Below are 288358 nucleotides of genomic sequence, written 5' to 3'. Positions count from 1 at the left end.
GCCAGAAGGGTACTAATCAGGACCAGCATAAAGAAGAGACACATGGGGTGAAGTCTGGGAGGGCTCCAAATGAGGAGCTGCATATACCAAAGGAGCACACTACTCTCCCACGTATATCAGTCTCTTATAGGAACCATGAAGCTCTCAGAACTTCCTGTCAAGAGTTCTTATTTGCTTCATTTTATTGCCATGATTGAGGTCTAATTGCACAGACATGATTGGGGCCTCACTGAATACACATATTGATTGAATCCTGTTCCCTTCCTTTCCTGAGGTTAGCTGAGCACATGATCTTTTGTGGATTCTTAAGCCACCACCTATTTGTACAAATTCTCAAGTTTTGCCTGAAAGTTTTAAATAATAATAACATAAGACCTCCATTACTCAGGAAATTCCAAGGGCTCTCTCTCTGTAACAAAGGACAAAAACTAAATTGAGTTATTTGTCTAACAGTTCTTTAATAATATGTTGTTTAATTTCCACACTTTATTTTATTTTTTTGTAAAAGTTGCAGTTTTTCTTCTATTATTGATTCCTAGTTTGATTTCACTATGGTCAAAGAAGGTATTTGATATATTTTCAATTGCTTTATTTTTATTCAGGCTTGTTTTGTGACCTAACCTACGGTTCTATCATGGAGAATGATCTGCATGCACTGGAAAAGAATGAATATCCTGTTGTTGAATAAAGTATTCTATGAGTTTGTTAGGTCTGGTTGACTTATAGGGCCATTCAGCATCTCTGCTTCTTTGTGTATCTTCTGTCTAGGTGTTCTAGCTATTATCCAAAGTGTTATGTTGAAACATGAAACTATTATTGTATAACTGTTTATTTTTCTCTTCAGATCTGCCAGTGCTTGCTTCTATTTTGGGGCTCTATTGTAAGTTACATATACATTTATAGTAATTGGTATCTCTTCTTAATAAATTGATTCTTTTCTTATTATATACTTCCCTTCATGTCCCTGTCTTGCATATAATTGTGTCCCCCCAAAATATCTGTTAACTTGGCTAGGTCATGATTCTCAGTATTGTAAGATTGTCTACCATTTTGTCATCTGATGTGATTTCCCTCTGTGTTGTAAATCCTATCCTAGATTTAATGAGATGGTTTGGAGACAGTTATGCTCATGAGATCTACAAGATTAGATAGTGTCTTAAACCAAACTCTATCGATATAAAAGAGAGAAGCAAGCATGCTTCCTTATTCATGTCTAGCTTTCACATGCAAATGAGGCAATTGAAAATACCATGGGGGACACATACCACCAAGAAAGCAGTGCCGGGGAGCAGAGCATGTCCTTTGGATTTAGGATTAGTACACCAAGAAGCTCCTAGACCAAGGGAAGATTGATAACAAGAACCTTCCTCCAGAGCTGACAGATAGAGAAAGCCTTCCTCCAGAGCTGACTTCCTGAATTTGGAGTTCTAGCCTACTAGACTGTGAGAGAATAAATTTCTCTTTGTTGAAGCTATCCACTTGTAGTATTTCTGTTATAGAAGCACTAGATGACTAAGATAGTCTCTTATAACATTTTTTCATGTAAAGTTTGTTTTTTCTGATATTAATTTACCCTCAACATTTCTTTTTTGATTTCTATTTCCATCCTTTCACTTTCAACCTTTTTTTTTAATTAAAGTGGATCTCTTTTAGAATACACATAATCATGTTTTTTTTAAAAAAAATTTATCCTTTCAGCCTCTCTGTGCCCTTTGATTAGAGATTTCAGTGCATTCATATTTAAAGTAATAACCAATGAAGATGAATTCACGTATGCCTTTTTTGCTATTTATTTTCTGTGTGTCCTTACGTTTTTATATTCAAGACGATTCAGAAGAGCACATGGAATGAGGGATAATATTGGCTGAAAGCAGAGGTTTACCAGTATTTTATTGACTATTCAAAGGCATTTAACAATGTGGATCATAACAAATTATGGATAAAATTGCTAAGAATGGGAATTCCAGAACAGTTAATTTTGGTCATAAGGGAACCTATACATAGATCAAGAGGCAGTCCATCAAACAGAACAACAGGATACTGAGTGGTTTAAAGTCAGGAAAGGTGTGTGTCAGGATTGTATCCTTTCACCATACTTATTCAATCTGTATCCTGAGCAAATCCGACTATATGAAAAAGAATGTGACATCAGGATTAGTGGAAGATTCATTAACAACCTGCGATATGCAGACGACTGAATATTGCTTGCTGAAAACAGAGATAACTTGAAGCACTTACTGATGAAGATCTAAGACTACAACCTTCAGTATAGATTACACCTTAACATAACAAAAAAAAAAATCTTCGCAACTGGACCAGTAAGCAACATCATGTTAAATGGAAAAAAATATTGAAGTTGTCAGATCTACAATCAATGTCTACGGAAGAAGGAGTTAAGAAGTCAAATGAGGTATTGAATTGGACAAATTTGCTGCAAAAGACATCTTTGAAGTGTTACAAGCAAAGAATTCACTTTAAAGTCTAAGATGTGCCATGCTCCAAGCCATGGTATTTTCAATTGCCTCATATGCATATGAAAGCTGGACAATGAATAAGGGAGTCTGAAGAATTGATGCCTTTGAATTATGGTGTTGGTGAAGAATATTGAAAATACTGTGGAGTGCCACAAGAACAAATGGATTTGTCTTGAAAGTACAGCCAGAATGTCCTCAGAAGCAAGGATGGCAAGATTTAGTCTCACATACTTTGGAAGAAGGACATCATGCTTGTTAAAGTAGAGATTCAGTGAAAAAGAGGATATATACAGTGGCTGCAACAAGGGGCTCAAACACAGCAAGGATTGTGTGGATGGTGCAAGACCCAGTAATGTTTTGTTCTGTTCTACATAGAGTCTATATGATTCTGAATTGGCTCAACAGCAATTATCTACAACATACAGTTTTATGTCTCATATTTTCTTGAATACTCTACTTCATGTGTTTAGTTGATTTCTTTGTTTCTTTTTTTGTGGTAAATCATTTAGATTCCCTCTTTTTCCCTTTTGTGTGTGTATTTTTTATAGAAATTTTCTTAGTGGTTACCATGAGGATTACTTTTGCTGTCTTACATTTATATCAACCTAGTTTAAATTGATAACAACTTAACCTCATAACATACAAAACCACTAGTCCTATACCACTTCTCTCTCCCTCTTTTTGCTTTTGATGCCACATATTACATTTTTATACATTGTGCAGTGTTGTATATTTATAATTATTTTTATACTTTTTTCTTTTATATAGACATAAAGGTAGAACATAGCAAATACAGTTACAAAAAAAAGTACAGAAAAAACTGGTCTTTATATTTATCTTTAAAGTTACCTTTATTGAAGTTTTTTCTTTATAAACTTCAAGTTACTATCTCATCTTATTTTTTTAACAATAATAACTAACTTTTTTTTTATTAGCATGTAGGTTTGTCATGAAAGCATAGTATAGATCCCTGATGCTGGTGAGTTGGAATGGACCAATTTGACCTTCAAAGTACAAAAGCTACATAAATACTAAGCATCAATTTCTTTCCCCTAAGTCTATATTAAAAACTCTGTCCTGTAAGGTCACTATGAGTCGGAATCGACTTGATGGCACTGGGTGTGGTTTTTTGTTTTTGGTTTAAGTCTATATTAAAATCTTTCACCTGTAAGTAGGTAAAAATGGTATCTAAGTGATCAACAAAGAAATGAAAGCTAGAAGAGAGGTTTAACAGTCATTTGATATAGCTTTCTTTTCATGAGGATTCTTTGATTTATTATTTCCGTACAATTCCTGAGGTCCGAAATGTAGATGTAGTGTATCTGAGTTCTCTGTTCAGTGTCTCACACAGATGAAATCAAGGTGTCAGTTGGGCTGTCCTTTCATATCTAGTTTGAGGTTCTCTCCCAGCTCATTCATGTTTTCAAAGAAGTCTTACTTAACCGTCTGTGTTCTTGCATCAGCAATGCTTGGCTCCTACAAGCCAACCTCAGGTCTTACCCTACTGTTACTATAATAATATGACAGCCTACTTTTTCAGGTCAGCGTAAGAATTCCAATTTGCTACAAGGGAGTCTCATAAAATATAATCTAATGAAGGGAGTTCTTATTTCATCATATCCACAAGTACCTCCCACATTCAAAGGGAGCAGATTATACCAAAAATAGATGCAAGGAGATGGGAATCTTAGACGTCTACCTTCTGCACCTCAAAGGAAAAGTTCACCAAAAGCAATACAATCTATACTTTATATTCAGAGATTCTTTTTCAATTTTATATGAAAGCTAGCACCAGATATTTATCACACAATTAGTCTATCAGCTATTTGGATATTTGCATATTATTTATTTAAAAATAACAATAATGACTCAAATATTTGTTGAAGTAAACAATACATTTTTATGGATATTACACAAATTTCTCAAAACAAAAATAGAATAGTAAAGTAGGGCAATATGTGACATTTCTTTTCAATGTCTAACAATAAAAGAGTGCTGGATTCTCACATCTTGTTCTGCATTCAATCTATTGCAACATTACATATTATGCAGCCTTCAGACAACTCCAGGGTACACAATCACGACAACAATGGTGGGAAAAAAATAAATAAATAACCCAAGTAATAAAACAATTTTGATAAGTATCTCTGTAGTGTCGCAGGCAATTTAAAGGCCCTTGAACAACACTGTGAAAATTGCTGCTCAGGAATAATCACCAAAAAAAAAAAAAAAAAAAAAATTGTATAACAAATTAATTTTAAATGAAAGTGTAATCATAAAATACAAATGCTCCTATGGGTCATGAAAATATTCCAAAGGAAAATAAAAATATTTGGAGTGGAATGATTAAAAAAAAAAAAAGCCCAGTAAAATCCGAGATTCAGCTAAAGCACGTATTAAAACTTGTAAAAAATCAATAATCCTACTCAATAAACCAAGGAAAGGAAGAAAAGATAAGAATATAAAAAGGTAAGAATATAATAAAAAATATAAATATAATACAACATTACATAATATATTATATATAATATAATATAATAGAAAAAGGTAAGAATATAATTTAAAAAAATGGAAATTGGTAAAACAGAACACAGATTTACAGGAGAGATGACCAATGAAGGCTTCTTTCTTCCTCCCTCCCTTCCTCTCCTCCTTTCTTCCTTCCTTCTTTCCTTTCTTCCTTCCCTCCTTCCTTCCTTCCTTCCTTCCTTCCTTCCTTCCTTCCTTCCTTCCTTCCTTCCTCCCTCCCTCCCTCCCTCCCTCCCTCCCTCCTTCCTTCCTTCCTTCCTTCCCTCCTTCCTTCGTTCTTTCCTTTCTTTCTTCCCTCCTTCCTTCTTTCCTTTCTTCCTTCCCTCCTTCCTTCCTTCCTTCCTTCCCTCCTTCCTTCCTTCCTTCCTTCCTTCCTTCCTTCCCTCCTTCCTTCCTTCTTTCCTTTCTTCCTTCCCTCCTTCCTTCCTTCTTTCCTTTCTTCCTTCCTTCCTTCTTCCCTTTCTTCCTTCCTTCCTTCTTCCCTTTCTTCCTTCCTTCCTTCTTCCCTTTCTTCCTTCCCTCCTTCCTTCTTTTCTTTCTTCCTTCCCTTCTTCCTCCCTTCCTTCCTCCCTTCCTTTCTTCTTCCCTTTCTTCCTTTCCCCCTTATTTTTTTTTTCTTTTTTGCAAAAGACTAATATTTTTGATAAATCTCTGGAAAAACATGTTCAGGAAGAACATAAAATTAATAAATAGGTTAAAAATATAGATGAAGTAGGCAAGTGTTTAGAAACATCCAACTTACCAAAACTAATCCAAGAATAAATAGGAAATTTGAATAGTTCTATGTCCCTTATAAATAACCCATAATATCCATAATTAATCATTCATGAAGCAAACTCCAAGGTTAGAAGTCTTCCCACATTTAAGAAAAAAAAATTATCAATATTTAAAAATACTTCCAGGGTATAGAAAAAGAGGAAACACAGCCCAATTCCTTTGATCAGGTCAGCATGATCTTAATGTCAAACCTTAATGAAGATATTCTAAGAAATGAAAGTTATAGGTTAATTGCACTCATAAACCAAATACTAACAAATGAATTCCAGCAATGTTTATAAACAGTTGTTTTAATTCCTGATATTCAAATTTTGCTCAGTATCTTAATAACACCAGGAAACCAAACCTGTTGCCTTAGAGTGGGTTCTGACTCATAGAGACTCCATAGGACAGAGTCTGCCCCATAGAGTTTCCAAGGAGTGGCTGATGGATTCGAGCTGCCAGCCTTTTGGTTAGCAGTAAAAATCATTTAACACAATTCAATTTTCTATATTGACATAAATCTTAACAAACTAGAAGCCTGAAAATGCTATTAACAAAAAATACAAAACAAATATACTCCATAGGAAACATCTGAAACCTATCCAACCATAGGTAAGAATGATAACAAGTATGACTGCTGTAATAATTTCTGTTCAATATTGTACTGGGGGTCCTAACAAAAGTAATAAGTCAAGATCAAAATTATATGCTGACTGGATAGAAAAAAATTAAAATCTATTATTTTCAAATGGCATGGTAGTGGAGATAAACTGTTAATTGAATTATATAAAATTTCCATTTTGACAAATCAAAGGTTCAAACATCTTTCATATGGTTCAACCTGGAAATTCATAAGTGAGTATACCCCTTTATCCTACCAGATTCACTTTCTATCCTTAAATCTCCGTTTTTACAAGAGAGGGTGATCATTACAGACTAAATCAGTGGTCTGGTTGTGTTTATTCAGTGCATAGTTCCACAAGGAGATCAGAAAAATTGAGAAAATTTAGATTGGTTTCCTTTTCTTTAGCTCTCATCCCACAGGTTTATCTCAAGCTGGCTATGTCTAAATTCTTAGAGTTTAAGGCTCAGACCAAAGTTATTGCTCCTCTCATATGTCAACACTATCCAATTTCCTCATTTAAGATATGGCAAATTAACGTATGGTGTCCACCCCTTTTCCTTGTCAATTTGGATGGTAACGTCTTAGTAGATACTCTCAGATTACTGCACTCTTCTTCTAGGGTACTCTCTCCACCCCATACCTTTGTAAATAGTTTCATTGTTATCAAATCTTCCTGAAATTTTTCTAATTCTAATACGTTCTACAATTCCTATTAGAATTCTAAGTGATACCATAATCTGAACCAGAAGTGGCTCCAGGAAAAAGATCTTACAATAGCATTCTAAAATTAGATTAATCATATCATGGTGGATTGGATTAGGAATAATAGATAACCTATTTATTGGGGAAAAATTTAATCACATAAAACATAGCCAGAGATAGTATCCTAGTTTCTCACCAGTGATAGCAGAAAGTCATAGAGGTAGAAGGCCAGACCTAGAGGTTGGAAGCCAGGTGTTCGGAGGTCAAGTGGTTATAGTTTTCATATTCTATGACAATTAATAGCATATATAAAGATTGTGAAACCATGAGGTATTCCTTAGAGCAAACATGGAGAAAAAAAAAAAAAAAGCGAGAGAGAAATTACAAACCATGAATACAGAACTAAGAACACACAGTGATTATTCAATGTCAGCTTCAGAGATGACATCATCACTTGTTAGAAGAGAGATATTACTGATGATTGCATCCTATATTCAAGACCTCAAACTTAAAAAACTAAAACACATCATGTCTGACTTTAAAAAAATTAAAGGCATTAAAAAGCAAGAAAAAAAAAAGCTGAAAACCTCAAAGGAAAATGCAAACATTGGAACCAACCCCCCCCCAAAAAAAAATACCATCAAGTCAATTCTGACTTATATTGACCCTATAGGACAGAGTAGAGCTGCCTCAGAGTTTCTAAGGCTGTAATCTTTGCAGAGGCAAACTGCAACATCTTTCTCCTGAGGAGCATCTTTAGATTAGTAACCTAGTGCTTAACAACTGAGCCACCAAGGCTCTTTGGAACCAGACTCAGACATGGCATAAATGTTGAAATTATCAGTTATTTAAAATAACTATAATTAATATGTTAATGGTCCCCAAAGGGGAAAAAAAAATAGACAACATGCAAAAACATGAGTATTGTACATACAGACATTTAAACTCCAAAGAGTTTTCAAGAGGGAATGTTAGAAATGTTAGAAACCAAAAATACTGCAACATAAATGAACAATGTCTTTGATGTGATAGTACATGTTGTTGGGTGCCATCTACTCTATTTTTACTCATCTCAACCCCATGTGACAAAGTAGAACTGCCCCCTTAGGATTTTTTTGGCTGTAATCTTTACTGAAGCAGATTGCTATGTCTTGCTCCCTCAGAGCCACTGGGTAGGTTGGAATCTTTTGGTTAGCAGACACTTTTGACTGTTGCACCTCCAGGGATGAGGAAAGAATCAGTGAGTTTGAAGAGAGGTCAACGATAACTTCCCAAACTGAAATGCCAAGAGAAAAAAAGAAAAATAGACCAGAGCATCAGGAACTTTTAAAAAATGTCTATAGCTATAGAATACACATACTTTAATACTAGAAGAAGAGAGAAAAGGGCAGAAGAAATATGTAGTGTAATAAATGCCAAGGGTTTTGCAAAATTAATGACAGACACAAAACCACAAATCCTTGAAGATCAGAAAACATTAAGCAAGATAAATAGCAAAAGTCTACACCTAGGCATATTGTACTCAAACACATAAAACAAAGGGCAAAAAGAATATCTTGGAAGAAGCTAGAGTGCAGGGTGGGGGTGAGGGGCACAAAAACCTCACCTTTAGAGGAACAAGGGTAAGAATTACCATGGAATTCTGACAAAACCATAAAACAAAAATAAAGTAGATATGTTCAAAGTGTTGAAAGAAAAAAGAAATACTAACCTAAAGTTTGATATCAGGCAAAGTTATCCTTCAAAATAGAGGAAATTTATTTCACTCAGCATAATGTTTTCCAACTACATGCATTTTGTAGTATGTATTGAGACTTCATTTCTCCTAATGGCCGAATAGCATTCCATTGCATGTATGTACCACATTTTGTTTATCCATTTATTCGTTGATAGGCATTTAGGTTGTTTCCACGTTTAGCTCTTGTGAATAATGAAGATTGGTATGAAAGTCTTGAAGTCCCTGCTTTCAAATATTTTTGGGTATACAACTAAAAGCAGAATTGTTGAGTCATATGGTAGGTCTCTACCACTCATCTCTCAGCTTGTTGTAGTGTGGTGACTTGAGTGCTGGTGTGATGCTGGAAGTTATGCCACTGGCATTTCAAATAATAGCAGGGTCACTCATGGTGGACAGGTTTCAGTGGCACTTCCAGACTAAGACAGACTAGGAAGAAGGACCAGGCATTCTACTTCTGAAAAAATTGGCCAGTGAAAATCTTATGAATAGCAGTGGAACATGGTCTGATATAGTGCAGGAAGATGAGCTCCTCAGGTAGGAAGGCAGTCAAAATACAACTAGGGAAGAGCTTCCTCCTCAAAGTAGAGTTCACTTTAGGACATGTATGGAATCTGGTTTTTGGGACCTTCATTTACTGATGTGGCATGACTCAAAATGAGAAGAAACAGGCACAAACATCCATTAATAAATGGAACTTGGAATGTGTGAAGTATGAATCTAGGAAAATTGGAAACCATCAAAAATGAAATGGAACCCATAAACATTGATATCCGAGGCATTAGTGAGCTGAAATACACTGTTATTGAGCATTTTGAATCAGACAATTACATGGAATACTATGCCAGAATGACAAATTGGGGGGGAATGGCACTGCATTAATGATCAAAAGGAACATTTCAAGGTCTATTCCGAAGTGCAACACTGTCAGTGACAGGATAATATCCATACACACAAGGAAGTTAATAAGACTTTTATTCAAATTTAATCACTAACCACTAATGCCAAAAATAAGGAAATTAAAGATTTTTACCAACTTATACAGTCTGAAATTGATCAAATATGCAATCAAGATGCATTGGTAATTACTGGTGATTGGAATGCAAAAGTTGGAAACAATGAAGCATGAGTAGTTGGAAAATGACCTTGGTGATAGTAATTATCCCAGTGAGTATGTAACAGAATTTTGCAAGATTGACTTCTTTGCTGCAAATACCTTTTTTCAACAACACGAATGGCAATTATACATGTGGATCTCACAAGATAAGATACACAGGAATCAAATAGTCTACCTCTGTAAAAAGAGGTAATGGAAAAGGTCAATATCATCAGTCAGAACAAGGCTAGGGGCTGACTTCAGAACAGATGGTCAATTGATCACATGCAAGTTCAAGTTGAAACTGAAGAAAATTAGAAGAAGCTCATGACAACATGTTCCACCCGAATTTAGAGACCATCTCAAGAATAGATTTGACACATTAAACAATAATGACCAAAGACCAGACGACTTGTGGAATTACATCAAGGACATCATACATGAAGAAAGCAAGAGGTCATTAAAAAGAAGGAAATAAAGAAAAGACTAAAATGAATGTCAGAAGAGACTTTGAAATTTGCTCTTGAATGGAGAGTAACTAAAGAAAAGAAAGAAATGATGAAGTAAAACAGCTGAAAGAAGATTTTGAATGTTGGCTTGAGAAGACAAAGTAAAGTATAAAGAAATGTGTAAAAAACTAGAGACAGAAAACCAAAAGGAAAGAGAACACTTGGAATTTTTCAACCTGAAAGAACTGATGAAAAATTTCAAGACTTGAGTTGCAGTATTGGAGGACTGTACCAGGAAAATATTAAATACCGCAGGACACATCAAAAGAGTCACTGTACCAAAAATGACTGGTCACTGTTCAAACATTTCAGGGGGTAGCATAAGATCAGGAACCAATACTACTGAAGCAAGTGGTCCAAGCCTTCCTGAAGGCATTGGCAAAACAAAAGTTCCCGGAATTGGCGGAATACCAATTGAGATTGTTTCAACAAACTAATGCAGAGCCGGAAGCACTCACTTACCTACACCAAGAAATTTGAAAGACAGCTACCTGGCCAAACCACTGGAAGAGATCCATATTTGAGCCCACTCCAAAGAAAGGTGATCCAACAGAATGAAGACATTATCAAACAATATCATTAATATCAACACGCAAGTAAAATTTTGCTGAAGATCATTCAAAAGCTGTTGTAGCAGTATATCCTCAGGGAACTGGCAAAAATTCAAGCAGGGTTTAGAAGAGGACATGGAATGAAGGATGCAAAATTTGGAAAAAAAGAGCAGTAATTGGGAATGATGACCTTGGTGACAGAAACAATGTCAGAATTTCGCAAGATCAATTTCTTCATTGCAAATACCTTTTCTCAACAACATAAACGGTGACTAAACAAGTGAATAGTCACAGATTGCTGGTGTCAGATGGATCTTGGCTGAAAGGAGAGAATGCCAGAAAGATGTTTCCTTGTGTTTTATTGACTATGCAAAGGTATTTGGCTCTGTGGATCATAACACATTATGGATAACATTACAAAGAATGGGAATTCCAGAACACTTAATTGTGCACATGTGGAACCTGTGAATAGATCAAGAGTCAGTCTCTCTCAAACAGAACAATGGGATACTACATAATTTAAAATCAGGAAAGGTGTGCATCAGGGTCAGAGTTGTATCCTTTCACCATACTTATTCAATCTGTATGCTGAGCAAATAATCCAGGAAACAACTATATGAAGACTCATTTACAGCATGCGGTATGCGAATGACACAACCGTGCTTGCTGAAAGTGAAAAGGACTTGAACCATTTAATGATGATAATCAAAGGCTACAACCTTCAGTATGGATTACACCTCAGCATAAAGAAAACAAAAATTCTCACAACTGTCATAAACAACATTATGATAAATGGAGAAAAGAAAGAAGTTGTAAAGGATTTCATTTTACTTGGATCTACAATCAATGCCTATGGAAACAGCGGTTAAGAAATCATACTATACATTGCATTAGGCAAATCTGCTGCAAAAGACCTCTGTAAAATGTTAAAAAGCAATGGTATCACTTTAAGAACTATGGTGCGCCTGCCTAAGTGATAATGGTTTTTTAACCGACTCTTATGCATGTGAAAGCTGGACAATGAATAAAGAAGGCCAAAGATGAATTGATGCCTTTGAATTATGGTGTTGGTGAATAATATTGAATATACCATGGTCTGCCAGAAAAGCAAACAATTTTGTCTTGGAAGAAGTACAGAAGTACAGCCAGATATCTCCTTAGAACAAGGATGGTGAGACTACATCTCACATAATTTGGACATGTTACCAGGAGGGATTAGTCCCTGGAGAAGGATATCATGTTTGGTAAAGTACAGGGTGAGTCAAAAAGAGGAAGACACTCCACGAGATGGATTGACACAAGATGGATGGTGCAGAACCGGGGAGTATTTCATTCTGTTGTACATAGGGTCACTGAGTAGGGACAAGCTTGATGGCACCTAACAACAATGCAGGCAAAAAAAAAAATGAGTGATGCAGAAATCATCAAAAGGAGATAGAAAGAATACACAGAGTCACTGTACCAAAAATAACTGGCCAATGTTCAATTATTTTAGCACATAGCATATGATCTATAAGTGGAAGTACTGAAGGAAAAAGTACAAGCCATACTAAAGGCATTGGCAAAAAACAAAGCTCCAGGAACTGAGGAAATATCAGTTCAGGTGCATCATCAAATGTAAACCTGAAAATGCTTTCTCCTCCATGTCAAGAAACTTTTAAAAGAGCTACCTGGCCAACCCACTGGAAGAGATCCGTATGTGTGCCCATTCCAAAGAAAGGTGACCCAACAGTGTGAAGAAATTATCAACCATCATCATTAATATCACACTCAAGCAGAATTTTGGTGAAGATAGCTCAAAAATGACTGCATCTGTACATTCACAGGGAACTGCCAGAACTACAGGCTGGATTCAGAAGAGGACGTAAAATGAGGGATATCACTGCTGACAGTAGACAGATCTTGGCCAAAAGCAGAGAATAATGCTAAGATGTTTTCTTGTGTTTTATCAACTACACAAAGGCCTTTGAATGTGTGGATCATAACAACTTATGGATAACATTGTGAATGATGGGAATTCCAGAACACATAATAGTGCTCATGCAAAACCTGTACATGGATCAAGAGGCAGTTATTAGAATAAAACAAGGGGATAGTGCATGCTTTAAAATTGAAAAAGGTGTGTAGCACCATTGCATTTTTTTTTTTTTTGCTTTATTTATTCAATCCAAATGCTGAACAAATAACTATATGAAGAATGGGGCATCAGGATTGGAAGAATTATTAACAACCTGTGATATGCAGCTAACAAAACCATGCTTGCTGGAAGTAAAGATGACTTGAACACTTACTTATGCAGATAAAATACTACAGTCTTTAATACAGATTACACCTGAATATAAAGAAAACAAAAATCCTTGCAACTGGACCAGTAAACATCATCATGATAAATGGAAAGAAATGAAGTTGTCAAGGATTTCATTCTATTTGGATCAACAATCAATGCCCATGGAAGCGGCAGTGAAGAACTCAAACGATGTATTGCATTAGGCAAATCTTCTGCAAAAGACTTCTTCAAAGTGTTGAAAAGCAAAGATGTCACTTCATCGACAAATGTGTGCCTGACTCAAGCCCTGGTAATACAACAACCTCAGGCATGCAAAATCTAGACAATGAAAAGGGAAGACTGAAAAATTAATGAATTCTAATTGTGATGTTGGCAAAGAATATTGAATATACCATGGACTGTTCACAAAAAAGAGCAAATCCATCTTGGAGGAGTATAGCCAGAATGCTCCTTAGAAGTGAGGATGGTCTTATGGCAAAGCAATTCAGGATGTAGTTTTATTTCTAAATGGTTCTGGGATCTTCCAGTCTCCAATATCTCAGCCTACTTCATGTGGCAGTCTGTTTCCATAAAGATTTACAGCTTTGGAAACCCTATGGGGCAGTTCTACTCTGTCCTATAGGGTTTTTATGTGTCAATCGACTTGACAACTGTGTGTTTTGGTTTTTTATCACCTCCTCTGGACTTGGTGGAAACCCTGGTGACATGGTGGTTAAGAGCAATGGCTGCTAACCAGAAAGTTAGCACTTTGAATCCACCATGTGCTCCTTGGAAACCGTATGGGGCAGTTCTACTCTGTCCTATAGGGTCAACATGAGATGAGATTGACTAGATAGTAATGGGTTTTTTGGTTCTGGACTTCGTAATGACAGCATCACAAGACAGGCTCCAGAGAGAGCTATTGTTTGTTTAGCTATTTTCCTCTCCTGTGAACTGTGAGATCAAAATATATACACAATTTAGATTTTCGATTCATTTTGCTTTCAATTTTTCTATGGGGAAATAGAAGATAATCACAAATAAAAATTTTGTAAATTGATAAAAAACATTACTATTTTTCAATGCTTTACATTGATAATTCCTGACTTATCTCTGACTTGGTTAGTGAGAACACCTTTGGTATCCTGTTATTTCTTTATTTTTCAAACAATATTGTTTCCTGAATATGTTTTTTTTTTTTTTTTCCATTCTTACCACTTACCCAAAAGTGAAGGAGATATTAACACCCTCTTTCAAACAATGTATATTTCCAGACTGACAGGCTGGCAGGGAGTAACAGGGTAAATCGATAAGCCTCTATTATTTCAAGTGAGAAATCAATGTTTCTAATAACCTCCATACTGCATGGTAATCATTTTATAAATGTGCCCTTTATTACTCAATCAGTCAGAAAATATTTACTGAACATTTAGTATTTTATAATCACTTGTCTGTGCAGTGAATATAGAGCCCGCACCATGATAGACTGGCTCTTGGCTCTTATAGAGCATAAAAATATATCCATTATGTGTGTTTGTAATATGAACTCTTTCACCAAAAGAAATCAAATTCGGCTTCATCAAGCACAGATATTATTCCACAAAAAAACTTAAAATAAGAAAGTGATTTTCTGGATATTCAGTACAACTATCACAACGCTTGTTAAGATCAGCCGACTAGTGTGCAATTTAAGGATTTGGAGAGAAAAACTGAAGGCTTTCCATCAGTAGTATTTTCTACTCCAAGTGAGTGAAAGGAAAGTGGAAAACAGTGAGGAGGCATTTTCATTCATCTAAGTCCAAACACCCTTTCAGTACCTTGCTCAACAAGGGATATGTTACTAAATCCAAATAAGCATGTTCAGCAATTAATTGCAAAATTCTTTCACATGAATAAAAAACCAACTACGAGAAAAGTATTGAAATGTCTATTTTTTTTTTCTCTTAACATTCATTACACTTTAAATAAGTAAATGCAATTAAAATAAGTGAACTCTAATTTTGCAGGTTTACCATAAAAGATTTGGCTATGTTTGAATAATCTGATACTTTTTTTGGTGATTTTTTTCAAATTATTATTATTATTTTGTACACAAGTCAATAAGATTATTATCTCACACGTTAACAATAAGCAATACTTTACAACACTCATTATAAAATGTGCAGTATGTTCATATGAATATGGTATTTATACTGTCCACCCACCTAATTTAAGCTGTGTTAGCAGCAGTCAAGAAATCAAAAGACGCATTGCATTGGGTAAATCTGCTGCAAAGGGCCTCTTTAAAGTGTTGAAGAGCAAAGATGTCACCCTGAAGACTAAGGTGCGCCTGACCCAAGCCATGGTCTTTTCAATCGCTTCATATGCATGTGAAAGCTGGACAATGAATAAGGAAGACCAAAGAAGAATTGATGCCTTTGAATTGTGGTGTTGGCGAAGAATATTGAATATACCATGGACTGCCAAAAGAACGAACAAATCTGTCTTGGAAGAAGTACAACCAGAATGCTCCTTAGAGGGAAGGATGGCAAGTCTGTGTCTTACATACTTTGGGCATGTTGTCAGGAGGGATCAGTCCCTGGAAAAGGACATCATGCTTGGCAGAGTACAGGGTCAGGGGAAAAGAAGACCCTCAACGAAGTGGATTGACACAGTGGCTGCAACAATGAGCTCAAGCATAACAACGATTGTAAGAATGGCGCAAGACCAGGCAGTGTTTCATTCTGTTCTGCATAGGGTCGCTATGAGTCGGAACCGACTCAACTGCACCTAACAACAACAACCCATCTAATTTAGTGTAAGATACATAGGGATTTTTATGAAAATGGTTCACTTAACCATGGAAAGTGACTCACATTCCCAAACACAGTCCATAGCTACCTGTATGGAAACTAGGATATGCATTCTACTTTTGAGAAAGAAGAGGAAATGTGTTTGTAGGACAGCCAGGACATCTTTACCACAATTAATGTTAGAGAAAATAGAGTTTCAATTTATACAAATTAAGCTAACTTCTGGCAAGGTATGTAACTTTTCATAACCAAAAAAACCAAACCAAACCCGTTGCTGTCAAGTCTGGCTCATAGTAACCCTACAGAACAAAGTAGAATTGCCCCTAAGGTTTCCAAGGAGCACCTGGTGGATTCAAACTGCTGACCTTTTGGTGAGCAGCCATAGCACTTAACCACTATGCCACCAGGGTTTCCCTTTCTCACAACAGGTAATGTTAAATAACTAGTTGCTTTCGCTTTGCCTATTTTGTTCAGAATACTACAGTCTTCCAATAAATGTATGTAGATATAAGTAAATATTTATTTTTTTTAATTTTAGTAAAGCAGTATTTAGAAAGAGTTAAGCAGTAATGCTTCGAACTTGTGAAAGGTGATTGAAGGAGGAAATCAACCTATTAGAATTGTGTATAAATCTCAACAAATGCTGAGTAGGATCCCAAATGCTTTTGCTGTAACTATATGGAATCAGCATAAGTGATCTATGAGGTTTTAGTGGTACACAGCTCTTTAAAAATTAAAAGGTTTTTTTTTTTTTTATTGTTGAAGACTTCAAGAAACAGATATAGCCCATATCACTACTTTGTTTTCACTACGTATTTATCATACAGTCTTAGGCATCACATTTAAGCATATACTTAAAAATTATTATATTACCAGAAAAATTAGGTACTAGCATTTGAAGATGATTATATTTATGACTGTTGCTGCTATTATTACATAGATTATATCTAATAATTTTTTGAACTGTGCAAGTTTTCACTATAATTCTGTGAATAAGAAGTGATATTTGCTGAATCAAAAGTTATATTATTCCAAAATTCACAAATATATGGATCCTAATTAAAGAGCACAATGGTTCCCCACCATGCATACAATGTACACATACATCTATAGATATAGAACTAGAATAAGGTGAACAATATATTTCAGATTTTTTTCAAATTATTTATTGAACATCTATCAAATGTACCTACTGTATGCTAGGCACTATTTCTGGTGTTGTCAGTTGATATTGTCATAGCCTCGACAGGAAACAAATACACTATAACAGTGATTTTAGGAGAGTTAAATAGTTGGGTTTTGTTTGTTTGCTTTTTAGTGTTCAAGGTATAGGAAAACCAGAAGGGATAATTCGGTACCCTTGAACTAGTAAGTGTTGGTAACTCTAGGTCTAAAGGAGCAAACAGAGTAAGTGCTTATAAAACACTGGAAACAAAACTGCCTTACAGGAGCTGTGATCTTTGGTTGATGGATGAAGCTGGCTGATGTTTCCCTCACAGGGAAGAATCTGAGGTAATAATACATACCTGACCTCTATTTCCTGTTTTGTTTTCATCTTATTGTTCACCATGGCTGAATCCCAAAGTCAAAGGACCCATTGATATGTTCCATTCAAATCAGGCTACCAGGGCACAGGACACGGTAGTGAAGGCTGAGGAATAGATGTAGAGAGGTTGACCAATAATGATAACCAGCCCAGAGAGGAAAATGAAAAAAAAAAAGTATATATATATATATATGTATATATATATATGTGTGTGTGTATACATATATACACATAGAGAGATAGAGAGAAAGAAAAAGAAAATCTCTTTTATAAAGCTAAAGCTGGTGGGAGTAAGAGCTATGTTTTTCACTGTTCACAGTTAATTCTACCAAAGTTTTTGCACAGTGCCCAGCAAATTGGAGAAACTCAATGCATATTTTTGAATGACTGTATGCATGAATAGAAGAGTGTGGCATCAATTCTTAAATTATTTAAAAGCCCTCATGTGGAATATGGAGAACTCTGGTTCTGCTTTGCTCCAGAGAATTAAAATTATGACTAAAGCATTATACATAGAAGGAGGCTAAACAAGAGGAAAACATTTTTAAAAACTAGAAATTGTCTGTTAAATAATGAAATGCCTCATTAGTGCTGAGCTTTCTGCCAGTGGACTCATTCAAATAGAGAAATGATCTTTGAGGAAGAATACAGTGGAATGAATACAGGGACTGAAAATGCACTTGGACCATCTGAACGCAAAAATCTCTACCTCGTCTAAGATTCTTCCATTATGAGACCCACAGGAGACATTTACTTTACTCTTAGTATCAGGAGAGCTCTACTTCTCTTGAGGAACTGTTTGTTGTTAGTCCCTTTGGGACATTCTACATCTCTATATGGATCTTTGCTTCGACAGTTAGGAATTGTAGAATTAAAATTGTAGTCCATTTTAGCAAATATGTAGGATACTTTATGACTATTGTATTTGCATATTAACACCACCTCTAGCTTTATCTTATTTTTCTTTTATGTACCATATTAAAAAAAAACTTAATGGCTGTTTTCTAAGCTCATGTACTTGCCTTTTTGGGAAGAAGACAGAGTATAAACAAAGTCTATTGTTTTTAAATTTTTAATAAATTTGGAGCAAAAAAAATAAGAAAACTTATTTAAATTTTCTTCAAAAACACATATAACCAGTATGTTTTTGCAGTGTAGGGTTTACACCACCTTTCACCTTTTGGCAGGTAGTTCTCTCAGTGTTCAGAGGAGAGACTAATATGTGTGCATCCCATACAAGCAAACCCTTAAAAGATAAGAGTTTTAGTTAATTTCTCTCTTTAGGTTTGAAGTTATTAAAGTATCTCTGACATTTGATATGGTCTGAACAGAAATTTGAGTACAGGAAAAAGACCAAAGAATTCCTAGGGTAATAAACCCTGGAGGAGAGAGAGTCTGCAGTGAAGTACCAGACTCAATGCAGGGGTCTACAGCATTGTGGTGTGTCAGGTTGTAGTCACATCATGCACATACATCGGAAAACCTATGCAGAATCATGAACTCAAGAATTAGGAGCATCCATTGGACTTGAACTAACTGACTAACTAAGCAGCAAAATTTCTAGATCAAATATAAAATGGCGTGTATTGAGCATATCTAAATATTAAATAGCATTCCCCTGTTTTCCATTCACCCCACTCCAATACACAGAGACCAAAATCAGGGAATCTTCATAATGAGTCAGGGTCAAGAAGAGCCACTGCCTCATTTCAAAGACAGTAACAGCCTAATTTCTGATTTTCTCAATATGATGTCTGTAACAAGGACTGACCCAGTGAATAATAATTTGAAGGTTATAACAATCCAGAGGGATGATTTGTGTGTTTGTGTGTTATTAATGGTTGTTACATTAATACGTTAATACATGCTACCCACCCACTGCTAGGAACATTTATATTGATCAAGTTGAAATTTACTTACTTGTTCTGTTTCAAGTAATGAAAACAGTTTGTATTAGCACTGAAGTTATTCCATCTTCACAAAAATCAAGTGAAATTGAAACAACTAAATACCTTTATCCCACAGGAAAAGAAAATAAAAGCTTAATGGGTTTACTTAACTAAGGGATGTTATTTGGATGTTAATTCAAGTCAGAGCTGAGATTTAAACCTGGGGTTCTCTTACAACAAAGTTCTCTCACTAAAAAATGTTTTGAACTTCCAGATTTGATTTATTTTCCACCATTATGGTGATGTTATTACAGACATTTAATGCTGTATTACAGAACAATATAAAATAGGAGAATTCTGCTCCCTCTTTTATGGACATAATATGAATTGTTTGAAACAAAGAAACATAAAAATTAAATATATATATACATATATATGTGCCTATATATAATTTCCTTGAAAATCTAAAAAAAAAAAAAAAAAATTTTTTTTTTTTTTTTTATATATAATTTCCTTGAAAATCTATAGCTAAAACAAAGAGGTAAATTTATTTATTTGACATTGGTCATAAAACTAACCAATCATTTTTATGAATTACAGCTGGAATAAAAGTGACTGCTAAATGTTTGGAAACAAATGAAGTTAATATTTATGATCACATTTGGTTGGCCATATTCTTAATACAAAACATTTGTGGAAAAATTCTTGGGATTTCCATTTTGAAAAATGAAAGTAGTTTTTCACCTTTCATATTTTTTTACTAATTCACAGTTGGAGTATATATGAAAAAATTAAGGCTACAAATTTTCAATTAAAACACGCACCAGCACATACCCTTACATTAAGAAACAAAAATTTGCATGTACTCAACCTTCACAATATTAGAATGAATATTCAAAAAGGTAGAGTGTGACCAAAAAATTTAAAAGTAATGCATTGTAAACTTGAAAACTTTAAAATCATAGCCTATTTTATGTAACTGGAATTTCAAAACATTTAAATGGTTTGGTCAAAATTATTGTATAACCCTGTTGCCGTCGAGTCGATTCTGACTCATAGTGACCCTATAAGACAGAGCAGAACCTCCTCAGAGTTTCCAAGGAGGACCTGGTGGATCTGAACCACCAACTTTTTGGCTAGTTGACATGGAACTTAACCACTAAGACACCAGGGTTTCCAAATTATTGTATAATTGGTACCAAATATCTGCAATTCATTTGAAGCCCTCGGGATTGAAAGAACAAACTGGGTTCAGCGATCTTACTTTCCATTGATGGAAGAGAAGTTTTTACAAAAATTGTTTAATTGCATGGCTTAAAGAAAAAATGGGTTTCTACATTATCTTCAGATAACTTGAAAAATTTTAAATATATAAACTCCCTTCTTGAAAAATTGTTTACATAAAATTTACCTCTAAGTACACTTTAAGAACACAAATCAATATCAGTCCTGTATTTTTATCTTGGTTAAATATTGGAGAAAGGATCATGCTCTATCAATCAAGGTATTTTTTTTTTAAGTCACTTTTACACCCTGTGATTCTAATTCTCAGTTTCTCAAATGCTGGAATAGAGTTCAGCAGTGCATTTAATTGGAATTCAGATATCTTAACATTCTGTCTCCCATCAGGGTAGTTTGAATTCCTGACAAATGTTCTGTTGTATTAAAGTAGTCATCTATACAAGAAGTGCTATGCCAAGCACAGTTTAAATGAAAGACATTGAAAGTAAAGAATTGCAAAGGGGCTTATTGGAGATTTCCATGTGTTTCAAATGTTTAATAGCACTAGTCCTACAATGTGTACTACGCATCATTGAAAGAAGAGTTTATCAAGTTTACGTTAGGCACTGCTTAAATTTCTCATTGAAACAAAAGCCAAGTGTCTTTGTTCATTGCAGCCAAAAAGAGTAGAGCTTTTTAAATAATGTCTGTATTAAAAATTAATTTATTAAATTGCTTGAGAACAAAATCTTTATTCTTTAATTTCTTAAAATTGCTAAATATGTGTTAAGATCTTGTAGTGAAAACAGAAATATATTCATTCTAGTCATACGACACACACACGCATACACACACTGGTACTTCTATATTCAGGCTGAAGTATAAATCCACACAGTTTGAACTGTTTGTTAGCTGACATAAAATTCACGGGAAGGATTCTTGCATTCCTCCAGTATGAGATAGCAAGGGTAAGGTAGCAAGGACTAGGTGCTATCCAGGCTAATTCCAAAAATGTAGCCAGAAAAACAAGAACAATCTAAAGTTACAGTTTTGTCTAACATTGGCACTAGCCAGCAACCTCCAAAATGTGGCTACAATCACATGCATTATATTACAAAAAAGGAAAAAATTCAGACAGAATTTCTAATTTCCTACATCGCTACGCAGGTTTCAACTGGTATATCTGTCTGTGAACAGTAATATTTTCACTTAGTGAATTGGAATGGGATAAGTTTCTAACTGCAAGCCACCCTCTACCACATTTCATACGTGTTCTATTCTTAAGACAAGGCCAGAATACATGAATAGGAACAGAAGAGGATAGCAGCATCCTAGGGTCATATGACAGTATGTCTAGGTGAAGAAGAATGTTGACCCAAGCTAACATAGATATGCACAGGTCCTCTCTGCAGTTGCTACATTCAAGGTCTAACTAGGCGTAAAAGACTCTTGGAAAGTTAGACATTCACCATTTGTCCCTGGATCTCTAAAAATAAGTAAAACAGAACAAAATGAATATGTCCTGAAGGAACACTCAAAAATTTATTTTTATAAAATTGTAAGGTTGTTTTTAAGTGTTATCTGGAGGAAAAGTAAGCATGGTTTTAAACAAGTTATACATATAAAATTTGTATTTCCCATTGCCAACAATCTTAAAAAGAAAAAAAAAAAATAACAATCTCAGTACCCCCCAAATATCACCTCTTCCTCTGATGATTTTCCCACGTGCATCTACACATTGGACACTAGGCAAAGCACACTTCAATGACTGATACCAAATACATAGGAATATTTTTTCATTAGTCTCTTTCTTGTAATATTCTTTATTTTTCAAGTTTTCTAATTACCAGAAACACACAAAAGAAGTGGCCCAGATCCTCTATAAAATGGCTAATCTAAAAATAAAATATTGTTATTAATTTTTATTCATCCAAACTTAAGAATATTGATTTTTTTTCTTATTACAATTAAACATTTTTCCTTTTTTTTATGCTGCCATTTAAATCACTTAACAATAACATATATTACTCCAAAGAACAATGAAAACTTGATTTTGTCAACAAAATTAATCATCACATTTTGACATTCCCCATGGTTAAGATTTGGAATTTCGGCAAATAATTTTAAATTCATCAGTATGGCAGACAATAATATAGGATAAATATTCTCTCAAAGTCAGTGTACTGTCTAAACTTAGAAGTAATTTTCAATTGATTGAAATTTGTGTCTCAAAACTGACAATAATGCCAAGCAGATTATAATTAAGATTAAAATTAACCCATTGCTGTCAAGGCAATTCCAAATCACAGTGACTCTGTAGGACAGAGTAGAACTGCCTCACAGGGTTTTCTAGGCTGTAATCTTTACAGAAACAGATCCAGGAACAGATCCCCAGGTTTTTTCTTCCATGGAGCAGCTGGTGAGTTTGAACTGCCGACCTCTCCATTAGCAGTTGAGTGCTTAACCACTGCGTTACCAGGGCTCCTTTAGTTATAATTAGCGTATAGAAAATTCAACAAAGAAGAGAAGGATTATTTAATATTAATTTTGTTTGTTTTGATGTTTGATTTCTGTCACGCTCCAAAACAGTTGAATTGACTTACTATCTAGTCAACAACAATATGGTGATAGCTAACTCAGCAGTTTACATAAAAGTCTACTTGTCGAAAATATATAATGATATTTTTCCCAAACTATGAAATGGGCACTCACTTTACATTTACATGCTGAAAAGTTTCTGAATGGCATTTGTTTTCTCCTTCAGAATATGCTAATTTTACATGTAATTTAGTCACACTGCTTAAATTTTGCAGAGCTAATTGCACCATGAACATAATCCTTTTTATTGTCTATAAAATGCAATTTGCTTTCAGCTTTGTACTGAAACTACAGTTCGTTGTCTTAAATTCTTCCCTTATTTGTTTTTTATACATATAAAAGCCTCTGTAGCAATTTAACATTTACACAATAAAAAGACTTTATACTTCTGAGGAAGTATAAACTCATCACTGTAAATGACATTCCATCTGTCACTTCAACAAACTTCAAATTTTTCTCTTATTCAATACTTTAATGCTAGATAATTTAATTTAGGATGATTTCTTTAGGTGACTCTAAAATTCTTATTAACTACAGAATCTGCTCTAAGAGTAACAAATAAAAAAAAATTGAAATCTTTTTTTTTCTTTCTGCAGTTTTTTGTTAACTAGAAAACTCTTTCACCATCTTGAGAATTACATTTTTAATCATTAACTGGAAAAGAAAATCAACAGACAGATGATTCAATTTATTCCAAAGAACATTATATACAAAGCAGGAGCCAGAATTCAAATACTGACTCTGACTTAATAACTCTATATCTTTGGGCAATTCCACATCCTACATTTGTGTTTTTCATTTTTAAAGTTTGGGATAATTTTATTTTATATTTATTCAACCACTGTTTATTGATCTCCAGCTATGTGCAATTAAATTTTCTAGATCCTGGAGATACAACATTAAATAAAACGAAATCCTTGTTCTCAAGCATTTTCAATCATTTTATGGGTTAGAAGTGGAGAGAGACATAATAAATGCAATAAAAAAGTAAGTATATGTCATAGGTTAGAATCTATCATTTAGATGATACTTCTTTTAAGAATAAGAAAGAGAATGAGATAGGGAGAATGGGATGGAGGTAAAACCCACTGCCATCGAGTCAATTTTGACTCATAGCGACCCTATAGGACAGGGTAGAACTGCCCCATAGGGTTTCCAAGGAGTGGCTGGTGGATTCGAACTGCCAGCCTTTTGGCTAGCAGCCGAGTTCTTAAACACTGTGCTACCAGGGCCCCGGGACGTGGGTAGGGTGGTACAGATTTTCCTTTTGCTAAGATGAATTGTAAGGAAAATGTTCTCAAAAATTCTAAAGCATTATAGAAATAATGATATTTATGTTTGCTGTTGTTAGGTGCCGTCAGGTGGGTTCCAGCTCATAGCTATCCTATGTGCAACAGAAGGAAACACTGCTTGGTCCTGCACCATCCTCACAATTGTTGTTATGCTTGAGCCGATTGTTGAGCCAGGGTCAATCCATCTTTTTGAGGGTCTTCCTCTTTTTTTTTTTTTTTTTGTATTATAGGTACATACATTCTAGAGTTTAAAGAAAGGTATTAATAAAGATATAGGCACTTTTTCTTAGCTTATCTGGTTTAATCGCAGTTGGGAGTCCAAGTATATGAAAAGTAGTTCTTTTCTATTTTTTTAAATGGAGACTTGCAAAATATTTTTTCTTCAGCTAAGGACATTTAGTTGACCACGTTCAGGCAAATTTTCAGAACTTGAAGTAAAATATAGAGGAGTGGATAATTGAAAAGGGCAAAAAGTTAAGAGAATGAAGAAACTCTTAAGAATCCACATACATATGCGTGATTAATGGAGAGCAAAAAATGCTATATGTAAAAAGAAACCAAGAGACAGATTAATACTACGTGCTACACAGAGAAAAAGGGCAGAATAAAAGAGGGTTGGGAAGCTAAGCAGGTCATTTTGTTTCTGAGTGCGTGTGTCTCTAATGTTCATGTATTCATAGAAACTGACTTTTTGATCTACTGATTTTATCACTGGGAGTGAAGTAGTATTTTCTTTACAAGGAAAATGGTTTCTCGTTTCATTCTTTTTTAATATTTTTATAGACATCTAATGTTTCTATATGGAACTAAAGCTCATTTAACTTTTGAAAATTGTCTTCTAGTTGAGATATGTTTTTGAATTTACTATCTATAAAATAAACTTGGTTCACACATAAATCATACTGAAACCCTGCTCCACTTTGGCTCCCCACCTTGTTAGTGGTCCCTGCAAGCAGAAGACTCTAACTCCGATTTGCTTCAAGCCCTCCACCCTTGCAGACCGCGGTCTCTAACTGCGGTTTGTTTTTGTTGCCAGATATTTGCACATGTGTAAAGACCGGGATTTTGGTGCACGCACAGACCTAGAGAATCATGTTCTTACCTGACCTGGGACCTGAGCTTCACCAGGAGGGAAGATATTCTCTACCTTACAGCACCATCCAAGCCTCTTTGCAAAGCAAGAAGTCACACAATGTGGACTTCCTAGAAAGAAATGACTCAGCGCTGGATCTCCAAATTTGGGCATGGGAAGACTCAAGGTATAGGGTTACAGGCATCAATCCCTGCCTTCTGAGGACTCAAAGCATAAAATTTCCCCTGTCCACTCAATCAGGGAGGGTGTGGTCTTTTGGCCACGATGCCTCACGTTGCTCATGTTTGCGCAGACGTTAAATTGCCACTTTCTATTTACCTTGCAATTGAGGTCCATCTTATTTTAATTGACTAATAAGACAGGACAAGAACCCAAGGAACTGGGTTACAATGCCTGATTTTATGAATTTGTTTCATAGGGGATTAGAATAGCTAAATTCTACAATAATTTAAAAATTGTATTTGTAGTTCTTTCTCATTTTTATTCTTTTTATGGTACTCAGATACTATTATTATGTACTTTGCCCTCATTAACTCCTATTGAATCACCTACATTAGTCCTGTATTGTGTAACTTTTTTAAACTATCTAGCAGTTCAAATCCTCCAGGCGCTCCTTGGAAACTCTATGGGGCAGTTCTACCCTGTCTTATAGTGTCGCCATGAGTTGGAATCGACTCGAGGGCACTGGGTGGGTTTACATAGAACATGGACCCATATTTAAATGAAATAGAACTTAAAATAGAGTTAAAAAAGGAAAGAAAGGAAAATAGTGTCATTTTATTTTCACTTAAAAATTTTATGTGAACTCTCATCACATGATCTAAGTTGGAATGAAAAGGAACTTCTTTTTGTTAAACAAAGAAAATGTTTATAGAAGTACCCAGAGTACTTTCTGTTTTGTTTCCTAAGTCAGAACAGGATTATTTCGTCGCTCCTAACTGGAAAGAAAATGAAGAAATAGAGTGTCTGAAAAAAGGTTATTGTTTGCCATGACAGTTTGAAAATATAGTGATTAAATCTTTCAGACTGAAAATTGTGTTTTTTTTTTTTTAGCAAAGAAAATATAAATAATGGTTTTTTTTTTTTTTTTTTTAGTATAAAACAAACAGCAGATGTATTGAAATCATCACTATAACTGGAAATGTTACTATCAAATACTCTTTGTATTTTTATTATGTTCTGTTACATTGAGAAAAGAAAGAAAGAATGAAGAGAGAGTGAGAGAGTCAGCCAGGGTGTTATATAGTCTGGCGCATATAAATTTATAACTGTTAACGTTCTGTGTATTGTAATACAATTGAGTCTTGGGTGAAGAGTATTTTCTCATTATTTCTTTCCCCCCTTCCTTTTTAGTGCCATAACCCTTTGTTTTGCTAGTCAGAATTTTGCTCAACTGAAAATATACATATCCAAGACCCTTTCCGAAATATATTTGCCTATAAGTATCCATCATTGAGTGTAAGGCTGAGTGCTTTTTGTTCATTCTATAATTTTTTTCTAAAAGTTAAGGGACTTACTCTTCATTTGTAGCCTTCCTTCAGCTTTCTGCAATGTCTATGTATTAGATGGAGGTCCAGCATCCATCTTGGATTATGAGTTTATTAGGAATGAGAGATTATAAAGATAGAACAAAATGGGATCATAACACTGTAAAGTCACCATAGCATCACTGTGCTGTTTACCTCTCAATTACTTTGATATGAGAAATAAAGTTTGTGTGCTTTTGGACGGCACTTTAATATTTGATTTTATGTCTAAATACAATTCAACTGATGTAAGTATATAAAAGCTCTTTATGTGCTATAATTTTCCCCCTTATAACTTTTGGATTGGTGAAGTTTCTATTATTTTCTCCATTATTAGTCAGAACATTTTAAATCTACTTTTCCATTTTCTTACTAGTTGTCATCCTTTTTTACAGAGACATATTTATTTTATATTGTGATTTATTTTTTATCGTGTGAAAGACATCATGATTTTTTTTTCCAGAAATATTGCAGGTAAAATATCTAGATAAATTCTTGCAAAATCAAACATTTAAATGCTGGAAAATGTTTTAAAACCTACTTTCAATGAGTGACTTGGCTGGGGTTAATTAAACAATATACTTGAATACAAAAATATATGAGAAAGATAGAAGTTAGAGAGATAGCTCTATTCTGGGTTTGGTGTTTTTTCTTTGGGATATCCTATGATATCTAGGGCCAAGAGTTGAATATAAACGGTGCTCATTGAGGTACAGAAGAACAGGCACACACACACAAAGTGTAATTTCAGATTGGAATCTTTCAGTAGGTGCAGGTACCTCTAGTGATTTGCCCCCAGTGACTACAAAGGAATAAACACTTTCCTCAGTGGGAGACAGTAATGATATTTATAATTTGCAACTTAGACTCTGAGTTCATAAATTGAACGAGCAAAGAAGAGAAGCAAGAAAGGATGGAAGGTTCTCATAAAATTTTCCTAATCACAAAGCCATATTCTTTCAGATATGGAGGCTAAATTCAGACTAATTTTCTAAATCATTGCACCTTTCCTCTAAATAAAGCAATACAAATATTTTTAATTAGTTCTGAGGTGGTAGTGAGGAAAAACACATGGCAGAGGCAAATCCGAACATCCTGCGAGGGAGTTTTATTTTAACAGAGGACTCATGAACTCCCATAAATAAGGCTGCAAGGAACATCAAATTCCGCTCAAAAAAAAAAAAAAAAAAGTATAAAATCCATGAAGAGACAAGTTACCATTATTCAAAGAAAGAAAAAAAAAATCACAAAATCGGATGCGTGAAAAATGAATATATAGCATATATCAGATATCTCCATAAAAAAGGAAAGGTTGAAGAAAAAGGAGAGTAGTAAAGGTATTACTAAGGAACAAAGGTTATCAAAATTGTTTAAGCAGAAAGGAGAAAGAAAAAGACAGCACTATAGAGATGAAATATTTAGTAACTGCATGTAGAAACTCAATGGATGAGGTTCATAGTAGAATATGAGAAAGAATTACTAACTAAAAGATCTGAAGAAGTCATGCAAAATGCAGCATGAATAACAGGGTTCTAAATATGGAAAATAACAAAGGAAAACTTTACGTTTGTTTAAATTGAGCTCCAAAAGAAGATAATAAACAGGGGGGAAGAGAAGTCAATTTTCCCAAGAACCTTATATATTTGACCATTCTCTAGGCTTTATCATACTATGAACATTTAGCTTCTTGCCCAGTTCAGTAGCTTCGTGGCTTCAGAAAACTCACTTGAGAGGAAGTTGTATGCATTCAAGTCTCCAGCTTCGCAGTAATCTATGTGGGATTACTAAGGCTATTCCAATCGACTCTAACCTTCTAGTTAACTTCTTCACTAAGTTTTAATTTCCGTGACTATATTTCCCTTATATTTTATAAGCCTTGGAATATTTCAAAAAATTTCTGTTTTTTTTTGTCTGCATGTGATTTTTCACACTACTAAATATTATTCCTTTATAGGTTCTATTTTTTTATATTTCTATCGTTTCTGTTATATATATTTTCTGTATATGTATACAGTAGAACCTGCAAAAGCCAGAAACTGTGTGAGGCAGAAATCTGTCAAATAAGGAAAATTCAAATATTTTGTTGCTAAAACAAGCAATAGAAAAGTATTAAGACTTCACCCTGTCAAAGGTGGAAAACTTGCAAGACTGGAAAAACAATGCAGTCCTGTGGAGTTCTACTATCACAGGTTTCACTGCATATATGTATGTGTGTGTCTTTCACACTGCTCTATTAATTTAGATGCTTAATGAAGATGACCATTCTTCCTTAACATTGTTTTATGTGCTCTGCAACTTTTAATTTTTGGTTCGGCTTCATCAGAAGTCATCACTCACTATCACTTGTCATCCCATGTACTCTTGGGTACAAAAATGCTCCTCTCAGAAGTTTTACATATGTTTTTTATCATAAGTATAAAAATATATAGTAACTGAGCCATAGTCCCTTGCCATGGAGTTGATTCTAACTCATTGTAAACCTACAAGACAGAGTAGAAGTACCCCATACGGTGTCCAAGGAGTGGCTGATGGATTCAAACTGCTGACCTTTTGATTAGCAGCCAATCTCTTTAACCACTATGCCACCAGGGCTCCGATTATCTTTATGTTGTTTTTCCTTTGCCAAGGATGAAACATAAGGTCAGAAATCAAACTTGCCACAAGTTTGAGGTTTCAATTTCATGTTGCTAATTTTCTTCACCGATTTTGGCCCTTGAAAGGCACCAGAATGCAAACACATCAATTTTTTGATCTTCTTTATTCCTTGTCCAGCTTTCACATTCATATGAGGCAACAGAACATACCACTACTTGGGCCAGGCTCACTTTAGTCCTCAGAGTGACATCTTTGCTTTTAAAGGACCCATGGTATATAGAGCTGCCAATTACTTTTCGTACCTCAGGTGTTCACTGAGAAGGTTCTGTTCCACTGACGGTATGTGCTGCTGGCAGGCAGGGCCTTATATAACAATCTGAACTGAAAAAAAAAAAAAGCAGGTGATTGCCATAAATTACTGTTTTTACAGGATAGTGTGTGAGATATTGTAGAATTATTGTATTTTTGGTAGGAAAAGCATGAATTTTGAAAATTTTTATTTAGTGCACATACGTACCTCTGGATTTTGGGGGTAGAATTTTTGATGACAAGGGTTATACATATGTACCTCTGGACTCCCAGGATATGATTTGTAGAATGAAGCACAAACCAAAAACCTATAACCTACCAAAAATTCACACACACTCAATGATTCAGCACGCTATTACTGAAAATACATAGTATCTACAGAAAAGGAAAACATAATTGGGTTACGAAGCATTAAAACTTTAAGAAGCTCTTTTGCAGTAGATTTCCCTAATGCAACACATTGTTTGATTTCTTGACTGGCTTCTTCCACGGGTGTTGATTGTGGATTCAGGTAAAATGAAATCCTTGGCAACTTCAATATTTTCTTCATTTATCATGATATATCTTATCGGTCCAGTTGTGTGGATTTTAGTTTTATTCATGTTGAGATATAATCCATACTGAAGGTTGTAGTCATTGATCTTCTTCAGGAAGTCCTTCAAGTCCACTTCACTATCAACAAGCAAGGTTGTGTCAACTGCATATCTCAGATTGTTATTGTTTTCCTCCAATCCTGATGCTGCGTTCTTCTTCATATATGTAGTCCAACTTCTAGGATTATTTGCTCAGCATATGGAGTAAGTATGGTGAAAAGATACAACCCTGATGCACATCCGCTCTGATTTTAAAGCACTCAGTATCCCCTAGTTCTGTTCATGCTCCCTAATATTTCTGTGTCAGTTTCTTGTTTTCCCTCACTGTGGTACTATTGCTATATTGTACTGCATTTAACACTCAGAAAACTAAAGAGAAAATTATTATTCTTTCCCATTCTTTACCAATAAGAAAAGAATGTTATTGTTTCTCCAAGTGTTTTGCAATAAGCCAGTGGCAGAGAAAACACTTGAACCAGCTTTCTTTAATTCCTCTTATATTTGCTTTTGTATCCACTTGTTCGAGGGCAGAAGGCATACGTCACTCATATTTTTTGGATATAGTTCCTACCAAGAGGAGTTAGAGTTCATTAAATACTTGAGGAATTTATATTGACTGTGATCTTTACTAATCCACTTCCTCCCTCAATACCTAAAGATGAATTGCATTTTTCAGGATAACACATTTTCATTCTTCTAGGAAGCCACGAATAATGACCTCAACTTTACTACATGGGTGGTAGAACATTAACTACCAACAGGTTAATATATAGAGAAGAAATCTAAGGAAGATTAGCAGCTCAGAGAGCTGTCTCTCTCCATGTTCTATCCTAACATTCCCTGACAGGATTTTTTTTTTTTTTCCTCCAGATACTAGCACCACACTGGAACCAATAAGAACCTGGTGCTCTGACATCCATTGTCTCTTGTTTACAATAATGCTGTTTAAATGCTTCATAAGCCATAACATTTAATACAAATATGCTCATTTGATCATTATTAATAATACTGTTACAAATACATTGCCAAAAATACAAAAAGTCAGTTTTTGGGAAAGAAAAAATGAAACAGAACAGGCTTAGAACTGCAACCTTGAACACTGATTAAAGTCGTGCATTCAAATCAGCAGTTGCTGATGACTTAATGTGCAAATAAACATTCAATCAGACAGTTTAGACAGTTTTATTGTGCGTTATGTAGCAAGGAGCCAAAAAAAAAAAAAAAAATCAAACAGAGCAGCACTTTATTATCTGCAATTCTTATTAAAATGGATAACTTGTTTGTAGTATGCGTCATGACATTGACCAATATAATTATGCTGTTTAGTATCAACAACCCAAATGTGACCTTACTTGCGTTAAATTGTTAAAGCCTTCAGTAATCTATTATCAAAATTAATTTCAAAGATCCTTGTTGAACAATTTGGAAAATGCATGATCTAATGTCAATGTGGAGCCCTTGTGGTGCAGTGGTTAAGAGCCCACAGCTGCTAGCCAAAAGGTCGCCTGTTTGTATTCACCAGCCACTCCTTGGAAACCCTATGGGGCAGTTCTTCTCTGTCCTACAGGGTCACTGTGAGTTGGAATAGACTCGACAGCAATGAGTTTGTTTGTTTGTTTGTTTTTGGAAATGTCAGCATTCAGACAAACACCAATATTTATTTGTGCATAAAACATAAAAGTAAAAGAAAAAGGCAAAGGAGAGCAACCAGTGAATTTTCAAGAACAGTAGAGGTTAATGTACTATGAAATTCTCTTGTTTATGAGTTTAATTGCATGAGTTATAACATATGGCACTCTTTTATTAATAAGTAAAGTAGAAGTCTAAGATTTGAATAAATAAATAAAAATTTACTATCATAGAATAAATCAGAAATAATTGATTGAGATGTATAGAAAAGTATCACTCATATATTATAGGTCCCCTCTTACCATTGCTTAAAAGTTGTTCTTAGTTGCTGTCAAGTTGATTCCAATTCATTGTGACCCCGTGTGCACAGAGTAGAACTGTATTCCATAGGGCTTTCAAGGCTGTAACTTTTTGGAAGCAGATCCCAAGGACTGTCTTCCAAGATGCCTCTGGGTGGTTTGAACCACCAAGCTTTAGGCTAGTGATCAAGTACTTAACCGTTTCCACCACCCAGGAGCTCTCAGGTTCAGATACCAGTTTCTTATACTGGGTCCTCTCTAATGTCTATTTTCTAGTCCTATTTTATTTCTTGAACCAATAAGCAACATCATGATAAATGGAGAAAATACTGAAGTTGTCAAGGATTTAATTTTACTTGGATCCACAATCAGTGCCCATGGAAGCAGCAGTCAAGAAATCAAACAATGTACTGCGTTGGGCAAATCTGCTGCAAAAGACCTCTCTAAAGTGTTAAAAAAAACAAAGCTGTCACTTTGAGGACTAAGAAGCACCTGACCCAAGCCATGGTGTTTCAATTGCCTTATATGCATGTGAAAGCTGGATGATGAATAAGGAAGACAGAAGAAGAATTGATGCCTTTGAATTATGGCATTGGCAATGAATATTGAATATACCATGGAATGCAGAAGAATGAACAAATCTGTCTTGGGAGAAGTATAGCCAAAATGCTCTTTAGAAGCAAGGATGGTAAGACTTCGTCTTACATTAGCAGAAGAGACCAGTCCCTGCAGAAGGACATCATGCTTGGTAGAAGGTCAACGAAAAGAAGACGACTCTCAACCAAATGGATTGTCACAGTGGCTGTAACAAGGGGCTCAAACAGCAACGAAGGTGAGAGAGGGCAGCGTTTCATTTTGTGTGCATAGGTTCACTGTGAGCTGGAACCGACATGACAGCACCTAACAACAAGAACAATTTATTACTAATTCATTTTTTTTTTTTTTAATTTGCCTGGTACAGCTCTGGTTTCCATATATGTCCCAAGTGTAATTATTAATAGCACCTTTTTTCACACTTTAGTATTTCCTAATTTGGATGATATGACTACTTATTAAAGAAAATATTGAAGTAGGGACTAGGTTTTGTTCTAGCAGTAATATTAGTATTCATGGGGGTTTGTTCAAATTTTAACTTGCCATAGTCTCACTGTTAGGAATAAAATGAAAATAATATGCTTCTTTAATTGTTAGTAAATAATTATTTTTTTTTCACTTTCATAGTAATGAATCTCTCTTTGAAACAATTACAGATTTTTCTATTACAATCCCGTCACGTCTCATACTCCATGTTTTTGTAAATTAATAAAAAATTTAAAAACTCATAGCTCACCTAAAATGTAAATTCTTCTGCACCTTTTTCAGAATTTATTCTCATGGAATGGAAAATATTGTTTAATAAGGTAGCTAATGAAGACATTTCCTTTTTATGTCTGTTTTAATTTTTACTTTGCCTAATTACCAAAAAAAAAAAAAAAAGCAAAACCAAAACTGTTGCTGTTGAGACAATCCCAATTCATAGCAACTCTGTAGGATAGAGTAGAACTGCTCTATACGGTTTCCAAAGAGGGGCTGGCAGATTCGAACTGCAATTTTGGTCAGCAGCCAAGCTCTCAGCCACCAGGGCTACGCCTAATTACTGCCAATAATAAATATGGAGACTGTAGGGAACATACAAAATTTTAAAATCTAATTTCAATTGTATTGTCATATTAAGTAAAATAATTATATAATAAGAAAAAGACATTCTAGTTGACCCAACAGTTTAAAAAAATTGGATGATAATCACTGTAAATGGCATAGGGCTAAAGTCAAAGAGTTCAAATTTATACTGAATCACTTGCCTTCTGAAATGCATCCCTGGCACATTTGCCATTCCAGCATCCATTCTTTCTTTATCTGAAAAAAGGCATCCAAACTTGCTCTGGGAAATGAGACTTCTCTTATGAGATACAGTCTTGCTCAGGCAGTAATTAATTGTCTCCTTACTCTATTTGACTCAAGCTACAGCAATCATCTGATGTCTCATTGAAATATGAATACTGAGCACTGATACAGAAGCAGAAAAGATACGGCTATGCATGCTTTATAGAAATTCTCCATTAGTGCTTGTGACTTAGCCCCTACGATGACCTGGTTCTTGCCATTTCGATACAATCTGTTTAAAATTACACCTCCATTCTAAGGGTATATTCAATATCTTTTTAATAGGTTAATCACTTGCTTGTATCAGGAGAGTTAATTTCTGTTGCTTGTCATTGACAAATCCAAATTACTACAACATAAGGCAATGATGTGCATCATCTGGCAATACAGGCAGATAGGTAATTCCACACATTGCCTTTATTTTCTAAATGGTTAATTAGACAACTGAGTAAGTAATCCATGCAGGCTGTTTAATGTGGTAGTTAAGAGAATGGGCTCCAGCTCAACTGTCTAATTTTGAATCCTGGATCAAACGCTTAGCTGCTATGTTATTGTTATTAGGTACCACGGAGTCGGCTGCGACTCATAGCAACCCTATGTACAGCAGAATGAAAAGCTGCCCGGCCAAGTACCATTCTCACAATTGTTGCTATGTTTCAGTCCATTGTTGCAGTCGCTGTGTCATTCCATCTCATTGAGGGTCTTCCGCTTTTTCCCTGACCCTCTACTTTAACAAGCATGATGTCCTTCTCCAGGGACTGGTCCCTCCTGATAACATGCCCAAAATAAGTGAGATGAAGTCTCATCATCCTTGCTTCTAAGGAGCATTATGGCTGTACTTCTTCCAAGACAGATGTGTTCGTTCTTCTGGCAGACCACAGTATATTCAATATTCTTTGCCAACACCATAATTCAAAGATACCAATTCTTTTTTTCTGTCTTCCTTATCCCTTATCCAGCTTTCACATGCATATGAGGTGACTGAAAATACTATGGTATTTTAAAAATTAAGGTCAGGCACACCTTAGTCCTCAAAGTGCTTCTTTGCTTTTTAACACTTTCAAAAGGTCATTTTGCAGGAGATTTGCCCAACATAATAATACGTCATTTGATTTCTATATGAACTCCATTTCACTGTTAGTGTGTTGGTTTCTTCAAAAGATGACGAGAATAATAACATTTATTCCTAGGGCTGATTTAAGGAGCCTTGGTGGCACAATGGTTAAGCATTTGGCTGCTAACCAAAGGTCAGTGGTTTGAACCCACCAGTACCTCCACAATAGGAAAGGCCTGGCAATTTGCTTTCCTAAAGATTTCAGCCTGAGAACCCATATGGGGCAGTTCTACTCTGTCATATAGGGTCGCTATGAGTCAATGGCACACAACAACAACAACAACTGGGCTGTTGTAAGGCATATGTGTGCTAATAGGGAGGAAGTTCTTTAAGTATGGTCCAACCAATTATAAGTGATCAATAACTATTACCGATATGCATAATAAAAATATATAATCCATTGTTGAAGTGGTTTCTGTGTCCTGTTTTTACAATATCAAACTGATAAATATACCCTTATAAATAAATCTTAAGCCTTAAAATAAGAAAAGGCAACGATCCAGCCCTGCAATCCTTCATTTCTAACCTGCAGCATTATTGTTCAGTACCAGAAATCGCACATTGTCAAATGTAAACAAAGAATGTGATAATACCTAGATGTTATGAATAAGAATCATTATTTCCCCATAGAGTTCTTTAGGAAGAGCTTGGCAATTATGTAAATAGTAGGGTGCATTTCTTTTGAAACACACGTATATACATTTTTTTTCTTCTTTTGATTTCAACAGTACATCAGAGACCAAAATACATATTGCAATTACTCCTTGAAAGTGCTGTAATTCTGTTTCATCTCAAACCAAGATGCATAATACATTTGCATGTTTCCCAATCATAAATTTCACAGGAAATCAAAATCTTTCACTTGTTAATAAAAAATGCCAAGGAAATAACATTACAGGTTTTAGATGTTGAGTAGTACATTCATAACCTGCTAAAGTAGAATTATTTGGTGTTCATGTGTTTGCATGGTGAGTAGATGAATTATAACTGAAAGAAACATGTGTAACAACTTGCAACAAGGACAATATAGGTGTCAAATTTTAACCCATAATTTCTGCAACGTTGGTGGGACAAAACAAAAGGCCCTTAATACCATTTATGCTCTTTGTGTATCAATCAAACTTTATTTTATTAAAAAAAAAGCTTGACAAATTAACATTGTTGTTTAGATAGTTGGAATTAAATCACATTTAGACGCTTATCTGTAACGTTTAATTTAGCTATAGTACTTTGTTTTCCAAAAAGGTTGAAAGACAGTTCAGTTTCTCCCTATGGTGAACGAATTACCTTGTACCCAAATAAATTTCCTGCTGAAAATACCTAGATATGCTGAACCTAATATTGGAAAAAAAAAAAAATCTGGTTAAAAGGATTGGAGAGCCATCAAGCCAACTCAGGTTGAAAGTACCAAGAGTTAAACATTATATTCAGAGCCACTTTTCACCGTGAAGCACATCACAAGTGGTGTGTTAAAAACCTGAGCAATTGATCACAACTGTTGGCAGGTTTCCTCTGCTTGAGAGGCAAAAATTGAGGTTCTGGTCATAGCAAGACAGAGTCAATAGGCTATACCCTAGGCTTTCAACTGAGCTCTGAGGGCTAAAGACTAGAAACAATGGCAAACTGAAAATGGACCAAGTCTTATAAACAGTGACCCCCCAGACTCAAATAAATTCAATCTCTGATAGAATTATTGCTTTTTGCCCCCAGCCTATGAAGTATGTGGTATTCTGAGCAGCTCAGGAAAGCTTTCAGAACTCTCAAGAGGCTTGGTGCCAAAAATTGGGGTTCAGGGAAATTGAGCTTTCAGCCATGATGGAAGAGTTAGCAGTGAACTGACAATTCTACCCGAAACTACTATAAAAGCTGAATAAAATATTTAAAACAATTTTTAATTAGCTGCAAGCACTAAACATTTTTAAAGGAATGTATTAATTGCAGATTAAAACATCCTTCTTAAAACTGATATATGGGAATTCAATTCAAAGAATGCAAAATACTATTTTTTAAGGGAAAGAGTCATAAAAATTATGGAAAACTAATTTGGAGTATGTTAATTGCAAGTAATTGAGTGCAAGTTAATATTTGTACTTGCATAATTTTCAAGTCAGCAATATAAGAAGAAAATAATGAAGTAGGGGAATTGTGTTTGCTTTCTATGAATTTGTAGCTATAAAAAAGTCAAATTTTTCCATTATTCTATTTAATTACAGCCCCTTTGGCAATTAAATTTTACAAATTAATTAAAAAAAAAACCTGGTTAATAAAAAAAAAAAGTGCTATCGAGTCATTCCCGACTCATTATGCATTATCAAAAAACAAAAGCCAATTAATTTGCCACACATAGATCATACTACTCTGTTTTGTTGTGTTTAAATAAGTTATACTACTAGATATTTTTATACCTACAGTTAAATTGTAGTTTCTTGAAGTGAAGATGTCCTTTAATATTTTTTTCTTTCTTTTCCCGTAGGGGTTTGTACAGCCTCCATATGTTAGAAGGCTAAAAGATGTGATATAAGAGAATTTCTAAGACATTAATGAGTAAACTCTAATCTTATAACTACATATACTATTTAAAAATAATTTCATATATAACGATAAAACAAAAATAGCATTATTCTCATGTAGATTAAATGGCATCATTAATGTGGTTCATTTTTTCCCAATATGCTAAGAAAATGTAATACTACAAGTTTATTAAAGCTATTATTACCCTTTGTTTAAGTGTCCTATTTCAAGATTTAATAACGCTAAATATTATATTATTTTGCTGTGTAAAATATAAGGCGCAGTGGTGAAGCCCTTGACTCCTAACCAAAATCAGTTCAAACTCTCCAGCCACTCTGAGGGAGAAAGATATGGCAGTTTACTTCCAGAAAGATTACAGTCTTGGAAACCCTATGGGGCAGTTTTACTTTGCTCAGTAGGATTCCTATGAGTCAAAATTGACTCCACAATAATGTTTTTTGTTTATATATATATACATACCATACATGTTTTTTCCGCCATGTGTCTGTTAGTTTGTCATACTATAGTGGCTTTCATGTTGCTGCGATACTGAAAGATATGCCAACAGTATTTTAACTACCAGCAGGGTCACCCTTGGTGGACAGGTTTCAGTGGAGCTTCCAGACTAACACAGACTAGGAAGAAGGACCTGGCAATCTACTTCTGAAAAAACTGGCTAGTGAAAATCTTATGAATAACAGCAAAAAATTGTCTGATACATGCCAGAAGATGACCCTCTTGGGTAGGAAGGCACTCAAAAGACAACTGGGGAAGAGCTACCTCCTCAAAGTAAAGTTGACTTTAAAGATGGGGATAGCTTCAAGCTTTCAAGACATTCATTTGCTGATGTGACATGACTCAAAATAAGAGGAAACAGTTAGAAATATCCATTGATAATTGGAAGGTAGAATGCATGAAGTATGAGTCTAGGAAAATTGGAAGTAGTAAAAAATGAAATGGAACACATAAATATCAATATCCTATGCATTACTGAGCTGGAATGGACTGGTATTGGCCATTTTGGATCAAAAAATCATATGCTCTACTATACTACTATACAGGGAATGACAAATTGAAGAGGAATGGTACTGCATTCATTGTGAAAAAGAATATTTCAAGATATATCCTGAAGTAAAATTCTGTCAGGGACAAGACAATATCCATATGTCTACAAGGAAGTCCAGTTAATATGACTATTTTTGAAATTTATGCACCAAACACCAAGGCCAAAGTTGAAGAAATTAAAGATTTTTACCAACTTTGCAGTCTGAAATTGATTGAATATGCAATCAAGATGCATTGATAATTATTGGTGATTGGAATGCAAAAGTTGGAAACAAAGAAGGGTTGGTAGTTGGAAAATACAGCCTTGGTGATAGAAACAATGGTGGGGATGGCTTGACAGAACTTTGTAAGACTATCTCTTCACTGCAAATACATTTTCAACAATAAAAATGGTGACTATACACATGGATCTGGCCAAATGGAATATATAGGAATCAAGTCAACTACACCTGTGAAAATTACCATGGAAAAACTCAATATCATTAGTCAGAACAAGGCCTGGGCCCATGGTGGAACAGACCATCTATTGCTCATATGCAAATTCAAGTTGAAGTTGAAGAAAATTAGAATGAGGCCACAAGGGCCAAAGTACAACCATGAGTATAACTCAGCTGAATTTAGAAACCATCTCAAGAATAGATTTGACTCATTGAACACTATTGATAGAAGTTCGGACGAGTTGTGCAATAACATGTAAGACATCATGCATGAAGGAAACATGAGGTTATTAAAAAGACAAGAAGGAAAGAAAAGATCAAAACAGATGTGAGAAGAGACTCTGAAGTTGCTCTTGAATGTAGAATAGCTAAAGCTAATGGAAGCAATTATGAAGTAAAATAGCTGAACAGATGATTTCAAAGAGTGGCTTGAGAAGATGAAGTAATGTATTACAATGAAATGTGCAAAGATCTAGAGATAGAAAACCAAAGGAGAAGAACATGCTGAGCATTTCCCAAGCTGAAGGAAACGAAGAAAAATTTCTAGCCTCGAGTTGAAATAGTGAAGGATTTTGTGGGCAAAATGCTGAAAGACACAGGAAGCATCAAAAGAAGATGGAAGGAATATAAGAATCATTGTACAAAAAGAATTGGTCTACATTCAGCCATTTCAGGAGATAACATATGATCAAGAACCAATGGTACTGAAGGAAAAAATCCAAGCTGCACTGAAGGCATTGGCAAAAAACAAGGCTCCTGGAATTGACGGAATACCAATAGAGATGTTTCAACAAATGAATGCAGCACTGGAAGCACTCACTTGTCTACCCCAAGAAATTTGGAAGACAGCTACATGGCCAACTGACTGGAAGATATCCATATGAGTACCCATTCCAAAGAAAGAAGATCCAACAGAATGCAGAAATTATGGAATAATATCACAATATCACACACAAGTAAAACTTGGCTAAAAAAAAAAAAAAGAAAGGAGATCCAACAGAATGCAGAAATTATGGAATAATATCACAATATCACACACCAGTAAAACTTAGCTAAGGATCACTCAAAAGCTATTGAAATAGTACATTGACAGAGACCTGCCAGAAGTTGAAGCCAGATTCAGAAGACGAAGTGACAGAATGAAAATGATTGCTGATGTCTGATCAGTCTTAGGCTAAAAGCAGAGAATACCAGAAAGATGTTTACCTGTGTTTTATTTATTATGTAAGGTATTCCACTGTGTTGTTCATAACAAATTATGGATAACATTGTGAAGAATAGGAATTCTAGAACACTTAATTGTGCTCATGAGAAACCTGTACTTAGACAAAGAGTCAGCCTTTAGAACAGAACAAGGGGATATTGCATCTTTTACCATCAGGAAAGATATACATCAGGTTTGTAGCATTTCACCATAGTTATTCAATCTATATGCTGAACAAATAATCTGAGAAACTGGATTATATGAAGAAGAATGTGGCATCAGGATTGGAGGAAGACTCATTACCAACCTGTAATATGCAGATGATGCAATCTTACTTGCTGAAAGTGAAGAGGACTTGAAGCACTAATTGATGAAGAGCAAAGACCACAGCCTTCAGTATGGATTACATCTCAACATAAAGAAAACAAAAATCCTCATAACTGGACCAATTAACAACATCATGATAAACAGAAAAGACTGAAGTTGTCAAGGATTTCATCTTGCTTGGGTTTGCAATCAAACCCCATGAAGGCAGCGGTCAGGAAATCTGAGAACACATTGCTTTGGGCAAATCTGCTGCAAAAGATCTCTTTAAAGTGTTAAAAAGCAAAGATGTCACTTTAAAGACTAGGGTACACATGACCTAAGCCATAGTGTTTTCAATCACTACATATATATGTGAAAGCTGGACAATGAATAAGGAAGACTGAAGAAGATTTGATGCCTTTGAATTATGGTGTTGGCAAAGACTATTGAACATACCATGGACTACCAGAAGTACAAACAAATCTGTCTTGGAAGAAGTTCAGCCAGAAGGCTCCTTAGACCCAAGGCTGATGAGACTTAATCTCACATATTTTGGGCATGTTGTTAGGAGGGACCAGTCCCTAGACAAGGACATCATACTTGTTAAATAGAGGGTCATCGAAAAAGAGGAAGACCCTAACAAGATGGTTTGACACAGTGGCTGCAGCAATGGGCTCAAATGTAGCAAAAGTTGTGAGGATGGCGAAGGACTGGGCAGTGTTTCTGCTGTACTTAACTTCACTGTGAATTGGAATTGACTCGACAGCACCTAACAACAACAATAACATACATGTTTAATATATATGTATATATTAATTAAGGGACTCTGGTGGCAAAATGGTTAAGTGCTTGGCTGCTAGTGGAATAGTTGTCAGTAAGAACTCACCTAGCAACTTTGTGGGAGAAAAGATCTGGGGATCTGTTCCTATAAAGATTAAAACCTTTTGCCTTCAAGTCAATTCCGACTTATAGCAACCCTATAGGACAGAGTAGAACTACCCCATAGGGTTTCCAAAGAAGGGCTAGTGGATTCAAACTGCCAACCTTTTGGTCAGCGGCTGAACCTCTTAACCACTGCACCACCAGGGCGCCCTTGTAAAGGTTACAGCCCAGGAAATCCTAAGGGGCAGTTTTACACTGTCACCTTAGGTAGATATGAGGCAAGATCAACTCCATGGTACCTAACAACAATAACAACAGTATATTAATTATATAAATGTTTTTAAGTAATGTGGTCAAATTCCTAACTGATATAAATACTGTCCCTAACTGATGTACATACTAAAATTAACATATATATGTAAACCATGAAATGATTTGTTATATATGCCCGTATTTCAAATTCTGTTATTGAGAAATAATTTAGAAAGAGCATTTTTCCATCTACATTCTCCTTTCATCATCATTCTCTTTTCATCCTTTTGAAAATAAGAGTAAACAAAAATAATAGCCACCCAATGGCTTTGTTCTATCAATCTCACAACACAAAAATATTAAATAATTTTTACATTAAGTAAAATAAATTTACTTGGTGTCATAGTGCTTAAAGCACTCAGCTGCTAGCAGAAAGATCGACGGCTCTGTCGAGGAGAATGTGGCAGTCTGCTTCAGTAAAGATTTACAGCCTTGAATACTTCTGTGGGGCAGTTCTCTTCTGTCAATCGACTCAAGGGCAGTGGATTTTTTGTTTGTTTGGTTAGAGTGATTAAAATATAAATTCAAACATCATGGAACAACAACTGACTTGTATTAAGAAAATGAAGGAAAAAGAAAGTTAATAAGTACCCCCTCAGACTTATCACATAGCTACTCTGTCTTTTTTTTACCTTGGTCATCTACTCTGATCTTCCTCAAGCTACCGGTTGCAAACCTGGGAACGTGATCATTTCTAACCTGTGATCTGTTCTCAGTGCATTGTCTGTTTTACCTCAGAATGTTGATAAAGCGTGTTCAATTCTGGAAAAGCCTACCTTTTATATTGTAAGCAACTCTTTTTTTGTTTTGTTTTCTGTCCTAAAAATAACTATTTCCCTCCCTAAATATTCTCTTACATTCTTATTGACATTTCTGTGCATCTGAATTAAAAGTCTGATGTGAGTCAAGTTGCCTCATTCCAATCGTTTGATTTATTGCTATCTGTGGGAATTTGTGGGAATAGTCATAATTGAAATTCTATTTGTTCAAGTTATTTTTCTACCTATTTTTGTTGCTTTGAACCTTACCCTGGATAATGCTTTTATATGCCTCTGAATCATTTTCTTACTGTGCCAAATTACATATGTGTGTATATATATATATACTTCTAACATGATTAAATTAGTAAGTTATATTTATAAAAATATGGAATTCAAAGAACAATTACTTTTGAAACTGCTTTAAAGAATTTTAGTCTACAGCATATCTTTTTCTTTTTTTTTAGATATGGGCATTTATGCAATTGTCTCTTTCTTATAGTGCCCCTGTTTTTTTTTTTCCCGCCCAGGAAATCGGTAAAATTTCTATATTCTGCTACAACTTGTAAAATGTTTTCATTCAATAATTAAGAGTAATGATTACAGGCATTCTTTTCTAAACAATTATGTAGTCAATAACTTTAAAAATGAAAATACTGTCAAGCAAAAGGAGACTCTGGTGTATAAGGGATTGAAATTATTTTAATTAGTATATAATTAATGATTTACACCTTAAAATTGTGAATGAATCCTAAACCTTCAAACTGAACCCTTCACAATGAAACCCTTGGGTTGAAGTGTCCTTCAGTGAGGATTCAAACCAAAATAAATGTCATCTGGTGTCCTGAGTTGCTGCCAGGACCAGGTACAACCAGTAAGTATCCATATCTCCCTGTTGTCAAGTACATTCCAACTCATAGCGACCCTATAGGACAGAGTAGAACTGCTCTACAGGGTTTTCAGAGTGGTTAGTGGATTTGAACTGCTGATCTTTTGCTCAGCAGCTGTAGCCCTTAACCACTGCACCACCAGGCTCCCCAATGAGTATAGTGGAGTTAATGTCCATGAAGTAAACAGTCAAACACAGGAAATAGGGAACTTCCTGGAAGTACTCCTTTTGCTTTATGTCTTCTTTGGGCAAGTTCAGACTACATTTACTTGTTTCAATCATTTTATAGAACTCCTACTGTTATGCACTGAACTGTGTCCCCCAAAAACATGCCTTGTAAATCCTAACCTGTGGGGCCCTGGTGGCAAAGTGCTTAGGAGCTTGGCTGCTGATCAAAAGGTCTGCAGTTCAAATCCACTAGCTGTTCCTTGGAAATCCTATGGAGCAGTAAATCCCTCTCCTATAGCATTGCTATGAGTCGGAATCCACTCCACAGCAATAACGAAAACCCAAACTCACTGCCGTAGAGTCGATTACCGACTCATAGTGAGAGGTTTGGTTTTTAACAGGTTCTATGCCTCTGATTGTAATCTCATATGGGATCCCATTTGTTTTTGTTATGTTAATGAGGTGGGATTAGTGTAAGGTGTGTCTCGAGTCAATCTCTTTTGATAGCTAAAGAGATTAAACAAGCAAGACACATGAAGATCTCCAAGGAACTAGAAAGCAAGATGGGGGAAGAGAGATGCCAAGCCACATGAAGATAGCCCAGGAGCCGAAGCTCAAAGAGACAGACTTTCCTCCAGAGGCAACAGAGAGAGAAAGACTTCCCTTAAACCCAGCACCCTGAATTCAGACTTCTAGCCTCCTAAACTGTGAGAAAATAAATTTCTGTTTGTTAAAGCCACCCATTTGTGACATTTTTGTTACAGCAGCACTATATAACTAAGACAGCAACCAAACACACTTGCTGTCCTTCTTTGGCTTGCTTTGAAATATAAGCCAGTAACAAAATGCATCTCATAGCATTGTTTAACATCTTTCTTTGACATATATCCTTTATTTATTATTTATTTATTTATTTTGGTTAACCTTACTGCCAAAGGCTTATACTACTGGGAATAAATATTTAATGCTTTAATAACTTTTGTTCCAAGTTCAAATTTCATTTAAGACTAGAACCTGGAGAACGATGGTTTTCCACCTGGGTTAATGATCTAAATCTGCAATTGCATCAACATCAAACACAGACAATTGTTACAAAGCAAGTTGCATGATCACAGTTCTACAGGATCCTGAATCTTACCGGATGTGGATGATAAACGTGAGGAGTCTGACAGGCTGTGGAGACCAATTTTGCCACTGGCTAGCTTTGAATATAAGTCACTTGACCTGTAAAATGTTGTGTAACATTGAATGATTTTAGAAAGTACATATTTATAATTACCTTTTATGAAATAGAAATGTTACAATCATCCTTAAAAAAAGAATTAATCTATTAGAATGTGATAATGTTATCTAACTTAATCACGTGTTTTGACCTTGAAGTAATAAAAACTCATTTTAGCATGCCTAAAAGTTATGAAAAATGTATACTGTTTTAGATCAACTTTATTAAAGTGGATTCACATTACCAAGTTTTCAGGCAACTCAGAATTCCTAAGCATTGGTAGGTATAAGAAACATAAGTAAATCTTCCAAAAAAAAAAAAATTTAAAAAGACTATTGTAAAAAATTTAAATAGAGATTACTAAAATAATAAAAAAATATTTGCAGAGGCCTATGTATTTTTTTTTTTTTTATATTATAGTATTATACTGGCTTATGCTTACTAAAAAAAGTTCAAATTTGCATAGAACTCAACAAGTAAGCAGTAGCAAATATTTAATTTAAGCATATTGTTTATATAAATTCATATCTATATTTCAGCATTCTTCCAAAAAGGTTATAAAATAGCTTGTAGAAATAAATACAATTCAATCATAAAAAACAATCAAACTAAATATTGATGAGGAATGTGAAGCAAAGAAATAAATGACATTTGAAAACACACGACAGGTATATAAATAAATTTAGATGAAAATACTCATGGTAAAATCATATATATTGTACATAAATCCCAACAAAACACAAAAAGTAGTCTTTTCCTGGTATTGATTCTCAGAATTTCATAAAGACGATGCTGGGAAAATTTCAGTAAATACTGAGACAAATTAGAGAAACCTGTTTAAAAAATTATCATTGTAGGCCACTGGCAAAGCCACTATGAATTTCATAAGAATATTTCCATGAATACCCAAAGTAAAATAATTTTGGTTCAACCATAGCATTTTTAATTATCAACAAATTGTCAATGACCATTATTCATTATTTAAGAGGCCACACGTGTTTTACAGGTCATGAATGGCTAATCAACTACTTCTTATGAGGGAAGACAAATCCGTAAAGAATAACTCAAAAGGGTTCTCTGTCCATGAGCTGACAGTTAACAGGTTCTCTAGTCAATGAACACCAGGCTCCACTCCTTCCACACCTGTTCTCAACACATATTTTTCCCCCTTAGGTTCCAATAGTCTCAATAAAATGTTCTTTGCTCACAGAACATGTCAAATAAAGAGAATATTTCAGCAGCAGTACTAATATCATATTATGAAAGTCCCTATTTCAAATATCTGGGGTTCTTTTCATGTTCTCATTAACAGGGGACTACAGATTATCACAATCAAATAGCAACCCCCTATAAATGTTTTCAGTTGAACTGTGACCAAAATGATGATCAGCGTGTAATTAAAAGAAAAATATATATATGTACTTATTATAATCCCAGGGTCCTTTTTCTCACTAGGGAAAATAGAATAAGAGCGTCAGCCAAACTTTCCAAGAGAATGCACATAGCAGAGTATGTCATAGAGCAAGTAGGGAGTGTATGATGAAGCAGGGAAAGATGACAAATGGGCTATCAGTATAATGTTAAGGCATAAATTTGCATGTTGGGGTGCAAAATATTGACACTCTGTGCATGTGTGTGTTTAGTTGATGACACACATAGAAAACTGAGCATAGGATGAAATCTTTAGAGAGATTTCTAGTTAGTTATCATACACTAGTTAGCCAAAGAAAATCATTTTTTCAAAGTACCCGGAGCCTAATAACTGTCATTTCATGTTTGTTTTCAACACTGTACAGAGACTGAGTTCTAATTTTTATGCAGGTTAGTATTAGGGGATATAATACAGGATTTGGCACATGGGTAGACACTTATTGTTGCCATTGAGCATTCTGCTCTTCTTTATTACTCATGGTTATATGATATATAAATATTTTTTGGGGGGGGTGTGTTCAATTTAAAAAAAAGAAAACTAAAGTTCCTGCATTCCAGGAGATAAGGGTGACCATGTCTCACAATTTTGTCTGAGAAATGAGTACAAGTCCCTAGAATGATTCGATGATTCTGGGTGTTGGCTTTCCTGACACCCTATTCACCTCTTTGTTCTTTGCCTATTTATTACTCTTATCTATAAAATGGATAGAAGCTAAAGATATATCAGATGGCTCTAAATGCTGAGGCAATTGAGGTTGAAGACCCACACTGAGGACGGAAAAGACACACAGATAGAAAGAAACAAAAAGGGGAGGGAGAAAGGGAGAAAGGGACACAGAGGAAAGGAGGAAGAAAGGAGGAAAGAGAAAGGGAGTGAGGGAAGGAAGAAAGAAGGGAGAAGGAGAGAGAAAAGGGGTAAGGAAGCAAGAAAAAAAAAAAAGAGGGTAAGATAATAATTCAGGTTCCATTGCCTGTGGTAGACTTGTTATGTGATGAAAATAAATCCTCTTTGGCTAAGCCACGGCAATACCATTTGATATATACAACTCCTAAATGATAAAGAACATTGTTACTGTACCAAGTAATTATCATGCCAAGGATAAATCATTAATATGGTCACCAAAGCTATCTATTATTTGAAAGATCTCCAAAGAAATATGAGGGTTTCAGACAGGTGCCATGGTGGGTCTCCTTACACTGCCAAACATCACAAAAGGATTCTGAATATATTGTTGAGCTTAGAATTATAATTTGGGGGCAAATGTGTTATTAAGGAATGGGTGTTACATATAAAAAGAATTGATTTGTAAACAAATCTTAGATACTAAATAGAGTGTCCCTCGCATTTTTTTTTCAATTCAGTGGACAAACACTTTTGTAGGAATTTAAAGTTCTTTCTTGAAACAGAAAGGAGGTTAGTGACAAATATCTAAAATAAGTTAAAAACTTCTACAAAAATAACTGAATATATAATGTGAGTAGATGGGTCATTGCTCTGGGACCTACAATTAAGCAGACTTTGAAAACATTATTACAGGTTTATTACTGAGGAAAACTTGAGAAATTTACAAAAAAAAAAATAGATCTACAGACTTGAAAACAAATTGTGAACAATGGATAGTACAAGTATTGATATTTTATATCTCTATGTCTATATCTATGTCTATATGATCTGCAGTAAGGATTTCCTATACTCCTTGGAAAGCCTGTGGGGAAATTCTACTCTGTCTTATAGGGTCACTTACAGAATCGACTAAATGGCAATGGGATTGATTTTTGGGTTTTGGTTATCCTATTTCGGTAAGATAGTTTTGTAGCAACGAGGAGGGTGCCATCTCCCCCTCCCCCAAAGAGGACTGCATTAATTTCTTTTACCAGTCTTCTCTGAGATAATCCATCCCAGCCACCAATAAGTGCCGTTGGTCTCTTTAATTTTTCTGGCAAATAAGTAAAATTGGTATTTTATTTGACTTATTACCAGTGTACCACGTAAAAGGATATTATCATGTTATACACACACACACACATAGAAGTTAAGTAAAGAACATATTATTTTTAATCTACTTTATTTTTCTCTTTCATACATATCTTAAATTTTTTTTTCCAATATTGGTAGGGAGAAAAGAGTTTGAATTCTGTGACAGAATAAGTAAACTAAATGTCTTTCTAACTCTTTCTCAGAATTTCTATCAATCTCAGAATTTTACCCAGTGGACTTACTAAATTAATTCCAGAATTCCTAGATTATCAGGCACAAAATGTTTCAAAGTAAGCTATTTAGTATTTTGGATAGTCTGCTTACTGTTGTTGTTAGGTGCTGACCAGTCGGTTTGCTTACTAAAATTACTAGACCATGCAAATTGTTTATGCAGTATTTTCAAATATTTTTGTTCATTATACCACAATATAAGGAGAAAATGATGAAAACATACAGATATATTAGAAAAATAAAAGCTACCAAGGAGTACAGGAAGTTTTTAAAAATTTCAGAAGTTAAAATGGAACCGAATTATTTATTAATATATGGATTTTACTCTTAAGAAAATGGAAGTGTTAATAATGTAGATAACTCTTTAGTTTTCATTATTATTTTATTTTGGGGGGAGTTATATATATATACCTTTTTTGTCTTTTCAGCACATTTTTTTCTCTTCATCAAATAATTCTTTCAGGTAGTTAAAAAATAAATGGTTATACTTGATATCACCTTGTGTATTCCTCACCTATTATGCGTTCATAGAGATAAGAAATCATTGCTAAAGCCTATTAATTACTTTGTATTCACTGAATTATATCCAGTATGCTGTTACTGGGACTATTTCTTTCAATAAATTTAAGTACAGAGGATTTTAACAGGGCGAGGTGACAAGAAGTCACTTTCCTCTGACAGGTTACTTAATTCTGGCTGGTGGGAGATTGCCCTTTTATGGTGACATTTTTTAGTGTTAAAAAGAATAAGTAGAAGTTTCTATACATTCTTTAACATTCATATGGTGTGCTGTATGTAAGATAACAAATAGCACAGGGATTATAAATAAAATAAGGTAGAATCTTAGAATTACAATTTTGTCTGGCTCATCACACAGCTTCAGGTTCAGGTCCACAAAAGGTTAGTCATTCTGCTTTTAATTAAAAGCTTCCAGTTTTACCTGTTAGGTGAATCCTTTCAGTTCTCCTAATTAATGAATGCAGAGATCCAAGCTCACCAAATGTGACCATTTCTCAGTTGTTAGGAAAATATCAAGAAGACTTCCATGCATTTACTATAAAAAAGTTTCTATTTTGTAAAAGAAGAGGATTACCTGAGGCAAGAATTCTACATTTCTGTAAGAAAGAGATAAAAATCATACACACATATGTACGTGCACATATCCATTCACACATAATTTTTATAATCTATTGTCAGAAAATGAAAATGGAAATCCTCTTTTGACAATAAATATCACAGTTAAACTTTATATTACAACCTATATCCTACCTAGCTAGAATCCAAGTTCTGTGCATGATTGAATTCACAGTCTGCATATTTCTTAATATTTTTAATCAAGTGTGTAGAAAAAATCATATATATATTGGCAGTAAATTTACATTTTATATCCTACGGCCTTATATAAGTGGCCAAGACTGAGTGAAATACCTAAAATAAATTCAAATGCACACACCATCAAAAACAGTACGAATGACAGAATTAATTTGTGTGCTAATTAACATTTGAGAAATTTAATTCAGACTGTTTTCATGTCTTAAAGTATTACATTAATCTGACAGTTTCTTTTGAAATAAACAGATATGAGCTCTATCATGTTTTTAGCTAATTCTAAGTGAGAATTTGAAATTACTAAGATGTGAGTTATAATGTTAAGTAATTTGTTAGTTAAAATTTTAAAAATTTCACCAATAAATCATTTCATGAGTCTTTAATTGTAATATTTAACCCAGTCTGTAAATTACTTGAACTTGCATCTCAATTCTTAGCAATTTGTTTTGTTATAGACTAAATATGATGCAGATTTATTTCATTTCTAATTTTTATTAAACGAGGTAATCTACTTACACTTTTCACAAAAAATAAATAGCTTTGCAAATATTAATCACAGTGAAAGCAGCCCAATTAAATATTTAGGGGGAAATGTGTCATTTACAACCATTGAAAACCCATTAATTATATACTTTATTCCACTTCAAATGACTAATAAAGGTAGATGAAGTAAGAACACCGAAGTCTTAAAATAACCTCACCTTCATAGATAGCATTTGGTTCTACTAAACTTATAGACTCATCTTTAACAGTAAAAGCTTAGTTGATTAAAACTTAATGCCTAAAATAGTAGTGGTTTACCCTCTTCTCTTCCTCCATAAATAAAACAAAAGGAACTTATGTTCTGTGAGAATTATTAATAACAGAAGTTGTGCTTTAGGCAATTGTTTTTTATGAACGAATCACTGTAAACAACTTCTGCAATAATTCACGGATCAACTCCAAATTTCATCTGTAAACTATTAGTTTGAATTCTTACCTCCCTTTCACCCCACTTCAGGTTTGTGCCACTAATCACATTGCGTCTGTTTATGGCAGCCACTACAAGAAGTCTAAGACTTTCCGCTCACCTCTTTACTCCCAGACTCTGACCCTATAAATCTCAGAAGATCCCCTTTTTGATCCAACTTTTTTCCCTCTTTAGACAGTGAAACATTTCCATAGTGTCCTCTTCAGCACAGAGTCTTCAGTGAAGTAACCTTTTGCCAGAACCTCTTCTTTCATTTGCTCCCAATATAACATGCATGACCTTCCTTTGATAACATTGCTTCCCAAGCAGCACTCCCAAAAGAAGCCTAGTTTTTTCCCCATGCTACTCATTCACTTCCTTGTCTTCTGGCTAATACTTGCCCATTCCCTTAATAGTTTTCTCTGGGGAGACTTTTTGGCAAACGATGGCTTTTTTTAAATATTTGGATTCTCATAGTTTTAAACACAATCTATAAATGGTGCCTTTTCCTAAATACCATGCTTATATATTCAAATGCCCACTAGACACATCCTCTTCCATAGCTAATAAACCCCTCAAACATAATATGTCAAAAACTGAACTTCTCACCTTCCCACATAAACCCGCTCCTTCTACAATCTATTCCAATTCTTAAATAGTAACTGTACTCTTCCTTTTACACGGGCTCAAAATGTTGGAGTCTTTTTTGACTTTTCTCTTTTCTCCCAAACTGCTCATTCAACATGTAAAGAAACCCCCTTGGCTCAACTTTAGTAATGTATTTAGAACCTGAACAATTCTCTTCACCTTCACCACTACCACTAAGGCTCTGTTCTCCATTGTTTGTCACCTGATATTTAATAATGACCTTCTTATTAATCTTTCTAATGATACTGTTGATCCCTTTTCTTAAGATACATGATGTTAAAATTTGCCAGACCATATTTGCTCTGCTTCCCAACTTATTCAGTATAAATGCCTACAAGGACATACATATCTTGGCCCTAGTTACTTCTCTGGATTCACTTTTTAACAGTCCCTTGAGGATGAATAAGGAAGATCAAAGAAGGATTGATGCCTTTGAACTGTGGTGTTGGCAAAGGTTATTGAATACACCGTGGACTGCCAAAAGAATGAACAGGTCTGTCTTGGAAGAGGTACACCCAGGATGCTCCTGGATGGTGCGCAGCTACCAATTATGGAACATATTTATCAAAGATTCTATAGACAAATACTGATCAAAAGGGGGAAAATGTAGAAGAGAAATTGAAATACATATGGACTCCAGGCATTCTGGAGCCATGGAGGATGGATGCTTTTTCATTTTTATTAAAAAAAATTAAAAGAAATAATGAGCCAAACAAGGGTGTCTTCCTAATACCTCTATACCTGGAATGCAAATAATAATCCTTTTGAATAAGGTTAATTGACCACAGTAAAAAAATATGGATTCTAAAAGCAAAAAACAGTATTAATCTACATGTCATATGTATTTTCTTACGACACTTTTATTCCATCTTATGTATTTATTTTCTGTATTTAAAACTGTTTTGTTATATATGAAAACATGCAAAATAACCAAGAGTATTCTAAACATGTACATTTGTAGCATTTGAGAATGAAGATGGTGCAAAAAAAAGCAGCATGTATTCATGCATCAAATTGTTGTTGATAGGTGCCACTGAGTCAACTCCAACTCAGCAAAACTATGCACAACAGAACAAAACACCCCCTGGTCCTGCACCATCCTCACAACCTTTGCCATTTTGGCCCATCGTAGCGCCACTGTGTCAATCTATCTCATTGAGGGTCTTCCTATTTTTCACTGACCCTCTAATTTACCGAGCATGATGTCCTTCTCCATGGACAGATCCCTCCTGATAACATGTCCACAGTATGTGAGACATAGGCTCAACATCTGTGCTTCTAAGAAACTTTCTGGTTGTACTTCTTCCGAGACAGATTTGTTCATTATTCTTTTCCGACACCACAATTCAAAGGTGTCAATTCTTCTTTGCTCTTCCTTATACATCTCTCAACCTTCGCACAATTATGAGGATTTTTGAAAACATCATGGCTTGGATCAGGCCCAACTTAGTCTTCAAGTTGACTTCTTTGCTTTTCAACACTTTAAAGAGGTCTTTTGCAGCAAATTTGATGAATGTACAGTGTTGTTTGATTTCTTGACTGTTGTTTCCATGGGTGTTGATTATGAATCCAACTAAAATGAAATCCTTGACAAGTCCAATCTTTTCCTGTTGTGAAAATTTTTGTTTTCTTTATGTTGATATAATCCATACTGAAGGATATAATCTTTGATCTTCATCAGTAAACACTTCCAGTCCTTTTCACTTTCATCCAGCAAGGCTGTTATATGCATATCTCAGATTAAGGCATATTCCCCATTTCATTTCATTTGTTTACTCCAACCGTCCTTTGAAATCTTCTGTTCAACTTTTTTGCTTCATCATTTCTTCCTTTTGCTTTAGCTACTCATTCAAGAGCAAGTTTCAGAGTCTATTCTGACATCCATTTTCTTCTTTTCCTTCTTTCCTGTCTTTCTAATGATGTTTCTCACTTTCTTCTTATATGATGTCTCTGATGTCATTTCACAACTCGTCTGGTCTTCAGTCATTAGTTTTCAATGCTTCAAATCTATTCTTGAGATGGACTATAAATTCAGGCGGGATATACTCAAAGTAGTATTTTGGCTCTCTTGGACTTATTCTAATTTTCTTCAGCTTCAGCTTCAATTTGTATATGAGCAATTGATGATCGGTCTCACAGCGGGCTTCTGGCCTTGTTCTGATTGATGATACTGAGCTTGTCTATTGTCTCTTTTCACAGATGTGTTGTTGTTGTTAGGTGCCATCAAGTCAGTTCCAACTCATAGCAACCCTATGCATAACAGAACGAAAAACACTTCCTGGGTCCTGTGCCATCCTCACAATTGTTGATAGGTTTGAGCCCACTGTTCCTGCCACTGTGTCAATCCATCTAATTGAGGGTCTTCCTCTTTTTTGCTAACCCTCTACTTTAGCAAGCATGGTGTCTTTCTCCAAGGACTAATCCCTCCTGATAACATGTCCAAAGGATGTGAGATGAAGTCTTACCATCCTTGCTTCTAGGGAGCATTTCATTCTGCTTGTACTTCTTCCAAGACAGATTTGTTCCTTCTTTTGGCATCCCATGTTATATTCAATATTCTTAGTAAACACCACAATTCAAAAGCATCAGTTTTTCTTCAGTCTTCCTTATTCATTGTTCAGCTTCTGCATGCATATGATGCCACTCAAAATACCATGGCTTGAGTCAGGCGCACCTTAGTCTTCAAGGTGACATTTTTGCTTTTTAACACTTTAAAGGGGTCTTTTGAAGCAGATTTGCCCAGTGCAACGTATCTTTTGATTTCTTGACTGCTGCTTCCATTGGTGTTGATTGTGGATCCAAGTAAAATGGAATCCTTGACAACTTCAATCTCTTCTCCCTTTATCATGATGTTTCTTATTGGTCCAGTTGTGAGGATTTTTGTTTTCTTTATGTTGAGGTGTAATCCATACTGAATGCTGTGGTCTTTGATCTTCATCAGTAAGTGCTTCAAGTCCTCTTCACTTTCAGCAAGCCAGGTTGTGTCATCAATAACCCAAATTGTTAATGAATTGTTAGTACAATCCTGATGCCCTGTTTTTCTGTATATAGTCCAGCTTCTTGGATTATTTGCTCAACATACAGATTGAGTAAGTATAGTGAAAGGGTACAACCCCGACACACTTTTCCTGACTTTAAACCATGCAGTATCCCCTTGTTATGTTCAAATGACTGCCTCTTGATCCATGTACAGATTCCTTATGTGCAGAATTAAGTGCTCAGGAATTCACATCCTTTACAATATTATCCATAATTTATGATCCACACAGTCAAATGCCTTTACATAGTCAGTAAAACTCAGGTAAACATCTCTCTGGTATTCTCTGCTTTCAACCAGGATCCATCTGACATCAGCAATGATGTTGCTGGTTCCAGGTCCTCTTCTGAATCTGGCCTGAATTTCTGGCAGTCCCCTGTCTATACACTGCTACAGACATTTTTGAATGATCTTCAGAAAAAATTTTACTTGCGTGTGATATTGTTTGATAGTTTCTGCATTTGTTTGGATCACCTGGAGCCTTGTTTTTTGCCAATGCCTTCAGTACAGCTTGGATTTCTTCCTTTAATACCATCAGTACCTGATCATGTGTTAACTCCTGAAATGGTTAAATGTCGACCAATTCTTTTTGGTATAATGTCTTTGTGTATTCCTTCCATTTTCTTTTGATGCTTCCTGTGTGGCTTAATATTTTCCCCATAGAATCTTTCAGTATTGCAACCGGATGTTTGAATATTTTCTTTGGTTCTTTCAGCTTAAGAAATGCTGAGTGTGTTTTTCCCTTTCAGTTTTCTAACTCCAAGTCTTTGCACATGTCATCATAATACTTTAGTTTGTCTTCTCCAGCCTTTGAAATCTGTTCAGCTCTTTTACTTCATCATTTTCTTCCTTTTGCTTTAGCTACTTGACGTGCAAGAGCAAGTTTCAGAGCCTCTTCTGACATACTTTTAGGTCTTTTCTTTCTCCCTCCTGACTTTTTAATGACCTCTTGCTTTCTTCATATATGATGTCCTTGATGTCATTCCCAACTCATCTGGGAATACTAATCGGCCATGAGTATTCAATGTCAAAACTATTCTTGAGAAGGTCTCTAAATCCAGGTGGAATATACTCAAGGTTTTTCTTTGGCTCTCGTGGACTTGTTCTAATTTTCTTCAGTTTCATCTTGAATTGTATATGGCTAATTGATCATCTAATCTACAGTTGGCCCCTCTCCTTGATCTGACTGATGATATTGAGCTATTCCATCATCTCTTTCCAGAGATGTAGCTGATTTGATTCCTGTGCATTCCATCTGATAAGGTCCATATGTATAGACACCATTTATGTTGGTGAAAAATGTTATTTGTGATGAAGAAGTTGCTAGTCTTGCAAAACTCACTCATGCAATCTCCAGCATCATTTCTATCACCAAGACCATATTTTCCAAACATGGACCCTTTTTCTTTTTTTGCAATTTTCACATTCAAATCACCAGTAATTATCAGTGCATCCTAATTGCATGTTCTGACAATTTCAGACTGCAGAAGCTGGTAAAAATCTTCAATTTTTTCATCTTTGGCCTTAGAGGTTGGTGCATAAATTTGAATATTAGTCATATTAGCTGGCCTTCCTATTAGGCATATGGATATTATCCTATCACTGACAACATTGTACTTCAGGATAGATTTTGAAATGTTCTTTTTGGTAATGAATGCAATGCCATTCCTCTTCAAGTTGTCATTCCTGGCATATGATTGACCAATTCAAAGTGGCCAATACCAGTCCATTTCAGTTCACTAACACCTAGGATATCAATCTTTACGTGTTCCATTTCATTGTTGATGATTTCCAATTTTCCTAGAATCATACTTCATACGTTTTGAGTCGTGCTATATCAGCAAATGAAGGTCCTGAAAACTTGACTCCATCCATGTCATTATGGTCAGCTCTACTTTGAGTAGGCAGCTCTTGCCCAGTCATATTTTGGGTACCTTTCAACCTCAGGGGCTCATCTTCTAGCACTATGTCAGACAATGTTCCACTGCTATCCATAAGATTTTTACTGGCCAGTTCTTTTCAGAAGTAGACTGCCAGGTCCTTCTTCTTACTCTTACTTCGTCTGGATGCTCAGCTGAAACCTTTCTGCCATGGGTGTCACAGCTGGTATTTGACCATTGGTGGCATACCTTCCAGCATCACAGTAACACAGAAGACCCCACAGTGGGAGTTCACAGATGTAATTGTTTTGATTCTTGTGTTTTCCGTCTGGTGAGGTCCGTGTGTATAGTAGCCATTTATAATGTTGAAAAAATGTATTTGCAATGAAGGCGTTGGTCTTGCAAAATTCTATCATACGATTGCCCATGTTGTTTCTATCATCAAGGCCATATTTTCTAAATACCAGTATTTCTTCTTCATTCCAAATTTTGTATTCCAATCACCAGTAATTATCAATGTGCCTTGTTTGTATGTATGGTCATTTTCAGATTATAGTAGTTGATAAAACTCTTCAATTTCCTCATCTTTGGTATTAATAGCTGGTGTGTCAATTTGAATAATAGTCTTATTAACTGGTCTTCCTATCAGGCATATGAATACTGTCCTATCACTGACAGCATTGTACTTCAGCATAAATCTTGAAATTTTCTTTTTAACAATGCATGAAATTCCATTTTTCTTCCAGCATCATAGCAACACCCAAGCCACTGCAGACTCTGACAGACAGAGAGATGTGTGGGGATACAACATATACACATATGCATATACATATACCTCTTGCCATCCAGTCAATTCTGACTCATAGCCCTATAGGACAGAGTACAATTGCCCCATAGAGTTTCTAAGGAGCACCTGGTGGATTTGAACTGCTGACCTTTTGGTTAGCAGCTGCAGCACTTAACCACTATGCCACCAGGGTTTCCATATATATACGTTGTTGTATTGTTGTTAGGTGCAGTCAAGTCAGTTCCGACTCACGCAGACCCTGTGCACAACAGAATGAAACACTGCCCTGTCACGCATCATCCCCACAATCATTGTTATCCTTGAGCCCGTTGTTGCAGCCACCGTGTCAATTCACCTCTTTGAGGGTCTTCCTCTTTTCTGCTGACCCTGTACTTTACCAAGAATGATATCCTTCTCCAGGGTCGTATATATCCAATATCCAACAGTAGATGTTAAAATGGTAATGTGATCAGCTTGTTTGTGCCCTGATATTACAAAAATACTTTTAGTTCCGTCTCAATTTCCACAGGCAATGGGATAAATACCTGTCTCTGGCTTCATGCAAATTTTTAAATGTTAATATTCACAGTTACAGAGCTCTGGGACATTCAGTTACGGTTTTTTTTGTTTTGTTTTGTTTTTTTAAAGCCAAAGCTGAACTAGTTTCATACAATAAGATTGTTTCTGCATCACTCTGTATCATTACTGTGAAGAAAAGGAAAATACTGATTTCTATAGTCAATAGTCGATTTTTTTTTTTTTTTCATTCTCAAACAGAGCAGATATTTTATAAAGGCTTAAAATATTCACATCCATAGTTAGGTATACATAAAAAACAAATCTGCTAATCAAACAAAGCTTAAACACCATCACTCCACTTTAGAAAGATGTATATTAACAAATTATTAAATATTAAAAAATGACCTATGTGTTTATTTCAGTAAATATTAGAGTTAGAAGAGTGAGATACATGTAGACTTACAATACACAGCTTTGAAATAAAAGGTATGGCACCATGTAATCTAAATTTAATTCAGTTCAGAAAAAATAATTAGTTTTAGGTATATATTTGATACAGTCAACATTTGCTCCCTATATGGTAAATAGAAATATTTTCTTTCCAGCTCCTGGATTGCATTTTAGCTATTCTTAGTGAAGAATATATTTACTTTTAAAGTCTTTTAAACTCAGACATATGAAGTGAGTAAATTCTTTGAAATAACTATGTTTTTAATCTAAGAAAGATGTAAGGAATATCTAGTAGCATACAAAGGCTGTGATTTATTGAGTGGTGAATCTCTCAGTATCATCATTTACTGGCTGACTGTTGTAATAGAGTCACCTTTGGTCCTCTATCAACATACATTGGAATTAATATTTAGATAAATTAAAATGTCAAGTTCTAAGCATATAAAGAGAACAATTGGTTTTGAGGGAAATGGCCTTTGACTGGAGGTCGAAAAATGGGGACAGAGTGGCATTATAACTCTAAAGGGGACCCACAGCAGAAGAGACTAAGTAGAAAAAAAAAAAAAATTTTTTTTTTTTTTTTTTAGTGTAGAGTAAGTAGAAAATAATGAAGTCAGAGAAAGAGACTCAAAGAATAGACAATAACATTTATAGGAGAATTTTACTTAAACTGGAATTTGAATTTGGTTTTCAAATGTACATAAGCTGAATATTGTCACTTATTTTTTATCACACATAATTATTTAGATGATTTATAAACTAGGATATTGGTGCTAGTGTAGAGCTTCTACAAGAAGCAAGCATTCTCATTTCCCGGATATAGAAATCAGAGCTAAAAAATAAATTACTGGAGGTCATTTAATTAATTATAAACCACCATAGGCCAGTTTCTATTTACTAAAAAATTGCGTAGGCTAGATTGTAAGGTAAAACTTTTCTGTGAATTGTATCTTTCTATGAATTTGTGTGAGGTTGCCTGGTATAATGGAAAGAAATCAGGATCAAATTGGAGAAATGGCATTTACTCTGTGTATGATCTTAGTTACTTTGTTTAAACGCTCTGTATGCTATGCCTTCATTTGTAAAGATAAGGTCTATTACATACGTTAGCTGATGTTTAGTTGGTTACTACTCACCACGCACAACAGAATGAAACCATGCACAGTCCAGTGTCATCTGCAGGATTGTTGGCGTGTTTGAGTCCATTGTTGTGGTCACTGAGGATTTTGAGTGCCTTTCAACTTAGGAGCTCAAATTCAACACTTTATTAGAAAATATTCTGCTGTGATCCATAAAGTTTTCATAGGCTAGCTTTCAGATGTAAATTGTCAGACCTTTCTTTCTAATCTCTCTTAGTTTGGAAACCATTGATGCATGCCAACCATGGGGGGTCCTGCTGGTATTTGAAATGCTGGTGGCATAGTGTCCAACATCATAGCAACACACAGTCCACTACAGTAAGGCAAACTGACAGTTGGTAGATACTATGTACGTAAATGTTATAACCATCATATGTCATCTAGCACTTAATGATTAACAAAAACTAAGTTTCCATACTGTCTCAATCCCTTTCCTGTTCTCTGACCTCAATACAGGGCTCTCTGAAAGTCCTGATCAATGTATAACCAAGCCATTCATGGATTTCGAGCGCAAAAAGAACTTCATCCTTCATGCCCTAAATTATTGCAGGTCATCAATTATCAGGGTTAATATTTAAAATAATACCCAATTTTTGCAAATTTTATGATCATGCTTAACTTGCTATGATTCTTTTAAAATCTTGGCTAAGGATATATTTTTTTTTCTTCTGTTGAAAATATCCATTTTGAAAATGCTACTTCATGTAAGTAAACTAATTAAGATCATTAAATTTGAACTTCAGTAGAGTCAATTACCATCCATGGACCATGTCATTTACTTTCTATTTAATCCTGGTGGGTTTATATTACCTACCCCAAGTTATAAAATGGACTATGAAATTAAAAAAAAAAAAAGAAATGAAATGAAACCCTATTAGTAACCTCATAGGGTGTAGAGAGGAGTGAATAGGATATCTAAAATCTCTGACACAATTCCTAACACAGTATAAATGCTTCAAAACTAAATATAAACCATCTGATGAATTCAGGATAATTTGTTGTTTTTTAGAGTAGCATATTAGTTAACAACAGCTCTGTATATCTAAATTCCACCCACTGAAACATTTCCCCCTCTCCTGTATCCCTTGTGATCGTTAACTGTTTAGGAAAGATGATTTGCTTAATGGTAATTCAAGCTGGTTACATTAAAAATACAGAAACCATTCCACTGATGATGGAATTGTATGCTACTTAATAATAAACTAATTGGGCTGGCTTCCTTTCAGGGAATAGATCTTGGATTTTAATATACATATTTGAATATTACACTTTACCTAATTAATAATAATGAGGTAGTTTTTAATAAAATATTTTGAAAAGTTTATTGTTAAATTTCTTTTTATTTACTATTACTTGGTAAAGAACCAATTCTGTGTCCAAAATTATTTTATATTTCATTTATCTATCTCTATATCCAGTTATTGAAGATGTGAATTTATTTAAATAAAATAATTGAATGTTATTTAATAAACAAAAAGCCTATCCACTGGAAACTTTTGGATAAAATATTTAACAAGAAAGTCCAAGGTTTTGGATTCCATATAGTTTACAGTTAATTAAAAAAAGACTTAAAACAGCATTAAAATGTCTTTGATTAATATAATGTTAGGCACTTGCATGTAATGGGTATATTTACAGCTGTTCTATCCCATCTAAACTTTAGGGAAGACCTCTCCCATAAGGGATACTTATATTGAAATCTGAAATGAGTAAGAGCCAAATGAAGCAGAGTGTGAGAATAGACCCAAGAACAAGAAACAGCATACCAGATATTTGGGATCTAAGGAAGAACATGTTATATTCAATAAACTGCTATAAAATCTGCTGTAGGCAGAATGTGAAAGAAATCATAGAAGAAAAACGTAGAGCATGAAAGGACCATGAGAGTCAGGTTAGAGGCCATTTAAGGAAAGACCTTGGGCATTCTCCTAAATTCAAAGGGAAAAATTGGAACAATTCAAAGAAGGGCTGTGGCATGCTATGCATCTCTATCTGGATAACAGGAAGTTTGTTTTGAGGTAAGAATTACCAGTAACAATTGAAACAGTTTAGAGGTTGTTGCAGTAATACAGTGAAGTAAAGATGGAAATATTACAGTGAAGTAAATTAATTTCAATTGTACTATAAAGGATTAACATATCTGAAACATAATTATGAGGTAGAAGGTGTGACAATTGGTCAATTAATGTGAAAGAGAAAGAGAAAAAGAAAGAGAAGGAAAGAGAGAGATCAGGAATCATTCTTACGGTTGTGAGTGGGTTTAAGGTACATGCCTGGATGACAGTGCCTTGCACTGAGTAAGCTGTACTAGAGAAGGCATACACAGATATTCTCAGAATTATAGTTAATTTCTTCTGTATACATTGGATTTGATGTCTTTGAAGTAGACGAAGAATCAGAAGTCATCAGAATGTGGATAGTAATTGAAGGAAAAGAAGTGTTGAGAGTTGGAAATGCAGAAGACTAAAATTTAGCCTTAAGTATTATTAGCAATTAAGATGTTTCTAGAGAAAGTGTAGAGTCCCTGGGTAACACAAATTTTTAAGTGCTGGGCTACTAACCAAAAGGTTCATGGTTCAAATCCACTCACATATGCCTCAGAAGAGTGGTCTGGAGATCTGCTTCCAAAACTATGAATACCCTATGCAGCATAGTTCTATTCTAACTTTGGGTCACCTTTCAGTCAGAATCTACTCAACAGCAATTGGTAGAGCAAGTGTAGACACAAAGAATTTCCCCAAATTAGCCAAGATGGTAGTGAGAAAACCTAAAAAATAAAAATGAGGTGCCTTGGAAGCCAATGTAAAACAACATTTTAGAAAGGAGAGAATGATCAATAGCATTGATTGCTGCTGAAATACTAAACAAAATAAATCCACTGGATTAAAAAAAAACCCATGACTTTGATTACAGTAGGTTCAATAGCTTGGACAGGACAGGAGTTGGATTAAAAAAAGAAGAATTTTGAAATCATGTTCTAATAAGCATCAATTAATCAATATTAAACATGTGAAGAATTATTAAATGAAGACTTATATATGGTGGACTACTCTGAATATTGAAACTGTTTCAGCTTCTAATTGGAACATCAGTATGAATGGGAGTGCTCCCAAATGAAGCAGAGAATTGTGTTAAAAGGTGAAAACTACATAATTTGTGAAATGGAAGAATATATTTTATGTGAAATCTCTATCAGGAAGTGACTCATTTTGCCAAAAATATTTTTCAAACATCTCCTCACTCACATAATGTCCAGAGAACCCTGGTTGAAACAGAGAATAAAAGTAGAGATTGAAGCACGTGCACTTATCAGTAAATCCAAAAGAAAAAAAGAAACAAAAGTGAGACCCATTGGTAGGTAATATTTTGTTATATGTATAGCACAATGCTAATTTTTTTTAGAAATAATTTATTGAAAATCTATTACAGACTATATTAGAAGGAAGACTGAGCAAGACTTTATATAGAAGTTAAATGTCTAACTAAAGAAAATATCTAACACAGTGGCATGCAGTTACCCACCAAAACCAGTGCTTATGAAAAATGCTGAAGGGTTTCAATAGAATATGGAAGAAGGGTGCTCCATAGCAGAAGGCCACCATGATTATTTACTTGGGATCCATTTAAGAATTTCGATAATGCCAGAAATATTACACATCCAGTAATTGGTACCAAAATTCTGTTTATCATTAAATATAACATTTTTAAAACTACTTTATGAATTAACTAGGATGAAGCCAAGACTGAAAGATGTCCAAGCCTAGACAGAGAAATTGAGGAGATGATAGAGAGAAAGCATGCAAAAGGAAGCATGATGTGGTGGGTCAGCAAGTCAGATAGCCACAGACTAGTGTATGCGATATTATCCTTTAACAGTAATACATTAAAATGAAAGTTCAACAAACTCATACTTATTTTGATTAGTGGACTCCTGTAGAAACCAGTGAGAGGGTTGAGCTTGGCCTTCAGGTGGTCTGTAATGTAGCTGAAATGGTTCGCCCAGGCATAAGAGAACCACATATGACCATAAAAAAAAATAAATAAATAAGGAAGAAAAATCCCCTTAATTCATGAAAGTCTTGTGGTTGCCTCTATATTCTCATAAGTCATAAAACTGGAGGGTAAGAAACAAATTTACTTAAGTCCCTGATAGAAAAGATTTCCCTGTTCCAGGTTTCTTGAGTTATAGTAGTAAGAAGGAGTTGTAACTTATAATCATACACCTATTGTAAAACAGTAAGTTATGATACATATTTGTATTTAAATGTATGTGTTCTATCAATAAATCTGTTATCATATGATGTATGAATATATATTTTTATGTTAAATAGAGTAAGTACTGTATTGACATTAAATATAAAGAATTATTTTAGGTTAAACTATAAATAAATATCTACACCCAGTACCCAGTGCCAATAAATAGTTGCCATTGAGCTGACTCCTACTCATGGTGACCTTACGTACAAGAGAATGAAACATTACTCTGTCCTATGTCACCCTCACTATCACTGGCATATCCAAGCCCATCACTGCAACTACTGTGCTAAACCATCTCAGTGTCTCTCTCATCCTCATTGGCCCTATACTTCACCAAACATAATGTCCTTTTTCAGCAATTGACCTCTCCTGAGGACATGCTCAATTCAAGCAAGCTGGGCTTGGGTAAATAAAAACTGAGTAGTGAAAACAAAAGTGTGAAATCATGAGATCAAAAATTGACCAGAGACATTCCTTTCAACATTTGTTATGTCTAGTTTTGTTACATTTTATAAGATCATTTATTGGAAATCATACTGGTATCTAATCAAACCAATGTTAAAACACTAAGTGAACAAATATTTATAGAATACTTTCTTTGGCATCTGAGAACAAAGATGAATCAGCCAATTGTTAGATGATACCTCTGTGACATTAGTAGAGAGATAAAAGAATATAGCATCCTGCAGAATAAGTTTTAAGTGTCAGGATACTCTAGATTTAGAAAACAGCACTGTGGAAAGTCCTGACAAAAGTGTGGGAGGAAGAAACAAAAGAAAAAATAATAAGAAGGAATGATGAGGAGTAAAAGAATTATGGAATAATAGAAGCACAGAAATGTATGTGGGAGTGCAGTTATGGAATCTTATAAGTCACTGACCTTAATTCTCAGCTAGGCTGAAATTAAATGAAAGTATTTTATTTTCCTTACTGGCAAAGTGAATGGGTCGGACAAGTTGACTTTAAAGGATCCTTCTATCTTGAATGTTTTATGCTTCCAGGAATTGAAGGTAGTCACTATTATCATCATAATAAAGGAGAAGCATTAACAATGACAAATATCAGAAATTCTTTTGACACTCTTCCTCTTAAGAAAGTACATATTCATCCCTAGTGGGGCAGAGAATAGCATCAACCTCAAAGAAACCTTGAGAAATTACGTAACCCTGAACTGTAACTCATTATTTAATGTCTCGAAACATCTTTACATTTGTAAATGCTCCACTGCCCTCAATGAATTATGCATATCTTAGATAAGGGTCACATTTTTCTTATACCTTACTTAGCCATCAAGAAATGTCTATTGATTAATCAATTACTTGCACATACTTATTTCTTTCATTTGACTTATTTTCTCTTTTTCAATGTAGATACAGGTATTTAGATCACAATACAGATATTGAGAGAAAATGAGAGTGCAGGCAGGAGCTTGAGAAGGAGAGCAAGAGAGAGAGAGAAGAGAGTCAAACTAATGAGAGTCTATGGTTTTTCATGAGGAAAAGGGGACAGAGTATTGAATACCTCCTATATTAGGTATTTAAGTTATATGATACAATTTAAACTTCAAAACCCACTGAAGAATAGGCTTTCCTGTCCCAATTAATCTCTGAGGAAAACGCCATGACTCTTGAAGTTTCAGCAATTGAATCAAAGTATAGTTTCTTTTTTTGTTGTTGTTGTTCTCCACACTATGCAGGGCTTTACATTATTTTTAAATCTACTTTATGACCATTAAACCGAACCAAGCCTGTTGCTGTTGAGTCGATTTGGGTACATAATGGACCCTATAGGACAGAGTAGAACTGCCACACAGCGTTTCCCAGGAGCAACCGGTGGCTTTGAACTCCGGCCTTTTGGTTAGCAGTCATAGCTCTTAACCACCACCCCACCAGGATTCCTCATGGCCATTGTTGTTGTTGTTGTTGCTGTTGTTAGGTGTCATCAAGTCAGTTCTCACTCATAGTGACCCTATGCACAACATAACAAAACACTGCCCAGTCCTTAGCCATCCTTACAATCATTGTTATGCTTGAGCTCATTGTTGCAGCCACTGTGTCAATCCACCTCGTTGAAGGTCTTCCTCTTTTCCACTGACCCTGTGCTTTGCCAAGTATGGTGTCCTTCACCAGGGATTGATTCCTCCTGACAACATGTCCAAAGTATTTAAGACGCAGTCTCACCATCCTTGCTTTTAAGGAGCATCCTGGTTGTACTTCTTCTAAGACAGATTTGTTTGTTCTTTTGGTAGTCCATGGTATATTCAGTATTCTTCGCCAACACCATAATTCAAAGGTGTCAATTCTTTTTCAGTCTTCCTTATTCATTGTCCAGCTTTCACATGTCTATGATGTGACTGAAAAGACCATGGCTTGGGTCAGGCGCACCTTAGTCTTCAGGGTGATATCTTTGCTCTTCAACACTTTAAAGAGGTCCTTTGCAGCAGATTTACCCAATGCAATGCGTCTTTTGGTTTCTTGACTGCTGCTTCCATGGCTGTTGATTGTGGATCCAACTAAAGTGAAATACATATACACTCAAAGTGTTTTCATTATGTAAGGGATACCCTACACAATGGCTCCTCTCTCTTCTAGTAAATGTTTGCATGTACCATTTCACTGTCAGAAATGAAGATTTTTAAAGATTGAACTATGTTCCCAAAAGTAAATGTTCAGTTTCTGGCCCTTGTACCTGTGAATGTGATCCTGTTTGGAAACAAGGTTTTTCTTCTTTTATATAATGAGGTCATATTATTGTAAGGTGGTCCCTAAACCTAACCACTTCTGAGTTATTAAAAAAAAAAAAAAAAACAGTGACACACACGGGGGGAAGACAGACACCATATAAGGATCATTTATAAGGCGTTGAACTGTAGGGAACCAAAGAACTCCCAAGACATTGACAAAGAGTGATCTCCTCTAGAGCCCCATCCTAAATTCTGACTTCTAGCCTCCTGAACTGTGACAAAATATATGTCCGTTCATTAAAGCCAACCATCTGTGGTATATTTTGTTATGGAAACACTAAGTGTGGTGGTTCAGGTCATGTGTCAACTTGGCTGGGCCGTGATTCAAAGTAGCTTCATAGTTATTATGTAGTTTGACAGTTGTATGATACTGTGATCACTTCCATGACGAGACTGGATACAGTGTGCTCACTTCCCTGATGGGATCTAATGTAAGTAGCCAAGGAGTTGAAAGGGAGTTTCTTTGAGTGTGTGGTCTGCATCAAATATAAGTGGACATTCTGACAAGGCTTGTGGGCTTTTGATTGCTCTGGATCCTACAGCTAGCTTCTATTCCTCTGACCACCAGTTCTTGGGACTTGAGCTAGGAGCTTACCTGTGGTCTTGCCTGCCTATCTTGGGATTTGCAGATCTGTGCAGCCTGTGACCAAGGGCCCTGCTCTCTGATACACTAATCTTGGGTTTGACAGCCCTGGTGGCTACGTGAATCAGGAGAAGACTCTACCTTGACCCATAGACTTGGGATGTTCCAGCCTCTACAACCACATGAACCATTTCCTTGATAGGAATCTCTCTGTAAAGAAAGAAAACAAAAATCCTCACAACTGGACCAGTGAGCAACATCATGATAAATGGAGAAAAGATCGAAGTTGTCAAGGATTTCATTTTACTTGGATCTACAATCAACAGCCATGGAAGCAGCAGTCAAGAAATCAAAAGACGCATTGCATTGGGTAAATCTGCTGCAAAGGACCTCTTCAAAGTGTTGAAGAGCAAAGATGTCACCCTGAAGACTAAGGTGTGCTGACCCAAGCCATGGTATTTTCAATCGCATGATATGCATGGGAAAGCTGGACAACGAATAAGGAAGACCGAAGAAGAGTTGAGGCCTTTGAATTGTGACATTGGTGAAGAATATTGAATATACCATGGAATGCCAAAAAAAATGAACAAATCTGTCTTAGAAGAAATACAACCAGAATATTCCTTAGAAGCAAGGATGGTGAGACTGCGTCTTACATACTTTGGACATGTTGTCAGGAGGTATCAGTCCCTGGAGAAGGATATCATGCTTGGCAGAGTCCAGGGTCAGTGGAAAAGAGGAAGGCCCTCAATAAGGTGGATTGACACAGTGGTTGCAAGAATGAGCTCAAGCATAACAATGATTGCAAGGATGGTGCAGGACTGGGCAGTGTTTCATTCTGTTGTGCACAGGGTCACTATGAGTCAGAACCGGCTTGACGGCACCTAACAACAACAACAACAACTGTAGACAAACATTAAGTCCAAAATTATTTCACCTTCTATGATAACTTACCTAAGTATGAGTCAGAAAATATATTTACTATTAATGCCAATCTATAATTTCAAAACAGGAAAAGAAAAAGGAAAAAAAAAAGTGGCCAGAATGTTAAATTACATGCTTTGAGAACTACTTTTTAATTTATGATTCAAAAATATGACTTCAGGAAAAGAGATGTTTATCAACCTCAATAGAATGCAAGAAAAAAAGTAAATTGTAATTGCAATTATATAGTTAGGTACAGAAGAAAAACAAGGATGAAAAGACAAAAAAAAATTAAGATTAGTATAATATGAGAATAAATAAATAAAGCGATACAAGGTATAATGAAGTTAAAAATGTCAGTTTTATTAAAGAGTATTTTCAAAATTTGTCAGACTGCAGAACACAAATTAAAACTATATGATTATTGTATAGAAAATATCTGGTCAAAGAGAAAAATTGTGTCCACCCTTTTAGTATATCTAAAACAAAAATAAAGATACAAAATTAATAGCCAACTATAGAGCAAATGAGATATTTGCTGATATAATGATCTAATGTCTACAGACTAAAAGTTTATTATATTTTACATAAATTCTAGAGGTCTAAAGAAATTATTGGTTTACATATTTTAAAATTAGCTTACTAAATAAAATGCAGTATAAATATCCAAAGAGAAAGTGAGAAAAAATAATTTTCTTCAGCAAGAAAATTAGAAAATCTCATAAAAATCTTAAATGCCAGAAGTCACTGTAGAAACAGGTACCTATGTTTGGGCAGGGAGGAATGTGAGTCAGCAATTCATTTTTTAAGTTTTATTTATTTATTTATTTATACTTAATTGTTATGGATAGGAATCCTAATCCCTTACCTGTGGATGTAATACCAGTTGAAAATGGGATTTTCTTTGTTATATTAAGGAAGCCATATTAGTGTGGGGGTGTGTCCTTAACCTAATAACTTCTGAGTCATAAAAAGTGCAGATTACACACAGAAGCAAGTACAAATGGAGAAGAGAGATGCCACAAGAAGATAGCCAAGAAACCAAGGAATGCTGGGGCTGCAGAAACTGAGAAAGACAAGAAATTTCCTCCAGTCCTGACAGACAATTCATGGCGAATTTAGGCTTCTTTAGAATTCTAAATTGCTTAATTCTTTAGAATTCTAGCTTCCTGAACTGTGAAAAAATAAATTTCTGTTCTTCAAATTTGCCCACTTGTGCTATGTATGTTACGGGAAACAAAGACAAAAGGAAAAGTGAACATCCTCTGAAAAAGCAAGATGATTTAATCCAAATGTGTTTACTGCCAATCACTATGTGCCAAATATTCTTGTAAGATGCTGGGAATGAATCAGTGGAAAGAGCAACAAAGAACCTAGTGAAGCTTACATATTAGAATGGGACACAGAAAACAGATGGACTGCCATAGGTAAGAATATATTTTAGCATGTTTAAAGCAAAGAGGTGACAAATTTTATGGGGAAAAAAAAGGAAACAAGCTAAAATGTATTTCTAAAAGTCAGTGGAAGTTCAGAAAATATATATACATTTTACAAATAAAATACTTAAATTCTGAGAAAGAAATTTTCTTTAAAAAGTGAGTATATTAAGGCGGAGCCAAGATGGTGCTATGGAGGGAAGCACCACAATGCCTCTTCACAGTAAAGACAAAAAAAAACGGAGTAAAATAGAGACAAATGTCAATCCTGGAACCCTAAGTGATAAAGAATTCAACCAAGCACCAAATAGAATAAGAAACTGACAGAGAACAGAGTTAGGAGAGATATGAGTGGAGGTCCTCTATCAGGTAATGAAGCACAGAAAAACCATCTTGGACTCCTATCAGAGACAAATGCCAGGGAGTATGGGAAAGCAGATTCATGGAGCTCTCAGCAGGAGACAGAGCACCTGCTGGACCTACCCTGCTGTATCATACCTGAGCTGCTGGCTCTGCCTATTGGACAAGAAGGTGAAAAGTATTGTGCCCACAGATGAGCAAACAACAGAGAACACACAGCCCACTAGCTCAGGCATAACCAAATAAAACAAAAAAAGTGGGATGAAACAAAGAAATCTACAATCAATAAATGAAGAAAATAACTACTGATATCCCAAAGGCAACAGACAATAACAAAACGCATTAAAAAAACAGGAGAGGATGGTTCCAGAAGGTGTTCAAAATAAAACACCAGATGGCTTTACAATAGAAGAAAAGTCACTGGAACTACCTGATAGCATATTCAAATCTCTAATATTCAGAGCTATCCAAGAGTTGAAGGCAAAATCGGACAAAAATGAGGAAAAAATAGACTAATTCATGGAAAAGGCAGACAAATTCACGGAAAATACATATAAGACAATGAAAGAATTCAGGAAAATAATACAGGAACAAAATACCAAAATAAATTCACAACTAGAAATTATACAAAATCAATCAGAAATCCAAAAGACAGGATTTCAGAAACGAACAGTGTCATACAGTGCCTGAGGATCAGCAAAATTGAAGACAAATACTTGGACACCACTTTAAGAAAAAATCAGAGAGAAGAAAAATGAAGAAACCTTGAGAATGATGTTGGATGCAATCAAAAGCAAATATTTAGGAGTGATCAGAGTTCCACGACAAGGGTAGAAAGTTGAAAACACAAAGAGGATCATTAAGGTTTGCTGACAGAAAACTTCATATCATGAAAGATGAAAGCTGATTATCCAAGAAGCCCAACAAACTCCACATAGGATAGACTCCAAAAGAAAATCACCAAAGCATATCATAATCATACCTGTAAAATCAAAAACAAAGAAGGAGTCCTGAGAGCAGCTTGAGAGAAATAAAAAGTCACATACAGAGGGGAAACAATAAGACTAAGCTCTGATTACTTGACAGAAACCATGCAGGCAAGAATGCAATGGGATGACATATACAAAACTTTGAAAGAAAAAAAATTGTCAATCAAGAATAATATATCCTCCAAAACTCTTGTTTCAATATAATGGTGAAACTAGGACATTTCCAGATAAACAGAAAAAAGGGAATATGTAAAAAACCAAACGAAACTTATAAGAATCATTAAAGGTAGTCCTTCTGTTTGAGAACAAACAACGTTTAACAACAGTCTGAATCTAGGATGCGAGATCATACCAGCCAGACACCAACCTAGGAAATGAACTCTCAAGGACTATTCAAAACAAAAATATTTATAACAAGGAACCATACAGGTTAATCTGTAAATGTCAACAATGTCAGAACAATAAAAGAGGAATAAACGGTGTTGGTATAGGACTTTCTAATGGAGAGAAAGGCAAGGCAATACCAAGTGATACTAGACTGATTCAAATGTAGGAAGATAAGGATAAATTTCAAGGTAACCACAAAGTTAACAAGCCTATTCATCAAAATAAAGAAGAAAAACACAGTCTCAGTAAAAACAAAAGAAATGAAAAAAAAAAATCTACAAATGAAAGGAATTCAGCACAGAAGGGTAACAGGAACAAAAAAAAAGTTTCACACCGTGAAATGTCAGCAACAAACTCACGTCTACCAATAATTAAACTAAATGTAAATGGCATAAATGCACCAATAAAGAGACATAGAGTCACAGAATGGATAAAAAAACAAGATCCTTCAATATGCTGTCTACAAGAGACACACCTTAGAAACAAAGATATAAATTTATTAAAAATCAAAAGATGGAAAAAATGTATATTAAGCAAATAACTACCGAAAAAGAGCAGGAATGCCAATACTAATTTCAAATAAAATAGACTTTATAACAAAATCCACCATAAAAGAGAAAGAAAGGCACTATGTAATGATTAAAGGCTCTATCCATCATGAAGACATAACCATAATAAATATCTAAGCACCCAATGACAAGGCTCCAAAATACATAAAACAAACTCTAACAGCACTGAAAAGAGAAATTGACAATTCCACAATAATAGTAGGAGACTTCAACACGCCACTCTCAGTAAAGGACAGAACATGTAGAAAGAAACTCTACGAAGATCCTAAAGATCTAAAGGACATCCTCAGCCAACTTGAACTCATATATAGAACACTCTGCCCAAGAGCAGCAATGTATGTATTCTTTCCCAATGCCCATGAAGCGTTCCCCAGAATAGGTCACATCTTAGGCCACAGAGCAAACCTTAACAAAATCTAAAACACTGAGATAATACAAAGTATATTCCTGACCACAACACCATCAAGGTAGAAATTAACAACAGGAAGAGCAAAGAAAAAAAAATCAATTACCTGGAAACTGGATAACACCCTGCTTAAAAACCACTCGGTAATAGAATAAATCAAAGATGGAATAAAAAATTTCCTAGAATCAAATGAGAATGAAAACACATCATACTAAAATCTTTGGGACACAGCAAAGCAGTGCTCAGAGGTCAGTTTGTAGCAATAGCTGCACACATCTTAAAAGAGGAAAGGGACAAAATCAAAACATTATCTATGTAACTCAAACAAATAGAAAGAGAACAGCAAAGGCAGCCCACAGCCACCAGAAGAAGGGAAATAATAAAGATCAAAGCAGAAATAAATGGAAAAAAAGATCAGAAAAAACAATAGAATCAATAAAACCAAAAGTTGGTCCTTTGAAAGGATGATCAAAATCTAAAAGCCACTGGCCAAATCTACAAAAGAAAAATGGGCAAGGACACAAATAACCCAAATAAGAATTGGAATGGTGGACATTACAACAGGCCCCACTGAAATAAAAAGGATCGTAACAGAGTATTATGAAAAACTATACTTAAACAAATTTCAAAACCTAGAGGAAATGAACAACTTTCTGGAAACACACTACCTACTCGAACTAACATAAACTGATGTTGAAAATCTGAACAGATCCATAACAACAGATTTAAAAGGTTAAAAAAAAAAAAAAAACAATCAAAAAGCCCTGGCCCAGATGGATTCACTGGAGAAGTCTACCAAACATTTGGAGAAGGGCTTACACAAGCACTACTCAAACTATTTCAGAACACAGAAAAGGAAGGGATACTTCCAAATGCATTCTATGAAGCCAGCAGAATCCTGATACCAAAACCAGGCAAAGACACCACAAAAACAGAAAATTACAAACCAATAGCTCTCATGAATACAGATGCAATTCTCCACAAAATTCTGGTTAATAGAATTAAGCATCATATCAAAAAAATAATACACCATGACCAGTTAGGATTCCTACCGGGTATGCAAGGATGGTTCAACATTAGAAAATCAGTCAACATAATGCACCACATAAATAAAAGCATCACACGATCATCTTGAAGCAGAAAAGGCATTCGACAAAATCCAACATGCATTCCTGACAAAAACTGTCAAAAAATAGATTAAAAAAAAAAGGGAAATTCCTCAACAGAATAAAGGGCATCTATTTTCCAACATCATTCTTAATGGAGAGAAGCTGAAAACATTCCCCTTGAGAACAGGAATGTCATGGATTAAATTGTGTCCCCCAAAAATGTCTGTCAACTTGGCTAGGTCATGATTGCTTTGTATGCTTGTATGACTGTCTACCATTTTATCTCCTGATGTGATTTCCCTATGTGTTGCAAATCCTATCACTATGAAGTAATAAGGTGGATTAGTGGCAGTTATACTAATGAAGTCTAAAAGATTAGATAATGTTTTAAGCTAATCTCTTATGAGGTATAAAAGAGAAGCGAGCAGAGAGACATGCGGGCGTCATACCACCAACAAAGCAGTGCTGGGAGCAGAGTGTATCTTTGGATGTAAGGTTCCTGCACTGAGATGCTCCCAGACCAAGGGAAGACTGATGCATCACAAGGACCTTTCTCCAGAGCCAACATAGAGAGAAAGCTTTCTTCTGGAGTTGATACCCTGAATTTGGACTTATAGCCTACTGGACTGTGAGAGAATAAACTTCTCTTTGTTAAAGCCATCCACTTGTGGTATTTCTGCTATAGCACTACTAATTAAGACAAGAAACGAGACAAGGATGTCATTTATCACCACTCCTGTTTAACACTGTGCTGAAGTCCTATTGTTGTAGTTGTTAAGTGCTGTTGAGTTGGTTCCGACTCATAGCAACTCTATGTACCACAGAACGAAACACTTCCCAGTCCTGCACCATCCTTACAATCGTTATGCCTGAGCTCATTGTTGCAGTCACTGTGTCAATTCACCTCGTTGAAGGTCTTCCTCTTTTCCATTGATCCTGTGCTTTACCAAGCATGATGTCTTTGATTTTCATTAGTAAGTGCTTCAAGTCCTTTTCACTTTCAGCAAGCAAGGTTGTAATCATCTGCATAAAGCAGGTTGTTAATGAGTCTTCCTTCAGTCCTGATGCCCTGTTCTTCTTCATGTAGTCCAGTTTATCAGATTATTTGCTTAGCATACAGATTAAATAGGTATGGTGAAAAAATACAACCCTGACGCACAACTTTCCTGACTTTAAACCCATCAGTATCCCCTCGTTCTGTCTGAACACCTGCCTCTTGATCTATGTAAAGGTTCCTCATGAGCACAATTAAGTGTTCTGGAATTCCCGTTCTTCCCAATGTTATCCATAATTTGTTATGATCCACACAGTCAAACACCTTTGCATAGTCAATAAAACACAGGTAAACATCCTTCTGGTATTCTCTGCTTTCAGCCAGGATCCATCTGACAACAACAATGATATCCCTGGTTCCACAGCCTCTTCTGAAACCGGCCTGAATTTCTGGCAGTTCCCTGTCGATGTACTGCTGCAGCCGTTTTTGAATGATCTTCAGCAAAATTTTGCTTGCGTGTGATATTAATGATATTGTTCTATAATTTCCACCTTTGGTTGGATCACCTTTCTTGGGAATAGGAATAAATATATATCTCTTCCAGTCAATTGGCCAGGAAGCTGTCTTCCATATTTCTTGGCATAGACGAGTGAGCACCTCCAGTGCTGCATCTGTTTGTTGAAACATCTCAGTTGATATTCCATCAATTCCTGGAGCCTTTTTTTTGCCAATACCTTCAGAGCAGCTTGGACTTCTTCCTCCAGTACCACCGGTTCCTGATCATATGCCCTCTTGAAATGGTAGAACGTCAACTAATTCTTTTTGGTATAACCACTCTGTGTATTCTTTCCATCTTCTTTTGATGCTTCCTGTGTCGTTTAATATTTTCCCCATAGAATCCTTCACTATTGCAACTCAAGGCTTGAATTTTTTCTTCAATTCTCTCAGCTTGAGAAATGCCAAGCATGTTCTTCCCTTTGGTTTTCTATCTCCAGCTCTTTTCATGTGTCATTATAATACTTTACTTTGTCTACTCCAGCCACCCCATTTCTGTTCAGTTTTTTTTATTTCATCATTTCTTCCCTTTGCTTTAGCTGCTTGATATTTGTGAGCAAATTTCACAGTCTCCTCTGACATCCATCTTGGCTTTTTCTTTCTTTCCTGTCTTTTCAATGACCTCTTGCCTTCTCCATGTATGATGTCCTTGATGTCATTCCACAAATCGTCTGGTCTTCAGTCAGTAGTGTTCAATGTGTCAAATCTATTCTTCATATGGTCTCTAAATTCAGGTGGTATATACTCAAGGTCATATGTTGGCTCTCGTGGACTTGCTCTGATTTTCTTCATTTTCAGCTTGAACTTGCATATAAACAATTGATGGTCTGTTCCACAGTTGGCCCCTGGCCTTGTTTTGACTGATGATATTGAGCTTTTCCATTGTCTCTTTCCACAGATGTTTTCAATTTGATTCTTGTGTGTTCCATCTAGCGAAGTCCATGTGTATAGTCGGTTCATGTTGGTGAAAGAAGGTATTTGCAATGAAGAAGTGGTTAGTCTTGCAAAATTCTATCATTCGATCTTTGGCATTGTTTCTATCACCAAGGCCACGTTTTCAAACTACCAAGCCTTCTTTTTTGTTTCCAACTTTCACATTCCAATCACCAGTAATTATCAATGCAACCTGATTGCATGTTCGATCAATTTCAGACTACAGAAGCTGATAAAAATCTTCAGTTTCTTCATCTTTGGCCTTAGTGGTTTCTGTGTAAATTTGAATAGTAGTCATATTAACTCATCTTCCTTGTAGGCTTATGGATATTATCCTATCATTGACAGTGTTGTACTTCAGGATAGATCTTGAAAGGTTCTTTTTGATGATGAATGCAACACCATTTGTCTTCAAGTTGTCATTCCCAGCATAGTAGACTACATGTTTGTCCAATTCAAAATGGCCAATACCAATCCATTTCAGCTCACTAATGCCTAGAATTTCATTTTTGATGGCTTCTAATTTTCCTAGATTCATGCTTCGTGGATTCCATGTTTTGATTATTAATGGATTTTTGCAGTTGTTTCTTCTCATTTTCAGTTATGCCACATCAGAAAATGAAGGTCCCAAAAGCTTTACTCCATCCATGACATGAAGGTTGACTCTACTTTGAGGAGGCAGCTCTTCCCCAGTTGTCTTTTGAATGCCTTCCAACCTAGGGGCTCATCTTCCAGCACTATATCAGACAATGTTCCACTGTTATTCATAAGTTTTTCACTGGCTAGTGCTTTTCAGAATTAGACTGCCTGGTCCTTCTTCCCAGTCTGTCTTAGTCTGGAAGCTTAACTGAAACCTCTCCTCCGTGGATGACCCTGCTGGTATATGAATGCCAGTAGCATAGCTTCCAGCATCACAGCAACATCCAAGCCCCCACAGTACAACAAACTGACAGGCATGTGGAGGCTGGAAGTCCTAGTCAGAGCAATATGGGAGGGAAAATAAAAGGGCATCCAAACTGGTAATGAAGAAGTAGAACTCTCCCTATTTGTGGGTGATATGATAAGAAAATGCAAAAGACCCCATGAGAAAACTACTGGAAGTAATAGAAAGATTTAGCAGAGAAGCAGGATACAAGATAAACATACAAAAATCAATTGGATTCCTATACACCAATAAGGAGAACCACAAAAAGGCAAACAGGAAAACAAAAGCACTTATAATAAACCAAAAACCCTCTGCTGTTGAGTCGATTCCAACTCACAGTGACCTTGTAGGACAGAGTAGAACTGTTCCATAGAGTTTCTAAGGAAAGCCTGGTGGACTTGAACTCCTGACCTTTTGGTTACCAGCCATAGCTTTCAACCACTACACAACCAGAGAATCTACCACTTATAATAGCCCCTAAAAATAATAATAATAATAACAGGAGCAAATCTAACCAGGGATGTAAAAAATCTGTACGAAGAAAACACTACTACAAGAAACAAAAAAAGATATATGTAAATGGAAAAACTTACCATACTCATGGATAGGTAGACTCAGGATTCTGAAAATGATAATTCTACCCAACAATGCAATCCCAATCCAGATACCAACAGCATTCTTTAAAGAGATGGAAAAAAAGGCTTGTGGAAAGCGAGGCAAAGATGGTGCAATAGTCAGATGCTTCCTGTGGTCCCTCTTACAACAAAGAATTGAAAAACAAGTGAATTAGTTATATATGACAATGTAGGAGCCATGAACATCACAGGCAAAGTTGAGGACTCGGACTGAGTGGTAGGGAGAGGGAGAGATGGTTCAGAAGCAGCAAGGAGTTGCCAGATCTGACCAGATGGGAACCAGCACCCTGCAGGCTGGATCAGCTGGCACTTAAGACACGTTTTCCACATCAGGAGAAACCGAGCAGCAGAGAGTCTACTCAACCCTCTAGAACCAGTGAGAAGCAGTGCTCAACCAGCAAACGATAAGCACATGTGCCTAACCTACCACACAGATCAAGAAACACCCCTTTGGGAAGAACCTCTCTCCCATTTACCTGCCTCCCCCCCCCCCCCACCAGGTCTGCATCAGGTCTGGATCAGCTTCAGGAATTGCTGCAACCCTGGGCCAGAAGTGAGATGCATCACACTCCCTGAGCCATCTCCTGGTTTTGGAGAGGGAACAAACTAACAAACAGGAAAAAATAATCTGACAGCTTTCCTAAACCAATAACTGAGGGAAAGCTTAGCTCCTTTGCCTAGGCACAGGCACAATGGGTCCATGGTCTTTGAATGCATTTCACCACTGCATGGACCCATGTGGACTGATTTTAACAGCTTGGGCCCTCATTAGAGCAGTATAACAGGGTATATACTAGAAGCCTAATTTCAACCATATCAGCTATAAGGTGGAATGCCAGGTTCGTGACATTTGACACTGCCCTGCCCATTAAGCAGGGTCCTCAACTACCCACATCAGGGGCCTGAGGACTAGTGGATCCACCCATGCCACCTAGGCACCCCAGACAGGGATCCAAGAATAAGTGGTGCCCCCCTGGACCTTACAGCCAACGGCACTGGGTGCCCATAGTCCAGCTGCAAAACTAACCTACCTAAGGAACAGGGACATGCTTTCTTCCCAAGCACTCAGGAGCAGCCATCAAAACTCTGCCTTGCTTAGCACATGACCCCCTACTCTAGCCGGATACCTGTGCCTACTCCAATCACCCCTGCCCATCTAGTACTGTAGGTGAGAGCCTGCTCAATGTACTTGCTCACTGCCTACCTGGACACCTGAGCTGAATCCATACAATAAAAGTAAATAGACTCCTAGGCTCACATACCTAGCAACAGTTCTAATCCCCTGCTGACAGGAGGTTACAGCTTCAAATGTCCCAATAATCAAACTAGCTCACCTGACCAGCCTATTTGGGCATATAAAAACAAAACAAGAAGCTAAGACACAGTAAGCAAACATAAAATAATTAAATATAATAACTTATTGATGGCTCAGAGACAGCAGTCAATATCAAATCACATCAAGAGCCAGACCATGATGGCTTCAGCAAGCACTCAAAAAATTAAGAAATCTTCCAGAGAAGGAGGATTTCTTAGAATTACTGAAGGTAGAATTCAAACGATTACTATACAGAGTTCTTCAAGGTATCAGAAAGGTGATCAGGCAAAATGCAGAACTCCCAAGGAACACACACACAAAGCAATGAGGAATTTAAGAAGGATATACAAAAGCATAATGACATAAATAACAGGCTGCAAAAATCCATAGACAGCAAACAGAAATCCAAAAGATTAACTACAAAATTTCAGAATTAGACAACTCAGTAGAAAGTCATAGGAGCAGAATTGAGACAATGGAAGTCAGAATTAGTGAGATTGAAGATAAAGTAATTGACACCAACTTATTTGAGGAAAAATCAGATGAAAGAATTTAAAGAAATGAAGAAACCCTAAGAATTACTTGGAACTGTATCAAGAGCAATAACCTATGAGTGATTGGAGTACCAGAATGGGGGGATAACAGAAAATACAGAGAGAATTGTTGAAGATTTGCTGGCAGAAAACTTGACTGATATCACAAAAGATGAGAAGATATCTATCAAGAAGCTTATTGAATCCCACATAAGGTAGAGCCATAAAGAAAGCCACCAAGACATAATCAAAGTTGCCAAAGATAAAGAGAGAATTTTAAGAAAGGCTAGGGATAAATGAAAAGTCATCTACAAAGGAGAGTCAATAAGGCTAAGCTTGGATTACTCACTAGAATCCACGCAGGCAAGAAGGTAATGGGATGACATATATAAAGAACTGAATAATAATAATAATAAAAAATTGTCAGCCAAGAATTATATATCCAGCAAAACTCTCTCTCAAATATGATGGTGAAATTAGGACATTTCCACATAAACAGAAGTTTAGGGAATTTGTAAAAACCAAACCAAAATTACAAGATATACTAAAGGGAGTCCTCTGGTTAGAAAATCAATAGCATCCAATAACAACCCAAGACTAGAACACAGGATAGAGCAACCAGTTATCAACCCAGATAGGGAAGTTACAAATAAATCAAAGCTAAAACAGAGACATCAATATGTAAAAGATGCAACATGAAAACAATAAAGAGGGACTAAATAATGTAGTCATAAACCATTCATAAGGAGAGGAAGTCAAGGCGATATAAAGAAATAAGAGGCTGGTTTAAACTTAGAAAAACAGAGGCAATATTAAGGTAACCACAAAGGAAACTAACAATCCTACACATCAAAATAGAAAACAAGAAAAATATAAAGATTCAGCAAATACAAAATCAACAATGGAAAAAATGAAAATACATAAAGAAAAATGACCCAGAACAGAAAATTAAGTGGAACAAAGAAACTGTCAACAACAACAACACACACACACAAAGACAGCACTAAACTCATACCTATCAATAATTATGCTGAATGTAAATGGACTAAATGCACCAATAAAGAAACAGAGAGTGGCAGAATGGATTTAAAAAAGCACAATCTGTCTATACGCAACCTATGCAAGACATACCTTAGACTTAAAGACACAAAGAAACTAAAACTCAAAAGATGGAAAAAAATATATTGCGTAAACAACAATCAAAAAAGAGCAGGAGTGGCAATATTAGTTTCTGACAAAAGAGACTTTAAAGTAAAACCCACCACAAAGGGTAAGAAAAAAAAAAAAAACACTATATAATGATTAAAAGGTCAATACACCAGGAAGACATAACCATAATAAATGTTTACACACCCAAAGACAGGGTTCCAAAATACAAAACAAACTCTAATAACATTGAAAAGAGAAATAGCTCCACATTAATAGTAGGAGACTTCAACACACCACTTTGGGTGAAGGAGAGAACTTCCAGAAAGAACCTCAATAAAGACACAATCAGTCATGGATTTAACAGACATATACGGAATACTCCACCCAACAGCAGCCAAGTATACTTTGTTTTCCAATGCACATGGAACTTTCCCCAGAATAGACCACATATTAGGCCTAGAGGAAATGGACAAATTTCTTGAAACACACTACCCACCTACCTAAACTAACACACATGGAGGTAGAACGACTAAATAAACCTGTAACAAAAGTAGAGATCGAAAAGGTAATTTAAAAACTTCCAACAAACAAACAAGCGAAAAGCCCTGGCCTGATGGTTTCACTGGAGAATTCTATAAAACTTTCAGAGAAGAGTAAACATCACAACTGCTAAATGTATTTCAGAGCATAGAAAAGGATGAAATACTCCCAGACTCATTCTATGAAACCAGCGTAAATCTGATACCAAAATCAGATGAAGACACCACACAAAAAAGAAAATTACAGACCTATATCTGTCATGAACATAGACACAAAAATCTTCAACAAAATTCTAGCCAATAGAATTCAACAACATATCAAAAAAATAATTCATCATGACCAACGGGGATTCATACCAGGTATGCAGGGATGGTTCAACATTAGAAAAACAAACAGTGTAATCCATCACATAAACAACAACAACCAAAAAAAAAAGACAAGAGCCACACGATCGTACCATTTGACACAGAAAAGGCATTTGAAAAAGTCCAACACCCATTCACTATAAAAACTCTCAACAAAATAAGAATAGAAGGATAAGTACTCAACTTAATAAATTGCATTAATACAAAGCCAACCGCCAACATTGTCCTAAATGGAGAGAGCCTGAAAGCATCTGCCATTAGAATGAGAACCAGACAAGAATGTCCTTTATCGCCACTCTTTTTTAACATTGTGCTGGAGGTCCTTCTCAGAGCAATAAGACTAGAAAAAGAAATAAAGGACATCCAAATAGGTAAGAAAGAAGTAAAAGTATCCCTATTTGCAGATGACATGATCTTATACACAGAAAACCCCAAAGAATCTACAGGAAAACTACTGAAACTAATAAAAGATTTCATCAAAGTGTCAGAATACAAGTTTAACATACAAAAATCAATTGGATTCCTCTACACCAACAAAGAGACCTTTGAAGAGGAAATCATCAAATCAATACCATTTACAGTAGCCCACAAGAAGATAAAATACTTAGGAATAAATCTAACCAGATACATAAAATATCTATATAAAGAAAACTACAAGACACTATTGGAAGATACCAAGACACCCACATAAGTTGAAAAACATACCTTGCTAATGGATAGAAGAATCAAGATTGTGAAAATATCAATTCTACCCAAAGGGATCTGCAGATACAATGCAATCTTGATCCAAATTCCAATGCCATTTTTTAATGAGATAGGGAAAAAAATTACCAACTTCACACAGAAAGGGAAAAGTCCCCAAATAAGTAAAGCAGTACTGAAGAATAACAACAAAATGAGTCTTCACACTACCTGATTTTAGAACTTATTATACCACCATGGTAGACCAAACAGCCGGGTACAGGTACAACAACAGATACACGTAGACCAATGAAACAGAATTGATTATCCAGACATAAATGCGCCCACTTATATACCCAGCTGATATTTGACAAAGACCCAAAGGCTGTTAAATGGGGAAGAGACAACTTCTTTTAAAAATGGTGCTGGCAAAACTGGACACCCACCTGCAAAAATATGAAACAAGGCCCATGCCTCACACCATGTACAAACTAACTTAAAATGGATCACAACACTAGAAACCTTAATACACAGCGTATGCAGAATACAAATCCTAACTAACAAAGCAAAAATACCAGAAGACAAACTAGCTCCTAAAAATCAATCACTTATGCTCATCAAAGACTTCAGCAAAAGAGTAAAAAGAACCTACAGACTGGGAAGAAATTTTTGGCTAGGGCATATCTGATGAGGGTCTAATCTTTAAAATCTACAAGATACTGTAAAACTTCAACAAGAAAAGACAAATAACCATATTAAAAAAATATGCAAAGGATATGAACAGGCATTTCACCAAAGAAGACATTCAGGTGGCTAACAGATACATGAGGAAATGCTCACCATCATTAGCCATTAGAGAAGTACAAATCAAAACTACAATGAGATACCAACTCACCCAAAGAAAAAAAAAAAAAAAGAAAGCTAGCTTTAATCCAAAAAACACAAGTTAATAAATGTTGAAGATATTTTAGAGAGACTGGAGCACATATACACTACTGGTGGGAATGTAAAATGGTACAACCACTTTGGAAATCGATTTGGCACTTCCTTAAAAAGCTAGAAATAGAACTACCACATGATTCAACAATCCTACTCCTTGGAATATATCCTAGAAAAATAAGAGCCGTCACACGAACGAGTAGCTATATGCACACCCATGTAAACTGTAGCACTGTTTAATTTTTTTTTTTTTTCACAATAGCAAAAAGATGGAAACAACCTAGATGCCCATCAATGGACAAATGAATAAACAAATTATGATATATTCACACAATGGAATGCTATGCAAAGGCAAAGAACAAAGATGAATCCTCGAAACATCTCATAATGTGGATGAGTCTGGAAGGCATTATGCAGAGTGAAATTAGTCACGAAAGGACAAATATTGTATGAAACTACTATTATAAGAACTCAAGAAAAGTTTAGACACAGAAGAAAACATTCTTTGATGGTTATGAGTGTGGGGAGGGAAGGAGAAGGGTATTGACTAACTAGATAGTAGACAAGAATTATCTTTGGTGAGGGGAAAGACAACACACAATACAAGTGAGGTCAGCGCAACTGGACTAAACCAAAAGCTAAGAAATTTCCTGAATACAACCAAACATCTCAAAGGTGTAGCAGGGGAGGGTATCTGGGGATCGGGTTAAAGGGCACATCTGGGTCAATTGGCCTAGCAAATTTTATTAAGAAAATGTTCTTTTTTGGTGTTCCGTTTTGGTGAGTGGCATCTGGGGTCTTAAGAGCTAGCGAGCGGCCATTTAAGATGAATCAATTTGTCCCAACCCACCTGGAACAAAGGAGAACAAAGAACATCAAAGACACAATGAAAATATGATCTTAAGAGACACAAATGGTCACATAAACCAGAGACTCCATCAGCCTGAAACCAGAAGAACTAGATAGTATTTGGCTACCACCAATGACCACCCTGACAGGGAACACAACAGTGAGTCCCTGATGGAGCAGGAGAAAAGTGGGGTGCATAACTGAAATTCTAGTAAAAAGACCAGACTTCAGATGGGCTGACTGAGACTGGTTGGCGCTCAGAAGACATGGACTCTGGACTCTTTGTTAGCCCAAAACCAAAACCATTCCCAATGCCTACTCTTCAGGCAAAGATTAGACTGGACTGTATAATAAAAAATGATACTCGTGACAAGTGTGCTTCTTGGCTCAAGTAGATACAAGAGACTAAATGGGCAACTCCTGTTCAGAGGCAAGATGAGAAGGCAGAAAGGGACAGGAGCTGGTTGAATGGACATGAGAAATCCAGGATGGAAAGGAAGAGCGTTCTGTCACACTATAGGGAGAGCAACTAGGGTCACATAACAATGTGTGTATAAATTTTTGTATGAGAAACTAACTTGAACTGTAAACCTTCACTTAAAGCACAATTAAAAAAAAAAAAAAGAAGGATGGAAAAACTAATCACTTCCTTTATATGAAAAGAGAAGAGGCCCCAAATAAATCAATCACTACTGAAGAAGAATTAAGTAGGAGCACTTGCACTACTTGACTTGAAAACCTACCGTAAATCTACAATATCCAAAATAGCCTGGTACTGGTACAAAAACAGATATATTGACCAATGGAAGATTCAGAACCCGGCTGTAAATCCATCCACCTATGATCACCTGATCTTTGGCAAGGGCCCAAAGTCAATCAAATAAGGAAAAGACAGCCTTTGTAACAAATGATGCTGGCAAAAGTGGATAACCATTCTGCAAAACAAATGAAACAGGACCCATACTGCACACCATACACAAAAACTAATTCAAAATGGATCAAAGACCTAAATATAAAACCCAAAACTCTAAAATTCATAGAAGGAAAGATAGGATCAATGCTAGAGGCCCTAATATAAGGCAATAACAGGATACAAACCATAACTAACAACACACAAATTCCAGAATATAAGCTAGATAACTGGGATCTTCTAAAAATTAAACACTTATGCTCATCAAAAGACTTCACCAAAAGAGTAAAAAGAGAACCTGCAGACTGGGAAAAAAAATTTGGCTATGACAAATTCAACAAAGGTCTAATCTCTAAAATCTACAGGAAAAGCCAACACCTGTACAACAAAAAGACAATCCAATTAAAAAATGGTCAAAGGAAATGAACAGACACTTCACCAGAGAAGACATTCAAGTGGCTAACAGATACACCGGGAAAGGCACTTAATTACTAGCCACTAAAAAAAAGAAAAAAAAAAAAGCCACTAGAGAAATGAAAATCAAAACCACAATGAGGTGTCATCTCACCATGGCATTACTGGCCCCAATCAAAAACAACAGAAAATAATAAATGTTGGAAAGTCTTTGGGAAGATTGGAACTCTTATACACTATGTGGGAATGAAAAATGGTACAATACAACCATTTGGAAAACAACATGATGTTTCCTTAGAAAGGTAAAAATAGAAATACTGTATGATCCAGCAATCCCACTCCTAGGAAAATATCCTAGAGAAATAAGAGCTGTTACACAAATAAGACATATGCATAACCAAGTTCACTGCAGCGTTGTTCACGATAGCAAAAAGATGGAAACCACCTAGATGCCCATCAGCAGATGAATGGGTAATGCACTCAATGGAGTGCTATGCAACGATAAAGAACAACGGTGAACCTGCAAAACGTCTCACAACATGGATGAACCTGGAGGGCATTAAGCTGAGTGAAATAAATCGATTACAAAAAGACAAATATTGTATGAGACCACTGCTATAAAAACTCACGGAAAAGTTTACACACAAAACGAAACAATATTTGATGGTTACGAGGGAGGAGAGAAGTGGGGGTATAAAACCCCTAACTAGGCAATAGATAAGTTGTAACTTTGGTGAAGGGTGGGACAGTACACAATATTGAGTAAGCCAGAACATCTTGTACAAGGTAGGGTCATAGAAGCTCCATAGACACATTCAACATTCCTGAGGGACCGAATTACTCGGCTGAGGGCTGTGGGGACCACGGTCTCAGGGAAAGTCTGGATCAATTGTCACACATAGTTTATAAAGAAAATGTTCTACGTTCTACTTCGGTGAGTAACGTCTGAGGTCTTAAAAGCCCACTAGCGGCCAGCTATAATTCCCTACTGGTCTCACCCCTTTGGGAGAAGAAAACTAAAGACACAAGGGAAAGATTAGTCCAAAGGACTAATGGACCACAACTACCACAGCCTCCACCAGACTGAGTCCAGTAGAACTAGACGGTGCCCAGCTACTGCCACTGACTGCTCTGACAGGAATCACAATAAGAGTTCCGGACTGAGTTGGAAAAAACTGTAGAACAAAATTCTAACTCACAAAAAAGACCAGGCTTACTGGCCTAACAGAGAGTGGAGAAACCCAGAGAGTACCGCCCTTTTAGCTCAGTAATGAATTCACTCCTGAGGTTCACCGTTCAGCCAAAGATTAGACATTCCTAAAAAACAAAAAGGAATAACAATATCCTGAAATTGTACTTCTTTGTTAAATTCATTTTACATTCGTGATATTTGTTCTATTATAATTCATCATTGTTGAACAAGCCTAGTGAATTTTTGTTTTTTTTCGTTTGTGGTCAGTAAATAACAGACACTGCACAAAATTTACAAGGTTTTATATTTTTTTGTTTATCAAATTCATGTATAATAAGTCAATTTGGCTTGAGCAATAAAAGTTTTAAATCCTCAATTAAATGAGATAATGAACAATGCCTATTCCTGGGAATAATCTACTGAGCGATAAAATAAACAGAGACTAAGAAGCAATTAATTAGACATTACTTGGGGCTTTTAGCTTCTATATAATTTAATATGCTATATTAAGTTTTTGGTGTGTTAATGTTGCCATATATTCTGGTAGGTTCTAATATTTTGTAGTTCAATATTTTAAAAGTAATTGCACCACTTCCCAATTGCTGAGACATTTCTAAGTGTTTCAGAATGGCATATATAATATGATCCAAAAAGTAAAACTGAAAATGTTCCTAAACCCAAAGGAAAAAAAGCTAATGATATGAAAAAACCTGCCAAAGTACGTGTTGAACCACAAATAATGAGTGATGTTCTTATCAGCTGTACAATAAAAATAATTTAAAATTAAAAAGTGGATATATTAGAAGTTCATGAATTTAATTTCAATGACATTCCCCAACACAGAATTTACTTAGAGGTTCTCTGTTATTATTTAAATAATATGCTATTAATTAAATTATTTGAATTTTTAAAATCCCAGTTACTCCTGAGTAAGGAGAATAGTCGAAATTACTGTTACATATTTAAAAAAAAAAAAAAGATAAAACTGAGAGATCTATTCATGGAAATTAGGAAAATTTACAAAATAAAACTTCTGGTGAGCAGTTTAAAAAAGAACAAGAATAGCAAAAAGTAAAGCAGAAAGAGGAAACTGATGAAAATGAAAGGTTGTTGTTAGTTTCGTATGGCTACCATAACAAATTACCAGAAACACGCTGGCTTAAAACAACAGAAATTTATGCTCTCACAGTTCTAAAGGTCAGAAGCCTGAAATCAGTATCACTGGGCTGCAATCAAGGTGTTCTTACGGCTGAGCTTCCTCTGGAGGCTCTAGGAAAGAATTCATTCCTTGCTTTTTCCAACCTCTAATTTTTTTTTTTAATGGCTGCTGTCATTCCTTAGCTTGTGCCACGTCGCTCCAAACTGACTTCATCTTCACATCATCTTTTCTTCAACTGTCTCTGTCAAATCTCTCTCAGTCTCCCTCTTAAAAAGGTACATGTAACTGAATCTAGGACTGCTCTAGTAATCCAAAATAAATTTTGCATCTCAAAATTTTTAACTTAATCAAATCTGCCTAGTATTTTTTCCATATAAGTTAACATTTACATGTTCTAAAGATTAGGAGCTGATACCTTTTAGGGGACCATTTTTCAGCCTACTACAAAAGGCAAATGTTATTATCTAAGTTATTTTTACATTATTTTCAACGATCACTGAGATCTCTTTTGCAAGGGCAATATTTTTGCATTTCATGTGATGAAATTCTATTTATTTTCAATTTTGATTTGAAATTCCTTCACATAATTTTTAGGTAAGTTTAACTGATGCACTATTTCTGGGAGGGTAATTGACAAGGGCAGAACAATTATCTTAAATGTAGAGTTGACTTTTAATAAATAACCTCTCTGCTAGCATCATACCCTAAAGATAAAATCATGAATGTTACATAACTTTAGCTTAGCTGTAATGTTGATTTTATTGCAAAATTGCAAATAACCCAAGTGTTCCAAACACAGTAATAGTTAAACAAATATTGTATAATTAAAACAATGAGCTGTCATAGCCATCAAAAAGAATGCTAAAAGAAAACATGCAATGCCATGAAAATTATTCATGTTCTAGTAAAGCATTTAAAAAGCACAACGTGAAATAGTATATGCAATATAATTCCATGAACCTATGCATGAACAATAAACAATTGTAAAATACCCATTGAAATTAACTGTTTGATTAAAAAGCACGGAGTTATTAGTGATGCTAACAGTTTTCTGCTTTCTTGTATGCATTGCACTAATATTTTGCAATAAGCTTGAGGCATTTATGTAAAGAGAAGCAATAGAGTTTTGTTCTTAATTATATTTTATTTTCAAAACTTCCAGATACATAATAGCAAATGTCTTTTTACAGGCGACATGCAAATGGAGTCAACGAGATAGTCATAATGTAGATTTATAAACAGATATGTATTATCTTATTATTACTTTCATAAATAAGATAAAGTTTCTCAAAATGAATAATTTTTCAAAGTCAAGGGCATTTTCTTTATTAACCAGGCATGATGGTATAGTACATGCCTAGTTAATATAACTACACAGTTTCTAAAAAATTAAAACATATGTATCATGTCTAATCTATTCTTTTAAGATTTCTCTGATTTTGTGAAATGTCAAATTATGAGTTATATATTTTACATAAAAATTAGATAGACTATTTTTTAACTAGTCTATAAAATTGAGGCTAGAAAAGCTCACAAAATTTTTGAAGTCTCAACGAGTTTATTCACACACAGTTTTGCATAAACACAGGGAATAAGCATTCGTGTTGGTTTTTTCATCAAGGGAGGTTGAATTATTTTCATATTGAGTATAAGTTGTGCTGGGCGAGTGGTCGGCAGGGGTGTTAAGTGTGTCAGTTCCCAGCCGTGCAAGGATTTGCTTATGCTGCAGAAATTGTGGAATTGCACTGGCTGGCAGGTTTAGGAATACCACGGAGACCAGGGTTGTAAAAACAACAGCTAGTTGCAAACATTGAATCCATCTAGGAAAATATCAGCACTTCAACATTGATTTATTGAGTTACTGATTGCAGCTGCTTACTTGCCAAAATGTTAAGACTGTAATGTTGAAGTATTTAGTAAAGTTCTTTATGAGATTATTTCTAAAACATTGAAAGTCCTAATGAAGCTCTGAATTCCTAGTGATAGCTTTTAATATGGTATAATTTTCTGCTTTAATAAATGTATGTATCAGCATAAAGGCAATCTCAGAATTATAATTTTTTTAGATAAATACAATACTAATAAATGGATTATATTACCATAAATAAATGCCATCAATAATATTTATCTTCAAATAGTTCATTTTATAAATTATCCTCTCTTCTAAACTTTCTATCTAAACTTTGTATTTTCCTGAACTTTACATTTGACATAAACTTTACCATTATTTAAAACTACTATATTTCTAAAATGATATTGTTAAGTAAAATATTATTCTAAGTTTCACAGTCTGACTTTAGAACAAGTTTCAATTTTATAAATATTTGTTTTTTTATTACAGAATAAGTGATTGGAATGTATTCAGGCTCACATAGTGATCGTAGCTCTTTGATTTAAAAAAAAATTCAACCTGTCTAAACACAAATTGGGAGATTTATTAGCTTTGAGAATTCAAAGATTACATTAAATGGAGACATTATATAATACTAAAATGTAATTTCAAAAGTCTGGGTAGCTATGAAACCCAAAAAAGTCACAAGAATTTTTTCTCATGCAGCCCTATATAATCTCATTCATTTTTAACCCCACAAATATATCACATTACATATCCATCATATGACAGATAGGTGGGAAAATAGAGAAAGGCTACCAGGCTAAAAGGATTCAGTGGTTTCCCTATGAATTTAGGGATAATTGATTTTCACTGTCTCTTTCTATCTCTTGTAATTTCATGAAGTCCTGTGATCTTTATCACCCAATTTAAAAAAATGAAGAGTGTTACTGGGTAGGTATATCAGCATCTATTATATGAATTAGATTTTCCTGGTTTCTAGCAATTCAGATGCATGTATCATTCAAGGTGAAATACAAAGTCATTCCAAGATATATTAAAGTAGTGCCACTTTCTGCTGAAAGTATCAATTATCAAAAGTAGACAGTGGGCTTAAATAGTACTTTATTAAAAAAAGATAACGGAAGAGAGAAAAACAGTAGAGAATTACCATATACATGCTGATGCGTGGCTTATTCTTTGGGTTGCATACATTTACATAAGTATGTTTATGGTATTATTAAGTTCATTAGCACCAGTAATCCTCTACAAAAAAAAAAAAAAATATGGTGGATTTTTGTATTTTACAATGAAAAAGAAAATAGTGGTATCTTTCTATTTTACCCTCTGCTCTAAAAAAAAAAAGCAATTATTTGCCTCTGATTAGTGAATTTAGACTTCTTCCGTCCCAGATTTTTGTATACTAAAGAAATAGGAATGTGTTTCCAAGAAGTTAATGTTATCAGTGAAAGAAGACCATTGATTTTCTAAACAAACAACAAAAAACAATGCATTTGAAAACTGTGTTTCCATGAGTTATTTCATTCTATTTGTAAAAGAAGGTGAGAGTATATATGAATTGAGGATTAGGAAGAGAATTTTAGTTGATCATAATATTCACTTTGAGGATGATAATATATTTATAATTCATAACTGTAGAGAATTTCTTAATATTAGAATTATAAATAAGATACTTTTTCATTCTAAGTTTCTGAAAAATTTCTAAGTCAGAAAGTATAGAAACATTTTCATTTTGATATCACTTTCTTCAGAGGTTATTGTCTAAATATAAAATTTATTCAAGTACTTTTAAATATAATTTCTCAAAATACACATAAAATCATGAAATTAAGTAAAAAAAAAAAAAACCCTCAATTTTTTATTTAAAACTTCAGTAATTTAATTTACCCAATAAATAAAGAGTTCAATTTATTCCCTGTTATATTTGTAAGATGGTCAAAGCAATAGGTTGAAGTTGTTAGGTTTTAAATTTCTTATTTGGACTCTTTATATCAGTTTGGATTGTTTTGAAACAGAATGAATAAGAAGATGATAGTCTCCCCATGGAAATCCTACATAATCTCAGAGAACTTCTCAAACAATTGTTTCTGGTTGTTTTATGGCCGCATATTAATCATGTAGTGTCAGAGCCTAGATAAAAATAGAACAATCACTTTTGTTTTCCACTTACAGGGAAATGTCAACAACATATAAAATTTATGCAGTATGAAGCACACTTATTAACTCGTCATCCAAAATTTAATTCATCAAATCAAATTATCAGTCTTCTAATAATTTTAATAATCACAGGGGAAAGAGCATTCAGAAATTAAGATGTTTCAAAACATCTAGAGTTGGGCATTTTCCTAAGAGTTATGCATAAAAATGAACACTCCGTATCATGATAACTAGGAGATTGTTTTTCATTATCTACCTGTAATTATGATAAAATTATAGCTTGTTCTCTGGTGCATTTAAATCATGCTTCAAGATTTTGATAGTCTAAGAAAATGCGCAATGGTTCTTAATTTTCAGAGACCTGAACATAAGTGTAATCCAATCATCTGCGAGTAAACAACACTATTGCATCCCTATGAGCATTGTTTTTTCCTTAACAAAGAGGGCCAAAATAATATTAACTGAATAAGTGAATACATCATGAATAGTGGATTCACAGTTTTATGTATATCTTTATCTCATATATGAGAAAGTTATTATTACTAAATATTATAAAATATGTCACTGAAAATTATTCCAGTAGTTTATGTCACACACACATATGTGTGCATGCATATATATTTAATATGCTTTTAACACATACATTTACATATGCATTTAACATATATAATAAAATCTACAATTGGTACATAAATGACATAATATTAAAAACCCAAAACCAAACCCAGTGCCGTGGAGTCGATTCCGACTCATACTACACTTAAAAAAAAAAAAAAAAAAAGCCGTAACTGAAGAGTGTCAAGTATGCTTATTAAATCATGATTGGATCCAAATATTTCCAAATACAGAGATGTTATGGAAAAAAAAAAGATGGAAATCACACTGAGAATACATTCAATTCTTTCTTTAATAAATTTTTAAAATGTATCACATCCCTATTCTCCTCTTCCTTCCCTTTCCGCTCTCTCCTCTCCTCCTCCTCCCCTTTCTTTTCCTTTTCCTCCCCCTCTGTCTTAGTCATCTAATGCTGCCATAGCAGAAATACCACAAGTGGATGGCTTTGACAAAGAGAAATTTATTTTCACAGTCTAGTAGGCTACAAGTCCAAATTCAGGGCGTCGGCTTCAGGGAAAGGCTTTCTCTCTCTGTGGGCTCTGGAGGAAGGTCCTTGTCCTCAATCTTCACCTGGTGGAGGCGCTTTTCAGGCACAGGGACCCAGTGTCCAAAGGACACGCTTCTGCTCCTGGTGTTTCTTTCTCGGTGGTATGAGGTCCCCAAACCTCTGCTTGTTTCCCTTTCCTTTTATCTCCTGAGAGATAAAAGATGGAGCAGGCCACACCCCAGGGAAACTCCCTTTACCTTGGATCAGGGAGGTGACCTGAGTAAGGGCGGTGTTAAAATTCCACCCTAATCCTCTCAACATAAAATTACAATCACAAAATGGAGGACAACAACACAGTCCTGGGAATCACGGCCTAACCAAGTTGATACACACATTTTGGGGGGGGCATAATTCAATCCACGATACCCTCTTTCTCCTCTTTTTTTTTTTTTTTTACTTTGTCTTTTCTAAATCAATATAAGGTTCTCAACCTCACTACTAATGACATTTGGGCCTGGGTAATTGTTAATTCTTTGTTGTAGGGGTTGTTCTGAGCACTGTAGAATGTTTAGCAGCATTTCTGGCTTCTTTTCAATAGATGCCTGTACCAAGTCTCCTGGCTGTGACAACGAAAAATGTCTTCATACTGCCACTGATATTAATGCTGAATTATTAAAGGAACTTTGGGGAATATTTTGCTTTAAAATTGTTTTGACCTTATTTTTAAGATACAAAAAAAGATATAAAGACAAATATTAAGTAAGAAACAGAAGTTAATAATTGTATTTAAACCATTCATACCTAGTTTGGTCTCTTTGCAGCTGCCTCTTAAATAATTTTAGTTGATGTATGACTAACACCCTGAATTTCTTAATATGTCAAAATTGGAAATAACCTTACTCTCTTTCATCTTTGCTTTTCTGCTTCTGTCAGTTCAATAAATGACACCTAATATTTCTATGGAAACCCTGGTGGTGTAGTGGTTAAGTGCTATGGCTGCTAACCAAAAGGTCAGCAGTTTGAATCCACCAGGCACTCCTTGGAAACTCTATGGGGCAGTTCTACTCTGCCCTATAGGGTCGCTATGAGTTGGAATCACCTGGATGGCAGCAGGTTTGGTTTTTTGGTTTTAATATTTCTGCACAAGTTTAGTATTATTATTTCTTAAACTTGTTCTCTTCTTGGGTTTATAAAACATACCAGTAGATAAGTTTTTCTTGTTTCGTAGGGACCTTTGTAATATAGCTTGTGGTCTCCAATAGCATCTTTACCAGCTTAATCATTGCATTCATCAGTGTTCTGGAATAAAGAGAGAAGAAGCAAGAGGTGACATCGTTGACAAGTATTCAGGCAACAAATACAGAGACAAGCTTGCTAAGGACCTATGTAATGTTGCAGGACAAGGAGGTTTTCAGGAAGTAGATTTGAGATAATAGATAACTGTGACTGGAAAGGTCATTTGTATCTCAGGTAAGGAATATTTTCAGTCACGATTATGTGGAGTATAGGCTTGGTCCTCTTCCTACCAAGTAAATAGTAAAAAGCTAAATTCCTTCTCTTTTCTAAAATAATATTTGAGTTATTTGTATGACCATAATAGCTGCAAATTGTTCTAATTTTTCCTATTCCTCATTCTGATTTTAAAAAAAAAACAAGGGGAAGACAAAATCCATATCAAACCCCTAGCTTTTAGAATTAGATGGGATCAAACTAAATAAAACCTGGACAACAAACTCACACCCTCTTCAAAAGACTTATCAACATACATGGAAAGAGGTAGTAAAGGGCAGAATAAAAGCCAGCTAAATTTTTTAACGCCAGTGAATTGAGAGGGGTACAGGGAAACCAGGAAGTAGGGAAAAAAATTAAAATTAAAAACATTTGATGGTGCTTGCACCCAAAGCAGAGAAAACTACCCAACAAACAGAAAGTCAAGGCAGTAAAACTGAAAGGGAGAAAGATAAAAAAAATATAAAAAAGTCTACTGAAAGATATACAAGAGGACAACCCTAAAGGACTGAAAAATAACTCTCTTTGAACAGATTTATTGTTCAGAGCAGGACAAGAACATAGAAAATGTGTGATTTGTATCTTCAAAAAGATGTAAAAGAATAGTTTCTTTTGAGAATTTAAGCTAGCCTTCACAAGAAGGATACACCTGAAATAAAAATTACTAAATGTCTTTTAAAATCAAAGTTGCCAAATTAAAAGTTGAGACAAATGCTCATTACAAAAGAATGTCATGAATCAAGTCAATAGAAACATAAAAGTGAAAGGAAGCACAAACACAACCACAAACCAGCATATACTGGTATACATACCACATATTCATAAACATACATACATATATACGCTAGCAAACACATACATGCACACATACAAATTCACAAATATACAAGAATATATAGAATATATATACATAAAATACATCAGACATGTATTCACATATTACTCACTCATATGTATACATATGCACACACAAACACATATGTGCCTATACGCATAACAGCACATACCTACACACATACAAACCACAGAGACACACACACATATCAATAATGCATTCACATAAACACATGCATGCACATATACAGCCCAAAACAACCACAAAAATATCTGCAAATACACACAAAAAAGAGTTGAGAATACAAATATTTAGAAAAGACATTAATGAACAAAAATCACTGCATTCAAATAAAAGTGTAGATAGATAGGTAGATAAATGATAGATAGATAGATGATAGATAGATAGATAGATGGATAGATAGATAGATGGATAGATAGATGATAGGTAGGTAGGTAGATGATAGATTAGATAGACAGACAGATAGATAGATGATGATAGGTAGGTAGGCAGGTAGGTAGTTGATACAGATCTATTTTAAGGAAAACAAGAAGCATGTCCCCCAAGGAGAAACTTAATAATCTTCAATAATTGGATAATTGTCTCTGATCAAAATGCATTAAAATTGAAAATGGTAACATAAATACAAAATTACTTCTTTGTTTTTTTAATACTTATTTTAACAACCCCTTGGGAGTAACCTAAAATTATCTTACTAACATTTAGGAGAAAGAGAAGTTAAATGTATATTTGTGGATTACTGATTAAAAACAAAAATCAAACACATTTCATTATTGAAGGTGTAGTTAATCCTTTAATATGTTGGTTACAGTTTGTGACCTTTTCTCAAACTCTTTTGATCCTGGAGTGCTTTTTTGTTTGAAATCTAAAAACATTTCCCTGAGAGTATTTTGAGAGCTTATTCCTGGAGATGAGGTGTTAGGCTATGCATCAGAGGTTTTATTTAATTACTTATTCTTGACTACAGATTCTTCAGTCTTCCCTTACCAAAAAAAAAAAAAGACAGGTTTTGATGATGAAACCTAGACTCTTTCTTGGCAATACTTTCTGAAAGAAGCCAAAACACTCAGCCCCGTTAGCATACCTAGCATCAAATATGTTGACTCAACTAGTCTAAACCATATGTTTTCCTCAACTTAATGTTCAGTCATTATCAGATAAAAGAGAAAATGTTCTTCAAAGGTATTTAAAGGGCATCAAATAAAAACTTTGACACTGTATCCATGATCCCTAAGGTTTTTCAATACCAGTCCTTTCCAAAAAACTTGGTTGTTATTAGCTGCCATTTTTTCTGCCCCCAACTCATGGTGACTTCATGCACAATAGAACAAAATGCTGCCCACTCATGGGCCATCCCCATTATCGGTTTCAGATGGGACTGTTGTGATCCATAGGATTTCCATTGGCTAGTTTTCAGAAGTAGTTTGCCAAGCATTTCTTCCTAGTTTGTCTTAGTCTGGAAGATTCACTGTAACCTGTTCAACATCGTAGTTACAGGTAAGCCTTCACTGACATACAAATGAGGTCTACATATGAGGTACATTGTCTGGGAATTGAACCCAGGTCTCCTGCATGGAGGGTGAGAATTTTACCATTGAATCTCCACTTTCCCCAAACCATGGTCAGGAGTGGGTATATAATAGGTAGAGATGAGCAGGCTGGTTGAGGAAAGATACCCTGGCCATGTACATCGAATAGAAATAGTCCAAATGCAAGTTACTATTCTGCTCTGAGCCTACTTACAATGATTATTATTATTATTATCTTCCGGCTATAAACACTTGGTACATATGAGAAAGAGTTCTTCAACTGTGTGCGCATATTATAATCTGTGTCTAGTGACTCCATAATTATTTTTCAGATTTTTTCTGCAGCTCTCTCTTGTGAGACCTTATTTCTCCACGTGTTTTGAGAGTTTTGGTCGTGTGCTCACACATGATCAAATTTTACCTGTGGCAATTCCTGTAAGAAAGAAGTCCTCTAGAGAGGATTTTTCTTTGCCCTACTAGGTACCTGGGTTATTGATAACCTAGGAGCATTTTAAAATAACTGCTTGCCTCTAGGATTTTTGAATCTGTGGTTATTTTATATTTGGATAGCAAACTCACCTGTGGTTCAGTTTGCCGTTATACGCTTTCTGTTAAGTTTGTTTTTATTTTTGCCCTCCGTTCCACTCACTCACTCACTAAGTTGGAGACAGATGATTCCTCGTGGTCTCTCTCTGTGGGTTCATTTTTATTCTAGGTTACCTTTTTAACTAAGGATTTAGGTTTTGAATTTTGCAATTTCATGTTCCCATCTCCTTTAACTTTGCACTCATGGGAAAGGCCCTGTATCTTTAACAGATTAAAAAAAAAAAAAAGATGTATACTGAAGTTTGCAGATTCTCAGTTATCTGTAGGATAGCTGGCAGCTCCTGAGATGTTTACAGCTCTGGATTTCTATTTTCGCTGCATTTTTGGTATCTGTACTTCTCTTATTATTATTTTTTCTATTCAGTGATCTGAAGAAGCATATTTTCTTACATTTTTAATTTTTTGCCAGACAACTGTTATTCAGAGCTTGTTCATTCTACTCCTATAGTGGGACATCCTCATTTTTCTGTTTCTAGCTGTGCAGAGATGTTGTCTATTTTTAAAAGAAAAGAGATTGCCAGGTAACTCAATGAAACGTAAGATGCAGAAACATACTTTTTTGTCTTCATGAACTTCTTTGATAAATATATTCCACATTCTAGTGTATTCTTATTTCCCTTAAACAATGTTGGCTTCTGTCTTTGAGGCACTCTTCCACTTTCTCTCATTTGGAGGATCAGATTCATTGTATGTTTCAACTGGCCAGTGATTCAGAGACTTTATAATTTAGCATAGATCTCTTGCCCTAGGTAAATATGAAACCTTAACATTAACAAAAGAAATTCTGATTCTAAAGACCTCCATGTCATCACAAGTTTACCACAATTAATATATCTGATATTACATCAACAATTCCAAGATAAATAATACATATGAAAAGATAAAGATAGATCTTTTCTTAAGTTAAAAAGTTAATACATCACCTAGACACGTAGAATTGGGAAGTTCTATTGAATCACTTACTGATTAAGATCGAAGATTATAGCCTTCAGTGTGGATTGTACCTCAACAGAAAAAAAAAAAAATCTTCACAACTGGACCAATAAACAACATCATGATATATGGAGAAAAGATTGAAGTTGTAAAGGATTTCATTTTACCTGGACCCACAATCAACACCCATGGAAGCAGCAGTCAAGAAATCAAAAGACTGATTGCATTGGGCAAATCTGCTGGGAAAGATCTCTTTAAAGCATTAAAAAGTGAAGGTGTCGCTTTAAGAGCTAAGGCGCACTTAACCTAACCATGGTGTTTTCAATTGCCTCTTATGCATGTTAAAGTTGGAAAATGAATAAGGAAGACCAAAGAAGAACTGATGCTTTTGAATTATGTTGCTGGTGAAGTTATTAAATATACCTTGGACTGCCAGAAGAACAAACAAATCTGTCTTGGAAGAAGTACAGACAGAATGCCCTTAGAAACAAGGATGGTAACACTTTGTCTCATGTACTTTAGACATATTGTCAGGAAGGACCAGTCCTTGGAGAAGGACACACGCTTGGTAGAATGTCCATGAAAAAGAGGAAGAACTTTGACAAGATGGAATGACACAGTGGCTGCAACAATGGACTCAAGAGTAGCAACTATTGTGAGAATGGTGCAGAACCAGCCGGTGTTTCGTCCTCTTGTACATAGGGTCGATATGAGTCGGACCCGACTAGATGGCACCTCCCAACAGCAACATGATCAAAAATGAATATTCTGTTTTATTCAGTGAGATGATGAAATTTTTTCTCTCATTAAGTTATAAAACATTGTATTTGTATAAACAATAATGAAGTCCTACACCAAAATGGGATTTTTTTTTTTTTTTATTTCACATATCATATTTAAGGTTCAAATGTTTTATTTCAGTTCAATACAAATGGGCCCATGAAGGCCAATACATCAGACTTTAATATCTATAATTTTAACATCCTTTTACCACCTAACACAAATATATTTGATGTGATTTTTTCAAAGGTTTATATATTAATTTGAATGATTTTAGCTCTAACATAAAAAAAAAAAACTAACATAGGACAGAAATTATTAAATTAAACCATACTGACTGTTTTTAATCTGTTTTTGCTTCAAGATACATTAAACAAATTTGGAATTTGTTTTTGCATAGCTAAAGCAAGTATTGAGGAAAATGAGCATTTCTTCACATAATTTTCACATGTAGAAACATGAAGGAATACCCATGTGAGCTTGTTTTCAAATCAGTATTAAAAACATACAAGTATGTATCTCACGGAAGGTTTAAACAGAAAGAATACATGAGGAAAGCCAAAGTAGAAAGAAATTTTATTCACAATATGATGGTGGAAACAAATAATTTAGTTCTTCTGAATTAGAAAACTATAGCTAATCCTTACATCACCTACTAAGAGTAGATTTTTTCAACATTTAGATTATAGGGATACATCTATACTAAAGACAATAATAATAAAATGCATAAGCAAATTTCATAACTGAGCTTAAGAAATAAAATATCACCAGAACATACATGATTTTTCACCCTCTCCAACCCTCTTCCCAAAATGCAACCTCAATCATGATTTTTGTGTTATTCTTATACTTTATTTTCATCAGTTTTATAACATAGGATGATTAGGATATTACCTGAGTCTTGGTAGTTTCCTATATGCTGCTTCTATTCGATTACCCTTTCCATATGAGAAATTTTTCTGTTAGTTATTCCTTATTTCTTTATAGTTTTATGGTATAAATGCGTAATCTTAATTTTTGTATCTTGATGCAGTGGAATCGTATTCATTGTATTATTCCATGACTTGCTTGTCTTGTGCTTTACCCTGTTTTCACATTTGTTCTTTGTGATGAATTAGCTTTTGTACCTAAATTAACATTGCTTCATGGTGCTTAAAGTATGGGTATATCTGTTTTAGACATGATGGACATTTTTATCTCATATTACTTATTGTGTGCACTAAACATTCCACTAAGCGTCTGTTGGTGAAAATATGCAAGGATATGTCTATAAAAAAAAATACTACATAGTATTGAATCTGTTTGAATTGTGAGTTTTATATCTTCAACTTGACTAGGTAATGTCAAATGGTTTTACAAAGTGAGTGTTCTACTTTACGTGTGAGCAGGCAATAAACGAAAGAGACTTCACTTCCTCATCAAGAATTAGGAACATTGGCCTTCTTAAGATTTGACAGTATTCTGAATATGAAGTGGTAATAACTGAGGATGTGATTTGCACTTATCTAACGGCTGTCATTTTTTACACATTAGATGTTTCCACACACTTTTCTGTAAAGTACAAGTTCAAATATTTTGTTGATTTTTCTATAAGCTTTTGTTCATTTAAAAAAAAAAAAATTGTTTGCATTTTTTTACATTCTGGAAACAATCTTTTGTTATTTTATATATTGGAAATATCTAATTCTACTTTTATATTTTTTACTTTATGGAATTTTTAATAAGCAAACTCTAAGTATCAATATAAATATGATAAAGTTTATCAGATCTATATTTTATAGTATTTCTAATTGAAAAGAGCTCATTTCAAGATCATAAGTATACTCTCCTACACTTTTTCAAAGATGTTGATATTTTTCTTTCTGTAAGTGGATCACTAGTCCATTTGATTGACTGGTTTCATGTTCATTGATGCTTTTTGTTTATTGTAAAACAGGAACATAAAGTGTTTTTGCTCCTAGATAGATAATTTTACCAGTAATATTTATTACATAGCTATATTTCATAAGGAATCTGAAACGGTAGCTCTATTATATATCGAGTTTACATATATGAGTGATCTATTTCTGTTTTTAATTTTTGTGCCACTGCTCTCTTTGTTAGGTCATGCTATTTTAGTTACCATGCTTTATAATAACAAAGCATATTATTTTTATTGGCATTTTACTATTGAGATAAATTTAGAGAGAACTGGCATAGAAATTTTATACCCACTAATTAAAAACTGCTGTCTGATGGCATGACTTTTATCTCATTTACTTATGTAATTTATAATGCTGTCTGTAAAGTTTACTTTGTCTTTCTCAAAGCATATTGTTGCATATGTTGATTAGATTTGTTTTCAGGTAATGAATTTTTATGATTATTGTAAAAAGTGACCATTTTCCACACCAAATTTTACCACTAAAGTGATTGTTTAGTATTTTATTTTGAAAACCACACCTGGATGCCCAACTATACCCTGTTTATAAGAAACTCATTTCAAATTGAACATCATAAATTGAAACAGGTAGAAAGTGAAAGGATTGAAAGCTAAAAGGAGAAATAGGCAAATCCAAAATTGTAATCGTAGGCTCCATCCAGCATTCCCTTTTAAGCAAGTGATGGAATGCTAGATAGAAAATCAGTAAGATTATGGACAATCAGAACAACATAATCAATTAACAACATTTAATTGACATATGTAGAACAGTTTTTAAAACAAGGAGCCCTGGTGGCGCAGGGGTTAAGTCCTTGGCTGATAATGGAAAGGTTGGTGGTTGGAACCCACTAGCTGCTACATGGGAGAAAGATGTGGCAATCTGCTTCCATAAAGATCACAGCCTTAGAAACCATATGGGATAGTTCTACTCTGTCCTATAGGGTCACCAAGAGTTGGAAGTGACTTGACAGCAATGGGTTTTTAAAACATCAGCAGATTACATTTTTTTTTTTTCTTTAAATACTCATGGGACAGTCACCAGGATAGACCATATTCTGGTCCAAAAAATGAACTCAACAAATTTAAAAGAATTGAACATATACACATTATGCTATCTTCCTTAATGGAAGCAAGTCAGAAAACAATAACAGAAAGACAACAGGAAAAACTGAAAACATATGGAAAGGAAACAACCCATGTGTAAATAATTCATAGGTCAAGGAGAAAGTCTCAAAGGAAAAAAAAAAAAAATAGAAGTGAATTAAAATACAATCTACCAAAATTTGCGGGTTAAAGATAAAATAGTACTGAGAAGAAAACTTACAGCAATTACTCATATATTAGAAATGAGAAGTCTCAAATAAATTTAACCCTTTCAAGGTCCAATTATTTTCTGCTTTCAATTTATTTTTAACACCATGTGTTTTCATTGGAAGGATGCTGAGTCATAGATGGTATTTAAATTTTTGGTTGATAATACGGATTTTGAGGGAAGAGAGGGGTGGAGATGCTGTTTCTTGGTGGTATGAGGTCCCCTTGTGTCTCTGCTCCCTTCTCTCTTTTGTATCACAAGAGATTGCCTCAAGACACAATCCAATCTTGTAGGTTGAGTCCTGCGTCACTAACACAACTGCTGCCCATCCTCCCTCATTAATATCATAGAGGCAGGATTTACAGCACGTAGGAAAGTCACACAATACCAGGAATCATGGCCCAGCCAAATTGATACACGTATTTTTGGGGGACATAATTCAACATGTACATCCACAGAGAACTGCCAGAAATTCCCATTCCCAGAGGATGTGGGAAAATAAAAATCATTGCTGATGTCAGAGGAATCATGACTGAATGCAAGAGGATACCATACAGATGCTTACCTGTGTTTTTTTTGACTGTACAAAGGCATTTGATAGTGTGATCATAACAAATTATGGATAAAATTTTGAAGAATGGAAATTCCAGAACACTTAATTGTGCTCATGTGGAACCTGTACATAGACCAAGAGGCAGGTGTTCAAATAGAGCAAGGGAATACTGCATGGTTTAAAGTCAAAAAAGATGTGTGTCGGGGTTGTATCTTCTCACCATACTTATTCAGTCTGTGTCCTGAGCAAATAACTTGAGAAGCTAGACTATATGAAGAAGAACAAGTCATCAGAATTGAAGGAAGATTCATTAACAACCTGCGATATGCAGATGACACAACCTTGCTCAAAGTGAAAAGGACTTGAAGAACTTAGTGTTGAAGAGCAAAGACAACCATCTTTGGTATGGGTTAAACTTCAACACAAAGAAAACAAAACTTACAACTGGACCAATAAGCAATATCATGATAAATGGAGAAAATATTGGAGTTGTAAAGGATTTCATTTTACTTGGATCCACAATCAACATAATTGGAAGCAGAATTCAAGAAATCAAAGAACACTTGGCATTGGGCAAATCTGCTGCAAAAGATCTCTATGAAGTATTAAAAGGCAAGGATGTCACTTTGAGGACTACGGTGTGCCTAACCCAAGCCATGGTGTTTTTAATCTCCTCATAAGTATGTGAAAGGTAGACAATAAATAATGAAGACTGGAGAAGAATGGATGCCTTTGAATTATGGTATTGGCAAAGACTATTGAATATGCTGTGGACTGCCAGAAGAATGAACAAATCTGTCTCGGAAGAGGTACAACCAGAATGCTCCTTAAAGGAAAGGATGATTAGACTTCGTCTTACATTCTTTGGACATGTTATCAGAAGGGACCAGTCCCTGGAGAAGGACATCATGTGAAGGAGAGGAAAACCCTTGATGAGACGGATTGACACAATGGCTGCAACAGTGGGCTCAAGGATGACAATGGTGCACAGAACGGGGCAGTGTTTCATTCTGTTGGGTCACTATGAGTCAGAACCAGTTTGTCATCACCAAACAATTACACTCATCTTATTTTTCACAAAGGTGCACAAGGAATTCCGTGGATGAAGGATAGACATTTCAACAAATCATGCTGTAGCATTTGGACATTCATAAGCAAGACAAAAAAACAAACAAAAAACTATGTAACCTTCACATTTTATTTTAAAAAATAAATAAAATCTAGAATGACCTGGTATGTAGAATGTAAAACTAAAAGACTTTTAGAAACAACATAGCAGAAAATGTGTGGGAGCTCTGTATAGTCGTAAAGTTATTAGACTTGACACCAAAAGCAATATGCATAAAAAAATGATAAATCTCTGTTCAGTTGTTTTACTTCATCAATTCTTCCTTTTGCTTTAGCTGTTCGATGCTCAAGAGCAAGTTTCAGAATCTCCTCTGACATCATCTTGGTCTTTCTTTCCTGTCTTTTCAGTGACCTCTTGCTTTTTTCGTGGATGATGTCCTTGATGTCATTCCACAACTCGTCTGGTCTGCGATCACTAGTGTTCAATGTGTCAAATCTATTCTTCAGATGGTCTCTCAATTCAGGTAGGATATACTCAAGGTCATATTTTGGCTCTCATTGACTTGCTCTGATTTTCTTTGGTTTCAGTTTAAACTTGCATATGAGCAATTGATGGTCTGTACCACAGTCAGCCCCTGGCCTTGTTCTGACTGAGGATGTTGAGCTTTTCCATCATCTTTTTCCACAGATGTAGTCAATTTGATTTCTGCATGTTCCATCTGGAGAGGTCCATGTGCATGGTCACCGTTTATGTTGGTGAAAGAAGGTATTTGCAATGAAGAAGTCATTGGTCTTGCAAAATTCTGTCATTCGATCTCCAGTATTGTTTCTATCACCAAGGTCATATTTTCCAACTACTGATCCTTCTTCTTTGTTTCCAACTTTTGCATTCCAATTGCCAGTGATTATCAATGCATCTTGATTGCATGTTCGATCAATTTCAGACTGTAGCAGCTGATAAAAATCATCTATTTCTTCATCTTTGGCCTTAGTGGTTGGTGCATTAATTTCAATAATAGTCATATTAACTGGTCTTCCTTGTAGGCTTATGGATATTATCCTATCACTGACAGCATTGTACTTCAGGATAGATCTTGAAACATTCTTTTTTGATGATGAATGCAACACCATTCCTCTTCGAGTTTTCATTCCCAGCATAATAGACTATATGATTGTCTGATTCAAAATGGCCAATACCAGTCCATTTCAGGTCACCAACGCCTAGGATATCGAAGTTTATGTGTTCTATAAAGGTGGCAAAAAAAGTACATGAAAAGATATTCAACACTGCCAGCCAGCCCAGAAATGCAAATAAAAACCACCATGAGATAGACATCTAACAAAATGGTCAAAATTTTAAAATATAAATAAAACAGTGACAACACCAAATATTATCTAGAATGTGGAGAAAATGGGTTATTCATATTGCTGTTAGGAATGTAATATGTTATAACCACTCTACACAAAAATTTGGCAGTTTTCTGAAAGGTTACCATTCAATTTCCGTATGACCTGACAATTGCAATATTGGGCATGAACCTGAAAACCATGTTCACACAAAAAAGCTGTACATGGATGTACAATGTCCCACTGCTGGCCCACTGCAGTCGAGTCAATTCCGACTCATAGCAAACCCCATAGGGTTTCCAAGGCTGTAACCCTTGCAGAAGCAATGTACCATACTTTTCTCCCGCACAGCAGCTGGTGGTCTCAAATCACGAACCTTTCTGTTGGCAGTCAAATGCTTTAACCACTGCTCCACCAGGACACATGAATGTACACAGCCACATTATTTAAAATATAGAAACTGGCCATATATCCTTCAAGTTATGAAAGACTCAACAAAATGTGGTACATAGAAATCATGAAATACTATTCAACAATAAAAGGAACAAATTTAATGTATACAACTTGGATAAATCTTCAGTGGAAAAAAAAAGCCAATCTCAATTTCACAAAGAGATTGTTCTCAAATAGACAACACATTAGCAGTTGTCAAGGTTAGGAACATGGGGGAGGTGATTTTCCTTACAAAAGGGTAACAAAAGAGGTGTTTGTGATGATGAAAATGTTCTGCACCTTGACCTTGGTTAAGGACACATAAACCTACACATAATAAAATTGTATGGAGCTAAACACACACACACACACACACACACACACGAGCAGATCTAAAACATTGAAAGTCTATATAAGATCATGTACTATGATAATTTCAAAATTCTCATTGTGCTATTATATCATAGTTATGAAAGATATTGCCATTGGGGGAGACTGGGAAAAGATATGCAAATTATCTCTTTATTATTTCTTAAAACTGCATGTAAATTTACAATGATTTCAAAAAAAATTATTTTAAAATACATTTGAATTATCGTATCGGTCTTATATTAGCCAATCTTGCTGTGTTCCATTACTGTAGATTACCATGTAGGTCTTCCCATGTAGACAATTACAGCATCTTTGGTTATTGACAATCTAGTTTCTTCCTCACCAATCTTTGCAACTATTTTTTTTGTAGTTTTATTGCTTTGGCTTCAACCTTGACTAACCCATTGCTGTAGAGTTGATTCTGACTCATAACGACCCTATAGGACAGAGTAGAACTGCCCCACATGATTCCCAAGGAGTTGCTGGTGGATTCGAACAGCCAAAACTTTAATCACTGCACCTTGACTAGGAGTGGTTAAAATTGTTAAACTTGCCCTTTTCCTGTCTTTAAAGATATGCAAATTAGTTCATTTAAATAAGAAGACATATTGGAAGACTAAAGTACTAATGTACTGTAATATGGCCACTGCTGTAGAAATATATAACAAACCAAAGATGTCACTTTAAGAACTAAGGTGTGCATGACCCAAGCCATGGTGTTTTCAATCGTGTCCTATGCATGTGAAAGCTGAACAATGAATAAGAAAGATGGAAGAAGAATTGATGGTTTTGAGTTATGGTGTTGGCAAAGAATATTGAATATGTATAGACTGGCAGAAGAACAAACAAATTTTGTCTTGGAAGAAGTACTGCCAGAATACGCTTTACAGGAAAGGATGGCAAGACTTCATCTCACATACTTTGGATGTTATAAGGAGGGACCAGTCCCTGGAGAAGGATATTATCTTGGTAAATTAGAGGGTCATCAAAAAAGAGGAAGATCCTCAATGAGATGGATTGACACAGTGACTGCAACAATGGGCTCAAGCCTAACAATGATTGTGAGGATGGTGAAAGTCCAGAAAGTGTTTTGTTCTGTTGTACATAGAGTCGCTATGAGTTGGAGCTGACTCAAAAGCACCTAACAACAAAAACAAACAGCCAATAAAACAACCACATGCATGAGAAAACTTGAAGAATGATAATCTGTGCATTGTAGATAAGGAAAAGGGTTGATTTGTAAAAAAAAATGATGAGACAATTGGCTTTCCATGTGGATTATAAGAAATTAATTTTTTCTCAGATGTATGCAAAATTCAAATCCAGATTACTTAAAGTCTAATGTAAAAATCTATATTAAACACTAAATATTAAATGGCTCTGGGATAGAGAAAGATTTATTAAACAAAATTAAAAGAGCAAGAAACATAAAGAAATGACTATTTGATTACATTAAAATCTAGAATTTATGTTCTTCTAAAGAAATGGTGAAAGAAAGGAAAATAAAATGCAAAGTAGTGAAGGAAGGTATTTGCAATACATATAACTAGCAAATGTTGAACATTCAGAACATACCAATAATTCCTTCAAACAATTTAGGAAAACAGGGTCAAAAATAATAGGTAATTAAGAACCCCGGAGGGAGCAGGAAAGCAGTGGGATGCAGACACCAAATTCATGTAAAAAGGCCAGATTTAATGGCCTGACTGAGACTAGAAGAACCCCGGTAGTCATTCATGGTCCCCAGACCTTCTGTTGGTCCAGGACGGGAACCATTCCCAAAGCCGACTCTTCAGACAGGGATTGGACTAGACAACGGGATGGAGAGGGATGCTGGTGAGGAGTGAGCTTCTTGGATTCAGTAGACGCATGAGACTATGTTGGCATCTCCTGTCTGGAGGGGAGATGAGAGGGCAGAATGGGTCAGAAGCTGGTGGAATGGACACAAAAAGAGAGTGGAGGGAAGCAGTAGAGACAATTAGGAGTATATAGCAAGGTGTATATAAATTTTCGACGGCAGTGGTTTTGGGTTATATAAATTTTTGTATGAGAGACTGACTTGATTTGTAAACTTTCACTTAAAGCACAATAAAAATTAAAAAAAAAAAAGGTAATGGCAAATGGCTTGAATACCAATATCAGAGAAGAGGAAGTGTGACTGACTATTCAACATACGTACAAGGTGTTCTACCTCCTTTTTAATCAGAGAAATAAAAATAAAAATTGAGCATAATTTCACACTTGTCAGACTACTATACAAAATATAATGGACGCACCTTAATATTTTTTTTTTTTGCCTTAAGAAGTAAATTTTGTATTCAATAATAGAAAATTTAACTTTATTTCCATTTTATATACATTAATCAAATATTAATTATATGTGAACAAAGGTCACTTCCATTCCTGAATAAACAGTGTATTCTACACATCCATCCTGCCGTATCATCTATTAACTGTGCACCTAAAGAGTCTGAAACTTTACAGCACTGACAAAGAGCAATTAGCAAGTGGTAGTTCCCATTCTGAGGGATAACCCAAACTAAACCAAACTCACTACCATTGAGTAGATTCCCGTGGATTCCCATAGGACTTCCAAGGATGTAAACCTCTAAGGAAGCAGATTGCCACATCTTTCTCACGAGGAGCAGCTGGTGGTTTTGAATGCCAACTTCTCAGTTAGCTTTAACCACATACAAAATAAAACATTATCAGGTTCCTATGATACTCTTTTGGTATGGGACTCCTCCATAAACAAATTTTTTCCAGATGATCATGTGATACCTTATTGTAAACGTGCTTAATTTTTCCTAAATATACATAAAAAATGGAAAATAGGGAACTGGCTAGTGGCAAAGTGTTAATCAGGGACAGACCAGTAACATCTATCATCACCTATGTCCGACTATTCATAAAGCACTCACATTATGACATTCCTACTTCAAGACCAAAGGTGGAACAACAGGGTATGGGGAATTAATAGCATTTCTGTTGTTAAGGTTGCTCTCCAGAATACCTACCAATTATACATAATTTTTTGACTGACACTGAGTGATTCATCTTATTGAAAATCAGAGAGTAGGAAAATGTAGTCTACATGTATATAAATAGAGCACATTTTTCAGCTTTCTGATTTATTGAAGAAACTCAAAAATTATTTTTCAATATTTACTTAAGTGTTTATGCTTTTCCAATGTTTAATTGTAGTCATTAGTGAGATTAAATATATTCACTGCCATAAGCCCTTTCCTAAATCTTTCCCAAAAGGCTGCTCAAGTCCAGTCTAATGGACCACCATGACGTATTATTATTTCATGTATCTAGTCAGTCAGTCCAAATACCCACAACTCTCATTTACAAAGAATATATGAAAGCTTGTTTTTTTTTTTTGTCATTAGTCATAACAAGGAATACCTTTCCTTTAACAGAGTTTTTTGTCTTGGCTTGATGCTGTCATATTTCCAGGAAAACCTCTGGATCATTTAGGCTTTCAAAGTATCAATATTTCCAGATAAAGAGATTTACTGTGATTCCAAGCCCTCCAAAAGTTTATCCTCACCTTATTATTTACTTCCTCATGGAGTATTTTTAGGGTTTTTCCTCTACTCCTGCAAGAAACTGAGAGGAATAACTTAGAAGGATTGGAACTAAGATTATATTTGATTTCTCTTAAATTCTATTGATTACTTCTATTAAAAATTTATGAAAAGTGTTGATGTATATATTTCTATAATTTTCTTGCCTGGGATTCTCTCTTGATCTCAGAAAATGGGCTCACCGTCTGTATAGTTGCTTACAGAACAGACATGGGGGAACATTTTTGGTGCATCACGCTTCTGTAGCTTCCCACAAAATCCAAAAATAAGGCTTGATGGTTTTGTACTCAAAGTATGGCTTATTTTTGCTTTTCTCATTCTGATTCATTCATTCTGACTAACTCCACTTCACTTAATCTTTCACCCAGACTACATTAGTCTTCAAAATGATTTTCCTGTTCAATTCTTGTCCATTTGGATTCATTTTCTAAAGTCAACTTCGTAAATTCTCAATCTCATTTCTGTATTACTCTACCTATACATTTCATTGGCTTCATATTTTTTCTTGAAATTGCTGTGATGAGTTACAGCACAACAAAATGGTCAAGGAATTCAATTTGATCTCGAACAAATCTTTCTCACATTTTATATGTGAACAAAGTTCACCCCCATTCTTGAATAAATAGTTTATTCTACACACCTACCTTGCTGTATCATTTAATCACTCTGCACCTGTTTCAGTCAGCTTTCTGCTCCCAACATACCTCTGAATATCTATAAAATAATGGCTTCCTATGGACAAATTCACTGGAAAACTCTCTTATTACCTAAAACATTAGCAATAATTGAGAATATTGACTAATCCATCATTTATTAAACTAGCTCTGACCTATGCCAAGATAATTTGTGAAGTGGTTGTAAGGTTTTGTTTTGATTACTTTTTTTTCTCCTTCTTTCAAATGTTTGATTGTGATTTTATAGCCCCTTAGTTTTATGACTTAAAGGGCCAACCAGCTCCCCCAGATACATTTCACTGACTCTGGGGGATGAGAGGTAAATATGAACCTCACCCAATGTCCATGTTATTTATTGGACAAATTAACTTTCTGCCTGTTGAACTTATCCAAGGGTTCAGCACCAGCATTTACTGAAACTCCAACCAAAAAGTAAGGAGAGACAGAGAGAGAGAGATAGAAGAGAGATAACTAATTGGCAGTAAAACATTGTCCTGATGTACTAGTCCTTATCAAGAGTCATTTCTCAGTCAGTGACAACCATCTAACTACTCATTAATTTAATTATATTGAGGTACATTGTCCAAATAACTGGCTGATGTTTTAAAATTACTTAGAGTAATTCAATTGCTGAAAGCATTTTTTGCTATAAAAAAGAAAAAAAAAAGGTAAATATGAGATTTATATGGTGGCATGGGAAACCCTGGTAGCATAGTGGTTAAGGGCTACAGTTGCTAAACAAAAGGTCAGCATTTTGAATCGATCAGATACTCCTTGGAAACCCTTCTACTCTGTCTATAGGGCTACAATGAGTTGGAATCAACTTGATGCCAACAGTTTTTTTGTTTTTTTTTATGCTGGCATGGTGATAATTCAATGGAATCACAATATATCATAATTTTGGCCCTGTATTAAAGGGCCATCATGGGGGGGGAATATGAAGTAAATAAATAAAAATAACTTCAAAACGATTATTAAACCCTATGGGGCCCTGGTTGTGCAGTGGTTAAGAGCTTGGCTGCTAACCAAAATGTCTGTATTTCAAATCCACCAGTCACTCCTTGAAAACTCTACTGGGTAGTTTTACTCTGTCCTATAGTATCATTTTGAGTCTGAATTGACTCAAGAGCAATAGATATGGGACTCTTGTGGTGCAGTGTTTCAGAGCTCTGCTGCTTACCTAAAGGTCAGTAGTTAGAATCCACCAGCTGCTCCTTGGAAACCAAAGGGCAGTTCTGCTCTGTCCTACAGAGTGGCTTTAAGTTGGAATGTACTCAGTGGCAAAAAGTTTGGTTTTAGTTGGTAGGGAATTTAAATAATGCATCTGTAATCGTTAAACCGTATCTTAGTTATCCAGTTCTACTATAAACGAAATACTACAAGCGGATAGATTTAACAAAGAGAAATTTATTTTCTCACAGTCTAGGAGGGCAGAAGTCTGAATTCAGGGTGCCAGCTCCAAGGGAAGGCTTTCTCTCTCTTTTGGCTCTGGGGGAAGTCCCTTGTCATCAATCTTTCCTGGTGGAGGAGCTTCGCAGCACAGGAACTCTGGTTCTAAACATGCGCTATTCTCCTGGCTCTTGTTTCACGGTGGTATGAAGCACCGCTGTCTCTCCGCTTACTTCTTTCTTTCATACCTCAAAAGAAATTGATTTAAGACACAACCTAATCTTGTAGATTGAGTCCAGCCTAATTAACATAACTGCTGCTAATTCCACCTCATTAACGTTATAGAGGTAGGATTTACAACACATAGGAAAATCACATCAGATAATAAAATGGTGGACAATCACACAATACTAGGAATCATGGCCTAGCCAAATTGACACATTTTTGGGGGGACACAATTCAATCCATGACAAGCTATAATATTTACATTAAAGTACTAATTTGAAAATATGGTTGGGGTCTTTAAAATTTTACTTAAAGTAATTTTCAATAATCAACCTAAAGTAACATTTAAGATTCTTTAGCAAATTAACCTAATAATTTGAAGGAAAACTCTCATCAATGGGATCAGAGGTTCACATAAAATTGATGTTAAAACTGCTAATGTGGAATTCTATTAGAATGAAAATATATCAATTACTAAGAGCTCAGCTATTAACAAAAAGTGCACAGTTATAATCCATCAGCTGCTCTTTGGAAATCCTATGGGGTAGCTTACTCTGTCCTACAGGGTCACTATGAGTCAGCATCGACTGGACGGCAATATGTTTGTTTTTGTTTTTTATATGCTGAATATACAATACCAATTTGAGTAATAAAGTTTTATGCTTGAATTAAAAATAATACCTTCACAATATGCTTACTTACCATTTCAATTAAAACAGGTATTACCTATCTTAATCCCTCCCACTTATTTACACAAATATCTTAATGTTTCTATTGGCCATTTAGATCCATAATTTGCAGAGCTCAAATTTGAGGAAAGCTGAAATTATTTTGGTGCAAATTCACAAAATTCAATTTTTTTTCTAACACACTCTTAGTATGTTGTTGTATCCACGGAACACATGCAAACTTAATAAACCATTGATGTTACATGCCTTCCAGTGGGTTCTGACTCATAGTGATATATGTAAACAGATTGAAACAGTGCCCCATTCTGAGCCATCTTCGCATTGTTATGCTTGAGCCCTTTGCTGCAGCCACTGTATCAGTTCATCCCATTCAGGGTCTTCCTCTTTTTTGCTGACCCTGTACTTTACCAAGCATGATGTCCTTCTTCAAGGACTGGTTCCTCCTGACAACATGTCCAAAGTACGTGAGATGAAGTATCATCCTAGCTTCCAAGGAGCATTCTGGCAATACTTCGCTCAAGACAAAGTTGTTCGTTCTTCTGGCAGTACATAAATATATTCAGTATTCTTCACCAACATTATAATACAAAGGAATCAATTCTTCTTCAGTCTTCCTTATTCACTGTCAAGATTTCTCATGCATATGAGACAATTGAAAATACCATGGCTTGGGTCAGGCACACCTTAGTTCTCAAAGTGATATCTTTGCTTTTTAACACTTTTGCAGCAGATTTGCCCAATGTAATAAGTTGTTTGATTTCCTGACTGCTACTTTCTGGGATGCTGATTGTGAATCCAAGTAAAAGGAAATCCTTTACAACTTCCTAGTCTGTCTTAGTCTGGAAGCTCCTCTAAAGCCTTTTCACCATGGGTGACCCTGCTGGTATTTGAAATAATGGCATCATACAGTTCTCATCACAGCAACACGCAAGCCACCACAGTATGGCAAACTGACAGACGTGGGGAAAAATGAGAAAATAAATAAGCAAAAAATGAAAGTAAGGTCTTAGAGGTCTTAAAGTTCATTATACATAAGAAGTTTTATGAGATATATTAGAGAACTGGAATGAGAACTTAGTGGGAAGTGGAAGCAGGGAAGTTGAAATGTTGGCAGAAGATGGAAGAAGATGTTAATTCAAACCACTTGTCTGTCAATACAGCAGAGTGTCCTCTTGACTACAAAGACGGTAAAGACACTCAAGTAGAGTCCTCATTTTTTTGGCAAACCATCTGGGGATTCTCAGTGACATAAATTCTTGCCTGTGTAGGCAAGGCCCATTGCTGCCTGCTACATTTAGTTCTAGTTTTTTTCACCTATATTAAAAATGACTGAAATGCAAATTAAGTGTTTAGCAATTTAAAAGGGATATTGCTTTATGTTAAACTTATTTACTTTTTACTTGCTTAAAAACATTGTACTTGCTTTATTTTTAATACCTGCTCTTGATTTATTGGGGCCTTGGTGGGGCAAGTGGTTAAGAGCTAACCAAAAGTTTGTCAGTACAAATCCACCAGCCACTCCTTGGAAACCCTATGGGGCGGTTCTACTCTGTCCTATAGGGTTGCTATGAGTAGGAATCAACTGAATGGCAATGGGTTCCAATGGGTTAATCACTTATTAGGTATATAACATTCTTTATAACTCAGAGTCCTGTCGTTTGATTTCAAAGCAAAGAGCTGAGAATCAACTGAATTAGATTTTGCAATATTTTGGTTCCAATATATATTTTTTTTTATTTCTCCACATCTGGAGAAGTACAGATTAAAACTGACAGCCCAGTGAATGTTAGAGTAGATTATTAACTGAAATCTGAAGAATGTATAATGGATTTTGGCTTCTCTATGGCTTATAGTCTTTTTATGAATAAAATGTTTAAAGCTAAAAAAAAGAGTAACTGCAGGAAAAAAAAAAAGAATTGAGAATTAACTTCCATGATGATAGACAAATTGGCTAAAAGAATATGTAAGTATGTGTACATATGCAATAATTGGGATCTATGCTTCTACTTCCATGGCATAGGGTCTTCATTCTTGAGTCAAAGAATGCGGCAGGAAAGTGGCAACATTTCACTGAAAACTCACAAAGGTAGAAAATGTTTCAGGTATATTCGTATGGCACTCTGAGCAATTAGGCTTATGGGTAGATTAAAGGCTTTTATATTGTTAAAATGTGTGACCTAAATAAATAACACAACATTTAGGATGATTATGAATGGTAAAACCTTCGATCTTCAATTGCATGTGTTTGTATAGCATGCCACTCAAGTCTTGTAAGGAGGAAGTTGATACAAACAGGTCTTCCTTTTATCAGTCTTTGGGGTTGATTTTATAGAAGTTGTGAGAAGGTTGAGGTATATTCTGCAAAGATTACGCTTCACTAAAGTATATTCCAGGTGTCACCTAAAATTTGACCAATTGGAATTTATAGGTGTAGCAAGCCAATATCACAATGCACACAGCAGTGACATCAAAAGTCATGCCCGAGGCCCATGGTTCAGTTCAGGGGCCAGAGTTTCCCATTTGAATGACAGAGACTCTTGAGTTAATGCAATCTCTGTGTTTAACAACAATTCAGCTACAGAAAACATGAGTGAGCAGTCCATATGGAGTAGAAGTGGGGAGGTAAGGAGTGGAATACTATTTTCAAGTACGTTGCTCTTTGAGAAAAGGCAAATGTTGGTGACATTCTCCAGCTCAGGGAATATTTGAATATTCAGAACAGTTATGAAGCTATTCAATGCTTGAGAAATTCATGCACAAATAGGGTGTCAATAGTTCAGTGTAGAATAAAGACATATAAACCAAAAAAAAAAAACAAACCCGTGGCCCTTGAGTTGATTCTGACTCATAGTGACCCTATAGGACAGAGTAGAACTGCCCCATATTGTTTCCAAGGAGCACCTGGCAGATTTGAACTGCTGACCTTTTGGTTAGCATCCATCCACTTAACCACTATGCCACCAGGGTTTCCATGAAGCCATATAAATAATGGTAAAATGGTAGGCATAAGTTTTAAATATAGGCTAAAGGGCCAATCAAGTTTTAAAAGCTGCTTTCATGAAATGTTTTGTATTCCCTGCTCACAGAAAGGTCTCTCTCTACATTCCTTCTACATCCCCAGAATGTATCATTTTAAGTTCTCTTTTGATATTTCTTCATCCATCCATTCAATTCATATCTATTGAGAAACCATTATTATTTGGGGGCTGTTCTAAGTTCTGGATTGATAGCAATGAAAAGAATTGCTTTCCCCATGGAGCTTATTTCTGGTGGAAGTTGTGAAAAAATTAATCTGGGTATGAAATGGAGCAGCTCCTTTTGATAACTCCATTCTTCTGGGACACAAATGTGCTTATGTATTTTCTAAGGTGTGTGTGTGTCTGGTATGTGACGCCTCTGAATGTGACCATTGTGTCAGTGACTGTGCAAGCTTAGCTAGATACAACTGCGTCTTTAAACCTGCTGACTCAAATAGCTCTCCCTCCTGCGTCTTGGGGGAAGTTCTCTCTTGCTTAGTAATTATGGTAAGGGGGGCAGTGAGGAGTGCATCTTTAAGCCAAAAGAAAGCCAGAGTGGGAGTGCCCCTTTTAAAACTGAGAGGCTGTCCTCTGGAAACTTCTTACAGAGATTGTTCCAACAGCAGAACTGATACTTCTGAATTAAACACACACACACATTCTGCTTCATTTATTTATTTTAATAAAACATCTTAAAACAATAACAAGATGCTTACTGTATGAGGTGACTTTAAACTAATACTGACAGAGATACTTGGACATCCTGGCAGATGTTGCCCATCAGACTCAGCACAGTGTGAAACAGCAATGTCACGTAGCAGGGGCTGAGGCCCTTCATGGACCTTGAGACCAGATTCAGTGAAGTGGTTAAGGGCTCAAGACCCTACCTCTGGTGCTGTTTGAACTCCAAGTGTGGCCTCTATCTCCACTCACCTATTTCAAGTATTATTCCTTTTGCATTTATTACTTTATCGTGTAAAGTCAATGTTTGTTTATTTCCTACTCAATGTATTACATAATAGAGAGTAGAGGCTATATCTTTTCCCAGTGGCTTTCATACAATAAGTACTTAATATATAATGAACTGACTATTTATGATAGTAATTTCATTTTCTATCTAGCAATGCAACTATGTGGTTAGCTATATCAGATAAACTTACTGTGAAAGAGTTTATTTGGGATCCTGATTCAGCATACTTTAGGGGATATTAGGGATACAGTTGAAAGGCGTAGACTCTGCCATCTTTCAAGTGTTTGCTGGTATCTTATGATGTAATTGGCACAGGGAAAGTCTACTAGGCATTGCAAGGGACTTAGATAAAATGACTTAGAATTAAACACAGTAAGGCATTACCACCATTTTATCATTGACAGTAACCTCCAACTCATGGTGATCCATGTGTGCTGAGTAGAACATTAAGAATTTTTAATGTAATTAATTGCTACTTCAGGTAGGAAATACATCACTAGTATATTAATACTATACTACATGCTGCAAAAAAAATTAACTTTTTAATTCAATGTTCACTTTTATCTTGTAAGCATCATTAATATTTCTGAACTCTAAGATACATTGAAAACAGAAATGCCGTTAATACGTCTCATATATTTCTTTGGTTATTCAACATGGTAAAGCTAAGTATGTTTTATTTAAAGATTTCAGCAATTGGAAGTATCAAGAGTAGAGAAGACATCTACAGATGTACATCTACTTTGCTTTATTTGCAGCTACATTTTTCAATGTTTTTAACAGCGTTATTTCATATAATTAGTAAAGAAAAAAAAGGCATGGATGCCAATATGAGAAATCATTAGCATTCAATCATTCCAAATAATTATTAAGCTAAACAAAAGTATAGGCATAGTTATACAATTAAGTATCGGTATACAATTATTCATATATATAGTACTCATATTACTTCAATACCTATTTGTATAACTATGCCTTTAAACAAAACAGTGACTCAGAGTTTTTGACATTAACAAAATATTACTTCTAGCTAATGGACAAAATTGAACATGAACCCAGGTGCGCTGACATCTACACAAAACCATTCTTCTTTCTGTTAAACCATGTATTCACAAGGCATGTTTTTTCTTGCAAATTTGTTAAAAAATTCAGTCACTGTGTACCTCAATTTCCTATGAAATTAAGGTAGTTTTACTCAAAGACTAGTTCAGTGTCATATAGTGTAAAGACATTACCGAGGCTATAATAAATATATTGGCCCAGTTCACTGTCCTCTCTCTCGCCCCATGAAACAAAATGTGGTCTTGAGTGCCTCAGAAGAAAACGATGCAAAGAAGGGGGTACAGAAACCGAGAGAGAAGATTCAGAATTTTGAAGATGACAGAAGAGAAGTATTTATTCCACAAAAGATGATGTATTAATGAGGTATATAAACAATGAATGTAAATTTGCTTTACTAGAAAATGTGTTCAATAGCTTTTGGTAGGAAAAAATGATGCCTCCTCCTAAAAAAGAAAAAAAAAAAAAAAGATGTCCATGTACTAATTCCAAGAGCCTATAAATATGTCACATGGAAAAGGTGAATAAAAGTTGCTCATGAGATGACCTTAAGATCAGGAGATTACCCTGGCCTAATCAGCAGCCAGTTTAACCACAAGCACCCTTAGAAGGGAAAGAAGGAGGCAGGAGAGTCAAATGTATTGTGATGATGGAAGCAGATATCAAAGTAATATGATTGGTGACTTTAGAGAAGAAAGGAGGTCAGGAGCCAAGAAATACTTGCATTCTCTAAAAGGAAAAAAAGCCAAAGAAACCAATTTTCTTTCCCCTAGAGTCACTGGAAAGGAACATAGGCCTGCCAACATCTTGATTTTAGCTCAGAGAAACCCATCTCAAATTGTGACATCCATGATTCTAATATCACAAATATGTATTGTTTCAAGACACTGTTGTTTTTGTCGTTAGGCGCTGTTGAGTCTGCTCTGACTCATAGCAATCCTACAGAAACAAAAGAAACACTGCTTGGTCCGGTACCATTCTCACAATCATTGCTATATTTGAGCCCATTGTTGCAACCACTGTGTCAATCAATCTCAATGAGGGTCTTCCACTTTTTTGATGATCCTCTAATTTACCAAGTATGATGTCCTTCTCTGGGGAATGGTCCCTCCTGATAACATATCTAAAGTATGTGAGATGAGGTCTCTCTATCCTCATTTCAAAGGAGCCATCTGGCAGTACCTCTTCCCAGGGAGGTTTGTTTCTTGTTCTGACAGTCCACAGTATATTCAGTATTTTTCACCAACATCATAATTCAAAGGAATCACCTCTTCTTCGGTCTTCCTTATTCATTGTCCAGCTTTCACATGCGTATGAGGTGATCGAAAATACCACGGCTTGGTTCAGTTGCACCTTAATCCTCAAAGTGACACTTTAGCATTTTCATGCTTTTAAGAGGTCCCTTGCAGCAGATTTGCCCAACACAATACTTCATTTGATTTCTTGACTGCTACCTCCATGGGTGCTGAATGTGGGTCCAAACAAAATGAAATCTTTGACAACTTCAATATTTTCTCCATTTATCATCATGTTGCTTATTGGTCCAGTTGTGGGAATTTTTTTTTTCTTTACATTGAGATGTAATCCATGCTGAAGGCTGTAGTCTCTGATCTTCATCAGCCAGTAGTTCGAGTCCTCCTTACTTTCAGCAAGCAAGTTATGCCATCTGCATATTGTAGGTTGTTAATGAGTCCTTCTCCAATCCCAATGTGTGCTCCTTTTCATATAGTTCAGCTTCTCTGTTTATTTTCTCAGCATACAGATTGAATATGTATGGTAAAAGGATACAAGCCAGAGGCACACCTTTCCTGATTTTAAACCATGCAGGATCTCCTCGCTGTGTGAATGACCGCGCCTGGTCTCTGTACAGGTTCCACACGAGCACAATTAAGTGTTGTAGAATTCCCATTCTTCCCAATGTTATCCATAATTTATTATGATTCACACAGTGGAATGCATTTGCACAGTCAATAAAACACAGCTAAACATTTTCCTGATATTCTCTGCTTTCAGCCAGGATCCATCTGATATCAGTAATGATATCCTCATTTCATGTCCTCCTTTGGAACCGACTTGAATTTGTAGCAGTTCTCTACCAATGTACTGCTGAAACCATTTTTGAATTAATCTTCAGCAAAATTTTACTTGCATGTGATGTCAATGGTACTGTTCGATAGTTTACCCATTCTGTTGGATCACCCTTCTTTGGAATGGGCACAAACATGGGTCTCTTCCAGTTGATCAGCCAGGTAGCTGTCCTCCAAATTTCCTGGCATAGACTAGTGAGCACCGCTATCTGTTTGTTGAAACACCTCATTTAGCATCCCATCAATTCCTGGAGCCTAGTTTTTTGCTGATTCTTTCAGGACAGGAAACCCTGGTGGTATAGTGGTTAAGTGCTATGGCTGCTAACCAAAAGGTCAGCAGTTTAAATCCACCAAGCACTCCTTGGAAACTCTATGGGGCAGTTCTACTCTGTCCTATAGGGTCACTATGAGTCAGAATCGACTCAATGGCAGTGGGTTTTGGGTTTTCTTTCAGGGCAGGTTGGACTTCCTCCCACCATACCATCAGTTTTTTGTTTTTTTTTTTTAGATCATATTCTACCTCCTGAAATGGTTGAACATCAACCAATTCCTTTTGGCAAACGTACTCTGTATTCCTTCCATCATCCTTTGATGCCCCCTGCATCACTCAACATTTTGCTCATGGAATCCTTCAATATTGCCACTTGAGGCTTGAATTTCTTCTTTAGTTCTTTCAGCTTGAGAAATGCCAAAGATGGTCTTGCCTTTTGGTTTCCGAACTCTAGTTCTTTTCACACTTCATTATAATACTTTGTTTTCTCGAGCTGCCCCTTGAAGTCTTCTATTCAGCTCTTTTACTTCTTCATTTCTTCCTTTTGCTTTAGCTCCTCCACTCAACAGCAAGGTTCCAAGTATCTTCTGAAATCATTTTAGTTTTTCTCTCTTTCCTGTCTTTTTAATGACTTTTTGCTTTCTTCATGTAAGATATCCTTGATGTCATTCCACAACTCCTCCAGTCTTTGGTTGTTAGTGTTCAATGTGTCAAATCTGTTCTTGAGATAGTCTCCAATCTCGGGTGGTATATACTTAAGGTTTATTTTCACTCTCATAGGCTTGCTCTAATATTTTTCAGTTTTAGCTTGAACTTGCACATGAGTAATTAATGGTTTGTTTGGCAGTCAGCCCCTAGTCTTGTTCTAACTGATGATATTTAGCTTCTCCATGATCTCTTTCCACAGATGTAGTCAATTTGATTCCTGTGTGTTCCATCTGGTGAGGTCCACATGTATAGTCACTGTTTACGTCATTAAAAAAATATATTTGAGATGAATAAGTCTTTCTTGTTGCAAAATTCTATCATGTGATCTCTGCAGTCATTTCTATCACCAAGGCCATATTTTCCAACTACTGATCCTTCTTTGAAAACCCTGGTGGCCTAGTGGTTATGTGCTATGGCTGCCAGCTAAAGGTTGACAGTTCGAATCCACCAGGTGCTCCTTGGAAACCCTGTAGGACAGTTCTTCTCTGTCCTATAGGGCCACTATGAGTCGGAATTGACTCAATGGCAACTTTTTTTTTTTTAATCTTTCTTTGTTTCCAACTTTCATATTCCAATCACCAGTAATTATCAATGTCTCTTGATTGCATATTTGATCAATTTCACTTTTCAGTTTCTTTATATTTGGCATTTGTGTTTGGTGCATAAATTTGAATAATAGTTGTATTAACTCATCTTCTTTTTAGGTGTATGAATATTATCCTATCACTGACAGTGTTGCACTTCAGGCTATATCTTGAAATGTTCTTTTTGAAGATGAATGCGGTGCCCTTCTTCTTCAATTTGTCATTCCCAGCAAAGCCACTAAGTTTGTAGTGTTATTGTTTTTTTTTTTTTACAACCAAACCAAACCCAGTGCTGTCGAGTCGATTCTGACTCATAGCAACCCTAAAGGACAGAGTAGAACTGCCTCATAGAGTTTTCAAGGAGTACTTGGCAGGTTTGAACTGCTGACCCTTTGGTCAGCAGCTGTAGCACTTAACCACTACGCCACCAGGGTTTTTTACAACAGCAACAGAAAACTAATACTATAACATTTGTTTTGATTATGCCAACTTTTCGGTGTAGATAATAGAAAACCAAATATTTTAAAATAAAAATAATAAACATTTCTATCTAGTACTCTTAGAGAAAATTCTTGCCACCGTTTATTCCACTGAACTATTTATTTTACATTTCTATTTATCTAACATTGTTAACAAAATATATTTTAGCTTTTTAAACTGAAACCCTTTTATATACATATTTTAATGCTTTTTCCATAATGACATAAAGTGAAAAATTCTAATATCATTAGTTTCTCTTGTGTTATTATTTTAACTGCTTCATAGTATTCTACCATGTCCTTATGTTATAATCATTTCTTTGATGCCAGTTGTTTTATTTTATCTAATCGTTCAGTATAAGTAATGCCATAAATACTTTTTCCTAATATTATTAATGTATCAAAATGTCCTAGGCCTTTCTTTTTTCAATATATCAGCATTCAGAACAAAATGACTTTCCTGAACTAGGTCAACAGGCAAACCTCTAATTTTTACGGTAAAAATAGAATACCTATATCAGTCACTATTTTCTCCCATTCCCTCACATCAGTGCAGAAGGAAAATGAATGTGTCAGTCCTTCTCCTGATATTTAAAGGAAATAGAGCATCCCACTGTGTACTTCATCTTTTCAATCAGCATTCCCCCAGAGATTTCTTTCCGTCATCAAATTAGTCAGCAGTGGCCTTCTGATGAGGAATTGCAGATATCAGTATTCTTTTATTTGAACCCACCAGGAAGAGAATGTGTTTATGCTGCTGGTCTTTGGCACAGTAGCTCACTGTTGGTTGATGATAAAAAGATTCATTATTATTATTTGGTATAATAATTTGGCAAGCTGGGATGATCAAAATGGTCTTGCAAGAAAGTGTATGTATACAAAAGCTGAAAAAGTTCTTTTAGAAAATGAGGGTATCATTTTATGTTTTGGAAATAAAAATTGGCATTTTGAAAAATTAAAATTATATGTCTGTATGCACACTGAATGACACTGACAGATTTAAAAAAAATGCATTGACCTTAAAATCAATTATCTGCATCTTCTAGACAAGGAAAACAAGAATAACCATGTTGCTCATCTTATGAGTTGGAATCAACTTGATGGCAACAGTTTTGGTCTGCTTGGTTGTGACTACAGTTAGTCCTCGTTTCAGGATGTGCTTTTATTCTGATGACTCAGTCATAATTCAGTTCTGATGTAAGTCGAACACCTCAGTATTTTTAGTTTTCATCATTATTACCTTTTTTAATCAGTATCTTTATAAATCATATCTTTATTTGTCTTTGGAGTTTGGAAACATTACGTAAAAACTAACAGATAAATTTTAACATTGCATGTAGTGCATATTACTAATGATAAGATGTACAAAAAAAAAATACAATTGTAAGTGTGGTTTATAGTAACTCAAATACAACCTAAATCGGGAACTACTTGTATATTTCTGTTTCAGTAAAAGATAATTTTAAGGGGATGGCCTTTGACACATCCAAGCTGATAATGACAGGTATATGACATATACATATTTTGAAAGGATGGATTGGGGAAGAAAGAAATAAAGTTACAGTTGTCCTGCTCTTGTCCATGGGATCCCCATCCATGAATTCAACCAGCCACAGAATGAAAATATTTGGGGGAAAAAAAAGGAAAGCTTTAAAAATCTTGAATTTGTCACAGGCCAAGAACACTATGCTATATCCACACAAATGAAGTGATGAGTAGGCAGACTCTTTTGTAGTCTCCTGCCATTTCACAGATCCTCAGTCTCTCTAAAACACTCATTGTTTGAGTATTGTTAGCCTAATGCCGGGTTCATTCACTGCTTGGGTTGTGTGCACACTTTGTTTCTATGAAAAATGGCTTCTAAAAAGCATTGAAGTGGTCGAAGCAATCCATTAAAGGCTAAGAGTAAGGGTAAAGTGCTGTTTGAGTAGTATTTTACAACTATTTACACAGCATTTACATTGTATTAGTATTATAAGTAACCTAGAGATGATTCAAAGCAAAAAGAAGGATGTGTGCAGGTTATATGCAAATACTACACCATTTTATATAAAACACTTTGGCATCTGAGGATTTTGGTATCTGCAGGGGATCCTGGAACCAATCCATTTATATTTTAAAATTATTTTGATTTTATTGTTATTTCTTTATAACTTCTTTTATAATAATTCTATGTACATTTACTAAGGCAGCTTTTTTTTTTTTTTTTTGATAATTTATGTTTTCCTGAGTTTGTCTAATAATCAAAGAAAATGTACTCCAGGTGTTTACAAACATAAAATCCTCACGGGCATTTGGCAATGAGAAGTTGTGATACTCCAAGTGTATGATAAAGCCAGATTAATGGAGCACTGAGGCTCTAAATATGCCTGGATGAAGGAAGAAAATCTGGGGCTAGGTAGTGAGTATGATAGCTCTTATCCAAGTATAGTCCCATTGAACTACAACTCATGGTGTTAACATTCTTTGTGATCTCTTGCCAAATTGAAATAATCTGGCCCTAAGACTCACTTTAACCAATAGAAAGTGGCAGAAGTAACACTGCACTAAATTTGGGACTAAACCTTAACTTCTGGCAGCTTTTGCTTTCGTTTTATATTTTTGGCAGCCTCGAGGTACCATATAAGAAGCTTAGCTTCTCTGTTGGAGACCTCTGTGAAAAGACTGTGTAGATAAGACAAGTGAAGTGGAAAAGGCCCTGAGAGTACATGGGAAGTAAGAGTCAGCCATCTTAGCATCCCAGCTGATCCTAACTTTCCATCCCTTCCTGTTTTGGAGCCAGGCAAGTGAGTGGAGTCATCCTGGGCATTTCAGTTCCAGTCACCATCTGTATGAAAGACCCTAAATCAAAACAGCAGAATTTCCCTGTTGAGTCCAGCCAACCCAAAGAACCATGAGAAATAAAAAGACATTATTGTTTAAAGTTGTTAAATTTTGTGGTGAACTCAGTAGCTGATAACCAATGCAGTCACCTATTAATGTTGCAGCAGCCAAGGAGACCCATGACAACAGCTTTTGGCTTATTACGTTGCTTATATCATCTTACCATTTAGACAGCCTCTCCACAGAACCATTTATAAAGTTATGCCCATACCAGAGATAAGGAAAATGAAGTTTATATGTTTTTGTTAAGAAGATTTTGGACATTCTAAACCTGCATGACTCTCCAGCTACACAGGACACAGTGAAAACCATTCACATATGCATAAGGCAGAAGAGATCATGCCACACCTCTGCTTAAAATTGCCCAGTGATTTTGCATCTCAAAGTTAGATCCTAATCTCTACATTGACTTTGAAGACTCCTGCATGATCTGCTTCTGTACCACTTCTCTTACCTCATTCCTAATCTGTCTGTCTGTTTAGCTCTCTCCCTTTATCCCTCTGTCTCTCATTCTCTCTTTCTCTTCTCCATCCCTATTTTCTCCCACTTGGTTTCTTAATATTTCTAGAATAGCATTTGCTCTTGCAATTGGCTCTACTAATAATAACAACAAATTAAATTGTTGAACACTTACTAGGTTCCAGGTACTGAGCTTTACACTTATTAATCCATTAACCCTCAAAGTAACCCATAAAATGTATTGTCCATTGTGTGAAATTGAGATAAAAAAGTTAAGAAGTTTGTTAAGGTTACCAAAACCAAAAACTGACCAAACTATTGCCATCGAGTTGATCCTGACTTATGGTAACTTTATGAGTTGCAGAGTAGAACTGCTCTATAGGGTTTTCTTGGTTGTAGTCTTTATCTTCAGTGTCCGTGGGTGGGTTAGAACTGTATAAACTGCTTGCACCACCCAGGGACCTACCAAAGTAGCAGACAGAGTTAGCAAATGAAAGAGTCAACACTTGTTCACAGGCTGCCTGGTCCAGAATTTCTGTGCTTTTACACAATAGGGTAATTGTTGGGTGCCATCAGTTGAGATCTGACTCATATCTACCTCATGTATAACAGAACAAAACACATCCTCACAACTATTGCTATGTTTGGGCCCATTGTTGCAGCCACTGTGTCAATCCATATCATTAAAGGTCTTCCTCTTTTTTGCTGACCCTCTACTTTATCAAGCATGATGCAATTCTTCAGGACTGGTCCCTCTTGATAGCATGTCCAAAGTAAGTGAGTAAGGTGTATTCTGGATGTTTTTCCTCCAGAATAGATTTGTTCATTCTTCTGGCAGTCCAAGGTATATTCAATATGCTTCACTAACATCATAATTCAAATCCACCATAGTACAGCTTCCTAAAAACATTATTCTACCAGATATCTATATAGCTAGTTCAGATCACTTTTCCAGTATCACCTTATCAGGGAGTTCTATATAAAACAGAACCCTTACTATCTGTATTTACATACCCAGCTTGATCTCTCTTTATAGAACTAATAATTGTTTGACATGACATGTATATATTTGCTCATTGTACATCTCTCCTCACTAGAAAGTAAGATTGAAAGAGCAGAGAATTTTTCACTTGCTAGTCACTTCTAAATCCTGGGGCTGAAAACTGCATCTAACAAATTACAGGAACTAAATAAATAGTGTTTTCAAGTGCTTCATATGCTTGGGAAAGCTGGGCAATAAATAAGGAAGACTCAAGAAGAGTTGATGCCTTTGAATTATGGTGTCAGTGAAGAATATTGAATGGCCATTCAGAAGAACGAACAAATCTTTATTGGAAGAAGTACAGCCAGAGTGCTCCTTAGAAGCAAGGATAGCAAGACTTTGTCTCACATATTTGGGTATGTTGCCAGGAGGGACCAGTCCCTGTAGAAGGACATCATGCTTGATAAAATAGAAGGTCAGCAAAAAAGAAAGCCCTCTAGGAGTTGGGTTGACACAGTGGCCGCAAAAATGGGCCCAAACAGAGCAACAGTTGTGAGGATGGCTCGGGACTGGGTAGTGTTTCTTCCTGTTGTACATAGGGTCTCTACGAGTTGGAACCAACTTCATAGTACCTAACAACACAAAACAACAACAAATAAATAATTGTCAAGAGAAAAAAAGAAAGAAGTAAAATGAGGAGGAGACTCAGGAATTGAATCCACTTTGCAATCTGAAGTTAGCTTGACACCTCTCTGCTCATCTATTTATCTTCTGTCACCACTGCAAACTGTTATTTACACATTGATTTACATTGATATTTTCAGAAGGAAAATTTGTTTTTTGTGGTCTAAGTAGGTTATAAGATTCTTAAGTATAAGAAGCAGCTTCTCATTTTTTCTATAACCCAAATATCATGAATTATGAGCAAACAAAATTTCTTAAATGTGTTTGATTCCCTTTGATGAAGTCTGAATTCGACTATGAACTCTAGTAAAGTAAAAAGAGTCAAATTGAGAGGTGGCTATAAATCCTGGTTCTCCCACTTAATAATATTAGCTAGCATTTCTACCTTTAATTTCTTTGTTGTAAAACAGAGATAGTGATATTAAAGTCTTCATCATAAGCCAGTATGCGGGTTATGATAGGCTATGTTATGGTGAAGTTACAAATACTCCCAAATATTAATTTCTTAAAGCAAAAATACATGCACACGTGTGTGTGGTGCACACGCACATATACCTGTGTGTATTCTTCCTGTTCATGAATTGTTTGTTTCGTGTAAATCTGACTCTCCAGTGCAGTGTCCATCACGTGTAGGCTTGACATCCTGGACTGTATCAATCTCACGAAACTTCCACGATAATACATGCTTTTAGTTTCATTGTAGCACAGAAAAAGGAGGATGAAAATAAATAAATAAATAAATAACCAGAGAAGTGATTCAACCTTCAAAAAAAAGAGGATGTTGGAGGCAAGTTTCTATTAGAGTCAAAGAAAGGATTGTTGTACAAGTAAAATAACATAGAATTCTAAAATAAGCCAAGAAGTGGTTTAAAAAAAAAAAAGAGAGAATGCATTTGCATAGTCCATGAAAAAATAAAGACCAAAATTGAAAATTTCTAAGTAAGAATGGAAAACAATACAATAACATGGAAATACCCAACGAGCTAAAATAGTTATTAGAAAATATTTGCTACTTAGTTTAAAAACATGGATGATTTTGCTGACTTTTCTAGGAATAAAAAATACCAAAATTAACATCAGAAAAGGCAGACAAATTCAATGCAAGAAACTGAGAATGTTTTATAAGCACCAGGTACTTTCACACATAAATTCCCCCGAGATAAATCCCACATACTTTAATACACAAATTTTATCAATAAATTCTATTAACATATAATCATAACACTATTTAGGTCTTTTTTTTTGAGGGGGAAAGAGAATATAAAACAAAGGTTTCCCCAATTTATTTAATAAAATCAATATAATTATATCAACCACCTGGCAAAAGGAGATAACTATAAGCAGATCCCAATTATGAATATTTATGTGTGACTCAAAAATATTAATAAATATTTTACAACCTACGTTTCAAAATATACATTTTTCTGAGTACATGTGTACATTTTATTAAGTATATAATTAGTCATGGAATTGCTCAATTATTGATTGTAATTTTTCAACTTTTGTAGGTGCTGGACAACTGTTTCCTAAAAAATTGTGACTTCACATAATGGAATCCACAATAAAATTCTATGTAGCAAAGAAAATGATCATACTCCATTTGTGAAAACATATAAAGCACACAAATATGAAATCTCATAAACACAAACACAAGAGTACACAGCGTATACTATCATTTTTAAAAATATAAGATATAACAAGACTAATCACCTTTAAGAAGACAAGACTACTGGGGCATTTATTGTCTAGAAGGAGGCAAAAGGAGATTTCTGGGGTATTATTAATATGGTAATATTTTGTTGCTTTTCCTGGCTTCAGGTTATAAGAGTATTTTTAGTTTGTGAAAGCTAATTGAGTAATACACTTATGTATATAGTTCTATATGTGTTTAAACTGTGTTTCTAGTTCTATATCCATACACACATAACTGAAGTACTATAAATGCAAACATAGTGTGTGTAAACAGTGCATATACATGTAAATTCAATAAGAATTTAAAATCGTAAATGCTTACACATTTATATATGTGTATGTGTACATAAATAATTCAAATAAAAAGTTTAAAAAATTCTAACCAAGTTTGATTAATATTAGTAATGAATAAAATAGTTTATTTTAAGAAATAGTTTAATAAAATTTATTATCATCATATTAATAATCCAAAAAAGGAGAAAAAGGCAAATCTCAAAAACATAAGATAATATCTTATAAAATTAATATTTAAACATATGATGTTTGTTAAAGGGGTCTATATTTCCTTCTCTGAAACTCCTGTAACTAAATATATTTTGGATTTCTTTGAAAGTTGTCAAGGATTTCATTTTACTTAGGTTCCCAATCAACGTTCATGGGAGCAGCTGTCAAGAAATCAAAGGACACATGGCATCGGGCAAATCTGCCACAAAAGACCTCTTTAAAGTGTTAAAGAGCAAAGGTGTCACTTAGAGGATTTAGGTGTGGCTGACCTCAGTCATGGTATTTTCAATTGCCTCATTAGAAAAAAAAATAAAAATTTCAATTGCCTCATATGTAATGCAAAAACTGTACAATGAATAAAGAAGACCAAAGAAGAACTGATACCTTTTAATTATGGTACTGGAGAAGAATGTTGAATACACCATGGACTGCAAGAAGAATGAACAAATCTGTCTTTGAAGAAGTCCAGCCAAAATGCTCCTTAGAAGTGAGGATGGTGAGGCTTCATCTCATCTATCTTGGGCATGTTTATCAGGAGGAACCAGTCTCTGGAGAAGCACACTATGCTTGGTAAAGTAGAGCATGTGCGAAGAAGAGGAGGACCCTCAATAAGATGAATTGACACAGTGACTGTAACAATAGCTTCAAACATAGCAAGGATTACAAAGATGGCACAGGACTAGGCCGGTTTTCCTTCTGTTTTGCAGAGCGTCCCTGTGACTCAGAGCTGACTTTCTGGCACCTAACAACAACAAGCTAATTAAAAACATTTTATAATTTTTACATTGTGCTGCTTATATTTAAATGTCTTAAAGCAAAAGAGCCAAGAAATCATGGAATGTAATTTAAACTACCCTTTGATTTCATAATACAATTAGCTATATTGTATCTATTTTAGTCAAACCTCTAAAACACAGGATAATAAACTTAACATTTTAGGAAAACTAGCAAATTCATTGATGATTTAGCCATTTAAATGTCTGTTATTGATTTTTAATTTTTTTTGTCTAAAAAAATTTTTTTTTTAAAGTACTAATAAGTAAATAGAAAATGCTGGATTTCTACAGGCATACTTCGTTTCAGTTTTCATGACTTTAATGATAATGTGCAGACAATTATTCAATATTTTCTCCCATTGATTTAGATAATCAAGCCATAGGATTTATGTCAACTAACAAATGGTATGACTGTACCTCTTAACAGGGCTATAAATTAAACTTTAATTAGTGGATTTTTTTATTCTTCCCAGCTCTACTTCCATTAATGTTCAGCCACTACATCAAATTAACTAAAGTCTCTGTGTGCCTTAATAGTACATAATACATAGTCACTTCCGCTTCCTTCTTTAATTCACAGAGTTTAAATAATTTGGTTTCAAGATCATGATGTTGCTCTGTTGCAAGTCTTGTAATGTAGGATTTTCTGATGTTATATTCTAGCATCTTTCCTTTATACCCTATTTACTTTCTTGATGGCCAGCCACATTAAAAACAAAACAAAGCAGTTGTCATTGAGTTGATTCTGACTCATAGTGATCCCATGCACGCAAAGCAGACCTGCCCTGTGTTAGTTATCCAGTACTGCTGTAACAGAAATACTGCAAGTGATTGACTTTAACAAACAGAAGTTTATTCTTACAGTTTAAGAGGATAGAAGTCCAAATTCAGAGTGCTAGCTCCAGGGGAAGGCTTTTTCTCTCTGTTGACTCTGGAAGAAAGTCCTTGTCATCAGTCTTCCCTAGGGTGGTGTCTTAGTTATCTAGTGTTTCTATAACAGATATACCAAAAGTAGATGGCTTTAACAAAGAGAAATTTACTTCCTCACAGTAAAGTAGGCTAAAAGTCCAAATTCAGGGCGTCAGCTCCAGGGGAAGGCTCTCTCTCTTTGTCGGCTCTGGAGGAAGGCCCTTGTTCTCAATCTTCCCCTGGTCGAGGAGCTTCTCAGCCTCAGGGACCCCTAGTCCAAAGATGCGCTTAGCTCCTGGTGTGGCTTTCTTGGTGGTATGAGGTCCCCAACTCTCTGCTTGCTTCCTTTTCCTTTTATCTCTTGAGAGCTAAAAGGTGGTGCAAGCCACTTCCCAGGGAAAATCCCTTTACGTTGGATCAGGGATGTGGCCTGAGCAAGGGTGTTACAACCCACCCTAAGCCTCTTTAACCACAGGTGGAGATTATGATTTATAATACATATGGAAACCACAAAAAGGAGGACAACCACACATGGTGTAACCAAGTTGACGCGTATTTTTGGGGAACATAATTCAATCCATTACAGATGGTATCTTAGGCCAGGTTCTCTAGAGAAGCAAAACCAGTGAAGTATATAAATATATATAGAGAGGGACATTTATATCAAGGGAATGACTCACATGATTGTAGAGGCTGTAACATCCCAAGTCCATGGGTCAGAATAGAGGCTTCTCCTGATTCATGTAGCCACAGAGGCTGGCGAGCCCAAGATCAGCAGGTAGGAGAGCAGAGCTGTTGCTCTGTGGCTATGAAAATCGACAAATTCCAAGATCAGCAGGCAAGACTGCAGGTAAGGTGTTTAGCTCAAGTCCCAAGAACCAGAGGTCAGATGAACAGTGGCCAGCTGCAGGATGCAGAAAGGACAAATGCCCATAAGCCCTGCCAAAATGCCTGTGTACATTCAATGCAGGCCACACACTAGAGGAAACCCTCCTTCAGCAGCTTGGCTACTCACAGCAGACCTCATCATGGAGGTGATAACATATCAAATCACAACAGGGAAGTGACCACATCACACGACTGCCAAAACACTGAGAATTATGGCCCAGCCAAGTTGACACACATTCTTAACCATCACAGGTGGGTTTATGAAATTCTCAGCGTAGGGACCACAGGTCCAAAAGGCATGTTCCACTACTGTTTCTCCATTCTTGGTGGTAGGAGAGTCCCCTCTCTCCTCTCTGCTCACGTTTCTGTTTTATATCTCAAAAGAGATTGAATCAAGGTACAACCTAATCCTGTAGATTAACTCCTGCCTCATTAACATATCTGCCTCTAATTTTGCCTCATTAATATCATAGAGGTAGAATTTACAACACATAGAAAAATCACATCAGATGACAAAATGATGGGCAATCACTCGATACTGGGAATCACGGCTTAGCCAAGTTGACACACATTTTGGGGAGACACAATTCAATCCATAACATGCTCCATAGGGTTTGTAATGCGGTGACCTTTATGAGGCAGGTCATCATGCCTTTCTTCCAAAGTACCTCTGGGCCTCTGCTTTGAACTGCCAACCTTTCAGCAAGTAACAAACAAAAAAATTGCCATTGAGTGAATCCGACTCATAGCAACCCTTTAAGACAGAGTAGAATTGCCTCATAGAGTTTCCAAGGAGCACCTGGTGGATTCAAACTGCCAACCTTTTGGTTAGCAGACAGACCTCTTAACCATTATGCTACCAGGGTTTCCTGCAACTAGTCGCCACCCTTTTTTACCATCTGGGGACTGACAGCTATATATACACATGCTATTAAAAAAGCAAACAAACAAAAAAATGACTTATTACTATTTTCAATCCTATTGCAAATCACTTTCCATCTGTCTCTGTGATACTTAAGTCCTCCTTGCCTCTTTTATTCATGTCCATCTTTCCTCTTCTTTTATCTTCACTACCTATAATTCCCACTGATTTTTTTGTTATAGTAATATAGATAGCCTGACATTTGCCAATTCAATTTTTTGCTTGTACAGTTCAGTGACATCAATTACACCAAGCATGTTTTGAACCCATCACCAATATTAGACAAAGTATAATCCTTTGTTTGTATAGCTCAAGTGCATCTACTCTAGTGCCGTAAAGCCACATCTTCATCCCCAATGTGTTTATTAAGCTTTTTTCTAAGAAATAAATTCAGCCATCTCACCTAAAAGAACATGCTACTGCGTATGTAACCTTGAAAGTATTATTGTCATAATTAAGGTTTGGATAATATAGAAGAATATGCTTAGCTAGGCTGTACCACATATTCATTTGAGTATGGTGGAACACATCTTTATGAATTTATGCTTTTTTATATTAGTGGAAATCAGCCTTATGTAGGTAAAGAATAAAAATGACTGGAATGAGCCAATGTGGATGTTTCCTTGGTGTGTAAATCAGCACAGTGTTACAAGGGAGCTGATATGAAAATACTGCCAAAAGAGTCATGAAAGTAAGAGACTACACTACATCAAAAGAGCCAAGATGGAGGTAAAGACATGCGGATTAGGAATACAGGAATCTTGCAGTGAGGATGAAGAACCTTACTGAATGGTTTATGAGGTCAACTAATATGTTTAGTAGAAGTACAACTACAAAAATGTAGTGTAAACTTTCGAATATAGAATGTTTTCTTTACTTATGAGAGAGTTTTAATTAATATTTCTGCTGTTGTTGTTAGTGATTGTCAGGTCAGTGCTGACTCACAGCAATCACGTCTGTGCACAGTAGAACTGCTACATAAGATCTTCAAGGCTGTGACTTTTTGGAAGCAGATCACAAGGTCTGTCTCCTGAGGCACCTCTGAGTGGGTTTGAACCACCAACCTTTCAGTTAGTCGTCGAGTGCTTAAATATTTGCACCACCCAGGGACTCCCCATGATAAGGCCTAGATTATGATTATGTGTGGTAGTGACTGTTACATTTTGGAAGTTTAAGAGTCTAGGAGATGAGAAGACTAAAGAACAAAGATCTATGATTTTTATGATATTAAATTTGCATAAAATCAGAAGCACTGCTTTATTCTGGTGTCCTCATTCCATTATTATTGTTAAAATATTGCAGAACTAGTCAATACTAAGAAATTAGAACTTCCATACCCCTATTCCTTATTAGAGGTATTCCTGTGTAAACCTTCACTTCTTTATCTGATGATAATTAATTTTTACACTAGTTGGTATTTAGGATCTCTATATTCTGGGTTAAATTTCTTGTAGTGATGCTCACTTGGGGGTTGACTGAAGCCACCAAATATGTAACTGATTATTTCGATCTGAGGAGGTGCCCCTAAAAGGAGGTAAAAAAGAACACTTCTACATTAAGTAAAATAATAGTAGCCGCAGCCAAGAACTTCCGTTAGTAATTTTCCTCAAGGCACACTTCCAATCTATAGCACTTTCATACATACACAAACAAGAAATTTTGCCATTTGCTTTTCTGCAAGCTGGGATGTCATATCATCCTAATCTTTACTTGGGTTAACTGGTAATTTTAATGAGAGGATTTACCCTGGTTTTTATCCCAAATTGATATAAAGGAAATGTAACTTTCCTTGGATTCCTTGTTACCTTTAACCTTTTTGTGGTCACTGGTACCTCTAGGGATCAGATGATTTTTCTGCCTCTGAAGGTTTACTGGAAAGCTGTTACATCACTGACAGTGTGTGCTGCCATAAGACAGGGGCCTTTATGACTGTTTGAAACTGAAGAATCAGGTGTGTACTGCAAATTATTATTTTTACAGAGTATTGGGTGGGTCATAACAAATTATGAACAACATTGTGAAGAATGGGACATCCAGAGCACTTAACTGTGCTCATGCAGAGCCTGTATATAGACTAAGAGGCAATTATTCGAACAGAACAAGAAGATACTGCGTGGCTTTAAATCAAGAAAGGTGTACTTCAGAGGTGTATTGTTTCACCACAGTTACTCAATCCGTTTGCTGAGAAAAAAAACCTGAGAAGCCGGGCTATATATGGGAAAATAAGACATCAGGATTAGAAGCAGACTCATTAACAACCTGCATTATGCAGATGACACAACCTTGCTTGTTGAAAGTGAAGAGGACTTGAAGCACTTACAGATGAAGGTCAAAGACCACACAGCCTTCAGTACTGATTATACCTCAAAATAAAGAAAACAGAAATCCTTACAAGTGAACCAATAAGCAACATCATGATAAACAGAATAAAGATTGAAGTTCAATGTATTAAGGATTTCATTTTACTTGTATCCAAAATCAGTGCCCACTAAAGCAGCAGTGAAGAAATCAAACAATGTATTACATTGGGCAAATATGCTGCAAAATAACCTATTTCAAATGTTAAAAAAGAAAGATGCCACTTGACTAGGGTAGACGAAAGAAGAATTGAGGCCTTTGAATTATGGTGTTGGTGAAGAATATTGAATATATCATGGGCTGCCAGAAGAAGGAACAAATCTGTCTTGGAAGAAGTACAGCCAGAATGCTCCTTACAATTGAGGATGGTGAGATTTTGTCTCATGTACTTTGACATATTATAAGGAGGGACCAGTCTCTGGAGAAGATGCTTGGTGATGTAGAGGGTCAGCAAAAAATTGGAAGACCCTTGTCTTAGACTGGGTTCTCTAGAGAGGCAAAACCAGTGATGCGTATGTGTGTGTGTATATATATATATATATAGAGAGAGAGAGAAGCAAAACCAGTGATGTGTGTGTATATATAGAGAGAGAGAGAGACAGTGAGGTTCATCTGAAGAAAATGGCTCACATAACTGTAGAGGCTGGCAAGTTCCAAGTCCTTGGGTCAGATGACAGACCCCTGACTCACAGGCTGTGGAGGCTGATGAATCCCCAGTTTGGCAGGGAAGCTGCTAGATCATCTCTTAAGAACCAGAGTTCAGATGATGATGAGTTAGATTCAGGATCCAGAACGACAGCCTCACTGGAACACAAATTTATGTACTGAAGGAAAGCCATCAAGGAAACATTTTTTCAACGAACTGTCTGCTCATAGCAGATCTTATCATGGAGTTGATTACATCTTTACACAACTGACAAATTATATCATTATATAACTGCCAAACCACTGAGAATCATGGCCCACTCAAGTTGACACAAAACCTTAATCGTCACAATGCTCAATGAGATATATTGACGCAGTGGCTACAACAACAGGCTCAAGCATAGCAACAATTGTGAGGAAGGTGCTGGACCAATCAGAGTTTCGTTCTGTTGCACATGCAATCGCTACGAGTCGGAAATATCTGGACAGCACCTAACAACAATAACGCAGTATACTGTATGAGGTGTCTGAATTTTTGGTAAGAAAAATAGAAATTTTGAAAATTTTTGTTTGTTACACGTACGTACACATACACCCTGGTGGAGACCTTGGGATATAATTTGTTGTACTTCATATGTACAGGAAACACTTAGGGTAGGCTTGTGGTTGGGGGCAAGAAAAAATGTCCATACTAAAAAAAAAAAAAAAAAACCTACCAAAAATTCAGGCACACTCAATGATTCAGCGTGCTTCCACTAATGAAAACAAAAAATTCAATGCAGAAAAGAATCAGTTCACAAAAGGGTTAAAGAGATAATCATATGGAAGAAGGTGAGTCCCAGTCCTAATTCCTTCTGAGTGGTGCCTTATAAAAGGGTAACACAGGAGGAAGATAAACACAACGTGTCAATGAAAACAGATGTATCTATAAGCAGCAAATAAATGCCAAGAATTGCCAGCAGCCAACAAAAATCAGAAGAGAGGCATGGAATAATTCTTCTCTCAAAGCCCTTAGGAGGAATCTGCATGACATACTTTGATTTGGATTTCTAGCCTCTAGAACTGTAAGAAAATGTATTTTGTTCTCTAAAGCCACTCTCTTTATGGTATTTTGCTAGAGCACTCCTAGGAAACTATGACCATAATCTTCACTCCTCTTTGTTTCCCCCGTTCATTTAGAGTGCCAGAACAAACAAAAAAAACCCCACAAACCTGTTGCTGTCAAGTCTATTCTGACTAATAGTAACCCTAAAGGCACTGGATTTGGGTTTCTGGGTTATAGGACAGAGTAGATCTGTCCCATATGGTTTCTAAGGAGCGGCTGGTGGATTTGAATTACCAACCTTTTGGTTAGCAGGCAAGCTCTTAGACACTGCGCCACCAGGGCTCCATTTGGAGTGCCAGTTGATGTTATATAGACAACAGTCAGTTATAGAATCCTCTTTCTGCCTTAACTCTACCCTAAAACTAATTTCCTTGTTGGATGGAAAATGTTGGAGCAACTCTGTTGGATGCATTGGCATATTATATTTATATGATCTTACATAATCATGAATAGCAGAATTAAAAATTTGCAGATACAGTAAAGTCAACTCAAAACGGTTAAAGTTGCCAAGGTAAGGGATCTCATCATCAATGTTCAGCGATCAGAACTTAACTCCCTAGCAGTAAGACAAAATTAAGGTGTCGAGTGGAGTATTTTAACTATAAGAATGGCCTTGATTTTTCCATATGTTCATGTCTTTTGTGATGCTCTTCCATACTCGCTATACACTTACACGTAGTCTTGTGATATTCAATGGCCAGTAGAAAATAACAAACTTAACATAAGCAGGCTTGAAAACTTATGTTTGCGTTTCTGCTCCTTTTCTTCAACCCCTGTCACTGCCATGATAAAAAGCTTGGGCTGTCCTGCTGGAATGGAAACACCATGTGAAACAGAGCTGAGTCATGGTGAGTATGCTGATTTTGAAAATTGTAAGGGAAAGCAATAAAAAATCAGTATGAAAGTGAAATAAGTTTAGATGGGTAATGATAAATGAAACAATGACATTCCAGAGCACAAGATAACTAAAATGCATATATATATATACACACACACAGTCAAATAGGCCTCCGAAGCATTACAGAATTTAAGTAAAGTAATTCTGTAAATGACATTGTGAATATTGAAAATACATATTTTACAACAGTTAGATATGGTTTTAATAAATCTTTTCTAAAGCACATATTCTGAAGGAGGAACATATCAAAGTTGACCCATTTTATTAAATTTGATGACATCAACTACTATTAATAGGAAATAAATCAAAGAAACTATGGTGTAAAGTAAAATATAAAACCCTGTGAAGCACAAAATTAACTAGGTGTGTTATTGAACCTGCAGTTTTAATGCAAATATTAATCATTCGAATGTGTGAAAACCACTGCTGTTCTCTGGCAGCAAGTCATCAATATGAGCGGTGCCTATTAGGAAACTGTCCTACAACGTCATCCAAAGAGTATAAATGAAAAACTCATCTCATGTCCTTACATATTTCAAATCACAAGCCCTGACTGAGTATTTAAATTTGAATTGTGTCCTATGCATTTCTCTTTGATTGAAATGTACTTTTGCTTTGTTTTTTACTTCATATATATATATATATTTTAATATTTAGACCTTTGGGTTCTGAAGCAATGTAAAACAAAAGCAAATGAAATTTACAAAATGTTATAAAATTTTTAGTTTGAAATAATTTCAAATAAAAAGAAAACTTGAAAGGTTAGAACAAAACATATACTCTGCATCCAGATTCACCAACTCTTAAATGTTGATATTCTTAATCTTTCTCTCACTCTACATGTAGACTTATATTTTGAAATTATGCAAATATTCCTCTCCTAATGAAACCTCAGCTGACCAAGTGCTAACTTCCATAGATAATGATTACATAACTCAATTATGAATATCATGGTTTCAAATAGTTATTTTTAATCAGTAATTAGTTGGCATTCTGTTGCAATAAAGAGCTGTTCTTTTTTATCTAAACATCAATGTATGGACGTGCATGTGTGTATAATGTATTAATTATTTTAATTTATTAATTAACTGTATGGACTCACAGGTCCCTTTTCTGTTTGTTGTTGTTGTTGTTAAGTGCCCTGAAGTTGGTTCCTATTCACAGCAGCCTTATGTACACCAGAACAAAAACACTGCCCAGCTCTGCATCATCCTCACGATGGTTGCTATGTTTGAACTCAGTGTTGCAGCCACTGTGTTGATCTATCTCTTTGAGGGTCTTCCTCTTTTTTGCTGACCCTCTACTTTACCAAGCATAATGTCTTCCTCCAAGGATTGGTGCCTCCTGACAACATGTTCACATTACTTCACACAAAGTCTCATCTTCCTAGCTTCCAAGGAGGACTGTGGCTGTATTTCTTCCAAAGCAGACTTGTTTGTTCTTCTGGCAGTTCGTGGTATGTTCAATATTCTTTGCCAACACAGGTACATAAGGAAATACTCATGATCATTAGCCATTAGAGAAATGCAAATCAAAACTACAGTGCGATACCATCTTATCCCAACAAGGCTAGCAATAATCCAAAAAACACAAAAATAATAAATGTTGGAGAGGTTGTGGAGAAACTGGAACACTTATACACTGCTGGTGGGAATGTAAAATTGTACAACCACTTTGGAAATCATTTTGGCCCTTCCTTAAAAAACTAGAAAAAAAAAAAAAAAGAATTCAACATTCCCACTCCTTGGAATATATCCTGTGGAAATAAGAGCCATCACACGAATATATACATGCACACCAATGTTCATTGCAGCACTGTTCACAATAGCAAAAAGTTGGAAACAACCTAGGTGCCTGTCAACAGACAAATGGATAAACAAATTATGGCATATTCACACAATGAAATACTATACAATGATAAAGAACAAAGATGAATCCATGAAATATCTCATAACATGGATGAATCTGGAAGGCATTATGCTGAGTGAAATTAGTTGCAAAAGGACAAATATTATATGAGAACACTATTACGAGAAATCAAGAAAAGGTTTAAACACAGAAGAAAACATTCTTTGATGATTATGAGGGTGGGGAGGGAGGGAGAGGGGAATTCACCGACTAGATAGTAGACAAGAATTATCTTAGGTGAAAAGAAGGACAACACACAATACAGGGGAATTCAGCACAACTGGATTAAAGCAAAAGCTAGGAAATTTCCTGAACACAATCAAACACTTCAAGGGACAATGTAGCAGGGGTGGGGGTATGGGAAACATGGTTTCGGGGACATCTAAGTCAATTGGCATAATAACATTTATCAAGAAAATGTTCTGCCTCCCACTTTGGTGAGTGGCGCCTGGGGTTTTAAAAGCTAGCCAGCAACCATCGAAGATGTAGCAATTGGTCCCAATCCACCTGAAGCAAAGGAGAATGAAGAACACCAAAGAAACAAGGAAAATACTGGCCCAAGAGACAAAAGGGGTCACATAAACCAGAAATTACATCAGCCTGAGTCCAGAAGAACTAGATGGTGCCCAGCTACCACCAATGACCTCCCTGACAGGGAACACAACAGAGAGCCCCTGGCAGAACAGGAGGAAAGTAGGGTGCAGAACTCAAATTCCTGTAAAAAGATCAGACTTAGTGGCCTGACTGATACTGGAGGAACTACAGAAGACATGGCCCCAGGACTCTCTGATAACCCAGAGCTAAAACCGTTCCTGAAGCCAACTCTTCAAAGAATAGGCTGGGCTGTAAGACATAAAATGATACTCTTGAAGAGTGTGCTTCTTAGTTCAGGTAGGTACCTGAGACTAAGTAGGCCGCTCCTGTCCGGGAGGGAGATGAGAAGGCAGAAAGGGATAGGAGCTGGTTGACTGGAGATGGTAAATCTGGGGTGAAAAGGAGGAATGTGCAATAACATTACAGGGAGAACAACCAGGGTCACATAACAATGTGTGTATAAATTTTTGTACGAGACACTAACTTGAGCTGTAAACTTACGCCTAAAACACAATAAAAATACGTAAATAAACAAAGAAGATAGTGAGATTTTTAAAATTTATTTTTGTATGTTTCCTTTTTGATTACTTTCACTTTTTAAAATTGTAATATTTTTCTGTACTAAAGTTTTGTTATTGATTTTAACAAGCTCACAAATACAACGTTCACTTTCTTTTTTTCCTCTCAGAGGTTATGTTGAAAGGTACCCTGTTTACAGATCATTACGCAGCATTTTTGGCATCTCATGTATATGATAGTACATACCAGACAAGATGTCATTTTTCTTCTGTTGTATTGGCACATTTCATATTTAACCGTCTTTGCATTTTTGATTCTAGGTGTTCAAAATTCCTGTTAAGAAATGTTTTGCATTGTGTCTATTTATTTTCTATTATTTTCACTTGCGCTTTCCTTAAAGTCTGTTGCATTTACTCTGCTTTTGTGTCGGATCACAGGTTTTCTTAAAGGAAAACGCTACATTTTCCTAACTCATAATTATCAATTTGTAGTAATGTATATGTAGAGCTTCAAATAATTTTAAACCTGGTGTTCAGAGATCATATGTAGTATTATTTAATAAGCTTTGCTGTACTCCAGATACTTCCATATTTAGAAATAATTTATATAAAAATTTATATTTTTTCTAAAATGCATTACTCATTTGTATTTATAATCTATCCTTTGTCTCAAACTAGTTATATATTTACATCAGAATAAAAGATCTAATATTAAAAACATTTTTTTCCACTTTTTATGCAGCTGTTAGATTAGCAGCCAATGTTTTAGTAATATTTCACTTTGAGTCATGACCTGTCTTTTTTGATCTTTTTTGTTGTTGTTGTTGTTGTTACTTACTTAAAAATGCCACAGGAAATTTAGTTTTCCTGGCCTTCATATCATCAATCTCAATATGACATTAGTGTTACCAGAATAGGTAATACAAATAAAAGAACATCATATACAGATTTTTCTTCTGTTTAGAATATTGTGCATGTGTACCACTTACAGTCTGAAGACATTATGCAAAGATTAATAAATGGAATAATTCCTGCCCTCAAGGTTTTGATATATCAGAAGCCAACAGGCATGAACATTTGACAAGACAGCTATCTTAGTCATCTAGTGCTCCTGTAACAGGAATACAAGTGGATGGCTTTAAAAAAGGGAAATTTACTCTCTCACAGTCTAGGAGGTGAGAAGTCTGAATTCAGGGCATCAGCTCCAGAAGAAGACTTTCTCTTTCTGTCAGCACTGGGGAAAGGTCTTTGTCATCATTCTTCCCTGTTCAAGGTGTTTCTGTGCCCAGTAGCCCCAGGTCCAAAGGATGCACTCTGCTCCAGGAGCTGCTTTCTTGGCAGTATGAGGCCCCATGTCTTTCTGCTCATTTCTCTTATATCTCAAAAGAGATTGGCTTAAAATACAACCTAATCTTGTAGATTGAGTCGTGTCTCATTAACATAACTGCCACTAATCCCATCTAATTAACATCATAGAGATAGGATTTACAACACATAGGAGATTCACATCTGATGACAAAATGGTGGACAATCACACAATACTGGGAATCATGGCCTAGTCAAATTGACAGATATTTTTGACGGACACAATTCAATCCATGACAATAAATATAATAACATACATTTAGTAAAGTAATATAAATAATGTTACTTAAAGTTAAACTATCTTTTTATTGCTTTTAGTTTACTTCATGTTAACCTGTATTTTTAAATTGATTTTTCTTTCAGGCTATTTTCACTGCTTTCTTTCACCAGTAATGAGAAGTTTCACAGAAGGAAGCTGGCAGCAAAAAAGAAAGGGCAGAATATCACCCTGAGAAGCAGAGCAATGAGTAAGAAAGTAAAGACGGCAAGGTGAAAACAACAGTGAAAAAAGACCATGTCTTTAGCCAAGGGAGTCGAAACACTGTTTTTTTTTTTTTTTTATTTTGGGGGGCAGGGAACTGGTGTTTTCATTCAACTCACACACCTGTGAAAGTTGGATAGTGAAAAAAGGAAGACAGAAAAAGAATTGCTGTGTTTGAGCTTTAGGTTGAGAAAGGATACTGAATATACCATGGACTGCCAGAAGAACAAACGCATAATCTGAGAAGAAATACAACCAGGTTTCTCCTTAGGAACGAGGATGGTAAGGCTTTGGTTCACTTACTTTGTACACATCATCAGGAAAGACTAATTGCTAGAAAAAAGGATGTTGTATTTGCTAGAGAGCCAAGGAAAACGGTGTAAACCCTCAATGAGATGGATCGACATAATAGATGCAGTGATGGATTCAAACATAGCAACGATCATGGAGATACCGTTGGATTGGGTAACATTTTGTTCTATCATATATAATTAAGGTCGCCATGAGTCTGAATCTACTGAACAGCAACTAGAAACAACAGTTCAGGAACATTATAAAAGATAAAGGTTTTTCTTCAGTGCAAACTATAGAAATATAAAGAAAGGTGTGCCCTTGACCTAAAAACAAGAGTTACTGTTTTGAAGCATGAGCTGAGGAGAACGTTAGGAAGCAAATAATCCTCTAGTTTGATATCAACCTAGTAAAGTTTCTGTCTGCTGGAGTAAGAGTTGATATACATCTTTATCTTCATGTTTTATAATCTTTGCATCTCTGGGATGAGGCATTAGAATCCAATTTCCACTATTAGTCTTTTTTTTTTTTTTAATTCTCAGGGTTTTATTTCCTTTACTTCCTTATAGTTTGCTTTTGCTGAACGATTTTGGAGGCATAGATGAGAACTTCTAATAATGGCAGAGTTCTCATCCTCTAAATGAGCATGTATTGCTTTCTATCTAACTACCTATGCTAACTATCTATGTGTGCTATTAAGACTGGTATATCCAGGTAAGGAGATAGTAATGAAAAGTCTAGACAATTTACCAAACTTGTTGTTTATTCTTGGGTGGCCTTTAATTCCCTCTCCAGTTACGTCAATAGTGTTGAAAATGAAAATAAACAAACAGGCCCAAGCTGCAGAAGCCTATAACATAGACCAAATAGAAATAAAATGATATATACAAACACAATAAGCAAATTCAATAACCAAGCACTTCCTATAAAATTCTTCCTGGTCACTAATTTATTCTATATGAGAAGATCCCAATTTACATTACAAAGGAAATCACACTAAGAATAAAATCCTAAAAAGTATTTAAAAAGCCTGAAATATCCAGTTCCTTCAGGGAAAGAAAGCTGCCTGAAGGAGGAACCTAATCTTAGCAATCTTTTCTCTCTTTTAGAATGGCTAAAAATGGGAATTGCGTAGGTATCCAGGGAGCTTACCTGTCATTTTGTCATTTATTCTTTTTTTAGAATCTCAGATTGTTCTTTTTTATTGAGCCTAAATATTTCTGATTATTTGTGAAAGATTCTCACATTGGAATTTCTCTGAGACTGTAATTCACTCCTCGACTTTCAATATCCATCATTGTTCTAAGAAGAACATGGTAATTTTACTATGCTCTGGCAGAGCGACCTACTTGGAACTTAAGTTAATCTAAGAGTTTTATGGTATTTACTATGATCATACATCTATCTTAGCAGGAAAATGTGAGAATTTTTCTGGGATTAAATTTTCAAGATACTACATGTGTGTATTTGAAATAAAAGTACTACCATTTCTATTTCTGATAATAAAATAGCAGTTAATCAATATATAATTTCTGGTTTATGCACCTGGATTATAACTCTTAGAACCAAGCGAGAATGAGACAGATAAGGCATATGAATAGTCCTAGTGTCTTCGTTCTTACAAATTCTGTTTTGCTGGCACTTTTTGATTATTCGCTTTGCTTTTTAACTGCTATTTGAAAACAGTATGAAGGTCTCACCTTTATACTCTGAGCTAAAATATTTCAACTAAACATTATTTTGTGTTTTATTTTAATGAGATAAAAAAGCCTTCTTCTACTGTGGGCAATAACATCAGCAAACGCATCTTCACATTACCCTCAGAACAGCCATGGCATTAAACTTTCAGCAGCTTTGTGTATGAGTCATTTTCCACTAAAATTTACCTTGAAATCTTTTTGATTGATTTTATTTTTCTATGTCGATTCCCCACTGTTATTATATATATTTATTATGTCATGATGTCCTGTGTTTGCTGGTGATGGCATTTGTATCAGGTCAACATCTTTTTCCTGAGTTTTTGCAGTGTTTATTTTTTCTTACTGGTGTAAAACAACTGATAATTTATTCTTTTTTTACTTTACACTGCTACAGTTTTAATACTTTGTTGTGCTAATAATGTCAATAGAATTATTTAAAACATTTTTTTAGATTGTTATTAAGCTTAATAGAATATCGTACTTGCTGTTATCAGCTTACTTGAAGACATATAAAATTGAAGAATCCTGGTTCTTTTTTTTTTTTTACGTAGTTTTCTTTTTACCAGATTATCATTATATATTTTTATTTTTGTAAGATTTGTTATGTACATGGATGGGCTTTTTATCTACAAGAATAAGTTATAGTTAGATAAAAAATTTAAAAAATATCACTTATTAAACCATTTTGATGCTATAAATTAAATAATAGATATTAGCAAACTCTGAGTTGGAATCAACTAGATGGTAATGGATTTTTTTAAGGCTTAAAATAATGCTTTTTTTTAGCAGTACACCAAAATAGGCTGTTTAAATAAGTTAATATTTATGATAACAAAAATGCATGCCTATAAGTGCTACAACATGAGTCTGCTTGTTTCTGCTACCTATTTTCATACTTTTCCTTACCATACATGAATATTTTTAGATTATAACCAGAGGTCCTATAAAGTTCAAAGAGCATTGTCACAAGTCTAAGTTTAATGATAAGGAACAAACATGGGATGCATGATAGAAAATACTCTTACAAGAAGTGTTACAAAGTAAAGCCTTCTTTCAGTTCTCAAACTATCCTTCCACCAAACATAACCCTCGATAGAAATGTAAAAGGGAGAGAAATTTTAGGTTACACAAGGAGTCCCGTATTAAAAATTTATTGAGTAAGTACATATATTTTATAAACAATTCTCAATCAATTTTGCATTAGTTGATATAAAATAAATAAATAAATTCAATAACGTAATCAGTTGTAAGATCTATTTTTCATATGTTACCGTGCCAAAATGACACTGAATTAGTTGGATATTATCTATTATCTTAATATTAAGATAAATTTCTGTGTATGAAATTAAATTCATGGTGATTACTAACAGAAAAACTATGTTGAAATAATCACAATTTCTCTTTGTTAAAGATCCATCTCCTCACATATCTGATATTTATTACACATTGTTGTTGTTGTTGTTAGGTGCCTTCGACTCAGCTCCGACTCATAGCAACCTTATGCACCAAAGAATGAAACACTGCCTGGTCCTGTGCCGTCCTTGCAATCGTTGTTATACTTGAGGCCATTGTTACAGCCACTGTTTCAATCCATCTCATAGAGGATCTTCCTCTTTTTCACTGACGCTGTAGTTTACCAAGCATGATGTCCTTCTCCAGGGACTAATCCCTCCTGACGATATGTCCAAAGTGTGTAAGACGCAGTCTCGCCATCCTTGCCTCTAAGGAGCATTCTGGTTATACTTCTTCCAAGACAGATTTGTTTGTTCTTTTGGCAGTCCACAGTATATTCAGTATTCTTCACCAACACCACAATACAGAAGCGTCAATTCTTCTTCACTCTTCCTTATACATTGTCCAGCTTTCACATGCATATGATGTGCTTCAAGGTGACATCTTTTCTTTTCAACACTTCCAAGAGGTCCTTAGCAGCAGATTTGCTGAATGCAATGTGTTTTTTGATTTCTTGACTGCTGCTTTCATGAGTATTATTGGGGGTCCAAGTAAAATGAAATCCTTGACAACTTCAGCCTTTTCTCCTCTTATCACGATGTGGCCTATTGGTCCAGTTGTAAGGATTTTTGTTTTCTTTATGTTGAGGTGTAATCCATGTTGAAGGCTGTGGTCTTGGATCTTCATCAGTAAGTGCTTCAAGTCCTCTTCACTTTCAGCAAGCAAGGTTGTATCACCTGCATAACGCAAGTTGTTAACGAGTCTTCCTCCAATCCTGATGTCCCGTTCTTCTTCAGCTTCTCAGATTATTTTCTCAACATACAGATTGAATAGGTATGGTGAGATGACACAACCCTGGTGTACACCTTTCCTAACTTTAAACCACTCAGTATCCCTTTGCTCTGTCCGAACAACTGCCTCTTGATCTGTGTATGGGTTCCTCATGGCACAATTAAGTGTTCTGGAATTCTCATTCTTTTCAATGTTATCCATAATTTGATACATACAGTTGAATGCTTTTGCATAGTCAATAAAACCCAGGTAAACATCCTTCCGGTACTCTCTGCTTTCAGCCAGGATCCATCTGACATTAGCAATGATATCCTTGGTTCCACATTCTCTTCTGTTCTGTTCTCCCACGTGTCTGTCATTTTGTCATATTGTGGGGGCTTGCGTTTTGCTGTGATGCTGGAAGCTATGCCACCAGTATTCAGATACCAGCAGGGTCACCCATGGAGGACAGGTTTCAGCTGAGCTTCCAGACTAAGAAAAATAAAAACCAAACCAAACCCACTGTCACTGAGTTGATTCCAACTCATAGTGACCCTATAGGACAGAGTAGAACTGCCCTGCATAGGGTTTCCAAGGAATGGCTGGTGGATTCAAACTGCCAAACTTTTGGTTAGCAACCCTAGCTCTTAACCACTGAGCCACCAGGGCTCCTAAACAAGAATAAAAAAAAAAAAAATTTTTTTTTTTTTTAGCCAGAGTTCATTCCTGAGACATATTAAAAAAAAAAAAAGGAAAAGAGATTTTAAATATAAATACATAAAGATTAACACATAAAGTTTGCCTTGAAGAAACTATCAAATGAATCAATAAGTGCAAGCATTTTGATTAAATACATGTTCACAGTTTTAATATTTAATGATATATGTTATCGTAACATATCAATATATATCTATATATCTCTGATAAGACACTTTAATTATGAACTATCATTTGAAATTGAGAGTGTGTAACATTTTAAAACCACAAATAAATTACAGCTCTTAGTTTAAATGGTATATTTGGTTTGATTTCAATGGTATACTCCAAATAGTTTTTAAATGAAAATTCAGAGAATGCATCCTTTATGCATTAACGTAGATTTTGAAATGGAAAGATACATAGTAGAATCCCATTCGTAAAGCACAGTATCGTCTCATTTCTGTGGATGCACAGAGTTTCAGGTTAGTGATGTTTGCTCGATTTGACTCTCAGGCCGCTCTCAGAAAAGAAAGCCTTGGGCAGCAGTAGTAGCAGGAGGGTTAAGAAAAGTCAGATTCCCCTGAATACAGCTCGGTTCTTCCTAATGATAAGCATGGCCGGAGGAATCTGCTGGCACAAGAAGGGAACACAAAACAGACACATAGGATATAAAACTAAATATAAAATCAATTCAGTTACTGAAGCATATACAAGGACCCATACTAAATTTATGAAGAAAATCGCCTTGAAAAATATTTACTATTGGAGACAATACATTTTTTATAGCCACTCATTTTACTTTTGATCTATTTTGAGAATTTTATTCTTTTGTGAAATATAACATGGAGAAGTTAAGAACACTTTGAAATATAAATACATTAAAAAATATAAGTTTTCTAGAAATGTCCAGTTCAACATGGCGGATTAAGCATGTGTGCTATTGTCTTTGTCTCTTCAAACTAATAATAATAACAAAAATGCCAAAAAGTAGCAGAAAAATCTACTATAACGTAGGAGCAAATTACATGGAAAGGAAATAACAAGACATGAATGATACAGAAGTATTTTGAAAACTAGGAAGTGGGAGGGACAATGACAATAGACTTAACAGAGGACAGGGTAAAGACTCAAAGGCTGTTAAGCAATTGTGAGGGACAATTTTCAAAAGCTGCCTGAACGTTATTTTGACTTCTGTTCACTCTTCTCTATTTAAAAGAAGATAGAATATTATCGAGGGGAGGGAGGGGATGTGATAAAGGGACAGCAAGTCCTGGGTCCCACCTGTAAGGCAGTACTGCTGCAGCTGCTGAATGAAGGAGGCCTGACTGATAGGTGCTGAAGATAGATAAAAACATTAGAATTGGTTTGGGTGACGGACTGTCATTGTTTGAAAACAAAAGTTAATGTGCCTTGTTTACTGCTGCAGAGTTGCTGTCTTTCTCTCTCTGAGCCCCAGATCCTTCTTTAACCCCCTACTCTGAACTCAATTGCTTTAAGAATCACGATTAGAGGTGGTTGAGGTCTCCCCGTCCCAGTGATGACTGAAGGACATAAGCACTTTGCTGAGTAGCCTAGGGAACTGGAAGGGACCAAAACTTTCATGGTGCATTGGACATAGGCATTCAGTTCACTATCCTGCCTAGTCCTATGGGCAAACATAATGACAACCAGTCAACTGCAGGGATTTAGGCAGAGATCACAGTGGGAGAGGGAAGATAACATGATCTTGTAGGCTGGGCCCTATGGGCCAATTCAATGCACTGCATTTTTGTTTTATTTTGTTTTGCTTCTACCTCTGAATGTATAGTAGGAATCAATGTGTTCTATGTTTGTACATTCCTGCCCTAAAAATGCAGGTCAAAATCACCTCAAGTGAGGGAAGAGCTGCAGGTAGGTAAGTGCTAGTAAGACAAACTCCTCTGACATTTTCTGCTAATGGATGGTCACATTTGAGCACGGTTGCTGTAATCATCGATGTTCAAAATTTTCATTATATAGATGATCTCTTGTTCGACAAGTCAGAATCATAAGTACCAACTGTCCTAACTATGAAATTATTGTAACTCCTTAAACAAGGGTAGCAGAAAAATCCTGATAAAATTAAGGGACTTGATTTTGTTCCAGTCAACTCCTGGGAAAGGAAAGCAGCCTAATTCTAGAGATGACCTTTGGGATATTGGACTGCTTATCTCCCTGACATGCCTCTCAGGTTCACTTCTTTTGAAGAGCGTCTGTTAGTATTTTCTAAGCTCTTGTCAAAACTGAACACCTGATATATGAGTCATTAAGGGTTTCAGGCTTGATAGCCACAGTTTGGGGCTGCTTAAAACAGATTCTAGACTGATGATGTGAAAAAGACCCAACATTTTTTTTTTATATACTTTTTATTGTGTTTTAAGTGAAAGTTTACAAATCGTCTGTCTGTCACACAAAAACCCGTACACACCTTGCTGCACACTCCCAATTACTCTCTGCCTAAGACAGCCCACTCTCTCCCTCCACTCTCTCATGTCCATTTCACCAGCTTCTAAGCCCCTCCACCCTCTCATCTCCCCTCCAGGCAGGAGAAGCCAACATAGTCTCAAGTGTCCATGTGATCCAAGAAGCTCATTCTTCACCAGCATTCCTCTCCAACCCATTGTCCAGTCCAATCCATGTCTGAAGAGTTGGCTTCAGGAATGGTTCCTGTCCTGGGCCAACAGAAGGTCGGGGGGTCATGACCACTGGAGTCCTTCTAGTCTCAGTCAGACCATTAAGTCTGGTCTTATGAGCATTTGGGGTCTGTACCCCACTGCTCTCCTGCTTCCTCAGGGGTTCTCTGTTGTGTTCCCTGTCAGGGCAGTCATCAGTTGTAGCCAGGCACCATCTATTTCTTCTGGTCTCAGGATGATGTAGCTTCTGGTTCATGTGGCCCTTTCTGTCTCATGCGCTCATAATCACCTTGTGTCCTTGGCATTCTTCAATCTCCTTTGATCCAGGTGGGTTGAGGCCAATTGATGCATCTTAGATGGCTGCTTGCTAGCATTTAAGACCCCACATACCACTCTTTAAAGTGGAATGCAGAATTTTTTCTTAATAGATTTTATTATGCCAATTGACTTGGATGTCCCCCGAAACCATGGTCCCCAGACCCCTGACGCTGCTATGCTGGCTTTCAAAGCATTCAGTTTATTCAGGAAATTTCTTTGCTTTTGGTTTAGTCCAATTGTGCTGACCTCCCCTGTATTGTGTGCTGTCTTTCCCTTCACCCAAAGTAGTTCTTATCTACTACTATCTAATTAGTGAATACCCCACTCCCACCCTCCCTCCCTCCTCCCTCTCGTAACCACAAAAGAATGTTTTCTTCTCAGATTAAACTATTTCTCAAGTTCTTATAATAGTGGTCTTATACAATATTTGTCCTTTTGCAACTAATTTCACTCAGCATAATGCCTTCCAGGTTCTCTCATGTTATGAAATATTTCACAGCTTCCTCACTGTTCTTTATCAATGCATGGTATTCCATTCTGTGAATATACCATAATTTATCCATTCATCTGTTGATGGGCACCTTGGTTGCTTCCATCTTTTTGCTATTGTAAACAATGCTGTAATAAACATGGGTGTGCATATATCTGTTTGCGTAAAGGCTCTTATTTCTATAGGATATATTCCTAGGGGTGGGATTGCTGGATCGTATGGCAGTTCTAGCTTTTTAAGGAAGTGCCAAATCCATTTCCAAAGTGGTTGTACCATTTGACATTCCCACCAGCAGTGTAGAATTGTTCCAATCTCTCCACAGCTTCTTCAAAATTTATTATTTTGTGTTTTTTGGATTAATGACAGCCTTGTTGGAGTGAAATGAAATCTCATTGTGGTTCTGACCTGCATTTCTCTAACGGCTAATGATTGTGAACATTTCCTCATATACCTGTTAGCTACCTGAATGTCTTATTTAGTGAAGTGTCTATTCATATCTTTCCCCCATTTTTTAATTGGGTTATTTGTCTTTTTGCAGTTGAGTGTTTGCCATATCATGTAGATTTTAGAGATCAGGCGCTGATCAGAAATGTCATAGCTAAAAACTTTTTCCCAGTCTGTAGGTAGTCTTTTTACTCTCTTGGTGAAGTCTTTGGATGAGCATAGTTGTTTGCTTTTTAGGAGCTCCCAGTTATCTAGATTTTTTTCTACATTCTTTACACTGTTTTGTATAATGTTATGCCATGTATTAGGGCTCCTAACGTTGTCCTTATTTTTTCTCCCATGATCTTTATCGTTTTAGATTTTATGTTTAGGTTTTTGATCCACTTTTAGCTAGTTTTTGTGCATGGAATGAGGTATGGGTCTTGTTTCATTTTTTTACAGATGGATATCCAGTTATGTCAGCACCATTTGTTAAAAAGACTGTCTTTTCCCCATTTAACTTTTTGGGGGCCTTTGTCAAATATCAACTGATCATATGTGGATGGATTTATGTCTGGATTCTCAATTCTGTTCCATTGGTCTATGTATCTGTTGTTGTACCAGTACGAGGCTGTTTTGACCACTGTGGCATTATAATAGGTTCTAAAATCAGGTAAAGTAAGGCCTCCCACTTTGTTCTTCTTTTTCAGTAATACCTTATTTATCTGGGCCTCTTTCCCTTGCATATGAAGTTGGTGATTTGTTTTTCCATCTCATTAAAGAATGTCATTGGGATTTGGATCGGAATTGCATTAAATGTGTAGATCGCTTTTGGTAGAATAGACATTTTTATAATGTTCAGTCTTCCTATCCACGAGCAAGGTATGTTCTTCCACTTATGTAAGTCTCTTTTGGTTTCTTGCAGAAGTTTACTGTAGTTTTCTTTGTATAAGTTTTTTACATCTCTGGTAAGATTTATTCCTAAGTATTTTATCTTCTGGGGGACTACTGTAAATGGTATTGATTTGGTGATTTCCTCTTCGTTGTTCTTTTTGTTGGTGTAGAGGAATCCTATTGATTTTTGCATGTTTATCTTGTACCCCAATACTCTGCTGAACTATTAGTTTCAGTAGTTTTCTGGAGGATTCCTTAGGGTTTTCTGTGTATAAGATCATGTCATCTGCAAATAGAGATACTTTTACTTCTTCCTTGCCAATCTGGATGCCCTTTATTTCTTTATCTAGCCTAATTGCTCTGGCTAGGACTTCCAACACAATGTTGAATAAGAGTGGTGATAAAAGGCATCCTTGTCTGATTCCCGATCTCAATGGGAATGTTTTCAGGCTCTCTCCATTTAGGGTGATGTTGGCTGTTGGCTTTGTATAAATGCCCTTTATTATGTTGAGAAATTTTCCTTCTATTCCTATTTCGCTGAGAGTTTTTATCATGAATGAGTGTTGAACTTTGTCAAATGCCTTTTCTGCATCAATTGATAAAATCATGTGATTCTTGTCTTCTGTTTTATTTATGTGGTGGAGTACATTAAGTTTTTCTAATGAGCCATCCCTGCATTCTTGGTATGAATCCCACTTGGTCATGGTGAATTATTTTTTTGATATGTTGTTGAATTCTATTGGCTAGAATTTTGTTGAGGATTTTTGCATCCACATTCATGAGGGATATACGTCTATAATTTTCTTTTCTTGTGGTGTCTTTACCTGGTTTTGGTATCAGGGATATGGTGGCTTCACAGAATGAGTTTGGTAGTATTCTGTCCTTTTCTATGCTCTGAAATACCTTTAGTAGTAGTGGTGTTAACTCTTCTCTGAAAGTTTGGTAGAACTCTGCAGTGAAGCCGTCTGGACCAGGGCTTTTTTTTGTTGGGAGTTTTTCGGTTACCTTTTCAATCTCTTCTTTGGTTATGGGTCTATTTAGTTGTTCTACCTATGTTTGTGTTAGTTTAGGTAGGTAGTGTGTTGCTAGGAATTCATCCATTTCTTCTAAGTTTTCAAATTTGTTTGAGTATAGTTTTTCATAGTAATCTGATATGATTCTTTTAATTTCAGTTGGGTCTGTTGTAATATCGCCCCTCTCATTTCTTATTCGGGTTATTTGCTTCCTCTCCTGTCTTTCTTTTGTCGGTTTGGCCGGTGGTTTATCAATTTTGTTGATTTTTTAAAAAAAACAGCTTTTGGTCTTGTTAATTCTTTCAATTGTTTTTCTGTTTTCCATTTCATTTAGTTCAGCTCTAAATTTTATTATTTGTTTTCTTCTGGTGCCTGTGGGTTTCTTTTGTTGTTCTCTTTCTATTTGTTCAAGTTGTAGGGCTAATTCTTTGATTTTGGCCGTTTCTTCTTTTTGGATGTGTGTATTTATTGATATAAAGTGACCTCTGAACACTGCTTTTGCCGTGTCCCAAAGGTTCTGATAGGAAGTGTTTTCATTCTCATTGGATTCTCTGAATTTCTTTATTCCATCCTTAATGTCTTCTATCATCCAGTTTTTTCTGAGCAGGGTATTGTTCAGTTTCCAAGTGTTTGATTTCTTTTCTCTGCTTTTCCTGTTATTGATTTCCACTTTTATGGAAAAGGCCCAACATTTTTGTTTATCAAATGAAATAATACATTTAAGAACACACACAGCTGGACTCTAGCTTTAAATGAAAAAGTGGAAGCTATCTGTCCAGGGGAAATTTTATCTCCCACCCTTCCTTGTAACAAAGCCACTAGCACGATGGGCCCCTGGCGTCACAGAGATTCCCTGAAATGCCTGGCCATCCTCAGAAAAAGGATCATTTCTTTGGTCCTGCCTTTGTTCCTGCCTATTCTACAATACTGATGGAAGACCCTGGATAAAGCAAACTGTTAAGTGCTACAAAAAGCTGACTGTTCAACCCACTCAGAGGTACCTTGGAAGAAAAACCTAACAATCTGCTTTGGAAAGATCACAGCCTTTAAGACCCTATAGAGCATAGCTCTACATTGAAAACATGGCATCCTCATGAGTCAGAATCCAGTTGACAGTAACTCATTAGATCATTGTATAAAATCTATGGTGCCCACTGGGCTTCTGGAGGTATTCCACCACAGTATCCATCCTGCAGTCAATATTTCCTTTGATAAAACTTGTAACATTTATGTGGATTTACACAGCTGCCAAGAGCCTAGTTTTTTGGTCTTCCACTTGGAAAACTAAAGACCGTCAGATTAAAAGCATCTCTACTAAAAAAAAAAAAATAGGCATTGTAAAATGCGGAGACCCATCACAGTTGCTCAATTTTGTAGATACCCATTAGATATGTGGAAAGGCCCACATTCTCTGAAAAGACTGAAATCAAACTGCAGATCAAGGGTACACAAACTAGATTTCTACTATTGCTTCCTGAATCCATCATCATGAAACATTCACGATCGAAGACTGAGCAGAAAGTAAAGGGTTTTCTACGTTTATGATGTAGACTTGCACATGGATTTGATCATCTTCCAAAAGCTGAATTTATTGCCTTGCAATACAGAGGTCACAATGTGCAAGGAATTGTCCTTTTCTGCCATTGACATCTTGGATATATCAGACTCTTAATCCCCTTTCTTTGGTGCCACTGCTGACATTATTTTAGGTTACTAGCTGCTGACTCTGACCAAACCATCTTAGCCCTTGAAGCTAATCTGTGCCATGTTTCTGATCTTTAGAAATATTTACAGTCTGATACCAGTACACCTTTTACCACAAAAAGCCACTCATCATGTCTGATAGTCCAGGTAGTCAATGGATCTTCTGCCCTCCCAACCACTCACAAGAACCTGGTACAGCTGAGTGTTGGAATATCCACCTTAGAAAGGCAGTTGTACCATTAAATTGCACTGTTTTTCTCTTTATGTTATAGCAATGACCATATCATATATTTTGCATTTATTTTAAGTGGCTCATATATGTATTAGGGTGACTGCAGAAATTTTAAATTAACAAAATGCAAATGTTTTTATTGGCATTACTTCATGGGATCAGAAACAGTAAATAAAGTAGCATATGGCTTAACTGTATTTTTCTACCTGGTTATATTTTTGAGTAATTCTGAAAAGTCCTTTTTTTTTTTTTCTGACAGAATCTAGTACTATTATACTGCAGAGTAAAAGACTTGTTTTACAGCCACAAATATCATGGAACTCTACAATAAATATTTGTAAATCATTTTCTTTTACTATACAAATACTCCATACTTTATGTTGTACTACGGTGGCTTGTATGTTGCTGTGATGATGATATTTAGGCCATCAGTATTTCAAATACCAACAGGGTCATCCATGGTGAACAGATTTCAGCAGAGCTTTAGACTAAGACAGGCTAAGACTTGGCGATCCACTTCTTAAAAAAATTGGCCAGAGTAAACCTTACGAATAGCAGTAGAACGTTGTCTGATATAGTACTGGAAAATGAGCCCCTCAGGTAGGAAAGCACTCAAAAAATGACTGGAGAAGAGCTACCTCCTCAGAGTGGAGTCAACATTAATGACTTGGATAGAGTAAAACTTTTGAGGCCTTCACTTGGTGATTTGGCAGAACTCAAAATTATAAAAAAAAAAAAGCTTCAAATATCTATTAATTTGAATTGGAATGGATGAAGTATGAACCTAAAAAATTGGATGTCATCAAAAATGAAATGGAATACATATACATTGATATCCTAGACATTAGTGAGCTGAAATGAACTGATGTTGACCATTTTGAGTCAGAAAATTATATAGTCTACTATGCCAGGAATGACAGATTGAAGAGGAATGGTGTCGCATTCACAGTCAAAATGAACATTTCAAGACCTATTCTGAAGTACAATGCTGTCAGTGGTAGGATAATACCCACACACCTACAAGGAATACCAGTTAATACAACTATTATTCAAATTTATTCACCAAACCCTAAGACCAAAGATAAAGATATTGAAGATTTTTCCAACTTCTGCAATCTGAAATTGATCAAACTTACAATCTCTGTGCATTGATAATTACTTTTGATTGGAATGCAAAAGTTGGAAACAAAGAAAAATGATTAGTAGTTGGAAAATATGGTCTTGCTGATAGAAATGATGCTGGAGATTGCATGATAGAATTTTGCAAGACATACAATCTATTCATTGGAAATACCTTTCTCAACAATATAAATGGCAACTATACCCATGGACATTGCCGGAAAGAATACACAGGAATAAAATTGACTACATCTGTGGAAAGACATGATGGAGAAGCTCAAAATTTTCAGTCAGAATAAAGCCAGGGGCCAACAGCTCAAATGCAAATTCAAGCTGAAGGTGAAGAAAATTAAAACAAGTCTAGGAGAGCCAAAGTATGAACTTAAGTATATCATACCTGAATTTAGAGACCATCTCAAGAGTAGCTTTGACACATTGGACACCAATGACTTAAGACTAGATGAGTTGTGGGATGATACCAAGAGTATTATACATGAAGAAAGCAAAAGGTCTTTAAAAAGGAAGGGAAGAAAGAAAAGACAAAAATGGATGTCGGAAGAGACTCTGAAACTGGCTTTTGAATGTAGAGTAGCTAAAGAAAACAAAAGAAGTGGTCATATGAAAGAGCTGAACAGAATATTTCAAAGGGCAGATTGAGAAGACAAAGTAAAGTATTATAACGAAATGTGCAAAGACCTGGAGTTAGAAAACCAAAAGTGAAGAAATGCTCAGCATTTCTCAAGTTGAAAGAACTGAAGAAAAAACTCAAGCCTCGAGTTGCAATATTGAAGGATTCTATGGGTAAAATATTGAAAGATTCAGGAAGCATCAAGAGAAGATGGAAGGAATACAGAGTCACCATAGCAAAAAGAATTGGTTAACATTCAACCATTTCAGAGTGTGATCAAGAACTGGTGGTATTGAAAGAAGTCCAAGCTTCACTGAAAGCATTGGTGAAAAACAAGGCTCCAAGAATCGACAGAGTACCAATTGAGCTGTTTCAATAAACGGATGTAACTCTGAAAGTGCTTACTTGTCTATACCAAGATATTTGGAAGACAGATAAATGGCCAATGGACTGGAAGACATTCATATTTGTGTCCATTACATAGAAAGGTGATCCAACAAAATGGAGAAATTATAAAAAAAAAAAAAAAATCATTAATATCACACCCAAGTAAATTTTGCTGAAGATAATTAAAAAATGGTTGCCAGAAATTCAAGCTGGATTCAGAAGAGGATATGAAATAAAGGATATCATTGCTGATGTCAGATGGATATTGGCTGAAAGTAGAGACTATCAGTAAGATATTTATCTGTGTTTTCTTGACTAGGCAAAGGCATTCAACTGTGTGGATCATAACACTGCAAGGAATGAGAATTACAGAACACTTAATTGTGCTTATGTGGAATCCATACATAGAAAAAGAGTCTTGTTGTTTGAAAAGAACAAGGGGGTACTGTGTGATCTAAAATCAGGATAATGTGTATCTGGGTTGTATCCTTTCGCCATATTTATTCAATCTGTATGCTGAGCAAATAATACGAGAAGCTGAACTATATGAGGAAGAATGCAGCCTCAGCATTGGAGGAAGACTCCTCAATAACCTGTGATATGCAGATGACACAACCTTGCTTGCTGAAAATGAAGAAGATTTGAAGCACTTACTGATGAAGATCAAAGACCACAGCCTTCAGTATGGATTACACCTCAACATAAAGAAAACAAAAATCCTCACAACTGGAGCAATAAGAAACATCATGATAAATGGAGAAAAGACTGAAGTTGTCAAGTATTTTATTTTACTTGGATCCACAATCAACACTCATGGAAGCAGCAGTCAAGAAATCAAAAGATGCACTGCAATGGGCAAATCTGCTGCAAAAGACCACTTTAAAGTGTTGAAAAGCAAAGTTATCACCTTGAAGACTAAAGTGCACCTGACTCAAGCCATGGTGTTTTCAATCCCCTTATATGCATGTGAAAGCTGGATGATGAATAAGGAATACTGAAGAAGGACTGATGCCTTTGAATTGTTATGTTAGTGAAGAATATTGAATATACCATTGACTGTCAAAAGAATGAACGAATCTGTCTTGGAAGAAGCACAACCAGAATGCTCCTTAGAAGCAAGGATGACGAGCCTTTGTCTCACATACTTTGAACATGTTATCAGGAGGGATCAGTTCCTGGAGAAGAACATGTAGAGTGTCAGTGAAAAAAAAGAATACTCCCATCAAGAGAGGTTGACACAGTGGTTGCAGCAATGGGCTTAAGCATAACAAAGATTGAGAGGATTGTGCAGGACTGGGTGGTGTTTTGTTCTGTTGTACATAGGGTTGCTATGAGTAGGAATTGACTCAATGGCACCTAACAACAACCAATATAGCTAAGAGATAATATTTTCTAGCTCTCAGCCTCTCAGGTAACAAGTTAGTGTTAGTTTTTAATTTTTGCATTTGCCATTTAATTGGGCACCTTTGCATCAACAATTACTTTCTTTTCCTTCCATTTTTCATTAATTGTTACCCAAACTCTTTCTCTGTGGCGTAATACTGTCAGATTTATCCAGATAAGTTATGCATAGAAATGACAGCAATATTAAACTGGCCAGTGCTTCCCCCTTGGTCCATTCCAGTCTGATGCAGGAGGGTTTAGTACATAAAAGCTCATAAAATTGTCTTTTTCACTTGGTAGAAAGCAAGCAGTAACTCTTAATCCCAGTTTAGCTAAATGAGGGGAAGGAATAACCCAACCCATACTTCTCTGATAAATTTTGACAGTAATATTTGAGGTAATGTCATGGTGTTATGTTTAGCCATTGATCCTTCTTTGGTCCTCATACGTAAAATACTGATCCTAGGATCACAGAAGCACATGAAAAAGCAGAAAGAAATAGGCAAAAAAGTGAAGTAGGAAAGTAGTTTGTATATTTTTTTGAAACATTCTCTGATACTTTTTTCTATCTTCTCCAAAATATCATACACACACACAGAACTTTCCAGTGATGATTTCCCTTTACTTCCATGCATATTAGTTTTAACATAGAGTCAATCATGCAAGTGATCTCTCTAGTTCCTTATCACCCCTCCCTCTGCCAATTCAGTAGGCAGGTTCTTCAATGACCCATTCCAATTTTTATTAAGTCCATTACTCTGTGAATGGCAATGTATATAATAAATCCATTGTATGTGATGGTTCTTAGCCCATTGCTATATTGTACCTGCAGTTAAATGATTTCTTGATCAGATGATATATAAGAAGAGAAAAAAATTAAAATAATATTTTCTACTCTAGACCTCTAATATAATTAAAGTTTTTCCTTCAGGAAACCAACGTGCAAACACAAATTCAAATAAGCTGAGATCCTTGCATAATGGCCCAACCCAATCCACCAGCCTACTATGGTTCTGGCCAAGACTTTCTACTATGCAATTTGCACGTGCTTTTAGGGATGACCCTGTTCATGAACAGAAAAATTGTCAGTTACCCTGTAAGCTTCTGACGGAAATGGTGGGATGCATTTTATCTACCCATCAATGTATTCCTTAAATGTTTTTATTGCCATTTACCTTCTATACCCACAGGAGAGCTTCCAAAGAATGAATGAAGGCATCCACTTCTTGGTTCCTGTTCCATTCTGTGATGGTTATTTTTATATGTCAACTTGGCTAGACTATGGTGCCCAGTTGTTTCATCAAAGACTAGTCTAGATGCTGTTATACAGTAGTTACATGAGATTAAATCAAGTAAAGCAGATTACTTTCCATAATACGGGAAGGCCTCAGTCAATCAGTTGAAGACGTTAAGAACAAAAGGAAGTTTTGCTAGGGCGTGTTTTACTTGCAGACTATAAAACAAGAACCAAACCCGTTGCCATAGAGTCAATTCTGACTCATAGTGACCCTATAGGACAGAGTAGAACTGCCCCACAGAGTTTCCAAGGAGCACCTGGAGGATTTGAACTGCCAACCTTTGGGCTAGCAGACATAGCACTTAACCACTATGCCACCAGGGTTTCCCTGCAGACTATAAATAGACATTTTTTTAGAACACTCTTACTCTTCATCCTTCCCATAACCTGATATAGATATGAGGACACAAGCCTGAAGGAGGCTCCAGCCTGTTGCCTGACCTACAGATTTTGGACTAGCCAGCCCCAAACAATCATGTGTATCGTGCATGCCAATTCCTTGAAGTAAATCTCTCTCTCTCTGTTGTTAGTTGCCGTTGAGTTCGTTCTGATTCATGGCAACCCCATGTATGCAGAGTAAAACTGCTTCACAGGGTTTTCAGGCTGTGACCTTTTGGAAGCAGATCACCAGGCCTGTATTCCAAGAAGACTCATGGCCTCTGAGTGGGCTAGAACCACTAACCTTTCTGCTGGTATTTGAGTGCTTTACCGATTGTGCCACCCAGGGACTCTCTCTCTATGTATACATAAATATAGCTAGAGATAGAAATATATTACTGATTCTGTTTCTCTGAAATACAATGACTAAGACACCTTCTAAATCTAGAAAGGAATTATTTTAATGAACATCAGCACTGCCTTTTTTATGTTCTCTCCTCAAGTCCATAAAGTTTAACATAACATAGCACCCCACATTGAAGTTTATTTTACCTTCCAGTGATCTAAGACCATGTTGCCCGTCCAGTAGTAACCACGCAAGAATCAGTAAAAATTCATACCAAAACATTATTGTTATTATCTAATTCCTCTTATGCCACAAGAAACACCAGTCGTAATTATGGCAGATATGGGAATTTATGTCTTCCATCTTCATTTGAAGTGCAACCACCAACTAGTTGAAATGCAATTGGTTTCAGTCCAAGCACCAATTGTACACCCTTGAGTTACCATCTGTATATTGTGCTGTTTGTAAACTTTCAATAACTGATGGTGTGAAGGGACCATTTTGGCTATGGGATTATACCAAAAAAACAAACCAGTTTCCCTCAAGCCTATTTCAACTGATAGAGACCACATGTGTGACTGGGTAGAATGTGCCATAGGGTATTCTTAAATGTAATCTTTATGGGAGCAGTTTATCAGACTTTTCTTCTTCATAGCAACTGGATGTGTTTGACTTGCCAACCTTTAGGTTAGCAGCAAACCACTTTTTCCACACAGGTTCCTTTGGCTATGGGATTAGATGACTCCTAAATGTATTTTAAATCTAATATAAGGCCAATCTAAAGGCCCTAAATTATTAGTCTCTGATGTTCCAGTGGTCATTAATGTTATATGTTCTTGAATATACCATTTTCATTTAATGAGGGAATTTTTCGGTGCATTTCCATCCATTTTGAAATGAGAATTTGTAATATCCCCAGACCTGATGTTTATTTTAGCTCCAAATATAATGTATGCAATTGGCTTCCATTAAACTCTATAACAGGCTAGTGGATCCCGTTTTCCTGATGTGTACCTTTAATCCGCATGCAATTCCAGCAGTTGACACTAGTGGCAGTCACAGGTTTTGCCAGAGACTCCAGCCAGTGTAGTGCGTGTAACAGATACTTCCTATAATTAGTATTGGCTAATTTTTTTTTTAATTAATTAGCTAAAATTTCCTGATCACCTCCCTCAGGTATCCAATATTGTTCTAAATTAACCACTTGAATGGGTTTAGATAATTCTAAAGGTTTTCATTGTGCATGCCCTGTTACACAGGATGAAGAGCAGATTGGCTTTATATCCCTTTTCTGAGTGGTTTGGTTAAGGGAAGAGTTCCCCATTCAGACACGGCATGCATTCCAATAACACATTCTTGTGGGAGCAGGGCAAAAATAGTATGTAATTTTTCTTCATAAGTTTTCCCTTTGAGATATACTTTCACCTCCTAGTCTTCTATACTTGCACTACCACATTGCCCTAATTTCACATTTGGGGTATTTCCTTCTGGAAGTTTTTTTTTTTTTTTTTAATATATTTCTAATTTATCCCAAGCTGAAAAATATTCAGTTCATTGTCGTTCTTGAAAGTAACACTCTTCACAATACTATCAAGTGTTTTAGTTGAAAGTGTTGTAATTACATTAAAGAACATTTTAACAGTAATGTGTTTGACTTGCAAACATAGTCAGACAGCAAAAAGCCTGGATCAAGAAAATCTAAGAATAATATGTTATTTATTCAGAACTTTAATACATTTATTTCTTGATTTATGGAGTGTACTTCTTTGCAGTCTGCAAAACTGAAGTCAAAGTTAAATACCAAACCATATCTTCTCTTCTTGGGGGACTTCCATGATCATCAAGAGAAAAAATAAAACAAAGCATGCTTTCTTTTATACCAGTATTGTTCTTTGTGTGTGTATTTATCATAGTAGCCATTACACTCTCGAAGTATAAATAATCTTTCTTCCATTTTTTTAAAAGTTTTAAACACCAAATATGGTGCTTGGTAAATGATAGGTATGTGCTTTGCAAATTTCTATTTATATGTTTTGGAATAATAACCACATTTTAAGTCAGATATTGTGATGAGTAAGAAAAGTATAATCCCTGCAAACTATCACAATGAATGTATTTTAACAATTCTTCATTATATTTGCTTAGTAGTAAGCAAAAATACTAAAGAATAATTGACTTCATATATCAAATGTGTTATAAAGTATCTTAACTGCAATAATTTTTATAATATTGATTAAACAAACATATCCTTGATATAGGAAAGGTTACCCAAGCATTTTTAGATATTGCTGACAAATTAATTCTCAATATGTTAATTTGCTATCAATGAACTTACATTGAGTGTGTGCTATTTATAGGCTTTGTTAATTTATAAGGATTCTTCTTATAAATGAGCAAATACAAAATTAATTTTATTTTAAGGAATGCTTCATAGCAATATGTTATTTCTATGATGGCTAACATACACACTCTTTACTGAACAAATTGGAGAAAGAAAATTGCAGATAAAATTGTCACTTAGCTAAAAGTGTTTGCAATGAGTTTTTGTGTGTAGTAGAAAATTGTTTTATATATGCCTGTCATAATGCTGTGTTTGCAGCTCACCAAATATACGGCTTCAACCAAATAACTGTGTCAGCAGCTGAGGACAGATCAATACGCTCACAGCCCTGCTGAGTGCTGAATCAAGAGGGAAAAGTTCTGTTTCAGAAAAAGGCAACACTGATGACTCAAGAAAACTCTTTTATTCAGGATATACTTCTCACATTGTCTGAAATGCTACAGCACGTGGAATATAATAGCTGTATTTTTAAATCACTGCTCATTCGATTAACTGGTCATTTCTGAAATTTTCTTTTATTATATTCTTATCTCAAATTTACTTGAATGTAATTTCATAGTAATTCCTTTAAGTTATATGCATCCAACAAAACTGTGTGTCTAGATGTTATTTCTCAACAACATCACTTATGATATTGAAGTTTGTCTGTCTTTTTCTTTCAGTTTTGGTGTTTTTGGTGCTAATATACATGATGGTTCAATTCAGAGAATTCACCAGCAGGTGTAGAATTTTTCTTGTACTATACTGTAGCCTTATGGTTCAAATGATTGGGCCCTCTAATTTGTTCAAAAAATGAGAGCAGATATTATGCAACTTCATTGTACTTTTGTTTAAAATATTAGGCGAATCATTATATCATTATAACACATAATATTAAAATAATTTTGGATTCATAAAATATTTAAATAAATACTAGAAATATTTTTATTTAAATAACATATACTGTTTTTTTTATATTAGTAACTGTTTCTTCATAACTCATTTAATTCTGTGAATATATTTTTCTTCTTTTTCCTAATGACAGTAAAGGAAAAATCTATACCAATAGGTCTTTAATTTTTTAAATTCTCTATAATTTATATGATTTCCTGATTATTTTTGAGATCCAATTTAGGAAACCCTGGTGGCCTAGTGGTTAATAGCTATGGCTGCTAACCAAAAGGTTGGCTGTTCAAATCTACCAGGCACTCCTTGGAAACACTATGGGGCAGTTCTACTCTGTACTAGAGGGTCACTATGAGTCAGAATCCACTCTATGGCAACAAGTTAAAGAAATTTATAGGTTATTCACTAAATCATTTGATCTTAAAACAAATAAAAGACTTCTGAATCATTCTACTAATTTTTATGTTTAGAGAAATTGGTTCTCGATGATAAATGAATTGTATAAATCCCTTTTAAGACTAACTTATGTCCTCCTTTGAAATTTTTGTTGATATCATGTGCTTTCACTAATGGGAAGCATACTGATTAAAGGACCAATTTGGAATTTTTATTATTATTTATGGATTTTGATACATGTTATCTGGGATTACGTATGTCCATGAGACCCTGGATGTTGTAAATTCTGTCAATATAAGTCAATGATAAAAAAAAAAATAATTTTATTTCCTAAAAATTTGTAAAATATGTAGTAAAACATGAAAGCAGCTGGCAATGACTGCACATACATTTTATTCTAGTCTTCTTCTTAGCCTTATTATTTTTCATGAAAAATTTTAAAACGTAGTACTATGCATTCTGCCTTACTGCAAAAGCAGTACTTATAGCCTAAATAAATAAAGCCAAGGGATTTCTGTGTGTGTGTGTGTGTGTGTGTGTGCTTTAGGTGAGAATTTACAGCACAAATTAGTTCCTCAATCAAAAATTTAAATACAAATTGTTTTATGACATTGGTTGCAATCCCCTCAATGTGTCAACACTCTCCCCTTTCTTTCCTTTTACACCCCAGTTTCCCTATGTCCATTCGTCCAGTTTTCCCGTCCCTTTCCACCTTCTCATCTTGCCTGGGGCTGGAGTTGCCCATTTGGTATCGTATACTTGAGTGAACTAAGAAGCACTTTCCTGAGGCTTATTATTGTTTGTTTTAGATGGCTGTCTAATCTTCGGCTGAAAGCTAAACTTTGGGCATGTCTTCAGCTCTGACTTAGCAGGCTGTGTGGGGGCCATAGTCTCAGGGGTTTCTCCAGTCTCTGCCAGGCCAGTAAGCCTGGTATTTTTATGAGTATGGCTTTGTCCTACATTTTTTCCCTCTCTAACCCGAACCCTATACTGTGACCCATCTCAGAGCCATCAGTGATGGTAGCTAGGCACCATCTAGTTCTGATATTTTCCTGGTGCCTTTCATTTTCTTCATTCTCCCTTGATCTGGACAGGATGGGGCCAATAGATGCATGTTAGGTGGCCACTTGCAAACTTTTAAGAGGCCAGTCAATGGATTTTTAATCTCAGGAAAATTACCTCTACAATGCATTCTTCATTTTTGCTTTACAGATTCTATGTCCTGTGAGTCACAAAAGGGATAAGGCACTGATGTTAGTCACAATGGAGGGAAAACTTGAGATGAGATCTTATAACTTTAAATCCTATGCATATTGGTTTTCACTGAGTTTAAGTGCACAAAAATACTTGAATTTGCATTTCTGCCATGGGATTTTGCTAGATTTAGTGTATTTAAGATTAATTCTACATAAAGAATGTGTTCATAGTATTTTGAAACATGCAATTCATCTTTTACATTGTGAATAACATTCAAAAACAGAACTTTTGAAAAGACAATGTAATCTAAGGATTTTAGGCTTATATAGTGTTAAAGAATGGGTGGGTGTTGGTGGGGTGGATAATACTCCTTTATCTTCAGTCATCTTCCATTGTCTTCCATTGTTTCTGTGTCCTTCAGGACTGGCAAATTTCCACTGGTTATATCACATGCTTGAAAAACGGAATTCTTTTTTTTTTTCAAGTTTGGAAAGCCTGAAACCTAGGATATTATCAGCCTAGCTGAACCATGTTACCATTCCTCTTTTAGGGCCTTGTCATGTCACTTGATGTTGTGTTTCCCAGTGGTCTGGATGGGGCCAGAGTACTCTTTTTCCCAACTTGAGAAACTTCTCTTAAGCTAACCTTCTCTCTTCATATATTTTAAAGCCAAATTTCCATCTTTATATACTGACCTTTTCCCTCTCTCTCTGAAGAAACTGGAAATGAAAATTAAGAAGTCATAGATGCAATTTCTGCTTCTGGCTAAAAATTAATGGTTATACCCTTCAAGGAATTTATTAAAGACAGATCATAATAATATACAAAAATACAGAAGCCAATTCCATTCATAAGTTGGGGCACTAGGTATAGTGTAAAAAATACATGATGTTACTTATATACAAAATAAACATTTTAAGGTCTTGAATGCATTTTAATCTTTAATGACTAATAAGACATAGAAGTGATAAAAATATTAGGCAATAACTAATTGCTTTGATATAATTATTTTATTTATTTTAAAGGGGAGCAGTGAATAGTTGAACACGGGAAGTGTTATAGGCTTGACTATTTTGTTGCTGAATCTGGAACTAGATGGAAATGGGTGACAGAAGGTTATCATCCACAGCCTTTAGAAATTTATGAGAGAGACAATAGATAAGGAATATCTTATCCTTTGCTACCAAGCAAGAAGATCCACTAACACAACAGCTGCAGTTTAGTTAGGGAGCCAAATAAGCAGTATCTTAAAAAAAAAAAAAAAAAAACCTCCTTTTCATTGTTTTGACATGATTTCTTCCTCAGACTGAAAGCTCAAGTGCCCAATGAAACAAATTTAAAAATACACAAATAGGGAAGCACAAACACTCACTCATAGAACTATGTAGATCTTTGTAGAAGTTTATATCATCAAAGGGAAAAAGACGCTTAAGAGAGAAAGATGTCACAAATAATAACAAACATTATACTAGCCTTGGGCTTCTTAAATGCAGAACCTTAGACAGAAATGAAGCAATGCTTTAAAGTTTGTACAAAAAGTTGTTTAGAATTTAAAGTTTAGTATCCAGTATTCAAAAGGAACCTTAGCGATTTGGTGGTTAAATGCTCGGTTGCTAAGGAAAAGTCGAAGTTCGAACCCACCAGCTGCTCCTGCAAGAAAGATGTGGCAGTCTGCTTCTGTAGAGACTTACAGCCTTGAAATCCCTATGCAGCACTTCTACCTTGTCATCTAGGGTAGCTGAGTTGGAATTGACTTGAGGGCAACAGGTTAGGTTTTTTTTGGATCGGGTATTCAACCAAGTTACAAATCTAAATAAACACATTTTTTAGATAATCATTGGCTTCTTTTAGGCAAGTCACTTAAAAAGATGGTTATTTAAAATGTTGAAATTAACTATGAAAATATAGTATATGAAATGCAGAAATTAAAGGTTCAAATCAAGTAGAGTAATAAAGGATAGTGTTGATATAACAGCAGCATTCCAGAACTCAAACAATGGATCCAGGAGGGAGGAGATGAATAATGTATTCCATCCAGCACTTCGACAGATTTTTTTTAAGAGAGGTTTTTTGCAATTTCAAGAGAGATAATAAATTAAAGAAGATTGGGTACTGCAACTGAATACAAAAATACAGAAAGATATTACGGATTCACTTTGAGAAAAATTAAATCATACCCTAATGTTTGACAAAAAATGAATTATTATTCACAGATCTCAATGCTAACACAAAAATCATGTATTGTTGATTAAGTAAAAAAATCATAACTTACAAAGTGTATGTTATAACATCACGTATTCAATTAAAATACTGTGCCTATAAATTCAATAAACATTCTCCTGTGCACTGAGCATGAAAAATTTGATTAATGTGTACAGATTAAGAATAATGATTTCATTAAAAAGTTTTACTCCTTGGTATTTACCCAACAGATGTAAAAACTAATGTGCACACAAAAAAAAACTTGTACCACATTTCTGTAGCAGCTTAATTTACACTAACCAAAATTTGAAAGCAGCCAAGATAGCAAACTGAAGTATATCTATACAATGGAATACTATGCAGCAATAACAAGGAATTAGCTATCAAGCCTCAAAAAGATATGCGTGAGTCTTAAACATATTGTGAAGTGAAAGAAGTCAGTTTGAAAAGGCTATAGACTTTATGATTCCACTTACAGGATTTTGAAAAAGGCACAACCATACTGGAGATGGAAAGGTCAGTGATTACTACGGGTGAGGGGGTGTGACGGAATGTTGACTAGATGAACACAGGAGATACTTTAGGACATGAAACTATTCTGCATGGTATTGTAATAACGAATACGTGATATTATGCCTTAGTCAAAACCCACAGAACTTTATTGCACAGAAAGAGAGGCTAAATATGCGAACAATTAAAAATACTAATAAATTTCTATATAATGGTGAAGCCCTATAGGCAAGATGCTAAATTTTTATTTTTAAATTAAGCAGAAATAAACACAGTTAATGATCAAAACAGAAAACTAAAAAGAAAGCCTGAGAATTGGTCAAAAAATGAGGTGATGTTTTAAAAAATGATATATAAGGCTCTGACATTCCCAATGTACCCATCGTGTCTCCTTTAAAATTCTGTTGCTGTCGAATTGATTGTGACTGGTAGCAACCCTATAAGACAGAGTAGAACTGCCCTATAATGTTTCCAAGGAGCAGCTGGTGGTTAGCGGTCAAATACTTAACCACTGCGCAACCAGGGCTCCCACGTCTCCTTATGCTCTTCTTATCACTGATGGTTTCTCAGACTTCCCCTATTTTAGATGATCTTGACAGTTTTGAGAAGTACTTAGCAGGTACTTGGCAGGTGTTTTGTAGGACACCCCTTTATTGAAATTTATCTTCTGTTTTCCTCAGGATTACACAGAGTGTTATGGATTGAAGTATGTCCACTTATAATATGAGTTGAAATCATAAATCCTGTATCTGTGGGTATAATCCCCTTTGGGAATAGGATTTATTTTTTATGTTAATGAGGCCATAGCAGTACAGGGTGTGCCCTAAGCCTAATCACTTCTGCGTGATATAAACAGTAGCATAGACATGGAGAAGGAAGCATAGAGAGTTTGATGGGGACAGCTAGGCATTGGGTTATGTGTTTTTAAGAGGAAGACTAGAGAGGTGAAAAAAACATTTTCATCACATCATATCAAAGGAATATACAATCTACTTGACTTATCATCATATTTGATGTGAACCTTGATCACCTGGTTGAGATAGTGTTTGTCAGGTTTCTCCACTGTAAAGCTACCCTTTTTTTTTCCCTCCCTTCTATACTGTATTCTTTAGAAATCCTTAGGGGCAACCTGAAGCTATATCTTAGGGGCAGAATATCTACATAAATTATTTGCAATTCTTTAGGAAGATGGACTGGTCTTCCTTACGTATGTACATATGTATTCAATCATCTAATTATTCCAGTATGAATTCATGAATATTTATTTTATACTTTGGAATATAATACAACTATTTCTTCCTTTATTTTGTTGCTCAATTCTTTTTTCAGCTTTGGCTACTGGGAGCTCTTTCAGGTGACTCCTGTGTCCCTTTGATATACCGCCATCATTGTGTTTGTGTGTTTAGCATTTCCTGATTTTCAGACACTACTAGGTGCTCCAGGCTTACTCACCCCTTGAAATAACCATTTATCCAAGGAGTACTGGCCCCTTTCATTGAAGAATGGTATTAGAAACAAAGATCTGGGTTCTAGCTTACTATTTACCACTGGGGTATAATTGATTCTAGATCCATTCAGCTAACAAAGGAATGTACGTGTGTATTTTTTTTTATTTTAATATATGTAGAATCAATAGTAATACATCTCTTTTTACCTGATAAAGGTAATTTAAGTTACCCCTTACCCTCTTGCTAAGCTTGGCTTGAAGTTTATAAATTTTATTGATTTTTTTCACAGAAGCAACTTTGGGTTTTATTTATTTATTTATTTTATTGTTTTCCTGTTTTCAATTTCACAGATTTATATTCTAATTTTTATTGTTTCTTTTCTCCTTCTTGCTTTAGGGTTAAATTGCTCTTCTCTCTCCAGTTGCCTAAATTGCAAGCTTAGTTCATTGGTTTTAGATTTTTCTTTTTTTTCTAATGTATGATTTTTTTTTTATGAGTTTAGTACTTAACTTTTCTTTTAAGCTCTGCTTCACTGCATCTCACAGATTTTGATATTATATTTTCATTTCTTTGAAAAAAATTAATTTATCTTGAGAATTCTTCTTTGACCCCTGTGCTATTTAGAAGTATTTGGTTTAATCTCCAAATATTTTGAGGTTTCGCAGCTATTTTTCTGTTATTGTTTTTGAGCTTAATAACATTGTGAGCTGAGAACATACCTTGTATGTTTTTTTTTTTTTAGTATAATTTGTTAAAGTTTTATTTTAGCCCAGAATATGGTCTATCTCTGTCAATATCCCACGTGAGCTTGAGGAGACTATATATTTTGCTGTTGCTGAATGGAGTATTGTATAAATGTCATTTAGATCAAGTTTAATTGATAACTGATAATGCTGTTGAATTTAACTATATTTTTACTGATTTTCTAGCTGTTGGATCTGTCAATTACTAATAGAGCGGTATGGAAGTCTCTACCTCTAATAATGAATGTGTCTATTTATCCTGCAGTCTTATCAGTTTTTGCCTCACATATTTTAATGTTCTTTTGTTATGGGCAAACATATCCAATAATATTCATTTAGCCAACTTTGGTTTGTCTGAGATTCTTAGATCTGTGTTTTGAAGTCCTTTACTATTCTTTTGAAAATTATCAGCCATGTTGTTTTTAAACATTGATTCTACCTATTCGATCCCTCTTCTCATTCTGCTGACATTCTAGTTGCAAATATGTTCAACTTTGATATTGCCATCGTCCCTTAGTTCTTGGATGCTTGGCATGCTTTTAATTATTCATTCATTTATTTTTCACTCTTTGTATCTTTGTGTTTCACTTTGAATAACGTTTACTGATATATCTTAGAGTTAACTGATGTTTTCATAAGTTTTGTCCAAAACAACCTTGAGCCTGTGAAAAGAATTCATGTCTGATTTTGTGTTTTTTATTTCTAGTAGTTCTATTAGATGCTTCAGTTTCTATTTTTCTGAAGAAACTCCCTTTAGTTATTCCATATTCTCCACACTTTTCCCTAGATAATTGAGCATATTATTTACAGTTTTTGTTCTTTCTTTTAAAGTTATTTGATAATTTCAACAGCTGGGTCATCTCTGAGTCTGGTTCTGTCGATTGCTTATTCTCTTGACAATGGGCTATATCTACTTATTTTTAAAGCAGAAGTAGCATTTTTTCCAGATTTATGCATGCTTTTTAAGCAGAAGCTAAAAATCCTTCTAATTATCTTTAAAATCAGAATAAAAGTGGTTTTGGAAAAACCCTGCAAGGAGCCCTCTAGAATTATTAGGGTCCAATTGCTCTTTCTATTTATAAAATTATTTATCTTTTTCAAATTTTTATCATAGAGGTCTAAACTACACACAGAAAGCTCCAAAGATCTGGGTTTGCTTATCCATTTCTTACTTCAGAAATGGATATCCTATCCCTATCCCTGCCTCCCTAGCCATTAAAAAAAAAAAAAACTCTATTCCCTAAAGAACTACTGTCTTATGAACATTGTAAGAACATTTGTTAAAACTGTGTTTATTCTTTTATTTGAGTAATCCCACCTAAGTAATTACAAAGCAATCAATTTTTGGCATCATTAATTTACTTATAAACCTACAAAAACCTAGACAAAAGTGTAATAATGTAAAAATTATTTCTGAGGAGCACAATATAAGATCTGCAAACTTATAAATTTATCAAACACATCTAGTCAAATTGATTTGCTTTTCCAGATATTGAGTAACCCTGAAAGGATCCTATTTTTCTTGCTCATACCAGCCTCAGTTAATAAGTTGGATCCTATCCAGGAATTTGAAAATATGCTCAACATACCAAACTAATATATTTTGCTTCCCAAATATATTACATATACCTCTGAGAAAAATACAGAGAAAATAATAAACAGAAAATTAAGAACTTAAGACATGAATAACCAAGATGTTACCTTGAGGGTTTGGCCTCTTTAAACTTTGAAAAGTTTTCCTCAATTCTTTTTAACCCATCAGAATTTCAATAATCTTTAAAAAGAAAAAACAAAACAAAAAACCTGCAGATTCCTCTATGTTTAGTTTCTCCCAATCTTATATATTTCTTGTCTGCAAGCTGTAAAAGTTAACCATTTTCCTTTCAAATAAAAAGGTGAAGAATGAAAAAGAAGGATGAGTAAGTTTACACTGGAAATATAAATAGCTTCTAAAACGAATACTGTTGTTAGTAGAGTTGATTCTGACTCATGGTGACCCCATGTGTGCAGAGTAGAATTGCTCTATAGGATTTTTTAAGGCTCTGAGCTTTCAGAAGAGATCACCAAGCCTGTCTTCACGGGTGCCTCTGGGTGAGTTCTAACCACCAACCTTTCAGCTAGTAGTGGAGTGTTTAGTAGTTTGTGTGACCCAAGCACTCCAAATAAACATAGAACTGAGTCCTTTCAGACACCTTGCCTGATTATTTATTCCAGCCCAACTTAAAACCAAATTTTATATTATCTCCTTTTTCTTTATTTCTCTTTTATTTTTTCACAATCTCAGCGAAAACACACACACATTAAATCTTTAGTTATCTCTTATACAGCTGCTTAAACTTTTCATTTTATTTTTTTGGTTTTGTTTGTTGCAGAAAATGAATTTCCTAATTCACTAATCCCCAAGCCGGTGTAGACTTTACGACAATGGGTTTGGTTTGATTTTGGTTTGAAAGGCATTATAAGGCTTTTTTTTTACCTGGCGTTGCTGTTGTGATTGGGGCAAATATATTCTTGTCTGAGCATTGAAAAAGGAGACTGAAACAGGACCAAGATACTTAAAAACTCCTGGTTGATCCTGAGGTTATGTGTTTGCATTACCCAGTGACACCACAAGCACATAAGAGACTCATCAAAATGAAAGTAAAATTTCAGGAAGGCGTAGAAACATTCTAAACTTTTTGAACATGAGCCTCTGTCAGCGTACTCTGTCTTGAAGAGGATGCAAATCATGCTGTGGTGTTTGAGGTGTCTGAAAATATATAACCTGTGTTCAAATACTGACTGATCACTAACACAGGTATAGAGAGGAAAATCCTTACAAATATTATCATACCTTCATCAACCTGGATGATTAATAAGCCCACCAAAATTCAGAGGGAAGATTTCCAAATAAAGTTTCATGGAACCAAATGGACTGATTGACTATGCTTGATCTCTTTGGCCTTCAAGGAAAACTGCTATCTCTTTGGTCCCACCAAAAAAGAGGCCCTGAATATTATTGGCATCTTTGGCTCCTGGAGACAGAACAAGAGTCTCTGTGACTAATATTATTGTAAATTGTTGCATCTGTCAAATGGAAGCACAACCTCCACCAGAAAGTGGCCCTGAGATAGATGCTCTTTGAGATTTTTTTTTTTTTTCCTCCCAGGTACACCTATTTTGAAAAGCAGCTACTCACTTGCTAGTAGGCTGTTGTCAAATTCCTGATTAGGGAGGCTTGTGACTGTGATCCTGTTATTCCTATTTTGCAGTGGGTCAGCTTGAACTCAATGATCAATGAAGTAGAAAAGGCCTGACTAGAAGATTGTTTATTAAATGGAAATGATATGTTTAAGAATACGTCTGACCTGGCACAAGTGAGCTCAACTGTACATGAAAAAGTAGCAACTATTCCATCAAAAACAAAACCATTGGCTCAATAAGTTCTCACATTCACTGAGATTCACCTAAATGTGTGGACCTCATTCACCGAGAGTTTAACCGATCTGAAAGCCAATGTTCACTGTGTGTATGTGTGGCTGTTCAGACATTTTACCTGCTTTGCAGACCCAAAGTGGATGTGATGCTGTGCTCAGGAGACAAAAGTCAGATTCTTGGGCAGTTGTCTGGTCTGCCATTTGGAAAACTACAAACTATTACTGACACCTTTGAATTATGGTGTTCGTGAAGAATATTGAATATACCACGGACCGTCAAAAGAACAAACAAATCTGTCTTGGAATAAGTACAGCCAGAAGGTTCCTTAGAAGCAAGGATGGCAAGATCACGTCTTACATATTTTGGACATGTTATGAGCAAGGACAAATCCCTGGAGAAGGACATCATGCTAGGTAAAGTAGAGGGTCACCAAAAAAGGGGAAGACTCGCAATGCGATGGATTGACAGAGTAGCTGTAACAATGGGCTTAAGCATAATAACTATTGAGAGGATGCTGCAGGGCCCGGCAGTGTTTCATTCTGTTGACTTAAGGTCATTATGAGTCGGAACCGACTTGACAACACTAACAACAACAACATTGAGGACGTTCCTTTTTGGTACCTCAAATTGTGGCCGCTGACCAAACAGTCTAGCCTACTTATGTAGTTGTCCAAGGACAGATTCATTTTCTGATGAGGCTGACTAGAATCAACCTGCTGGCCTATGATGGCTCTAAGTTCCTTATGAAGAGGTCTTATTGCTTGGGTGAGAGTTTATGGAAACCTATGTTAAAAACTTTGGATCTCATTCTGACCAATACTTAGATGATGCACCTCTCTGTCTACTAAAAACCACCTCAGACCTCCCTGCTTAGCACAGCCTGTGAATCACGTGACCAAAAGGGGATGTAGGAAATTCAAACTTAATTCTGGTCATGTTTCATAAAAATGTTGTTTTCCACATTACCCTGGGTCTTTACAGAATTGTGTTCTTGGTGTGATTAGGGAAATAGTTAAAATCATTCCTACTGGAATAGGACATCCAGGTTTTGTGGATGTGGAAGGAAAGCAACAAATTGGGACATGGGAAAATAATAACCCATTCAGACCAGGAAAATAAAGTTTCAACTTTTCAACTATATGCTATCTATGAGATATTCAAATCAGTAAAGAGACTGTAAGTAAAAGGATTATATATATATATATACACCAAACAAACGATATCTTTAAATGGATATTTACATAGTCAAAATAAAATCAGGGGAAAATATTACTTGAGACAAAGAGATATTTCAGGTTGTTAAAGGGGTAAACACATTAGGAATTTAAAAGAATTATGAGTGCATGTGCATCTGTTTTAAGCTGAATTCTCTAGAGCAAAACCAGTTTAGCGTACATACAAATAGAGAGAGAGAGATTTATTTCAAAGAAATGTTCACTCATTTGTGGAGGCTGGCAAGTCCCAAATTCATAAGTCAGCCAGTAGGCTGTAGGCTTCTCCTCCCTCATGTGGTTGCCGGGGCTGACAAACCCAAAATATACAAGTCAGGCAACAGACTGAAGGCTTCTCATGTCCCAAGAACAGGAAGTCAGAGGATGACGAGATGAATGCTGGATCCAGAGAGAGTGAGCTTTGCTAGAACATTCATTTTTATATCATGAATGTAGGCCAGACCCCCAAGTAAACGCCTCTTCCAACTGATTGGCTGCTTACAGGAGATCACAAAATGGGAGGTGATACACGTGTCTGCCAAACCAGACATTACAATTCTGAGACTTATAGCCTAGCCAAGTTAACACATAACATTAACCATCACCGCATCCAACAATGAAGCCTCAAAATACATAAAGCAAAAGATGACAGCATCGAAAGTAGTCATAGATGACTCAACCATTATATGTGAATATTTCTATATTACACTTTAAATAATTGATAAAAAATCTAGACAGAAAATCAGCAAGGATATCAAAGAATTAAACACTATCGAGTAACTAAACTCTATTGACATATGTAGAACGCATATAATTTTTATATGCACATGAAAAAAATCTCCAGAATAGACCATATGCTAGGAAATATAACAAGTCTAAAGAAATATAAAGAGATGTAAATCACACACACTTCTTTCTCTCTGTCTACAACAGAATTAACTTGAATTTAATATGTAATAAATTACCTGTTAACAGTTGAGTTCAGCCATTAGAAGTAGGTGATATGTTTTGCTGTCTGTATTCCCAACAACAGCAACAAAATAAAATTAACCAAAAAATCAATCAATCAATAAATAAATGATTCTGAGATCCCAGGAGGTATGGAGAGGGAACTGACCACATCAGCCACAGTAGATTAGTGTTGCTGTTGTTGTTATTATATTCTATCTTTGTAAACCCTGTGCAATAATAGAAAAAAAAAAAAGTAGGTCGTATTCCAAACTTCAATAATGACACATTTTACCTAATTATTCAAATTAAATTAAGAATGTCTGAAATTATAAGATTTTTTAAAAATTTCATTCTTAGATATTAAGCTTACCTGGTAAATTAAGAGCAGAATTTCTGCGTGGTTATGCATATATTTTCTACCTATTTTGACACTGTAATACAATTTTAATGATACCTTTCTCATGAAAAGTCTTCTTTTTACTGATACAAATGTTAGGCAGGATAATTCCGTTCCTGACATGAAGCCGAGATGACTCTGCCTTCTGCCTGTTGTGTTGCTTAAAGAGTCCCACAGAATGTTTGTGCTGTATATTATCTCAGAATTTCCCAGCACTTAACAGATATTTGGTTATTTTTTCTTTGTAAAGTGGGTATTAAAACTCATTTTTTTCCAAAAGGCATATTAATTGCAGAGATTAAAAAGTATTATGTTATTAGACATGTTGAGTTCAGGTTCCACATCTTCTATATTCTTATTTTTTGCTAATAGATCAAGCTCATCTATCAAAAAGAATTGGTTTTAAATGTATTGACTGTCTTCTAATGTATACTGTCCTCCTGAATAATTATAAATTTCAGGGGACTCTTTATCAGAGAAACTTAAAAAAAAGATAGTAAATATACATATTTCTTGATGTCATGGTATACTTTCTATATAACTTCATATACTCATTTGAATTTACCAAGACTATTTTGCAAATTTTCATTTATCTTTGTCAATTTTTCTTTTTTTCTCAAAATCTTGCCACTCTTATTAGTCCAGCAGCCTGAATCAGAATATTCTATATGGAGATATCGCATGTCCTGTACAGACTCTGTGGCAGACAAGTCTAATACTTCGATATCCAATACCTAATATCTTGTTTAGATACTGTTGCTATTACATGTGGGTTAAGTGTAAACATTTCTAAATGAGAATGTTATTTTAGGATAAAAATACCTTAAAAAGAATTACTTTAGCTTAAATGGAGCTCTTTTGCATTTTTATTAAACTCCACAAAAATGAACAATGTAAGAAAGCTAAAAAAAGTTTGTTTCTCAAAACTTAACACAATACTTGACCACAATGTCTATTTGTCCCATTACTATAAATGCAATTCATCAAAACTCAGTTACACAAAAAATCTTAAAAAGAATATTTTCTCCAGAGTAAAGCTGAAAAAAGAAAATTATTAAAATTCTCTTTGAGGATTTTCCTTAATCTGTCAATTTCAGACATCACGTTAAAATACTTTATTTCAGGGCTCAATTATATTTCATCCTATGTTCTTAAAGGTTTCCTTGGAAAACATCTACAGAAAATTGATTGCTGTAATGTTGATTTTGCTTACAGCATAGTCTGACATATTTGACAATGCTTCCCATTTTAACTCAGGCAGTAATAAGTGATCATTCTCTTGTATATAGAGAGATTCTTATTTTTGCCGTTGGAGAGATAAAGACCAAAACTAAAACAAGCTCATCTTGGCCTATTCAAGAAGTGAGGAATGAGGAGTAAGAATTCTCAGATACAAATGTTGTATTTAAACTATGGAGAAAACAGGAGATCAGAAGCTAAGAGAACGTCTCTTTTATAACATTCAATTTTATGTGAATTATGCCTGATTTGTATTCCAGACTCAGTTGTGTGGGACATTGACAGAACAGACCAATCTATTTCTGCAAGGAGGAAAGAGAGAGATGTTTTAGCGGCTTAATAAAACGATAACTCCATTGCAAAAACAAACACACACAAAAACAAAATATGTAGCTCTAGAAAGTGACATCTGTGATAATCACTGCACTGGCTTCCAGGACAGTACTTCAAAGACTATCTGGCAACAATCTGTTCAACAATGTGGCCAATGAAACCAAATTGGATACAAATAACCCATGATCAGTGTAGGAACTGATTAGACTTTGAAACTGGCAGAAAGAAGATGGTAGAGTGGCAGTGCCTTTGAATTTAAACCAGCATGAGAAACAGCTGAGGAAGTCATGGGAGGCTTATATTTCCCATATATTTTACTAACTCAACCTCCTAGTTCATTTAAAACTGCTTACAGTCTTTTATAGTCATAACATCTCTTAGGTCATCATGTTTTGTAACATACCAAAAAAGCTTTATGTTTTAGGCACTGTTATAAAATCTGTGTACCTTGTAACAGGCCACCCCTACATTCAAGATGTTAAAGGTCTACTGATACATACTCTGGGCATAAGGGGTCAAGTTAAAAAGTCACAGTCTACTAGATAGTTTTCTAAAATTTCCACAATCTCTGTCAGCTACCTGCAAACATGCATGTAGCTATCAAACTATGCCTGAGATTTCACAGGCACAGTTATTAAGAGCTATGGCTGCTAACAAAAGGTAGGCAGTTCAAATCCACCAGCCGCTCCTTGGAAACCCTATGGGGTAGTTCTATTCTGTCCTATAGGGTCGCTATAGGCAACTTTATTATTATTATTATTATATACTAAGAAAATGCATACTGTTTCTTTAAAATTCATCTAAGCATAATTTATCCATTTTTCTCTTCCTTTGTAACTTAGCTTCTTTCTTTCATTAGATCTTTCACTATAATGCATTCATATTTTTTAATGTCAATTTCTCCCTAGATTTTGAAATACTTGACAGCAGGGCTGTTTTTTTAATTTACTATTGTCTTCCAATATTTATCGAAAACATTATCAGGTGTACTACCAAAACCAAACCCCTTGCGGTTGAGTGGATTCCGACTCATAAGTGGCCCAATAGGACAGAGTAGAGTTGCCTCATAGGGTTTCCAAGGCTGAAATCTTTACAGAAGCAGTCTGCTGCAACTTTCTCCCTTGCTGGTGGTTTTGGACCACCCAAGTTTTGGTTAACAGCTGAGCACTTTAACTGTTGCATCACACGGCTCCTTATCAGCTATACTGTTGTTGTTAGATGTTGTCAAGTTGGTTGCCATTCACAGCAACCCTATGTACAACAGAACGAAACACTGCCTGTCCTGTGCCATTCTCATAATCATTGCTATGTTTGAGCCAATTGTTGTATCCACTGTGTCAATCCCTTCATTAAGGGTCTTCCTTTTTTCTTGCTCTTGTTCTTCTTTACCAACATGATGACCTTCTCCAGGGACTAGTCCCTCCTGATAACATGTGCAAAGTGTGTTAGATGAAGTCTCACCATCCTCACTTCCAAGGAGCACTCTGGCTCTGTTTTTTCCAACACAGACTTGTTCGTTCTTCTGGCAATTCATGGTATGCTCAGTATTCTTTGCCAACACCATAATTTAAAGGCATCAATTCTTTTCTGGTCTCCTTTTATTCATTGTCCAGCTTTTGCATGCATATGAGGCAATTGAAAATATCATGGCTTGACTCAGGCACATCTTAGTCCTCAAAGTGACATATATGCTTTTTGACCACTTGAAAGAGGTCTTTTACAGCAGACTTGCCCAATGCAATAAGTAGTTTGATTTCCTAACTGCTATACAAGAGGCTCTCAATTAATTTAGAATAGATGATTACTAATGCAGAGAAGTAATCTTATTTACTCATCATTATTTTCCTTTAAAAAAAAAATTTCCTTTACATGATGTAAATTCTGGCAAAAATTAACATATTCTTGTACATGTTACAGGAAACCCTGGTGGCGTAGTAGTTAAGTGCTACGGTTGCTAACCAAAGGGTCAGCAGTTCAAATCCGCCGGGTGCTCCTTGGAAGCTCTATGGGGCAGTTCTACTTTGTCCTACAGGGTCGCTATGAGTTGCCACTGGGGTACTGGGTTTTGTATATGTTAACATATTCTTTTATATGTATAAAAGAATAAACTGTCTTTTCATTCTATATGTTCTGAGGATTCAATTAATTTTGAATCTGAGTTAGTAGACTATTTTTAAAGTTCACTTCTTCGGGTTCTCAATGTCTCTCAACTCTGAAATGCTGCCCTCACATTATGTTCGAACTCATTTTATTTATTTATTTATTTAAGATACCATTTAAGCATATATATAAAAAAAAAATTTAAGCATATAGGGAGTTTAAAAGATTTTGGAACTGTCTCTGAAAGCTTTCAGAAGTCAATTAATAGCAAGATCTCCCTGTAGCTCCTTCAACGACCCTACTTTAACTCCTTCAATAAAGCCTTCTTTGAGGCAATGAACTCAAAGCCCTCCCCAGGGATTAAATATGGAAACTCAATGATGCAATTCATTTTCATTCCCAGTTCTGCCACGGTTCATGTTAATTTTGGATTGAAGATTATATAAGGAACGACTGAGTAATTTCCTGTACATAGAGTTGCTATGGAAACCCTGGTGGTATAGTGGTTAAGAGATATGGGCGATAACCAAAAGGTCAGCAGTTTGAACCCAGCAGGCGCTCCTTGGAAACCCTGTTAGGGCAGTTTTGCTCTGTGCTATAGAGCCACTATGAGTCAGAATCCACTCAAAGGCAATGGGTGACAGTTGCCATGAGTCAGAACTGACTCAATGACACCTAACAGTAATTAGCAGAGGCTCAGAGAAATAATCTCTAAAGCATTAAACCTCTCTGTAAAAGTTCCTTTAATGTTGTATTTAAAAGAATTTCCTCCATTCAAAAATATATTTTTTTTTTAATATGGCTTCCCTGCTACAAAGTAGTGCACATTAAAATACAGTCACTTCAAACAAATATTTAACAATTTCACATCTCCATGAAATGTGTGACTAAACACATTACATACCCTCTCTGTGCAACAGTTTTCTCAAATTTTGAACGAGTGGTTCTGACTTAAATTCTATATACTGTCCATTTCTCCTTTAACATTTCACTCTTGATGTTTCAAAAGATATTTAAAGATATCCCTGAGTGACATTTAGCAGTAACTTATCAAAATGAAATTGGATTATTGCAACTAGCTTAAAACACATTTCCATCAGAAGCTCCAAAGACATCAATGCAGATGCAACTATATTTTTCTGAGCCAGCCTGAAATTGTATCTGGTTTTACTTAATATGATTTATTGTAGATGAATTAAATTTCATTCACCTTGATTTGATATAAGCAAATCAAAATGATGACATATCCACAAGAGAAAAAACAGTAAATATGAACAGGAATGTAGCTTTTCAATTCTACATTATTATTACTCCATAATATCTGTTGTTGTTGCTGTTTCTCCCAATATTTTTGCCAGTACTTTTTTCAAATAGTTTCTTGTATATATAAAGCTTATGGCACTAAGTGAGTCAACAATGTCTTTAGAAGTTTCGCAATTACATAATTTGGTTTGTATACAGCTCAAGAAAGTTCAGTAAAATGGATCCCTTTTTAAGAGGCACAATATAATTCAGATGTCAATGTTTAGTTCTCCTGGATCTATTTTAAAACATGTTTTATTATCAGTGTCTAAATGGCTTTTACAGATACAGAGTTTTAGTTTATGGGAATTACATTATGTAGCTTAGTGCTCCCAAATGTATGGCCTTGAAAATGGAGTGATTCAACTATAATGTTCTTAATACACTAAAGAAAAGAAAAGAAAAAAAAAAACTTTTCATAATTCATGCAAAAGGATGTTGGTGAATACATTATAGTGTTGGCAAAGAATATGTGTATATCATAGTCTACCTGAAGACATTATGGTATTGGTGAAGTATATGACTAAACCACAGACTGGCAGAAGGAAAAAACAATTCTGTCTTGGAAGAAGTATGGCCAGAATGTTCCTTAGAAACAAAGATGGTGAGAATCCATCTCATGTACTTTGGGCATGTTATCAGAAGGGACCAGTTCCTGGAGAAGGTAAAGCAGAGGATCAGCCAAAAAAAAAAAAAAAAAAAACAGGAATGACCTCAAAGAAGTGGATTGACACAGTGACTGCAACAATGGGCTCAAACAGAGCAATGACTGTGAGGATGGTGCAGGACTGAGCAATGTTCCATTCTATTGTACACAGGGTCACTATGAGTCAGAACCAACTCCATGGCATCTAACAACAGCAACATTCATAGATCATCAGGGTTTCTACAGTACAGGAAAGAAGAAAAAAATAAAATGTGTGAACTGTATGTGCTAAATAAATCAGAACTTTATAAATAAAATATTTTGTGAAATAGTACTAAGGGACTGAAATATACAATTTTGTCTATTCAGTTCAATAACCATTTATTGACTACTTACTTTGTATACACATGGCATTTCATTATACCAAGAAATTCCCTCTTCACAGGATATGTAAAGTCCGCTGAATAAGAAGATTCAGAATCCTAACAAAAGATGTCACATAATGCTAAAAATATAATGGATATAAAACATTCTCATGCATATGTAACATTATGTTGTGTTGTTAAGTCGTCTCTAACTCATCGTGACCTTATGTATAACAGAATGAAATGTTGCTCAGTCCTATGCTGTCTTCATGACTGTTGGTATGTTTGAGCCCATTGTGTGGCTATTGTGTCAATTCACCCCTTTGAGGGGTTCCCTCATTTTTTTGCCACTCTACCAAACACGATTTCCTTTGCCAGCAATTGGTCTTTCCTAATGACATGCTGTTCAAAGTAAGCAAGCCTAAGTCTCACCATCCTTGCTTCTAAGAAACATTCTCCATCTACTTCTTCTATGACTGACTTATTTGTTCTTTTGGCAGCCCGCGGTGTTTTCAGTAGTCTCTACCAACAGCACAGTTTGCGTGCATCAATTCTTTTATCTTCCTTTTTCAGTATCGAACTTTTGCATGCATACGAGGTAATTGAAAAGGCCATGGCCTGGGTCAGGCATACCTTAGTCATCAAAGTGACATCTCTGTCTATTAAAAGTTTAAATAGGTCTTTTGCAGCAGATTACCCAAAGCAATATGTTATTTGATTTTTTGACTGCTGCTTCAATGAGCATTAATTGATAGCTCATCCAATAACAATAAAATCATTGACAACTTCAATTACTTCTCTGTTTATTATGATGTCATTCATAGGTCCAGTTGTAAAGATTTTTGTTTTCTTCACATTCAGATGTAACCCATGTTGAAAGCTGTAGTCTTTAACCTTCATCAGTAAGTGCTTCAAGTCTTCTTTATTTTCACCAAGGAGGATTGTGTCATCTTCGTATCTGGGGTGGTTACTCAGTCTTTTCCAATCCTAAAAACACATTCTTCTTCATATAGTATAGCTTCTCAGATTATTTGTTCAGGGTACAGATTGAATAAGTAAGGTGAAAGGACACATCCCTGACACACACATTTTTTTCACAATGTTATCCAAATTTATAATGACCCACATAACCAAATTCCTTTGTGCAGTGAACAAAACACAGGTAAACATCTTTGTGGTATTTTCTGCTTTCAGCCAAACTCTATCCGACAATAGTAGTGATATCTCTTGTTTCATGTCCTCTTCTGAATTTGGCTTGAATTTCTGAAGGTTGATGTATAGCTGCAGCAGGTTTTTAATTATCTTCAGCAGAATTTTAGTAGGCAAGTGATAGTAATAATATCGTCTGATAATGTTTGCATTGCATTTTATGACCTTTCTTTGGAATGGGTATAAGTATGGATCTCTTGTCGTCGGTTGGCCAGGCGTTGCTGTTTTCCAAATTTCTTGGCATACACGAGTAAGTGCTTGCAGCATTGCATTTGTTTGTTGAAGCATCACAATTGGTATTTTGTCAATTCCTGGAGCACTGTTTTTCACTGATGCCTTGAGTGAAGTTTGAACGTCTTTCTTCTGTGTCAGCAGTTCTTGATCATATTCTACCTCCTGAAATGAATGAGCATCAATTATTTTTGGTACAGCGATTCTGTATATTCCCTCCATCTTCTTTTGACGTTCCAGGAGACTTCACTTCTTCAGCTTGCAACTCAGTGTTTGGATTTTCTCTTCGGTTCTTTCAGTTTGAGAAATATCAATCATGTTCTTCCCTTTGGTTGTCTAAGTCTTTGCACGTTATATCATAATACTTTATCTTTTTTTTCTCCTGCTGCCCTTTAAAATCATCTGTTCTTCTCATTTACTTTATCATTACTTCCATTTTCTTTAGCTACTATGTATTTAAGAGCAAGTTTTGGGGTCTCTTACCCATTTTGGTCAGTAATAATGATATTCACTTTTTACACGCATGACTCCATTGATTACATGCATCGAAGTCTTACCACTCTAGGTTTTAAGTATCCATTATGAAATATTAAAATAAAGATAGTTTGAAAATTACATTTACGTGGAAGAGAAGAAAAAACAAAAGTAAAACAAACTTGAATAAAGAACAATTTTCTACTTTGACAAAAACTACTAAAAAAAAATCTGTTAAGAGAGTGTAAAATGAGAAAATAGAAGTAAGGATATTGAAATCCATTGTGGGTTTTTTTTTTTTAATTGCGCTAAGTATATACATAACAAATTATTGCCATCTCAACATTCTTCACATTTACAATTTAGTTGGATTTTAAATGAGAGATGTTTTAGAAGCATGTAATGGTAGATGTCTTACTAGTATGGGGATTGATAAGCAAATGGGAGCTTTGAAAACAGAGCTTAAAGGTAAAAAATTAAGCAAATCTAATTAGAATATTAATCATGAAAGTTCAGGTGTATAAATTTTAAAATCGGTAGACAGTTTAGGTTATCATGATATTTTGCAGCAATTCAATAACATAGTTTCTGAGAAAATTGGTTATTTGTAAGTCATTTGCTACACGTTTTTGCTTTTTTGTTTGTTCATTTTGTCAACAAACATCAAAAAACAATTTTGTAAACATCACAATTTTAGGTGATGGTTAAAAGAATTCATACCCTCATAATTTTTACAAACCTGCATAATGAGCTATTGGAAAAAAAAAATTGAAAATAAATATTAGTTTTGTTTCTTTCTGTTAAATACTTTAATTTTCTTTATTTAAATAAAATGTCAATATCTTTGCTATGATTTCTAATTATTAAAAACTAACCCCTGTTTGTAGATTTAAATATGATACTCAGGTCCAACATTACTCAGGGGTTCTGAATTTTTTACTTTTATTTTTCCATGGATCAGTAGCCTATCGTTTGTAACTAATGGAAAATAAGTATTAAAATGTATTTGAATCTTCAGTGACATTGTATAGAACTTCAAATTTCATGATTTTTTTTTTTAGTAAAAGATAAGAAGGAAGGTGGTATAATGGCTTTATTGAAAGATTGCCTGAGGCTTGAGATACAGAAACAAGGATGTTACGATCAAATCTGGGGACATCTTTTTTTTTTTTATTTATTTCCTTTTTTGTAACTATATGATTAGAAAAACAGATGCTATGTCTTATTATAAAAATAATATTGCTTTCCAATTTCTTGAATAAATTTAGACAGAAGTAAACAAGAGACTAGTGTTTGACCAAATAGAAAGCAAATAATGCAGTCATGTACATTCATAATTCCAGCCTTAAATTCCTTATTTACTTTTTAATATTTTTCTAATATTTCTTGAAAATTATTTCAAGGCAACTGTAATTGTTTGTTTTTGTACCCACTTTCTACTTTTCTTGTTACGGTATAATAATTTGATGTAATTATATGTAGCTAATATGTTAAGATGTCCAAACACAAAACTTAAAAAAAAAAAAAAAAAAAAAGAATTCCTTTGGGGTATATTTAAAGCTAGTAAAGCATGAAGGTTAATTTTACGATCAAAATAAAATATATATTAAGGGTATGGTACAATGTTTGAGGGGACATAATGTTGAGTCAGGCTGGATTTATTGATACGGGTCCGCTAAGCAGAGATTCTGTGTTAAGTGTTGTAGCTTGAGGGATTAGAAAGGGCTCTGACAATTTGTTTAGTTGGCTAGATGAAACATGAAGCAACAGATGGCTTGCAGTAAATGAAGTTGAAATGCCAGAACTACCTTATTATACTGTAGAGGAAAGGATCCAATGGCTTAGGAAGATTGGAATGCTAAAGTGAATTTATCATGTAAAACTTGCCCGCTCACCCACCCCAGGAGTATCCAGAGAAAACATCTTCCACCACAACTTTGAGGGACAAACTTGTGAGGGAAGCCCCAGCATTCTTAAAGGTATCTGTGGTAGCTCTTCTCTGCAGGTCAGATATTACAGTGGGAACTGCTGCCACTCAATTGGAAAATCTAAATGCAGTGGGAATAATTGGGTCCTGAGTTGTCAGGAAAAAAAAAAAAAATTTTTTTGTCAGAGGCTGAGTATTATTCACCAAAGACAAGGTAGGCATAGTTACTGTAATGTATATCAGACTCAAAGGAGTAATCAGAATAATCTGACTCACAGAGACCTATGATGTTGACTAGTTGATGGTGGTGTTCTCAAAAGTGAAATAGATGGAAGGGATGGGTTATCCAATAAGCCAGATACACATGGGCTCACTTGTGCTTAATAAACTGTAGTGCACAATTTCACCTGTTTTTCCCATGTCAAATCATCTAATGAAAATTAGTAAATGAACACAATTAAGCCCTTGTGTGCCTTGCTTACTGTAAAGCCCTGCATAACTTCCTTTCTGGTTAATCTGCCCTGAGTGAGATAAAACAAACTCGAATCACTAAAACAGAGAGCCACAGCCCCCTCAGTCAATTCCTAGACATAAGCCAGTTTACAGACCCCAGAACTTCTTGAATGAAGGCAGAAGCCAGGTCCCCTTAAAAAAGGATCACAGCACACAGTTCAAACTTTGCTGTTAATCTTTCCCCCAATCTTCCCCAAAGGGACCAACAACTTTTTGCCTGGGTGGATGTGCACTGGGGAAAGGAATATAATCAGAAGTTTTGAATTTTGGGAACTGGCTGTGAACTGACACTAGATCTGGAGACCCAAAACATTACTGTAGTCCACCAGTTAGAGTAGGGGTTGATAGAGGTCAGGTCATCAGTGGAGTTTTAGCACATGTCCTTCTCACAATGGGTGCTGTGGGTCCCCAATCCAACTTGTGGTTATTTCTCCAATTCTGGAACACATAATTAAACTAGACATATACAGCAACTGTAAGATCCCCACATTGATTCCCTGACCTCTGTATTGAGCACCATTATGGTAGGAATAGCCAAGTGAAAACCACTAGAACTGCCTCTACCTAGAAATTTAGTAAACAAAAACAAGACCACATTCCTAGAGGGATTAGAGAAATTAGTACCTCCATCAAAGACTTGATGGATACAGGCCTGGTGATTATCACAGCATCCCAATTCAACTCTTCTATTTGGCCTATGTAGAAAACAAATAGATCTTGGAGGATGACAATAGGTTATTATAAATTTAACCAGGTAGTGACTCCAATTGCATCTACTGCTGTAGATATAATTTCATAGCTTGAGTAAATTAACAAATCTTCTGGTAGCTGATATGCATCTATTTACTTGTTAAAAGATTTTATCTTGATATCTGTTAGAAAAGACCATGAGGAATAGTTTGATTTCAGGTTGTAAGGTGAGTAATACACCTTTACTATCTTATCCCAGAGGTATATCAGCTCTCCAGCCCTATGTCATAATTTAGTCCCCAGACACCTTGATCACTTTTCTCTTCCACAAAGCATCAGTCTGGTCCACTACATAGATAACATTATACTGACTGGATCTAGTGAGCAAGAAGTAGCAATCACTGTAAAATTATTGGTTAGACATGTGAACGTGTGAAATATATCAGACAATAATTCAAAGACTTTCCACCTTAGCGGAATTTCTGTGGGTCCACTGGTGGGCCACCAAATTACCTTGCAAACTGAGTTGAATGTCATGCACTGAGTTGGATCATGCTGTAAAGTTGGACAGGCACACCATCCTCACATGGTAGATGAGATTAAGTTTGAGCAGACTCTGAAGGCAAAAGTAAATAACGTGAGGATGTGGTCTGAAGGGTCATTGCCCCCTGTCTTGCTACATTACTTTCTCTATCCCATCCTGCACCTGTAACCTCATGAGGATTCCCTTATGATAAGTGTCCTTGTTTATAGATCATTCTGCACAATCTGCAAACACCACCCAAATGTGGATAACTGAAGCACCACAGCCTCTTGTGAGATATTCATGAAGGAGTATAAAAAAAGACAAAACCTGTTCCCATCAAGTCGATTACGACTCATAGCGACCCTATAGGTTAGAGTAGAACTGCCCCATAGAGTTTCCAAGGAGAGCCTGGCAGATTCTAACTACCTACCCTTTGGTTAGCAGCCCTAGCTCTTAAGCACTACACCACCAGGGTTTCCATTTGCACAGGATTACTCTAAATATTTAATATATATTCAAATGTGTTTTTTTCTCAAAATGTAAATACTTATAGAGAATAGGAAAAGGAGTGCTACACAAATCTACTAGTATATTTCAGGACACATTATTTCAAAAATATGTTTCCCAATTTGACTAAAAGAAAAAAATAATTTAATTAAAAAATACTTTAACTTAGCAGATTCCTAAAAATAACTGCATAAATATGATTGAAAAGATTATTGATTTTTTAGATAGTAGCAATGTAAGCAATTTATTATACAATATTATTTTACTTAAAAAATTTAGCTTGTAAAACTGTCTCTAATTGCAGAGAGTGTATCTTCAGTTTATTAAGAAAAAAGGTACAAAATAATGTTATCTGCATTACTTGCATGAAAGAGTAAACACAGAAATTAAAATTTTAAATTTAGAAGAGAGGCTATTTACAAACTAGAATGATTTTAAAAAGATTGGTTAATGTTTCATAAAGCTTTTTTTTTTTTTAAAGTCTAGGAGCAAGTCTGTAACAATTTATTATTTGCTTCCATGTCAAATACAGTTACCTAAAATATATATGCAAATCTTCTAAAGAAAAAAGTTTTTCTTTTGTAGCATGATACCTAAATTATTTTTTGAGCAAGATTGGATGATAGTGGAAAGGCTTTTTTTTTTTTTTTTTTTACAATTCTATAACTTTTTCACGAAACCTTAGAAAAAAGGAATAGAAATTCAATTTCTTCTTTGGTAAGTGAAGGTCAGCAAAAACAACATATATATATATATATATATAAAAACAACCTTTTTCCATGGTGAATGATATACAGGCATACCTTGGAGATATTGCATGTTCAGTTCCAGACTACTGCAATAAAGCGAATGTTACAACAAAGAGAGTCACATGAATGTTTTGGTTTCTCAGTGCATATAAGTGTAGTCTATTTGGGGCCCTGGTGAAGCAGCACTTAACAGCTATGGCTGCTAGCCAAAAGGTTGGCAGTTCAAATCCACCAGCCACTCCTTGGAAACCTTATGCAGCAGTTGTACTTTGTCCTACAGGGTGGATATGAATTGGAATGGCCTGGACAGCAATTTTTTTTTAAATGGGTAGTCTATTAAGTATGCAATATCATTATGTCTAAAAATACAATATACATACTTTAATGAAAAAAATTATTCCTAAAAAATGCCATCAACTGATTCTTTAGGTAGTCATAATTTTTTGCTGGTGGAAGGTCTTGCCTTGATGTTGATGGCTGCTGACTGATCAGCGTGGTGGTTGCTGAAGGTGGAGGTGGCTGTGGTGATTTCTTAAAATATGACAACAATGAAGTGTGCCATGTCAGTTGGCTCTTCCTTTCGCTAAAGATTTCTCTGTGGCATGCAATGCTATTCAATAGCATTTTACCCATAGTAGAAATTCTTTCAAAACTGGAGTCAATCCTCTCAAAGTCTGCTGCTGCTTTATCAGCTAAGTTTATGTAATACTTTAAATCCTTTGTTGTAATTTCGATCACGTTCACAACATCTTCATTAGGACTAGATTCCATCTCAAGAAACCACTTTCTTTGTCTTCCATAAGGTGCAACTCCTCATCCTTTAAAGTTTTATCACGAGATTGCAGCAATTCAGTCACATCTTCAGGCTTCACTTCTAATTCTAGTCTCTTGCTATTTCTACCACGTCTGCAATTATTTTCTCCACTGAAGTCTTGAACCTCCTAAGTCATTCATGAGGTTTGGAAGCAGCTTCTCCCAAACTTCTGTTAAAGTTAATTTTTTTTTTTTTTAACCTCCTCCCATGAGTCATGAATGTTCTTAATGACATCTGGAATGATGAATCATTTTTCAGAAGGTTTTCAATTTATATTGCCCAGATCCATCACTATCTATGGCACCTATAGCCTTAAAAATATATTTCTTAAACAAGAAGACTTGAAGGCCTAAATTACTCCTTGATTCACAGGCTACAGTTTGGATATTGTGTTAGGAGGCATGAAAAAAACATCAGTTTCCTTGTACGTCTCCATCAGAGCTATTGGGTGACCAGGGCCATTGTCAATGAGCAACAATGTATTGAAAGGAATCTTTTTTTTTTTTTTTCTGAGCAATAGGTGTCAACAGTAAAAAAAAAAAAAAAAAAGTAGGTTTAAAATATTAAGTAAACCATGTTGCAAACAGATGTGCCGTCATTCAGGCTTGGCTGTTCCATTTATAGGGCATAGGCAGAGTAGATTTGGCGTAATTCTTACGGACCTGAGGATTTTCAGAATGGTTAATGAGCGTTGGCTTCAACTTAAAGTCACCAAGCTGTGTCAGCTCCTAACAAGAGAGTCAACCTGTCCTTTGAAATTTTGAAGCCAGGCATTGACTTCTCCTCTTTGGCTATGAAAGCCATAGATGGTATTTACTTCCAATGTAAGGCTGTTTCATCTACACTGAAAATCTGTTGTTCAGTGTAGCCACCTTCATCAAATATCTCATCTATATCTTCTGGATAATTTGCTGCAACTTCTACAACAGCACTTGCTATTTCACTTTGCACTTTTATTTTATGAAGATGACTTCTTTCTTTAAACACCATGAACCAAACTCTGCTAGCTTTGAACTTTTTTTCTGCAGCTTCCTCACCTCTCTCAGCCTTCATGTCATTGAAGAGAGTTAGGGCCTTGCTCTGGATTAGGTTTTGGCTTAAGGGAAGGTTGTGGCTGGTTTGATCTTCTATCCAAACCACTAAAACTTTCTTCATATAGCAATAAGGCTGTTTCACTTTCTTATCACTCATGTGTTCACTGGAATAACAGTTTTAATTTCTTACAAGGACTTGTTCTTTGCTTTCACAAAATGCCTAGGTGTTTGGCACAGAAGCCTAGCTTTTGGCCTGTCTCAGCTTTTGACATGCTTTCCTCACTTAGCTTAATCATTTCTAATTTCTGATTTAAAATGATAGACATGCATCTAGGTTATTAATTGGCCTAATTTCAACAATGCCATGCCTCAGTGAATAGGGAGGCTCCAGGAGTGGGAGAGAGACGGGGAAACAGCTGGTCAGTTGAGCAGTCAGAACATACACGACATTCATCCATTAAGTTTGCCATCTTATATGGGTACTGTTCATGTCACCCAAAACAATTAGAATAGCAACATTATAGATCACTGATCAGAAAATGTCTATTCTACCAAAAGTGATCTGCGGATACAATACAATCCTGATTCAAATTCCAATGGCATTTTTTGTCATTGGAATTTGAATCAGGATTGTATTGAGATGCAGAAGCAAAGTACCAACTTCATATGGAAAAGGAAGAGGCCCTGGATAAGTAAAACATTACTGAAAAACAGAAACAAAGTGGGAGGCCTTACATTACCTGATTTTAGAGCCTATTATACCACCAAAGTAGTCAAAACAGCCTGGTACTTGTACAATAGACATATAGACCAATGGAACATAACTGAGAATTCAGACATAAATTCATCTACCTATGAGCAGCTGGTATTTGACAGTCCCAAAGTCTGTCAAATGGGGAAAAGACAGTCTCTTTAACAATAGTGCTGGCATAAATGAATATCCTCCTGAAAAAAAAAAAAATTAAATAAGACCCATACATCATGCCATGCACAGAAACTAACTCAAAATGGATCAAAGACCTAAAGATAAAACCTAAAACAATAAAGATCAAAGAAGAAAAAATAGGGGCAACACTAGAAGCCCTAATACGTGGCATAAACAGAAAACAAAACACTACTAACACGGCACAAACAGCAGATGGAAAACTAGATAACTGGAAGCTCCTAAAAATCAAACACTTATGCTCATCAAAAGACTTCACCAAAAGAGTAAAAAGACAACCTACAGACTGGGAAAAAATTTTGACTAAGACAAACCCGATCAGTGTCTAATCTCTAAAATCTACAAGTTACTGCAAAGCCTCAACAACAAAAAGACAAATAACCCAGTTAAAAAGTGGGCAAAATATCTGAGCAGGCACTTCACCAAAGAAGCCATTCAGGTGACCAACAATACATGAGGAAATGCTCACAATCATTAGCCATTATAGAAACAAAATTCAAAACTATAATGAAATACCATCTCACTCCAACAAGGCTGGCATTAATCCAAAAGACACAAAATAATAAATGTTGGAGAGGTTGTGGAGAGACTGGAACACTTACATACTGCTGGTGGGAATGTAAAATGGTACAAGCATTTTGAAAATCAATTTGGCCCTTCCTTAAAAAGCTAGAAATGGAATTACCATACCACCCAGTAATCCCACTCCTTGGGATATACCCTAGAGAAATAAGAACCTTCACACAAATAGATATATGCTCATTGCAGCACTGTTTACAATAGCAAAAAGATGGAAATAACCAAGGTGCCCATCAACAGATGAATAGGTGAACAAATTATGGTATATTCACACAATGAAATACTACAAAAGGATAAAGAACAAAGATGAATGCGTAAAACATCTCATAACATGGAGAAATCTGGAAAGCATTATGCTGGGTGAAATTAGCCAGTTGCTAAAGGATAAATATTATATGAGACCACTATTATAAGAACTCAAGAAAAGGTTTAAACACAGAAGAAAACATTCTTTGATGGTTTGAGAGTGGGGAGGGAGGGAAAGGAGTGTTCACTAATTAGATAGTAGACAAGGATTACTTTAAATGAAGGCAAGGACAACACACAATACAGGGGAAGTCAGCACAACAGCACTAAACCAAAAGATAAGAAGTTTCTTGAATACAACCAAACACTTCGACAGACAGCATAGTAGGGGCGGGGGGCCTGGGGACTATGGTTTCAGAGGACATCTAAGTTTATTGGCATCACAAAGTGTATTAAGAAAATATTCTGCATCCCACTTTGGTGAGTGGTATATGGGGTCTTAAAAGCTAGCAATCTAATATGCTTCAATTGGTCTCAACCCACGTGGAGCAAAAGAGAATGAAGAACACCTAAGACATAAGGAAAATATGAGCCCAAGAGAAAGAAAAGTTCACATAAAGCAGAGACTCCATCAGCCTGAGACTGGAAGAACTAGATGGTGCTTGGCTACCACCAATGACTACCTGACAGGGAACACAACAGAGACTCCCTGATGGAACAGGAGAAAAGTGGGATGCAGACCTCAAATTCTAGTAAAAAGACCAGACTTAATGGTCTGATTGAGACTGGAGAGACCCCAGAGGTCATGGACCCCTCGACTCTTTTAGCCCAAAACTAAAACCATTCTCAAAGCCAACTCTTCAGACAAAGATAAGACTGGCTATAAGACACAAACTGATACTGGTGAGGAGTGTGCTTCTTAGTTCAAGTAGACACATGACACTATGTGGGTAACTCCTGTCTAGAGGTGAAATGAGAAGGCAGAGGTAGACAGGAGCTGGTTGAATGGACACAGGAAATATAGGGTGGAGAGAAGTGTGCCGTCACATTGGAGGGAGAGCAACTAGGGTCACATGACAATGTGTGTAAGTTTTTGAATGAGAAACTGACTTGAATTGTAAATGTTCACTTAAAGGACAATTAAAAAAAAAAAAAAAAAGGTTACTGATCACAGACCACCATAACAGATATAATAATAATGAAAAAATCTGAAATAAGAATTATCAAAATGTGTCACAGAAACACAAAGGTAGCACATGCTATTGGAAAAATAATAGCAATAGATTTGTTCAACACAGGGTTGCCACAAACCTTCAATTTGTAAAAAAATGCAGGTCCTTTGGACCTGAGTTTCCTGTGCTGAGATGCTCCCAAATCATGGGAAGGCTGATGCATCACGACCTTCCTTCAGAGCCTTCAGAGAGAGAAAACCTTCCCCTGGAGCTGGTGCCCCTAATTTGGACTTCTAGCCTACTGGACTGTGAGAGAATAAACTTCTCTTTCTTATCGTCATCCACTTGTGGTATCTCTGTTATAGCAGCACTGGATGACCAAGACATTATATATCATACAATTTCTGTCAAATTTGTTTTTTAATTCAACTCATTTGAAAAAATACGAGTGACCACATATTATATGATTAAGGCACAGTGCTGAAATGCTCAGCTGTTAACCAAAAGGTCAGCAGTTCCAACCCACTAGCTGCTCCAAGGCAGAAAGATGTGGCAGTCTGCTTCTGTAAAGATTTACAGCCTGGGAACCCTATGGGGCAGTTCTGCTCTGTCCTATAGGGCCACTATGACTCAGAATTGACTCAAAGCAACTGGTATTTGAAGATTAAAAATTTTCTTGGCATTGGAAATCTTATAAAAATACGTGTTATTATGTTATCCTTACAATACAGTAGAAATGATGTAAACGACTTGATTTTTTGTGTTTGTTTCACAGACTCTCAGGGGTTACACATATCAGTTTGTTTCTTATCACAATATTCTTATAAGGTAAATATTGTATTAAAAAATACAATGAAACTGAAGTACATGGAAAGAATGTGCTTTAAAGTCACACAGTTAATAACCTGTCCTTTGAAGAGTTTAAAATGATTTACCATACGCTGAAACTGAATTGTATAAAGATGACCTCATTAATTATTCCTACAATCCTTGTAGCTATTACATTTTCTGAAGACTATTCTCCACTACAGGTGAGATAGATTTCAGCCTGATAATTCTGGATAATATATTCCATCTTACTGCTGAGAATTTGTGTTTGCCTCAAGTTATATTTAAAGAGTTTAGTTCGGTTCAATAAATATTTATTCATCCATGCTATGTGTCAGACAGTGCAATTGGTAATAGGGATTTTGAACAAGCACAGTCTTTTCCTTTTAGGACTTGACTATCTAGTGGGAAAGACTGCTGTTGCTGTTAGCTGCCATGGAGTTGCCCAGACTTTGAAACACAATGCACAATGGGATAGGACCCTTGTGATCCACAGGGTTTTCACTGGCTGATTTTTTGGAAGTAAATTGTCAGTTCTTTCTTCCCTGTCCATCTTTGCTTGCAAGTTCCGTTCATACCTTGTTTAGCATCATAGCAACACACAAGCCTCCACTGACAGTTGGTGGCTATGCTTGAGGTGCATTAGCCAGGAATCAAATCCGAGTTTCCCTGCATGAAGGACAAAACTTCTACCACTGAATCACCATTGCCGCTCCTCTGCCCCACTGGTAGGGAAATTAGACATTAAAGAAAAAAAAAAATTAATACAGTATAACAAGATCGGTAAAAAATAAAATGACTGAAATTAGATACCCCAAAACAAACCAACCTATTGCCGTTGAGTGAAATTCTGACTTGCAGTGACCCCATAGACATAGTAGAACAGCCCCATGTGATTTCCAAGGCTGTAAATCTTTATGGAAGCAGACTGCCACATCCTTCTCCAGCGGAGCAGCTAATGGCTTCCAGCCTCCGAACTTTTTGGTTGGCAGGTGAGTGAGTGCTTAACCATTGGGACAATAGGGCTCCTTTGAAATTGGATAATGGGATGGAAAACCAGATTTTTTTCCCATCCTTTAACTTCATTAATTTCATAAGGGTGGGCAGTATGTATGATTTCATTTTAAAATTTTGCAATTAGTAGTAAAAGTTGGACACTTTTCATATACTAATTGTATGGTTTTTATTTTAGTTTTTGTATGTTTTTCTATATTATTTATAATTTTCCATTTTATATTCAGGGTGTTTCACATGTTAAAGAGATGAAGAAATACTTTTTCAATGGTTTAATTGCCCAGGCATTTCAACAATGATTTGCTCCCCTCATTCTGTACACATCATGAGAAGGCACTTCTCTCTCTGTCCTCTTGCAGGTGGGCTTTGCCATGTGTCTTGTAGAGCTATGAACAGAAGTGCAAGTGGGCATGTACTCTTCTATCTGTAGTGGTGATCGCTGCACACACTGGTGACTGAGCCTCTAGGAGCCTGCAGCACAGCTCACCTATTGCTTTGTTTTAGAAATATGGCCTGAGCTAAATGTACAGTTTAGTGTATTACATCTCTGAGGTTTGGAGTGTCACTGCATTATAACTTATTCTAACCTGACATGATAATTGTAATAGAGTTTTTTTAAAACTTTAATTCAGATGTTGTGAACAGTTTCTGTAAAGCAAGATAATATATAAGCCACGTATTGAGGGCCAGGTATGATTTATGTCATATTTTTGATGAATAGGCTTAATATTTTTAGAACAATTATAGATTTACAGAAAAATTCAGCAGATAGTACAGAGTTCCCATATACCCCCACACAGCATTCCTTCTATTATTAATATCTTACATTAGCATGGTCAACTCTTTACAGTAAATGAACCAAATTTGATTCATTATTATGAGCTAAAGGGAGCCCTGGTGGTACACTGATTAAGTGCTCTGGATGCTTACCAAATGGTCTATGATTCGAGCACAACAGCCATTCCATGAGAGAAAGACATGGCAGTCTGCTTTCGTAAATATTTAAAACCTTGAAAACCCTATATGTCAGTTCTGCTCTGTCCTATAGGGTCGCTATGAGACACTTTGTTAAGGTTTCCTAATGTCCTTTTGGAGCCGTGTTGGTTCAGTGGTTAAGAGGTACAGCTACTAACCAAAAGGTTGGCAGTTCAAATCCACCAGGTGCCCCTTGGACACCATATGGGGCAGTTCTACTCTGTCCTGTAGGGTCACTATGAGTCAGAATCAACTCAACGGCAATGGGTGTGGTTTGTTTTTCAATGTCCTTTTACTGTTCCATGATACCATCCAAGATCCTATGTTACATTCATTTGTTGTGTGTCCTTAGGCTCCTCTTTGCTGTGATAATTTTTCTCACATTTCCTTGTTTTTGATGACCTTCACAGTTTTGAGAAGTACCGTTTAAGTGTTTTGGAGGATGCCCCAGTATTATAATTTATGTAATGTTTTCTCATGATATAACTGGGGTTATGGATTTGGGAGAAGAAGATAACAGAGGTAAAGCGTCATTTTCATCACATCATATCAAAACCAAACCCTTTGCTGTGGAATCAATTCCAGCTCACAGCAACCCTATAAGACAGGGTAGAACTGCCCCATATGGTTTCCAAGGAACACCTGGTGAGTTTGAACTGCCGACCTTCATATTAGCAGCCATAGCACTTAACCACTATGACACCAGGGTTTCCACATAAAGGGTACCTGCTACCTGTATGACTCACCACTCTTGCTGTTAACTGTGATCATCAAGTTGAAGTAGTGTTGGTCAGTTTTCTCCATTGTAAAGTATACTCTCTCACCCTCTCCCCCAACCCCCAACTTTACATACCATATTCTTTAGAGGGAAGTTATCATGATCAGCCCACACTGAAGGAATAGGGAGTTATGCTCTCTTCCCTTTAGTGTACTTAATTTTTTAAATAACAATATGTTTATATATATACACATATATATATGCAGAGGACTTGAAGCACTTACTATAATATACATGGGTATATGCGTGAATAGCACATCTAGGAAATATTAGGAGATTGTACAATTACTGCCTCAAAAAATGGACTACCGAATCTGTTGGTGATAGGGAAAGACACAAATTGAATAATAGCTGATTTTATGGCTATATTTTATAGGTAATAATTCTTCCCCAATAAAATAACTCCCATTTTTAGAGCCTTTTAGTCCCTGGGGTGGTACAAACAGGAAAGCACTCAACTACTAACCAAAAAGTTGGCCATTCGAAAGCATCAGAGGCCTCTCAGGAAAAAGACCTGGTGATTTGCAACTGTAAGGTCACAGCCTTGAAAACCCTATAGAGCAGTTCTACACACATGGGGTTGCTACAAGTCAGACGAGATTGACTTAACAGGCAACTTTTTTTTTTTTTCTTGGACCCTCTAAGCATAGACCATTGCCGTAAACGTGGAAATTTCTTTATCAATTCTGTGAGTTTGTGAAAAGCCATCTCAGAAATCCCGGGAAAGAAATGAAGGTGATTAAATGAGCCATGGCCCACTCTAAACAAAACCAAGATATTGTCCCTACCTAAAGAAATTTTAAAATTCAGTTAACTTTTTATGTTCTTTAGCACATTTTGCTAAGGGTCTAATAGATTTTCTTCATAAATCAAAAATATGTAAGACAATGTTTTTTTAGATATGACAATGAACACACAAGCATGAACTGAAAATAATTTCATAAATTGTACTTCATCAAAACTAAATTTTTTCAGCAGATAGCCAAAATGTGGAACAAACTAAATGCCCATCAACTAATGAATGGATAAACAAAATGTAGTACATACATGCAATGAAATACTCTTCAGCCAGAAAGACAAATGAAGTCCTGATTTTGTCATTAGTTGCAGTGGAGTTGGTTTGGATTCATAGTGACCCTATGTACAACAGAACAAAACACTGCCCAGTCCTGCACCATACTCACAATTTTTGCTATGCTTGAGCCCATCGGTGCAGCCATTGTGAGGGTCTTCCTCTCTTTTGCTGACCCTCCACTTTACCAAGCATGATGCTCTACTGCAGGGACTGGTCTCTCCTGATAACAAGTTCAAAGTACGTGGGACAAAGTCCTGACACATGCTCCAAAATGGATGGAGACTGAAGACATTATGCTGAGTGAAATGAGTCAATCACAAAAGGACAAATATTGTATGACCTGTCTTAAAAAGACAAGGACAGAAAAAATGTATAGAGGCCAAAGTTTAGTAGTGGTTACCAGAGATAGGAGGAAGGGAAAAAGGGAGAGTTATTGCTTCTGGAGCACTGAGTTTCTGTTTCTGGTGACTGGAATTTGCACTAAGTAAAGGTGATGTCTGCACAGTCAATTAATGTCATTGATGTCAATAAATTGTACACCTACAAAAAGTTGAACTGGCAAAAGTTGTAAGATGTATATATATTTACAAAAGAGATTGAGAGAGAGAGTAGCCGCTGGGAATGTTCATGTACAACCAAACACATTATGTGGTTTGTAGGTTTAGGGTTATAGCACATTCCAGTTAACTGGATTAATATTGTTTTTAGTGTTTCTGCTCTACCTCCTACTTCATTGCATAGTGCCTGAGGTCTTATTTATTTATTTATTTTCCCCCTCAGAGCCTCTAAACATGGGAGCAGCCATCCAAAGTACAAGGTTTGATCTCTATTTGCCTGGAGCAACAGAGGAAGAAGGAGAGTCAGGAATAAGAGGCAATGGAATGTGTGGCTAAATGACCCCATGAACAAGAACCTATTCAGCTATAAGACCAGATGAAATAGAGAGTGCCTGTCTACCATTACTGAATGTTTTGGTTAAAGATTCTACAGAAGAATCCTGATCAAAAAGTGGAAAATGCAGAACAAAATTGAAATTTCTAATGGAACCCAGGTTTTCTAGAGCCATTGAGTCTGGATGAATACTGAAACTATTGCCCTATGATAATCTTTAAAACTTAAACCAAGAAATATTGCCCTAAAATCTTTAAACCAAACAGTAAATTAGCTTAATTAGTAAAGAATGTCTGCCGTAAGCATCATGCTTTTTTAAAGAACTGTCTATATGGGATCAAATTGACAACAGCAACTCAAAAGTTTAGATGAGAGACAGAGGCAGTGCGTTTATATCAATGGGGGAGGAAAAATTCAGAAAAGGAAGATAAGAATGGTTGCACAGCTTAAAAATGTAGTCAATGTTACTGAATTGTACATGTAGAAATTTAGGTGCATGCTTTGCTGTGCACATTTTTGACAACAAAAACAACAAAAACTGAATATGTTTGTGCTTCAAAGAACACTGAAGAAAAGAAAAAGGCAATTTACATAATGAGGGAAAATGTCTGAAAATCATATATCTGATATGGAACTTGTATCAACAATATATAAAAATTCTTGAAAATCACTAATACAAAGACAATTCAATTTCTAAAAAGGGCAACAGATCCAAATAGACATTTTTTCAAAGAAGGTATATAAATGGTCAATGAGCACTTGGAATGTTGTTCAAATCCTTAGTCATCTAAACTACGATGAGATACCACTTCACCCTCAATAGGTATATTATAATCAAAAAGACATAAACAATTGTTAGCTAAGATGTGATGATTGCACAACTCTGTAAATAATTTAAAGCCTTTAAATCATACATCTCCAATGTGTGAATTGCATGGTATTTGGATTATATCACAATAAAGTTGATACAAAAATTAAAAACAAATTCTAATTAACTAAATCTTATCTTGATGAGGCCATACAAAATCTGCCCATTGTCTTTACATATGGATAATACACAGGACCACATATTTTCTCATTACTTTGCCTCATAAGTTCACTGACTACCTGACATATGATGGTGAAGTCAGATTTAAATTTATTGCCCAGAATCAATTGTTTTACATTTTACCATAGATTATGGAGATCATTATCTCCAATGTCCTTTCTTTCTCTTACAGATTCAATGTTACTCCTAAATGATCAGTTTTTGGTTTGCCAGTTATCTCACCCATGATAACAAACAAGAAAAACAAAACAATAATAAAATCACACATTCTTTCCCAAAACAATCTCGACATTCCAGAATGAAAAAAAAAAAAAATTACATCACTTAAACCCTCTTTAAAAATATAAGAGAGCTTAGTATGCCTTTTATAGCTATTAGAGTAATTTGATATTTTTGCACTCCTTTGTAGTTTCTGCATCCTATGGAATGTAAATAAAATGTTTGAGAAAATTATTTAATCAACCCCAAGATGATATTTGGAAACCCTGGTGGTGTAGTGGTTAAGTGCTACAGCTGCTAACCGAAAAGTCGGCAGTTCAAATCCACCAGGCCTCCTTGGAAACTCTACGGGGCAGTTTTACTCTGTCCAATAGGTTCGCTAGGAGTCAGAATCGACTCAACTGCAGTGGGTTCGGTTTTTTGGGTTTTTAAGATGATATTTATACCCCAGTATTTTTTTCTTTTTTATATGTCATCTTAGAGGAGCCCTGGAGATGTAGTTATTAACTGCTCAATGCTAACCAAAAGATTGGCAGTTCAAATCCACCAGCCACTCTGTGAGAGAAGAATGTGGCAAACTGTTTTCATAAAGATTTACTGCCTAGGAAACCCTATGGAACAGTTCTACCTTGTCCTATAGGTTGGCTAGGAGTTGGAATCAACTAGATGACAAAGGGTTTTGTTTTGTTTTGGTATTAGGTCATCTTTCTCATCAGGCCTACACCAACTAAAATAAAAATTGTCCCTCACTTATCTTTAATAAAATGGCCACTTAAAGCCTCTTGTTGATACCAGCGACATCCAGTCAGTAGCAGAACAACACCTAAGTCTTTGTTCAGGTATCTCCTATAGATATGTACTGCTATTTTCCAAGCAATCTTCAGGATTTAGTTTATAAACTGACTCAAGAATCTAAGCATAGGCAAGAAGGACTACCAACTTCCCTGTAACTCAAATTGCATATCAAATTGCAAATTGCAAAAAGCTATGTAGTCCCCAAGAGTACATGTTTTTCAATACCTACGTTGAATATGACCTATATATCTATATCTATCTATCTATGTATATATATCTATGTAAAGGTTCCTCATGAGCACAATTAAGTATTCTGGAATTCCCACTATTCACAAAGTTATCCATAATTTGTTATGATCCACACAGTCGAATGCCTGTGCATAGTCAATAAAACACAGGTAAACATCTTTCCGGTATTCTCTGCTTTCAGCCAAAATCCACCTGACATCAGTAATGATACCCCTCGTTCCATGTCCTCTTCTGAAACCAGCCTGAATTTCTGGCAGTTCCCTGTCAATATACTGCTGCAGCCGCTTTTGAATGATCTTCAGCAAAATTTTACTTGCGTGTGATATTAATGATATTGTTCTATAATTTTCACATTCGGTTCGATCACCTTTCTTGGGAATAAGCATCAATATGGATCTCTTCCAGTCAGTTGGCCAGGAAGCTGTCTTCCATATTTCTTGGCATAGATGAGTGAGCACCTCCAGTGCTGCATCTGTTTGTTGAAACATCTCAATTGATATTCCATCAATTCCCAGAGCCTTGTTTTTCGCCAGTGCCTTCAGAGCAGCTTGGACTTCTTCCTTCAGTACCATCGGTTCCTGATCATATGCCACCTCTTGAAATGGTTGAATTGACTAATTCTTTTTGGTATAGTGACTCCGTGTATTCCTTCCATCTTCTTTTGATGCTTCCTGCGTCGTTTAATATTTTCCCCAAAGAATCCTTCACTATAACAACTCGTGGCTTGAATTTTTTCTTCAGCACTTAATTGTGCTCATGAGGATCCTTTACATAGATCAACAGGCAGTTGTTTGGACAGAAGAAGGGGATGCTGATTGGTTTAAAGTCAGGAAAGGACACCATGCTTGGCAGAGTACAGGGTCAGGGGAAAAGACGAAGACCCTCAATGAGGTGGATTGACACAGTGGCTGCAAGAACAACAACAAGTATATATATATGTATATATATATATGGGAATTTTTATTGGAAGTACTATCTAGAGTTTCACTAAAAAATAAAATTTTCATTAAAGTTAATAAAATAATAAAATGGAGTATTTTTAAGTAATCTTATAAACAACTCATAGATCAAAGGAGTCACAAAGGAGACTGTATAGCTCCCCAAACTGTACAAAAATGCTATATTTCAAAACTTCTGGGATGCAGATACGGCAACCCTTCAAGACAAAATTAATGACAGGCTTGAGCCTTAAAAACTGAGCATCCACCTTAATACATTAGAAAAACTACAAGTGACTAATATAAGCTGTGGGAGAGAAGAAATAATAAAAATAAAAGATAAATTTAAAATAGATAGCATCAACACCAAGAAAAAAAAGAGACAAATAAAATAGACCAAATTCATGAAAGCTATAACAGAACAAAAGTAAGACTTATATTGATTTTTCTATATGACAGGACCCATTCCAAATATTTTAACCTTCTCAAATAAATTTAATGCTCATTCCAACTTCATGTAATCATTTATGCTTCTTTCTGATTTTCAAGCACATCATAGAATTGCAATGTTCCTGCTGTACTTGAAGTTACCTGTGGCCACGGGGCTTGTTTGTGCCTTTTAAATGTGAGCAGAAAAGGCATTTGTCAATTCTGGAAGATGGTTTGAGAGCCAGTGCACAAATCACTATAGTCTCTTTCTACTACCACAGAAAATGATGGAAGCCAGGGTCCGAAACATTATTTGAAACTTGAAAATAAGGCAAAAAGTTAAATGACATACCTTATCAATGTCATATAAAGGTGAAGGCCATCCAAGGATTTTCTAGGAAAATATACTAAGTTTTTAAAACAGATTTTTTTTTTTTAAAAGAAAGCTTCCTATCTGTATAAAATTATATCATTGAAAAAAAGTGACACTTGAGGCCCCATTCATCCACTGACAAGAAACAAGCTAAAAAGCTATGTGGTCCCCAAGAAAACATGTTTTTTAATATCCACATTGAGAATGACCAAAAAAAAATACTGGAGAGTCAGGGTAGAGAGAAAGAGAGAGCACACTAGTGAGTACCTCCCAGTGGGCAGGACGAAGGAAGCTAAAAGTAGTTGACTAAGTAGCCACTCCTCAGAGAGACATTTCAGGCTCAAACCAGGTATATTTTTCATTTTTTCTTTGGGAGATTCTCACAACATCTTTTCAGTGGGATTTCAAATTTGCTACAAACAATTAAATTCTGGGGAAACCACATACCTTCTTTTTTGTCTCAAAAGGAGTATTTACTGCCAGGCTATCATACCATTGTGTATCTTGTACAAGAAGTACAGGCAACTTCTCATTTTATTTCACAAGTCTACGTATAAAAATAGCCATATCTAGGCCTAATGTATTAAGTACCATTTTAACCGAGAGATTCTGTAACTTGACTTTGATATGCTGACTCATTAGGACGCTAAGCTGTTTCCTTTGGGAGGGCATGAATATGTTTTTGCTTTTAAGAGAAAAAGTAGGGTGAATATTTGATATGCAGCATGACAGACTCTAGAAGTTGTTTTACTGTGAACTAGACATTTCTGTGTCTGTACATTTCAGGAACATGGAATGTTTTTACTTCCTCATGCATTTTAACTTTAAATGTGATGATTTGACTTGCGTTGTCCAAAGAAATGTGAGCAAAAGTAATGGATATCACTTTCAAGTAGAAATTTTTAAGAGTCAGTGTGCATTTTTGCCATACTCTTTCCACTTCTGTAGGGGGAAAGAAAAAATCTCCTACGGCATGGTTTTCTGAATGCCTGTGATAAACATAATCTCATTGTCAACCCAAGTTTGATTGTTGAGTTAAACGAACAAAATTTTGTAGTGCTTAGATTTTGGAACATAACTTAACCCATCTGGCCTAATATAATATACTGCCATTCCCACGTAGAGATGAGCCACAGAAAGTTTTAACAACTTGCTCAAAATTATAGTGTAAATGAAAAATATGAACAAAATCAGAGATAGCACTAGAGAAATACACAGATTTTTTTAATTAAATATTATGGCTATCTTTGCCCCAATGTATTTGAAAATATGAAAGTGGGCCCTGATCGAAACAGATTCAAGATGAAATAATAAAAACTGAGTAAAACTGTATACCTAGAAAAAGAGTTAAAAGTCAATAAATTATGTATATATAATAAAAATAACAGGTCTCCATAGTTTTCAAAGTGAGTACTCCCAAACATTAAGAGATAATTTCAACTATTAAAAAAAAAAATTCTGTGGTATCAGAAAAGAAACAACAATCTTCTGCTTATTTTATAAGAGTATAAAAATCATTAAATGAAAGCTAGACAAGCTTTGGAGAAAATAAGATGTTCTCTGTAAATGCAGAAATAAATCGTTACTAGAAAAAATATTCAATATCCATTATCATTAAAAAAAAAACTATATAATAGTATAATACTACAACTTGAGAAAAGGCATATATAAAAATGCCAAACATTTATTGTCTTCTTTCTTAAATGAGGAACAAGATAAAAATTTCTTATCATTTTCTACGTTAATCAGTATTTAAAAGATCCAGAAAAAAAAAAAATACATAGACTGCATAAGGAAAGCTAAATAAAACAAAATTATTAAGATTCACACATAATATAGTCATCTGCAGATTAAACCTAGTATACCCACAGGAAAGATATAAAAATATATATATATAAAGTTACAGAAGTTTTGCTAGATAAAGAAATTTTGACAGATACATTTATTTTATACAATGGAAATATTCAGAAAATACAGTTAAATATTAAAAATATATATATTGCCAATAAATACATGAGGACCTGATGCATTGCCTTCGAGTCAATTCCAACTCATAGCAACCCTGCAGGACACAGCAGAACTGCCCCTAGAGTTTCTAAGGAGTGACTGGTGGATTCAAACTGCTGACCTTTTGGATAGCAGCATAGCTCTTAACCACTGTGCCACTCCTAGGAGAATTAAAAGCACTGTCCATGACTCCTAAGAAGAAAAAAAAAATGGAATCATATTAACAATTCTAATGCTAACGTCGTGAGTTAATATTGCAAAACAACATAGTCCTGAGTGTAAAGATAACAATAGTAACCAAATTAATCTACACATTCGGTGCAAATTTATTCAGAATTCTAATTGTATTATTTTTTGTAAACATAGGCAAACTTATACAAAAAAAAAAAAAAAGACCAAAAATGGCAAGAACAGTTTTGGTAAAGAACACAAATTGGAAGATTTGTTCTACCAGATAATATGTTTTACAGATGTATAAATTTTAAGGGAGTAAGAGTATTTGGCATAGGGAAAGGCTAGTAGATCAAAAGATCAGAATAAAAACCACAGGAAACATTTCACATGTATACTGAAACTTGAAAGAATTGGGAATGCAGAACTATTAACAAAGGAATTGCTATTATATAAATTATCCTCACCTCATAATTTTACAATGATGGATGTACCTCCATTCCTCTTCAATTTGCTGTCCGGGGCATAGGAGACCATATGATTGTCTGATTCAAAATGACCAATACCAGTCCATTTCAGCTTACTAATGCCTGGGATATGGATCTTTATGCATTCCATTTCATTTTTGAGGATTTCCGATTTTCCTAGATTCATACTTCATAAATTCCCAGGTTCCAATTATTTATGGATGTTAGCAGCTGTTTCTTCTCATTTTGAGTCATGCCACAGCAGCAAATGAAGGTTCCAAAAGCTTGGCTCCACTCATGGTCATTAAAGTCGACTGTACTTTGAGGAGGCAGCTCTTCCCCAGTCATATTTTGAGTGCCTTCCAACCTGAGGGGTTCATCTTCTGGCACTATATCAGACAATGTTCTGCTGCTATTCATGAGGTTTTCACTGGCTAATTCTTTTCAGAAGTAGACTGCCAGGTCCTTCTTCCTAGTCTTAGTCTGGAAGCTCAGCTGAGATCTATCCACTGTGGATGACCCTGCTGATATTTGGATACGAGTGGCATAGCTTCCAGCATCACAGCAACACACAACCCCCCACAGTAAGACAAACTGACAGACACGTGATGTCTCAAAGGATGGATGCAGCACCAGAAGTGCTCAGTCATCTATGCCAAAAAATTTGGAAGACAGCTACCTGACTAACCAACTGGAAAGAATACATATTTATGCCTATTCTCAAGAGAGGTGATTCAATCAAATTAGGAAATTATGGAACAAAATCATTAATATCACATGCAAGCATAATTTTGCTGAAGATCTTCCAAAAGCAGCTGCAGGAGTAGATCAACAGGGAACTGCCAGAAATTCAAGCTGGATTTAGAAGAGGATGTGGAACCAGAGATATTGTTGCTGGTGTCAGATGGATCCTGGCTAAAAGCTGAGAAGCAGTCATTCAAACAGAACAAGGGGACACTGCATCGTTTAAAGTCATGAAAGGTGTGCATCAGGGTTGTATCCTTTCATCATACATATTCAATCTCTATATTGAGCAAAAATTCTGAGAAACTGGGCCATATGAAGAAGAATGGGGCATCAGAATTGGCGGAAGACTCATTAACAACCTGCGTTATGCAGATGACACAACCTTGCTTGCTGAAAGTGAAGAGGACTTGAAGCAGTTACTGAGGAAGATCAAACACCACAGCCTTCAGTATGGACTACACCACAACATAAAACGAAAATCCTCACAACTGGACCAATAAGCAATATCATGATAAACGAAGAGAAGATTGAGATTGTCAAGGATTTCATTTTACTTGGATCCACATTCAACATCCATGGAAGCAGCAGTCAAGAAATCAAATGATGCATTACATTGGGAAAATCTGCTGCAAAAGACCTTTTTAAAGTGTTAAAAAGCAAAGATGTCACCTTGAGGACCTAGATGAGCCTGACCCAAGCCATGGTGCTTTCAATCACCTCATATGCATACGAAAACTGGATAATGAATAAGGAAGACTGAAGAAGAATTGACATCTATGAATTGTTGCGTTGGCAAAGAATATTGAATATACCATGGACTGCCAAAAGAACGAACTAATCTGTCTTGGAAGAAGTAAAACCAGAATGCTCCTCGGAAGCATTGATGGCGAGACTGCTTCTCACATACTTTGGACATGTTGTCAGGAGGGATCAGTCTCTGGAGAAGGACATCACACTTGGTAAAGGGTCAATGAAAAAGAGGAAGACCCTCAATGAGATGGATTGACACAGTACTGCAACAATGGACTTAAGCGTAGCAACAATGGTGAAGATGGTGCAGGACTGGGCAGTGTTTTGTCCTATTGTGCATAAGGTTGCTGTGAGTAGGAATTGACTGGATGTCACCTAACAACAATAACAACAACAACATAATTTTACAAACAAAAAAAAGTCTTTTAAAGATTTAAATATGCAATTAAAAATTTCAAAACTGTTAGAATGTTTATGGTAAAATATATTTATTTCCCCAGGGAAGGAAATACATTAAAAGAAGATAAAAAATGCATGAAAACTGATTAATTATTTTATCTGAAAACTCCTAAATATCAAAGGTTTTAAGTCAGGAACAAGACAAAGGTTTATCATTTTCTGTTAATTATTATTGAAAAAATCTGGGGGGAACTACAAGGAACGCATAAGGAAAACTATAAGACAGGAAATGATACTGGTGAGGCGTGGGCTTCTTGGATCAAGTAGACACATGAGACTATCTGTGCAGCTCCTGTCTGGAGGGGAGATGTGAAGGCCAAGGGGGACAGAAGCTGGCTGAATGGACACGGAAACACAGGGTGGAAAGAAGGAATGTGCCTCTCATTAGGGGGAGAGCAACTAGGCATATATAGCAAGGTGTACATAAAGTCGCTATGAGTACGAATCGACTTGACGGCAACGGGTTTATATAAGGTTTTGTATTGAAAGACTGACTTGATTTGTAAACTTTCACTTAAAGCTCAATAAAAATATTAAAAAAGAAGAAAAAAAAAAGATACTGGAAAAAGAATTGTTAACACCACATGTATTTTAGGGGAGTGGTGACCATCACTTGGAGGAAAATAGAGTTCTGCTCAGACGTTCCACCTGCCATTGCCTTGGAGAATCACTGCCTGCGCACACAACAGTGTGGCTTAAACCACTATTACAGGTATTTCAGAGGTGATAACTGGTTAGCTGTTGAACAGTGAGGACTTAAGAAAAACTGGTTAGTATGGGTTTATCATGCATGTAAATTTTCAAATGAGAAAAAAATGTGTTTTAATGTGACACCTTAATTACAATGTTTCCTTAAATAGGGCTTGGTGAGATCTTAGGGGTAAAAAACTGTGTGTGTGTGTTTTCTAATTAAGGTATTAAAATTCAAAACCACCATTCTTTTCTCACTTATTTGCACACATATGTAAAATGTGTTCCTGTCTGACTTTTCCTTCTGTTCCTGAGCCAATATCAAAATATTTTTATTTTATTCTTGTACATAAACTTTAGAAACCCTTTGTCATACAGAAAAAAAAAGTTCCTGTGAGGATTTGGTTGGATTTATTAAATTTATATATTTTTTATAAAACACAAAAATAATTACAATATTATCCATGGTGATCAGGACTTTGAAGGAAAAGAAGGTACTTGGGTGATATTTAAACCGATCCTAAAGGATGAATACAAATAAAATATTGATTTTTGTATTTCTACTTTGTAACTGGGTACTTCATTGAATCTTATTTCTAGATATAATAGCTTTTCAATTGATTTGTCTAAAGTTTAAAGGTAGACTATTATGTCAACTGCTTATAATGGAACATTTCATCTCTTCCACTATGAATTAGCAAAACTTCCAGGAAATAATTAAATCATATCAGTAATAGTGGGCATGAACTTTTAACTGTGGCCCTTAACAAAGCTAAGTCAGGTTGTTTTCTCATTTGTGTGCTACATTTTATATTGCTACATTTAATGCCAAGAATATACACTGACTCCAAATCACTTCTTGGTTCATTATTTCAAAGATGGCATCTTTCCCAAAAATTATTTGAATAAGAATTTGGATTTAGGATTCCCTTAGTAAAACTAATATTTTTGTGTCCATTGTATGAAGAAACACTATATTAAATTTCTCTGTTTCATATTTCTAATTGGTCAATGAATTAAGCCATTCAGAATGTAAAAAATGCTTCAGAAGCCAGCTTATTTTCCTATCATATAGGAATACATCCACAAATAATTCCAATAAACGGACATTTCATGATCATCACTGTTTTGTACCATGTCCTCTATCCTCCTTACAAGACTCATCCTTAACTACCTTCAAGAGCTAGATTTTGTATTATATTTTTAAATTTGTGAACACAGTTTTTAAATCATTTGTAGTATTTTTTTAAAACTCAGAATTCACGGTTTAATTTTTCAGGTTTTTAGAAAATACATGGGCCAATGTATTTTACAAGCTATACGAGACATGTAGAAAGCATTTGTGTTGTTGTGAATGTGATGCCGAATATCATTTGTCACTTATCCTACAAATTCAAAATTTGAAAATGTAGTCTTCATAATTTTGGAAAGAGCTTCACAGTATCATATGTTTTTAAACAAATTTTAGACGTAATATTCTTTAGCTACTGTCAGTCATGCTCAACTAGTCAGCATTCTTTGTTACCAGCCTCTTCAGTAATCATTTATCCACATTAACTTCATTTTAGACACCTGTGAAACGTATTGAAGTATTGTGCTTGAATTATTTCATGGATGGCCGAATGCAAAGGAAAGCAATGAACGTAATTATCCAACGTACTCTTTTATTTCACATCACTGCACATCAAAAACCGCAATTAGATCTCTCTCCTTTCGATATCAAAGAAAACAGAACTACTTAAACTAACGTAATGACTTGTACCATATCTATCACCTAGTGCATTTGAATTTGCTATACCTGTAGTGAAATTCCACGGCAATAAATATGTCTTATGTGAAAGCCGTAAGAAGGTTAATTTAAATTAGTAAAAAATACTGCCTTCCATTAAAAAAATTCTATGGTCATTTATGGTGCTCAATATCTTCCTATTAGCACATTAAATAACGTTTTACAACAGTATAGTGACAGCAGTGGGTTTGAGCACTTGACTCATCAATGAAAGGTATGATGCACTAATTTCTCTTTTTCAAGGGTCTAGAATATTCCTGAAATATTTTATAAAAATAAAATTGTATGAGCTATAGCCATAGTCACTTAAACACTGTATGTATATACACACTTGTTTTCTCTGATTTTTTTTTTTTAATTTCTTACTTCACACCCCCGACCTACCCTTTAATTTGAAGCTGGTAATGTTGAATTTTTGAGTTTCTGGAGAAAGCTGTAGTCTGATTTTGTCTAAATCAGTTAATCCGATTTTGAGGCTTAAGTGCCCTCCACAACCTTAATCTTATCTTCTCCCTGAGGCACCTGAATCCTCTGAGAAATTTTCCCAATAAGTGAGAAAGCCACACTCTCGTTTTTATCTTTGCCAAAATGCTGAGTTTGGATAGGGTGTTGATTCATAAAGCCTTTATCAATTATATCACCTACTGTTTAAGCCTCCTAGCAGCAAGGCCCAAATTTCCAGAATGCGTTTATTTTCTTTCATTTCTGCTTGTCAGCAATCATATTCTTTCCTTATCTTACCTCTTTCTGGTAATACCTTATAAAATGCAGTCAATAACAACCAAAAACACTAATATTCTCTTTTTTGACTTCTTCCCCTAGAGATACAAAATAATTGGACATGAAATCTGCCTCACAAGATATTTCATAAAAATGGTGTTACACAATATTCAGCTTCCGCTTAAAAGAATGACATTTTTCCAGTGTCTGTTGTTTTCTCCACTTCCCATCAATAAGTGTGTGTCACACATTTTAGATCTGTTGAGGTGGCACTCTGCTCCTGGAACCAGTATCTGTATCAGTTGCTTCATTAGCAAGGAACCCCAAACTATCAGTTTTTTAAAATAGACATACATTTCACTCACCTTAAATGTCTAACTCAATGTCATTGGTAGTTTAATGGTAGAATTCTTGTCTTCCACAGGGGAGACCTGGGTTTGAGTCTCAGCCCATACACCTGACAGTGAGATTTGTTTGTTTCTATGATGCTGAACAGGTTTCAGCAGAGTTCACAGACTAAGAACTAGGAAGAAAGGCCTGGTGATCTACTTCAAAAATCAGCCAATGACGTCTGGGGTCTTAAATGCTAGCAAGAGGCTATCTAAGATGCATCAGTTGGTCTCAACCCACCTGCAGCAACAGAGAATGAAGAACACCAAAGACATGGTAGAGATGAGCTCAAGAGACAGAAAGGGCCACATAAACCAGAGACTCCAGCAGCCTGAGACCAGAAGAACTACCATTGATCACTGCCTTGACAGGGAAAACAACAGAGAATCCCCAACTGAGCAGGAGAACGGTGGGATGCAGATCTCAAGTTCTCATAAAAAAGGCCAGGCTTAATGGTCTGACTGAGACTAGAGGGACCCTGGAGGTCATGGTCCTGGACACTTTGTTAGCCCAAGGTTGGAACCATTCCTCAAGCCAGCTCTCCAGACCAGGATTGGACTGGACTACAACATAGATAATGATAATGGTGAGGAGTGAGTTTCTTGGCTCAAGTAGGCACATGAAACTACATGGGCAACTCCGGCCTGGAGGCGAGAAGAGAAGGAAGAAGAGGACAGGAGCTGGTTGAATGGACACGGGGAATACAGGGTGGAGAGGAAGAACGTGCTGTCTCATTAGGGGGAGAGGAGCTAGGAGTACGTAACAAGGTGTGTATGAGAGACTGACTTGATCTGTAAACTTTCACTTAAAGCACAATAAATAAATACATGAATTAAAAAAAAAAATCAGCCAATGAAAACCCTGTGGATCTCAACAGATCACAGGGATGGTGCAAGACCAGGCAACATTTCATCCCATTTGCTTGGGGCCACTAAGAGTCGGGAGCTGACTTGACTGCAGCTAACAACAACAATATGTCTAACTCAGGTGAGTAGTTCAGCTTTACATAATTACTTATAGTCTAAGGCTAAATGAGGCTCCACCAATTTATAATAGCATCATATCACTGAAATCTTCAGCCGTGGCAGTGTCAAAAGAACGGACCCAGTGAATCACACACCAGTTTTTCATATTTTATTGGACACTAATGCTTAGATAGAAATAAGCAATTGTAAGAAGCATTGAAAAAAATGGAAGAACAAAAGGAATATATACTGAACAATAATGTATCTTCTACAATCTACTGGAGGCAAGAGGATTAAACAGAAAAAAAAAAAAAAAAAACCTAAACCAGCTGCCAAAGCCAAGTCTGACTCATAGCAACCCTACAGGGCAGGGTAGAACTGTCCATAGGATTTTCAAGGCTGTAATCTTTATAGAAGCAGACTGCTGCATATTTCTCCTTAAGAGTGGCTGGTGGGTTTGAACTGCATATCTTTCAGTTAGCAGCTGAGCACTTATTCACTGCACCAACAGGTTTACACTCTCCATATATTATGCAAATATAACTGTGTCTGTCTCTGAAATTCCAGAAATTAATTGCAAATATATATATATATCTCTTTCAAAGCAAGTTTATGAAGATTTTTCTTCAGTCATTCATTTAAACCCAGTCAAAGAAAATGGTGATAGCAAAAGAAAAAATATCTTTACATATCATACATGTTAATATTTTAGATAGTACTTTGGAATCCATTAGATATAAAAAAAAAAAATTTTTTTTTTTTACTGTTTTAAAATTCCATGCATCTCCCTCTTTTCCTCTATTCCTCATCACTTTGCCAATTTCCTCTACACAGACCTTCAGTTACTCTAGTATCTCTGTAGCAAGACTTTTAAAGCTCTGACTGCTTAAATACCGTGAGCTGCTCCAGTCGTTGTCTCTTGTGCACTCCACTTCAGACAATCACAAGAATTCTAATCAGTTGGATCCAAAGTCAAGTCAAACAGTACTCTACAATGTAGTTCTCATTTGTATCGTAGAAGAGTACCTGAATTCCTGTTTAAAGTCACAGTATATTTTATTTTTCCAAACTGTGTATCCTGCTCTTTCTAATATACGTTAGTATCATGTCTTTGACATTTGAAGTTGCTTTACAAACTTTGTTTAATGAGGCAGATCTGTGAAAATCCCTGTGCAGTCTTTCCCATCATCTCGTTATCTTATTATGATAATACTGTTGATGTTTGTGATGCAATATCAACTACTAAATATTATTTTTCACCAGATCTTAATTTTAGTATTTTTATGGTCCTTGCATTTAATTCTGCAAGAAAAATTTTGAATTGTGTATTAATAGAGTTATTATTTGATTTAAAGTCATACGTTATCCTCTTGCTCTTGTAAACTGACACTACAAATGCCAATAAATTCCCATTAGTCCTTAAACTAGCCCAAGCCAGGATCGTCCCACCCTGCATGTGCAGAAGGGCCAGCTCTGACTGCTAATTGACCTCAACAAAGGACACAGCAATAGGTGGAGTGAATCAGAAGGAAAATCATCACTCAAACCCTGTTCCAAAGCAAGAGGGACAACAAGAACGATGTCATGCCCTATTTCCTGGCCACCTAGGATATTCCCTCCCCAGTATGTCTACATGGCCGCCATCTTGCTGCCCAAGTTACATATAAGCCCTGTTTCCATATAGCTCCGGGAGTCAGATCTGAAGAACTTCCTCCTGGCTCCTTGCTCTACACATTGCTATAAAGTTACTTTCTCCTTCCCAAAGATCAGTATCCAGATCACTGGCAAGTCTGAGGTTGTGGGGCAGGGACCCACCTTCCCAGGTTCTATAACACTCTCAAATTGTGTCCTTCTTTCCTGGTGGTATAGTGCTTAATAGCTCAGCTAATAACCAAAAGATCTGCAGTTCGAATCCACCAGTCGCTCCTTAGAAACATTATGGGACAGTTCTATTCTGTCCTATAGGGTTTCTGTGAGCTGGAATCAAATGGATAGCAAAGGGTTTGGTTTTGGTTTTCTCGTACAAATCCTAGAACATGATAACACTGAGTAAATATATGCTACATGAATAGGTGCGTAGAAAAGTAAATAAATAAGTATAATGCTTTGAGACAAAGAGTTTCATTTAATTGGCCTTGCACTATTATTGAAATAAATTTAAAAAATCAAATAATTTTTGACCTGTTCACTTTTTTATTCATATTCTCTAACCTAGAGCAAGTCAAGCATTCATGTATTAGATCAAAAACCAAAACAAACCCACTGCCATTGAGTCGATTCTGACTCATAGCAACCCTATAGGACAGAGTAGAACTACCCCAGAGTTCTACAGAGTTTCCAAGGAGTGCCTGGCAAATTTGAACTGCCTACCTCTTGGCTAACAGCAGTAGCACTTAACCACTATGCCACCAGGGTTTCCATGAATTAGATATGCATTACTTATTTCTAAGTCTTTTACATAACTTTTCCTTTATTTGATTTTTTTCATTTAACTTTCTCCTAGACTAAGGCAAAATTTATGAGAAAAGTTAGTTTCCAATGTTTCCTTTTTTTTCTTACTTATTTATATGTAGGTATATTATTGACAAATTCACTCATTTATCTACTCAAATTATTTTTCCAGGTCTTAGATGTAAAGAATTGAGCATGTCAGAAAAGTCCCTGCTCACATTAAGCTTATATTTTATTTGTGAGAGAATAAGTAGTATATATGTTGTTGTTGTTGGTAGGTGCCATCCAGTTGGTTCTAACTCCTAGTGGACCTATGTATAACAGAATGAACTGCCCGATCCTGAGCCATCCTCACAATCATTATGTTTGAGGCCATTGTTGCAGCCACAGTGTTAATTTATCTCATTGAGGGTCTTCCTCTTTTTTCGACAATCCTCTACTTTACCAAGCATGATGTCCTCTTCCAGGGTCTGAAGTATATATACAAGTATAAAATACTTATGTACTTACGGGGATAAAATGCTTTCCGGTAATGATAAGTACTCTTAAAACATCAAATATTATTTTCTAAAAGAGAATGAAGTTTTATAATTTAGAGTGGTCAACAACAATGACACAAAAAATAGCTTCTTGCATTAAGTGACATTTGAATTTAGAAGAATAAAGAGAAAATACATACACATATATAGAGAGAGAGAGAGAGAATGAGCAAGATAGAGAGAGGAGAGGAAACAAAGTGCAAAAATTCTGAAATAGGCAAAAAAAAAACAAAACATTTGGAATATTTGCGGTGTAGAACAATGCTCCATACAGGTTCTGTTTGGAGAATGGATTATAGCAGACACATGAAATTGAGAGAATTGTTTAGAGGTTATTGCAATTTCCCATTTTCAAAAGAATACAGTAATTAGCTATAGGTAGTGGCTGAGGTAACAGTCATAATTAATGAGATGTGGTACACATATTTAATAATAAAACAAGCAAGACCTCATGAGAGATTGTCTGTGGGAAGAAAAGAAGATTAAAAATCAGGTACGACACTGGGATTTCTAATCAGCATTTGATGGAGATGAGATGTGAGGACATGGTTTAGACATTATTTCTCCTTTTTCTTTTCCTTTCTGCTCCTTTTTTTTTTTTTTTTAATTAGATACGAGCAATTGAATGCTGTGTCTATGCTTATTGGAGAGAGAGATTTTTAGTGGCTGGAATGATCTAGCTTCCATGTGGGGATTAGCCTGTGATGTCTAGTGATTTTCTTTTTTTCAAAAATTCTACAAAGAGGTTAGTATGTAAAAGTGACATGATAGAGAATGAAGAGACGTCATGGCACAATGTGCAAGGATGTCGTCTCTGAAAGCAAACTACTTACGGCCAAATTTTGTCTCCAATACTTGGTACCCATGTGTACCTTAGCAAGTCATTCAACTTTTCTGTACCTCAGTTTTATTTGTTAAATGAACTTCATCATAACGCTGAACTCAGATTTGATTATTAAATTAACTAATATTTATAAAGTCCACAAATTAGTACTGCTATATGTGTTTCTTTAAAAATAATAATGAAAACAAATATTGCCATGCTTTCAACTTTTGGGCTTTAATTAAAATTTTTAAAAAATGACCTACAAAAATTACTTATCCACATATTCTCTGCCAGTACATATATGAAACATACCTGTATATTTACAATCGTAAAAACATACTGTCATGTTGTTCTGGATATTTCTAAAAAGATGTTGCTGTTTTTTCATGGACAGCTCTATTCGAAAATATGGAAATTTACTATTGTAGATATACGCGACTCCTCTTAATGTTTCAAAAATTTTCCACATTCAGAGGCAACCAATTCTTTTTCTGGTGTTGTTGCAACCTACAGAAATGCAAGTTTTTTTTTTTTTTTTTTTTAATATATAAATTAAAAGAGCCCCCAACACCAGGTTCTTGATGAAACATCCTGCAGATTTCTTCATATCTAAGTAGTGTAGACAGAACATGTCTCAAGTTTGGGATTATATTTTAATACAATAAAGCCCTTTTGTCCCTTGGGAAAGGCAAAAATAGAGATAAAGTATTATCGAGAAGCTATGATTTTTGAGTAAACTGGAAAACAAGAATTGACTTAGACACATGAAGAAAATTATTTATATTTCTTTACTTATCATTAAAAAACCAAAGAGGTATAAAATTCATTTTTCTACCCAGTAAAAGAAACCACAGTAAGGTAAAGCTTACTGGCACTGCCCCAGTCTCTCCTTTCTGTCTTGACCAAAGACATAATGGCTGGAAATGTACCACCATTTTTAAATAATAATAATAAGATATAAATCTTATTACACATACTTTACACATTTAATTAATTAAATTTCTGTGGTCTAATCTGAATCTCAGTCAATGGCTACAAGTATTTCTATGTTTTAGATACAGGTCTTTTAAGCAAATCATGTTTTTAAAGATTGATGAGTTATAACATTCACATCTTTTTATCATTTCTATATCAACTGAAATAAACTCCTAAAACTCAACTATTTACATGGATACAGATTTGAAATAACATCTATTTAAATATTGTTTGCTCAATAAATGTCTTAGAAAATCAAGTCAATTGCAACTTGGTTCATTCCTGGGAAATGCAACTCTCCTCAGACTTCAATATAGCTTGGCCATTTGAAAGTAATTACGAAACTACTTTCTGGAATATGGATTGTAGCCTAATTAAACTAGCCTCTAGGCAACAAAAAAAAAAAAAATTTTTTTTTTTTCTTTTTCTAGGTAACCACAGCGGTGATGCTGGTTCAGCGGCACTTTCTCAAATTCTCCCAGTACTGCTGTGTTCCTCTCAGCTTTGCTGATTTCATGTTTTTCCTGCCAACCTAATTTTCTTTTTTCATATTTTAATATGACTCTATGCTGGAACAAAATCTATTGGAAAAAAATTCAGCAAAATCTCCTTTGATAAGGTTATAGGTAAAACTTTTGAGATTGTATTTGATATGTTTTACTCACCTTTAAATCATTGATAAAGCAAACGTAAAATTAATGGCCATTTAGTCTAAATTCAATGCAATGCAGGCAAACATATAGAAAATGGATTTAAAGATGTAGATTCTTATAAATGTTATATTATTTAAAGCAACACACTTTAGACATTTCTTAGGTTGGTTTCTAAGCAGTGTGAACCAGCATTTACATGGGGAAAAAAACTATTGTCAATAAATATATGAAAAATAATTTTTGAAATTAAAAACAGGGGATAGATTAAAAAAAAAATACCCTGTATTATTTCAGCAATTCAGTAGTGGTTACTGTGCAATTTAAGTTATGAATTCATATTAATCTCTACTCAGCTAGTTTATGATGTACTCATTCATGCTTTAGAAGTATACGGTAGGATCGTAAATACAGGTAACTCAAAATTTCCTATAGATTTATTTTTGTTTCATTTTAAATTATGAAACACTGCAAACAAATTGAAAAAATAAAAAGGCCTATGGCATATTGAACAACCATAAACTTATAATCAGATTTCAGAGTTTATATATTGGCATAATTAGTTTAAGTTTTTTTTTTTTTTTTTAATGAGATAAAATATTGAGGTAGTTTTGCAACACTCCATGTTTTTTTCTTCTTTCTACACAATCAGCATGGTTCTGAACTTGGTCTGTCTCCTCCTTGGGGAAACAATAACCACACAATTTATGGAACAACACAGACGTGTGCGTATGAATCCACAGGTACACACACTCACACACTACCCCATTATTAAAACTTTGGAAGGAAGAAGATACACTAAATTCAGAATAACAGTCAGCTCTGGAGAAAGGGAAATAAAACGAGACTGGTGAATCCTGACTCGTCGATACCACCCCAAACCTGTTGACATCCGTTGCTTGTTTACCTCGTCACTGCCAAGATACTCTTTTTACTACTTTCATTTCTTGCTGCTGCCGAGATTTACGTTGGTGGTGTCGTTATGTACGTGATCTACACATTCCTAAGTTGCTTCTAATATTTTGTCTCTTACGTTGTTCAGCTTCATCAATATGTTTTTATATGTGGATTTGTTTTTGTGTGATATCACTTAGGACAGAGAAATTAATTCAATATTTCTTCTAATGTTTACTGGGCGGGGGGGGCTCCTATATGGCTAGCGCTATTCTGGGTGACAAGGCGCTCTGAATTAGCTGGACAAAATCTTTGTTTCTTACTCATTACATAGTATAGCGTGGATAACATGGAGTAAACCAATATGCCAATAAATATACAATCTGAAATCGTAAATAGTTTTATTAAATCTGAAAAACTCTAAGGGATTGTCTTGTAAAATGCTACTCATTCTGGTATTATTTCTTTTCAATTTCTGGATCACTTATTATTTGTATCTTTTCATTCTATTATCTACATTTTCATGCTCTCATAGTTTTTCTCTATTTCTTTGCTTGTTGTTTTGTATGGTGGTTGATTTCCCTAGCTATATCATCTGTAACTACTTTTCTCTTCAGTTTTGTATATTGTTTAATGCATGATCCACTCAATCTTTAATGTTACTGAATATTTTAAAAGTTTTTTTTTTTTTCCTCCAAATTTCTTTATTGCTTAGTTGGCCCTTTATCTCTTACTATGTTTTCTGCTTTCACTCTTATTTCTTTCATCATTTAAACCATAGTTGTTCTAGAGGTTTTTGTCATGCAGTTAAAAGCTGTACGAATGTTCTTGCTTATTTTGCTGCCATTTGGTAGATAGTTAGATACTCCTCCCAGGTTAAAAGAACCTTGGTTTCTTTCTGTCATCTTCAGAAAATAAATCATGATTTGCTGAAGCCACTTGTGGTGAAATCATTTCCTTTATGTGGATTTTTGTCTTGAGTCTTTGGAAAAACAGCTTGAGAAGTTTATCCCCTAAACCCCAAGGAGTTACTTTTGCCCTAGTTTTCCACCCCAGAGTGTTTGTTACTTTTGTCAGGTTGATTGACATTTCCTGAGTAAGCTGTAAACAGCTTGGTTTTGATACTTTTTTTCGGCTCCTGGGCTGCAGTGTATCCTGTGTTTGGTATATACTTAGCAGGAATTAGTCAACAGACTATGCAAATGAGGTGAGTTGTAGTCCAGCCATGTCTACTATGCAAGCGAAATGTCTGTGATGTACAGAGAGAGGACTGGTCAGTTTGTGGCCCCTGCTGGGAAGGGCTGTGCCTCAAAATTGGCAAGGAGCTGTGTACATATATTCAGACTGTGCCACAGTGGTTTAGCAGACAGAAAAAGAGAGAAAGATGCATGAAGAGAAGCAGCAGGAAGAAGCTGAAGGAAGAAACAAGAGAGAAGAAGCAGACAGAAAGGAGGCAAAGAACCTCCTAAAAGAGTTATAACACTGTCAAAGATTGTAACACTGAAGACAGTGAAAGGCCCGGCAGGGGCCCAGTGGCAGAGCCCTCAGTGACAGATAGCAGAGCCAAGAGAAGCCTGTCTTTAGGGGGCAGAGAGAAGCCTATCCTCAGGGAGCTAAGTAGAACCTGTCCTGAGTGGCCTGAGAGAGCCTCTTCACAGAGTACCTAGAGAGCCTGTCCTGAAGAGGCCAAGAGGAGCCTGACATGAAGGGGCTGAGTGAGAGAAGCCTGTACTGAAAAGGCTGAAAGGAAACTTTTTTCAGGTGGCTGAGAGGAGCCTGTTCTCAGGGGGCCAGGAACAGCCTCTACTCGGGTGGCCAAGAGGACCTGAGAGATCTGTTCTGCCCTGAAGAAGGGAGACTCTGCCTACATGTTCCCTGATCCTGATTCCTGAGTTGTCCTGATCCCTAGTTGGAAAGTGTTCTCTAATAAGCCACTCAACTATAAATATGATCTGTGGGTTCTGTGTGGCCATTGCAAAGGATTATTGAACGCAGAGGAGAAGTACGGAGTTCCGTGGTGGGAGGGACAGCGGGTATCAGAATAGGTAAAAAGATTGGGAAATAGAGGTATGTAGGCCCTTCATTTCATAAGGATCAGCCTTGGGCTGATCTTGATTCACATTTTCTCCCCTGAAGTTAGACAGGTTCTGATGCTATTACTATTACTACCACCCTTTTATGCCAGTGATGGCAACCCTGTTTCTCTTTGACAGATGCTCACTGCCCAGTCTCTTGCATAGCTGGTCTGGCTTGACTATAGCCCAATGAGATAAGTCTGATGTTTGAGGAGATGGGCTTCTGAGAAACTTATTTTTCTATCCAGTAAAAGAAACCACAGTAAAGTGAAGCTTGCTGGCACTGCCCCAGTCTCTCCTTTCTGTCTTGACCAAAGATATGATGGCTGGAAATGTACCACCATTTTTAAATCTTTTTACTGATAACATTGGATCCTCAATTTAACGTCAACAGAATTGTCCTGTTATGTTGGTATACCTTCAAAATAAACATACTTTGCCCTACCTGGAATTCTCAGCTTTTTTTGTGTCTTCACAGAGTCACAATATCCAACTCAAATACTTCCTTTTCCATAAAATTATACTCTCAAATGCTGTAAGAAATAATCTTTTCATGCTCTAAATTTGTCAAAGCTCTATGATACCTATAAAAAAATATTATATGATATATAATATTCTATGCATTTTTGTTATGTGTACATATATCTTATCTTTCAAGCTTGATTAACCTGTATTTAAATTATTTCTCTGAGCTTAATAACAATACTGTCTTTTGACATTACACTTAAACTTCAACCTCAATTTACTCATCTAAACGTACTTTTAAAAAGTGAGATATGGGTGTTATTTTGAAAAGCTTGTAATATGAATTTTGTAATGTTTAAAATTTTATGCTATGTGAAATAAGCCAGACACAAAAAGACAGATATTGTATGATCTTGCCTCTGAACCACTCTCAGAATTATCCCTTTGTCTTAGTCTGGGTTCTCTAAAGGAGCAACCAGTGAAGTGCACATATAAAGAGAGAGAGAGAGAGAGAGAGATTTATTTCAAGGAAATGACTCCTGCAATTGTGGGGGCTGGCATATCGAAATCTGTGTGTCAGGCAGCAGACTGACAGCTTCTGCTGGTTCACATAGTTGCAGGGTCAGACAAACTTAAAATCTGCAGATCAGGCTGTAGTTTGAAGACTTATGCAGGCTTACATCCCATGAATTGGAGGACAGGTGACTTGAAAAGTACAGGGTGGAGAGACAGTGAGCTTTGTCAGAATATCCAATTACATACTGGAGGCAGGCCATCCGCTCAAGGAAAATTCCCTTTCAACTGATCAGTTGCTCACAACAGATCACAAAATGGAAGATGATTACCTAGTGTCTGCCAAATCATTGAGAATCACAGCTTAGCCGAGTTGACACAGAATGGTAATCATCTTAACTTTTCTTTTCGTGAAGGACAACAAATATTTGCAGCCAAGTAGCTCCATCATCCACTTGCTTCCCTATAGAAAGATAAGGTGATTAACTTATGGAGTCAATCAACCATCTCAGAAGAAATATAGAAACTGAGTAGTCTGACAGACCTTGCATAATTTATTTCATTTTATTCTGACTCTGTCTCCTTCAGGTTAAACACACAATTTCTTCTGAGACAGTTGATTGACTCCGTAAGTTACACACCTAATGTTTTTAATAAATAAAGTAGAGGGTCAGCAAAAAGAAGGGAAACCCTCAATGAGATGGATTGACACATAGTAGCAAAAATGAACTCAAACATAAGAACGATCATGAAGATCGTGCAGGGTTAGGCAAGATTTTGTTCTGTTATACACAAGGTCCACAATCTTTTGTCAGTGTGCCATACTGTGGTGGCTTGCATGGTGCTGTGATGCTAGAAGCTATGCAATCAGAATTTCAAATACGAGCAGATTAACCCATGGTAGACAGGTTTCAGTAGAACTTCAAGACAAAGCAAACTGGGAAGAATGACCTATCTACATCTGAACAAATTGGTCAGTGAAAACCTTATGGATATCAGAAGAACAATACCTGATATAGTACAAAATTTGAGCCCCTCAGGTTGCAAAATACTCAAAATACCGCTGGGGAAGAGCTGCCTCCTCAAAGCAGAATTGACCTTAATGACATGGATGGGGTAAAGCTTTATGGACCTTCATTTGCTGATGTGGCAAAAGTCAAAATGAGAAGAAATAACTGCAAACACCCAATAATAAATGAAACCTGAAATATATGAAGTATGAATTATGGAAATTGGAAGTTGTCAAAAACGAAATGGAATGCTTGAAGATTGATGCTTTAGGCATTAGTGACATGAGATGGATGGTGTTGGCCATTTTGAATTGGACAATCATATTGTCTACTATGCCAGGAACAATAAATTGAAAAGGAATTGTGCCACATTAATTGTCAAAAGAACATTTCAAATATATTGTGAAATACAATGCTGTCAGTGATAGGGTATAATCAATACGCTTACAAGGAAGACCAGTTAATATGACTACTACTGAAATTTATGAAACAACCACTAAGGCCAAAGATGAAGCAATTGAACACTTTTACCAACATCTGTAGTCTGAAATTGTTCAAACATGCAATCAAGATGCATTGATAATTATTGGTGATTGGAATGACAAAGCTGGCAACAAAGAAGAAAAGATCGGTAGTTGGCATATACAGCCTGTTACAGAAACTACGCCAGAGATGGCATGATAGAATCTTGCAAGACCAACGACAGGTTCTTTGGAAATACCTTTTTTCAACTGTGTAAACAGTGACTATACACGTGGACCTCACCAAATAGACTATACAAAAATCAAATTGACTACACCTATGGGAAGAGACAATGGAGAAACTAAATATCATCAGGCCAGGGGCTGACTGCAGAAATGACCAGAATTGCTAATATGCAAGTTCAAGTTAAAGCTGAAAAAAATTAAATTATTTCCAAGAGAGTCAAAGTACAACCTTAAGTATATGACACCTGAATTTAGAGACCATCTCAAGAATATATTTGACATATAGAACAGAAATGACCAAAGACCAGACAAGGTGTAGAATGACATCAAGAACATCATACATGAAGAAAGCAAAAGATCATTAAAAAGAAACAAGAGACCAAAAATGGTTGTCAGCAGAGACTCTGAAGCTTACTTTTGAATGTAGAGCAGCCAAAGTGAATGGAAGAAATGATGAAGTAAAAGTGTTGAACGGAAGATTCCAAAGGGCAGATCGAGAAGACAGAGTAAAGTATTATAATGAAATGTACAAAGACCTGGAGTTAGAAAATAAAAGGGAAGAACAAACAGCATTTCTCAGCTGAAAGAATTGAAGGAAAAATTCAAGACTCAAGCTGAAACATTGAAGGATTCTATGGGCATAATATTGAACAACACAGGAAGCATCCAAAGAAGATGGAGGGAGTACACAGAGTCACTGTACCAAAAAGAAGTGGCCAGTGCTCAACCTTTACAGAAGGTAGCATATGATCAAAAACTGATGGCACCGAAGGAAGAAGTCCAAGTTGCACTGAAGGCATTGATGAAAAGCAATGCTCCAGAAATTGACAGAATGCCAACTGAGGTATTTCAACAAATGGATGCAACGCTGGAAGCACTCACTCATCTAAGCCGTGAAATTTGAAATCTAGAACCTTGGCCAACAGGTTGGAAAAGATCCATATAAGTCCCTATTCAAAAGAAAGATGATCCAATGGAATGTGGAAATTATCAAACAACATCATTAATATCACACGCAAATAAAATTAGGCTGAAGACAATTGAAAAACAATTGCACGAGTACATCAACAAGGAACTGGCAGAAAGTCAAGCCGGATACAGAAAAAAAAAAATACAGAAAAAAAAAAAAAATTGAGGCCCTGAAATCAGGGTATCAGTGCTGATGTCAGATGGATCTTGACTGAAAGAGAATACTAGATAGATGTTTGCGTGTGTTTTATTGACTATGCAAAGACATTCAACTGTGTTTATGGATAACATTGGGAAGAGAGGGAATTCCAGAACTCTTACTCGTGCTCATGCGGAACCTCTACATAGATTGAGAACCAGATATTCTAATAGAACAAGAGGATATGGTATGTTTTAAAATCAGGAAAGGTGTGTATCAGACTTGTATCCTTTCACCATAATTGTTCAGTCTGTATGTTGAGCAAATAATTGAACTATATGAAGAAGAATGGGGCATAAATATTGGAGAACAACTCATTAACAACCTGCAATATGCAGATGACACAACCTTGCTTACTGAAAGTGAAGAAAACTTTAAAAGCTTACTGATAAGGATCAAAGACTATAGTCTTCAGGGTGGATTATACCCCAATGTGAAGAAAACAAAATCCCCACAACTGCCTCAACGGCATCATCAGATAAATGGAGAAAATATTAAAGTCGTCAAAAATTAACTTTTATTTGAATCCACAATTAACACCCATGGAAACAGCAGTCGAGAAATCAAAAGTGTTGCACTGGACAAATCTGCTGCAAAGACCTCTTTAAAGTGTTAAAAAGCATAGATATCACCTTGATGACTTATATGTACCTGACCCTAGCCATGGCATTTTCAGTAACCTCTTATGCACGCGAATCCTAGACAATGAACGGGGAAGACGGAAGAATTGATGCCTTTGAATTATGGTGTTGGCAAAGGATATTGAATGTACCATGGACTACCAGAAGAATGAACAAGTCTGTCTTGGAACAGCTACAGACAGAGTGTTCCTTGGAAGGGAAGACAGTGACTCTTTCTCACATAATTTGAATATACTATCAGGAAGAACCAGTCCTTGGAGAAGGACAACACACATCATACTTGGTAAAGTAGAGGATTAGCAAAAAAAAAAAAAAAAGGAATATCCTCAAAAAGAGATGGACTGACACAGTGGCTGTAACGATGGGCGCAAACACAGCAACAATTGTAGGGATGGCACAGGACCGAGACTGTTTTATTCTGTTGCATATAGGGTCGCTATGAGTCGGAACTGATGTGATGACAGTTAACAACAAAGTACAAAAGTTGCCCTAAGTTGGAGCCAACTTGAGGGCACCTAACACCAAGCAATCTTCAAGTTTATTGATTCTTTCTTCTACCTACTCCAATTTGCTGTTGAACTTCCTAGTTAAATTTCATTTCAGTTATTATACTTTTCAGCTCCAGTATTTGTTTGGTCCCTTTGTAGTTTGTATCTTTTTATTGATATTCATTTTTTGTTCATGCATCTTTCCCTTAATCTCTTTTAGGCCTTTGTCCATGTTTTCCTTTAGTTCTTTGAGCATCTGAATATCATTGTCTTAAAGGCTTTTTTTATATATATATATATATATGTGTGTATATATATATATATTTCCCTTATTTGTACTTCCATAGGGACAGTCTCCATGATTTTACTTTGTTCTTTTGAGTAGACCTTCCTATTCTCTTTCTTTGTATGTCTTATGATGTTCTGTTGAAAACTGGATATTTAAAACTCATAATGTGGTAGCTCTAGAAATTCAATTATCCCTCTTCTCATCATTTGATTTTTTTTAATTACTTACTATTATTATTACTTTTTTAATAATTTTTATTGTGCTTTAAGTGAAAGTTTACAAATCAAGTCAGTCTTTCACATATAAACTCATATACACCTTACAACATACTCCCATTTACTCTCCCACTAATGAGTCAGCCCGCTCCCTCCTTACAGTCTCTCCTTTCATGACCGTTTTGTCAGTTTCTAACCCTCTCTACCCTCCCATCTCCCCTCCAGACAGGAGATGCCAACACAGTCTCAAGTGTCCACCTGATACAAGTAGCTCACTCCTTGTCAGCATCTCTCTCCAACCGATTGTCCAGTCCCTTACATGTCTGATGAGTTGTCTTCAGGAATGCTTCCTACCCTGGGCCAACAGAAGGTTTGGGAACCATGACCACGGGATTCTTCTAGTCTCAGTCAGACCATTAAGTCTGGTCTTTTTATGAGAATTTGGGGTCTGCAACCCACTGTTCTCCTGCTCCCTCAGGGATTCTCTGTTGTGTTCCCTGTCAGGGCAGTCATCGGTTGTGGCCGGGCACAATCTAGTTCTTCTGGTCTCAGGATGATGTAGACTCTACTTCATGTGGCCCTTTCTGTCTCTTGGGCTCGTAATTATCTTGTGACCTTGGTGTTCTTCATTATCCTTTGATCCAGGTGGGTTGAGACCAATTAATGCATCTTAGTTGCCCACTTGTTAGCATTTAAGACCCCAGACTCTGCACTTCGAAGTGGGATGCAGAATGTTTTCTTAATAGAATTTATTTTGCCAATTTACTTAGAAGTCCCCTTAAGCTATAGTCCCCAAACCCCCGCCCTTGCTCCGCTGACATTCAAAGCATTCAGTTTATCCAGGAAACTTCTTTGCTTTTGGTCCAGTCCAGTTGAGCTGACTTTCCCTGTATTGAGTATTGTCCTTCCCTTCACCTGAAGTAGTTCTTATTTACTGTCTAAGCAGTAAATAACCCTCTCCCAGCCTCCCTCTCTCCCCCCTCTCATAACCACAAAAGAATGTGTTATTCTCAGTTTATACTATTTCTCAAGATTTTATAACAGTGGCCTTATACGATATTTGTCCTTTTGCCTCTGACTAATTTGACTCAGCATAATGCCTTCCAGGTTCCTCCATGTTATGAAATGTTTCACAGATTCATCACTGTTCTTTATCGATGTGTAGTATTCCATTGCGTGAATAGACCATGATTTATTTACCCATTCATCCATTGATGGACAACTTGGTTGCTTCCAGGTTTTTGCTATTGTAAACAGAGCTGCAATAAACATGGGTGTGCATATATCTGTTCTTGTAAAGGCTATTATTTCTCTAGGATATATTCTGTGGAGTGGGATTTCTGGATTGTATGGTAATAGATTTCCAAAGTGGTTGTACCATTTTACATTCCCACCAGCAGTGTATAAGAGTTCCAATCTCTCCGCAGCCTCTCCAACTTTTATTATTTTGTGTTTTTTGGATTAATGCCAGCCTTGTTGGACTAAGATGGAATCTCATCGTAGTTCTAATTTGCATTTCTCTAATGGCTAATGATCGGGAGCATTTTCTCATGTATCTGTTAGCTGCCTCAATATCTTCTTTAGAGAAGTGCGTGTTCATATCCTTTGCCCACTTTTTGATTGGGTTGTTTGTCTTTTTGTGGTTGAGTTTTAACAGAATCATACAGATTTTAGAGATCAGGCGCTGGTCGGAGATGTCATAGCTGAAAATTTTTTCCCAATCTGTAGGTGGTCTTTTTACTCTTTTGGTGAAGTCTTTAGATGAGCATAGGTGTTTGATTTTTAGGAGCTCCCAGTTATCTGGTTTCTCTTCATCATTTTTAGTAATGTTTTGTATTCTGTTTATGCCTTGTATTAGAGCTCCTAGGGTTGTCCCTATTTTTTCTTCCATGATCTTTATTGTTTTAGTCTTTATGTTTAGGTCTTTGATCCACTTGGAGTTAGTTTTTTGTTCATGGTGTGAGGTGTGGGTCCTGTTTCATTTTTTTGCAAATGGATATCCAGTTATGCCAGCACCATTTGTTAAAAAGACCATCTTTTCCCCAATTAACTGACACTGGGCCTTTGTCAAGTATCAGCTGCTCATATGTGGATGGATTTACATCTGGGTTCTCAATTCTGTTCCATTGGTCTATGTGCCTGTTGTTGTACCAGTACCAGGCTGTTTTGACTACTGTGGCTGTATAATATGTTCTAAATTCAGGTAGAGAGGGGCCTCCCACTTTCTTCTTCTTTTTCAGTAATGCTTTACTTATCCAGGGTTTCTTTCCCTTCCATATGAAGGTGGCGATTTGTTTCTCCATCACATTAAAAAATGTCATTGGAATTTGGATCAGAAGTGCATTGCATGTATAGATGGCTTTTGGTAGAATAGACATTTTTACTATGTTAAGTCTTCCTAGCCATGAGCAAGGTATGTTTTTCCACTTACATAGGTCCCTTTTAGTTTCTTGCACTAGGACTTTGTAGTTTTCTTTGTATAGGTCTTTTACATCTTTGGAAAGATTTATTCCTAAGTATTTTATCTTCTTGGGGGCTCCTGTGAATGGTATTGATTTGGTAATTTCCTCTTCGATGTTTTTTTTCTTGATGTAGAGGAATCCAAGTGATTTTTGTATGTTTATCTTATAACCTGAGACTCTGCCAAACTCTTCTATTAGTTTCAGTAGTTTTCTGGAGGATTCCTTAGGGTTTTCTGTGTATAAGATCAGGTCATCTGCAAATAGAGATAATTTTACTTTTTCCTTGCCAATCCGGGTGCCCTTTATTTCTTTGTCTAGCCTAATTACTCTGGCTAGGACCTCAGGCACAATGTTGAATAAGAGCGGTGATAAAGGGGATCCTTGTCCGGTTCCTCTTCTCAAGGGAAATGCTTTCAGGCTCTCTCCATTTAGAAAGATGTTGGCTGTTGGCTTTGTATAAAAAATTATGTTGAGGAATTTTCCTTCAATTCCTATTGTGCTGAGAGTTTTTATCATGAATGGGTGTTGGACTTTGTCTAATGCCTTTTCTGTATCAATTGATAAGATCATGTGGTTTTTGTCTTTTGTTTTATTTATATGGTGGATTACATTAATGGTTTTTCTAATATCAAACCAACCTTGCATACCTGGTATAAATCCCACTTGGTCATGGTGGATTATTTTTTTTGATATATTGTTGAATTCTATTGGCTAGAATTTTGTTGAGGATTTTTGCATGTATGTTCATGAGGGATATAGGTCTGTAATTTTCTTTTGTTGTGGTGCCTTTACCTGGTTTTGTTATCAGGGATATGCTGGCTTCATAGAATGAGTTAGGTAGTATTCCGTCATTTTCTATGCTTTGAAATACCGTTAGTAGTGGTGGTGTTAACTCTTCTCTGAAAGTTTGGGAGAGCTCCGCAGTGAAGCCATTGTTTCCTGTATTTCTTTAGTCAGTCTGGGCAATGGTTTATCAATTTTGTTAATTTTTTCAAAGAACTAGCTTTTTGCTTTGTTAATTCATTTGTTTTTCTGTTCTCTAATTCATTTAGTTCATCTCTAATCTTTATTATTTGTTTTCTTCTGGTGCCTGAGGAATTCTTTTGTTTCTCTCTTTCTATTTGTTCAAGTTGTAGGGACAGTTCTCTGATTTTGGCTCTTTCTTCTTTATGTATGTGTGCATCTATCAATATAAATTGACCTCTGAGCACTGCTTTTGCAGTGTCCCAGAGGTTTTGATAGGAAGTGTTTTCATTCTCATTGCATTCTATGAATTTCTTTATTCCCTCCTTAATGTCTTCTATAACCCAGTTTTTTTTCAGCAGGGTATTGTTCTGTTTACAAGTATTTGATTTCTTTTCCCTGTTTTTTCTGTTATTGATTTCTACTTTTATGGCCTTGTGGTCTGAGAAGGTGCTTTGTAATATTTCGATGTTTTGGATTCTGCAATGGTTTGTTTTAGGACCTAATATGTGATCTATTCTAGAGAATGTTCCATGTGCACTAGAAAAAAAAGTATACTTTGTAGCAGTTGGGTGGAGTGTTCTGTATAAGTCTATGAGGTCAAGTTGTTTGATTGTAGGAATTAGGTCTTCTGTGTCTCTATTGAGCTTCTTACTGGAAGTCCTGTCCTTCTCCGAAAGTGGTGTGTCGAAGTCTCCTACTATAATTGTGGAGGTGTCTATCTCACTTTTCAGTTCTGTTAAAGTTTGTTTTATGTATCTTGCAGCCCTTTCATTGGGTGCATAAATATTTCATATGGTTATATCTTCCTGGTCAATTGTCCCTTTAAATCATTATGTAGTGTCCTTCTTTATCCTTTGTGGTGGATTTAACTTTAAAGTCTATTTTGTCAGAAATCAATATAGCTACTTCTGCTCTTTTTTGCTTGTTGTTTGCTTGATATATATTTTTTCCATCCTTTGAGTTTTAGTTTGTTTGTGTCTCTAAGTCTAAGGTGTGTCTCTTGTAGGCAGAATATAGACAGATCATGTTTCTTTATCCAGTCTGAGACTCTCTGTCTCTTTATTGGTGCATTTAGTCCATTTACATTCAGCGTAATTATACATAAGTATGTGTTTAGTGCTGTCATTTTGATGCCTTTTTGTGTGTGTTGTTGACAATTTCATTTTTCCACTTACTTTTTTGTGCTGAGATGTTTTTCTTTTTAAATTGTGTGTTCCTCATTTTCATAGTAGTTGAATTTATGTTTGCTTAGTCATTATGTTTTTCTTGGTTTTTTATTTTGAGTTATGGAATTGTTAGACCTCTTTGTGGTTACCTTAATATTTACCCCTATTTTTCTAAGTAAAAACCTAACTTGTATTGTCCTATATAGCCTTGTTTTCCTCTCCATATGGCAGTTGTATGCCTCCTGTATTTAGTCCCTCTTTTTGATTATTGTGATCTTTTACATATTGACTTCAATGATTCCCTGTTTTGGGCATTTTTTTTTCTTTTTAAAAATTAATCTGAATTTGTTTTTATGATTTCCCTATTTGAGTTGATATCAGGATGTTGTGTTCTGTGACCTTGTGTTGTGCTGGTATCTGATATTATTGATTTTCTGACCAATTTCCTTTAGTAATTTTTGTAGCTTTGGTTTGGTTTTTGCAAATTCTCTAAGCTTGTGTTTATCTGCAAATATCTTAATTTCGCCTTCATATTTCAGAGAGAGTTTTGCTGGATATATGATTCTTGGCTGGCAGTTTTTCTCCTTCAGTGCTCTATATATGTCATCCCATTGCCTTCTTGCCTTCATGGTTTCTGCTGAGTAGTTTGAACTTATCCTTACGGATTCTCCTTTGTAGGAGATTTTTCTTTTATCCCTGGCTGCTTTTAAAATTTTCTCTTTATCTTTGGTTTTGGCAAGTTTGATGATAATATGCCTTGGTGATTTTCTTTTTGGATCAGTCTTATATGGGGTTCGATGTGCATCTTGGATAGATATCCTTTCGTCTTTCATGATGCCAGGGGAGTTTTCTGCCAACAGGTCTTCAACTATTCTCTCTGTATTTTCTGTTATGCCTCCTTGTTCTGGAACTCCAATTGTACACAAGTTATTCTTCTTGATAGAGTCCCACATGATTCTTAGGGTTTCTTCATTTTTTTTTTAATTCTGTTATGTGATTATTCAACTATATTGGTGTCAATTGCCTTATCCTCCACCTCCCCCACCCTGCATTCCAATTGCTCGATTCTGCTCCTCTGACTTCCTATTGCATTGTCTAATTGTGTAATTTTACTGTTAATCTTTTGGATTTCTGAATGCTGTCTCTCTATGGATTCTTGCAGCTTTTTAATTTTTCCACTATGCTCTTGAATAATCTTTTTGATTTCTTCAACTGCCTTGTCAGTGCGCTCCTTGGCTTTTTCTGTATATTGCCTTATTTTATTTCTGAGGTCATCCCTGATGTCTTGAAGCATTCTGTATATTAGTTTTTTATATTTTGCATCTGGCAATTCCAGGATTGTATCTTCGTTTGGGAAAGATTTTGATTCTTTAGTTTGGGGATTTGTGGAAGCAATCATGGTCTGCTTCTTTATGTGGTTCGATATCGATTGCTGTCTCCGAGCCATCTATAAGATATTGTAGTGATTTATTTTATATTTGCTCACTGAGTCTTCTCTTGTTTTGTTTTCTTTCAATATACTTAGATGGGCTACTAGATTGCGCTGTCTTGATTGTTGTAGCCTTTGAATCACTTATGTCCTATTACCAGCTGGTTTGGGCTGTTACCAGATATATAAGCCTAAGAGTCCATTCACTATTATTGAACAGAATCTGATTTTGTGTCACCAAGTGTGTTGTGTAGATTGTCACCTATTAACTTAGAGGAGTAGTGGTGCTAGTTGTGTGCACCAGATTCTAGTAGCAGCAGGGGGTCACACTCGGGGGGGGGGCAGGATGCTGACAGGCTTCCCCCAAGTGCCAGTGAGGTAGGTGTGTCTTTATTCCTAAAGCACTTTGGTGGGTGGGCTGTGCAGCTGTACCTTAGGCACCCAATGCATGTACCTCTACAGATTGGTAGGTGTCAGTATCCTCAGACCCCTTCGGCAGGAGGCTAGGTGGTTTGGGTGGAGCTTCAGCCCCCAGTTCACCGTTGTGGGTCAGTGAGGGCTCTGTTTAATAGGTAGAGATATCAGGCCAGGAAAACTTCTCTTTCTAGTGTTCTGCTAAAAGAATTACAGTCAGATCCCTATCAGAATTGTCTTCGCATTATAATAGCCACCTTGTTCCTTGTAGGGATGAAAGCCCAAGACTGTGGATCTCATATGCTTGGCTGGAGCTGGTTCTGTATTTTTATTCCAATTTAGGGAAGTCAGGGAAGGATTTTTGGTCCCTGGGTTTTTTCTTTCAGGCCTGGAGAATGGGTTAGGAAAAGACAAAAAAAAAAAAAAAAAAGAGAAACGGCAGCGCACTTCACTCCCTGGCCCAGGAAATTCCAATGTTAATGAAGCCATCTGGGGCAGGGAGGGGAGGGATCAGATAGATAGGAGAGAATAGCACCCAGCAATATAGACAAAGTTTCTTATCTTGCCTGGTGATGACTGTTTTATCTGAGATTCCCAAGGGGCTTGTAGCCTGTGTGCTAATGGTCGAGATTGCCCTGGAGGGTCAGGCCCATGTCCCGTGCTAGTGCTGTCTCAGAAGCCATTGTCAGCTCTTCCGCTCAGAGTCCAAAGCCCAGCACCAAGGTTCCCCGGCTGGGACTCCACACTCCAGGCTCCAAAACCATTTGCTGCCTCCCAGTGACTTCTCCTTCTGTCAGCCGCATCCCTGCGCTGCCTGCATGTGCTGGCTGGGCTTCCCCCAAGGTCACTTCAGGGGGCTAAGGCTGCGTCCCATGTTTGCGCCGTCTCAGGAAATGGTGCTCAGCTTCCCTGCGCCCAGTCCAAAGCCTGGCACCAAGGTTTTCTGACTGGGACGCTGTCTCTAGGCTCCGAAAACTGTCATTGCTTCCCCATGGTTGCTCATTCTCTCGTTAGCTGCTTCAGCGTGCAGCCTGCTTGCCCTGGCTGAGTCCCTACCGAGGTTACCCCAAGAGGTTAGGGGTTAGGGCTGTGTCCTGTGCCTGCCCCATCTCAGCAAGCCGCAATCAGCCCTGCCACTCGGTACCAGGGAACCGTGAGGGCTCAAGGCTGTAGTGCCGGATGCCGGTTCTAGAGGCTGTCGCTGCTTCAGGGCACAGCTTTTCCTTCCCCTGCCATTCAGGTCAACTCTTTAGATCTGTGTTTAATGGTCAGGGTTCGTAGATTGTCATGTATATGATCAATTCACTTGTTTTTCCGAGTCTTTGTTGCAAGAGGTATCCGATGTAGCTTCTACTAGTCAGCCCTCTTGTCCCTGCCTCCTTATTTTTATTTTTGATGGCTGTGATAGCCCATTTGTTTAGTGACTTTACCCAACTGTTTCTGCAAATACTGTCTTTCTTGTATGTGGATACTGAAGTTTCTGTTCTTCAGTTTGTGTTTACCCAGTGTTTTGACAGATATTTTCTTGAATGCCTGAAAAAGAAAGAAACAAAAAAATAAAACAAAAAATCCTCTCTCAGTCTTGGCAAATTGGCTCTGTGCTAGGGCACCTGTTCAGCCAGGCTTGAGTTGAGTCTGAGGTCAACCTAGTATTAACCTTCAGTGTTCTCTTAGCTATTTTCTGACCACGATTCTTGCCCCTTACGTGAATGCATTGTTTTCAATGGCCAGCTATGAACAGCACTTTCAATGTCCTAAATTCCCAGAGAAACTCTGTCTCTGGATTCTCCTCCCAGTCCTTAAGCTTCTATGGTATGTCTCAATCATACTGTCTAGCCCCAATCAGCTACCGAAGGTTGCAATTTTGAGGCATTGCCTGATGCTTTTCCACCCAGCATAAGCTCTGAGATAGGCCAGAGAAAAAAGCCCTGCTTCAGAACTTCAGGCAACCCTGAGAGAGGGGAAAACAAACACGTACAATAATTTGTAGATTAAGTGTGTTCTGCTCCCTCTGGAGCCAGGAATCAAGATCTCTCTTTGAGAATGCATACTACTACAAGTTTAAGATGGCCACTGAGTTATGGACTGAGTTGGGTACAACTGAAAAAAAAGAAAAGAAAAAATAATGATTTCCTAGCATTTTGACCTCACCCTTTTCTTGATTCAGCATTCACTCAGTGACTGTATCCTTTTGGCTGACTTCCAAGTTCTGACATAGTTGGTTCTGATAGTTTGTGCTTTTGTGTGTGTGTGTGTGTGTGTGTGTTTCTGTAGAGGGATGGATTTTGGAATTTTTTTATACCACCATTTTCTTCTGGAGTCTTGTATGAACATTTACTACATTCTCTCTTACACCACTCATTGTGAATCATGTATGCATTATAAATTATCTTTAGGCTATTCTATTGTTCTCCCTGAGTGGCGCAGTTTGTGCTTGACTACTAACCTAAGGGTTGATGGTTCAAACCCCTTCAGTGACATAGCAGGAAAAATGCTTGACATTTGGCTTCTGTAAAGATTACAGCCATGAAAATCCTATGGGGGCAGCTATAGTCTGTAACACATGGGGTCGCTGTGAGTCAGAATCAACACAATAGTAATTTTTTTTTTTTTTAGGCTACTCTACTGTATCTTACAAAAATAAATTTGAGTTACAAATCTATGTTGTAAAATGTGGCACAATGGTTAAGAGCTTATCCACTAACCAAAAGGTTGGCAGTTGGAATCCACCAGCCACTCCATGGAAGCCCTATACTCTGTCATATAGGTTGGAATTGACTCTATGTCAACGGGTATTGTAAAATGTAATTATACTTCTTTTCAAATTTTGAAATGGATGCATTGTTCATGTGCTTACTCCAAACTATCTCTAAAGGGTTGTTAATATTAGATTAGATATTAAGTTTATCAGAGGGTCCAAGTCTATTCCATTTACCCTAAGCTGTAAATATGCTTTCAAGTGCTTTGTTTCCAATTTCTAGTGTGTCTCCTAGCTATAACCAACCAACACTAAGAGTTCAAAACCAATACCATGGCTTTTGAGCCAATTCCAACTCCTAGTGACCCTATAGGACAGAGTAGAATTGTCTTTTAGGGTTTCCAAGGCTGTAATCTTTCCAGAAGTAGACTGCCATATCTTTCCCCCACTGAGCAACTGGTGGGTTTGAAACACTGACTATTTGGTTAGCAGCCAATCACTTAACTACTGTGCCTAGGACTCCTTAACATTAAGTGTAAGGCAATTTATTTTCTCCAGTTCCTTTCCAATCAGGTTACAGACTTTAAAACAGGACATGAGTCACCCGCCCGTTTATCAAATACATATGTCTTATGTCTGTTGATATCATCCGACTCTCAATAAGTACTCATTTTTTTAATTCTTTTAAAAATAATATTTTATCAAAAGTCATGTATTAGCATCATATATACCTTTAGAAAACAAAAAACATATTATTAAAAATAAAATCATTTATTTTTTATTACCCTTATTTATATGTCTTCTGCTATTTCAAATACTTAAAAAAATGAATACATGTTTAATTTAAACTAGTATTGGCAATGGTGTAAAAATATTAGACTATAAAATTCATCAAATCATTAAAATATGTATATCATTCAGACAGAACTCAAAGCTCTAGAAGTTTTCCACAGATCAAAGATTCCAACAGCTTATCAAATAAAGTTTAATATCCTACTTGGAATTCAAGATTCTTCACAACTTTGTTCCAGTGTATATTTCATCTTTGTCTCTTATGATTTCATCTTTAACTCTTATGATTGACCTAAATGTATCTTATGTGAAAGATGTCTAGAGTTGTTGCATTATTCATTTTGGCTTATAATTACTTGATTCTGTGTCTTTATAAATTTGGCTTCATTACTCAGAATGTTTTGCCCTTAACCCCACCTCTATTGAAATTCTATTTGCCATTCAATATCCAGGTCAAATATCTACTCCTCAATCGAGTGTACTTTGTCTTCATTTTCTCCTGTTTGTTCTTTCCTCTGAAGCTATTTGGTTTGGGTAAAGAACAACAGGTAGAGGCAGATGTTTGTTAATCATATATGGTAACAAGTTTATCTTTTATAATAATCTTGGGAGGAAGATATTAATCATTACTGCTCCTCAGAAATGTAAAAATGTCTTAAATTCTGAAACTGCTTTGTATTATCTTTGAATTCCTAGTGCACAACAATAGTGCTAAAAATAATATCCATATATGAAGTTATTATTTAATAAGGATGCAAAGCTAGTGTATGGGGTAACATTGAAAGTGTTTGAATTATAACTGTCTACCTCTAGAATGGAGCCCTGGTGGCATAGTGGCTAAGAGCTCGGCTGCTAACCAGAAGGTCAGCAATGCAAATCCACCGGCCACTCTTGGAAACCCTATGGGGCAGATCTACTCTGTCCTGTAGGGTTGCTGTGAGTTGGAACCGACTCGACGGAACCTAACAATAACAACAACCTCTATCTAGAATGGTGCTGCCAAATAAAGTAGGCACTGGTAATATGTGGCTATTTAGACTTAAGTATAAATTAATTAAAGTTCAATAAAACTAAGCATTCACTTCCTTAGTGACGCTGGTCATATTTCACATGTTCGATAGCTACATATAACTCCCACCACCACCCACCCACTGCTGTTGAGTTGATTCTGACTCACAGGGACCCCGTTGGGTTTCCAAGGCTATAAATCTGTATGGAAGCAGACTCTCATGGAGCTGCTGGTGGTTTTGAGCTGCCAACTTTTCAGTTAGCAGTCGGTCTCATTAACAACTGCTACACCAGGGCTCGTTCGCACTAGTCGTTATCATATTGGAAATGTCTGATATAGTACCTTTCCATCACTAGAAACATTTTTATTAGTCAGGATAGCTCTAGAGTGATATTTCAACATTATCTGATACCTGCGTCCTCAAGGTTAGATTGACATTGTTGCTATTGGGTGCTGTTGAGTCGGTTCTGACTTGTAGCTACCCTAGGTACTACAGAAAGAAACACTGTCCATCCTTCTCCATGCTCACAGTCATTGTTACGCTTAAGCCCATTGTTGCAACCACCATGTCAATTCATCTGGTTGATGGTCTTCCTGTTTTTCACTGACCCTGTACACTACCAAGCATGTCCTTCTCCAGGGACTAATCCCTCCTGATAGCTAGACTGACATAGGTGAAATCTATAGCTCTCACAATGTGCTGATAAATCTTACATTATCCCTGAACTACATAAAAAAAAAAAAAAAATTTTTTTTTTTTGAACTACATAACACTGATTAAATTAAGAAATCTTGGCAACTGAATCTTAAAGAAGCAGTCTATTTATACAGATGCAATAGTGTAACAGAAAATCATAGCTAAACTGGAATGTGCATTCAACAATCCTTTGGCTCGAATCTTAATCTTCATCATTAAAATGAGGAGACAGATGTGTTAAGTATCAATTTGATAAGGTTTTACTAGTGCCTTTTTTTTTTAAATAAAGTCTGCATTGTTTTATAATGGCAGTCCAAAAGAAGATGTAATCATTTTTTTTTTCCCCCGGTAGGGAGGGTATGACACAAAATATTTTCTAGAGTTGAATTTAAGAGTTAAGTAAATATTTGCAATTTAGATTGTGGGATAGAAGGAAGGAGGGTAGAATGGCATTAAGGAGAAAGGAAGGTGCATGAACTGAGTCTAAGGATATTATAAAGATGTCAACTGTAAGAAACTAGAAATATTTTAGTAAGGCAAAATGTAATGTGTGTGCAAGGCATAAGAGAGTTGAGAATGGAGGATGAGGCAAGGGCATTGTTTTCTGGCCCATGGTAACTTTTAATAAGTAATTACTGAAGAAACTATGGAAACCCTGGTGGCATAGTGGTTAAGAGCTACTGCTGCTAACCAAAAGGCTGGCAGTTTGAATCCACCAGGTGCACCTTGGAAACCCTATGGGGCAGTTCTCTGTCCTTTAGGATCACTGTGAGTAGGAATCAACTGAATGGCAATGGGTTGGGTTTTGGGTTTTAAAGAAACTAGAGCCAGTCCTGTAAGAACATATGTAAATTAGTATAATGAATAGTTGTTATAACTTTACCTTTTTATATACCACACTGTATGCATCATTTTTACGCTGTGAAAGAATATCATATTCTATTTTTAGCTTGTTAGAAATTACTATGATAAAGAGGTATTACAGTAAGTGTATAACCACATAACATTATATAAAAGTGAATTATAAAGATGTTTAACTGTTGCTGTTCAAAATGTCTCTAGGTGTTGAATATCCTTTCCCTAAAAATAATGTTATTAAATATGTTCTTAGCCTATATTTAGTCTTATGTTAACCTCACTCTTCACAATTCCATTTTAAACAATACTATATATTTACCCTTATAATCACCCCTACTGTGAAAAAGATAGGTTTTTTTTTTTTTTTTCCAGAGCATTTCCATGTATAAATCTTGTTTTCAAAGGAAGTATTTCATTGCTGTGGAGCAGTTCTACTCTGTCCGACAGGGTTGCTATCAGCTGGTATCAACTCAACAGCAATGAGGTTGATTATTGGTCCTAATCCACACAGTGTATACAAACCAGTGAGAACAGTAGCGGTGCCCAGGCTCTTATGCAGAAGCATATTTGATTGAGGAATGATGTGAAGGAAAATAAATCAATTTTTTTTTTTTCCCTAGGTGAGCATGTCCACATATTTTGGATGACTTTTAAATTAAGACAGACTCAAGGGAAACGGTGGTTAAAGGTATAATAAGAGAGGTCGGTACGTAGTCCTTAACCAGCCTGTAAGCCCCCTCTCCACTTTCTTATGTCCTTCACACAGTAATCTTGCTCTACAAACACAACTTTGATATGTATCCAAACATTGCCTCTCTCTATCTTTTTTTTTTTTTTTTTTTCCTTCTATAATCCAGTCTTTTTTGAGCAGGGTATTGTTCCGTTTCCAAGTGTTTCATTTCTTTTCCCTGATTTTCCTGTGATTGATTTCCACTTTTATGGCCTTATGCTCAGAGAAGACGCTTTGTAATATTTCAGTGTTTTGGATTTTGCTAAGGCTTGCTTTATGACCTAATATGTGGCCTATTCTAGAGAAAGTTCCATGTGCACTAGAAAAGAAAGTATACTTGGTTGCTGTTGGGTGGACTGCTCTGTATATGTCTGTGAGGTCAAGTTGGTTAATTGTTGCATTTAGATCTTCCATGTCTTTATTGAGCTTCTTTCTGGATGTCCTGTCCTTCACTGAAAGTGGTATGTCGAAGTCTCCTACTATTATTGTGGAGCTGTCTATCTCACTTTTCTTTCTTTTTTTTTAATTAATTTTTATTAAGCTTCAAGTGAACATTTACCATTCCAGTCTGTCACATGTAAGTTTACATACATCTTACTCCCTTCTCCCACTTGCTCTCCCCCTATTGAGTCAGCCCTTTCAGTCTCTTGTTTCGTGCCAATTTTGCCATCTTCCCTCTCTTTCTATCTTCCCATCCCCCCTCCAGTCAAGAGTTGCCAACACACTCTCCAGTGTCCACCTGATTTAATTAGCTCACTCTTTATCAGCATCTCTCTCCCCCCCACTGACCAGTCCTTTTCATGACTGATGAGTTGTCTTCGGGGATGGTTCCCGTCCTGTGCCATCAGAAGTTCTGGGGAGCATTGTCTCTGGGATTCCTCTAGTCGCAGTCACACCATTAAGTATGGTCTTTTTATGAGAATTTGGGGTCTGTATCCCATTGGTCTCCTGCTCCCTCAGGAGTTGTCTGTTGTGCTCCCTGACAGGGCAGACATCGATTGTGGCCGGGCACCAACTAGTTCTTCTGGTCTCAGGATAATGTAGGTCTCTGGTTCATGTGGCCCTTTCTGTCTCTTGGGTTCTTAGTTGTCGTGTGACCTTGGTGTTCTTCCTTTGCCTTTGCTCCAGGTGGGTTGAGACCAGTTGATGTATCTTAGATGGCCGCTTGTTGGCATTTAGGACCCCAGACGCCACAATTCAAAGTGGGATGCAGAATGTTTTCATAATAGAATTATTTTGCCCATTGACTTAGAAGTCCCCTCAAACCATGTTCCCCAGACCCCAGCCCCTGCTCCTCTGACCTTTGAAGCTTTCATTTTATCTCGGAAACTTCTTTGCTTTTAGTCCAGTCCAATTAGGCTGACCTTCCTTGTACTGAGTGTTGTCTTTCCCTTCACCCAAAGCAGTTCTTATCTACAGATTGATCAATAAAAAGCCCTCTCCCTCCCTCCCTCCCTCCCCTCTTTGTAACCACAAAGGTATGTGTTCTTCTCCGTTTTTTCTATTTCTCAAGATCTTATAATAGTGGTCTTATACAATATTTGTCCTTTTGCAAGTGACTCATTTTGCTCAGCATAATGCTTTCCAGATTCCTCCATGTTATGAAATGTTTCAGAGATTCGTCACTGTTCTTTATCGATGCCTAGTATTCCATTGTGTGAATATATACCACAATTTATTTACCCATTCATCCATTGACGGACATCTTGGTTGCTTCCAGCTTTTTGCTATTGTAAACAGAGCTGCAATAAACATGGGTGTGCATATGTCTGTTTGTGTGAAGGCTCTTGTATCTCTAGGGTATATTCCGAGGAGTGAGATTTCTGGGTTGTATGGTAGTTCTATTTCTAACTGTTTAAGATAACGCCAGATGGATTTCCAAAGTGGTTGTACCATTTTGCAATCCCACCAGCAGTGTATGGGAGTTCCAATCTCTCCGCAGCCTCTCCAACATTTATTATTTTGTGTTTTTTGGATTAATGCCAGTCTAGTTGCTGTGAGATGGAATCTCATCGTAGTTTTAATTTGCATTTCTCTAATGGCTAATGATCGGGAGCATTTTCTCATGTATCTGTTGGCTGCCTGAATGTCTTCTTTAGTGAAATGTGTGTTCATATCCTTTGCCCACTTCTTGATTCGGTTGTTTGTCTTTTTGTGGTTGAGTTTTGACAGAATCATGTAGATTTTAGAGATCAGGCGCTGGTCTGAGATGTCATAGCTGAATATTCTTTCCCAGTCTGTAGGTGGTCTTTTTACTCTTTTGGTGAAGTCTTTAGATGAGCATAGGTGTTTGATTTTTAGGAGCTCCCTGTTATCGGGTTTCTCTTCATCATTTTTGGTAATGTTTTGTATTCTGTTTATGCCCTGTATTAGGGCTCCTAGGGTTGTCCCTATTTTTTCTTCCATGATCTTTATCGTTTTAGTCTTTATGTTTAGGTCTTTGATCCACTTGGAGTTAGTTTTTGTGCATGGTGTGAGGTATGGGTCCTGTTTCATTCTTTTGCAAATGGATATCCAGGTATGCCAGCACCATTTGTTAAAAAGACTATCATTTCCCCAATTGACTGACCTTGGTCCTTTGTCAAATATAAGCTGCTCATACATGGATGGATTTATATCTGGGTTCTCAATTCTGTTCCATTGGTCTATGTGCCTGTTGTTGTACCAGTACCAGGCTGTTTTGACTACTGTAGCTGTATAATAGGTTCTGAAATCAGGTAGGGTGAGGCCTCCCACTTTCTTCTTTTTCAGTAATGCTTTGCTTATCCGGGGGTTCTTTCCCTTCCATATGAAATTAGTGATTTGTTTCTCTATCCCTTTAAAATATGACATTGGTATTTGGATTGGAAGTGCGTTATATGTATAGATGGCTTTTGGTAGAATAGACATTTTTACTATGTTAAGTCTTACTATCCATGAGCAGGGTATGTTTTTCCACTTAAGTATGTCCTTTTGAATTTCTTGTAGCAGAGTTTTATAGTTTTCTTTGTATAGGTCTTTTCCATCCTTGGTAAGATTTATTCCTAAGTATTTTATCTTCTTGGGGGCTACTGTGAATGGTATTTATTTGGTTATTTCCTCTTCGGTATTCTTTTTTTGATGTAGAGGAATCCAAGTGATTTTTGTATGTTTATTTTATAACCTGAGACTCTGTCAAACTCTTCTATTAGTTTCAGTAGTTTTCTGGAGGATTCCTTAGGGTTTTCCATGTATACGATCATGTCATCTGCAAATAGTGATAGCTTTACTTCCTCCTTGCCAATCTGGATACCCTTTATTTCTTTGTCTAGCCTAATTGCCCTGGCTAGGACTTCCAGCACGATGTTGAATAAGAGCGGTGATAAAGGGCATCCTTGTCTGGTTCCTGTTCTCAAGGGAAATACTTTCAGGTTCTCTCCATTTAGAGTGATATTGGCTGTTGGCTTTGCATAGATGCCCTTTATTGTGTTGAGGAATTTTCCTTCAATTCCTATTTTGGTAAGAGTTTTTATCATAAATGGGTGTTGAACTTTGTCAAATGCCTTTTCTGCATCTATTAATAAGATCATGTGGTTTTTATCTTTTGTTTTATTTATGTGATGGATTACATTAATGGTTTTTCTGATATTAAACCAGCCTTGCATTGGTATAAATCCCACTTGATCAGGGTGAATTATTTTTTGGATGTGTTGTTGGATTCTATTGGCTAGAATTTTGTTGAGGATTTTTGCATCTATGTTCATGAGGGATATAGGTCTAAAATTTTCTTTTTTTGAAATGTCTTTACCTGGTTTTGGTATCAGGGAGATGGTAGCTTCATAGAATGAGTTGGGTAGTATTCCGTCTTTTTCTATGCTTTGAAATATCTTCAGTAGTAATGGTGTTAAGTCTTCTCTGAAGGTTTGGTAGAACTCTGCAGTGAAGCCATCCGGGCCAGGACTTTTTTTTGTTGGAAGTTTTTTGATTACCGTTTCAATCTCTTTTTTTGTTATGGGTGTATTTAGTTGTTCTACTTCTGAATGTGTTAGTTTAGGTAGGTAGTATTTTTCCAAGAATTTATCCATTTCTTCTAGGTTTTCAAATTTGTTAGAGTACAATTTTACGTAGTAATCTGAAATGATTCTTTTAATTTCATTTGGCTCTGTTGTGATGTGGTCCTTCTCGTTTCTTATTCGGGTTATTTGTTTGCTTTCCTGTTTTTCTTTAGTCAGTCTAGCCAATGGTTTATCAATTTTGTTAATTTTTTTTAAAGAACCAGCTTTTGGCTTTGTTAATTCTTTCAATTGTTTTTCTGTTCTCTAATTCATTTAGTTCAGCTCTAATTTTTATTATTTGTTTTCTTTTGGTGCCTGATGGGTTCTTTTGTTGCTCACTTTCTATTTGTTCAAGTTGTCGGGACAGTTCTCTGATTTTGGCTCTTTCTTCGTTTTGTATATGTGCATTTATTGATATAAATTGGCCTCTGAGCGCTGCTTTTGCTGTGTCCCAGAGGTTTTGATAGGAAGTATTTTCATTCTCGTTGCTTTCTAAGAATTTCCTTATTCCCTCCTTAATGTCTTCTATAACCCAGTCTTTTTTCAGGAGGGTATTGTTCATTTTCCGAGTATTTGATTTCTTTTCCCTAGTTTTTCTGTCATTGATTTCTAGCCTCATTGCCTTGTGGTCTGAGAAGATGCTTTGTAATATTTCAATGTCTTGGATTCTGCAAAGATTTGTTTTATGACCTAATATATGGTCTATTCTAGAGAATGTTCCATGTGCGCTAGAAAAAAAAGTATACTTTGCAGCAATTGGGTGGAGAGTTCTGTATAAGTCAATGAGGTCAAGTTGATTGATTGCTGTTAGTAGGTCTTCCGTGTCTCTGTTGAGCTTCTTACTGGATGTCCTGTCCTTCTCCGAAAGTGGTGTGTTGAAGTCTCCTACTATAATTGTGGAGGTGTCTATCTCACTTTTGAATTCTGTTAAAATTTGATTTATGTATCTTGCAGCCCTGTCATTGGGTGCGTAAATATTTAATATGGTTATGTCTTCCTGATCAATTGTCCCTTTTATCATTATATAGTGTCCTTCTTTATCCTTTGTGGCGGATTTAAGTCTAAAGTCTATTTTGTCAGAAATTAATATTGCTACTCCTCTTCTTTTTTGCTTATTATTTGCTTGATATATTTTTTCCATCCTTTGAGTTTTAGTTTGTTTGTGTCTCTAAGTCTAAGGTGTGTCTCTTGTAGGCAGCATATAGATGGATCGTGTTTCTTTATCCAGTCCGTGAGTCTCTGTCTCTTTATTGGTGCACTTAGTCCATTTACATTCAGCGTAATTATAGATAAATAAGTTATTAGTGCTGTCATTTTGATGCCTTTTCATGTGTGTTGTTGGCCATTTCATTTTTCCACATACTTTTTTGTGCTGAGACGTTTTTCTTAGTAGATTGTGAGATCCTCATTTTCATAATGTTTAACTTTATGTTAGTTGAGTCGTTACGTTTTTCTTGGCTTTTTTCTTGAGTTATGAAATTGATATTCCTTTTTGTGGTTACCTTATTATTTACCCCTATTTTTCTAAATAAAAACCTAACTTGTATCGTTCTATATCGCCTTGTATCACTCGCCATCTGGCAGTTCAATGCCTCCTATATTTAGTCCCTCTTTTTGATTATTGTGATCATTTATTGATTTCCATGATTCCCTGTTATGTATATTATTTTGTTTATTTATTTATTTATTAGAATTAATCTTAATTTGTTTGTTTTTATGCTTTCCCTATTTGAGTTGCGTTGATATCAGGACGTTCTGTTTTGTGACCTTGTATTGTGCTGGTACCTGATATTATTGGTTATCAGGCCAAACAATCTCCTTTAGCATTTCTTGCAGTCCTGGTTTAGTTTTTGCAAATTCTCTAAACTTGTGTTTATCTGTAAATATCTTAATTTCTCCTTCATACTTCAGAGAGAGTTTTGCTGGATATATGATCCTTGGTTGGCAGTTTTTCTCCTTCAGTGCTCTGTATACGTCGTCCCATTCCCTTCTTGTCTGCATGGTTTCTGCTGAGTAGTCTGAACTTATTCTTATTGATTCTCCCTTGAAGGAAACCTTTCTTTTCCCCCTGGCTGCTTTTAAAATTTTCTGTTTGTCTTTGGTTTTGGCAAGTTTGATGATAATATGTCTTGGTGTTTTTCTTTTTGGATCAATCTTAAATGGGGTTCGATGAGCATCTTGGATAGATATCCTTTCGTCTTTCATGATGTCAGGGAAGTTTTCTGTCAGGAGTTCTTCAACTATTTTCTCTGTGTTTTCTGTCCTCCCTCCCTGTTCTGGGACTCCAATCACTTGCAAGTTATCCTTCTTGATAGAGTCCCACATGATTCTTAGGGTTTCTTCATTTTTTTTAATTCTTTTATCTGATTTTTTTTCAGCTATGTTGGTGTTGATTCCCTGGTCCTCCAGAAGTCCCAGTCTAGATTCTAATTGCTCGAGTCTGCTCCTCTGACTTCCTATTGCGTTGTCTAATTCTGTAATTTTATTGTTAATCTTTTGGATTTCTACATGCTGTCTCTCTATGGATTCTTGCAACTTATTAATTTTTCCTCTATGTTCTTGAATAATCTTTTTGAGTTCTTCAACAGTTTTATCAGTGTGTTCCTTGGCTTTTTCTGCATTTATCCTAATTTCGTTTGTGATCTCTTGAAGCATTCTGTAAATTAGTTTTTTATATTCTGTATCTGATAATTCCAGGATTGTATCTTCATTTGGGAAAGATTTTGATTCTCTTGTTTGGGGGGTTGGAGAAGCTGTCATGGTCTGTTTCTTTATGTGGTTTGATATTGACTGCTGTCTCCAAGCCATCACTGGGAAACTAGTTTTTCCAGGTAGTCAGCTAAAAAAAAATGCAGTCAGATCCCAATCTGAATTCTCCCTCTGGCTCAGGGTATTCGGATGTTAATGGAGCCGCCTGGGTGGGGTGAGGGAGGGATCAGAGAGCTAGGAGTGTAGCACCACAGAATATAGAGCTGATCCCCGCGTTCACGCTCCGCCCACGTCCGCCAAAAACCCGGCGGGACGGCTCCCCGGCTGGGACGCTACTCTCCCTCCTCCAAGACCTGTCACTTCCTCTTGGGGATTTCTCCCTCCGGCGAGCTGCTCCGCTTGCGCGAACTGGGTGGGGGTCGCCTGCACGAACGGTTGGGCCTGCCCCCGTGGTCAATTCAGGGAAATATAACTGGTCCCCGCGCTCACGCCCCGCCCGCTTCCGCCAAAATCCCAGCGGGACGGCTCCCTGGCTGGGACGCTGCTCTCCCCGCTCCAAGACCGGTCACTTCCTCCTGGGGACTTCTCCCTCTGGTGCTCCGCACCGCACATGCGAACTGGGTGGGGGTCCCTCGTACAAACGTCTGGGCCCCCCCGTGGGGTCGCTTTAGGGAAATATAGCTGCTCCCCACGCTTGCGCCACGCCCGCTGCCCGCCAAACTCCCAGCGGGACGGCTCCCCAGCTGGGACGCTGCTCTCCCCGCTCCAAGATCAGTCACTGCCTCCCGGGTGCCCCTCCCACCGGCTGCGCCACCACGCCGCCTGCGCCAACCAGCTAGACTCCCTCCCGGGATGGGTTTGGTGGGTAGGGCTGGGCCCCTTGTCTGTGCCATCTCCCCCCGGGGCTCTGCCCCAGATCGGGCTCCAAATGTCACCTGCCTGGTACGCTGGCTCCTAGTTCTGAAAACGATCGCTGTCTGCCTGTATTTGTTCGTTCTCCGTCTCTAAGTCTGTGTTTGTTGTTCAGAGTTCGTAGATTGTTATATATGTGATCGATTCACTTGTTTTTCTGAGTCTTTGTTGCAAGAGGGATCCGCGGTAGTGTCCACCTAGTCCACCATCTTGGCCCCACACCTATCTCTCTCTATCTTATTTTCATGCAACTGTTTTTTTTTTTTTTTTTAACTGATGTATTGTTGAAGAATCCAGGTTATTTGTCATGTAGAGTTTTCCATGGTCTGAATTGTCTTGGTTATAATCCCATAATACTTTTTCACATATTCTTTTGTCCCTAGTAGTATTTGAAAACAAATTGGAGGTTAAAGAGGCTTAACCAGATTCAGTTTCAATTTTATTTGTCTTAGGTAATATTGTGCACTTCCATCAGGAGGAAAAGTCTGTCTGTCAATTTTTTTTGTGTGATATCAAACACTGGTGATTGGTGCCTGGATCCATTAATTAATTAAAAAACAAAAAACAAAAAACAAAAAAACATTGCCTTCGATTTGATTCTGACTCATAGCAACACTATAGGACAGAGTATAACTGTCCCATAAGGCTTCCAAGGAGTAGCTGGTAAATTCGAACTGCCAGTCTTTTGGTTAGTAGCAGATCTCTTAACCACTGCATCACCAGGGCTCCAAGGAGTCATAAATATGTTTATATTCTAATTCTATTCTTTTTTTTTTTTTGATCATGTTGTCTAGAATATTTGCATAAAAGAAACTTCTATTCATTATCTACTTGGTTAAGTTGACTTAGATATTGAATAAATGGCATGATCAATTCTCTTGTACCATATTTTGAAATTATATATCAATTTTCTTTCATTTTCCAAAGATGGAAATGACCAATTAGATTTCTTTAAGATGCATTAAGAACACCTGGATAGAAAATACATTTCATGTATATTAATCTACAATGTTATTGCCGTATTTTTACACAATTAATGTGCACTTCTGCATTTGTTTGCCAACCATGCTCTCCCTGGCGCCCTGCAAAGTATTTTTATAGCAATATGTAAAAAAAAAAAAAAAAAAAAAAATGACGTAGAGGGACTTGTGCAATTACCTTGCAGGAAGAGGGCACTGTTGGCAAACAAACATAGAGGGCACATGTTGTTTGCACAGAAGTACGGTAATCTTTTTGACTCTCAAATTATCCCATATTGGGGATAATTTTTCAGCATCCTCCTGGGTTCTCTTGACATGGTAATTTTGATAACTTTCTTGCTTTCTCTTATGTCAAGATATTATGGAATTACCTTGTACAATTCCTCTCCATATCCAGACTGAACTATATCTCCAAAGTGATGTGGCTACTTTCAATGTAAAATAGTAAATAGCAGACGTCTAATCTGGACATATTGTAGTATTTCCTTTCTGTGTTGATATACTTTATTATTGTTAGTATTTTTAATTTTAGGGATTCCTTTTTTAAAATTAAATTTATATTGTTGAAGTCGTTAGTCGCTCTATAGGGGGACGGAGTAGAGCTGCCCCGTGGGGCTTCCAAGGAGTGGCTGATGGATTTGAACTGCCAACCCTTTGGTTAGTAGGCTTAGCTCTCAAACTCTGCACCACTAGGTCTCCAAATTTGTATTACAATTATAAGACTATAAAATATATTCCATGTTTCAATGTCAATTCTAACAAAAAGTGGTGTTTTTCGAGAAGCCTATATTCTATTTTATTCATGTATTCCTCATTCTAGTTATTCCCTCCTACAGGTAACAATATAAGATTATCCTTTTTTAAAAATTAAATGTAATTGGGTATATGAATATACCTGTGTGCTTGTGCATATTTATGTATGTATCCATAAATATTTGTATTTAAGTCTAAATCATCAGGATGTCTTGAAAATTCTTCACGTGCATTGATTTTTTTATTCACCCACTAAAAGTGGACCATGACTGGACCTATGTCCTGCTTTTACCTAGTATCAGAATTTTTCCTGGACTTGACCTCTAATCTGGACATATGAAAATTGCACAAACTCTCTAACCTTAAAATTGCCTACACCTACACTCTGATCAAGGAGCTCTGGTAGTGCAATGGTTATGCACTCAGCTGCCAACAGAAAGGTTGGCAGTTTGAGCCCACCAACTGGTCCATGGGAGAAAGATGTGGCAGCCTGCTTCAGTGAAGATTTATATCCTTGGAAACCCAATGGGGCATTTTCACTCTGTACTGTACAGTAGCTATGAGTTGGAATCCACTCGATGGCACACAACAACAACAATACTCTGCCCAAAAATAATCCTAAGTAGTCAAAGATCCTTATGAGGGGCAGTCCTTCAGACAGGCTAGATTGCCATGGTTTTCTCCATTCCTCCCCCTGCTGGCATCTTTATGCCTCAGAACAAAACACAACCTGCACTAAATTCTGATGTTTGTTAGTAGGGTTAAAAAGACATAATTTTTGGCTAACAATCAAACCCTTCAGGAAGTCATGGGGGCACGGTGCAGTAGGATGTTTGTTAGCAGGATTTAAAAAGTTACAATTTGTCACATAGGCTCAGGGTATAAAATAGCTGAGAGAGGGATTTTACTCCATCTCCTCAGCTATGATGCTAGTGGGTACCACACAAAGCATTAAGCTTACACAGCTTACAGTCCACCTAAGTGAACCCACCTGTGCAGGGGGAGACAGCGGTAGGTAGGCTCTCATTGTTCTATTGAGTTCCTCACCCATGAAGCCAGGTGGAGGGAAGTTGTGGGATAATTCTTTATATTTACTGGGAGGGTTTTCAACAGCCAGAGTCAGAGGACATGACAACCAAGTTCTGTGACTGTCTCATTTATGTTCTTCACCCACGACACCAAGTAGGGTGTGTGTAGAAGGTTCATCATCTCTGCCTGGGTAGCTTTGGAGCCAGAAATAATGATTGGCTGTTTTATACTGTGCCATTGTTGTTGTAAGTAATAAACACTACTTTCCACGTGCTAATGTGTGTTTAGGCTCCAATCAGTAGGATGTAATACTTATGAAGCAGCCTATATTAGTTATAGATGCCCTTTTTCTAATGACTTCCAACCAGAAGTCAGGTACAATCTGGGAGCACCAGGCAATTCTTACATGATGCATCCCAGATATGGCATGTTGTCTGAGAATACTATGTTATTCTTTGCATTCCAGCAGGCAGTAAAGTAATTACTTCCCTCAAACCATGTCTTCTGCCACATTAGCTTGGAAATAAAGATTGGAGATTGCCTTATTTAATGAACAGTTCCACCACTGTTTTTTCCCCCCACTTAACATTAAACCTCAGAGATCACTCCATGTTAGTACATAGAGATATTTCTCATTTATTTTTTAAGTTGTAGTATACTCCATTATATGTATGTACTGTAACATATTCACTCAGTAACTTAATGATGAGTATTTGTGTTATTTTTTGAAGTATACTAGTACAAATAGTGCTATAAATAATATCCTTGTGTGCATTTTTTTTTCCATAATATTACAAGTATATCTTTGGAATAGCTTGCAAGGTCAAAGATTAAAACCCCTCTCCATAAGGATAGGACTGTTTTGCATTTCCACGAGCAATGTATGAGAATGCCTGTTTTCCCTCAATTTCAGCAAAATCATTAAACTTTTGGACTACTGATAATGTGCTAGGTAAAAAAAAAGAAAGAAAAGTTCTTAACCTAATTTTAACTTGTATTTTCCTTTGAGCAAATCGGACTTTACATATATATATGTGTGTGTGTGTGAAAGAGATATTTTGAATTACATTTATTTTTCTATAGGTTCTCTTTTCTTGTCTCTATGTATCAACTTGACGGCAGTGGGTTATGTATAGAGTTGTTAGCCATATTCCTCTTTATTTCCAGAAGTTGTTTATTTTATTAAGGATATCAAAATTCGTCCCTGATTTTTATTTCTAAAGACCACTTTGACATTTTTGGTATATTGAACAGTTATTTCAATAAAATACTTAATCTAAAACTTACCTTTAATGATGCACCTCATTATCATAAGCAGTGAACATTTAACATAATTTATTGTGACCTCATATCTTTTGGATTATTCTTCAAATGAGGAAATGGTTTCAACATTTTGAATCCTTAATCTTTAAAAAAGAAGATAAATATTTACTTTTCTAATGTCTGTGATAATAAGGGTATAGGCACATGACTTAATCTGGCCTTAACTTGAAAAAGCGGGTTTTCAGAAAATCTATTTTCAGAAAATGATCCATCCTATAAGGGTGGTAGTAGCAGAAGTTGGACACACCATAGCCTGTGTCAGTTATCCGAACTTCAATATCTGTGGCCTGGAACAACACCTATTGGGTCATGGCTGACAGCAACCTGCAATATTAATATGGTTACTGTCTGAATAACCTCCAAGACAATTTTCCTTTTGTAATACTGGAGCTAAGTAAAATCTTGTATCAAATGTTGATCAAAATTAAACAAACAATAGTGGAATGTGTAACTAAGAACCATGAATAATGTAAAAATTGGCACCAGAAGTGAGTGCTGGCATGCAACAGGCCCTCATAAAATTAGATTCCAAGTTTCCTCATCCTTCTTTTCCTTTCTTTTTTTTTTTTTTACAGTTAGGAGAATATAAGGATCCTGCTACTAATAAAAGTATGTGAATATGGTAGATTTTGGAATGCAGGGGAAAAGAAACCAAAAAAACCAAACCCAGTGCCATCGAATCGCTTCTGACTCATAGCGACACTATAGGACAGAGTAGAACTGCCCCACAGAGTTTCCAAGGAGCGCCTGGCAAATACGAACTGCTGATCCTTTGGTTAGCAGCTGTAGCACTTAACCACTACACCACCAGGGTTTCCACAGGGGAAAGAGAAAGAAAAGAGTCTGTTAAATTACTGCTTACTGACCATTGCTTATTGAACATAAGGTTTTAGGAGACTGAATAGTTTCTGCCAAAGAACAGTATGAGGTAAATGGATAAAACAGAACTCTTGGCGTGTATTGGCTATTTCTAACTAAATTAGAGGGTTAAAAAGTAAAGAACTTAAATTTGAAGTCTGAAACATTTGACTCAAATTATGTTCTAATAACCAGTAATATTCTTTGACAGGGCATGGATGGTCTATCTTAGTTGTCAAAGGGCTGAATTATCCAGGAATCTAAGTTTAAACCCTCAAGTTGCCAAATTATATAAGTTGAATTCTTAGATTTGTCCAATTTTTAAAGTGTAAGTTAAACCATTTCCCAGGAAGAGTGCCACCCTGAGACTTTAAATGAGAGCATATGGGAGGGCTAGATGTATTAGAGACCACCCATACCCCAATTCTTACTAATCTCCCCTCGCTAGCAGATGCAGCACTCTATCCCACCTCACCCCACTTAAAGAGGCAATATAAGCCTTGCTTAATGGCCCTACAGCAGACTTTTCAAGGAATAGTATATTTTCTCATAAACCCTCATTCCCCCCCCGAACTAAAATTAGACTCGGATTCCAGTATATTCAGAAGTAGTGGACTTTCATACCAAATCTTGCATGATGTGACAAGCTCTGAATGATGTTTTGAAATAGTTTCTCATGGTGTTAGATTATGGAGGTATAACATAATTTTATATGTAATGAATACAGCAGTATGGGTCAACTTGTCAAAGATTACAATTTGGTATTCGTGCTCTAGCAACCATGAGAAATTCTTCTTGGTAATGAATTTGGTGACCTAAAACCAAAAATCAAAGCCCTTCCACAATAAATGAAGTTGATATGCCAAAATCCCTTGGTGTGATGTTGAGAATGGATTCCAAAGACTTAGAATAGAAAGAATGATAGAGTGTAATTATCATTTTGATCTATTCACCAAAACCTGACTTTTCCCTAAGAGAGCTTAGGATACTGGCATAGGGTGTTGAGGGGACTGCCAGAGACTTTTAAGACACTGTATAGATTTTCCTTTAGAAATGTGAGTGGATAATATTGTGATTAAAATATTCTTCTGAGTATTACACTTTGGCGCAGCCTCTGCATCCATCTCCTCCATTATTTTGCTCTGTGTTGCAGATGCATGAAGGTTAAACCTGTCCCCTACCACCACTGGAACTAGGTTCCTTTATTTAATTTGTGTTCTGCTAAAGAAATGCACTCAAGCCAGATTTGTAAAGTAGAAGTGACACAAAGGAAGCATATTCCATATCTTGAAAGTTAACTTGAACTTAAAAAAAAAAGAACAAGGTGGCCAGCCAAGTGGGAAAGCTTAAAAGAGACTTCAGAAGAGTCTTGAAAACTGGAGTCCATACGCTGGCAATCTATCTCTGTTTTCAGGATAACTGTCTTTTTTAATTTTGGAGGTACGAGGTCTATAGAGTTACATATCTATGACCACTTCATAACTGGTTAAAATAATTTGTGATTTCTGTACCCAGAATTTGAAGTGAATTTTTTTTTTAATTATTGTTATTATTTTGCTGCCCTTTGAATAGCAACTGCTTCTTTTTACTAAAACTTAGTGAAAACTGATCCCCTCACTGAAGGGAAAGTTGTAGCTCTCTAACACAACTTTACAATCTTTTGATTGATTACTTCTGGACCAAAGGTACATAATATGGGACATGCCAAGAAGAGTTATTTGTGAAATGGACATGTCACATCCAATTGATGACTAAGATTAATTTTCGAGACCATAACCCATTATCAAAACAGAACTGGTCCCACCTGCTGTTTTTTTTTTTTTTTTTTAATTGTAAGCACTGTCTCAACGAGATGTTACCTCCAAGATCACTCTGATATGAAAGCATGATTCTGTGGTTTATGAGTTGGACATAAGAAGTGGTATAGCCATTCACCACATCTATGGAAAATTTTTGACAGCTCATATTATTGTATGTTCGACGTAGTAGATAAAGCTCTAGTCAGTGCTCTTTGTACTAGAGTATAATACTCTGATATTTCCTAATATGCTGCCCTAGTGATATAAGGTCCATTGTTAATGGTCCAGATAAATAGTTAGGTTTTTTGGACATCCCAGGAGTGGACTACAAAGGAATATCCATACGGAGATCCAATCTCAGTAGAAGTAAACACAATAGGTATGTGCCCATAAGAAGGTGCCATGCCTTGAGGAAAGCAACTGGAAAAAAAAAATGCCAATCAATTTTTACATTAGCTCACTGGATCCACACTTGAGCTCACTAGGTAAATATAAACATCATGAAGAAATTTAGTGCTAAATGAGGAATTCATGCGGCATGTGCCAAAGCCACCAATGTTCACGAAGCAGAAGCTATTTTGAGCTTCTGCAGGGATACATGAGTTGAAGAGTTTATAGCATGCCATTGTATAGATGTGGACCAGATTGCAATTCACAGATAGACTTGGCAGAAACCTTACCAGTGGCCTATGATGGCTTTTATCTACCATATACTTTTGTTTTAATGTGTGAAATTGCTGATCTTGGCTTGGGCACTCAATCTCCATTTTTGATCCCCAAAGTAACTCCAAGGAATGGCACAGGAGATTTGCATTTTGCCTTCAGCATGGTATCTACTAGCTTCTCCCACTGAAGGAACAACTCTAGTTATGCTTTGAGTAGTCCTACATTTTTGTGGAATGTCCACCTGAAAAAGGAGAGTGATTCTGCAATTCTCCCTTTTTAGTAGATTCCCTGTGCCATGTACCCACTCTTACTCATTTCCAGTGATGCTCTTTGGGAAGAGTGGCTCTTGTCCTCTATTAGCGTTTATTGCACCAAGAAAATGGTACAGTCTGGCCCATCTTCAACAGAAATAACAAACTTGCTTGGTCAAGAGTGAATAAGTTATAAATCTTACCCACAGATGAATGGGGGAAGCTGCTAGGGGGAAAGGGAATGTTTATAGTGAAAAACTGTTTCTTAATTTATATTACAGATATAGACAGACAGCCTTGCACAACCTCCTATGTCTGTGCCAGTCAGTGGCTCAGATGAGAACTTGTTATAAAGCTGAATTTGCTCTCCCCAGCAAAAATGGCTTCAAAATAACTTTCTCACAAAATCACTTCCAGATAATCCCTCAGGAATCCTTCCTTTCCGTGATTAGCTGAAGCCCCTTTTTGTCCTGACCTTTCTTAATGCTATTCCTGATAGTCATACTAATTGTGTCAGTCTCTTTATCTTCTCTTCCAGACAAATGCTCTCATTCTCTCATCTTGGCTCCCTGTAGATTAGGTCTCTAGTATTATCAACCTTATTTAATGATTTTATTTAAATTCAATTGGTTATCACTGCTGACCGAGAAGCTTATGTTAAACATTCCCTGTGGGCAGAGTGGTATATTGAGAAGAGGTAAAATATTGGTTTCAGATGGCCATGAGTTCTCCCTAACTCCTACCCAGCTCACTGAAGAACTCTAAATCTTTAAGCAACGTTGGTATGTAAATTCCCTTGCTATGCTCCAAAGACTCCTCAAAGTTGTTTCTTTGAATTAGAGGTCATTTTTTTTTTGTTTTCTCCACAAGAGAATTCTTCACAGTATTTTAATCATTGCCTGCACAAGCATACCAGTCTATTCAATAACTTTGGAAGGTAAGGGATCCCAGGCACTCTGACGTAGCTCTAATCAGATTTTCTCAGTGTGATAATTACCACCATGTTTTGTTTACAATGTAGTATACTACACTGCATTGCATGCCTTGCACGCTAGGCAGGCTCTAAAACCTAAAGGAGATTTCTTTTTTAAACCCGGAACGAATGTAGGAAAGAAAACCTCAAAAATAAGACTCTAAAGTTGGTTAACTACCCTCATTGGTTTTGAAGTAGATGTGCCCTTATCAATATTGAATAAGGGGAGATTTGTAGTCCATGGGTAGAGTGGTAAAATATTATTCAATCTACCACCTGGACTCAAGTGTCTAGGAAGGGAAGAGTTGACGAGCTAAGTGACAGTAATGGAAATGAGGAATACAAAGTGACAGTAACTATCTGATTCTATCTTCAGTAGAGCACTTAAAGGAAAGAAATATTGACTCCAGTTTGAAATTACCTAAATGAAATAGGCTGCAAACTAAGTTTTTGAGACACTGCTACGGCGGTCAGAATCCTTGAAGCGTTATTCAAAACTTTACATACTTAGAGCCAGGGTTCCCAGTTTTTGTAAGATAAAACTTGAAATGAGTTTTATTTTCCCTATTCTATATCTGCTCCTACTAAATACACTTTTGCAATTTTCTGCTGAGAATTTACACTTGAGGGTGAAAGTATGTTCAACTTAAATTCTCCCTTCAGCAGAAAATATGGTTTAAATGACATTTCTCCCTACATGCTGCAATAATTTTTATGGCAGATAAATGGGGGCTTAATTTTTTTTTTAAATGTATTGAGAGAATGCAATATGTCAGACATTTTGCATGTTAACTCATAATTTTCCCGAACAGCTCTATGAGGCAAACAATATTTTCATCCCTATTTTACACTTGAGGAAACAAAGGCTTACATAGGTTAAATAACTTGCCAAGGATTAGAAAACACAAGTAAAATTTTTGGAATGGCATTAATTTGCTTACTAAGCTACACTTAACACCTCCTTCATCCTTCCAGCTTATTTTACCATTCATTCATCCTTGTATCTTGTGCTGCTAGAGCTCCATGGTTAACCACTCTGTTTTTCATCGCTGACTGCCGTATTAGCATATCTTTTTTTTTTATTCTAGTAAATATTAAGTAGAGTGCTCTGACACACTGGTGTACAAATATATGAACAGAACGCAACATAGAACTTCAGTTTCTGCTCTAGATTGAGTAACAGGGACCAGAATTACTCTTCTAAGTGGAGCAATTAAAAAAAAAAAGAACAAAATAAACTAAGGAATGCCTTCCTACATAGTGCATTAGAAAAAAGAAAAAGAAAAATGACCATTGGAGATGGGAAACAAACAAAGTGAGCTCAATGAATACCCAGCTTACAGAGTTTTTAGACTGTGAAACAAGGAGGAAGAGCCCAAGTAAATGTTGATGGATTCCTTAGTAAAGGTGTTGGAACTGAGAGTCCACTGAATCAAAAGTAGGTAGGGTTTACAAGACAGAGTAACAAATCCTGAGATTTTCACCGACTTCTACACAAATATTCATCCGATAGGCATACATATGAGAAAAGCTACCTGAGGCTAGGATAAGAAAAAAAGAAGAAAAAATTACTCAAAAAGATTAGAGATGAGAGTGCCTGGCACTCACACAGCATGTAGAATAGAGGCTGTTCTCTCCAGCCATCCTGGAAAACCTTATAACTCACAAGTAATTAGGTAGAGTCCTCAGAAGTTATCTGTCCTCAGTAGTAGGGGACTTATTAGCCCATTCTGAAACACAGTATTTATACACTGTATACATACAGTCAATTTGAGTCCAAATTGACTAAATTGCACCTAAAAAACACAATTATATATATATATATGTATACACATACATATATATACACATATATATGTACACATATATATATATACACATATATATATATACACATATATGTGTATGAGGAGGAAACCCTGGTGGCGTAGTGGTTAAGTGCTACAGCTGCTAACCAAAAGGTTGGCAGTTTGAATCTAGCAGGTGTTCCTTGGAAACCCTGTGGGGCAGTTCTACTCTGTCCTGTAGGGTCGCTAGGAGTCAGAACTGACTCGATGCCAATTTTTTTTTTTGTATGTATTAGGATTCCTGGTGGCAATGTGGTTAAGAGCTTGGCTGCTTACTGAAAGGTCAGCAGTTCAAATCCAGCAGCCACTCCTTGCATACCCTATGGGGCTGTTCTACCTTGTCCTATAGGGTCACTATGAGTTGGAATCGACACGATGGCAATGGATTTATTTTAACAGGTATTTTATATATGTGTGTGTGTATATATATATATAAAGTTGTTGTGTGTGTTTGAGTTGATTCCGACTCATAGTGAACCTATAGGACAAGGTAGAACTGCTCCATAGGGTTTTCTAGGCAGTAACCTTTATGGGAGCAGATCGTCAGTTTTTTCTCTTCCATGGAGTGGCTGATGGATTCATACCACTGACCTTTTGGTTAGCAGCCAAGAGCTTAACAATTACACCATTAAATGTCCTTATATACTATATACTGTATAGTACACAGGAGCCCTGGGGGTGCAGTGGTTAAGAGCTTGACTACTAAACAGAAGGTCAGCAATCTGAATCCTTAAAATCCCTGTGGCACAGTTCTACTCTGTCCTACAGGGTTGATGTGAGTAGCAATTGACTAGACGGCACCTAACAACAACAATATATACTATACACAATATACCCATTGCCTTTGAGTCAATTCCAATTCTGTGTACAATAGAATGAAACACTGCCCAGTCCACACCATCCTCACAATCATTGTTATACTGGAGCCCATGGTTGCAGCTACTGTGTCAATTTATCTCGTTGAGGGTCTCCCTCTGTTTCGCTGACCCTCTACTTTACCAATCATGATGTCCTTCTCCAGGGACTGATCCCTTCTGATAACATGTCCAAAGTATGTGAGATGAAATCTCACCATTCTTGCTTCTGATGAGCATTCGGGCTGTACTTCTTCCAGGACAGATTTGTTTGTTCTGGCAATCCACAGTACAATCAATATTCTTCACCATCACCGTAATTCAAAGGCATCAATTTTTCTTTGGTCTTCCTTATTCAGTATCTAGTTTTCACGTGTATATGAAATGACTGAAAACAACATGACTTGGGTCAGTCACACCTTAGTCCTTAAAGTGACATCTTTGCTTTTTAACAGTATAAGGAGGTCTTCCATAGCAGATTTGCCCAGTGCAATGTTTGTTTGATTTCTTGACTGATGCTTCCATGGACTTTGATTGTGGATACAAGTAAAATGAAATCCTGGACAACTTCAATCCTTTCTCCGTTTTTTGTAATGTTGCTTACTGGACCAGTTGTAAGTATTTTTGTTTTCTTTCTGTTGAGATGTAATACATAATGAAGGTTGTGATCTTTGATCTTCATCAGTAATTGCTTCAAGTCCTCTTCTCTTTCAGCAAGCAAGGTTGTGTCATCTGCATGTCAAAGTTTGTTAATGAGTGTCTCTCCAATCCTGATGCCCTGATATCAAACCCATTGCACTTGAGTTGATTCTGACTCATAGTGACCCTGTACTATATACTATATTCTATATGAAGCCCTGGTGGCACAGTGGTTAAGAACTCAGGTTGTTAACCAAATGTTGGCAGTTAAAATCCATCAGTTGCTCCTTGAAAACCCTATGGAGCAGTTCTACTCTGTCCTACAGGGTTTTTGTGAGTCAGAATCGACTAGACATCAGTTTTTTTTTTTTTCTTTCCTCTGTACTATGTACTGTACACTATATTTTTGTTGTTGTAGATTCCAACTCATAGTGATATACTATATAACTAAACGTCTCACATACTTTGGACTTGTTATCAGGAGGGATCAGTCCCTGGAGAAGGGCATCATGCTTGGTAAAGAGAGGGCCAGGTAAAAAGAGGAAGACCCTCAATAAGATTAATTGTCACAGTGGCTACAACAATGGGATTAAGCATAACAACAAATATGAGGATGGCATAGGACTAAGCAGTGAGTCGCTCTAGGAGTAGGAACTGACTGGACAGCACCTAACTACAACAACAATATAACTTACTGGAGTCCCTAGGTGGTGCAAAAGATTAAAGCACTCAGCTGCTAAATGAAAGCTAGGTGGTTTAAGTCCACCCAGAGGCCCTCTGAAGAAAGGCCTGGTGATCTACTTCTGATATATCAGCCTTTGAAGACTCTATGGAGAATAGCTCTACTCTGACACACATTGTGTCACCATGAGTCAGAGTTGACTCAATAGCTAACTATTTCTTCTTCCTTCTTCTCACTGCTGTCTAATTGATTCTGACTCATAGTAACCCTAAAGGACAGAGTAGAACTGCTCCATAGAGTTTCTAAGGAGTGGCTGGTGGATTCGAACTGCCGACCTTTTGGTTACCAGACGAGCTCTTAATCACTGTGCCACCGACTATACAATATACTAAATATAATTTCCAAATAACTTGTCTTAATCTCTGAACAAATCTCAAAAATATTTATGGAATACATGAATATTAAGACTCCAAATGTAAAATTAACAATGTCTTGAGTCCAGAAAAAAAAGTGCAAAACCTGCAAAGAAGCAGAAAAGCACAATTCAGGATTAAAACAATAGTTCAGCAGAACTTACTTAGAGCTGATGGAGTTATCAGAATTAGCACACAAGGTTAGTAAAACATTATTATAAGTGTATTCCATGTTTGTTAAATAGATCAGCCAAGATCTATCTGACATTATCAATGATATCCCTGGTTCCACCTCCTCTTTTGAATCTGGCTTGAATTTCTAACAGTCCCCTGTGGATGAACTGCTGCAATTGCTTTTGAATGATCTTCAGCAAAATTTTACTTGCATGTAATATTAATGATATTGTTTGATGATTTCCACATTCAGTTTGATCACCTTTCTTTGACCTAAGCAAAATGATGGATCTCTTCCAGTTGGTTGGCCAGGTAGCTGTCTTCCAAATTTCTTGGCGTAGATGAATGAGCACTTCCAGCACTGCATTTGTTTGTTGAAACATCTAAATTAGTATTCTGTAAATTCCTGGAGCCTTGTTTTTCACCAATGCCTTCAGTGCAGCTTGGACCTCTTCCTTCAGTACCATCAGCTCCTGATCATGTGCTGCCTCCTGAAATATTTAAACGTTGACAAGTTGTTTTTCATATAGTGACTGTGTGTATTCCTTCCATCTGTTTTTGATGCTTTCTGCATTGTTTAATGTTTCCCCTGTAGAATCCTTCACTATTTCAACTAGAGGCTTGATTTTTTTTCTTCAGTTCTTTCAGCTTAAAAATGTCAAGTGTCTTCTTCCCTTTTGGCTTTCTAACTCCAGGTCTTCGCACATGTCAATATAATACTTTACTTTGTCTTCTCAAGCTGTCCTTTGAAATCTTCTGTACAGCTTTTTCTTCGCCATTTCTTTCATTGGCTTTAGCTACTTGACATTCAAGAGCAAGTTTCAGAGTCTTCTCTGACACTTGTTTTGGTCTTTTCTTTCTTTCCTGTCTTTTTAATGACCTCTTGCTTTCTTTGTGTTTGATGTCCTTGATATCATTCCACACCTCATCTGGTCTTCGGTCAATTAGTTTTCAATGAGTTAAATCTATTCTTGAGATGATCTCTAAATGCAGGTGGGATATACTCATGGTCACACTTTGGCTCTCGTGGACTTGTTCTAATTTTCTTCAGTTTCACCTTGAACTTGCATAGGAACAATTGGTGGTCTGTTCCACAATCATCTCCTGGCCTTGTTCTGACTGATGATGTTGAGCTTTTTCATCCTTTCTTTCAACAGATGTAGTTGATTTGATTCCCGTGTATTTCATCTGGCAAGTTCCAAGTGTATATATCACTGTTTATGTTGGTGAAAAAAGGTATTTGCAATGAAGAAGTCATTGGCCTTGCAAAATTCTAACATGTGATCTCCAGCATTGTTTCTATCATCAAGGCCATATTTTCCAACTACTGATCCTTCTTCTTTGTTTCCAATTTTCACATTCCAATCAACAGTAATTATCAATGCATCTTGATTGAATGTTCAATCAATTTGGTATTGCAGAACTTGGTGAAAATCTTCAGTTTCCTCACCTTTGAGCTTAGTTGTTGGTATGTAAATTTTAATAGTAGTTGTATTAACTGGTGTTCCTTGTTGGGATATGGATATTATCTTATCACTGACAGCATTGTACTGAAGGGTAGATCTTGAAATGTTCTTTTTTGATGATGACTGCAGTGTTATTCTTCAATTTGTCATTCCTAGCATAGTAGACCATATGATTATAGGATTCAAAATGGTCAATTCTCTTCTATTTCATCTCACTATTGCCTAGGATATTGATCTTTACGTGTTCCGTTTCATTTTTGATGAATTCCAATTTTCCTAAATTCATACTTCATACATTCCATGTCCTGATTATTAATGGGTGTTTGCAGCTGTTTTTTTTTTTTCCCATTTTGAGTTGCCACTTCAGCAAGTGAATGTCCCAAATACTTGGCTGCATCTACATCATTAATGTAGACTCTACTTGGAGGAGGCAGCTCTTCTCTGGTCATCTTTTGAGTGCCTTCCAACCTGAGGGACTCATCTCCGAGCACTATATCAGGCAATGTTCAGCTGCTATCCATAATGTTTTCACTGTCTACATCTTTTCAGAGAGAACACCAGGTCTACTCAGAAAATTATACCTCTTAAAAGCAAAGGAGATATAAAACATTTTTCAGAGATGCGAAAGCTAAAAAATCCTCTTTAGCTGACCTGAATTACAAAAAAAGTTATAAAGGTAGCCCTTCAAGTAGAAAAAATTGATACCAGGTGAAAAGATGGATCTGCATAAATGAATGAAGAGCTCTAGAAATGATAAACACATGGATAAATACAGGATAGCTTTCCTTTTTAAAAATTTCATTAGAAGATTATTGACTTTTAAAAAATAGTAACAAAGTTGTGTGAGAATTATAAAATATACAAAAGTAATTTTATAACAATAACATAAAGGCCAGGAAGGGAAAAAATGTTCAAATAATCATTGTAAGATTCCTATACCGCACATGGCATAGTACAATGTCACTTAAATTAGGTTGTGATAAATTAATGATGAATACCGTAAAACCTGAATGCAACCACTATAACAAATAGTTGTAGCTAACAAATCAAAACAAAAAAAGAAGAAATACAATTAAGTAATAAAAATATACTAAATTAATTCAAAGAAGCCATAAAAAATGGGAAGAATGGAGAACTTACAGAGCAAATAGAAAAAACAAACAGTAAGATGATAGATTTAAGATGACTACACTAGCATAAAAATTATAAAATATTTTTGGATATATCTGATAAAAGTTGTTCAACAACTATACGCTGAAAACTGCAAAACTTTCCTGAAAGGGAAAAAACAAACAAACAAAAAAACTAAAATGTGCAAGGGCATTTCAGTGGAGAAAAAAGTATTTTCCACAAATGACGCTAGAACAATCAGATATCCATATGCAAATAAATGAACTTAAAATGGATCAGAAAGCAAAATCTAAAACCTACAAACATAAAACTTATACAAAAAAGTATATATTAGAAAATATCTTAGATAAAAGAAATAATTGGTCATTTAGAATTAATCAAAATTAAAACATCTGCTCTTTGAAAATCACCTTTTAGAGATTGAAAATACAAGCAACTCATTAGGAGAAAATATTGGCAAAACTTATATCTGATAAAAGACTTGCATCTAGAATATATAAAGAACTGTCAATACTCAAAATTAAGAAAGCAGACAACCCATTTTGAAAAAAGGCAAAATTATTTGAAGCTTCACTTCACCCAAGAGGATGTTTGGATGACAATGAAATGTGCAAGATCAGTATCATCAGTCATTAGAGAAATGAAAATTAAATTCATGATTTCATACCACTACACACCTTTAAAAAAAAAAAAAAAAAACTTTTAGAAGGGTTAAAATTAAAAAGGCAAACCTTATCCACGTGTTGTTGAAGATGCGAAGGAATGAGAACTCTCATGCATTTATTTCATACATTTACATTTATAATGTAAGACCTTACAACCTCTTTAGAAATCATTTTAGCAGTTTTTAAAAAGTTGGATATGCACGAATTATACTCTCTGACCTTTCTACTTCTAGGGATTAACCAAAGAGATGGACTGACACAGTGACTGCAAGAATGGGCTCAAGCATGCCAACGATTGTGAGCATGGCACAGGACAGGGCAATGTTGCATTGTGTTGTATGTAGGGTTGCTGTGAGTCAGAAACAACTCGAGGGCCCCTGACAACAACAACCCAAACAAAACAAAATCCGTTGCTATTGAGTCGGTTCTGACACATAGTGACCCTATAAGTCAGAGTAGAGCTGCCCCATAGGGCTTCCAAGGAGTGGCTGGTGGATTCGAACTGTGGATCTTTTGGTTAGCCACCAATCTCTTAATCACTGAACCTCCAGGACTTCAACAAGAACAAAGATGGAAGCATATTTATTTTCTGATTGTTTCTTTCTTTTTTTAATTGTGCTTTAGATAAAAGTTCACAGCTCAAGTTAATTTCTCATTTTAAGTTTATACACATATTGTTTTGTGACATTGGTTGCAATCCCTGCAATGTGACAGCATGCTCCCCCTTTCCACCCTGGGTTTCCTGTGTCCATTTGTCCAGTTCCTATCCCTTCCTGCCTTCTCATCCTGCTTTTGTACTCATAATTTTGTAAACCAAAAATTACTTTGAAGAAAAAATAATTTTTTTTGTCTTTAACTAAGTAAAAGAAAATTATAGGCAATTATTCTAGTTGAACTGAAATGGAAAGCAATTGTAGGTCCTGAACTGACTAGTGGAAGTCCCTGGGAGGCGCAAATGATTAATGCTCTCCACTGCTAACTGAAAGATTAGAGTTCATCTAGAGTCACCCAGAAGAAAGGTCTGGAGATCTGTTTTTTAAAAATCAGCTATCGAAATCCCTATGGAACACAGTTCTACTCTGACAAAGATAGGGTTGCCGTGAACAGGAATCTACTCAACAACTGTTTTCTATCTTTAAATTGGCCAGTAAACACACACACACGCACACATATTTTGAGAAGTACTAATATAATGATAAATAGAAACAATTCTTTTTACTTATGCCGCTTTGCTAATCTATATCAAACTTGTTTTTTTTTTTTATAGCTACTTAAAATAAAAGACTTCTAGTATTTAGGCCCCACTTGTGTTTTTTTGTGTGTGTGTTAAAAGGGAAACCCTGGTGGCATAGTGGTTAAGTGCTATGGCTGCTAACCTAAAGGTTGGCAGTTCAAATCCACCAGGCATTCCTTGGAAATTCTATGGGGCAGTTCTACCCTGTCCTACAGGGGTCGATATGAGTCAGAGTCGACTTGACACCAACAGGTTTGGTTTTTTGTGTGTGTTGAAATGCATAACATGTATATTTTGTAACTGATAAAGCAGAGTAATAATTAAATAAGGCCACACAAGATACCCTTTTAGTTATTTTTAGCTACTTCTAATAACTTATAGTGTACTGGCTTACATGTGGATTTGATTATGAGTTGAAATGAAATTCAGTGTATCTTTACTGAGAGTCACTCATTTTTAGCATATTGCATTAGAAAGTTTGAAAGACCAGCTAAGGTGTTGTTTACCTTGTATTATTTTTAAACATGAACTTTATTTTTTGCTGAATTTTCCTAATGCATTATAGATTTTGGTATTTATACATTTTCTAGAACCATTTTTAAGCTGTTACCTATAAAACTGTATTTGCCTGACATAGATGCATAATTATCTCATTGAAATTGTGACTTCTCTGAATGGGTGTGATAATCCAAATTGACTTGTTTCACCATTTCAGCAGCTTATTTAAATTCGTTGAGTGGCACACACCCCATTAATTCAGAGACACACGTTGTGAATTTGATTGCCTATCTTGTTGATACAGCTGCTTGTTTTCATAATCCAGTTGCATATTAGGGCATTGAGTTTGTAGCTACATGACCAATCTTGTTTACTTGTTGATGACTCTTTCTGCTTTAATAACTGAAATCATTATTAGTGTATAAAAATGTGTGTTTTACAAACATTGTGATCCATTGACCAAACTGTATTTTGGCATACTAATTGATAGAAACTCTATTAAAGTGTTTTAATAAAAAATCTACACAGATGGTGCTGTAATATGAAATTTCAGTGCTAACGCATATTATTTGTAATTGAATGTATAAATGGAAGGAAAATATATGATACCGAATGTGTGTTGAGCTACATTCTTCAATTAAAGATGTTTTTAAAGCAAGGAAATGTATTCTCAATGTCTTTTCTTTTTTTTTTTTTAATCTACGGATGTATTTGTCTTATGTGAAAGGATGTCTGGGTGTAGCAGTATAGGACTAGCGAAGGGATTACATGTTGTTGTAAGGTACCCTCAAGTTGGCTCTGATTCATAGAGACCCTATGTACAACAGAAAGAAACACTGCTGGGTCCTGTGCCATCCTCACAATTGTTGTCACACTTGAACCCACTGTGTCAGTCCATCTTGTTGAGGGTCTCACTCTTTTCTCTGATCCTCCACTTTACCAAGCATGATGTCCTTCTCCAGTAACTGACCCTTCCTGATAACATGTCTGAAGTAGTTACACCATCCTTGCTTCTAAGGAGCATTCTGGCTGTACTTCTTCTAAGACAGATTTGTTTATTATTTCATCAGTCCATGGTATATTCAATATTCTTTGCCAATGTCATAATTCAAAGGCCTCAATTCTTTTCTGTCTTCCTTACTCATTGTCTAGCTTTCATATGTCTATGAGGCAATTGAAAACATTATAGCTTGGGTCAGGCTCACCTTAGTTTTCAAGGTGACATCTTTGTTTTTTAACACTTTAAAGAGGTCTTTAAAGATATAGCTTCCTGTATTCTTTCAGCTCTGCCATGCTTAGCATGTTGGTTTTTATGCTTGTCACCTCATGCTTACTTATGCTATGATGGCTGCTTCTCCACACATTGTATCTTTATCCCAGACAAGTTGAAGGAGGGAAATAGAAATAAACAGGAAGTGGTGGCATCTACATCAAGGGAGCAGAGCTTTCATAGAAATTCTCAGCTTACATGTCTTTGGTAAGAATATTGTCACATCCATGTCTCTAGCTGCAAGGGAGTCTGGGGAGCTTGTGCTTTCTTTTTAACCAGACTTTAATTTTAAGAACAGTTTTAGATTTATGAAGAAAATAAGATTGTACAGAAAGTATACAATATACCACCTTATCTAGTTTCCTCTGTTATTAATAGCATACCTTATTACGGTAAGTTTGTTGTAATTAATGAACTAATATTGATACAATTTTATAAAATGCAGTCAAAAGCTTATTCAGATTTCCTTAGTTTTTATCTAACATCTTTTTCTATTCCAGGATTCATTTAGAATACCACATTAAGTTTACTTCTCAAGTCTCCTTAGGTTCCTCTTGGATGTGGCCGGTTTTCAGAGTTGCCTTGTTTTTAATGATCTTGAAGGCTTTGAAACAAACTGGACAAGTATTTTGAAGGACACCCATCTAATAATAGAATTCACCTAATCCTTTCTTCATAATTAGACTGGGGTGGATAAGTTTTTAGGCAAAAAGTCGAAGAAGAAAAATGCCATTTTCATCCCATCAGATCAAGAGCAGATTGATTGTGGATCCATGGTAAATGATCAGTGAAAAAGAAGGAGACCCTCAATGAGGTGGATTGGCACAGTGGCTGAAACAATGTGCTCAAACATAGCAATGATTGTGAAGATGGCTCAGGACTGGACAGTGTTTCACTTTGTTATACAAATGGTCGCTATGAGTGGGAGCCAACTGAATGTCATCTAACAACCCCAACTAGGTAATTCAGGAATGCTAGATGGTGCTGAATTTGACTAATTTGCCTTCTACCTATGCGAAATAATGTTCTGGTAAATATTTTTCATTGGAAAGTGGCCTTGTTATGGAGATCACAGTGAGCATATTTGAAAATGCTTACATTTTGTTTGCCCTTACCAATGACATGAGGTATTTTCCTTGACTGTTCACAAGGGAACCTGTTGAGATTGCTGGGTAAAACCAACAAAAATATGGACAGTCCACTAAGAGTCTCGTTCTGAGGAGTTTCTCACTCTCAGGGAAGTACACACACAGTCTCCAGCAATTGATCAATATTATCATTTAAGTGTTTCTACCAGTTTATGGCTTCAACAATTTCTGTTCCAGATAACCTGACCTCATCTGTGTTTTTCTGTATTTATGTCTCTCCAAGGGGCAGTTTTCTCTGCAACCAAAATTCTGTGATTGATACAAGAAATGTCATTGACTTTCAGTTTGTTCAGCTTCTTTCCTTGTTTCTGTGAGGATAAGGATGGTGACTTTCAACCTTTTTACATGTCAGAGCTGAACCAGGAAATTTTATTTTATTTTTTTTTAGTTTGATTATTAGAATTTATAAATTATATTCTTAGTATTCAATTTCTTATAGATCATGTTCATATATGGAATTACACAGGACAGAAATTGTTTTGTTTATTTGGTGTCTTGGATTGAATTGTGTCCCCCCAAAATATGTGCCAAGTTGGTCAGGCCATGATTTCCAGTATTGTGTGGTTGTCCTCCATTTTGTGATTGTAATTTTCCTATGTGTTGTAAATCCTAATCTCTGCCTGTGGTTAATGAGGCAAGATTTGATAATGTTAAAGAGAATATTAGGGTGGGATTGTAACACTCTTACTAAGGTCACATCCCTGATCTAATGTAAATAGAGTTTCCCTGGGATGTAGCCTTCATCACATTTTATCTTACTAGAGATAAAAAGAAAAGGAGCGAGCAGGGGTGGGGGACACTCATACCACCAAGAAAGCAGCACCAGAACAGAGTGCATCCTTTGGACCCAGGGTTCATGTGCAGAGAAGCTCCTAGTCCAGGGAAAGATTGATGAGAAGGACCTTCCTTCAGAGCTGACAGAGAAAGGAAACCTTCTCCTGGAGCTGATGCCCTGAATTTGGACTTCTAGCCTACTAGACTGTGAGAAAATACATTTCTTTTTGTTAAAGCCATCCACTTGTGGTATTTCTGTTAGAGCAGCACTAGATGACTAAGGCATTCTATAAATAATCATGTATACTTACACATTCTACTAAAAAAAAAAAAATATAAGCTTGTTAAAATATCAACATTATTTTATTTGTGTATAATTCTGTGGAACTATTTGGAAAATAAATGCACAATGCCAGTATCATGAACTTGGTACTATGATTGAGGTATACTTGAGTTTCTTTTAGAATAAATAGAATTTGACATGGCCTTTGGATTCCAACAAGTTTGTCCAGATGAAGTGATGTCTAAGGAATCCTCAAAGGTGATAGCACTAGCCAAGCAAAGAAAGGAGAAGAAGGAATTTCAGGAAGATAAAATAATATAAACATCGTTTAGTGGTTTGGTTGGTAATACCTACTAAATAAGACTATGATTCTTATAGCTCGGTGCTATGGAAGTTTTCTTTTCTCTTTTTTTTTAAAGTAGGAAATGGGGAAATGGAGATAAATGGAACTCATCACAAGCCTTGTAGGATTTGTTAAGGATCATATTTTATACATGTATCATCAATGGAGAGTTCTTAAATTGATTAAATTGGGAGAATGGATTGAACAGATTTACTTTCTAAATCAAGGAGCCTTGGTGGCAAATGGCTAAACACTTGGCTGCTAACTAAAAGGTTGGCAGTTTGAACTCACTACCAATCCATGAGTAGGGGAAAGACCTTGTGATCTGCTCTTGTAAAGTTTACAGCCCAGGAAACTCTATGGGACAGTTCTATTCTGTCCTACAGAGCCACTATGCATCAGAATTGACTCAAGGACACACAGCACTTTTTAATGGCAGTTGTGGAAATGAGTGTAAAGAGACAAAACTGTTGACACAGTGGCCTCTCAGTCTGAGTTATAGACAATGAGTTCTAAACTATCAGAATGGTAACTTCATACTAGTCCACCAGTAGATACTGAATTAAAGAATAAAATCTGGTGTAAGACTGTAAAGAGGAAGATTGAGATACAGAAGGTATTTCGAAAGTAGAATTGTCATCATAATTTATTGGAATTGGGGTATATCATAAACTTCAGTTCTGTAACTTAGATGGCTACTCTCACACTGTGGTATTAGAAACATTAAAGGGAGAACAGTACGTAGATGGCTGAAATATTTATCATTCCAGTTTGGAGATCACAATATAATTGTATCTAAATTTTCTATTTATTACTGGCAAGGTGAATCTAATAACCATGGTATGAAGTCTTTAAAAGTTCATGTTCTTTGAAGTCTCATGACTTAACCCAGCTCAAAGAACCTGTACATAGGTATGATCAGTCCACCAATCACTGCATGATAAACGACATGCATCATGATCAATCCTGTCACTTCTTTCAAAATCTCTTAGTTATTGGCCATGGCACATCTATCGTTCAATCGGTGCAGAGAGAAAAACTCATCTCCCAATGACATTGTATGTGACCTTATACAAAAGTGCATCATTGGAAGAGAGAATTGACTAACAAAGATGAAAGTTCGGGAAAGAAACAAAAAGTCATAAGGGTGGAAATAAAATCTAAATTGAAAGTAAATGGAGTTATAGAAGGAAGAGCTGATGATGGGAATGTTGTCACTTCCATGATGAGAGACTGTGGCTATGTGGCCAGAGGAGCATATTGTAGGAAAACTTACTAACATAAATGAGGAAAGTGCCTGTGATAAAAATTTGAAGATATCTCAAAGAATGGCACAGGCAAAACAAACAAAACACTTCACGTTAAAGGATTTTAGAGCTATTTCATGACATTGAAAGCACAAAGAATAAGAAAGTAGAAGTCATTGCAAATTTATAAAGGGTAAGGCAATATATACCAAGATATATAAAGGCATAAAAAAAAAAAATTTTTTTTTTTTTTGTATAAAGGCATAGAAAAGATGCTAGGTGCATACTAATAAGTTATGTCATGAGAATACAAAGCAATCACTGTTGAAACTGCTCCCGATAAATTTTATACAAACAAAACAACCTAATTCTCAATATTTATATTATTTTAAATGACAATAGATTATAAATATATTTTTATTTCTCATTTATAACCACCAGCAAAAGAGTTTTTAAAGTTTTGACAAAAATTTTTAAAAGTCCTGGCACAATCGTTATTTCTCCCATTCATTATTAAGATCACTCTGCATGGTTGCAGCTTGCATAGTACAATTCATGATCCTACTTTTCTGAGCAAAAGGAAGACTGAATGTGTATGTATATAAAGTGTTTTTATGCTTTTATGGTGATTATTAAATTTAATAATTTAGTATCTCAAACTCCTGATAATATGTATAATAAAAATCAGACTTTGGTTCCGGTATTTATTTTAGTGCAAATCATTATTTGCATTTTTATGATAGGAAGAATAAATATCAAACAAAACTGAATTTTTTAAGCAAAAAAAATTAGAATATGTTAAATGATAATTGAATCTGAGTAATTATATAAACATATCCTATCTCCTCTCCAACCTGTTTTCTTTTTGTATTCTCTCTCTAAAAAAATCACATGAGCGTCATCACACATAGTAAAGCCAGAAATCTTCCATTCAATATGGATAACAAATCTGTTAAAAAGCCTTGTCTGTTGTAGCTCTAAAATATATAGGATTTCTACTTCTGCCTTCACTGTTATCCCGTTGTGACAAGCCTCCATCATCTTTCTCCCAGACTATTTTACTTGCCTACTAAGTGATTCTATCATTTTTCTCCCTCATACCCATTCTGTTCATAATCATAATGACCTTCCTTAAAGCATACATTACATTTTTCCACTTCCTTCTTTCATTTCTTCCACTGGGCTCCCATTTTTCTTGAAAGAAAGCCAACACTTTTCACCACGGTCTTGTATAATCTGGGCCTTACCAACCTCTCAAGTTATCCTGCCTTCATTCACTGCTCATCCAGACGCAGTGGTCTTCCTCAATTTCTAGAATTAGGAGCCTGGGTGATGCAGTGGTTAAGCCCTTGGTTTCTAACTGAAGATCAGCTAGTTTGAACCCACCATCCCCGCCTAGGGAGAAAGATGTGACAGTCTGCTTCCATAAAGATTTACAACCTTGGAAACCTTATGGGGCATTTCTACTCTGTCCTATAGGTCACTATGAGTCATAATTAACTCAGTGGCAATGGGTTTGGGTTTTATTCTCAATATAGGGATGAGAACCTGTAATTCCCTTTGATGAAAATGTATTTTTTCTGATTAATTTTTTTTTTTTTTTGGTGGAGGGGGGACAGTTAACATCTTTTTATGCCTTATGGTTTAACTACCTCCTACCCAGGAAAGCTCTTCTTGACTAATCAAATTATATATGTAATTTCTAAATCATACCTTTTTCTCCCTTAGAGCATCCTTATTTTGTTACCTCTCTAGCTCATCTAAAACCTCTGATCCTGTTATTTCTTTAGTTGAGTGTTATTTAATTCCTGAACTAGGTACAACTGCAATGAAATCAAAGACATTGGATATTTTATTCTCTATCATGCCCCGACATACATCACTAGTTCTGACCCATTTTAGCTTTTCAACAAATATTTGGTGAGTAAATGGATGAGAAAATAACATTTCCAAATAACACATACAGTCATTATGCTGTTTCATTCCACCTGTCTCTTTTGCCCTGTCTTTAAAACATCCATTTTTGCTTCCTAATGCAGAAGTCACTGTCTTCTTGAAGGTATTTATATTATTTAAAACTGGTTTATATATTTCTCCATTAAGTCTACATTTTACTCTTTTTTTTTCTACTACAAACTTTGATCACATTAGTCCTACCATCAATACTTATTTATCTATTATTTGAATTAAAAAGAAAATCACAATCTACCTGGTTTCACTAAGTAACATTTAATTTCTCAATTTTCTGTCAGAAAAATATGCACACCTACTGGATCCATTTCATATCCTAAATAGTATTTAGCAAATTAAAATGTGACATCACCCTGCATTTATATTTATACTAATGTAATTGTTCTATAAAACAGTACTTATCCCAATGCCGATTATCTTGCATGTTGTATTTATATTTAACACTGTAACAGATACTAAAGATTACACTTAAAGTAATTTTTTTTTTCTTATATAAGGAAAGTATACTTTGTTTTCAATTTCTTAAGCTTGCAACCTGTGTTTATGACCTGCTTTATTAATTTGGTCAATTAGCTGACTACATAACTACAAGGAACATATCATTTTAATGCTTTTGCAATAATAATTCGAAATAGAAAAGAATTACAATTTAAATCCTGACTTTTAATAAGGATAATCACCTATAGCAAAGATATTTCCAATACATTGTCAACACTTTGGAAAACAGAAACTTGGTAGTCCTATTATAGCCATACTTGTCACTGTCAATTAACTTACCTCACTTTCAGAGAAAACCCTGATTATATGATTTACAGATTTGACAAGAGTTTCAAATTTTGTACCACTGATATATTTCAACTGGATTGTGTGTAATTTCTTATTATAGTACTGATAGACTACAGGACCTAATGAAAATTTTGCATTCAAATTTTTTCTTTTTATATTGTTGTCGCTTCTTTAAATTCTGATGAAAAACAAATTAATGTCTGCCTAAATATAGAGCATTTTTTTGGTTGATTTAATATTAAAAAAAAGAAAAAAATCATATCTTTGAGCTTTTAGCTAATGGGATAAATAAAACAGCAGTACATTTTATAAGGTAGACGAATACTGACTAGGTGATTTAAGAATTAATTCCTTCTCATTAAGGAGTCTAGGAAGATGGAAGACGACCTTTAAACATCTTATTCTGCCATATCCTACTTCAGGCATTTATGTGGTGCAAAACACTGTCATATTGGTTGAAATTGTCAGTAAATGCCTATGATTCAGTAGTATGAAGAGTGAAATCATGTTTGAGTATAATTGTAGAAAGACTGAATTATTTCAAGTTGTTTATGCTATTTGATGAGTGTGTGTGCAATATTTCTGCTTATTCAGAAAAAAAAAAAAAACTCCCAAACATTTTTATGAGCCAGGACTACAAAAATGATTAAGATATTAGATAACTATTGAAACACACACACACACATTTTAGAAGGGACAAAACAAACATCAGCATAAGCACGCAACGCACTTTCAACAATATAACTGAACAAAAAGTAGAATGTGACAGGAAGTCTCGATAATAGCTTCCCAGGAGGTTTCACTCCTGGGGAGACTCTAGGCTCTGGCATCGTATTAGATTAGACTTGGGCAAAAGCCACTGGGGCACAAAGATACAAATACGTTCAGTTATCCCATGGACTGAGCAGATGAGCTTCCTGTGCCAGCTTCGCAGACAGTCCCTGAAGCTTGATATAGATTTATGATCTCCCGGATTAGGTCAAAACTGTAGTACTTTCAACTCCATCATTCACTGCACTTCAAAAATACGAGCGATCAAATCGAGGGATAGTCACCGAACAGGAGTTCTTAGTTGAAATACTGCCGAACATTTATCCATCCTTTGTAGATACATCATTCCAGCTGGGGCCATATAGTGGAAATTGCCATCTGCTTCACTCTTCCTGGAATGACAGCTAACCTGTATATCATTGATAATTGTGGACAAAAATTATTGCAAATATTTCTTTGTTTATATATAAAACTATGAATTCAATGCAGAAGAATTTATATATATGTGTGTATACATATATATATATATCTATATATAAAACTCATAAAAGGTTGCAGCAGTACGTCAACAGGGAACTGCCAGCAATTGAAGCCAGATTTAGAGAAGAGGATGTGAAATGACACAGTGGCAGCAACAATGGGCTCAGACAATTGTGAGGGTGGCCCAGGACTAGGCAGCATTTTGTTCTGTTTACATAGGGTGGCTGTGAGTTGAGACTGACTCAATGGCACCTAACAGCAAAAGACTATCATTTAATGTTTGTCACAACAAATAAAAATTTTAATTGTTCCACTAGAAAAACTGAGAAGAAAACAAATGCAGTGACAGCCCAAGGAAAAATAAGTTGCCATAAACAACTGAGCTTATTTTTTGAAAAAACTGTATCAATTCTGACATTCAGGCACAGTCAAAAAATGAAACATATAATTTACTATATACTACAGTGCTATAATACACAGTTATATGACTAACAGTACCTTTTAATGAAACACATAGCAAAGAGGAAAAAAAAAATAAGTAAATAAATAAACAGCCAAAGCCATGCTTCATGTTTATTGAGGAAAGGCCGAATGATATAACATACCATTTTTTGTGTGTCAAGGACATGATCAAAAAATCGGGAGGAATTCAGCCACTCAACGGAAATTATTCCTCTGTCCTTCTTGATTATTTGTGTAAGATACTGTTAATGGATGCAAACTATAGTGAAAATAGTTTCTGGGGTTGGACAAGATAACATCTGAAGTTTTTCCACTCAGGATATTATATAAGCCATCCTTGATTCTGGAAAATAGAGATAAATGCTTTTAATCTAAGTACATGTTGTTGTTGTTAGGTGCCATCGAGTCAGTTCCAACTCATAGTGACCCTATGTACAAGAAAACGAAACACTGCCCGGTCCTGCACCATCTTCGTGTTCATTGCTATGTTTGAGCCCATTGCTGTAGACACTGTTTCAACTCATCTTGTGGAGGGTCTTCCTCTTTTTAGCTGTTCTTCTCCAGGGACTCTTCCCTCCTGACAACGAGTCCAAAGTATGTGAGACATAGACTCACCATCCCTGCTTCTAAGGAGCAATCTGGCTGTATGTCTGCCAAGACAGATTTGTATATTAAATATATTCAAAGTATATTTAATATTCTTCACCAGTATCATAATTCAAAGGCATCAATTCTTCTTCAGTCTTCCTTATTCATTGTTCAACTTTCCCATGCATATGAAGCAATTAAAAATACTATGGCTTAGGTAAGACTCACCATAGCCTTTAAAGTGACATATTTGCTTTTTAACACTTTAAAGAGGTGTTTCCAGCAGATTTGCCCAATACAATGGGTTCTTTGATTTCTTAACTGCTGCTCCCATGAGTATTGATTGTGGATCCAAGTAAAACGAAATCTTTGAAAATGTCAATATTTTCTCTGTTTATCATGACATTGCTTATTGGTCCAGTTCTGAGGATTTTTGTTTTCTTTATGTTAAGGTGTAATCCATACTAAAGGGTATAGTCTTTGATCTTCACCAATAAGTGCTTCAAGTCCTCTTTATTTGCAGCAAGCAAGGTTGTTTTATCTGCATATTGCTGGTTGTTTTTTTTTTTAATGAGTCTTCCTCCATCCCTGATGCCTTATTCTTCTTTACATAGTCCAATTTCTCTGATTATTTGCTCAGTATACGGATAGAATAAATATAGTGAAAGGATACAACTCTGAGGTACACCTTTCCTGACTTTAAACCACACAGTATCCCCTTGTTCTGTTTAAACAACTGCCTCTTGGTCTATGCATGAGCACAATTAAATGTTCTGGGATTGCCTTTGCATAGTCAATAAAGCATCTCTCTGGTATTCTCTGCTTTCAGCCAAGATTCATCTGACATCAGCAATGATATCCCTTATTCCATGTCCTTTTCGGAAGCCAGCTTGAAAATCCAAATACACAATGGGTAAAGAGTTTATTTACTGTATAGTAAAGATAACATTGTATAACCTTGATGCACTATGAAAAATTGATATCATTTGACCTGAAGACCTTATTTATTTATTTATTACCATTTTACTTGCAAAACTTTTAGGGAATATTTTTGAGACCACAAAGAGAGTCAGTAACAAGCATGGCAATGGAAGTACAAATAAAAATAAATCAATGTGTATTGTTTTTAAAAAATATTTACTTTGAATTCCTTTTTCCAAATATGAGCTTGGAAAACATGCATACCAAACATTAGAAAAAATTTCAATTTCTTTAATCTTCACCAGGCACAACAGGTGCTTATAGTCAAATGGGTCCAAGAATATCTCAGCTCCTTCTAGATTTTCTTTTCTAGAAACAATTTTTTCTAGGGAAAGTGAAACCCATTTGTTTTGAGTTTCAAAAATGTCTAGAGGTGTTCCTTGAAGAGAATGTTGGGCATCTCTCTGTAAGCTTGTCCTCGTTCTAGGAAATATCTATCAAAGTTGGTTATAAGTTAGCTCACATTTGTACATTCTCTGTACCTTGTTCTTATTGCTAATGCAGCAAAGTCCACTGGGGTTATATGCTGAAGAAAACTCACTCATTAGGCCATCAGATGTAATTTAGGATTTTTCTGCTTGCAGCACAGGCAGATAAATCCAGTGGAATTCAGGTAAACCCAAATTAACAAGGGGTCTTCTTTATAATGTATAATACTTTCTATCAGTCAACATTCATTGATCAATTACTGGGTATATATGAGGATAAAATGACAACAACAAGAAATTAGATGTGTCCTATGCCATTATGGAAATCTCAGACAAAAAGGAAACACCATGACCTAACAAGTTGCAGGACAATCGCTTTCTCTTTTTACGTGGCTTTCCTAGCCCTGCTTTTGTATTCTGGAAAGATGGTTTGCTAGGCCACAATCTTGCAAAGTGATTGGATAGTTTAGTACGCAAATAAGGTGATTATGGCCTACTGAAAGGATTAGTCAGCTTGTGGTCTTGATGAGAGGAGTGGGCTTATAAAAGGGCTAATTCCACAGAGATTGAGGGGGAATCTCACTAACATGAAGAAAACCTGGGAGCAGAGCGCATTATTTGGACCCAGGATCTCTATGTTGAGAACCTCCTAGACCCAGACAGAAGTGTAAAACCAAGGACAGCAGGAGACAGCTTGAGACAATACAAGTGTCAAGAACTAGAAGATTGATGTAAAAAAGTTGCAGTATGCTTCCTGGCCCATGGAGTAAGGAAGCTGCAGTGGGATCACAGACCCATGGTGCAAGAAAATTGACAACCTTCAGGCTGGAGGCTTGATAGAGGAGTGGCATGCATCTGGGTACTTGTCAGTGAAGCCAAAAGAGCTATAGCACTTACCCTAGTGGGCCCCTGCTGCAGAGGCCAGGCCTGAATGGAGGCCAGTGTCAGAAGGAATAGACAGCTATCTTGAAGGGAAGGTGTCCTAAGTGATAAACTGTTTTCTGTCTCCTGAGTTGTTCAAATCACTTCCAAGTTGACCCTGATCTCAAGTTGAAGTGTGTTACTTCTCTAATGAACACATAATCATAAGCATGATCTATGGGTTCTGTGTGACTCTTGCAACAAATTATCAGTCCAACATAGAAGTAGAGAGTGTCAGTGGTAAAAAAGAGAGTGGAGGCATGTCTGACCTGCACTTATAGAAATCAGCTTTGTGCTGGTGATGACTTTTAGTCCCTCCCTTTGAAGTAAGATGAGGTCTACTGACACTACTACTTTACACAAGTGATGCTAACAAATTGATGAGCGTTAGAATATTTTCGTTTTTGATTCAGAGGAGCTCTAAATAAAAAATAAAATGGAAGAGGCACCCAAGATGGCTGACTAGGTAGAAGCTACCTCGGATCCCTCTTGCAACAAAGACTCAGAAAAACAAGTGAATCGATCACATACATGACAATCTACGAACCCTGACCATTAAACACAGATCTAAAGAGTTGACCTGAGTGACAGAGACTGAGAACGAGCAACCACAGGGAAGCAACGACTGTTTTTGGAGCCTGGAGCCAGCGTCCCAGTCAGAAAACCTTGGCACCGGGCTTTGGACTGGGTGCAGGGGAGCTGAGCACGGCATCCTGAGACGGTGTAAACACGGGATGCAGCCCTAGCCCCCAGAAATGACCTCGGGGGAAGCCAAGCAAGTGCACGCAGGCACCACAGAGACGGTGCTGACAGGAGGAGAAGTCACCGGGAAGCAGCAACTGGTTTTGGAACCTGGATTGTGGCATCCCAGCTGGGAAACCTTGGCGCTGGGCTTTGGACTGGGAGCGGAGGAACTGACCACAGCTTCTGAGACAGCACAAGCAAAGGATGCAGGCCTGACTCTCGGGGGCAATCTCGACCCAGCCAATGCACACAGGCTACACACCCCTCGGGAATCTCAGATAAAACACTTATAACCAAGCAAGGTAAGTAACTTTGTCTATATTCCGGGGTGCTACACTCTCCTATCTATCTGATCCCTCCCCTCCCCTTCCCAGGTGGCTTCATTTACATTGGAATTTCCTGAGCCAGAGAGTGAAGTGCTCTGCGGTTTTCTTTTTTCTTTCTTTTTTTTTTTTTTTTTGGTCTTTTCCTAACCCATTCTCCAGGCCTGAGAGGAGCAGCTACAAAAAAAACCAGGGACAAAAAATCCTTCCCTGACTTCCCTAAATTGGAATAAACATACAGAACCAGCTCCAGCCAAGCATATGAGATCCACAGTCTTGGGCTTTCATCCCTACAGGGAACAAGGTGGCTGTTATAATGTGAAGGCAATTCTGATAGGGATCTGACTGTAATAGTTTTAGCAGGTTACTGGAAAGACAAATTTCCCATGTCTGATATCTCTGCATATTAAACAGAGCCCTCACTGACCCACAACGGGGAACTGAGGGCTGAAGCTCCCCCCAGATCACCTAGCCTCTTGCCTTAGGGGTCTGAGGATGGTGACACCTACAAATACATAGAGCTACACGCATTGGGTGCTTAAGGTACAGCTGCAGAGCCCACCCACCAAAGTGCTTTAGGAATAGAGACACACCTACCTCACTCGCACGTGGGAGAAACCTGTCAGCATCCTCCCCCCCTGCAATGTGACCCCCTGCTGCTACTAGAATCTCGTGCACACAACTAGCACCACTACTCCTCTAGGTGGAGAGGTGGCAATCTGCACCACACAGTTGGTGGCCCAAAATCAGATTCTACTCAAGAATACTGAATGGACTCTTAGACTTATATATCTGGTAACAGCCCAAACCAGCTGGTAATAGGACATAAGTGATTCAAGGGCTACAACAATCAAGACAGTGCAATCTAGTAGCCCATCTACGTATATTGAAAGAAAACAAAACACCAAGGGATTTTGGCATATCAACTTCATTTATTGTGGAAGAGCTTTGATTTTTGGTTTTAGGTCACCAAATTCATTACCAAGAAGAATTTCTCATGGTTGCTAGAGCAAGAATACCAAATTGTAATCTTTGACAAGTTGACCCATACTGCTGTATTCATTACATATAAAATTATGTTATACCTCCATAATCTAACACCATGAGAAACTATTTCAAAACATCATTCAGAGCTTGTCACATCATGCAAGATTTGGTATGAAAGTCCAACACTTCTGAATATACTGGAATCCGAGTCTAATTTTAGTTTGGGGAGGTAATGAAGGTTTATGAGAAAATATACTATTCCTTGCAAAGTCTGCCATAGGGTCATTAAGCAAGGCTTATATTGCCTCTTTAAGTGGGGTGAGGTGGGATAGAGTGCTGCATCTGCTAGCGAGGGGAGATTAGTAAGAATTGGGGTATGGGTGGTCTCTAATACATCTAGCCCTTCCATATGCTCTCCTTTAAAGTCTCAGGGTGGCACTCTTCTTGGGAAATGGTTTAACTTACACTTTAAAAATTGGACAAATCTAAGAATTCAACTTATATCATTTGGCAACTTGAGGGTTTAAACTTAGATTCCTGGATAATTCAGCCCTTTGACAACTAAGATAGACCATCTATGCCCTGCCAAAGAATATTACTGGTTATTGGAACATACTTTGAGTCAAATGTTTGAGACTTCAAATTTAAGTTCTTTACTTTTTTTTTTTTAATTTAGTTAGAAATAGCCAATACACGCCACGAGTTCTGTTTTATCCATTTACCTCATACTGTTCTTTGGCAGAAACTATTCAGTCTCCTAAAACCTTATGTTCAATGGGCAATGGTCAGTAAGCAGTAATTTAACAGACTCTTTTCCCCTGCGGAAACCCTGGTGGTGTAGTGGTTAAGTGCTATGGCTGCTAACCAAAGGATCAGCAGTTCGAATTTGCCAGGCGCTCCTTGGAAACTCTGTGGGGCAGTTCTACTCTGTCCTATAGTGTCGCTATGAGTCAGAAGCGACTCGACGGCACTGGGTTTGTTTTTTTTCATTTCTTTTCCCTTGCATTCCAAAAACTACCATATTCAAATACTTTTATTAGTAGCAGGATCCTTATATCCTTCTAACTGTAAAAAAAAAAAAAAAGGAAGAAAGGAAAAGAAGGATGAGGAAACTTGGAATCTAATTTTATGAGGGCCTGTTGCATGCCAGCACTCACTTCTGGTGCCAATTTTTACATTATTCATGGTTCTTAGTTACACATTCCACTATTGTTTGTTTAATTTTGATCAACATTTGATACAAGATTTTACTTAGCTACAGTATTACAAAAGGAAAATTGTAGCTTATTCAGACAGTAACCATATTAATATTGCAGGTTGCTGTCAGCCATGACCCAATAGGTGTTGTTCCAGGCCACAGATATTGAAGTTCGGATAACCGACACAGGCTGTGTTGTGTCCAACTTCTGCTACTACCACTCTTATAGGATGGATCATTTTCTGAAAATAGATTTTCTGAAAACCCGCTTTTTCAAGTTAAGGCCAGATTAAGTCATGTGACTGTACCCTTATTATCACAGAGATTAGAAAAGTAAATATTTATCTTCTTTTTTAAAGATTAAGGATTCAAAATGTTGAAACCATTTCCTCATTTGAAGAGTAATCCAAAAGATATGAGGTCACAATAAATTATGTTAAATGTTCACTGCTTATGATAATGAGGTGCATCATTAAAGGTAAGTTTTAGATTAAGTATTTTATTGAAATAACTGTTCAATATACCAAAAATGTCAAAGTGGTCTTTAGAAATAAAAATCAGGGATGAATTTTGATATCCTTAATAAAATAAACAACTTCTGGAAATAAAGAGGAATATGGCTAACAACTCTATACATAACCCACTGCGGTCGAGTCGATACATGGAGACAAGAAAAGAGAACCTATAGAAAAATAAATGTAATTCAAAATATCTCTTTCACACACACACACACATATATATGTAAAGTTCAATTTGCTCAAAGAAAAATACAAGTTAAAATTAGGTTAAGAAGTTTTCTTTCTTTTTTTTACCTAGCACATTATCAATAGCCCAAAAGTTTAATGATTTTGGTGAAATTGAGGGAAAACAGGCATTCTCATACATTGCTCATGGGGATGCAAAACAATCCTATCCTTATGGAGAGGGGTTTTAATCTTTGAACTTGCAAGCTATTCCAAAGATACACTTGTAAGATTACGAAAAAAAAAAAAAAAATGCACACAAGGATATTATTTATAGCACTATTTGTACTAGTATACTTCAAAAAATAACACAAATATAAAAAAAATTACTTCAAAAATAACACAAATACTCATCATTAAGTTACTGAGTGAATATGTTATAGTACACACATATAATGGAGTATACTACAACTTAAAAAATAAATGAGAAATATCTCTATGTACTAACATGGAGTGATCTCTGAGGTTTAATGTTAAGTGGGGGGAAAAAACAGTGGTGGAACTGTTCATTAAATAAGGCAATCTCCAATCTTTATTTCCAAGCTAATGTGGCAGAAGACATGGTTTGAGGGAAGTAATTACTTTACTGCCTGCTGGAATGCAAAGAATAACATAGTATTCTCAGACAACATGCCATATCTGGGATGCATCATGTAAGAATTGCCTGGTGCTCACAGATTGTACCTGACTTCTGGTTGGAAGTCATTAGAAAAAGGGCATCTATAACTAATATAGGCTGCCTCATAAGTGTTACATCCTACTGATTGGAGCCTAAACACACATTAGCACATGGAAAGTAGTGTTTATTACTTACAACAACAATGGCACAGTATAAAACAGCCAATCATTATTCCTGGCTCCAAAGCTACCCAGGCACAGATGATGAATCTTCTACACACACCCTACTTGGTGTCGTGGGTGAAGAACATAAATGAGACAGTCACAGAACTTGGTTGTCATGTCCTCTGACCCTGGCTGTTGAAAACCCTCCCAGCAAATATGAAGAATTATCCCACAACTACCCTCCACCTGGCTTCATGGGTGAGGAACTCAATAGAACAATGAGAGCCTACCTACCGCTGTCTCCCCCTGCACAGGTGGGTTCACTTAGGTGGACTGTAAGCTGTGTAAGCTTAATGCTTTGTGTGGTACCCACTAGCATCATAGCTGAGGAGATGGAGTAAAATCCCCCTCTCAGCTATTTTGTACCCTGAGCCTATGTGACAAATTGCAACTTTTTAAATCCTGCTAACAAACATCCTACTGCACCGTGCCCCCATGACTTCCTGAAGGGTTTGATTGTTAGCCAAAAATTATGTCTTTTTAACCCTACTAACAAACATCAGAATTTAGTGCAGGTTGTGTTTTGTTCTGAGGCATAAAGATGCCAGCAGGGGGAGGAATGGAGAAAACCATGGCAATCTAGCCTGTCTGAAGGACTGCCCTTCATAAGGATCTTTGACTACTTAGGATTATTTTTGGGCAGAGTATTGTTGTTGTTGTGTGCCATCGAGTGGATCCCAACTCATAGCTACTCTATAGTACAGAGTAAAAATGCCCCATTGGGTTTCCAAGGATGTAAATCTTTACTGAAGCAGGCTGCCACATCTTTCTCCCATGGACCAGTTGGTGGGCTCGAACTGCCAACCTTTCTGTTGGCAGCTGAGTGCATAACCATTGTACCACCAAAGCTCCTTGATCAGAGTGTAGGTGTAGGCAATTTTAAGGTTAGAGAGTTTATGCAATTGTCATATGTCCAGATCAGAGGTCAAGTCCAGGAAAAATTCTGATACTAGGTAAAAGCAGATATAGGTCCAGTCATGGTCCGTTTTTAGTGGGTGAATAAAAAAAATCAATGCACATGAAGAATTTTCAAGACATCCTGACAATTTAGACTTAAATACAAACATTTCTTGATACATACATAAATATGCACAAGCACACAGGTATATTCATATAGCCAATTACATTTAATTAAAAAAAAGGATAATCTTATATTGTTACCTGTAGGAGGGAATAACTAGAATGAGGAATACATGAACAAAATAGAATATAGACTTCTTGGAAAACACCATTTTTTGTTAGAATTGACATTGAAACATGGAATATATTTTATAGTCTCATAATTGTAATACAAATTTTGAGACCTAGCGGTGCAGAGTTTGAGAGCTAAGCCTACTAACCAAAGGGTTGGCAGTTCAAATCCATCATCCACTCCTTGGAAACCCCATGGGGCAGTTCTACTCTGTCCCCCTATAGAGCGACTAACAACTTCAACAATATAAATTTAATTTTAAAAAAGGAATCCCTAAAATTAAAAATACCAACAATAATAAAGTATATGAACACAGAGAAGAAATACTACAATATGTCCAGATCAGACGTCTGCTATTTACTATTTTACATTGAAAGTAGCCACATCACTTTGGAGATATAGTTCAGTCTGGATATGGAGAGGAATTATACAAGGTAATTCCATAATATCTTGACATAAGAGAAAGCAAGAAAGTTATCAAAATTACCATGTCAAGAGAACCCAGGAGGATGCTGAAAAAGCTTTTTCTGGCCAATATGGGATAATTTGAGAGTCAAAAAGATTACCGTACTTCTCTGCAAACAACATGTACCCTCTATGTTTGTTTGCCAACAGTGCCCTTTTCCTGCAAGGTAATTGCACAAGTCCCTCTATGTCATTCTTTTTTTCTCTTTTTTTACATATTGCTATAAAAATATCTTGCAGGGCGCCGGGGCGAGCATGGTTGGCAAACAAATGTAGAAGTGCACATTAATTGTGTAAAAATACGGCAATAACATTGTAGATTAATATACATGAAATGTATTTTCTATCCAGGAGTTCTTAATGCATCTTAAAGAAATCTAATTGGTCATTTCCATCTTTGGAAAATGAAAGAAAATTGATACATAATTTCAAAATATGGTACTAGAGAAAGAATTGATCATGCCTTTTATTCAATATCTAAGTCAACTTAACCAAGTAGATAATGAATAGAAGTTTCTTTTATGGAAATATTCTAGATAACATGATCAAAAAGAAAAGGATAGAATTAGAATATAAATATTTTTATGACTCCTTGGAGCCCTGGTGATGCAGTGGTTAAGAGATCTGCTACTAACCAAAAGACTGGCAGTTTGAATCTACCAGCTACTCCTCGGAAACCTTATGGGACAGTTATACTCTGTCCTATAGTGTTGCTAAGAGTCAGAATCAAATCGAAGGCAATTTTTTTTTAATTAATTAATGGGTCCAGGCACCAATCACCAGTGTTTCATATCACACAAAAAAAGTGACAGCCAGACTTTTCCTCCTCATGGAAGTGCAATCTGGTTAAGCCTCATTAATGAACCTCCAATTTGTTTTCAAATACTACTAGGGACAAAAGAATATGTGAAAAAGCATTATGGGATTATAACCAAGACAATTCAGACCATGGAAAACTCTACATGACAAATAACCTGGATTCTTCAACAATACATCAGTAAAAAAAAAAAAAAACAGTTGCATGAAAATAAGATAGAGAGAGGCAATGTTTGGATACATATCAAAATTGTGTTTGTAGAGCAAGAATACTGTTTGAAGGACATAAGAAAGTGGAGAGGGGGCTTACAGGTTGATTAAGGACTACCTACCGACCTCTCTTATTATACCTTCAACCACCGTTTCCCTTGAGTCTGTCTTAATTTAAAAGACATCCAAAATATGTGGACAAGCTCACCTAGAAAAAAAAAAAATTGATTTATTTTCCTTCACATCATTCCTCAATCAAACATGCTTCTGCATAAGAACCTGGGCACCGCTACTGTTCTCACTGGTTTGTATACACTGTGTGGATTAGGACCAATAACCAACCTCATTGCTGTTGAGTTGATACCAACTGATAGCAACCCTGTCAGACAGAGTAGAACTGCTCCACAGCAATGAAATACTTCCTTTGAAAACAAGGTTTATACATGGAAATGCTCTGGAAAAAAAAAAAAAAACCTATCTTTTTCACAGTAGGGGTGATTATAAGGGTAAATATATAGTATTGTTTAAAATGGAATTGTGAAGAGTGAGGTTAACATAAGACTAAATATAGGCTAAGAACATATTTAATGACATTATTTTTAGGGAAAGGATATTCAACACCTAGAGACATTTTGAACAGCAACAGTTAAACATCTTTATAATTCACTTTTATATAATGTTATGTGGTTATACACTTACTGTAATACCTCTTTATCATAGTAATTTCTAACAAGCTAAAAATAGAATATGATATTCTTTCACAGCGTAAAAATGATGCATACAGTGTGGTATATAAAAAGGTAAAGTTATAACAACTATTCATTATACTAATTTACATATGTTCTTACAGGACTGGCTCTAGTTTCTTTAAAACCCAAAACCCAACCCATTGCCATTCAGTTGATTCCTACTCACAGTGATCCTAAAGGACAGAGAACTGCCCCATAGGGTTTCCAAGGTGCACCTGGTGGATTCAAACTGCCAGCCTTTTGGTTAGCAGCAGTAGCTCTTAACCACTATGCCACCAGGGTTTCCATAGTTTCTTCAGTAATTACTTATTAAAAGTTACCATGGGCCAGAAAACAATGCCCTTGCCTCATCCTCCACTCTCAACTCTCTTATGCCTTGCACACACATTACATTTTGCCGCACTAAAATATTTCTAGTTTCTTACAGTTTACACCTTTATAATATCCTTAGACTCAGTTCATGCACCTTCCTTTCTCCTTAATGCCATTCTACCCTCCTTCCTTTTATCCCACAATCTAAATTGCAAATATTTACTTAACTCTTAAATTCAACTCTACAAAATATTTTGTGTCATACCCTCCCTACCAGGGGGAAAAAAAAATGATTACATCTTCTTTTGGACTGCCATTATAAAACAATGCAGACTTTATTTAGGCACTAGTAAAACCTTATCAAATTGATACTTAACACATCTGTCTCCTCATTTTAATGATGAAGATTAGGATTCGAGCCAAAGGATTGTTGAATGCACATTCCAGTTTAGCTATGATTTTCTGTTACACTATTGCATCTGTATAAATAGACTGCTTCTTTAAGATTCAGATGCCAAGATTTCTTAATTTAATCAGTGTTATGTAGTTCAAAAAAAAAAATTTTTTTTTTTTTTTATGTAGTTCAGGGATAATGTAAGATTTATCAGCACATTGTGAGAGCTATAGATTTCACCTATGTCAGTCTAGCTATCAGGAGGGATTAGTCCCTGGAGAAGGACATGCTTGGTAGTGTACAGGGTCAGTGAAAAACAGGAAGACCATCAATCAGATGAATTGACATAGCGGTTGGAACAATGGGCTTAAGCATAACAATGACTGTGAGCATGGAGAAGGACCGGACAGTGTTTCTTTCTGTAGTACATAGAGTAGCTACAAGTCAGAACCGACTCAACGGTACCCAACAGCAACAATGTCAATCTAAACTTGAGGACGTAGGTACCAGATAATGTTGAAATATCACACTAGAGCCATCCTGACTAATAAAAATGTTTCTAGTGATGGAAAGGTTCTATATCAATGATTCCCAATATGATAATGACTAGTGTGAACGAGCCCTGATGTAGCAGTTGTTAATGCGATGGACTGCTAACTGAAAAGTTGGCAGCTCAAACCACCAGCAGCTCCATGGGTACCTGCTTCCATACAGATTTATAGCCTTGGAAACCCAACAGGGTCCCTGTGAGTCAGAATCAACTCAACAGCAGTGGGTGGGTGGTGGTGGGAGTTATAGGTAGCTATTGAACATGTGAAATATGTCCAGCATCACTAAGGAAGTGAATGCTTAGTTTTATTGAACTTTAATTAATTTATACTTACGTCTAAATAGCCACATATTACCAGTGCCTACTTTATTTGGCAGTACCATTCTGGATAGAGGTTGTTGTTATTGTTAGGTTCCATCAAGTTGGTTCCAACTCGTAGCAACCCTACAGGACAGAGTAGATCTGCCCCATCGGGTTTCCAAGAGTGGCCGGTGGATTTGCATTGCTGACCTTTTGGTTAGCAGCCGAGCTCTTAGCCACTATGCCACCAGGGCTCCATTCTAGAGGTAGACAGTTATAATTCAAACACTTTCAATGTTACCCCATATACTAGCTTTGCATCCTTATTAAATAATAACTTCATATATGGATATTATTTTTTAGCACTATTGTTGTGCACTAGGAATTCAAAGATAATACAAAGCAGTTTCAGAATTTAAGGCATTTTTACATTTCTGAGGAGCAGTAATGATTAATATCTTCCTCCCAAGATTATTATAAAAGAAAAAATTGTTACTGTATTTGATTAACAAACATTTGCCTTTACCTGCTGTCCTTTACCCAAACCAAA

Source organism: Loxodonta africana, chromosome 17, assembly GCF_030014295.1.
Source record: "Loxodonta africana isolate mLoxAfr1 chromosome 17, mLoxAfr1.hap2, whole genome shotgun sequence".
Classification (NCBI taxonomy): domain Eukaryota; kingdom Metazoa; phylum Chordata; class Mammalia; order Proboscidea; family Elephantidae; genus Loxodonta; species Loxodonta africana.
Note: the sequence above shows the minus strand (reverse complement) of the source record.